Source organism: Thunnus thynnus, chromosome 8 (genome assembly GCF_963924715.1).
Source record: "Thunnus thynnus chromosome 8, fThuThy2.1, whole genome shotgun sequence".
Classification (NCBI taxonomy): domain Eukaryota; kingdom Metazoa; phylum Chordata; class Actinopteri; order Scombriformes; family Scombridae; genus Thunnus; species Thunnus thynnus.
The window spans coordinates 16803949-17032260 of NC_089524.1; the positions used below are offsets into that span (position 1 = coordinate 16803949).

General features: G+C 38.8%; 6 protein-coding genes and 1 long non-coding RNA gene across 10 annotated transcripts; 3 read left to right on the forward strand and 4 right to left on the reverse strand.

Moving 5' to 3' along the window:
- Positions 1 to 1988: 1988 nt before the first annotated feature.
- ptger3 (prostaglandin E receptor 3 (subtype EP3)) lies at positions 1989 to 168766 on the reverse strand. 2 transcript variants are annotated; one of them, XR_010929256.1, is made up of 3 exons: positions 167785 to 168766; positions 162825 to 167068; positions 1989 to 1999 (listed from the first exon to the last, which is right to left on the reverse strand). XR_010929256.1 is itself a non-coding variant. In XM_067596801.1 (2 exons), exons 1-2 carry the CDS (start codon positions 168634 to 168636, stop codon positions 166742 to 166744), a joined length of 1179 nt encoding a protein of 392 aa, XP_067452902.1. In that variant the 5' UTR covers positions 168637 to 168766; the 3' UTR covers positions 161922 to 166741. The 2 variants fall into 2 exon arrangements, 1 of the variants encoding a protein (XP_067452902.1); XM_067596801.1 differs by lacking the exon at positions 1989 to 1999 and having other exon boundaries at positions 161922 to 167068.
- Positions 18515 to 52770, reverse strand: xxylt1 (xyloside xylosyltransferase 1). The gene is made up of 6 exons (XM_067596794.1): positions 52186 to 52770; positions 52009 to 52096; positions 50183 to 50808; positions 41601 to 41748; positions 30429 to 30561; positions 18515 to 19138 (listed from the first exon to the last, which is right to left on the reverse strand). Exons 3-6 carry the CDS (start codon positions 50702 to 50704, stop codon positions 18742 to 18744), a joined length of 1200 nt encoding a protein of 399 aa, XP_067452895.1. The 5' UTR covers positions 50705 to 50808; positions 52009 to 52096; positions 52186 to 52770; the 3' UTR covers positions 18515 to 18741.
- srsf11 (serine and arginine rich splicing factor 11) lies at positions 53791 to 62302 on the forward strand. 2 transcript variants are annotated; one of them, XM_067596797.1, is made up of 12 exons: positions 53791 to 54153; positions 55445 to 55578; positions 58156 to 58265; positions 59228 to 59317; positions 59408 to 59454; positions 59542 to 59675; positions 60152 to 60233; positions 60371 to 60484; positions 60753 to 60842; positions 61043 to 61114; positions 61217 to 61394; positions 61509 to 62302. In XM_067596797.1, exons 1-12 carry the CDS (start codon positions 54032 to 54034, stop codon positions 61713 to 61715), a joined length of 1380 nt encoding a protein of 459 aa, XP_067452898.1. In that variant the 5' UTR covers positions 53791 to 54031; the 3' UTR covers positions 61716 to 62302. The 2 variants fall into 2 exon arrangements, with proteins under 2 accessions (XP_067452898.1, XP_067452899.1); XM_067596798.1 differs by lacking the exons at positions 53791 to 54153; positions 55445 to 55578 and adding an exon at positions 57461 to 57901.
- LOC137187700 (ankyrin repeat domain-containing protein 13C) lies at positions 64074 to 93854 on the reverse strand. 2 transcript variants are annotated; one of them, XM_067596795.1, is made up of 14 exons: positions 93143 to 93854; positions 90671 to 90712; positions 83962 to 84066; positions 79410 to 79495; positions 77538 to 77583; positions 75503 to 75569; positions 74078 to 74222; positions 72394 to 72525; positions 71392 to 71553; positions 69336 to 69386; positions 66519 to 66598; positions 66065 to 66163; positions 65758 to 65858; positions 64074 to 65606 (listed from the first exon to the last, which is right to left on the reverse strand). In XM_067596795.1, the coding sequence occupies exons 1-14, from the start codon at positions 93543 to 93545 to the stop codon at positions 65476 to 65478; spliced, it is 1650 nt and encodes a 549-aa protein (XP_067452896.1). In that variant the 5' UTR covers positions 93546 to 93854; the 3' UTR covers positions 64074 to 65475. The 2 variants fall into 2 exon arrangements, with proteins under 2 accessions (XP_067452896.1, XP_067452897.1); XM_067596796.1 differs by lacking the exon at positions 69336 to 69386 and having other exon boundaries at positions 93143 to 93853.
- On the forward strand, positions 97060 to 110084 carry LOC137187703 (cystathionine gamma-lyase-like). Its single transcript, XM_067596799.1, has 12 exons — positions 97060 to 97335; positions 99878 to 99959; positions 100090 to 100185; positions 100359 to 100468; positions 100804 to 100938; positions 101068 to 101125; positions 101632 to 101709; positions 102496 to 102648; positions 104534 to 104655; positions 105372 to 105424; positions 105715 to 105853; positions 108800 to 110084. The coding sequence occupies exons 1-12, from the start codon at positions 97066 to 97068 to the stop codon at positions 108815 to 108817; spliced, it is 1314 nt and encodes a 437-aa protein (XP_067452900.1). The 5' UTR covers positions 97060 to 97065; the 3' UTR covers positions 108818 to 110084.
- Positions 168767 to 170331: 1565 nt separating the features above from the next.
- Positions 170332 to 175099, reverse strand: zranb2 (zinc finger, RAN-binding domain containing 2). Its single transcript, XM_067596802.1, has 10 exons — positions 174944 to 175099; positions 174250 to 174302; positions 174043 to 174151; positions 173704 to 173786; positions 173537 to 173613; positions 173008 to 173160; positions 172752 to 172912; positions 172226 to 172285; positions 171558 to 171707; positions 170332 to 171328 (listed from the first exon to the last, which is right to left on the reverse strand). Exons 1-10 carry the CDS (start codon positions 174997 to 174999, stop codon positions 171271 to 171273), a joined length of 960 nt encoding a protein of 319 aa, XP_067452903.1. The 5' UTR covers positions 175000 to 175099; the 3' UTR covers positions 170332 to 171270.
- On the forward strand, positions 171605 to 196791 carry LOC137187706 (uncharacterized). The gene is made up of 2 exons (XR_010929257.1): positions 171605 to 171735; positions 196488 to 196791. It is a non-coding gene; the product is annotated as an uncharacterized lncRNA (long non-coding RNA).
- The last annotated feature ends 31521 nt before the right edge of the window (positions 196792 to 228312 follow it).

A 228312-nucleotide genomic window follows, 5' to 3' on the forward strand; every position in this document is an offset into this window, starting at 1 on the left:
CTAACAGGCTAAGCTAACTGTTTCAGTAGCTTTGCACTAGCAGCAGTCCGGATGGAGGAGCTGCTAACCAGCCTGAGAAAACTACATTGATGGTCCCAAAAAGAAGTAAAACTACAACTGTGGGTCCTTGTAATGCTTATCACTTCAATTTTTCATATAAAAAATGAAGTTCAAGCGACCATTTTGCCTTCTCGCACGGGCGTAACCATAGAAACGTTTATGATGAAGGTGACATTGTTTTCTCCTCCAGCACACCAACAGGCGGGCACTGTGCCATGTGGCTACTATAATACTGTATGCAGCTACTATAGTAAAAATCACGGGTGCTGGTGTATAAATGAATCATCCTTTTATTCCAAAAGTCATAAATAAAGCAAGGGAAGTACATTTTATAAAGCCCTGGAGGGCGGGAGTGGATGAACCCAGTTAAAGAGTACCCGCCCGTACGGGACGCTCTAAGAAGTAAAGCTCACAAGCTCACAAGGAGGCAGGGATCATTTCATTGGTCAACACTAAACCTGGTCTTCTATTGGTTGGGGGATTTTGACAGGGTTGTTGCATTATATTTGAGTGCAAGCACACAATTTGAGCAGAAACAGAGCAAATCTAAGTGCAAGCAGAGGCTATTTGAGTGTGAGGGCAGGGTTTTGAGGGACAAATTACAAAATTTGAACATGAAATCAATAAATTATGCTCTCAAACTGATATACCATGCTCTTGAATAAAGATAGGGAAATAGCTCCATAAGCCTGAACATGTACAGATGTATAAAGGTTGACATTTCGAGTAAAGAATAGGAAAAAGTAGTGAAATCCTAATACTAAAGTACCAGAAGTCATCTGAAATGCAGCTTCCGGAAACTCACCAATCAGGACAGAGTAAGTTCATCAGGAGGGGAGCCTTAAAGAGACAGGAGCTAAAACGGCCTGTTTCAGACAGAGGGTGAACTCATGGGTTGCATAACAAGCCAGTATAAGATAAATAAGAGTTTTTTCAACTGAGAATCATGCAAAAATATTGCAGCAGAGCCCCAGATTAAAAATATAGAAATATAGAAATGTGCATGATATGTCCCCTTTAAGTAAGATAGAATATATAGCATCAAGTAAATGGTAAATGGATAGCATTTATATAGCGCCTGTCTAGTCTTCCGACCACTCAAAGCACTTTACTCTACATGTCACATTCACCCATTCACACGCTGATGGCAGAGGCTGCCATGTAATGTGCCTGCTCATCAGGAGTTATTTCTAATCATTCACACACACACACACACACTTACACACCAATGGCACAGCCTCCAGGAGCAATTTGGGGTTCAATATCTTGCCCAAGGCTTGAACCACCAATCCCCTGATTAGTGGACAACCCGCTCCACCTCCTGAGCCACAGCTGCCCTCATCTTACATGAAGAAAGTCAGATATTTTAAAAAATTGGCTTCTCAGGCACATTCAAGACTATGCAAGCACTCAGCTTAATATTGATTCTTTTACAAACACTAATATCTTGAAAGTGAGTGTTCAGAGCGCCATTATATACTGCACTTCACCAGTGCACTATACCTTTACCACTTTGCATTAGCTTCATATTGACTACTACTGAATGTCTTACAATCTAGAAGAAGAGACTTTGAGCTCACAGCGTGTGTCAAAACAATTTCCATTACTGTTGATTGTCGACACATGAGCAGCCCACAAGGCAAGAGACTTGAGTGGGTTTCCCGCTCAAGGTAAGTAATTATTGCCTGTATGGAGAGCTAAAGGTAGAGTTATTGAGAAAGTCCTCATTCTAATGTCACTGAGTGCTGTTGCTCCCTTCTGTGGATGACTGAAAGTGGTTCATGAATGTGAATTTGGAGGTCGTGGATACAGAATAAAGGCTTTCCTTGTACATAAAAGGCTATAACATTCTCTCATTCAGCAGCCAATATGTCCATCAACATTCATATGGATGTTTCCTTGACTTGGCCATGAAAACACCACACTGCCTTGATACTTACTGTGAACCATCATGGGGCATATATATATATATAGATAGATAGATATGTTGTACCACATACATGCATTTACAATTTATATAATTGAAGCAGAAATTTGTTATTTATGCATAACATAGCATACTGTATAATTTCTGCCATTTGTAAAATGCTTGTAAATTGTACAGTAGCTTTACCAAAACAAGTAATGACTTTAACAACTGTTGTCATCACGTTTAGTCTTCAGGTTTAAGTACAGAGTTCATCAGGATCATCACGTCCCCTCCTGTCAATCCATCGCTAACACTGTCATGCTTTCCATGTTGACGTCCAGTATGTATAAGCAACTTGTGATTAAAATGCCTCGCTGTCAGAGATATCAGTTTTAGAACAGCTTGTGCATCAACTAAGGAGGCTTTGACTTCTCTCATAAATGCCAGTGAGTCACCACCACTGCTTTGACGGAGACACAGGGTGTGGACATTGGCCATCTGGGCCAAGGAATGAGGACAGAGCCATGGACACGCAGACTGCCTGCAGGGCATGTAGTCATTTGGTGGTGGCGTATAATGATGTTGCCAATAGATAGAGAGGAGTTTTTTGTTGAGAAGTTACAGTGTGCTCGTTGCCATGGCGATGCTGTGTGTTTTGCACTCAGGTTCTTGTCCAGGAATTGATAATTGATTTGTGGATTGATTGATATTCACTCAGTGTGCCTGATTCAACAGCTAAAAGATAATAAGTTCTTTATAGTCATGCTAGGTGCCCCGTGAGGCTTTAATGCTCAATATTTAACAGGAAAAAAGTTGTAAAGGAAAAAGAGTATTACAGAGTCATCCAAATAAAAGAGAATTATGAAGTGTAGAGTGGCCATCTGAGGACATGTCAGACTCACTAACGTCAGTCTAAACTGTCCGCCTCAGATGTATGTAGCTCAGCTGTGCCTGGAACTGAAATGTTACATTAGCATGCCAACAATAGCAGTTAGAATAACATACAAGGATTAGCATGTTAACATGCATATTTAAGATGTTAACATTTAGGAAGTAATGGTAATATGCTAATATGTAGCATGTTTACATCATAGTTTCAATGCTGGAATGCTAATGGTAGCATATTAGCATGTTATTTTAGCATTAATTTCAAAGTGCAGCTGAGGCTTGTCACAGTCTGGCTCCATGTCCCTGGCTGCCATTCTCCACCAGTCCTCCAGAGGCCCTCAGACTTTTCTCCTTGTTTGTTTAGACTGGACTGTGTGGGAGAAGGTTTATTTGAGTTGGACCTTTTAAAAAGAGACTATCTGGTATGATAATTATTTAAGTTGCCTATTAGTTAGTCTGTCTTTGTTTTCATTCCAGTCTGTACTCATACATCTTATACTCGGTCTCAAATATTAAAAGGGTTTTTGGTTTTCTGTTTATTACAGATAAGAGAGGTTGTAGTGTTGCTTGTGTATTTGAATTGTATTCATGTGTATTCTATGGTTGTTTTATGTGTGTCAGATTGTGTTTCTGGGCTTTTGGTTTTCTGTTGCTCTGTGTTTTTCCTCCTGTGTTCCTCCCTAGCCTGCTTTTCCCTCTGCCCTTCTACACACCTGTCCTGCATCTGTCTCATCAGCCCTGCTCCCTGTGTTTCCTTCAGCCTGTCGGCTCCCTGTCTGTTCTCTTGTTTCATCACCTCACTTCACTCACTTGAGCTTCTAAGCCCATCTCCCCACCTGCACCTCATCTCCTCGTTAGTTCAGTTAGTATTTTATCAGTCTTGTGTTTCAGTTCAGTCATGTTGGATCCTTTGTTCTGTTCTGTTCTGTTTTGCCTGCCTGCACTTCTGTATCCTGTTCCTGAGCCTTGAATAAAGATTTATTCCTCATGTTCCTGTTGCCTGCGTTCTCCTGTTTTTGGGTCCACCTGCTCTGCTCTTCACAACAAGGCTTGTGGGAATTTTAGACGTTAGTTTTAGAGGATATCCTGTTAAGAGTTGGAGATTTTGACTTGGTGTCACCAAACACATTAATTTTCATCCTCTGGGGACCATGACTTTAAATTGTATGACTGACTAATAGGTTAGATATTTCACTCTGGACTGAAATGTTGGACCGACACACCAAGTTTATTTCATTGGTTTGTTGATAATATGACTCACACATCTTTTACTCTACGTAACATTTGTAGATGTGTGTGATTTAATGTGTCCCTTCTTTTATCAAATATAACTGCCAGTGACATTCTTGTATTACGTTTACTAGAAACCAACAAGGCTCTTACATCTATTTTATTGATTTGTGATGGTCTAATAGCCTTTGTGCTGGGAGTCAGAGGTAAAGGGTCAACAGCAGAACAGCACTGCTGGAACTGGTGGGAGTTCAGTGCCTTCAGCACGGCAGCTGCTCGCCGTCATGACGCTTGAAGGTTTCTAGCTGACAGGCTCCACCTCCACCATGCTGCAGCTCAGGGTGAAACATTTCTAATTTTAAATTGCGGGGAAAAAAATTTAATTCCTGAATTGATTGAACAGTGAATCGATGATCACAGATGAATCTTCCACAGAAGGTCTCCTACATGTGACCTCAGAACTTACATCTTATTATAAAGTATGTCACCATCCCTTGTAATGTATGCAGTGACATGGTCCGAGTGGCTGTTAATCACCACTGGAGCTTCTCCACTGCTAGCCTGTTGCATGTACTGTAGCACACTGACCTACTTATGTGGTCTGCTGTCTGTCTTGTGGCCTGACACAACGGCAACAGAATGGAGGGATATAACGAGGCTTCATTATCGCAGCCTTTCCCTCTGGTTTTCCTCTCAGTCTCTGGGGTATTTCCATCAATCGGCTTATGTAAGGTAAAAGCTATGTGGGTATATGTATGTGTATGCCTGTGTTTGTGTGTTTGTGTGTGTGTGTGTGTGTGTGCGCGTGTATGGATTGTTTATACCAGAGTGTGTATGCATGTATGTGATAGCTCCATTGTATATTGGAACAAGACTTATGGGTTGTCACTGTATTATTAAATCAGCACAGGCACAGGGAAGTGGTTTTGTAAGCTCCATCATCCTTTAGCACACACACCTGCTGGTCAGCTCTTCCTATGAACTCCAATAAATGCCATCTTATGATCCAGCCAGGAGCTATCTGTGTGACCTCAATAAGAATCCAACGTCATATCACCAACAAATACCACAAAAAGGGGTCACCATTAATGTCTCGTCAGGTAACTGGCACATAAAACACTGAAAACGCAGGGGACTGCAACCATTATGGAACAAAATCTCTGGACATAGATGTCATTTTCACAGCACATACACACACCTTGGATTAATTCGATATACAACCATAAAAAAATGAGAGGTCTCACTCTTTCAAAGGAAACTGGACATGCTGTTTGGTCTCGAAGATGTTTCATCACTCATCTGAGACTTCATTTGTTTACACCTTGATGTCACATTAAAGTTGTGTAAGTCAAGATTATTCAAGACCAAACAAGATCACTTGACTCCTGCTTTTAGCTATAAAATACTTACTTTTGCCATTTTCCAGCTGAGCTACATCTCTCTCAGCCACTACAAAGTCTCTGTAGTGTCTAATAATCAAAGATATTGACTTAACAGAAGAGAAGATGGCCCACTTTGACTGCTGCAATCTAATTTGGTTCTTTGATGATTGATTTTTTTTACTTGAATTTTCTGCTCAGTCACTACTTGAGAATACAGACAAACCAAAGGTGGAAGAAGTAGATTAACTAATCAATTATCATCAGTGGCATGTGTGAAAGCTGCAAATATATTTTATTTCTTATTTTAATGATCACAAATCACATATTTGTGCAGATAGATGCAATTATTTCATCTAAGCACAGTGAGAAGATATGTTTCATCTGGTGCGCTCTGACGCACAACGGCTTATTAATCACTGCAAAACCTCAGTGGGACACTTTGTTTACTTTTGAGCCGAACGTTTTACTCTCCAAGAGAATTGCGTTTACTTCAAATGAAAAGATCTATCATCCCAGAAATTATGTGTAAGGGATGTGAAAGATTCCACAATGTTGTGTTTGAATGCTAAATCTCAAAGTACATCCACAGATTTCAGTCCAAAATCAAAATACAACTGTAGTGAGCAGCATCCAAGCAGCCCATTGAGGTGTATTTTGCAGGACATTGCCGTTACACAGCAGCATGTGTTGGACTGGCAGCTGATTGAACTGGACATTCAATCAGAGACACTTGCTTCAAGGAACTGACCATGTTTACTGTAACAAATACAGTTAGACTTGGTGGGGAAGAGGGAGGGAGCTCTCAAAGAAGCCAAGCAGCAATGAGGATTCTGCTTGAAGAGCCAATCCCACACTTAAAAATACATATATAAACATTAAATCTTAGTAAAATAAAGAGATATTATGAGTGTATCAGCAGAGTAGTAGTGAGAAGTTTCAGGGTTAAGGTTAGGGTTAGGGTTAGTAATGGTTCATAATGGTCATACTGTATACCTGCATTACTATGATTTGATGTAACTTGTCAGCTGGTAGCCAAGCAGCTGATTAATGAGCAATTGATGGAGGAAAATGAATAAAGTAGCTAATGAAATATTGTCTAATTAAGTATAATTAACTATATGAGAAAGGGTTTGTACAAATGAGGGTGATAATATTAATTTTATGGTAATAATTCAGTATGAGGGCACCTTCATACTAAATATACCAACTAGCCTGTTGCTAACTCTCCTCCCTGACTGTCTGGAGTAGCCACGGCAACCGGTAACTTCATTACCCACTGCCACAACAGCTTAGTAACTTAATTTGAGGGACAGAATAATTAATTAAAGGGAACCTATTAATTTAGGAATTCAAATTAATATTGAAATTTGAATAATTGCTGGTACAGGTGTCATGACACAAGTTTTAAAAGCTTGAGTTGACACAAAAAGTGTACATTTTTATCAGTCATTTACTCATTATCAATCTAAAAATGTTAAAAAAAAAACAAATTCTGTCAATGAGAGTTATGACGAGTTGACTGACTGAAGACATTACAAATTACTGCAACAAGTTAATGTCTCTTGACTCATTCTAAATAACTTTTTTTATGCGGCGGATAAAGTGAGTGAACTGCACTAAACTGGAGACAAGTTCAATCAAACACATCCCATCTTAAGAATAGCTCACCACCTCAGACTTTATATCAGATTCTGGAGCTGAATACAAGATTAGACGTTAGCGTGGACATTTCTCCCCATGGACTTTGAAGTAGGGCGACACAGAGACCTAATTTCTGATAGAAAGAGCCATATATTATATGGGTCAGCCTCCCGGCCAGTGTTCACAGTTTGCATCCTCCTGGAAGGCATTGTGATTCCGTATCTTGTAAATAAACTGCTGTAATATGTCTGGGTGTAGCTCTTGAGACAGTCTGTTCGTATATCCTACCATCTGTTCATTGTTAAACAGCACGTACCCTGTGGTTTGTGACGCACCTCCCAAATCCATGTTCCGTACCCACCTGATCTCACATAGTTTATCTTAAAACCTGAACATACAAAAACAGGCTTACATGTCTCAATAGTTGTCGTACTTCCTGTTCCTGTACTTAAATTGCACCATACGTACATAATCCCTTTGAGGGCATTGGTAACGCATTGTTTTAAAGTGGCTTTATTCCACACTGTGTTCAATCTATGGAAATCTCATTTACACTTTCAACTATAGTCTGTGAAAATCTCCATGTTACATAATGTACTTACACTGAATCCACAGTGCAGGTTGATACTTTACTTGTATACACTGTGTATTTACAACATGCTGTTGCTTTACACATAAGAGAGAGATTATCATTAAGCACTAAAAGAGTTGACAACCAACCAAGACTTAGAAACAGTAAAAATTATGAGAAAGAATAATGCACACCGAAGTGGAAATATCCAGAAATATGAGATTAGAATTCAATAAAACAAGTATATCAGTCAGATAAAATGGATACAATTAGCTTCATATTAGCTGCATCTGTCTGCTTACACCTACAAATCATTTGGGGGTCACTTCCTGTTGATTTGATTGGCTTACCCTTATATTCTTACCTTAACCCTTATCAATCTCCCTCCTCATGCCAAAACCTAATCAACCCAACCAATGAGGGCAACAAGTACTAGCCAATCAGAGGCAGAGTAGCGTGGGTCATGACTTCACCATCCTAGGAAAAAGAATTTGGCTTACTGGTGTGGTATCACACTTCTCATCTATCTCCTGGCAAGAAGAAGAAGAAGCGTATTTTTAAATTGTCAAACTATATTTTTGAAGTAATATCTTAAGCAGTACCTTAAATATAAAACGCTCTACTGAACTTCCAAACCTACACTGAAAAAATTATGCCAGGGCTAGTGTAAACAGGTCATGTGATTTTATTTATTTATTTATTTATTTTTGAATGGATTATGGACTGAAAATTTGTTCTGTTGTGAAAAAACCTTAAATCCAGAGTCAGATGTCAGGATGTGTTTAACCTAGCGCAGCATAAATTTAGAGTAAACCAGTTCATATTTCGTGTTGGTAAAAGTATTTTGTTTAATGTCTTGCCAGGGCTTGCACCATTTATTCTTCATTGTTAGTATTGTTCATCTACAGATTTCAGGTTAATATTCTATTGTTGCAATTGAATAATGAATAAGAGCATCTATTCATAAGCTAAATTTCAAAACCACACATGATTCAAGCATATTGTTTATGCTGGAGTTTTTGTTGGTCCAAAAACTCCAGAGCAGCACATACAAGCATTTTTTAATCTGACGCCCTTATCAGCAGGAATTGGCAGGACGACATCACTTCTCTGTGCCTTACAAAACTGTTATAAATCACAGTTAAAAAATAAATACGTTTTACGCTGTGATGACATTAAAGTCTGGGTAGGTTTAGGCACAAAAACCACTTGGTTAGGTTTAGGTAAACTACTTCTTCAAGGTTACCAGACCTTTGTAATCATAGTCACAATACTAACAGTGTGGCTAGGTGAGGTGACGATCAAGGTCATGGTTTTTAAAAAATGTAAATATACGTTGTTTTGGGGCACTTGCATAAAGGGCTGATCCTGCTGTTTTTCTTGGGAGGACAGTCTCTGCAGATACGACGCTGACAGCCAGTGGCCCAGTTTCGAGCGGTGCCATTTTAGCTTATGTTTCACCCACTGATGATTCACAAAATGACCCTCTGCTGTCATCATAATCTTCCCTCTTGTTTATAAGTTACAGCTGTTCTGACACTGAGAGGTGGAAAACAGCAATCTCTGAAGAGCACAGATGGCGGTGGTGTGTGTGAGTGCATTTTAATTTGTGTCCCTTTATGCATATGCAAACGCTTGGATTTGAGGACAGGAACAAATGAAAAACAGAAACAGAGACATTCCATTTGCATACAGTATGTTGCCCTTTTTGTGCTGTTCTCGTGTGAAGGTTTTATTCTGTTTAACGTGATACTGCACCAAAAATCTACCTTTTGAGAATCAGATAGCTTTTAATGTGTGAGCAGCAGCATTCATTGTTTCTTCATGCTGATGCTCACCTTGAGGTCGGCCGTTGTTGGCAGACTATTGAGTTGTCGGTAAAATGATAAGAGTTGAGCAGCTTTTGTGGTCGTCCCCTGAGTGAAACATTTTCATGCATACTAACTATGTAAAGGTGAGTCAGAGGCATCGGTACAGGACACACAGCACCAGGGGGATCAGACCACAGCTGAATACAGCGCATAATATTAACAGAAAATATCACAGTGGCTGTATAAACTTTCATAAGTTTGCTATTAACAATAAGAACAAAGAGCCCAGATGGGCTAGAGTTAGAAATTATTAAAATGTTTACCTCAGCATATGAATCAGATTCAGGTAGGAAATGAGGGAGTGGAAAACTTTAAAGGAAATGATACATACAAAAGAAAAGTGTGAGAAAGAGGAAAATATTGTGTTATCGGTGGATGAACAGGAAGAGATTAATGAGCAACAGTGGAAAACAACTTGATCTTTATCTTGGAGAGAATACGGATGGAAAAATATTACAAGATAACACCGGCAAAGAAAAAATATCAAGGTACAAGATGTTGGAGATTATGTGGAGCAAATAAAGCCAATCACTTCCGTGTCTTTTGGGATTGTCTCTCTATTAGCCTTTACTGGCCAAAATGTGTGGAGAAAACACTGAGGGTAGAATATCCACTTACATTTGAGGTATTACACTTGGGGAAAATGAACACAGCACAAGAGGAAGTATGTTTCAGGTTCCACTTTGTTCTCATTTTTCTCTTTTAAATCTTCACTAATAAATTACAACAGACTAAAGGCCCATTTAAATTATAGGTGGGGTATAAAATATTCACTGTGTTCCTTGGTAATTAAACTAATCTTGTTAAATAAACTTTTTCTAACTGCTTTAACGATTGCTAAATTACAGAATGTGGTGTGTATTAGATATGGACATTGAGCAGGACTAGTCAAGAGAATACCAGTACCTACATGCCTGAAGTTAACATGATCTTACAGGGTCTTGCTCTCCTGATGGCTTTCATTTTTTCCATTGTTGTATTGGTTCCCAAATGGGCCAATACTGTATGTTGGCATTAACATGTTTCTGTCTATCAGATTAGCAAAAACATTTTCAACTTCCTTTATTTTCACACAAAAGTCAAATTTCATACTGAGCAGATAAAATACAGTAGGGGAGAATGGGGTAACATGAGCCACTTTTTACATATGATAATTTTACTGCAAAATGAAAGTGTATTTGTTTCAAATAATAGTTACTATATATACCTCAGGTTGTTGTGTACCCATGGAAATTAAAATAAGTTATCTAATTATTATGGTTTAAGAACAATGAGCCATCAAAAAAAGTTAGTCCAATGGCACAACTTACCCCAAGGTAGGGGTAAAATGAGCATGGGGATGGGGTAAATAGTGCTACCATTATATACTGATGTAAAAATTACACAAAATCAAACAAATTAATCATAAAATTAAAAATAATTTTGAACTTTATTAATGCCATCAATTTAACAAAGGCAAAAACTTGTACTTTTAAGTAAAAACATATGTTTGTGTCTTGTTGTTCAACATGTTACCTAAACATTTTCAGTAAAGATTAAACTGATCTTTGTGTGTTAGTTGCAGAAAGAATGTGTATGTAAATGTGCTTTTGTGTATACAGACGGTGACAAATTAAAGAAAAAACCGGTACAGGTCTGAATACTTGACCCCTACAGTGAGGGGATCCGGTGGCTCTGTTATGCTGTGGGGGGCATTTTGCCGGCATGGTTTGGGTCCACTTGTCCCCTTAGAGGGAAGGGTCACTGCTAATCAATGCAAAGTTGTTGTGAATGATGACCTTTATTCTATGATGAAACATTTCTATCCTGATGGGAGTGGTCTCTTCCAGGATAACAATGCCCCCATTCATAGGGCACGAGGGGTCACTGAATGGTTTGATGAGCATGAAAATGATGTGAATCCTTTGCTATGACCTTCACAGTCACCAGATCTCATCCCAATTGAACACCTATGGGAGATTTTGGACTGAGGTGTTAGACAGCGCTCTCCACCACCATCATCAAAACACCAAATGAGGAAATATCTTTTTGAAGAATGGTGTTCATCCCTCCAGAAGAGTTCAGAGACTTTTAGATTCAATGACAAAGTGTATTGAAGCTGTTCGGGCAACATTTGGTGGCCCAACACCTTACTAAGACACTTTATGGCAGCTTTTCCTTTAATTTGTCACCTGTCTGTATGTACTGCATGTTTGTTTGTGGCTTAAATTTAACATTAGTCAACAATTAGGTATTTATTCATCAACATTGTAGCACTTGTAACATGGATCAAACATGAACAGTGTCTCTAGAATATCAGGAAATAATTATGGGGGTAAATTGATCCATCGACTCAACTTGCCCCAACATCACTGGCACGTTTTACCCCACAACCTCCATTTTGACAAAACTGTTTCACACAGTGGCTCAGATCCACAATTATGCTAAGTTTATGACCTTGTTTTGTAGCGTACACTGACTTAAATTAACATGTAATAATGTCCAAAACTTATCTTTTTTAATTAAGATACATGACTGATAACTTTAGTAACATGATGAATTCACTTGGCATGACAAAAATCTTTTTTTTGCTCTGTTTTGCTTACCACTCTCTCCATGTGCTTGAGTCCATGATGGACTGAGTAATGTGAACTATTCTTTCTTAATTAGTGGTCACATGATTACTTTTGCTTATGGTTATCTAGATAAAGGGGGTGACTCATTTTACCCACTGGCTCTATTTACCCCGTTCTCCACTACTGTAGAATGAAAAGCAGCTCTTCCTGTGGAAAAAAACTCAGAGATACACTTTGTTTGGAACAAGGACCTTATTCCAAACAGGATGTAGTTTATTTATTTGCACAAATAACATGACACAAAAAAACCCCTAATGCATTAAAGGAGTAAAATAGGATTGTGCTGAAAAACCCAAAAATGACATATAAAGACATCTCACCAAACGAGAGAAAAAAACAGTGACATCTCAAATTAAAGTTAGCTAAAAGCAGAAGGTAATTTGTGGCTGTAGATGCTACAGGAGAGGAGGTGAAATATGACCCACATAAAAAATCACTGACCAGCGCAGCTAATGTTAAATCATCCCACCTCCCCTGCACAAATAAATCCAGTCCAAATGGGGCTTTAGTGTGAAAAAAAATCCATGTGCTTAAAATCTTGTTTTTTGTTGTTGTTTGTTTATTTATAAGAGATTATGATCTATAAATGTATGTAAATACCCTTAAACCCAGTGTGAGCTGAAAAGATCAACTTTGTCTTTGTCCATCCACTACAGAGACAGATCTGGAAAAGGTGTGCTTAGCCTAGCTTAGCACAAGACTGGAAGCAGAGGGAAACAGCTAGCCTCCATTACAAAGTTAAAAAAAAAAAAAAAACAGCTTTCAACAACTTCTAAATGGTCTTGTGAGCTAGCTTTTTGTTCAGTGTTATGAAAGTGACTTCTCAACTGTTACATATATAACTGCTATCCAAATACTGTAAACAAGATGTACAGAGGACTATACTGAAGGCAGCTTTCAGCAAGTGTAGCTGTTTCCAGTCTTTGAGCTAAACTAGCCTAAACGTGTCAAAGACCTGTAACTGCACTGAACACACAAACATTATAATCTCTTAATATAATTCCGAGCGAAGCAACAAGCAAGAATATTTATATTTATTTTCTGTTCCAAAAATGATCCTGAGGATGCAACAGAGGCGAGGATTGTAGAGCACTAACACAAACTCAAACAGAGATGTGAGCAATGTGTAAAGATGGATGAAGGCCTCTCATTGTTCAGTCTCCTAGTGGGCAGACTGCCCAGTATCTGTACGAGAGGATGGTGGGGGAGAGACGCAGAGAAAGTAAGAGAGAGAGAGGGAGAGATATACTGGCCTACATTTTGTCCAGTGAAGCACTGTGCCAGTTACACACACATAAAGGTACAAATACACATGCAAACCACATATTTACTGTATGTATAGTACATGTACTGCCAAATTAATTTACTTACACTTTGTCACACAGATCATGAAAAGCCCCTGCCAGAAAAATGTGTCTAAGAACCAGAGAAGGCAATATATTTCTGATTTGACATGGTCTGAATGTCCAAATTGGACCGACTGTCAGCCGAGTCTGTGGAATTTCAATTAGTTTACACTTTCTGCCAAAGCAGCTCTCAACACGAGCTAGCAGTTTGAACTATTTAATGTTTGTTTCCTTGTATGTTATCGTAATATCATGTTTATACTGAACGTTCTGTGTGCTCACATTTTTTTTTATCAGACTGTCAGTTTGAACGCTGAGTGAGGGAGGGAATGAAATAAGCTGTCATGGCTTCGACATACTGATGTAAACATGTCAGGTGCAGGATCGCTTTGCTTCTCAAATGCATTAGTCTGTTACTCGTGTCTGATGGTATAAAAAGAAAAAAACAAAATGTCCTGTGCTAATAAAAGTGGTTTGATATACTTGTTGAATCTGTGGGTGTCAGCAGAAGTATCTCCAGAATAGATTAGAAGAGACTTGAGTAATTCAAACCAGCCTCAAGAATGCGTATGATACGGCCATTTTTCTATTTAAAGCTTTCATTGTAGACTCTTTCTTGCGTTTCAAGATGAGATTACTGTAGAGTTGTTGCTGTCTGCCAGCAGTGCCAAAGGATGGTAGTAGAGAGTTTCTGTATGTCAAAAGCAAGACATTTTAGTATGCAACTCCAAGTAATTCACAGAAAATAGGTCAATAGGTCACTTTGTGCCACACAAGTGTCGACTCCTCAACGTACTGTATCCATGTGCTGCTCACTTTGATTGCATCTCTGTAGGGGCATCATCATGTGATGTTTCTGCTGGCATTGAATGCAGAGCTGATTTAATGAGTCATCTCTGATTAGCAGCTACAACATAATCTGTAATGTTTTGTCTCCGCTGTAAGTCTGCAGGAAACAAGGATGCAGAGAAGCACTCAGAGTCTCACTAATTGAGCTGTTTGTGTTTCTTGGATGAGGCATCAGCACTGCTGCTGTTATCAAATCTATACCAGCCTGCTGTTTCTGCTGCTCGCCCTGAAGGTAAATGTGCTCAAAGTGTTTGAATCCAGGCTGAAGGATTTTAGAAATCACAGCACACTAATAGGCTAATAAGCCCAGGGTTATTATGCACATCCAATATAATTTTCTTCTTGTATATCAGAACTTTTACCAGACTTGGAAAAGCTGCTGTTAAAGGTGCAGTCTGTTTTTGTAATATGGGATGAACGCTTGAAATTCTGTTGCTCTGAGAAGGAAAAAAAGTCTGAACAGTGTCCAGCAACACTTGTGTTATAAGGTAAACTTCATTATAAGAAGGGCTGCAACTTTTTAAAATTTTATTTGTATTATTGATTCATCTGCTGATTATTTTCTCGAAAAAATAAATCATTCTATCAATAAAATGTCAGAAAATAGCGAAAATTTCTTAGAGCTTGTGGTGGTATCTTCAAATGTCTTGTTTTCTCCAACCAACAGTCCAAAATCCAAAGATATTCAGTTTAAAATCATGTATGACACAGAAAAGCCTCATATCCTCACATTTGAGAAGCTGCAACCATCATTTTTGCCTATAAAAAGATTAAAAAGATTACTTAATCATCAAAATAATTAATTAATTTTCTGTCTACCAACTAATCGATTAATCATTTAATTGTTCATTAATTGTTGCAGCTCTAAGTGTGAGACTTTGTTTACCTGTGCTAAAATGCCTAAATATCCTGGCTAATTATGAGAGTGGCCATTAGGGTTTATTTGTGCAGACTTTCATGATGACTGATATATATATGAGCATCATGGTTGACAAAAAGACTGTACAAATTTGCACGTTTTAGGTGCCTCTTTATTCACTCGGTCCGGGAAACTATTTGCTGTTAGATGAAACTGGTAATAAAAAAAAACATCTAAAATGCATCTACCTGCCTCATCTGTTGTACCAGAAAATACCAATCAAACAAAAGAATGAATGTTACAAGGACATAAAACAAGAATATAGGACTTATTTGTTTCAATAGAAAAATCTGATTTCATTGTGGAAACAAAACATCATCTTCCGGCATATCTTGATATAAGACACATTTTAGTTTCAGACAAAATGGTTATCTTAATGTCAGCACATTCAGGGGTCATGGCTGATTGATGTCTTTTTCTGGAGCGTTAGCTTGCAGTGTTGGTACATTTGAGTGACAGAAATAGGTCATGTTGAGCATGTAACAGACAAGAACACAGACACGTGTTATGAGAAATGTGGGGGCGCCCCATTAATATACATCGATTTTTCCCACCTCATTGAAACACTTAAATGACTAAAAACTATTAAACTGTTTAATTTGTGCATTCATGTTTTACATAAAACGGTATCACCAATGGTAAAGTATCATATAATTTATTTCGCAAAACTGAAAATACAAAGGAAACAAAATTTCAAAATAGAGACAAACATCTGAGCAAAGTGGTTTACTGTATTTGTGTCACAGGAAGCTCATTTATGAGAGGTCATTCAGTTTAAACATTCAAAAAAGCATTTTTAAAAAAATCATTTCCTTCATGTGAGACTGCTTTATGTCAATGAGACACATGTCACCTTGAGTCCTCAACACTGAACACAGCAGCTTTCTGTCCAGTTGTTGAGGGATTTTTAATTTGCGAGATGGATCATTTTCATTTCACATTTTCACATTCATTAGCCCTTTAAACATATCGCTCCAATATTCAACGTATTGATACAGAACAGTCACACAACACATCAAAGCAACAACCTGGAAAAGTGTGTTTGCTGCTGGTGTGAAGGGATGAACGTGGGTTACTATGGTAACTATAGGGTTACTGTCTTTACAACATCAATCAAGATACATAAGATCATTCACATTGTCCACCATCATATATCTCCATTAGGGCTGCAACTATTGATTATTTTCATTATCAATTAAACTGCAGATTATTTTCACATTTAATTAATCATTTTGTCAATAAAATGTCAGAAAATAGTGAAAATGCTTGTTATAATTTCTCCTTGTCAACGTTTATGTCAAACTTTTTGGGCCTATTTGCTTAAAAAAATGTCTAAAACAATTATTGGATTACCAAAATAGCATATTAATTTTCTGTCAATCGACTAATGAATTAATCGACTAATCGTTGCAGCTCTAATCTCCACTTATATTTATTAACCCATGTCATACACAGGTATGTGTTTAAAAGGGATGAGAGTAACACACAATACTTGTAATGGATGCATATGGTGCACATGGAAAAGCAGCTGACAAAACACAAAAAAAAGACAATTAAAGGATGATACCAATGATTTTACATTTTTAGCCCATTAGCTACAAGTTTCTAATATTTTACATGACTTCTAACCACAGCAATAGTTTTTAGATTGGTTTCCTATCTTCCACACAGCCACTGGTTTCAGTTCTTTTAACTCCACAATGAAAGTTAACTAGCATAAACTTAAATGTACTTAAGATCAGTAACCCATCACTTTGAACAGTTTATTGCATTTAATTTGTTTTGCATTTGTAAAAGTGGTAAAGCAGTTATGAGCAGAGACAAAATGTACTTGCATTAAAAGACACTTTAACAGGAGGATATGTGTGAGATTTTAATCTAAGGTTTGGTCAAACTGATTTAGTCCTTGTCAAAATGTCCATGTCTGTAGATTTCTGCAGATGTCGACGCTTTCTGGGACATTGAAACTGCAACACTACATTACTATGTACCCATTAATTTTCTTAATGTCCTGAAAGGAATGGAAACATGGCTGCCTGAAGAAAAAAAACAACCGAAAAAATAATAGTTAATGGGCCAAAATGTCCAAATCATTGGTATAGTCTGAAAAAAAACAACAAAACTAAACATCTAAGCAGTAAACAGTAAAATAAATCCAACCATCTCAACCATGTCTAGTCAACAAAACCCTTGATGATAAAGCATGTGTTGTAAAGTGCAATCAGGAATTGAGAATGAAAGCTGTTTTTCAAGATTTACTCTCAAATGTCTCTTTTTCTCGCTAACAAGTGGTGTCAGAGCTATGGAGACTATGGAGTGATGTTCTGAGAGAGGTGGAGAAACATTTATGAGCTTCGGGGTGAATTCAAGGGAAGCTTATTGATTTGGAATAATGTTTATTCTCAAGCGTCTCCAGTAACCTTTCTTTGACTCCACTGATGGTGCAGGACATTCAGCTGCTTCTTCATGTGCGTGTGTGTGTGTGAGTGTGTGTGTGTTTAAGTGTGAATCACCTCAGACAATTTCCTGACAGATGAATATTGAGTGTTGACATTTCTTTGAATTCGAGTGTCAGTTCAGTGAGCACAGCAAGAAAGCTCAAAAGTGGGTCAGTGTCTGCAGTCAAGCTCCTTGCTGCTTGACTCCTTCTGAAGACGAGAGTTTGCTGAACTGCAAATGCAGGGCATGAACAACAGCTATCAGTCTCATCATTATCTCCTTGACACCTTCCTCCTCCTCCTCCTCCTCCAGCCTCTGGATGTGTTTTTTTCTCCACCATCACACCTACAGAAAGATGTGTTTGAAAAGATCTGTGGGAATGTGTTGTGCCCTGTGCCCAAGTGGCTCCAGAAAGATGGAGGTCACTGGTGGTAAACAAACCCCCCTCTGTCATCCGCATGCTACGGAGGTGGGAAGTAAATGGCAACAGATTAGCCCTCAACTGGTGCGGTGTTTCAGGAAGATAAAGGTGGTGCAAGGTGGACTTGGGCCAATGACTGAAACCTTGAGGTGCTTGAGACAGAGTGAGCTAAAAAAAGTAAGAATTGTTTGTTTATAGAGACCAATAAACACACTTATTGACATCTCATATAATATTTCTCTTGATTTGAATTATCGGCTAAAAATATCTTACACCATTTTGTGTAAAACATGGCTAGTGGTCTTTTGGATTCGCCTCAAAACAAATACAAAATTTATTGAAATCAAATAATATATAAAACTTTTTTTAAAAAAAAAAAAACTTGATGTTGACAGTGAGTTCATTATTCTAGGATAACACAGATGAACACCATACATGTAAGCAAGTGTGTATAAGAGGGTAACTCAGTAGCCCCTTGACCAGCAGGAGGCAGAGTCTGTGAATATAGAGATGATAATGGTCAAGAAGGGAAATGGCTAAAAAAAGTCTAAATTTCCCTCCTAAATTAGCAGGAAAAAGAGCAGCAGTCCGGTCCCTCCGTCAGTCGTCTGGAATGGGGCTGTTACAGTTCCCGTGGTAGATATAGACGGGCCCGTCGCAGCGATAATACAATTGAAACACATCTCCGTATCCGTGGTCCCTCCACCAGGTGCACAGCTGTCGGTTCCATCCACAGGCCAGGGAATAAAACAGTTCAGGATGCTCCATGCCGATCATGGTGAAGAAGTCCTGGTCCCCGAGGTGGCCCCTGAAGCGGTACTGGTCGGCTAGTTTGGCCACGTTGCTGGGCTTCAGCAGCTGGTTGTAGAGAGCTGAGGTCCTCATTGCACCTAGGTCCAATAACATCACACCACTGTTGAAGCCAGGGAGGCCCTCAGGAGGAGGCTCACCCACTCTAGTCTCAGGGTTCTCCTTACGATACTGCCAGAACGTGTGTCTGTGTGTGGAGAAGAAAAGAGGTGTCAGCTGTGGGTCAGTCAACATGAGTTCGTCAAACACTATGAACTAATTGTCCATCCCAATCAGCAAATTATGGCAAGTCAAACATGACTCTGACACGGCTGCCCCTTGTTAGGCTTCCTGAAGCTAACCAACAGAGTGGGCTCATCGGGAGGGGGGCCTTAAAGACACAGGAACTAAGACTGCCTGTTAGAGACAGAGGCTGAACTGAGGGGCTGCATAAAGGGCCAGTATAAGATAAATAAGGAGGTTTTTTTGGACTATGAATCATGCAAAGCTATTCTAGTGGAGTCCCAGAATAAAAATAGAGCTGAAAATGAACATAATAGGTCCCCTTTAAACAATTAATTGACTAATCAAGAAAATATTATGCAAATTAATCGATCATGAAAATAATCGTTAGTTTCAGCCCTAAATCAGGAACCATGTGTGATACATTTGTCTGTGTAAAACACACTTTTTTGGGTTGATGATTAAAAGCAATATCTTTCTAAATCTGAATTCATCCCTCTGCACAGACTGGAACTCATATGTATGTTTGGGCTGCTGCATTTATAAAACTGAGGGGCAACTCTGTTTAAGTTCACATTTGCTGAACAAACAGCAAAGCGGCCAAAACAGGAAGAGAGCAGGTCCAGGAGTGCCAGAGGCTCATGCCAACTCAGCACCCTGTTCTGCCAGCATACCAACACTCAAGTAGTAAAGTAAATGACACATAAAGCTTCATTCAATAAACATCTTTATGCACAGCACACCCTTTATGGGATTCATTAATATTATCTTATTCCCAAAGTTGTGTGATGCCAAAGTAGGAAGGGATAATTGGTTTGATTTTTACCAAAGCTGGGACAGTACGGCTTTTAAGCTGAGTGTTGGGGTACCTGAACAACATTCAATCCTTCATAAACACAGCTTGTATGAATTGTTTTTCTTTGAGGAAGAAAAGACAAAATCCACATGGGACCAATAATAAACAGAAAAAAAACAAACAGGGTCATATCTACATCTGTCATTTTCTTACATGGTGCTGTGTTTTTTTATACTTATATCATGTCTATGGAGACCATGAGCCTCTATGCAGCGGGTGAAGAGTTCAGAAAGTTAGTGTATGGAAAAGAGCGTTTTGTTCCAACAGCCAGTGCAATGAGGGGTCAACTCTACCAAACACAACGATGAATGGGAATTTCTTTGTTCCATGCATGTGCGCACACACTCCGGAGAATTTATATTATTCTTATTACTGGCCAAGCCTTCTGTAGATTAAATATTAATGGAGAAATGTTCCAACTTTAAACACATGGCCATATATGACAGAAAAGTTTTGTCAAATAACACAAAATCACCCTTTAACTCACATGACTAAATTGGTGAAATTAAATTAGCTGCACTCTGTCTGGCCTCTCGGTGCAGATAAACACATGTGGGAAAATCATGTAAAACAATTATACTGTTCTTGTTGTGCAGGATACCTCTTTCTCTCTCTGTCTCTATGCAGCTTGATTGAATCTACTGGGAGCAGCGGATTCTCTGAGTCATACTTTGATATTATTACTGACCTATATCCAGCAGCTGGAGCTCAACTGCGCTTGTCCACACAGTTTCATACAGTCTGCTGGTTTGGTAGCTAGGGACGTTAAGCCCTTGTGGAGCATTTGTCATTGTTGAAGACATAAACTGGGTGTACGTGCCCTGAGACACATTCAGACTGAACAACGTCAGAGAGGGAACATTTACACAGACTTTTCCATTCTGTCTTTCTGTCTTTTTTCTTTTTTTTTTTTTTTTTTTTACATGACAGTGTAGCATTTGATGGCCATAAATTATAAAGTCAAGTCAAGTCAAACTTTATTATCCCACCAGGGGAAATGTGGTTGCAGCCAGATACATAAAAAAAACCACATTCATCATAAAAAACAATCACATAATGCAACAATCTAGACAGATCAAAGGGACAAACAGTACAATGTGAGATCACTTCAAAATGAAGACAGAGCAAAAAACTGCTCAATGCCGAATACATAAAAGTGCTCAGGTGCAGAGATAACATGTGCAAATTCAGGCTACTAATTGCTGTGCAAACAAAAGAGACTTTGTATGTTTTTGTCCTCTGAGCAGGAACTCTGTATCTATTATGTACAACCAGTATGCTGTTAGTATAAATAACAACATACTGGTGATGAGACATGACAGACAGTAAAGCTGTTATCAAAGGCAAATGCAATTAGGAAATGTGACAGTTGATTTTTTTGTTAATTGACATTTTATATATTTCTATTTATACAGAATTTGTATAAAAATACTGCAGCTAAGCTTTTAATTAACACCCTTATCGAGATTTTTTTTTGCATTCAGACTGTTTTAAGACGAATTGGAAGTTTAGTTTTCATCTAGATTACAGCAAAGTTAAAATATAAAACTATAGTCCGACCAATACTGGATTTTGAGACTGTTAGAGATGGATATTTGACAGTTTAAAAACTCAGATAGAAATGTATGCACTGATTTTATTAACCAACACAGACATCACATAAACATTTTTTTTTTTTAGAATTTAGCCTAATATATGAACTGAATGGGACATTTTACAGTTGAAAAATAAACTTGTCAGTGCTTTCTGGTGAACAAACTGCTGATTTATCAGTCAGGCTCTAATTAAAAAACAAGTCTAGACTAATGCCAAGACTAATGTGACTCCCCTGGAAACTTATCTACAAGCAATAATTTGTTCAAACTAAGCGCTACCGTACTCTCAAAGAGCTTAGTACATTAATGGTGTCATGAGGCTGATTTACTGTTTTCACTGTCAACAGACAACTAGACAAAAACAAAATTTGCTGCATAACGTTTGATGATGATGGACAGAGACCTGCACCTCGACGTAGTATTAGAAAACGTTTTCATGTCAGACACTTTCTTTACGACCCCTGAGTGATATATAATATGTCCCGAGTGAATTTGAAATGTACATATTGAAAATAGATGCTATTGCAAGCTTTGTTTTTAAAAATGTGTTAACAGTCAGAAAAACTTGCATTTCAGTGAGGTCATTAATATACATCAGCTGCATCAAATACACATGAAAATATCTCCAGTCAGCTTCTTACATAAAGAACATAAGGAACTATTTACAGAAGAACTACAGGCTTAATGCAGAGAAGCACATGTTTATAGTTACTAGCTCAGCTCTCTTACATGTATATCAAATACCTATGATATTTTGATCCTAATTTCAAGTAACAAGAAGCCTGAATAGAGTTTGGAAAGATGTCATAGAAACAACACAGGTTAACTTCGATGTATACTGCGCATGCAATCATTTCTTTTTAACCGTCATGTTTCTCTTTCTTCAGTTCTCAATCAAACCGGTCACTCGTGCCTTTGAGAGATTGTCAGATTTGAGCGACTGGGACAGAATGCAGCTCTGTTCTGTCACAATGACTTATTTTGTACCCGTACACTCAAACCAGCCTCAGTCAAACTAGACATATAACCTCTTAGCTTAGATCAATGCTACTACAAGTGCCTCTTCTCCTGCTTCGCTAGCTCACAGAAACATTGTCTCCTGCCTCCAATTTCCACTGCCAAGCTTTCAAAGTGAAGTGTCTTTCTCACTCTCGAAAGAATGAAAAGCATTAGCAGGTGACGGGGACACTGTGTACTGCAATCCCAACCAAATGTGCCTTTCACTTTGTTCAGGACAAGAAACAGCCTGCTCTTTGAAAGCTGCGTAAAACACTCACTGACAGAGGGGAGTCTGGTTCACGTGTGCACGAATGAAATGTCTGGTCCTTTTCATCACAGAGTAGTTTGGCAACCTAGAGAAGGTATATTAAAGAAAATTCCAGCACTGAGCGGCCTTGAAACAAGAAACTCTGAAATGCTGCCGCTCTGAATTTACAGGATCATAAAAACCAATGACCAATTCAATTATTACACACCTTATAAAACTGGGTTTATTCTAGTTTATTACATCTCCTCCCTTGAGTTACGAAATTATTTGATGGTGTAATCTCTTCAAGAACATCACATCTACCTGTTAAAAAAAACCCTCATTTTGATCAGAACAAAGATAGACAGAAATGTCACAGTGAGACTACTTCAAAGCTCTGAGCCATCCCTCAGTAAAACACCAAGATATGCAACCATTATAACAATTTCACAATCAACATTTGATACCATCTCAGAGCACAGAGAACATGTGGGATGTATCATACAACACAGACTCACAACCAGCACACAAAGCATAAAGACAGAGTGACTTGCTTCTGGCTAATGTCTCGCATTGTGTGTGTTTGAGGTTTTGACTGTGACACTTATGTAAGAGGGTCTTGTCTCTTGGGTTTTAAAACATTACAAATGCAGCTGCAGGGAAAAGGCATGTGGCGTTCTTTTTTTTTTTTTTTCCCCAATAATGAACTTTTCAGTGGCAGGATGTGTTCTGAATGCGGCTGGTGGGAGGACGTGTTCTCCTGCATAATGCTCTGTCCATTAACACCCAAACAGAGTGGGAGCTGAGAGCTCTCTCCACTCAACACAGGAAAACACTCCAGTAGAGAGGATGCACACAATGGCCCGCTAATACCAAGTTTCAAAATTAGAATATTACAAAGCCTGCTTGCTAACAGCTAACGAGCCAGCTCAGTGGGCTAACAAGTCAATAACCGATTCGTTTCTCAATTGTTTACTCTGCTTGGATTATATTCTATTCTATTCTGAAAATCTATCAATGCTAGTTTGTTTTGGGATGCACAGATGGAGTTCACCTCTTTCTCTTTTCTACTACCGTACCGCCCTAAATAAAAGATAACACTGATTGTAAAACGACACCCCCATTTCGAACAGCTGTAATTGTCTCGTCCTCACATATAATACAAGCCTGACTTTTTCTAACATCATTTTTAGGAGAAAAAAGAAAATCAAAGCATGTCTTATATTCAGGCCAATACTGTTGATGCCACTCAGTCCCACAGTCAATACTACACATTTCATTTTGCATTGAACACTTGGATTTATATCCAGAAACTGCACCTGACACGTGCAGATACCAAGATGATCTTCAGGGTTTTCATTTGGTTTTCTTATTACTTCACTTATTATAGCCAAGCAAAGACACCGCTACTGACTGGATAAAAAGCAATAACCTTGAGAGCCTCTGTGACGTAAACCACAAACTGCTGCCATCACTTAATTTCCTTTTTAAAAAAAAAAAGAGTAGGAAAAAAAAATCGATTGCTGGTACTGGAATGTGCTTCAAAACTCTGAAATCAGTCATATACACTGGTAGAAAGAGTTGACCTTCATACCGTTGCAGACTCTAAACTCTCACATACCAATGCTTGTGTACAAAAGACCTGGAACCAGCTGCAACAAGGACTTTGTTGACATCCTTTAAATTTCACCAAATGAGGCTGTTCATGACAAATGGCACGATCTGCTACGCTGCAGAGTGATTTAAATGTATGAGCCTGAGCTCACAGGAACAACATTAACAGGGGCTTCCCCCAGTTTATTACAATGCTGAGCAGCAATACTTCAGAGGCAGGGCAGATACAGAGCTGTTTGTAGATGCCGATGCCTACCAGAGCCTGCCAGGAAAACCATAGCTTCACTTCCAAAATAACTTACGCAGCAACCTGACATCACCGTTTACAGTTAGGCAGACCTAGCTTTACTGTCACGTACACACTCTTGTTGCCATACCAACTTCATTACACTATGACAACCATGTCATATATATACTAAATTAAAGAGTATGGTCTAGACCTGTTCGATATGAAAAGTGCACTGAGATAACTTTTGCTCTGATTTGGTGCTATATAAATAAAATTGAAATAAATTGAATTGAATGTCATCCACCAAATCATGAAAACAGTCACCATGTTATATGTTTGTATGGTGTCTGTTTTTATGTAACATTAGAGAACTTGAAATGTTAATGTCATTATAATAATAGCAGGTTACTCCTTTAAATCAAAGATTCTCTTTTCACTGGAGCGAGATATCGTAAGTCATAAGATGCGAATGCACTTACAATTTATTTCAGCGATGATGTCACATTTATACAATTATCACACTCTATCACATGCACTTGGTTGCAATGAAATTGTAAGTCCTTCAAACATTTCACCAGTGTCAGCAGCTGTTAATTCAAAAATTATAAAAGAAAATTTACACGCAGACACACATTTACAGATACAGAAGACACTGATAGATAAGGCTGCTGGTGAACGACATGAAGAAAACATTTTAGAAAAAGTAAAAGGTTGGAAACTATGTTTCACAGAGTCTGATTCATTGTTTCATTCACACAGTCTTTAAAAACCCCAGAGGAAACCACCTGGCTGCATGTTTATTCCAGTAAGCAGCTGCTACATAAAACCTCCCACCTGACCTTGCCTCACATAGTCCTCACTACCCTCTCTCTCTCTCTCTGTCTCACTCACACACACACACACACACGTCCTAACGTCCTGTTTTGATGCTAGATGGAAAACAGTGAAGTAGTCTAAACGGACCTGGTATGTTTGTTTTACTATCTTGGAGAGGAACGGAAAAATCAGCTGACGAACAAAGAGCTCGAAAGTTGAAGTCCCTTGTTTACGTGCACACACACACACACACACACACACACACACACACACACACACACACACACACACACACACACACACACACACACACACACACACACACACACACACACACACACACACACACACACACACACACACACACACACACACACCCTTATTCCCACTAAAAAGGTAAAAGAATGGATAACAGTTGTTGCTATGATGGAGTGGATAAACATGGTCAGTGTGTTTCTTATCTGAATCAGACGCCTCTGACAAAAAGTAAATATGATAAAGACAAATGGGCTGATAGGACAGCCGAATAGAGGAGGATACTACGGAAACTTGATATGTACGTATTCCCAAAACTTCTTACTCAACAACTTTCCAGATTGATAAAAAAAAAAAGATTGGGTGTGCCAACAGAGCCACAAGTTTATCTTAACTGTACAAACTTTTTCCCATTTAACAAAATGTGCCAAACTTCTTGATGACTGGTGAAGTCATAACTCTCACTGGTTCATGTTATCTTAACACCAGCAGCCACACAAGAACTTTGCATTAATTAAACTAAAAAATTATAAAGACATGTCACTTTAAAAATGGCAAAGTTTGATTTAGATCAGCAAATAGAGCTGATCAAACAACAAGCAAACAAGAATAAGAACCTGACCAAACATTTGAAGTTAACTTGTGACACTTCCACACACACTTCCTTTTTGTGTGAACATTGCTGAGGTGTGAGGTATGTTTATTGAGTAGAAAAAAACAATGGTCTGAGAAGGAGTCCTGTTCTGTCTTTTGAACTGTTGTGCAGGGCCGAGGATGAGAGAATGGAGGAGTTTGGTCTGAAGCTCTGCAGTGCCACAGATGGGTGCCAAAGCCTGAGGTAAAAGTGGGTTCATTGACGTCAACTTTCTTAAGAACCTGACATTGAAGGGAAAATATCACAGACTATTAGAGAAGGTTTTATGGATCCTATCACTGTGTTGCCGGCGTTAGTCACTTTAGAGGATGAGCAGATTGTTTAATTACTCCAGACAGCAATAAAGAGAGACACATCTGAATCACAGGATGAGGACAAAACATTTCCTGATTAGATGTGTCTCTCTACGTAGATCATGCCAAATTCTCACTTATTCATCTGGCATAAAGGACTCAAAACAGTGTATTCATGAAAACATCACATCATACTGTCTGTGTTGCACAATCTTGCTCAAGTGACTTTAAATCTGCTACTATTGATCACCATCTCGCACTCAGGATCTATGCTGCCAGGCTCTGAGTGGTTTGTAGCTAGTTAATTTTATATAACAGTAACATTCATCTGATTTATAATGGAGAGGCACTCCGAGTCCAGACCTATGATTTTATACAGTATGTAGATCATCATGGGTTTAAATAATCTTGTAATAATCTTTAAAGGGTCTTGTCCAGTAAAAACCATACTCTTGTCTGATAGGAAAGAGGCTGGGACTCAAAAGAATACAGTCTCTATCATAAAAAGCCACAAACACATGAAGTGACCTCTCAAAAATCAAAGGCACCATCTTCCTTCAGTCTTTAGTACCCCATGGCTCACATAAGCACATGGCTCTGACTGTCCAGATCAGCCTCTACACATCCAAAAAAGAACAAATGGTAACTCAAAGTAAGAATAAAAAGCAGTATGGGTGTGGGGATCAATAAGTTATCAAAATATATAAGGGACCCCTGGGTGAGAAGATAGTTGTTAGATATGATTTATTAGAGAAGGTCATAACTGCCTATACTGTAGGGAAGATAACCATGGAGAGAGTGAAACGTCCCTTTGGAACCCCCTCAAGGACCCCTGGGAGTCCCTGTACCCCACTTTAAGAACCAATGAGGCCAGTCAGTTCATTTTTGTTTATTTAATATGTCAGATGAAAGTCCATTTGATATATGGGTCCAACAATTCTTCCCTAGAGATATAAGCCATGTCGATGGAGGAGGCCATGTAAGGTTAATGAGCTTTGTTTATCTATTTGATGAATAAAATACTTCAGTAACAGCAACTATGACTCTGAATGATGCTGTCTTGGTTCACAGAGGACAGAATGAGACCTACACACTGGGGAAAAAATTCAAACCTGATCAGCTGTGCGTAGGTAAGGTGTTATAAAATATGACCCAAGCAATCCAAGCATATTGGAGCAGTGAGCTAAACTTGATTTTGTTGGCAGATGAAAGTGCTCAGAGAGAAAATAAGAACATGTTGTTCATCTTACCTCATGAATACTTTTAGGTGAAACACAGGAATGATTGTACAATGTGCAAAGACCCAGTTTTAGCTCACTCTGTCAATGCATTATAATTATGCTTCTCACTTTAAGTAGTGGATTTTTCCCTTCCCTTTGTTTGCCACGATATATGATATAATATTATTGCAGATTGGAGTAATTTAATTTAACTGAATCATTAAATGAAGATGAAGATATCCAAAATACATTATCTATTTACTGCTCCAGAATTAATGGCACCCATGGAAAGTAAAATATCAAGCAAGTATGCTTTATTATACCACTTTACCAATTATTTGAGCACAAACCACAGTCCATTACTTGGTCCATCTTTCAGGCCTTCTCACTTCATCCTAAAACAAGAGTGCCTATGATTTTGAAAACACTGTAGGTGGTTCGTTCTTCACAATCCTTACACCCCATGACTTAACACAGGGATGTTTTCAGTGTACAAGAATTCAATTTTATCTGAAATGTCTGTTGCTCAACCTAATTCTCATGGTCAAATAATTTGTCATTTGTCAGATGATATGATAATATGTCATATGTTTGTCATTGGAAAAGTGTTGAATTTTTTCATTTGCAGTACATACCATCACCACTTTTTTTTTTATTGCCGTTTCCCATGCTGCAGTGTTCCCACTTCCCTTAAATGTCCCTAGTTTTATTTCTTACCTTTTTAATGAATTGTATATTGCATTTTGTTTTATCAAAATGAAATATTTATTTTTTAAATAATTTTTTAAAATTATAAAATGTTATAAAATACTGAAAAGCTTGCGTAATATGATCAATTAATGAACATGTATAATGATATATATTTTGTCTGTTGTTTTTAATTGACTATACATGATTATATATGTTTAGAATCTAAACTTTAGATGTTGAAGTGCAAGTGTTTATAACATGCAGCATTGTATTTATGTTTTATGTTAACCTGAATGTTGCAACAAGTGTTTGCCAGAGAAATGTAAAAAAAAAAAAAAATGGCCATGAACAGAATTGTGTTGCAAACTGGCAGCAAACAATAGAAACCAAAGGTTTCACACTTTTTACCACGTTGCTTCAACTGTTTACCAAATGCTACCAGAACTTTGCCGCAAAATACAAATTAAAAATACATTTCTAGCCAAAAGAAAGAAATGACAGTAATGTTGCATAAGATGCTAACACACAATATATGTACCTTGTGTTTAGAGTTAATGGAGAAATTAAAACTCACCTGGAAGAAAACATGAGTGCTTTTAGTCCTTTTAGAACGTGGGGTAGTGGTGCACTTCAGCCTCTTGTGGCCGAAATGAGTATCACAAAAACAAACACTTAAAAATGACCCTGACAAAAAAAGATTTCACCTGGCAAAACCTTTTTTCACCTGTTCTAAAGTCATAAACACAGGAGAGAAAACTTTAGATCAGACTTAGAAAATGGATCACCAGAATTTTTTTTCTCACTTGCCTCTCAGGGCTTCCATATTCTTTCTACTGTGAGAAAGAAATGACTGTGAATGTACAAGTGAGGCCTATAAAAACTTAAATCCATCTGGGGTTGAGGAAAGTGAATGAAATTGTCATTATTGATTAATCAAGAAAAACTCTTGATTAATCGTAAAATGTTGATCACTGTTTCCAAGAGCCAAAGGTGCCACCTCAAATGTTTTGTTTTGTCTTGATCAACAGTCCATTACCCAAAGATATTCAGTTTACTATCATAGAGGACTAAAGAAACCAGAAAATATTCACATTTAAGAAGCTAGAATGAGAGAATTTTTGTATTTTTTTTCTTACAAATAACTCAAAACAATTCATTGATTATAAAAAATAGTTGGCGATTAATTTTTTACTGATTGTCAGATGCTGGTCCTCAATCAAATCATAGCCACAGAACATCTTGACACTGCATGGCGCCTTAAGTCCAGATGATGTCTAACTTCCATATTGTGATGTATTTCCGAGTGAAACGGGAGAGACAGGTTGGGAGGAATTTGATTTTAATGTTGAAAAGTGGGCGTGTCGTAATGAATCTTAGCTCTGTGCTGCTAAAAGTTGAAGACTGATTGATGGGTAGATGTCATGATGTTGGTTGAAATTGGTTGGTTCAAGACTATGTAAGTACACGTCATATTTTGTTTTACAGGAGGAAAACGTGATTGGATTTTGATATAAGAATACAAAGAAATAGATTTTTTTTTTATTTTTCTGGGATATATTGTTAAATAGGTGCAGAATATGACAGGGATGTGATCTAAAAGGGTTAAAAAGGCATTTTCATTTCATCTCAACTTTAAAAACCTGGAGCACCAAAACATTTAACACGAAGATCTAAAAGCAATAGATTGGTTCAGTGCTCTCAGTTATTAGCTCATAATTTTAGTATTTGGTACATCCCTGACAAATTGGCATCACTAAAAGCTGAGGTGTTGTTCCACATTGCCTACCTGTAGACTGGCTGCATCTCTCTGGTGATGCCTATTACCGCTCCAGGAGTAAAGCGATCAAATTCTTGGAAGAGGTCCCTGATGTTGGTTCTGTATTTCAGGTCCAGGTCAAGCTGCACTATACGCTCCAGGCCTGAAAGAAGAGCAATCCGTTATAGAAAAATCACCACATATACAACACATGGGTAAGGCAGCATCAAACCATCACTGCACTGAGAAAATTAAAAGTAATTCCGTCAGTCAGAATACATGTTTTTATTCAAGACTTACAGACTTACTTGAGGATTTTTATGGTTTGCCAAAAAACCATTGTTAGAGGCATGTGAATTTATAATAAATTGTTTTTTAACCAAGTTTAATGAATGACTGAAATGAGTTCCCCATTTTTCAATTCATCCCAAGAAACGTACTTCTGAGCAACTGTGCAAATTGGCCATTTTCACTGACCACTAGTACTTCATCCAGTGCTTGACTGCCTGCTTAATTACTTCTAAGAGTCCTTCAAGAAATACTGCAGCAAATAAGAGCAGAGTCTGACTGGACTCCTGAAAAGCTTAACATGTGCATACATTTGTTCTGCGAATTTGTCTGTTATTTTATGTGATTTTACTGTTGACCTGAAAACAGAAATCCCATGAGAATGTCTGTAAATTGTGGGAGGAAATATACAGAAAGTTAAACATGGTTGTAAAATGTTTCACAGCTGTGACTGTACAGACTGTGAATGATTAATACTGAACTTGTTTGTGGATGAAATTGTAACAACAGTAACCAGGATATTCAGGTCTTCATCTGTTCATTGTTTCAACTTCCTATGTTTTGCTTGTTGGCATGGTGATGAAAGGATGGAAAATACTCAGGAATGGGAATCCATGGACACAACATAATTATCAGCTTGAGAGGTTCTGTCAAAGATGACGGCCTCTAGTTCAACAGCAGTAAACATTCATTGGCAACCAAGGTTAATTGACAAACAACTGCGGGATTAGTACAACAGTACAAAAGATGGGTGCACTTAAAAATACTGCACTGCATGTGTTGTCTGCATCATCAACCTTCAGAGCTCAAATCAACATTATCAGTTTGGTTTTCAGCTCATCAAAGCCTTTTTGGGATCCAGCAGCTGTTAGATTAAATTACATTTACCTGACTACACAACTCCTAGAAAATCACATCCTTGTGCAAACACAATAAACCTTCAAATATGGCTCACATCTATATTTTACATCTATATTTTACATTTCATTTAGTGCAATTATGGCAGCACAAAATGTGTGATACAGCGCAGAGGGACTGCATAAAATGTGATGTTGTTATTTGTATTGCATTGTCAATCTAGGATGTAATGAGGCGGGTTTTATTTGAAGGAAATCAAAGAAGCTACACTTGAAAAATAAACTTAAAGGTACCCTGTGGAATTTTCTTGTAAACAAACAAAAGTTATGTTTACATCCTATCCTTGAGGTCTAACAAGCATGTGGAATGTATTTCCTTCCTCATCAAATAGTATTGTTTACATCCATGTTTACTAGCCTGCAGTCTTTTTCTCCGCCTTTGCTGGCACATTTATTTTCATCTTTATCTAGAATTTCCTAATAAACGCCAGCAAACTGGTGTTACATGAGCTGTGGGTTCATTCGTCTAGTTGATGGTTAAGTACCATATTTATGCTGAAAACATAATGCACAACAGTTTCCCAATGTACCTCAATGCTGCTTAAGTCATTAGAAAACAACACCGCAATGCTGACTTGCTCCTATAATTTGATGTCCTGTATTTCCAGCTAAAAACTGAATCCTGGGGCTCCCCAGTAGCCTATTGTTTAGTCTCATATTAGGGTAAAAATAGACGGGCTAAGTCCAATGCAGGACCGGATTTGAAGGGGCCAGACATCACAAACTAACAGCCTGTATTTGGAAATGAATCACAATCTTGGTCTCAACAAACCCGACCGAAATGCTGAACGATAAAGGGTAAAAGTCTGAGGGGATCTTGGCCGGTTTAAAAGTTTGTGCTGCAGATATTCGAATGCCGGTTTCTGTTGAAACAAGTGATGGAAAAAGAGTACTCAGCAAAAGAGCAACAACCTGTTTTCTGTGCTCTCCAAACAAGGAAGCTGCCCATCACAATGCCTTCATGTACTGTGGCAACAGAGAGGGGCTCGGAAGAGTAATCTCCGAGTGGTCAGCGCTGTTTGTTTGTACTAACAGGGCTTAACTAACAGGAAGAGGGTCTTAAGTTGTTACAACATTGTGATGAGGTGAGTTTAATGTTGGATCAATGACTCACCACAAAGTCCTGTGAAGGTGAAAGTAGGCCTGAGCGGTGTTATATCACATTATATTATGATTATGATTGTGGTTTTAATAGGCTGATTTAAATGTAGATTATTACTCCACTTTATCACAACAGCTGTATTACAGCTTTTGGATTCTGTTTTGGGTGAAATGCTTGCCATTTAGGATTACAGATCATAAATCCAGTGTTTTCCCTGTTGTCTTAAAGCCACCCCTCTCAGCTGTATGGATAGATAATATGCCTATGTACAAAAGTCCTGCAACCACTGGATTTTCTCATCAGAAGGACAGAGACTAGTCAATGATGTCTGTAGGTATCCTTTTTTTTTTTTTTTTACACCACAGCTAAAGCTACTTGTGTCAGAGTACATTGTCACACATTCCTCATACATGTTTCGTTTTGACATGACTGTAGTGGGACTCTGGTAGCAACTGCAACAGATAGCTACCAGATAATTTGCACATCTACAACTGTCTTGATTTTCTCACGCACCTTTTCTCGAAATATGTGTTTGTTTTAGGGTAAAAGTGAATTGTAGGCTTGTTAGTTAACATGTTGCACTGATGCTCACAGAGCACCTTATGTGACAAAATCAATCCATTGCTTAAAAAATGCACATATGCATTATTGAACCATTTTATGATCAACTGAAGGATAGAGGGAAAATAATTATTTTGAAAAAAGTACAAGACAGATTCTGAAGTAATTGTCAACTAGTGTATTAGTAATTCAGACTATGACAGACAGTTTGCATTGTATATAGACAGTGTGAGCCTCCGGAGAAAGAAAAGAGACAAAGAAATGTTCTCTCATTTGTCTCCTTGCTTTCCCCACTTACATCCGTTCCACCTCCTTCATTTCCTCCCACAGCAGATATTAAAGGAGGTGATGTGAAAATTGAGAAATCAAGACATCAGGTCTTTTGGTGAAATGGAGCCACTTTCGTCATTTCGTCATTCTGTAGTGCAGCCAGTCAGTGTTGACTGGTCAGGGTTTTACCTGCTCTGTACTGTAGTTATCATCCTAAAGTTTGTTACATTGATACTTTTGTTGTACATAATGTTTACTTGTCAGTGTTTAGAATTTTTTTCCTCCCACAGAAATGAACAATGTCAAAATAGATTGTCAAATATTATTTTGTCACTTAAAATTGAACTGTTTACCACAGATAAACACATCTACAACAACCCTGATTTAGCAGATATCAAACAACATTACGCACATAAATCAAATAATTAAATTAAATAAGTTTGTTTCACTTGCTCAGACAATGTTTTTTGGGTGTCAGCTACAGTATCAATTAATTTTCTTTTTATACTCAATGACTATTTACAGATGAAAATTAGTGAAACATGGTTTTCAGTTTTTGGAAATGTTTACTGAAAAAAGTTGTGGATTGTTTAAATTGACTTTCATCTGGATTTATTCTTCATTTCTTCCACTATCCAATTTCCTATAGTAAAGCACTGAGAAAACCAACAAAATATTCACATTTTAGCGTCTGGAACCTGCGAAATTGTGGCACTTTTGCTTCAAAGTTAACTAATCATTTTAGCTCTACATGTTGCACTGTTTTATTCCAATAACTCCTCAACTTTTTATAGTATGTTTGGAGAACAATGAGCCTCTCTGTGACCAACCATGAAACCATGAAATTGATAGTTTCTTTCATTATTTCCAACTGCTATTGAACAAAGGGGATAAATAGAAATCATTGGAGTTTAAATCGATCTCAGCCTTTTAGTTTCTTATGCTGTACTGGTCACAGGCAAGGTGTGAGGGTGTTGTACATTTATTAGAGGAATAATGTCGTTATGGTGGCTTAGAGCTTGCCTGAAGCTCTGGTCAGATCACATAGTCCTATATGACTACACCTCAATTCAACGGCAGCAACAAAACAACAGAGATACTGTTATCTAACACCACTTTTTTTTTTCAGGAAGAAGTGGGTCAACCTCATTAAGCCCTAATATCAGTCTTGATGTGAGCACTTACAGCCTTTTTGTAAGGGTCATTGTTTTCTGCTTTTACCAGCATTCACTGGAAAACACCCTGGGTTTTTTTTGACGCAGACGATCACATGAAATTCATTTTCACCCACATTATGTTCCCATGCTTCTAAAAGTTGATGTGTTTCCTGCTGCAAAAAAGAAAGTGTTTACTGAGAACTGTCAGGCAGGGTCATCTTGTCACGAGCGCTTTTCAGAAAATGTTTCCAGGAAAAGAAAGTGAAGAGAAAAACGAACAAACACGAATGAGCTTCAGATCGTGCACAAATCATTAAATAAAAATCAATAAATTGTTATCCAAATTATGTTTTCAAACACTTTTTAGAATCCTTTTTAAAATATTTGATATGCGTTTGTTTTGACTACTTTAATGAGTAAGTGTTAGTCTCTGATAATCAAAAGTAAAACCATACCTTTTTAATACATGCTGTGGACACATTGCAAGGAGGTTATTGATCTTGATACAGTAAACAGATCTGCTTCAGTTACACCAGAGACAGTATCACTAGCTAGCTAGGATAGCAAGACCCCTGTCCAATCATATAAACAGTTTAAGTAGCCTTCCAGACATCAATGACTCCAATGAAACCAAGTAATGTGATTACAAAGTGACACATTTTACATCAATTATAACTGCAAAATGTACTACAGTTGCATCGCCGAGAGCACAAACGTAGCAGGTGTAGTGGCTACGGTGTTTCACTCCGCTTGTTTTGTCCACCAGCCTACTAATGAGGCAAAGTAAAGACATTTATATTCAGCTCTACTCTGGTCCACTCTGCTATCCAAGTCACATCCAACCCAAGCCTGTTATCTTATACCAATAAATCCATGGGGAAGGGTTATTAGTGCTGTGTTATTTGCTCTGGAGAGGCAGGAAGGTATGATAATAGCAGGAATATCCTCTAAAAAGGGACGACAGAAATACAAGGTGAGCACAATGTTATTCCTTTAAGGTCTCCAGTAACTTTTATTTAAATTGTTGAAAACTGGACTTCGTTACAACTTAAGAGATTACCAAGACCACAGATTCTTTATCTTGAAAGTTACAAGGCCAGAGATAAAACCAAAAAACAACCACAATGGTTCAGCATTCTTGAAACCTATCTGCTCTGTAGGGCTGTAGTCTGCTGGTCGACTGGTCGATTAGTTGGTTGACATGCTCTCGTTCGACTAAATTCTCATTGGTCGAATAATCTCTGTGTTATTTTCATAAGGAGAAAAGTGCTACATCAATAGCTTTCCAGGAGTAATCCATTATTTCCTGCGGCGGGAAGGACAGACTAACAAATTACCTGTGAAAATGGGGGTGTATTTAAAACACCCCGGTTGTTTTCACAACTTTGAACTTGCCCAACCTAATGGAGACTGCTGGGTCTAACTGTACTCAACGTTTACTGAGCGTTTACTGTATCTGTGTTTCCCCATAATGACACAACGAGAACCCTGCCAGGCCAAAACAAATATTTTTTAATATTTGATATTTGATAGCATTTGGGAGTCTCTGTGCAGCGCTGTTCCGGTATGTGAGTCGACCTCTGTGTCGTTGCCTGGGAAACTACTGGTAGCGTGGCTCCATTAAGGAGTATGTTTGCGTAGCAAGTGGGAAAGAGCGAGGGGCAGAGAAGTGACTGTGGATGCGAGCGGAGCAGAGGAAAAGGTTAGTAGTAAGTTGTCAGTCTGGCAGTAAATGTACAGTACAGACTACAGTGTGTCGGTTAATAAATGCTAAAAAGTCACGTCTGTTGTTTCCCCAAATGCTGGAAAAGTAAAGGGGGTCAGCAACAACGGGTTAGCCTAACCTGAAGACACAAAACAGAGAAATATAGAACAGAGAAATGTGTGGCTGCTGAGTTTACTGTGCACTCTGTCCCGTTACCTCGTTGCCGCCCGCCCCTCCCCACCCCCCTCCCCTCCTCTCCCGTGCGACTAATCGATTAGTTGAAGATTATATACAATTTTAGTCGACCAAGATTTTCTTTGGTTGACTACAGCCCTACTGCTCTGTGATTTTAGGCCTGTGTGACAACTAACAGATCAACTCCTACCTCACCTCCAGGTATCATATTTCTCACTTTAGCAAAGCAATTCACACATTAGCAGTGCCATTCCTAGACGACTTCCCGCTAGCCATTCCAGTTGGGCTATTCTGGTCCCAGAGTAACTAGCCAGAATACACACCATCACCTGCTGTGGAGCAATCAACATCCCGCAGTTCTGAGCAATACAAATGACTCTGGAGAGAAGCCCCACAAATTAAACATGCTCAATATTTTTGACACTGTGGCAGAGTCTTCCACTGTGGACAATTATATCTCAGCATTCAGCATGAAATCTACTATCTGACCACTGACCTGAGTGTTACAGAGTTTTATTTTTTATTTAGTAACTACATAGAAATACAGACCAATTAATGTGTTTCGGTTACATTTAGCACTGCTTTTATGCTCCCCACTCTCTCTCTTCCTCACTTGTTTTTTAATGAGGTAGTGAATTGTATTTTGGGAGGACCCCCCTTCTTACCATCTTTCCAGAGGGCCCACTGATGGGGTGTTAAAAGGGCAGTTTAACCTGTTAGGTGTGCCACAGATTCCGAGGAGACCGACATTATGTGGAAAATAAAGGTTGAGTTTTGTAGGAGACTCAAGTCGGCATGGTGATTCCTCTAGAGGGTAAAAACATGGAACATCTCTCCACTAAATAAAACAGTGTTTCTTAGGAGCGTCATCATGAATTACGACAGATTTCCATTGTGCAATTTCATTTCCTATCAGCCAACAACAGATGGTGTGAAAATAGAGTTTTCTTTTAAAGTCAGTTCTTTACATCATTGTTTTTCAACTGAGGGTGCACAGACCCGTAGTAGTCCATGGAATAATAAAAAAAATATACATTTTAAAAAGATCCTATGGCCTTTACAGACACACTATATTTACTCAAATATTGACTGGGGCTTTTATTTACCTTGATTATAGAAGCTAACAGGTCTTTATTTCTAATTCCCTCTGTTTGATAAGTATAATTGGTCATATTTTAGTACAAAGCCTTGTTTTGATCCACCTGTTTGCCCTGTTAAAGTTACTGCATTACACTGTTAATACAAACTTAACACTTCTTGTATCGGTTTCAGTGGACAGAAACCCTTCATTTCTTAACAAGGCTCAAAATACTGGACCGGGCCAGCTCAAAACATGCAGGGGGTCCAGTAACCAGTAAAAAGGTTGAGAACCACTGGTTAACATGACTGCTTTCATTATGGTTTGTAAGCATGTTGCAATGGGAGAATTTACACAGTTATGTTCTTGTTAAACACTGTCAAATATATATATTTACACCTGTAGTTCAGAAATTTTAAATAAGTCTGTTATATTCAAGCCATTGCCCAACGAATAAACCTCTCTGTATTTAGTAGTACACCAGAGTTTTGAATCTGGTGTCAAGTTTGACATTCCTGCGCTGGCCAGATGAATGCATGAATGCCGGTTATCTCTCTGCTAACTCGAAGGACAATAAAATCATTGAAATGTGCGGCTCCTTCTAGGCTTTCCAAAAACGTTATCGGACCGAATGGATCAAATTCTGATAGTGAAATGAGTCATTTCGCGGGGGTTGTGTGACACTCAAAGCAATTTATCCTCCATTTTAAAGCTGCAACGGTAGCAGCGGTTTAGGCTACAGCGGAGCCTATGACGCAAGCACGTCAACAGTGTTTTTGTTGTTACTCTCACTGCCAGAAGGGGGAGACAAAAGTCCTGCACTGCGGCTTTAAATGGTTTTCCAGTAAAACAAACAAGTTTGCTAACACTAAATAATAATAATTAATATCACAATATGTTAAGATATGTTACTGATACACTGGCACTTCTATTGTGATACATTCAGTTGGAATACTGAGGTATTTCCCTCTTTTAATACAGATATATTTAATAATCTGCTTTCTTGCGGTTTAACCTTTGGACATTTTATGGCTGTGTGTAGTCAATACTAAAAAATCTCTCTGCACTTTGGTCCGAGTTCATCTCAACTGTCTATAGAACGGACACTGACAGCCCTTCCCAATAAACTAAATAAATAAAGTTTAATTATGTTTGAGCCTTACTTACTAGAAAAAAATCTTTTCCATTTAAGGCTTTATGGTCAATGTCTGCCTTGCAATAGAATATCATGTATCAAGGAACTGTTTGTGTTGTGATACTATTGTTATTATAAGCGAGGTATTCTGATGGTACTGGACCAGAATTTTCCCAATGATCCTCACCTCTATTAAGCTTATAAAATAAAAAATATTTATCTGAGTCTAGTCTCTATAGGTCTAATAATAATAAAATAAACACCTCTCAAAAAATATTAATTTCCTGTATATCCTGAGCAAACACTTTCCTTTTTAGGCGTTGTGGCCGGCTTAACACTGATCCCAACATACAGGCAATTTCTTCTCCTTCTTCTCTCTTTTGACAACTAAATTAAACTCGCTGAAATCATAACATCTCCCACTTCACAAGTTAGGGGATGTTAAATTTCTATCCCTCCCACTTGCAGCTGCTATTTATATCTGTGGATATCACTTTTGTTTTCAGTGTGTCATTAATCATAAACAATCATCTGCCATGTGACTTGCTGAATGAAGAAGGTCTTTCAGTTAAATCAAAGAAGGGATAATGTGAAAAAACTGATGATTGTGTGACTGTGCACCATATACCCCGACTCGCTCTGTGAAGACAACCACATTATGCCCTTTCTAGATAAAAGCCTTCTTTAAATAGAAATGTGTGACCACTTGGACGGAGTGGTCGGCACGTGTGATTGATCAATAAGCATTTCCGGCACACAACGTGAGACTGCAACAGACCCAGACACACCTCCGGTTCACGCAGGAGGGGACTGCTCTGAAGAAAAATACCAGGTGATGGGCAAACATATTTTGGATGAAAAACATCAAAATATTGAAAACATGTTTAAAAATCTAGCTGTCAAAACAACTCTGTGCTCCACCATAAGTTACTTCTCAGAATTGACAGCTGAGTGAGACAACCACACACTCGAGCATTTCCCCCCAGGCTGAATCTTTTATTTATCATCATTATCTTTCATCTTTTTCATCACAATTTTCTTCTTCTGCTCCTTAAGTCATATCCTACTTTCCTGTGTAATGTAAATAGTGTATTTGATGTGCTATAGAAAACATTAAAGAAAACTTCGACCACATGGGTTGTCAAGCCTACACATTATTTTTCTTTGCTGAAAAGGTAATAAAATGGAAAAACTCATCTTCAGGCTCAAAACACTGAATCAGACTCTCAGTAATATGAAACCTGTTTGATTCAAATGAAACTCAAATAAAACATTTTACTAATATTACCCCCCCATTTAATGTTTCATTTATTATGCCTTAATCCCTACTAGGGCTGCAACTACTAGTCAATTAATTAGTTAGTTGCCAACTATTAAATTAATTGCCAGCTATTTTGATAATCAATTAATCGTTGTGAGTAATGGTTCCAGCTTCACAAATGTGACTATTTTCTGGTTTCTTTAGTCCTCTATGACAGTAAACTGAATATCTTTGAGGATGTCATCTTGAACTTTGGGAAACAAGGACCAATGTTTTTCACCATTTTCTGAAATTTTTAGACAAAACAACTAGTCAATTAATCTAGAAAATAATTGACAGATTAATCAATAATGAAAATAATCATTAGTTGCAGCCCTAATCCCTACCTTAAACTTCTAACAACAAAAACGTGATGATCCCAACCATTCACATCATACCCACTGTGCACCCTGAGTCACAGTTTAAAAACTGTCAGTGGGAAGGTTTCATGCTGTCTGCAAGACTGAGACTTTAGTGACTATTGATCCAAACCCCAAAGCCTAATTGATTGGTTGATTTGTGGAATGATGCCCCATGCTGCACATCCACTGAAGTGAGCCACAACAATGAACAACAGTGGAGATCGCTGCCATCAGGCAGCACCCACACAGAGGGCACTAATGTGTGCAGCAGCGACAGAGCACATCCTTCCTTCCAAACTCCCCAGGGCCTCTACAGCACGCCACGTGTCTGTTAGATACCTCCCCATGCTGACTTTTCCAGCTGTGCACCAGTGGTGACGGGATAGAGAGGTGAGCAACTGAGTGAAATGGAAACACTCACAGTTCTGCCAGAGAATCGAGGCGGAAGATATGCAAAGTTATGTAAAAATAGGCATTTCCTTGGCTAGACTCCTTTTTAGCCAAAAGTAGTAGTAACAGGTAAGTTAATCACTGAAACACTGAAGATTTTTCATATTACCTAAATGAACTTATGGTATCTGATATGCATCATTATTTTCTCTCCACAGAAAGTGACATATTGAAACTTTAAGGCAAAATTCTTGATCTATTAATACATTTTACAACACAGGACTGGAGCAGACTAATACTCTCATGTTGGTTGACAGGCTTTCAATACACTGAAAAATGCTTAATATCAATCAAATATAAGTCATTAAAATTTTCTTAACATACTTTGAATTATGATCAGTTGAGAAACACACAAAATACTGTCAATGTCGTTTTTCAATGGTTTGAGGAACAAAAATGAAATTCCATTCATTATTTTGGGATGGCTGCAGAAATCCCAGAAACAGATATAATATAACTTTCTGCATGGATAGCTACCACTAGGGGTAAGTGAGAAAATCAGTTACTTTGTGATTTGGGTGACTCATTAAAAGTCATTCAAAGCAATTTACCAACCCCTATTAACGGTCACCTTTGAACTCTTCAGACAAGATGATACTCTAGCCAGTCAAAGTGATTTTAGTGAGCTAAATCAGAAGTTAAATAACTGACTAAGAAATGTGAGAAAACATGCTGCTCTTACTTTCAGGCATGATGTGATGCATGGCTACAGACAGGAAGAAGATAGCGTCGCTGTAGTAAGCTCCAGAGCCAGCGCTGAAGTGCTTCTGCATGGCCTCCACGATAGGGAACAGCTTCTGTGTGAGGGCCACCACGTCATGGAACAACACCTGCATGGACAACACAAAGGCATCATATTAGACCAGCAACTTCATAATTGCAGAAGAGCTGGCGATATATGGATATAGTAAAAAATATCATTTTATAAGACTATTGGTACATATCATCTGAGCCTTTGGTTATTGTAGTATGGCTTAAATTTGTGTTTACCCTGATTATAAAGGCTACATTACAGTTATGTCATATTTTCAAGTGTTTATTAAACTGCTTTAAACAAACAGTGAATGTCTCTACCTGGCTGCTCACATCAACCTCATTAATATCTTTATTTCCCAAGTTTCATTTATTAAAGTTTGACAAGGCAGTGTACAGTAGCATAAACAGTGAATCTCGATATGCATCAAACATAACAGCAATCAACATCTTAAGCAGAGCATGAATTTAAGAGCATAAACCCTAAGATAAATAGGTAATTTGAGGAATAGAGGAATGTTCATGTCTTTCGGTAATACTTGTGGACACTACGAATTCCCTGCGCAGACAAAAGTGAGTAAGCGGGTGTTGAGGCTGGAGGCAGGAACTGTTCTTGAGTATGTTGGTGACAGTGCACACGGTGGCCTCATCATGCCTTTCACTCAGTGATGGAAGAGAAGAAGAAAGAACGCCAATGATACTGCAGCATCATTTTTGCACCCTCTCCAGCTCCTCAGAGATGCTGTTTGTCAGCCCAACCCAAACTGAGCTGGCGTACTCAAGGTTCGGACGAATGAGAGTCAGGTATATTTGTTTTAGAACGTCACGAAGTAGACCGGCTCTTTTAGCAACATTGAGGTAATGGATCCTTGGCTGTGTCCTTTGAGAGCATCCCATAACAAATCAGGTGATATCTGAACTCCGAGCAGTTTATAGGTGGACACTGTACTCATGTTTTGTCAAGAAACAGTCGGAGACGGAGGAGAGGGGATGTTGTCCTCTCTCCTGGCACTTATTTCCATGGCCATGGTCTTAGCTCTGTTCATTACCAGTGAAAACTCCTGTTCCCATTCAACCACAGAATCCAAGGCCTTCTGAGTCAGGACAGGTAGAGACCCCATCAGGAGCTCCGTGATTGTAAAACACCAAATTTATTCCCAAATTATGACTAGTTGTGATGTGCGCTAAAGTTAGAGTGCACAGATATTACTTTTCTCAAACAAAACTGATTGAAAATCCATTGAAACCCATCTACTTGTGAAAATATGTTTTCTTAGAAAATCGATACAAACCAAAAACAAAAAGCCATACAGACAGACTTCACCATAAACATTAAGTGGGCAATTTGAAGTGGACATTTGCTTACAGACATCTACGGACGACTACTTGCAACCTTGTGAATACCCTTTTACTGTCAGCAATTGGTAGAGAGAACCATGTTGTTTTAGGAAAAATAGGGTACACAACAAAATGTTGTATTTTAACACGTTGCCTTGCGTCATTTTAAAGGATTTTCAATACTTCTCTTGTCTACGTTTCATGCCACTCAGTGCTGCACGTGTGAGCCTTAAATCCCACATAGCAGTTTCTGCTCTGATCATGTACAGTAGATATCTCTTCAGATTATTGAAAGAGGATTTAAAAAAAAAAAATACAGTAAGCACAGATTATCATTAAATCTTTCCAGCAGCAGAAAAACTAAATATGCCTGTTTGAAACAGTATTCCAGAGGCCTTTACTGCTTAATCCTGGCATCAGTAAGTGTGTACGTTAGAGGCTTCAGATACAACCTGGACAATATGGCTGTCATATTATAAAATAGATCCATGTGCCTCGGTGGACAAACATGATTTAATGATCCCTGGCAGGTTAAGGTAAACCCTGGGGTCAAAATCAGTGCTGTTGTTCATCTAATGCCACATAAATCATTGTGTAATATAAGTAATATTTCCTGATAAAGCCTGATAAATAATGCTCAGTCATTACAACTGCAATGGACACATTTAAATTTCATGAATTTATTAGATTTTCTTAACCCCTCCTAGATAACTTACTGTGGTTAAGCTGCATCATAACACTAATATTAATTTCTGTTCACTGCTTCATGGGGGTCTCATTTCCACTTTTTTTCTACTCTGTTTTTTCTCTGTAAAATAAGAAAATACAAAAATACAAAAACTAACCCTCTCTGTGTTTTAATTAAGACAAACCCACGGTTAACCAATACACACCAACAGACAAACCAAAGAGAGACAATCATTATAGATAGATAAAGTTAAGAAAATCCTAATTCCACTTTTTAGTGTGTGTATTTCTGGAAGGTTCTTGAATATTTCATAGACTTATTACCCATGAATAATTAATGGAGAAATCTCAGCGAAACCATATGTTTATTACTTTCCACAGCTGTGCCACAATCAATAATGCACCAAAGTCTTAGAAAAAGTTTAGGTCGATTTGCTTTAAATATTTGTTGACATTGATCACAGTTTACTCAAATGATTCTCACATTTGACATGCTGGTTACAAGGTTACAAAGGAGTCTTACTCTTTGCCTTTTCAGACACACAGTACGATGGATAATTACTGAAAGAACAAGACTAGGAGCTGTACACTGGCCCAAGCTTATCAGTGTGTGGTAGAGGCGTATGTGGAAATATTTCTATGGCTTAGACGTCTGATTGACCACACAATTGCATCCTTTAGTCTAATACATACTGGCTGAACTTTTTCATGCATACAGTATATTTGGGAAGCTCACCCGACTCTCTTCTGCTGCAACGCTAAAGTGACATGCCGGTGAATGTGGCAGATTTTCTTTTGTAATGTGAATAACAGACAGTTAACATAATGAATTTAGTCAAAGAAAACTGTGACAAAAAATATTTGTTGACCTTTTTTTCATGACAAAAAAAGACTAAACACAAACAAAAAGTAACATTTAAAAAATAATAAATGTATTACATTTTTCATCAACAAATAAAAAATATAAAAGATAATATAAAGGAGAAATGGACAAACAAAATAATTACTGTGTTAATGGAAAGTCTTATTTAATGACCTGCATGTATCTGTGGAATCACACACTGTAGTCATGGTCATGTCAGCTGATCCGATGTACTGCACTGGGATACACCAGCTATGTGAAAGCTGGCATGAGCCATTTGGCATCGTAGCACATCGTAAGTTGGAACATTAACTATCAATAACTCCACTGCAGTTAATGAAAAAATGATGCTGTGTGGCAGAAAAACTGCTGTTTTTTTCATTAGTGAAAATATTTTATGATTTACACCTACCCTAGAGGCATGTATGTAACTATTAAGTTATTACTTAAGAGTTATGTCACAACTTATCTCCATGGTGCAACTGCGTTCTGATCTGTGCAGCTCTTTTGTAACTTACCACTGTCTCTATTGTCTCCATAGCATTTTGATATCTTGACAACGTCACGGCACAGACTCACTGTAAACAGTAAGCTTTATGCTTTATTCAGCGAGTGATAATGGTGGTGGAGTGATGCATTTTGGGAGAAGGATGGGGGCCGGGGCATCTGGCCAATTCTTAAACATTGAACCTTTAAAACTAATGTACATTTTTATCTAAAGACTATGTCAAAATCAGGTGTCAATTACTTCTGACAGCTTACTACATTTTTTTAAACTAGGCTAATTAACCAGGTTAATGCTTCAAGATGTTTTTGCACTTGATGAAAGGCATCTAATTCAAACATTGAGCAGCATTGTACAAATACACAGACCAGAACCAGAGGAGTTTTACATCTAACCAGCCTTGAAAACTGAGATGGTTCAAGCTCTGATGTTTTAAAGTAGCAGCAACTTTAAGAACCAAAGTTCTTGTTATTGTTTTGTATTTGGGACATGTGGTTTGTAGAGGACAGATTAGGGAGCCTCCCTTCCCCAGAAGCCAAACACTGCAAAATAAACCCTCAACCTGAGCCGCTGGGCTGCTGATTGTTTTAAACAGAATGGGATTTGATGTTTAAAGGATGCAATTAGATTAGAACATATTTGCTTACACACTATTTACTCTGCAACCCCTCACCCTGCCCTGGATTTATCAAAGAGCATGGATTTTTTGGACACACTCTCAAGTGTAAATAGCAACAACAATATTACAATAACAACATAATTTATCCAATAATAATAAAGTGCTGTTCTGCTCTGTTATAGTAATCATAGATTTGGCATCCAGTGGTTGTGGCCTAACAATATTAATAGCTCACAAAAAAACCCCTAAAAACTAGCTGCACAAAGTTGATTTGCGAGACTGGACATGTTTGGCAGTCGCTGGCAAGTTGTGCTGCTTTTTGAAGAGATGCCAGCACTGAACAAAATTTCCTTTTTTGACTCTTGTGGCTTTCTGCTAAACAGAGGATGGGAAGTCACAAACTTTCGGCCGGAGTACAATCAAATACAAACGACAAATATTACTAGAGAAGGCTGTTTATGTACGTAACTTTAAAACAACACTATCATTTTATTTAGACATTCATTTCCCCCATCATCAGCAACATTTAGTGTCCATGTGTGGTCATGTTTCTGAATAAAAATCACCCATAAATTGCACATATCCAGTAATATAAAAAGGACAGTGGAAAATACAGTGAGAGCTAACAAATCAAAGTCAGAACATCTGCACACAGTCCCTCCCTGTTAGCAAGACACCAATTTTTTGAGGATCTCTGGGCAGAAAAGGAGAAATTAACAATTTTCTGCTCAAAAAGTGAGGTTCTGAATCCACACAGCTGACAGCTTTTTCCCTATTGTCAGTTACATGATATTCATACACTCCTCAATAAAAATCCTGCATGCAAGAGACAAGGAATCACGTCTCTCACTCTGCTTAATTCTTGCTCGGTCATTACTACTAGATAAGACACTCCTCCAGGCTCAAGTATGTGTCATATGGAGTGTGTGAAAGATGGTCAGCAGTAATGAGCACAGCCTTTAGGCAGTGTGACTCTGCAGGCTGTTGGTTGTGAATGTCGATTCGTTCATTGAATTTGTTGGGACGTGATGGAAGCTAAAACTCTTGCATAACTATTGCTTGCACAACTCTTGCAAATAATTAAAAGGAATGTGGCCCTGGATGAGCAGACAAGGATGTCAAGATGCTCATATAGGCTACACCGCCTCGGTCAGACCCCGGGGAGTCCCTACCCATCTGTAACTCTGGCAGGACGTTGTTTTTGTGTGTGTGCACGTCAGGAGAGGAAGAGGAGAGAGTGACTGTACTTGTTTCAGTGGTGGCAGCACTAATTTTTTATGATTCATTATCTCAAAACATGTTCAAAACCAGTGGTCTGGAATGACACCGCGAGAATGATAAAACCACTGTGTGCAGCCTGCAGGTACAATCTGGGTACAGTTTGAATTTATGGAGCATGAAAGTTTGGGGGTTTTTTTCAAAGCACAGAGTTGTATAAGAGAGTTATGAAAACCTGTTTCCCGAGGCCAATATGTACTAACTAGTACCCAACTGTTATATCAGCATCGCCAATATCATCATCCCATTTGAGCTCACCACAGACATATCTGCAAATATTTCTCCACCCCAGACAAAAAACATGTTTGTTTTTCGACTGTAAAATGTCCATAATAAAAAGGCTTTAGGGGACATGTCATGTTATAATGTCAAATGTCCATGTTAGACGTGGTCAAAGGTCCAAAACTTGAGGTGAACATATGTGAAAAGGCAAAAGTCCAGACTTCAGCTTTCTCTAAATGCTTCGTTTAACATGTTACCACTATTTCCTCATCGGTGATGACATCAGATTAGTTCATGCTCACAAATGGCCGGCCTTGGTTGCTAAGGTTGTTGCTAAGATTGTTTTATGGGTTGCACATGTTGTCCACTCAAATATTTTGGGATTGCTCGAATATGTACGGATGTATTTGAGAAGTTTCCGTTTTGTGTAAAGAATGAGAAAAAGCAGTGAAATCCTACTACTATTGTCTGTTTCCGTAGCATCCCGAGCCACCAGAAGTCTGCCGTGGGGCAGCTTCCAGAAGCTGGCCAATCAGAACAGAGAGGGGCCTTAAAGAGACCGGAGCTAAAACGGCTGCATAAAGAGTAGAGATGTGCGAGATTAGTTGCCCTGTTGATTAAACTTTGCTACCCTTGCTACTTAGCACCAGAAATACTAGTTGGTTAAACTAATTAATATTTTCCTAATGTACAATGCCAGTTAACTGTTGCATCTGAGAGGTTACGCAGCCACCCACCACTAGCCGGGGCTGGCCCACCTAACTAAGATCCATTTGTGTGGTGGTGCAGGAAAATGCAATCTCTGTGTGCCTGCAACATCTTTGCCAGCTGGGACTTTTTTTTAGCTGCTGGACTTACTGTTAAATCGACTGAGGGGTCTTGCCTTTCACCGAACATGATGACATGTTGATTTCGCTGAACAAAAATCTTTCAACAGTCAAGTAAGCAGGCTTACCATGTTGTGCGTGTGCACCTGCTGTTTGAAGCTGATTGCCAACAGCATGCCGCTGTTGAAAAGTAAAACTGTTAATCAAACGTCACGTTGATCTGTAGGCCTATTATTGCTGTTATATATGTTTACTTTTATTTAGTGAGTTGTTGTCATGTTTTGTAAGATAATGTGCAATGTTCATAATGTACACATTTCAGCGGCATTTAAAATACGATTTGGTTATTGAAGAATGTGATTAACAGTTTCAAATGGCTCTTAAATACACACAATATTTTTTCGGACAATGTTTAACCTTATCGATTAAATTGTGCTCAATTTTGACAATTTCTGAGTGTTTTCTTACTTTTAGACTAGTCGACTAGTCTTAATTTAAATTTCTGTTTAATTGACAGGAGAGCTTAGTCATTAGGAGAAACCCTAATAAAGAGCCAGTATAAGATAAATAAGGAGTTTTTTTTAACTGTAAAGACATACCAGTAGAGCCCCAGAATATTGATATGCATGATACGTCCCCTTTAAGAACAAATATCAGCCAATACATGATTATCAGATTTTGTTAACTCCAGTATTGGTCAGGCTCTGCTATGTACACATAAACTACAATGCACTGTGAGTACATAACAAATAAGAAGTAGCACCATAGCCTCTGGTTGATCTGCTCATGAACTTATAATATCACACCATTACACTGTATCTCCATAGCAACACTCTGCTGCTAAATTACACCTTATTTGATGTACTTCTGGCTAAACATTAATGAAAATAGAGTGCCATTAATTATCGACCACATATTCACATATGTTTTTTATCTTGACTAACTTCATCTGTTGCACACAGAGCAATTATTCGTGTTGGCTGAGTATTACATTACAGGGTTGGGTGGGGAATAATCTCTGCGTGCCAGTTTAGTCTCTTTGAGAAAGAGACCTTGTCTGGTCCTGTCCATCACCTGGTAGCACAAAGGATCCATTTTATATTAGTGCTGCAGGTCTCGCAGTACTTCACATTACACACTTCAGCTGTGCTCCCAGAAGTCTGAGTACAGAGAGTGAAATGAACAGGAACAAATCTGACCCACTGGCTCAGAACTGCCAAGACACCAAGCTGAGCAAAACTCTAACCACAAGCAGGCACAGGGTCAGCCTAAACTAATACAGAGCTGTAACATCCACACAAGATGCTATAGATGATGAGATATTCCTGGGAGAAAAAGACTGGCTGGTGAGGAGGATTTGGGGCAGGATAACTAGTTTGTGAACAAATTTGTGATCTTGTGCTCTGTGAAGTATACAAAAGAAGGAAAACAGGGCATGACACTATATGAACCAGTGCGACAGAGAGGGGACATAATCCTTGTTATGGGGCAGAGAGACCACAGTAGGGGAGGGATATCCCCATTGGTCAGGGATTAGTTTGGCAGGGCCACACTGCCCCCATGTGTTGAATTTATAGACCACCTATAACCACTGATTAATATGGGTTTGAACCTGAAACTGCAAAGACTGAAATGTTTAAATTTGTTTGTTATATCCAATATAAAAGCAAACTAAATATTTTTATAATCTATCATCATTTCTATGTAACCAATTTGGAGCTGCAACTACCTCTCCAAGATGTTATACACATGTATACCACACTCAAAAACAAAGGAAAAAACAGTGCTGGTGTCATGACAAATTTGGACCTTAAAAATTGAATAACAGGCCAAAAATAGGTGAATAATCCTCAGAGTTTTCCACATGTAGAATGTTTTTAATCAGCCCACCCAAAAAATGCAAGACAAATACAACAATAAACCATCACAAATAGTCTTACAGACATATTTGTGGTTGTGTGTCACTACAAAAATCTTACTATTAATACCAATGTGTTGTACATTCGTTGTGTTCGGTCCTTACTTATCATCAATACATTAACTATTTTTCTCTGTAGCCTGAGACGAGACATTTAAATGATCTAAACACAAAGAAACGGGAATGTTGTTAAACTAAACTTCCATCATACAGTCAAATATATAAGATATTTTTTTGGGTATCCACACTGCCTACCTCATACTTGAATGTTGCGTCTAGGAGGAATTCCTGCAGCATCCTCTCTCCCAGTTCTTGACTGGCCTGATCGCTCACAAAATGAAGCACCAGCACCTCTCCCTCCAGGAAGTGACTGTGCTTCACCATCGACAACATGGCCACCCTGAACTTGTCCTGCAGGCTCCGACTTTTGTCCACCTTGGTGAACATCATGAGTGCATGGTAGCGTTGCTCAACGTCCTCGCTGTCCCCTTTGCTAAAACCTTCACTCTCTCCTCCTACGTCCCGCTCTTGCTCCTCAGATCCAGGCGGGTGTGAGAGCCTGGTGTCCACGGTTAGGTCCGCATCATTTCTGTTGCTGTTGTGGCTCGCTTGAGTCTGCTTGATCCTCTTTGTGGTGCTGGAGAAGTTCTGCTTCTCTGAGCCAAAGTAGTAAAAAGCTACAACAGCAAGTGCAGCAGCCAGGAGCAGCACAAACTGATAGGATCTGAAAGTACTGATCCTACCCATGATTCTGGCTACCAGTCTTAGGATGCCCATATCTTCCTGTTCATGTCATGAGAATGGAGGTGTAAATGGGAAAACTTTCACCATTTTGTGCCCTTCCAGTTCAGGGTAACTTTTGATTAGTTGCCAACATACACCTGCAAGAGAAATAATACTCATTTTAGTCCAAGCCTTGGGTAAAAGTGTAAAAAAACATTCCTTGTACCTTTTCTTAAACTGAAAAGGAAACTGTCTTTGTGGTCACATAACAAAAGGTTCTGGTTTGACATCCACGGGTAGATTTGAAGCTTGATAACATTACATTTTGAATAAATGCACTTCCCATCTCAGGTATAAACAAATACAGCCAATTGAATTAGTCTCTATTTAATTGGGGGTTAAAAATCACAATCATTGTTGCAAATGAAAGGGTGCATGTTGCTAATTCTCTCTTTGTATGTATGACAACAATCTTATATATGCAGAATATATACACACACATTATGAAACACACATTTTTTTTATATCAGCTGGTAATATCGTTGGCCAATGTATCAGTCGGGCTCTAGTAAATTAATTAATTCTTACTTGAACTATTATTTGTGTTTTGTTGTATTTAGGTGTTTAGATGATGATACTTATTTTTTTTGGTTTAGTTTGCACTAATGTAGTTCTTGTTTACAAATTTTAGGTCTGCAACTAATGATTACTTTCACTATCGATTATCATTTAGTCAAAAAATGTCAGATAATAGTGAAAATGTCTTGTTTTGTCTAACCCCCAATAAAAAAACAAAAACAAAGATATTCAGTGTACAATTATATAAAACAGAGAAAAGCAGCCCATCTTGACATTTAGAGAATCTGGAACCAGCAGATGTTTGGCATTTCTGCTTTAAATTTTACTAAAACGATGAATCAATTATCCAAATAGTTGCTGATTAATTTCCTGTCTATAGACTAATGGAGTAGCTATGTCACATGTTTTACATATGTCATTTAACATCTTGGGACCATGTTGGAAACACGTGTTCTCGCTTTAACATGTTATTCCTTTGCTTGGTGTGTTATGCAGATCCATAAAAATATCGAATCAAATCTTGTAATGATATGTTAGGTATTGTTTTTAGCCTAGCCAAAAGGTACAATGTTATGGTTGAAAGTGTTTCATCATGTTGTTTCCTGTCTTAATTGTGCTGTTTGCAACATACTTGCAATTAAAGTTACTCATTTCCCGAGAACTCTGCATTTATGCAGTGTTTTCTTCACATAAATATAGCACCATAAACACAGAAAGGCCCATAAATATATACCATGCATAGAAAATATAATCCACGTTTTCATATGAAGAGGACTTACTTGTGTCATGTCATGTCATGTCATGTCATGTAGCTCTCTGCAGGTCCATCTTGACAGCTTGTTTGGGGGAATTGACTGCCTCGAGTTACTGAAGTTTAAGAGGCAGTATGTTTTACTGATAGTACGATAACTACGATGAAATTCACATAATCGAAATATTTGTAGTAACAAACATACACACTGCAGCAACCTGTTGACACGCTGGCTACGAGGGATGCTAGCAAGCAGCGGCTTTAGCGCCTAGATGTGGATGGCCGAGCTGCCCTCCGACACTAAACACTGTGTTTGTTTGACCCAAGCGCGAGGCTAAGCACCATTTGTTTGTTTACAAATGTCCAATGTATATATGTGCATAGCGCTGTCGTTCTAAAACTATCGCGACGTTTGCATGACTGTGTTATTTCGAGAAGAAAAAAACAGGTGTAAAGATTTTCTGGAGAAGCCGCAAGCTAGAAGCCTAGCAACAAAATACTGTGACGCAACCTTGACCACACCCACTCTGGGTTCAGCCGTATTCCGAGTCGTGATGCCTTTACGGACTATTGGAAAATAAATGAGCTTGTAATTTTGGCATGTGAACGAAAATTCCAACATTGTCAGCCTTTTGAAAACGAATTAAAACTCTTCTTTAATTCTTTAGAAAGACTTAAATGGCTTAAAGCATAGGTTTGCATTTTTTGTGTCTAGTGCGCCCATATAAATACTGAAAGTCATAATTTTATATTTGCAAATCTGTGATCTTTGATCTAACATGGCACATTGCATCAACGCAACTTGTATTATCACTATTATTACTATTATTATTAATTGCACACTGTATATTGTTTACTCCTGGACAATACTTTGTACATTTAATCTCATTCTCTTCAATTTAAACTTGTAGCAGCTCTTCTCACTTACTTTTTTTCTTTTTTTTTTTACAGAAAATTTCTTATTTAGGACTACTTAATTTTGTGTATATTTTTGACTGTTATGCACTACAACACCAAGGCAAAATACAGTAATTTTGTGCAAAAATGCATTTAAAAGTTTATCTGAAGCTTATGTGAGGCCTCAGCGGTCTGTGTTAGTCACATCAAGTTGATATCTACCACATTTACAGTCTTTTTAGCATTTTTAAATTCCTTTTAGATTCCCTCTTTATGTTTCCTCAGACAGTGTTTCCCTGTTGAGCTGCAGTGCAAGTATAGTAACAAAAAGAGGGACTTTGGCACTAAAAAGACTGTAATGTTGAATGGTAATTACTTTATTCAGCTAATTTAATGATAATATAATAATAATAACAAACTTTATTTCTATAGTGCCTTTCAAAATGTTACAATGTGCTTCACAAAATACAGTACCATAAAATATAGGTGCAAAGACAACCAATATAGAGAAATAAAACAAACAATTTAGAGGAACAACATACACAGAAAATGCAGTAAAGAAGTAGTCAAACATAGAGAGATAAAATATAAAAAGAACAACATAAAAACATTTGAGTAGACGTTATGAAATATTATACAAATGCCAGTCTGTACAGGTGGGTTTTTAAAAGCTTTTAAACTGTGACACTGATTCAGCTGATCTGATACTGAGGGGGAGTTTGTTTTAAAATTGGGCTACTGAAGCTTCATATTAGCTTCAGATAAACTTTTAAATACATTTTTGCCCTCAATAAGGCTTGTGGATTTTGGCATCCATCACTTACATTATGAAGGGATCTTTTAATGAACCCGCCCTGAATGGGGCGCGTTGTTTTTGCTCCAGTGAAACTCACGAGTACGAGTTTACTAACAACACGTGAACGCAGCATCACTGTCACGACATTTTCGGTAGCGGCATTGTTGCTCTCTGCTCGCGGCCGTTGTCTTCTTGTCCGTTACACAAGCTAACCACCTGGTTTCTACAACAAAGATGCTAGTTTTTGCATTTGCCTAATGTTGTTTTCCTCGTAAACGTTACCTAGCCGGTCCTTTTTGTTTTAAATTCAGGCACGTCGCTAGCACAAAGCTAGCTAGCTTGATTAGCACTCGCGAAAATGAATTCCAACACGCACGTCATTCAGGTGACAAATGTCTCGCCGAGCACAACGTCCGAGCAAATGAGGACTCTGTTTGGATTCCTCGGAAACATAGAGGAGCTCAAACTGTTTCCACCTGAGTGAGTATTCTGGACAATATGTTAGTGAAACATTTTTCCTGCCAAGCTCACGCTGGGCTCTTCGTGAGGCCTGTATGGTCGAGCAGGCCTCGTGGCTCGGCATGCTAATGCTAACGTTTGCCCGCGTCTTTACGAGTGCAGCAGCAGTCACTCCCCTTAATGGTGCTACATGAGGGACACTTTATCCTGTTGTGTGGTTATGTCTGAGTGATTTAGCCCAGATTTAAATCCCCTCTCTCCCACAGACGACAGGATGTAACTAGTGCTGAAACAACTAGTGTTAGTCGAATAGTTGATTATCTGAAAACTACTAACTGTTACAATTAACGATTAGGTTAACTTAATTGTATAAGTTAAATACCTTGATGAAATGTTTTTTAGTAATGATAGTTTGTTCCAGTTTCTCCAGTGTGTGGATTTGCTTCTTTCAGGGTTATTACGACACTGTAAATCATACAGAGTTGAACTATCAGTCGATTAATCAATAGACAGAAATGTAGTCGGCTGCAATTTTGACAATCAATAATTTAGGTTAGTAATCAGTGTAAAGGCCCCCTAATCTCTGGATCCCAGCATGTCAAAAGTGAGGCTTAGCTGCTCCTCTTTTTGTTATATCATTGTAAATTAAATATATGTTTTTCAGGGTTTGGTTAGATAAAACTAGCAATTTGAAGACATCACTGTTGAATTTGGGATATTATTAGAAGCGACATTTCATACCATATCGCTCAATCAATTAATTAAACAATTATCTGTAGAATAATCTAAAGTGATTGTTGCAGCCTTATGTTTGCATATATTTGGGTTTTGGACTGCTTGTTAGACATAACAGGCTACATGAAGAGGTCAACTTGAACTCTGGATAGTTGTGAAGGGCATTTGTTACTTCATTCTTACATTTCATAGACTAAACAATTAGTCCAGTATTTGGGAAAATGTATCATATTGATTGCTCATATATGAAAACAGACATTATCACAAACATTGACTATGTTAGGAAATAATTGTTTTTTGCTTTTGTATTTTCCTCAATCGAATATGACCTGGCCACTATGCAGGTAGGAAATGTTATAGGCTGCTTGTTGGGCAAGATCAAAAAACAGGTCAGACATTGAACTTATCAGGAGACGTTGTTTTATCTTAAGGAGATACATTGAGCAAGCAGGAGAGACTGGTTTATAATCCATTATTAACTCAATTGTCCCTCGGGACACATACTAACAGTTTCAAGAAGGCATGTAGGGTGTACTTGTTTGTATTCTTTGCACAACATATCTGTATTTTCTTCCAGTGACTCTCCCTTGCCTGTGACTTCACGTGTCTGTTTTGTAAAGTTCCTTGAGTCTGAGTCGGTGGGAGTTTCCCAACACCTGACGAACACCGTCTTCGTGGACAGAGCCTTGATTGTGGTCCCTTTTGCTGAAGGTGGGTGTCTGTTTTTTTTCTTGTCTCTCTCACATGGCTATCTCTGAACATGCATCGCAATGTGTAGGTGTATTTAATAGCATTACAAAACACTATCTGAGCCATTGTGAGTTTTTTTCTGACCAAGCAAAATTAGCTAAGCTTTTCAGCGCTTGGCATTTCTAGGTATGTAAAAGGGAAATGTACATTTGTGTCCATGTCTTGCAATCTAGCTGTAAACTTCTCTCTCTGTTATTTGTGTTGTGGTTTTCATAGTGGACAAGTCATTTGCAGAGAGCCCCTTCCTTGCTGGCTGAAAGTGATCCTCTACTGCCATCAGGAGATTAGAAAAAATAATGGCACCAGGCTCGCAAGCCCCTTCTCTCTCTTGTTCCGCAGTAAAATATTAACTCTTTATTTTTTTTTTTTCTCTCTCTATTCAAGGCATCTTTTTTATAAAAAAAAAAAAAAAGAGCCACACAAGTCTTAAAGCAAAATGAGGGGGTGGGGGAGAGGGTGCAGGGCAGTCTTAATTCCTCACATGTTAAAGGGATTTTTTTTTTTTTTAATTTTAATAAATGTATTTCAATCAGTAGGCATGCACCAAACTAGGGATGCCCCGAGCTGATGTGCTGGATTGGTAATGAGGCCGATAGATGCATTTTGTAATTGATTGTCAAGCCTGAACCAATTCCTGATCCCTTGTTTATTTTTAACCTATTGAATCAATCAGTTGCAGCCAGTAGTTTCAATTTATGGTTTTCACACTGACAGCATGTATCAGCGAGCAGGTTAAAAAAAATCCTTTGCCTCTATGTTAGTGACGTTTTATAGGTTTCAATGCACCTACAGCAAGAAAGATGTCCGTCAAGTAGACTTCCATGCCCACACAGCCTGGAGGAGAGGTAGGTTAGGTAAATAAGTGAAACCACCTGTGAGTAAAGGGTCTGGCTGTGTTTTCGTAGTGCAGAGCTGTTCAGCTGTCAAACATATCAAAACTGTATTGACTTTCTGAAAAAGTAATGTTGGCTGAGTTAGGCTAAGTTTGCACTGCGCAACTGTCATTATAAAGGAAAATATAAATACTGGGTCAGGGTTTGGTGCTGGCAGATTCCTAATATTAAATGGCTCATACCAGGAGCACAAAAAAAAAAATTGATCGGGACATCCCTAAACCAATCACAAAGCATGCAAGGTAGATGAATTGATCAGCTGTGCATGCTAAAAATGGGTTTGAAGGTGTGTGCCATCATCTACAGTTATTTTCAGCAGATTTTGTGGAAGTTAATAAGCATATGAGTTGATTATTAATCTTGATAAGCACACAACTGTCTTTGGCTTTTACCTGCTTCATGTGCCAAAGCCTTGTAGTATTTTATACTGTGCATTTGTATTCCCAAATTTTCACTAACACGAGAGATAAAAGTAGACCTAAGGCTCTGCTTGATGTTGCAGTAAAAAAATGCTTTTTTTAAAAAATTGACCCTCTCCACACATGACTCTGCAAGGGTTGAGTGAATCTCACGTTAACAGTGGTGTTTCTTTTGTTGTTGTGTTTTACAGTTCTTTTTCCTGGTTCAGCCAGCCCTATATACCAGGCCCTGCTGAAAATGCCACCAACAGTTTTGTCTTCTGCAGCCTTATCCTGTTTCTCAAGTGTCCTTTCTGTTGTGCGTGTGTGTGTGTGCGCGTGTGTGTGTGTCTCTCTCTCTCTCTCTCTCTCCCTCTCTCTCTCCTTTTTAATATATGAAAATGTCAGATTTAAAAATAGCCTGTTTTCAGATTGCACAACCATGGATCATCATCTCCATAAGAGTTTCCCTTTTGATTTTACTGTTTGGTTTTTCTTCAGCTTTGGGCACATTTTTCATGAATTTATCACGGCTTTTGCTGGGAATAGCCCATAATTGTTTAGTTCAGTATATCTTTGACATTGTTTAGTGTTTATAGTGGCATATTGTTGGCTAAAACCTAGCAGTACTGTATTTGGTTAGCAGTACTATATATGGTTGCCAAGTAAGTTTTTTTTTTTTTTTTTTTGTTTAGTTTTTTTCTTTTTGTGGTGGGATTGTACAAAGTATCCAAAAGCCCAGAAAAGGTAATATGACTGAACCTTTTCTGTTTTTGTATTGGTAATGGTAAGTGATGTTGAAATGTACCCTTCTGTCTACACCCCAATCATGAACTTGTTTTCTGTATCTCAATGTTTTTGTGTGCTTTATAGCGAAGCAGCCGGCGCGAGTCGCTTGTTCATAAAACATCTAATGAAAGTTGAGAGCACATCCCACGGGACAACCGGCTGTGCTTGCTTACGTTTGGTTCATGACTTAAAAAACAAGTACAGGTGATAAAATCTTGGCAGTGTTGACCACAGTGTGTATTGTGACTTTTAAACTCATAGCTGCTAATCCTACAATCATACTTTCACAAAAAAAAAAAAAAAGTCAGGGATCAAGATTTACAGACAAGACAAAAAGTGGATTTTTATTAGTTTTTGCTACAGAGTAGATAGACTGAGGTGGCTTGTCTGCAAGTCTTGTCTGAGTGTTGTCGACATTTGCTTCCAGCACGTACTGAAATGCTGCTGTTTTTCTCCAGGAGTCATTCCTGATGAATCTAAAGCTATGTCGCTGCTGGCTCCAGCCAATGCCGTGGCAGGAATGATGCCCGGGGGAGGCCTTCTTCCAACACCCAATCCTTTGGCGTCGGTGAGTTCTCACATCAAGTTTGTCTTGAAGGATTACATATTTTCATGTTTATTTAGCTCTCTTTGGCAAATGTCTTTGTTCTTAGGCAACATAATGTGTGGGAGCCTATTAAATACTGAATGATAATGTTCACGGTTGCACCATCGACATGTGACACAACAGAAACAGCATTGAGTGAGAAAATGAGTGTAGACGGTGAGGAATATTTCATTGTCGTGTTAGCAATAAAATTATTACCTCTGTGCCTTGATAAAGTAGTTAAATTCACCTTTTTTTCTCCTGGTCTTTATTAAAAAATAAGTCATTAAAAATGATCAATAATTATCTATATCTACGGAAATGAAACATTTTTTCTTGATAGATTTTTCATCTATATCTCCCAGCCCTAATTTAGAGCCCCGCGCCTTTTGTCAATGTAGTCTAGCATGCTGAAGATTTCTCCTACAAATAAAAACACCCGAAGGCCTTTTTAAAAAGCACAACAAATCATTAGTCAGTCAGCTGTGCTGTGTCAGGTGCTGTTCATCAAGCTCTGCAGTCTTATCTTAAAGAGCCTCTGTGGAGTTGCCTTGTAAACAAACAAGTTATGTTTACACTGAAAGTTACTCCCCAGAACATGCTGTGTGAATCCTTGAGGTCTCACAAGTGTTAAATGCATTTCCTTCCTCATGAAACATGTGCAAAGAAGATTTTAAATACTGCATTGTTTCGATCCCAGTGTACTAGCTTTCAGTCTTCTTCTTCACTGCCTTTTAAGGCACATTGCCACATTTCTTGGCTCATCACAGCCACCTGTAGATCACTGGAGTAGTGTGAAACCATTGGCAGGACTGTGTATCACGTCAACCGTATTCATGTGCAAACAAAACAGGGACACACTCATAAAAAACAGTTCAATAGAGCAACTAGAGGTCAGAAACTCCACAGGGCTCCTTTTTAAGTGTCTGTATTCAACATTTCAGATGGGAGGAACACCATTTGGAGGTCTTGGAGCTCCCAACATGGAGCAGATGGCTGCCATGGGAATGCCTGGACCTAACATGAACCCCCAGGTGAGGACCTGATCAGTTGCATTAATTATCAAAAGCATTTTCAAACCAAATTGCTTTCTGGTAATAATATTCTCCTCGTCTCTCTTTCAGGCACTTTCTGCAGACTTCTTGAAGCTCATGCAGTCCATGGACCCCAAGTAAGAAACTATACATAACCTCATCCGTGGGCTTAGAGCTTTATTTATTGGTTTGAGAAACATCTAAATAATTGATGGCACTTGCAGATTGAATCCATTAGCGGCCGGACTCAACTTGAATCCGGGGTTGAAGACCGACGCCTCCAACAAGGAGATTGAAGAGGCCATGAAGAGAGTCCGAGAGGCCCAGTCGCTCATTTCTGCAGCCATTGAACCTGGAAGTGAGTACTCTGTTTCTTTGTGTCCCCAGCAGTGAAATCAAGTTTGGGGACTTTGCCTTCACCACCAGTTATTTTATTCTGACTGTTGACGTTCATCTTGCTGTTACGAGCAGCACCACTTCTCTGTGCTTTGAATAAAGCATTAAATATGTTCGTAGTTATTTTGAAAAGATGAGTTTGGAAGTTTTAGTCTTGCTGGTGTATTAGATACTGTTCACAACTGAGTTCTTTAAACAAATTAAAAAGTTTGTAGGTTGATAGTTTTTATTTAATGGTTTGTAATAGATTAAAATGAGACCTTAATGTTTAAATTCACATTAACAGGACATATTTTATATTAAGTGAGGTGACTTCTAGACTTTTAATTAACAGTAAGAGGAATTGTGTTCAGCCAGTTGTGGAATATTTGTTCCATTAAGTGAGCAATAAGTCTTTTCTACACAATAGATATTTAACTTTGTCATTTGTCTTTGCAGATAAGAAAGACGACAAGCGTAAACATTCCCGATCTCGCTCACGGTCACGACGCAGGCGCTCCAGATCTCGCTCAAGACACAGGTAAAAACAACTTCCTCTTTGCTATTAACATGAGATGTGAGATAAATAATCATGTTTATCTTCATGTAAAATATGAACATTAAAAGCAGTTTCTGGCAGTAATTGAATAAAAATGTGCTATATCTTGATTTTGGCAGGCGATCAAAAAGCAGGTCTCGGCGGAGGTCCCATTCCAGGAGTAGGAGGAGGTCCAAGAGCCCACGAAGGAGGAGGTCCCACTCCCGAGATAGAAGCCGCCGCAGCAGATCTAGGTCAGCATCTCCTCTACTGTCCTCAGAACAAGAATAGCTGACTTTTATTTTCATTTATTTGAAGGGGGACTCGCCGACGCTGCAGAAATAGACCCATAGTTGTTGTTTGTTTTTTTTACAACCCCCCATGGTGCTGCTGTCCTTCTGAATATACAAAGCTTTGCAAAAACATGCACACGCAACCGCTGCCAGCACATCCAGCTCCCCCTGTTTCCTGTGTAGTGCTGCTGTTTCCTGATGTTGTTGACCTCGCTTGTGTCTTAAACAGGGACAGGAGAAAGGAGGAAAAGTCTAAGAAAAGGTCAAAGACGCCCCCGAAGAGCTACAGCAGCGCCAGGAGGTCTCGAAGCATTAGCCGGTGAGTGTCATAATAATGAAACGCAGGAACATACGTGATCCACAGCAGATGCACTTCCCTCAGTTAATGTGATGTTCCGCTATATTCACAAGAGCTAATCGATTCAAATGGTAGTAGACCAATTTAAATGCAATCCTTTAACAAAATGAAAACAGTTAAGTGTTTTTATTAGAGATTAATTTTATTATCTTGTGTCTCAGGAGGCACAGGCGAAGCCGTAGTGCATCTCGGTCCCCCAGGAGGAAGCTGTCCAGGTCTCCATCACCCAGACGGTGAGTTGTCACACGGAAGGCGTCGTCTATTCAACATTAGTAGTACAATTTGTTGGGAGTACCGTAATTAAAGCTAATAATATGTATTTTTCATGTGTGCAGCCACAAGAAGGAGAAAAAGAAGGACAAGGAGCGCGAGAAGGACCGAGATAGAGAGAGGAGGGAGGACAGGGACCGGAGCAGAGACGAAAGAGAACGCTCCACCAGCAAGAAGAAGAAGAGCAAAGACAAAGAGCGAGACCGCGATCGCAAGTCTGATAGCGAGAAAGGAGATGTGAAGGTTTGTTCGGTCTTTTTTTAAAAAAAACGTCCATACAGTTGGATACATGCAACTCATCCTTAATTAAACCCGCAGTTATTTGTTCATCCGTTAACCATCTTTTGTTTGCGACAGGTGACACGGGATTACGATGAGGAGGAACAAGGTTATGACAGCGAAAAAGAAGGAGAGGAGGAGGACGACGAGAGGAAGAGTGACTCTGACTCTGCCTCGTCCCCAAAAGGCCAGGAGGAGATCGAGAGAGCCGAGGGCCAAATCCCCAAAAAGTCCAAACTGAACGGAGACGATCACCATCAGGAAGACATGGAGATGAGCGATTAAGAACATCCCGAACCAGACGCGTTATCTTTCCACTGTTCTCTTTTATATTTTTAATATAGGCCACAAAATGTCTGTGCCTGATCACACGAAGTAAAAAAGGTTTGTTGTCTTAACTGTAGAAACGTGGGGGAGGGGGTAAAAGGAAAGCAGTCCAATAATTTTTGTAAAGATGTGATAAAACAAGGACTAAAATATGAATAACATGAGACATGATTTTAAACTGTCATTGCTGTACTTTTTTAAGATCCTGATTTTCTTTTTGTTGCCTTTGTGTTCAAACGTTTGTCTTCCTGACAGTAGAATACACAGCTGTTTCCAATGAAACGCCGTGTTTTGTAAAGATTTTACTCGTCGGGATCGAGTCCTTTCCTCACTCAGACTGTCACCGCCCAGCACCAGCTTCATGTTTATTTTTGTTAGGTTGCGGAAAACATTTTGCTTTAACTGTCCGGCACCCAGTCGTGTTGCAACTGCCCTTCCTACTTACAACCCTTTGTAAATGTACACTGTAGATTGAGATGTGTTGTTGCAATGCTTTGTCTGCAATAGGTTTTCCAAAGGAAACTAATAAAATTGGGTCAAACTGTCTTCTTGTTATGTCAAGTTATTGAAACATAATGAGTCATAAAAACAGTCAGATGCCCATATGAACAGTGAAAGAGGTTTTCCTCACTGTAATCATTCCTTTGTACTGGCTGTTAAAAGATCCCCTTCAATTGCACTGTCAATGTAAGTGATGGGGACCAAAATCCAGTCATTTTGTCCAAAAATGCACTTAAAAGTTGATCTGAAGCTTATATGTGGCTTCAGCAGTCTGAGTTAAGTCATATCAAGTTGATATCTGCCACATTTACAGTCTTTTTAACATCAAATTCCTTCTTTGTGTTTCCTCGGACAGTGTTTCCCTGTTGAGCTATATTAACAAAAAGGGACTGGCGCTTTTAAGACTGAAACGTTGAAAGATATTTACTTGAGTTTACAAATTTGGAGGGCTGAAGCTTCATATTAGCTTTGGATGAACTTAAATACATTTTTGCACATAAGGAAGCTTGTGGATTTTGGCCTCTAACACTTACACTTAAGTGCATTATGAACAGGAGTGAGTATGGCAAGAAAAAACCTGTCAATATTTATTGGGGCACCTGACTGTTTTTCTAAGACAGACTTGATAAAATGTGAACCCGTCTTTTAAAGTTACTGTCCAACACTTTGAGGAATACGCTCACTCGCTCTCTGATTGAGTTCAATAAGATTAAAGGATAAAACACAACTCGGACTATTTTTTTGGCCAGGCACTAACTTCTTGGAGTCTCCAGTGGTTGCTTGGCAACTACTTGAAGCTGAGATATTTTCTGTTACATAAAGTCCTCTAAAATGGTGAATTGTCGTTTTTACACTTAGACTTTTTGTCCAGATTAAACATGACAAAGTGTAAGATTAAATGTGATGATAGGCGGATTTTGTGACCATTGAATAGCCAGGCTAGCAGTTTCCCCCCAGTTTCCACACTGTGTGCTAAGCTAACGGCGGCTAACAGTAGCTTCACATTTAACGGGCATTTAGCGTATTTCCGCAAAATGTCGAAATGTCCTTTAAGTTGAAAGGTTTCCACCAGAATCAGTCTAGAAGTGAGAAACACGGAGTCCAAACTCTGTTTAATATGTGTGGAATTTTTATTATAGTACATTTTATATGAAAATAGTGTTGCAGACTTGTACTACAGTTTTTGCTGTACAAATGACATGTAGATGGGTTAATAATTATCTATAGAAAACATGTAAAATTAAAGCACCTGAAATCAAGAAAGAGCATAAAATAAAATGTAAAGCAAATCTGCGAGGAGGCACACTTCCAGTGGCTGCAAAAGCCATCACTGAGGTCAAGTGCTAGGTTGAATCAGCCGGAGGGAGGAAGTCTCGCGAGGTTAAGGTCAGGATATAAAAGTCTCGCGAGAGTTTCTAAACTCGTATCCGGCTGATTCACTCGAGCACCAGCCACTACTGAGGAATGTAATATGAGAAAATGAAATGTACTGGTTGGTTATGATACTGTATATGGATATAAATAAGCAAGTGGGTGCTGAGCAATACTTAGGAACACAAACTGAGCCACCACCAGTGTTGTATAAGCCAAGAAAGCAAACAATCCTGCACAATTAAGAGCTCATGACCCATAGCAGCAGCTGTGAAGACTACTTCAACCCCTCCTGGTCTTTCAGGAAGTGAACTTTTTTCTTTTTTTTTTAGGAACCTTGGTGCTTTAGGCTTTTCATACTGTGGAAATGATTGTCTCTTCCACACATGTGGAGGAGGTTCACAAGGTTTGTCAGATAAAGTGAGGGAAAAAATGACAGGAGAATTAAGAGAGAATTTCTTTCTTTAAAAACAACACAGGTCTATGTACAAAATTAGCAACTGCCACCATGTTACAATAAACTCTGGATTTAACTCATGTGATGCTACATTTAAAAAAAAAATCCACAACTCTTCCTTTTGTAGAGAACATCTTTAACTCATCAACACAAAGAATAAGTAAAAGACAAAGGCAAAAACATGTATTTACATACTGTGCAGGGGAAAAGCCTGGTTTTTATTACGTGTAAAAATGGCATGAATGTCGTAATCATTCAAATTCCCTAACTTCTACTCACTATACAATCCAGAGTTTTCACTTCTTTTAGCAGGATTGTACAGTTTGTTGTTTTTTTACACAGTTTACAAAGGTGAAGTAAGAAACAAAAGGCTTGGACACTTGAACAAACAAAGGGACTTTGTGGTACCATACAAATTTGCAGCATTTATAGCGTTGCCTCAAAGTAACCATAATATTTCAAATGTAGGACTAAAGGTTGAGTTATCACAAAGTGAGTGTCTACGAATTCGGCTGAATGTAGAGTAGCTGTAGTGGATCTAAATAGTGCCCAAAATTTCAGTGATGCTACTCCATGCCCATGAAAATCATACTTACAAACACACACTCATACAATTTTATAATGTGCAGAGTTAAAGCGGAATTCAATGAAAACTGATTTTTAGGTTTTTCCATCTACAAAAGCAGCAAATTCACAAAACATTTACCAAAACGGATTTTCGGTTTAGTGCATTGTAAAGGACTTTTTATCAGTGCTGAGTACATTTTAGGGATCATTTCTAAATTTGATGTCAAAGAATTTAAGTAACTGTGAAAAAGTATTGATTCCTACACACCTGTCTAACAGGTGTACGTTCGATTATGTACAATTTATGTCTTACTGACTTCAAATCTTTTGCACCTTGAGATTTTTTTTTCCAGAAAATGTCTGTACTCAGGAAAAAGAACCTAAAAAGTAAGTTTTAGAGGAATTCCTCTGCAACACCTCACACGGTAATGTCAGTGCTTTACTACAGGTCAGTTAAACACAGTCCCTTTATGAACATTACTTACATACTTAAATACATAGCATCAGCTGAACTGGTTGTCTTTTCTCCACTTACACCCTGACTGCCGTCACTCATTTCACTTCAATGACTTTTCACCGATGGGACGTTCAGAATCTTCAAAACACTTAATTAATGCTAAGGGATGTTGACACCTCTGCCATTTTTGTCATGTTCACCAGCTCTGATCGTCTTAGTCACGTGTGTATTCAGGGTAAATCCATAACCTGGCAAGAAACCGCCGTTTTTTCCCTCCGTTTTTCCTTATGCATTAAACGTTTGTTTTGTAGCATAATGTGGCCTTGTTGCTCATTTGCGTCCTGTTGGATCTTCATCTCGAGAGGTTAAAGGTCAGGGAAGCGGCTGGGGTCTTCTTTGTAATCGTTGGGAATGGTAAAAATGGATTCGTCAAACTCATCATAGCGAAACTCCTGAAATGTCACCGTGGCTGTGATCGTGGGAAAGACAGGGATGTCTGCAGGGATGAGAAAAAGCAGAATTAGCAATTATATTTTCAAATATCTTAGAGAGATACTTGTCTGTGTTTTATTTCTATATTTCTTTACATATTTTAGATGAAAGATTATTTGCTTTGGTTTGCTGACCCCACATGAAAATCTGCTTACCGAGTTTGACAGGAAAGCCGGGGGGGAGCTTCATCTGAACAAACTCCCTGAGTTTATTAAAGTGCTTGAAGGGTGCGATCACCTCCAGAACATTCAATAACCTGAAGGAGAACAAATCAAACAAATGGTTACAGACAAGAATTAACTATCAAAAAATATAAAAGTGGCAAGTTATGTTGACTACAGCTCAGACCAATACAAAATCATTTTACTGGTTATAAAACAACATTTGTTAGATTTTGTCACATGTTGTATTCAGTGTGGTTTTTAATAACTATCTGGATGCCAAGTTGAAGCGAAGACTCACGATTCAATGCCCAGAGGGAAGTCTTGACTCATGGCTATCGTGGCTTTGAAGTTCTTCTTGCTCTCTTTGCAGACCAGCTCTCTTCCTAGATGAGGTGCTCTGAGGGAAGAGAGTGACAACAAGCTGTCAGAATATTACAGTATCTCAAGATGAAGGCGGCTCACTGAGAAGGAGCTTCCAACTTTGCTTTCTGTCATCCGTACTCTTTCTTCTAAACTATAACTAACATGACCCTTATCAGAAAAACAAACATCTGACCTTGTAAAGTACAATTTAACATTGTGACATGCATACGCAGATGTTTGCACATGAAGATTTTTGTACAACGTTCATGTGGCTCATTTTGAAATGTAAGTCCTTCCTTCATGAATACGTGTATTAATTACAGTAACATCTGGTCTGGTTTCCCCTTTAAAAGTCTGGAAGTGAAGACTTCCTTTGTGTAAACACCTACTTTCCATTGTCAGCAGTGATGTATTCTTCCCAGGATATAGTGTTTGGTGAAGGGGGAGTTAGAGATTGCCTCCTTGCAGGCTGAAGAGAAGAGAGGTAAAAAAAAAAAAAAAAGAGAATACATTGAGATCAGACTTTAGACAAAAGCACAGCAGGGACACACATTTAAAAAAAAAAAAAAAGGTTCACAGTGACATTGACAGCAGACAAAATGGGCTGTCAGTTGGTAAAAAAAAACTTCTAACACCTGCCAGTCTGACAGAAGTCATAGGAAGACCTCAGTTAAACAAGTGCAATCTATTTTAACATTTTATTTTTATCACTTGACATGCAATGACATGCTCAGTTGACACCACTAGAGGGCCCCAATGCATCACTAAACTCAGTAACTCCTGTCTGGCCTATTCTGCCTCACACACAATGTATCTGAATTAAAATGCAGCTCAAATAACACTGACTGTACACCACTTAATATCTCTTGAGACAAATACATGAGACCTGATACCATTTCACAAGTGTACTTTGACCCACTTTTGTACATATTGCCCTGAACAGCAGCGTCTCTGCTCTTAATCCTTTCTGCATTCACACTTTACAGGTTTACAACACGGACACAGCAGTAAACAGTAAGAAAGAAAAGCAGTAAAAGAGAGGCAGCACCTTTTCCTTCATTTGTACAGATTATGAAGGAAAATGTTCGCTATGGTGGGAAATTTACCAACTGAGGACGAACAACTGGTTCTCTGGATAAAATTATTTCACCTTTTATTTTTTTACTTTCTTTTTCTGTTTACTTTGTTTGCTGCCTCAAGACAAAAAGAGGCATTTTGTAGTTTTATATACACAAACAACACACCTACAGTGAAGAGCTGAAGGAATAGTCTAGGGAATAGTTGGGGACAAAAAGACAGAAGCATAGGAAAACAGATAACATGTACGATAAAAATAGTAAAATAACACTAATAAGCAGGAAAATGTTCAAGAATCAGAAAGGGTATATAATATATTTTATCACAGACAAAGCTTTAAGATAAAGTCCATGTAAGGACATACACTACGATACTGAAAGATACATAATCAATTAAAATTAAAAGCAGGATCAGTTTCACCGAGCCTCACTGTTAGATTCACTTCCAAGTGTTTAAAGATGTGACATCTGGAACAAAACACCTGTTTAAACTTTACCTGTAATTCACTGAATGAACTTCAAAACAATCATTCTAAATAATGTATAAGGTAATAAAATGCAGAATAGTCTGAAACTGTCTTTTTTTTCTCTCTCTCTCTGCCTTTGCTCAGATTCACCTCTAGTGCCTCTGGGGTCAGGCCAATATCAGAACTAACTTTCCTGATCATTTTATCATCCACTGTGACTCTTCCAACAAGCAAAGCAACATCAAAGAGAGAACTGTCTCCAAAACAACCTGATAAAAACATGTTGGGAGTTTTCTCCTCACATCAGATAATGTGGAAAATGATCTGGACTCTGCCTTCTTAAATAAACCCCAAGTGTTCTCTGACAATGTCCGTTTATTTTCAGATTCTTACAATCTGTTGTTGTTGACCCTGACTTGCAGCTGGGATCATCCATCCTGTTTTTCCTAAAACTGACTTTCTCCTAAAATGAACTCCCAGCTCTTGGCAGTATCGAGGTTCAGAAGATTGGAATCACACCAGCTAACCTCTCTTTTGTAAGCCATGGTTAAATAAGGCAACTAGAGCAGAATAATCTGGAAAAATGGAGATGATGAGACACCTGATTGTGCCAGGACTCAGCCGTATGAAGTGTGAATAAAAATGGAGACAATATCTTTGCTTTCCTTCATTCCCGCCTACACTGCACTCTTCACAGAAATGTTTTGGTGTTTTCACCACCATGGACTGTGGCCTTGTTAAGTGCCCGCTCTCACACTATGTTTACCAGCTCTGGCGTGCTGTTATGACGAGGACAGAATACACACAGCTTGCGGAGGCCCTATCTGCTGGTATGCTGGCCCCGCCCCTCCATCAGTCCATGGCACCAGGGGTTTTAGGCTTCATCCGTGTGATCAATAGTGTCAAGCCCTGTTCGGAAGCCCCCCACGCTTCCCTGTGTCCACAGGCCAGCTTTCCCTCGCTGTGGTAAACACAGCTACGTCACAGCAGCTGGTTATTTTCCTCTCGCCCACTTCCATGTATAATTTTTCCACCGAGGTGGAGGCAGAAACCAGTGCCCACTAAAACGCAGGCTTTTTTCACTTTAAACATGTGTGAGCACTGATTCAAATGACTGTAAATAGACTGACAAACAACAATGTGATGAGACAAAGCCCGACACAAAACAAGAGGGAGTCGACAAAAAACAACCGAGCAGTTAAAAAGCATCCATTGACTGTTTAGACGCTTTGTCCTCACTGTGTGACTGGCTTTATGCTTTATGTTTAGACAAGGGCTTGCTAAGCAAACTCTGGAACATACTGTAGTGAGGGGATGGCGGGCGGGAGAGTCGTCCCTGTGAACAAGGTGCAGCTCTGTAGCCTTCACCACTAGGTGGCAGTGCTGGGAGTCAAATCCATGCATAGTGGATGAGGAGGGGGGTAAGTCCTGTGTCACATACAACAGTGATTGGGACAAGTTTTCATTCTGGTCTCATGTCCGAAACTAATAAAACATCAAAAGGAACAACGGTGGCGAGTCAGACAGGAATTTTTCAATAAACCATGCAAAGTTGATTGATGGAGTCTGGCAGGAAGTCCATGCTGTTTCAACAAGATTTATCTCTGTACAGATATAGCCGTGAGTACTGTGAGGTTTATTTTGTCTCAGAGTCATGTCCTACCCCAAGGTTCCAGCGGGACAGGACAGTTTCAGGACTGGGCTGGTGGTTACGCTGCAGGTAGAACAGGATGTTTATGAACAGAGCAGGCAGTGCTCCGACTAGTTCTCATTTTTGCTAAGAAGTTCTTATCAGTAAGCCACACAGTAACTTAAAATATGCACTTTTGCTTGAGGTGTACAACTGCACTGTATAAGCCTTTTTTATGTAATTATACAGAGAAAAAAAACACATCCATGCTGTCTGTGAATATCTGTCCCAGTTAGTAGTCCAACATAAGGCAACTGAAAACTACACCAGTTCAATCTTTTTTGATGACTCACTATGTAACTTCATCATTAAATGAGAACCTGAGAGAAAATAAAACTTGAGAAGAGGACATGTAGATGAGGTAAATTGGAATAAATGCATGAAACTTGTAGAACTTGTACCTCACACTGAATAATTAGTCAGTAGTAGCTTTCAGTGCAGGAAGGCATAATGTCCAATCCATGGTGGATTGGACTGGTTCATTTTGATAAATACGCTTATTTGCTTTCTTGCAAAAATTTAGGTAAGAAGATCAATACCATTATAAGGCTACAGCCAGCAGCTGGTTAGCTTAGCATAAAGACTGGAAACAGCCAGCCTGCTTCTGTCCAAAGGTAACAAAGTCCACCTACCGGCTTAAGCTTTTTAATTAACACATTAGATCTAGCTTATTTCATCCATACCAAAAAAAAAGAAAGTTCTAACTACAAATTGTGGATTTCTTGGCCAGGCACAGTGACTTCCTAGAGTCCACAGTGGTTGCCTGGCAACAAATAAACATATTTTCCAAAATGTCAAACTAAATCCTTTAAAATAAGTCAAAGTGACAAAAAAAATATTACAGGGTAATAAGTCAAAAATTATAGTATTTTTTTAACCTAAAGCAGACACCAAAGACAGAGTGCAGGAGTCAGTACTGCTTACTGACTCCTGCACTCTGTCTATGTTTTCCTCTAGGATATCAAGGTGGATGTTAGCCATGTCTGTTCTCATGTTATGTTACATTATCAATATGTAGTAGGATGGTTGTGAAGTGATGCTTGATGTTAGATGATAGCCTTAAAGGGGACCTATTATGCTTTTCCTTATTTTCAGTCATATATATAATATTACAATGTCGGTTGTTCATAATAAATGTGGCCAAATTGTCAAATAATGAGGTAAACATATGTAGAAGTAATCCCTGTGATCAAAAAGCACCGGCTATAGACTCCTCTGAACGCTCGGTTTCCATCGTTTTTTTCTACTTTCAGCTTGAGCCGACATCGGCTCATGACAGATTTGTTTATATGGTCATCTGCTTCACGCACAGCGTGAAGTCACTGCTCTGCTCTGATAACATCATGGCATTTTGTTTTGGGGGAAGTCACACAGAGCCATGACTCAAGTCAAGCTGGCACGCTATGGTGTTTTTCCATTGCATAGCACGTAAATATAAAGTAAAATATGTAGTTTTCTTGTTGGAGGTGTGCTGGTCATCTGCAGATCTTCATCAAACATCATCACTGTGGCTGTTTCTGCTTGTACTATTCCTCCCTGCATTATTTCTAACTGATCCGCTGAACAAATAGCTCCAAATATGTCCATATCTTGTTGTGTCGACTGGTTTTTAGTGCCGCTAACAAGCTCTGCTAATTTGATGAGGAACATTTTTCATTTCCTGTAAATTCTTCACAATTAAAGTCTCCCATTATTTAGTCATTTAAAAGCTTTGAATATGAAGCAGTAAAGCAGGGAATGTTGGGTTTTCATTTGCGGTAACATAACATGACTGATACGGCTGCCCCTCAGCAGGCTTCTGGAAAACTGGCCAGTCAGAACAGAGTGGGCTCTTTGAAAAAGGGGGCCTTAAAAAGACAGGAGCTAAAACTGCCTGTTAAGAGACAGAGGCTGAACTGAGTGGCTGCATAAAGGGCCAGTATAAGATAAATAAGGATTTTTTTGAACTGTGAATCATGCAAAACTACTCTATTGCATCACCTTCCTGAAATGACAAGTGGCCACCATCCAGATTCGAAACCCGACTCACCTCAAAGTTTTGCTCAATGAGGTTTCCTCCTTTGCTCAGACTCTCCATGATGGCTTTGTTCCTCAAGATGTCCTCCTCGCTCAGATGCTCCCGTCTCTTCCTAGACTCGAGCATCAGGCCATTCACAGAGTAGAAATCTGCCAGAAAGTTTCCCACGCGCTCCTGGAGATAGAAGAAACAGAAAAGTCCCTCCTGCTCAGTCACCAATTTCCCTTTTAACACGTGTCAAAAAGACAAAGGAGTGAGAGGACAGAAAGCAATACCCACATAACTCATTCACTGCTTCCGTGACCCCTACCCTGTCTGTGTTGTTTTTAACCTTGAGCCTATCACCTGTGGTTCCTTCCTGGGGTTATCACTACTGTTCCTCTGATTTATTTACTGTCTTTCCTGCTTGGTATGGGAGATGTAGCACAGGAAATATCATCAAGAAAATGGAGGTCTATGGTATTGAATAACTGAACTGTATTTCCCAAACAAGAATCATATTCGGACAGATAATATGAAGACAAATAGAAACAACATTTACATATCAAGCATAAAACACATAATATCAAGAATTTATTATTCTTATTAATGTAAGTGTGCAGAGATCCATGAGATTTCTGTGGCTTTCCATAAGACAGTACAGGGTCAGAGCATGTCCATCATCTTTAAATATTGAATCCCTTTTCATTTGTCTATGTTGTATTTAGGTCAGAAAAGGTCAACAGTCTGGTTTCCTTTAACATAGACCAGCTGAAAACCAACATATACTGAAAGTGATGTGTACATGTGTAAAATACATTCTGTGTTATGATCCATGTGTAATGTTAACCTCCTATTTCCTGCCTTTCCCTGAGAATTTATCAAATTCCCAAACTTTCCCCGTCTGGAACACACCACTCAAGCCACTCAAAATTCCAGAAATTCCACTGCCAGGTGAACACCCAGAGCCATGTTTCTAAAAGGATTAATAATATCCTGATACCAACAATCACAACTACAACAGCTGACACCAACCGTCTTGTCCTCTCTGAACAGCCAGCCAGTCTGTGCCCTGGAGAAGGTAATGGACTTGGTGGAGAGCGTGGCTGAGTACACATCGCTGCTCATCAGAATGTCCACTTCCTCCTCTGTCTCCATCTCCGACTCCTGAGAATACAGATCAGAGGCGTCAACACAGACTTGGAAATATGACATCTAAAACAGTGCCGGACATGCTGCTTTATTTCCATGAGGCACGCAAACAATAATAACAAGCCATGAGAACAGGTTGCAAAGCACGCATGTAATCAGGCTTTCAACATCGGACAGAGCAGAGATACAATTTTACTAGCAGTTAGCTTGGATTGTAAATTCACACAGCGGATGCTTTCTATTTTTTAGCATTTTTTTCCCCAGAGGACTGTTTTTCAGCAACAGTATGAGTGATTTCAGTGTTAGTATTTTTGCAGTTAACTATATGTTTAAAATTGAGCATCTCAGTTAAGGCTTATCAGCTTGTGGCATTTGTACGGTATTAATTCTCCACCAACAACGTGATAACAAATCCAAACTGTTTTTCCACTATTGATGGGAACAAATCATAGTTTTGTGTTTTGGTCCATCCAACACAATGGTTTAGACCAAGATACCTTAAACCTACTTAAATTTTCATGGTCCACAGAGGCAAGCTGCAAGTGATATTGCTAACCCCACTGACCTTTTATCTAGCTCTTCCCTGAGGTCAGGTTTTCCCACTTGTACAGATAAAATTATTGTAATGGGAACATTTCTGTATGTCATTTACTGAAAACATTTGTGCTCGCCAAGGTATCATGGACCTTGTTAATGATCATATGGTTTTAAAGTCCAACTGAAATCACATTTAATCTTCCTTCTTTGCAAAAATGTCAAAAAATAATGACAACACGTTTTTCAATTATTCAATTCAATTATTAGAATAAAGAAAAAAAGTATTTGAAAAAATATCAGAAATGCTCCTTTATGTCTCTGTAGCTTGGAGGGGGGGGGGGGGGGGGTCTTGTAGGGTTGTTTGACTGACAGCTGGCAGGCTACCAGTATAACATCGTAAGGAACAGAGAGAAAAAGTAAGCAAACTGCTGTAGCTACAAGTCATGGACAGACATTGTGTTGCTAACAGGGATTTTGAAGAGCAGTGACCAAACCAGCATCTAACGGGACCAAAGTGACGTTTTTAAGTATGTTAATATCCTGTTTAATGTGCTGCAGCTAAGCAGATGAGGAGGAGCAAGGAAGCTAATGTGGGTTGTTGTTGATAGTCTGTGGCTCTTGTGTTGTGTAGCAGGATGCTATCAGGCTCAGTGTGACCATCTGCTCTGTCTATGATCGAATGCCACGTTATTGCTTTGTGCAATATTTTAATTGCTGTATCAAAATGACGTCTTCAGCTATGTAAGCAGATGATGGAATGGTATATTATCAAAATAATGCAAACTAGGGGGCTCCATCATGAAATCAAAAAATTTAAAATATACATTTCTCCCTTTTTCGTTTCTTATTTTTTTCTCGAAGGCGGACACAGGACAAGTGATTTACAGAGCAGATATGTGCGCTGTAGTAGACAAATAAAGGAAGCTTAATTTCAATTGGACTTTAAATATTGTGGGCTGTAATAAACATAACAATCTGAAGGTCTTTGTCTTTCAGTCTTGCTTTACATATCAGATTGTGTGTCACATACCTCGTGGTGTATCCGCTGGTAGACTTTCTGTTCATTGTCCAAAACAACAAAAGACTCAGAGGGGATGGCATTGCCGTTGAAGATGAAACTGAGGTCACCACGCTGACACTTCATATCCGTGAAGTCTATGAGGGTGGTGTCCAACCTGAACGCAGACACACACATATGCACATACACAGAGCAGATGGAGTGTTACTTCAGATAAATGAAAGGAGAAGACAGTCAAACAAGAAAAAGGAAACAAAGGTAAACTGTGGCCACAGACAAGCAGCGTCAAAAACTGTGATGTATGTCACCCCTTTGCTTTGAAAGTTTAGAGACAGTGTGTATGGTAATCAGTGCCACCAGAGACACAACACATTTCAAGATTTTTTTTTTTTTTACTTAGTCAAAGTGGGTAGTCCTAGAATGAGGCATGACAGCAAAGAGAATAACTGATCTATGAAGACCAGACACAAAATGGAAAGTGCTATGGGTAGGTATGACAGCACTGACGCACTGTAACACTAGAATGTAAATGAACTTGCTGTGACAGTGTTTTTTCTTTCACTCTCTCTGTCTCCCTGCAATTCCGGGATAATAAGAGGGCATTTTGAATACCAAATTAGACAGCCAGGAGCAGTTTCAGAGAATAATGACAAGCTCCACATCAAGGCTATCTTGCACAGGAACAGCACACAGAGACACAGACACACTCTTATGTACTGAATTCTTCAAATAGATGTAATATGTTATGATACTCAGAGGTTTCTATATTTGGGTATGTGCTGGATACAGGCTGCCCTAGTTTGTCTAACATATAACACTATAAAAACTGTAAAAAAAAAATGTTAATGTACTGTATGTGCATGTGTCATAGCTGTGTGAGCTAAACCTCAAGGTTGTTGAATGCTGCCTAGTGTTAGCTTTTTGCCTACAAGGCCATGAAACAAGCAAAGTGGATTCCCGCAGTAGATTCATTGTTGTGACTGCTTGTCAACATGCGTCAGAGTGTGACGAATTTCTGCTGACGCTCTTTGTAAGTGAGCTAGGCAGCACTTTAGACTCTACAGTAACTCTCCTTCTATGGAGCTCTGATTCGAACTGATGCAGAGAAGTAATAGATCTGCTTCTGCTTCCTCATAGTCCCCGGCACTGATTTCACACTCTAGTTAACCAGACTAGGATGAGAAAAAGAAAGGGGAGGTAGAGATTGAGCAAAACGCTGTTGTGTGCAGCACAAGATGACAAATAAACCGGTAAGCCTTAAAGGTAACAAAGTGCCTCAATAAAGAGGTTTTCTCTGGGTTTCCATATGGTTTTCTTTTTTCACTTTGACATAAAAATTACAAAATATATTGATACAATGCAGATAGAATTGCATTTCCTTGTCTTTAAACATCACACATTTTATTTGAATGCATTACATTTGTTGACAGGACTTGCCTGATGTTGAGACCCTGCTTGTAGATCTTACACGCATCTGAAGGCAGGATTCTGGAGAGCAAAGGCACTGCAACATGAAATGATAAGTACATGTGAAACAACGGCCTGGAAGTGACTAAATTTAGAAAGCACACTTCAAAGCTTCAGTAGCATATAGCACTGTAGACTAGAGGGCTATATAACGTGTAGCTGTGTAGCTAAATATTTAATACCTTGCAGGCATCGCCAGGTTAAGTAACTGAAAGCAAGAAACTTCCTTTGCCGCTCCGCCATTGCACAACTCAAGACACAAGACAAAGGGGTTTTAATAGTCCAAAATGATTCTGTCAATGACTGTATTAAGAAAAAGCTGTTAGAAAATCAAGTGGAGCAGAGTACCACATGTAGTCTAAACAGGCCTGGAGGGGTACCGAGCCAGAAATCCCTCTGACGTGAGCATATATCCATGAGACTGTGGTGGTTTAAACCGGATTCTCCTCTAAGGACATAAATCAGAGATTTCAGCTTACTACCCTACAAATATAGGGTAGTTTTTAGATGTATGTCAGTACATCAAAATCTTTTTTTTTTTTTACAAAATTTCCCATTACAATTACACTGTTATGCAACTAGTTTACATTTACTTACTATCATCCATTACATAATCTTGTCCACCTTGTCAATAATTCACAAAGACACAGTGAATACACAGAAGTCAGTGCCGTCTCACACTCTGAGACTGAACTTGTACAGACTAAGCAAATGCTTCAACACCAGTATCTGTGTATACATTTAGTCAGTCAACTGTCATACTTGTTATATATGTTTCACTTGCATCATATGTGAAGGCCTGCGTTCTGTAAAAAATACATTCTGTGTAACTGGAGAAACAATTATGCTTCTGGTATTACCAAATATCACTGACATAATCATAAAGGAAGCACATCCACACTGGAAGATGGTGTGTCAGTTCATGTCCAGCAGGAGGACTGTTGACAAGGTAAACACCTTGTGCCACAGTGGCTACAGGCTGACAAACACTCACTAACCAGACAGGCACTGACAGATGAGTCACATGTTCCTGTAACACATCCCTCTATTTGTGTAAACCCTTAGGCTGCATTCACACCAAATCCAACAATGCGGCACCTTCCTGCAGGTTTGTGTGGAGGTGTGAGCGTATTTATTTGTGCTTTAGAAAGTAACCACCGTGAAACAGTTAGAAAATAACGTTTTATTTCTCTGATTCACTGCTTTGTTCTCGCTACCGACGCTGCCTCTCTTCATTCACTCTCTAGCTTGCTCGACCACCACTGCTCTCTCTCTCTCATGCTCTCAGCTTGCTCACACTCTCTCTCTCTCTCTGTTTCTCTCGTCTTTTTTTTAAAATGAGTCAGGAAGCCAACAACAAAGTCAACAAGTAAACAAAGTTCTTCCCGTGGGCGTCTTCGACTGGCTTACGTGATTGGCCACAGCATGACATCAGATTGCATTTCGGCAAAAGTTAACTCTGGTTCTCTTCATTTTAGCAATTGCATGTTATTGAGGAGGAAGCGGAGGCTACATGCATACTATATACACCGTATTTCCTCCGGAGCATTCAGAGCAAAGGATAAAGTTTTAAACTTTTAAACTGAGCAAGGCCAAGTGAAGAGGGATTACTATTTTTTATTTATTTATTTTTATTATTATTAATATATATATATATTTTTTATATTGAGCAAATGCTTCTCAACATTTTTCTGTCTAAACTAAACATAAGTGAAATTTATAATGAAATAAAATGAAACATTCTATTATTGATGGACATTATCAAAGGCAAACTAAATGTAGAAAGATAGGGCTGGCAGTAGCAGCGCTGCAGCAGCAATGCTGTCTGTGTGAACACCACATGCGTGTGAGCTGCAGCAGTTCAGCAGCCGCCAAGGTAGGCGGTGTGGCCCGGGTTTTACTGAGGACACATGGTGATTTTCCAAAGTGGATAATGTCTGTGAAACAAAGATGTTTTCTGTCAGCCTCACTATTATAAGACAGCAGATGGTGGAACTTGACTCACCCCAACTTTGGAAGTCCCAGTGAAGCTCCAAGTAAAAGTCTCCAAGCTGCAAATGGAGATAAAGAAAATTCAATTACACATAAAACTACAGGGGTGGAAAAGGTGGAGATAGGCAGCTATTCATGATAAAAATGCTATATATTTGATAGTGGCAAAAGGTGTTTTTTGGGTAACCAGGAATAAATCATGTTGGAAAAAGGTTAACACACAATAAACCAGACAACCTTGCAGAATAAAAATTGGAATTGTGTGCCAAAGCTTTTCAGTTTAAATGGACCTGATTAAACATGAGCTTCCGACTCATCCACAACAAATCATGCCTGACTGCCACAACTCAATAAAGCCTAATTGTCCTCTGAGGTATGAAGCTGGGATCTACTGAACTCATCGTCACCAGTGGTGGTCTCAACCCATCCTTCAGTAATGATGTCACGCTGGTGGGGGATCATCAGTTTTGTGAGCTTTTATAATCTCTGAGAGACAATGACGCAGAAAAAAAATCATCTCTGATATTCCAGCCTCATCATCCAGGAACGATCACATCATGTCACATCAAACACAGACTGTCAAGACACTTTACAGTTTACATTTAATCCTGAGGACAGACAGCCACTAAACCAGACCTTTGTTAAGTGACCTGTTTAAGCACAATTAAAGGACCAGTGTGCAGGATTTAGTGGCATCTAACAGTGAGGTTGCAGAGTGCAAACTAACTGAATACCCCTCCCCTCACCCTCCCCTTCCAAGTGTGTGGGAGAACCTACGGTGGCCGCAAAACTTGTGAAAAACGCGAAAGGCCTTCTCTAGAGCCAGAGTGTGGTTTGTTCGTTCTGGGCTACTGTAGAAACATGGCGGTGCAACAAGGCGGCCTCTGTGGAAGGGGACCCACTCCCTATCTAGATATACAGGGCTCATTCTAAGGGTAACAAAACACAACAATTCTAATTTTCGGGTGATTATACATTACTTAAAACATACTTATGAATATTATATTCCATTTCTGCCAAGTCCGTTGATGCCTCTAAATTCTACATACTGCACCTTTAAAAATACACAGGGTATTAAGATAGTTTGCCTCTTTTGGTCTTGTATTTGCCCATCTGCTTAGTTGCTCCCTGACTCTCTTGTGGGGGTGGTGTTGCTACACGGAACTGGAAGCTAAAAATCGCCAGATGCTTACGCCTCCATAACATCATGGTATGAAGCTACAACTAGTCAGAAAGTCTCCTCATGAAAAGCATGTATGTCAGCCTGTGCAAATATTTACACGTGTGTGTATGTGATTAATTAGTGACATCATACAAGGCAGACAACCACAAGAATGGCAGAAGGATAATTGTGGCTCTGAACAACATGTCTGTTAGTAGTTACATGTTTACAGTGTGTTTGTGTGTGTATGTGTGTATATACATGTGATGTCATACCAGGCTGCAACACAAGCACTGTAAGGCTTCATTTAGCCTTAAACAACACATCTTTGACTCTGGACAGCTGATAATGTGCTTGTGTGTCCCTGCTGGCACTACTTTGTTGTGGCAACAGTTATTTGCGGAGGGGAGGAGAGGAGAGAAGAGGAGAGGAGAGGAGAGGAGAGGAGAGGAGAGGAGAGGAGAGGAGAGGAAAGGAGAGGAGAGGAGAGGAGAGGAGAAGAGAGGAGAGAGACGAGCAGTGAAGTACACAGAAGATGTATTTTCAGCTCAGAAAAGAAAGAGATGGGACAATGAACCATGAGAGAAAAGAGGAGATAAGAAGAAGATAAGAGCAGAATGAAAAGTAAGAAGATCTGATGACCAGAAAAAAACAAACGACCTTAAGATGACAGGAGCGGCACAATTAGAGAACAGAGCAGACAACTAAGTAAGGACTACGTACTTCTTTCAGGGCTTTCAGCAGCTTTGGCCTTTTGTCCTCCACACTCTCCCTGGACTGTTGCTTAAGCTTCCTCAGCAGCGCCGTGACTAAAAGACACAGAAACAAAGAGAAAAAGAGAGATTAAGAGAGACACACGTGAGACCAAAACCATCAACAACCAAGTAGTAAATTGTTGTGTGTATAAAGCTCTGGATGAAGAACTTCTTGTGAAGAAATATGAAAACCGCATGTAGTAGATTTATTCACAATATTCAACAACAAATTTCTCCACGACGCAGGTGTGTCATTGTGAGGTTGTTACACCTAACACATTGTTACACCTGTGTGAACGTACTGTAGGTCAGCACCATTATATCAGGAACAGTTTTTTTTAATGCAAATCCCACCAACATTAGACCTGCTAAAAGAACACACGGTTTACAGTAACAATGGCATCTGGTTCAGAGACACCCTGGCTTCCTGGGGCCAGATGACACTCCCAGCAGCATTGGACCAATCCTGGCACACACACGCCCCTGCAGGGATAACGTTCCAGGAAGTTCAAAGGGAACAAGCCTGAGAGATACACAGCTGCCAGCTAATGAGCTGCGCCTATAACCTCCTTAATGACCTGGGGGAGAGGCATTCTCGCAGGAGACTTCTAACCATGACAGTCTGATTAACAAGCATTCACAGCTCTTTAGCCCATTGGCTGCAGGAGACTTGCTCTTGTTTACGCAAGAAGCTTAAGAGAAAAAAGGATCCACACCCAACTAGCCAGCATTTGTTTAAATGTTATTTGCCATTTATAAGGGAGTGGTAGCATCAGTTGCTCGTAGACATAATTGTGGTGCTTTGATGAAGCCAGAAGAGGATTAAATGACAATATGACTGTGCCATGTATGAAGTCATGGAAACAGTAATAAAATTATTCAAACGTGGCAACACAGACCGCCCTACATTTAAAGGAGCAGCAGATACAATAGGACTAAAGGCAATAGTGGACATATGGCATAATCATTAGCCTAACTATCTCATGTGCTCTCATACCTCCATGTGGTTAGTCAACATACACAAACATGTTGTTCATATTGTCTAACTGGTGTTCTTCATGAGCCCGCACAGAGGGGGGCAGGGCTCGATGATACGACTAAGCCAAATGAGAGAACAGACACGTAACACACGCACATGCACATAACTACACATGCACAAATTGTCACAGACACAGCTGCAGGACGAGGGTGTCTTTGCGGCCCGGCTGCTTAATGAGTGTGGACAAGCTCTGGATGGGGTTCCTCCTGATCCTCGCCGCCTCTCAGCGGGACAAGGAAAGGAGTACAGTCTCACCATCTGGCCACGGACCACCCAGCCAATGCAGACAGAGAACCCGACGCAGACCGCTTCAATGCTAAACCAAAGTGACTCTCCATGCTGGCGCTAATTCACCCAGATACTGATTAGGGCACTTTTCTGGCATTAATTAGGTGAGCGATCCTAGCAATTTCACCTCCACGCTGATGAAAAGAGACAGAGTTTGGACAATGTTGGGTGAACAGGCTTTACATCACCACAAACTGCTACTATTCAACAATTAGTCCTTGGATCTAACTGGACAACTGCTGCTGGCAGGTCTCCAGGAATCTGAGAACAGTCAATATTGACACAGGTATGCTGTGGAGTCACTGTGGTAGAAGCAGGCAGGCAGCAGTAAACAGGCTTATGTGCATATAGTTTCAAATATCTTTAACTTGTTGAGGTGTGGTCAATTATTACTTTACAAGACATAAAAAGCCACATTTACACACCGCATGCAGCATAAGTAGCTGTTAATGTCTGCTGTGTTCAAAATGTCTGTATAAATGTATTGGGGAGGAAAAAAATATTTTGTGAAGCTTTAGCGTGGAGGATCATACCCTTTCCAGACATTGATGTCCTCCATTATTCTTTAATACAGACCACAATCTGCTCTAATATTTTTGTAGGAGGTGTTACAGCATTTTAAAAAGGAATATAATTGCACTTTGTTACTTCTACCTAGCTAAACTCAAACTGAACTTTTCAGCAGCCAGCCTCAGGTCTGGTTCTTTATTCAACAGCCAACTACCAAGCCCATTACTGTCTGCCACCCACATGGAGAAGCAGCCCCCCCCCCCCCCACCGTCTAATAAACACCAACATGACTGTGGCGGCCTTTAAACGAGCTCCTGAAGCTGACTCAGCTCATAATGAATAACTGCTCGGCAGAGTTCTGCTGGGATAACCCTGTGAAAGACTTCACATTCATTGCGCTGAGTAGGAAAAGTAGTCACAGTTTCCTTTAGTACCTTTCTCCTCTGATGTCATCACGGCAGTCGGGTAAAATTATGTATATAGAAGAGGCCAAGTGTGATTGTTTGCACAACGTGCAGACTCAGCCGTTTCCTGAGTCAGATGTTGTAGCTGAGCTGTCACAACAGAGGCTCTGTCCTGTACTTTGGAGCGACATTAGAGAACTGAAGGAGGTGAAGAGGGTTAAATATCAACAACTGACTCTTCTCTTTGCTTTGGTGCAACACAAGCTCTTGCCTCCTAATACTTGTCTGCTGATTCGGATGATCAGCAGACTGACCTACTGCACTTGTCTGATCTCTTAAATCAGCAGACATAAACAGACGGTCCTCTGCAAACTCCTCTCCCAGGCCCGGATCTGGGAGGCGCAGTTATAGTCTTGCTGAATTCGCTTTTTCCCAGAATACCACTGCATAAAAGTCTGTGAATCTCTCTTAGTTTGGCTTCTCACCTGGTGCAAATATGGTGATTCTACAAGGCAATAGGGGCACCAAACAACCTCCAATGAGATTTTTTTCACAGTGTTTGACTGTGAGATGTATTTGAAAGCTCTGACAAGGCTTGTAAATTAGACTGAGTTGAGATCGTTTTGTTTCACATATTGATCCAAGGTCAAAAATGAACTTCCATGGTCACTTTTTACTTAAAAGAAAACATCAGTCTGAGATATTTCTACAGTGTTATACAACCATATAATAAGACTACATTACATTCATTTTTTTGTTATGAAGTACTGTAATTTTCTCTTTACTTTTTTACCATTCAGCATGTATGAATGCAGCAAGCAAGTGAATAGGAATTGTAGCAGCAGCTAGAAGAGGTAAGGTGTTGTAAGCGTTGAGATAAAGTGGTGTTAAGGAGTTAATTAGAGGCTTCGGTCAATAAAGACACTTGTATCTGCTGGGAAGGTATGGTAAGTGGTATTAGAGAGTGGCATTAGAGGATGCAGTCAATGGGGACACTTTATGTTGCTTCTCTATATGATTGAAGAAAGATGCCCGAACTGTTAATTCAAAGAAAGCTCATTTTTCCTGCCATTCATCTTGATTGTAGCTTCATTGCAAATGTCTCCATGTGATATCACAGCATCTGTTTTTGTCAGTTACCGCAAAAGATATGGCGGACACACCACCAAACTAAGTGGTTAACATTTACTATTCTTAACAGCATCGACGGCCTGCACAGTGGTGATGTGCTACCCTGTCAGCTAACATCCTGAAGTATTTTAGACAACGAAAGAACAGGCAATGATGACACTGTTGAAAGAGCACAAAGGGTTTTTTTAAGTTTACTGAATTAGAGGAGTTGCCTGGAGGAAATCTTTCCTCTCCTGCTTTTTTAAATTCTTTTTACTCGCTTAAATATAGGCTTAGTATTCCCTTGTACCTGTGATATGCCAATAAAAAGCTGATAACATGGGCTCTTCAACATCTTGGCATGGCTTTAGTTTTGTAGCAGTACTGCAGTGTTGAAGTTCAGTATGACACATTCTTATTTAGTATCTCAATGCCTCCAAAAGCTCCACCACATAGAGCGAAACCTCAGGTCTTCCTGTTCTCATTATCAACACATCAACAGCTTTAAATAGATCATATACAAAATGCACCTATCAAGTAAAAATAGATTTATCGAAATACTATATGGCCTCACAAATGTCAAATACAAAGAGGATGGAAATGAAGTGAAATGAAGCACAATGAATACAATTAAGTAAATACTCACTACCAAACATTCATTATTCAATTATTCAAACTTGGAACGCCAGTGTTGAGAAATTGTATTTGGTCACTAGTAATAGTGGATGTATTCATTTCAAATCAAGATATTACTCCTAAAAAATTCTGAAAATTTCAGAGCTTTGGAGCATGGGCGAAACATGGGCGGAAAATGGGTGAGACTGGGGGCTTGGGCATAATCAGCCTATGAGGAGAGAGAAAAACCTCTAATGAATTGCTTTTCATCGGGGCACAAAAGCCAGAGGGCCTTGAGGAATGTCCCCACTATCACGGGGGACAAAGGAGGCAGGCCAGCGTCATGGTCTCGCTGGGAGGCAGCAGTGTGGAAGAATGTGCAGAGGCAATTGTTGATTTGCATCTGTTGATCAGACTTTTTTTCTCAGTTATCACACAGGAAAACCCAAAACTGAAACTCTGTTGATGCCACATTGTTTTCGGGTAATGACTTGGCTGACCAACATCATCGCACCATGACCACCAGCGCCAGTCAGTCAGTCACGGATACTCACTCATCTGTCGGTCTCCGTAACTAATGGCCTCTGCAAGGGGGCTCCATCCCTGAGCGTTCTTCACCTTCACTGGTGCATTGTGGGCCAGCAGCAGATGGGCACACTCTGCAAGAGGAACAGACAGACAGACAAATAGACCGATAATTACTTAAATGACGAAAACTTTATTTGTATTGCACTGGCATTGTAGAGAATCACAGCTAAGATAAATTAGTTACAAGACAGCTCAGGTTTATTAAGGGTTACAATAGCTGAGATACAACGATAATCTTACTTATTTGTGCTTTAAAACAGAACAAAACAAACCAGGTAAACAGGTAACCAGTGAATCAATATCAATATATTTTTCACTAAATAAAGAGAGTAATAATAATATTAATTAATTCCACCCAGAAGCTTAATTAGTTTATCAGTGCAAAACAACACTCTGCATATGATGGACAGATGGACATACAGAGAGATGTGACATTTAGCAAAAATGATTAAAGTTTAATGATTAAAGGTTATTAAAGCAAAAAACGCCAATGGATAAATAAGTTTATGACTGTCCTCATTTGTCTGTTTGATGATCTTTTCTGGTGCTACATGTCTACTACACAGACTGGATGCAGACTGCCCACCCAAAACTCTCATAACAACAAAAGTAACGGAGTTATTTTATTTAGGCTACTATAAAGGGCTTTAGTAAGTTGATACTGAGTTAACATTTCATATCTCCCATCAGCTGTTTCCTGTCAGGAGCCCTGATGTTGCTATGGCGACATTAAATTCATACTCAGAGCCCCATCATCAAACAGACAAAAAGCCTTAGAAACTAATTTTAACTCCAGGCTAATACTGTCTTCTAGAGGAGAACCAACCCGAAATAGAGGTCTTACACTTTTACTAGCTTGACTTTTTCTTCTGTGCTGCCTGTTTCTGCTCAAATGCTGCTGCTTTTTGTTCAATCTGATGCATTTATGACAATCGTATATGAGTGCTGCAGTAAATTCTGATGCAAGTGTGGGGTGATGGCTATAATGAAACAAACTGAAGATGTTTTTTCATAGCATCAAAAGGACGATTTAAATATATTCCTGGTTTTATGAAGGGACAGATTGTGTGTGGGATTGAAATGATAGCTGACCCATTAACCAAAGGGCCATATGGGACCTACAGTTATACAAGACTGTATCCTACTTTAGAATCTCTACTGCTAGAGAACGGGGAGTCAAACTTCACAAAAGACATCCCCTGGTATTATGTAGAGTAACCCTCAGAGCTGTGCTTGTGTTCCAGCAACGGGAAAACAGCCAAAAAGCCTCATCCCTGCTCTATGGCGAGATCAGCAGTAAGTGCGGTACAAAATCCCTCCACTCTCTGGGCAGCCTGTCAACAAACTACAGCCAGCCAAAAATGAAGCCTGTTGTTCCGGCTCAGCTGTCAGTTTTGTCGTGACATCATTCATTATAATGTTGGCGCCTGTACAGCTCTGTCTCAGCGCTGAGCAGGAGCAGTCACAGTCCTGTGAGCAGCAAGCAGCCCAAATGCAAAGCATAAGCTAAGCGGAGCTGCTAACAGTCGCTGCCGCTGAGTGGATATGTAGGGCTCGCACTCGATGGGGCAGGGACTTGGGCTTTATTACAGTTGTCTGACCGGCTTTTTCAGTGAGCATTTAGGCTGACAAAAGCTGCATAGATGCTCTCAATACAGTCTGTCTTTCATTGCAAGCCTTTGAGTTAACCCTGTTAGTCATCTGCACAAATTCAAACCGGTTATTGCTCTCATGTTCAGACTTGTTTCTCCGCTAGACATCCGTACGGCCGCTGTTATAAAAACCTGCCTCGCAGAGCCAACCTGGTGTCCAAACTAAATGAAAAGAATGACTTCTACCATTTGAAAATAGAAAGTAACACATAGGAACATTGTCACACGGTCAAAAATACCACATCACCTCTCTGATCTACATACACACTATGTTTTATTAACAAGAAAGAGGCCAGGGTGTCATACATTTTTTATGACAAAGAGAAATACATCCTGAAAGGCTTCCTAATTAAACATATTAACCATACAACAAAGAGGAGCGTGGCTATCCTGAGAGTGTAGTTGCGGAAATATAAAAAGGCATTTTATGACCGTACCTAAAGCATTCAAGCTGTCTTCTGTTTTTTAAAACACATTATCATTAAACACTGTACTGCTGGCTTCAAGGTGGAAAGCACGGCAAAGAGAATCAAAATGAACAAAGACAGGCCACTGGGAAGTCATTGTGTTCACACCAGGGGAGCAGCTGTACTTCAAAGACTTGGCCCATTACTAGTCTGTATGCGTGAATTCTCATTATATTTCTGTGACGCGATCTGCATGTTAAATGCTGAATAAGGGCTGGACCATATATTGTGACAGTATTGTAGGGATGACTATTGGTGCTTTCACATAATATTTACACAATGAGATTTTTGATAAATAATCATCAGTAATGTGGATATAACGAGTAAGGAGGTAAAGTAAAATAATAGAAAAGCTAGAACAGTCTGGTAAGTTCAGAAAATTACATCACTTCGCTGTAATAAAGCCTTTAAAACCAGGAAAAAGACAACACTTGTGCCATACCACGATGTTATGATATCCAAAATCTAAGATGATATCTAGTCTCATATCACGATATCGATATCAACATACGGCCCAGCCCTACGCTGAATACTGTCAAAAAGCTGACCACTTCAGACAGATTGACTGATATGGCCCATATTGCATGCTTTAATCAAATACGGAAGCGGCTTTGGCACCAGGGTGGCTGTAACTGCAGAGTGGCACACAAAGAGCCTCCCATCTGCAAACAAAACAGCAAACCTCTGTGTTTATGCATTAGTCTAATCTGTGCCTGGGCTCAGGGATGCAGCAGCTGATAGCAGAGGTTAACGCCGAGAAAATACTGGCGGCCAAGTGCTTGCTGTCTGACGTAAGCCATTCCCCAGAGCCTTTGACCTATATATCACCCTGCTAAATCCAATGATTGTGTAATAATAATAAAAAACATTTAGAAGATATACATTACATAACCATCGAGAGAACAGTCACGCCATGTGTCCTGAGCTGCAGAACTGCTAGCTTCTGGACTGGCTTTTGGCGTTTTCCGGTACAAGCGGTAGACTGTGCCTGGCTTTGAGAATAAACTGATATTCACAAAAAGCTCTGTCTGGGATTTTCAGTTTCAAATTTTTGAACTACTGGTTTATGTAAACAGTGTCACAGCTCTTATCAATCAGATGTAATTGTCTTTTTAATAACCATCTCTTAATTGTTAGATACAAGGGTATCTAACAATTAATTTAATTATCAGTTTATCTGCAGATTATTTACTCGATTCAGTGATCAATCATTTTGTCTACAAAATGTCCATCATCATTCCCCAGAGCTCGAGGAGACATATTCATTGCTTGTTTTGTCCAACTAACAAATATATTCCGTTTACTGAATAAATATCAAAATATGGCTTCACATATATGGCAAAATCCTCACATTTCAGAGGTTAGAATCACAGAATATTTGGTATTTTTGCTTAAAAAGTGACTGAAACAATTGAACGACTATCAGTCAACAGTTGCCAATTAGCAGTTAAGACACTGACCACAAAGCGCAACATCCATGAGTTGTCTAACTGGGGACCTTTGTTGCATCCCCATCTTTCTTTCCTCACATTTCCTGTTACTACTCTACTGCCGACTAACCAACATAGGTGTAAAAATGCCCAAACAAGTTGTTTTTTGTTTAGTCTAACTGATTCATTGACTAGTTGTTTCAGCTCTGTATCATACAGTCATAATATGAAGTCAAATACAGCTCTGATGGTGTTTTCTTTTTATTTTCCTTGCAGGAAGTTGGCAACGAAACAACAAGAAACAGCTGCTGGGTATTCATTTGAATCAAATCAAAGATGGCTGCCTCAATACATTAATATTTAGCCTATAAAACATTAGCCATGGTTTGCTGTCTGATTCGATCCGATATGCAGTTGTAAGAGTATTGATGAAGAGAAGTCTCCCTGTGGGTTGATTGCATGTGCAGGAGCTGAACAAAGATCTTGCTCAAGTCGCATACAAACCAAACAGAAGAATGAGGGAGGCAGAGCAGGCTGGAGAAATAAAGTGCTAATCTAATGCTACACTATGTGCAGTGGCTACAGATGGTGCATTTGTCAAGAGGCTCTGTGGGCAGTTAAAACCCCAACCATCCCACTCTGATCGACTTTGAGTGCATCTATAAAATTACTCTTTTTTGCTCACTTCCTCGCCATCGATCACACACACTCAGCAACCAAATCAAACAGGAGTTGGATAAATCACACTGTCACAGTCTCTGAGGCAAAGCTGAAAACTATTAAATGTCACTCTTTCACGTTATGATTTTTTCCCTGACTAAAACCTATGCTGATGTATATAATGAGACTCTGAGTTCCTCCTCTCTCTATTTGACGAGCAGATCCTTTTTTTAGTGATGACCTGATAACATGTGCTTGATGTGTGCTGTTTCAGAGGAAGTAACCCGGACAGACCAGCACATTGGCTCCAAACATTCACTAGGTTGTTAGATTTTATCTCTGAAACCAATTTAAATTATTATAGATTTTATCTTCATAGCCATGGGAACACATATCACAACCGCTGGACAAAAAGAAACGTTTTTCTGTCCTTTAAGTGGACATGACAAGAAACAGGAACAGAAAAATGGCTTCATCTTGTACCTCGGACAGCAGTGTCAGCCTAAAACTGGGTGTGAAATTTGGTATTTAGAGTACTGCAAGTTTCTATTTCCAGAGAATGCAACACTGTTGCTCGTACTGAGTCAGAGAGTGACATATCGTGTTGTGGCATATTCACTCATTGGAAAAATTCACTGTTGTACAATCACATGTGCATCACTGATGTATGACATTCAATGGGCAGGTTTCTGATATTTGTTCTGTCATTTATTTGGGTTCTTCAGTTACTGATTTCCCACTTTTTCAAACATTTGTTTTGACATCCCCCAGAGAAAAAGTATAGTAGTAATATAAGTGATAACAACAGAGATAGCATTTCATACAAGACTGAATATATGGGGATTAAAAAGGATGTCTTGATGCACCAAATTTGTACAAGAGCTGTTGTATCTCATATAATTTGTGTGTGTTAATTTAGCCTTGCATCTGTAGTGAGTGTGAAACTATGCTCCTCTCTCAGTATTACACTTACTACCAGTTGCAAATCTATAAATACAGTTATGGTAGCGGAAGCTGAACTACGGTATGTTCCGTCCTGGCTGTTTTTAGTGATATAATTGATCTCTCTTCTTTCTCTCTAGAAAGGAGAGATACAGTTGTACAGATTTCCACCTGTACATCTGTTAAAGCTTAAATCTAAAAGACTCCTGACATGCATCACTTTCATTACTAGTCTGGTCAACACGCACACACAAGGCTATATACACAAACAAAGCCTCTTGTCCTTTCCATCCCAACAAGGCAGCCACACCCAGACTATGATCTCATGTCGTAGCCTTCAGCCTGTCTGGCCTGAGCATCTCTGGAGGAAAGGGCAGCCACTCAGGCAAGAGATTGGCAACCTCATTAGCACAATCAATTCCATAGCGTCCCATCCGCCACTACACTTCGGCACTCCACTCGGCTGAATTACCAATAGGCAGTGGCAGGGCCTACACTCTGGCGACAGGAATTGAACTTTGCAAATGTGAAATCAATTGGAACCTGTGCTCCAACGACAGACAGTACACAAATGGGAACAAGCGGAACGAGTAACCCTATCCTTGAATTGTTCGCCAGGAGCCTGCTGCGAAAAAAAAAGGGGAATTAATTTTTCAATAGCATGTTCTGCAGTCTCCTTGCGAAATTAAATGTAAGCATCGACTCACAAAGGGGCAGCGCGTAAATATTTTATGCACATGCTTTCAGTCCAGCCAGTGCAATTCAGCTGAAAACAAAATAATGTAAAAACCGCTATAAAGCCTTGATACAGTACATCGTGACACATCCACCATGTACTCCATCACCACCATGTTATTCTAGGGTGTGTTACATAAATACACAACTTGTTTGACGTTAACATTTCCATGATTTGTTAGGGGAAACTACTCAGAAAACAGATGATATAGTTGTCCCAGCATCATTTTGCGCCTCCTCTTTTGCACTACTGATTCAAACTGACTGAAATAATTATAAAAATAACAAAGTAACCTCTTCAGCACAGCATGAGAGACTCCAGCTGAAAACTAATAATAGCATCTTAAGTAAATATCATGAAAGCTGAAAATGACACCTCTTCTCTCAACTCATTACCTCCTTTGCCAGATTCAAACTGTTATTCTCTGAGCCGTCAGAAATGCATCAATCAGAACAAGAGACTTGAGCCGCTGAAAGGATCCTATTTCTTGCAGTGTCATCATTATCTAATCCCCACTAATTAAATATGTTGTAATATACTCTGCGAAGGAGAGCATGTCCGTAAGAAAGGCAGAAAATTATTTTTCCTGCTCAATCCAGATAATTAGCCGGGCGCAAGATCCATAAACATAACCTCTTTATTCATGCATGAGCATCTTGACAGGCAAATAAACTGAAATATACACAAACAAAATACATACAGGCCCCAAACAGTGATTCATTTAGAAAGCCCAAGAGACAGGCACCAAAAATAAACCACTTGGAGAAGCATTTTTTAACATTACTCACCTTTGTGCCCCATCATAACAGCGAGATGCAGCGGTGTGTTTCCTGAAAAAAGGAGAAAAACAGAATTTGTGGACAGCGTTTAGTAACCACAATATGAAATTAGAGTCCATGATAAGCACCTTTTTCTTTTGGACTGTCGCACTTTGGGTTAATTAGGTGTTTAAATAGGGAGGACTAACCCACTAAATTCCAAATGATATGGTAAGTATATACCTATTGTGTGTTCTCCTAGCATGACAAGCAATATAACAGGCTATTAACCTACTGCACCTCCAAAACAAGCTTTTAACAGGCAGGCACATGGCTTGTTCACAGACATGAATGGTAAGGGTTGCTACACTAGAAATGCATTCAGGGAAAATAACATTTGCGTCAACTGTGGAGAAGCACCAGTTTTCTTCCCAGGATGTGAAATGTGCCTCATAAGCAATGGAGAATCCGTCAAGAGGAGGACAAACTGCCCGGTCAGCTCCTTCGAGCTCCTCTTCCAGGGGGAAGAGAGGGCAAGCATCCAGAGTAAAGAGGGCCTGCCTCGTAGAAGCCCTGATGATGGGGAAAATACAAGCAGGACATTGGCTAGCGGTCCCACTGGATGCTATGATAAACTGCAAAGATAGAGTGTCATAGACACCAACAGCCAGTTCCCAAGTTCAAATTTAAGTGACTGAATCTCTACCTGGAGCAGTGAATGGGCCAGTTCACTTAAATCACTAAATATTCTCTCATCTTCCACTGGTGGTATCCAGCCGTGCAGATACTTTTCTCTGTTGACGTTTTTAAATATGCATCTCTTAGGTTTCTGCTGTCAACCCAATTCAATGGAGGTAAATAGAATATGTTTTTTATTACTCAAAGCTTTGACTTAACGGCAAAGCGTCTTTCCAGAAATAATGTCCTGCTTACCACAGACCTCAGTGTAAACAGTTTTCATTGGGACTATTTTGTTGGTAGAACGTGGTAAAAATGTTGTAGTGCTGAAACTATTTCTTGATTTATCAATTAGTCATTCAACAACTTTGATAATAAATTAATTGTTGTAAGTCAGTGAAGCTTGTTCCAGCTTCTCAAATATGAGACTTTATGCTTTTTCTGTATTTTATATCATTGAAAATGGAATATCTTTAGGTTTTTGACAGTTGGTCAGACAAAAAAAAGCACTTAGAAGACATTTTATAGATGCTGATTAATTTAAAAAAAGAAAAAGTCCAATTAAAACAATAATAATATGAATCAATAGTTGCAGCTCTCGTACATTGGATGGCTCAAAACATCAGACCATAATACCAGTATTATCTGGATGGTTTGATACAACTACATGTATTTAGCAGAGTTTGTTTCTGTGATTTGTGAACTGACCTCTTAAAAGCGCATCAGTGCTTTTTATAACCATTAATTGTTAGGGCCATGAAAATAATAATATGAAGAACAGAGCTGTAAATCATTGCTCTTGCACTGGCTGTTAATCCGAGAGTAAACAAGTTAACTGCTTTTAACTGACATCATGTGACAGTTGGGCTTCAGCCTGTATCCAGTGGTAGCTGAACTAATGTGTGAGTAAACACAAACTGCTACCACTGAGCCATAACAACCCTTATCAAGGCAGGCAGAACCTTTGAAAAATACAGGTTCAAGTTCCACCACCAGAGGCAAACGTCCTGCCTGACCCTTGTAGTAATACACCTTGTCAACACTTTGATTTGAAGACAGACCGCATTCCAGCTCTGACACTGAGCACAAATACAGGCTGTCTTTTGTTTCGGCACATGAACCGGAACAAAATAATCTGGTTGTTTTGTGAGTGTGGGAGGGTTTCTTTGGAAACACTGCTGTTATCTGAGCAGACTTTGCCCTGCAGAATAGGTGCTATCAATCTGGGAGTCCCAATGTTTTGCAATGGGCCCTCAGCACTCCATGCACTATTCACATCTTTGCACTATTTGTATCCTGTTTACAGTTCACGGAAACGGTTTATAGACATTCCTTGTGTATCTTTCTGACGACTGTTGTGTTGTATTGTGTGTGAATACATTGAGAGCCACTAAGCCAGAGTCAAATTCCTTATATGTGTAAACATACTTGGCCAATACAGATAAAGATGATTCTTATCACATCAACTATGTCGAGTGTTTATCCCAAGATGACATACCTGAGCAGGTTTTTGTGACCAATTTCACTGCTCTGTAGATGGGAAAAGGCACTAAAGCTTCTGATCAACAATCAATCTTACACACCTTTTGTAATGTTGACATGAAGGAGCAGGCTTTGAAGTTATTGAAGGGGGGGGGGGTGAACATTTGGGAATCAGTTTTAAGTTAGGGTGCAGGCCTCGGCAGGGAGAAGCCTCGCCTATCTTCAGTGCTGCTGGAGACTGATGGCCTATTATCTCAAACTAAGCTTCACTGGACCTTGAAATTGGTAGATCAAGATGGGTTTTGGAGGGATCCTAATGTGATAAGCAGCTGCTAGACTCACCATGGACGTCTTTCTGAGCGATATTCTGCGTCCGTATGAGCGAAGACAGGCGTCGGACATCTCCTTTAAACACACATTCGTGTACCGGAAAGTCCTGCCCGGTTCGGATAATGGGGTTTTTGTTGTTGTCATCGATGACATCCGATGTGGACAGTGTGTTCGTGTTGGCATTAATCTGCGACTGTTGGTTCTGCTGCTGTTGTTGCTGTTGTTGCTGCTGCTGCTGTGTGGATGCCGACTTGTTTAACTTGTGGTTGCTGAAGATTTTACTCGCTCTGCTCTTGTTGTTCGTCTTGGAGGCGGCGAACGTCCCGGTTGCAGCCTCTTCGTCCGGCTCCAGTAAATCCTCGTCCTTGCTCGGCCTGTGGTCCTTGCGCAGGGAGCGGACCTTCTCTCCGGTCATTTTCTAAACAGCTGACGTTACCGGAGCAGAGGGTGTCGTCGCTGACGATGACCCTCCGGGCGAACTGATGCGATTCGCCAGTTGGAAGTCTTCACGCAAACACTGGGAATTGCACAACATGAAAAACACTTAATCCTCCACCGGACAAGGCAAAAACGGCACTTCGTTCTTGGACGAACAACTACCAGCTCTCGTTCAGTGGTTAATTACAAAAACAAACTGCTCACTTTCCTCCTATCGCCCCAAACTGCCGCTCGTTGCTGCACAACATAAGCAGCTCCCGTTGAGTAGTACGGAAGATTCGGCTGATGTCTTCCGCCTCGTAGTATCGCGAGAGTTCAGGGGAGGTTATTAACGGTCATTAACTACCACTCGTACAACCCACAGTACTAGTACTTTATTGAAGTACAGAATTGAGGTACTCAATAATAAGTGCTCACATATTTTATACTTAAATATTGTACATTTTACCCCCATTAACAATTATTCCACAGCTATAAGTCAAGTCAATTTTAGTTAGTTGTATAGCACTTTTCATATACAATGGCAGTTCAAGGTGCTTCACGTTTGCATAAAAGTCATTGATCACCATGATAAAATAGTTTAAGAATACAGAAATATAACAATTAAAATGAACACCATATCAAGCACACACATACACACACTCACACACACATAAATAATAATAGTAAAATTAAAAAATAGAAAGACAACTGTTGTCCAGTTGCACACACACATACACACATGCACAAAGTAACTGAAGCTCCCTCTGTGGACTTGGATCTTATTCTGGGTACCATTAGATGACAACTGCCAGATGACCTAAGGGGTCTGGTTGGACTGTAGTCAGTCAGCAGGTCAGTATATAATAACTACTTACTTTGCCAACATACAATATGATAATTTTATAAAACATTTTTAATAGTTGACCGAACAAAGCAGTCAAAACTAGCTCCACCTCAGCTAGTTACAACATTAAAAATCAAAGCATCAAAAAGTACTATATATACAGTATAATAATGTAACATTCTGAAAGGGGCCATGCTGCATAGTTAGTACTTTTACTTAGTATACTTTAATACTGTACTTTTGCTTTAAAGTAAAAGTCTGAATGCATAAGTTTTGTCTATATAATCAAGTATTTTTACATAGTGGTATTGTATACTTGTATATGGTACACTTTTATTTAAGTGAAGGATCTGAATACTTCTTTCACCACTGACTGTTTATACACAGTCGATGGTTTGGCAATGTTTTAAGAATTACTATCTAAGTAAAAGTACACTGGTTTTATCAGTGAAATTTCCTCCAAGTATCAAAAGTAAAAGTGCTATTAATGCAGAAAATGGCTCCTGTGAGTGTTATATTATGATATATTAAATTACTGAATTATTAATACTATTGATTAACTAACATGTAAGCAACATTTTACTGTTATAGCTGGGCGAGGTGTAACTAATTTAACTTCATGATATACTGTTGGGCAGTTTAATCCAGTAAATTAATCCTATGTTCTGAATGTAAAGTTGTAATTAGTAAAGAAAACAATGTTAGAAGAAGTATTCTGATCACTTAAGTAAAAGTACAAAAGTATTATCAACAAAATGCACTTAAAGTTTAAAAAGTAAATGTGCTGATTTTGCAGAATTGCACATTTGATGTGATATCATTATTACCAGAAAGCAGTATTTTAAAACTGTAGCGGCTATAAAATTTAACATTTTAACATACTGCTGGGTAGTTTAATCTGTAACAATGTTTCATATTTTATAGGTTGGTCACATTTTTTTTATGTAAAATCTGAATCTGCAAAGAAACTAGTAACTCCAGCAGTCAGATAAATGCAGTGAAGTAAAAAGTACAATATCTGAAATTAAGTACCATAAAGTAAAAATATTCAAGTCATAAGTATGTCAAAACTGCACTTGAGTATTTTCCACTACTTCAAACAGTATACTGTATACTAACTACTTTTACTGCTACTAACAATCTTAAAGTTGTTTGTTATTTAAATATATTGTATATCTGTAGCCTACTGATGCATGTTCATTCTCTCGGGCATTAAAATGTATAAATAAATACATTAAAATACATTGCACCAATGTCTGAGGGAAAATTGCTAAAAAGGATAAAAGTTCAATTTACATTTTGAGGACCCAGACATAGTGGATAATTACTGTCTTCTGGTTGCATAGTAAGGTATAGTCAGACAAGATAAATAAACATAATGGCCTTTAATCTCTCAGTTTATTATTTTGTTCCCTCTACATCACATCCACTATATCCACTGTGATGTTTGAAATGGTCTTTGTCTCCACAAGAAACAGCAAGATAATGAGATGCAATGTTTTTTTTGTCCTGTAACTAAAGAAGACTGCTGACTTGGACATATGTTCTGATTATCATTACATTACTAATCCATCTGTTGTCATTTCTCCATCTGTCCAATACTGTCATGTTGCTCGCTTGCACTTTTCAGATCCTGCAGACAAGTACATGATTGTACAAAATTACAACTCTAAAGTATTTTTTTTTCTTTTCTGCTGCTTATTATATTTTAATCTATTCATAATCAACCCAGCACTTACAGTACACAACACTATGCACTTACACAACAAATGCACAGTGTGTAACTGTGTCACTACCATTGTAGAGTGTATATTCAATACATATTAGAGAAGAAGCAGGTGTTTTTTTTGGGTTTTTTTTTACATTAGTCTCCAGGAACTTATTTCATTTTGTTTGATTATTATTATTTATGGCTTTTGTGTTTGTTTTTTCCCTCAATGTGTGTTCTTATCTGATTTGATTTGTGATTTATGTCACTTGACTGTATTTTTCACGGACACACAGGGCAGGAATCAATGATGGTTGTGGGAATCAAACCTATTCATTCAGTCCAGGCGAGTTTGGGGAGGGTGAAGCAGCAGATAGGCGTAGCACTGAGTCATCGCAGAGCACTTCCTCCCCCTATGGCGCAAGACTGGAAACACAAACTCTTGTGCGTGCCACGAGGAACAAATTACACAAAATTCAATGTATCATTTAAAAACTAAAACACATATTTTGGGCTGTAGATGAAAACTATGAGAACAGAGTATGGTATTGAGTTGTGAGAGATTAGCTTGAATTTTGTGTTAATGGAATTTCGACTTTATTTCACTACATAAATGACATTTGTAATCCTGTTCTCACTGTTGTACACTCAGTAGAAATAATTTCGCGTCATAAATAACATTTGTAATAAAATAAATCAGAGGGATATAGAGTGCATGTACCCTGACTCAAACAACAGGAAGCGTTGCATCAGTATGGCACACACACACACACACACACACACACACACATACACACACACATACACACACACACATACACACACATAGACAAAGAACGCCAAACAACGTGCACGCTCACGTGGGATGGACGCCCATGACGAACCTCCAATCAGCGCCGTCCTCTCCTTGTTGATGAGCGCTGATTGGCTCGCGGCGACGAGCGCAGCGCACAGCTCCATTAAATGGTTTTCCCCTTTTACCCATACAGCGGTAATGCATACTCACCCCGGCTACACTTTGTGTCACATACCGCTGAGCGCTTCGCCATGGATCAAAAGCACAAACAAGGCGAGCCGAGCGACGTGTTCGCCGGCTTCCGCTCGGCTTTTAAATCGTTCGCCACAGACGCGATTCACGTCGGCCAGGAGCCGGAACAGTGGAAGTCAATGGCTGTAGTGCCGCCGATTTCTCTTTCTACCACGTTCAAGCAGCACGGACCGGGAAACCACGCAGTAAGTGGCCTGAAACGCCTTAGTTATTTAAGGCTTGGGGGGGAAGAGGAGGGGTGCACGTGCGTGAAACAGACCCTATTCACGACTTTAGCAGCGTCCTGCACGAGGATCAAAATGGGCTATAGATTAAAATGCACGTCCTGGTTTGTTGTTTGAAGATATTTTAGATATATAAACAGTATATTATATATTTATTAAGACAGACTGTGGAAAAGTCGATATAGGCCTACCTTATTAATCCCAAGTGGATACTGCAACGTTAAAGCATTCAAATCAGATCTAAGGACACACAAATAAGTAAATAAACAACAACAGAATTATGAAAAATAACCTTAACTAGAGACTGAAACTAAAGCTAAAATGTAGGACCATACTATAAATATATAGGGCTTGGTAATATTCTATACAATGCAGGTCTAGTATATACTGTATATTGTCTGTACTATACAACTCTACTGCTATACTGTAACTATACAGTGATCTGTATTGTATATACAAACAGTTATGTTCAGGTATGTAAAATATAGGAATTTATGTAGAGGTATATAATATACATGCATGTATGTGCAGGTATCTTCAAAATATTCAAATATGATATGTTAGGTCTCTTTTAAAAGTCTTTCTTGTGTGTGTGTGATGGAGCACGTGTCATATTCATGCACAACCTGTTTCATATCAAACAAATGATAACAGCCAAAGTTGTTCCCCTTTTACTCAGTCAGAAGTGAATCTTTTTTTAAGTGACAGCTTGACTCTGTTTCCCCTTTTCTCCCTTGATGTGTGGAAACGACCCCCACCACTGCAGGATACCTACACAGATTTCGCCCCCTCCTCACTATCGTATCCTCTGTGTTTTATCACAGGTGTTATTTGGCATCAGGCGTTATTTGCTGTCCACGTTTCTCAACTGCCATTTGTCTCTGTCAATGATTATAGTTAAGGTTGGCCTACAGATCACAAGTCTTAACTGCTTTGTTAAACAGACACTTAGATAACACTTAAAAGGAGTGGTTGATAGGAGAAGTAATTTTTTACTTCATTTACTTATTTATCAGGGATGACACACATTAATTAACATCAATATGATGGAAATGTGTTAGTTTTATCCAAGAGACTATTTTGCAATTGCTGTCCAGGTTGATCTTTTACAAGGAAACAAACAAACAAAAATTAGGCAAAACAACAAGTCACATATACGGGATTCAGCATAAATGGAGAGGAAACCTAGCAAAGCCTTTACAGAACAGACACATACAAGCACATATGGCAACAAGAACTCTACAACAACAGACTAAATATCACAAATGATTACAAAACTACACTGTTTCTTTTTAGGTTTTCTTGTGTCTATTTTTCTCACATAGTCAAAGTCCAGGAACTTCGAACTTTTGATTTGACTAATTTTGAATTATATGTATAGCATTTACAGCTAAAACTGCTCCCTCAATTAAATAACCAAATTAATAGAAACAGCCAAACTCACCGCCCCTGCTGATCTACTGACCTTTTGACCCTGTTTTCTATGCTTGGCCCCACAATATTCTGATTGAGCTCACAATGCCTCCATTTCACACAGAGCAGACCGTTCATAGAAAGTTCAGAATACCTATTTTACCTTTTTTATGTTGAATAGAAGACAGCAGTGGCTGCTGTTGGTTCAGATCTAAATCATACAATGAAGAATAAACATATCCAACTAGAAGAGTAACAACTAACTAATATATTTGCTTTGCTACTGTATATTTACAGCCGGTCTTGTTTTCCGCAGAGAGAGAACTACACAAACCTTTGGTTCAAGGCCATTCAAGCTCCTCATATTACTGCAGGCAACAGCCTCCAATGTCCACGTCATGTATCCAAACATATCTAGATTTAATGATTATGTGTGTGATTAGAGTTGCACAAGTGTCTGTAATAATTGTGTAAGCAATAAGTTCAAATCATTTAAAAACAGTCAGTAACAAAGTCCTGCCTACTTATATTTTAATAGAATAAAAACTGTTTAATTATGTTCAAATTAGTGAATCACTCTCTGATAGTTGTAGAAAACACACATTTTTATTTTGTGCTGACAAAATACTTGCCACCGCAGTTTAAATCTTTTTATTTTTTTCCCACCAGTGAGCTAATGTAACAGTAGACTGTATACATCAGTGAAGAGTTAAATTACTGGGTGAGGCCACCTTTCCTCACCGCTCTCTGTTATTTTCAACATGCATTCATACAATCTCCGATGTCACATTCACTGGTTTCTTATTGGTGGTTCTCACTGTCTTCAGTGTCAGTAACTTTAGACTTGTGCATGTCCATACTGTAGTAACAGATAATCCAATATTACACAAACTTTAACAACTGATTGTATTTGTGGCAAGTTAATTTGTGTATGAAGGGGGCGTTTTCCCTGTTCCTGTCCTGAGCAACTTAACTCTGACTCATGTACTCTTGTGTTTAGAACCACCTGTCTGCATCTTCAAGTTGTTTGAATACAGTACACTATGTTAGATTTTGGCCGCTGAAATGTAATAATTATATTTTTATGTAGGGGTTTGAATACAGCCGGAGTGGAAACCCTACAAGAAACTGTCTGGAGAAGGCTGTGGCAGCTTTGGATGGAGCAAAGTATTGTAAGTAAGACTGAGATGTAAGCAAACCGTAGCCGAGCATTTCCAAGCTAAGAATCCTCTGGCCTAATGATATGCAAATGTTTTTTTTTTTTTGTCTTGATGGCTTTTTTTTTTTGCTTTCCCCCTGCAGGCCTGGCTCTTGCCTCAGGCCTGGCATCCACAGTGACCATCACTCATATGCTCAAGTCAGGAGATGGAATCGTCTGCATGGATGACGTGTACGGAGGTGAGTTGCCCTCCAGTGAGATGCCTCTGTATGCCATGAGGTGTTCACCATTTGAGGAAAATGCACTAAAAGTGACTGACTCAAACAAAATGGTGGTTGGTATGAAAGTGAGAGCACACGTTCTGTTATGTTTTTAATCATCACTGACTTAGTTTCACTTTCTTTGTTTCAAGGCACAAACCGCTACTTCCAAAGAATTGCCACTGAAATGGGTCTGGAGGTGTCTTTTGCTGATTGTACAAAACCAGAGCTGCTCAAGGCCGCTCTGAAGGCCAACACCAAAGTAAGTCCAAGACCAATATTTTAAAGTGCCCTTTGTTGTTTGTCTACAGCTTTTGTGTTTGTAGTCTGGTCTCTCTTCCAACAGATTTAATAATTTTATAGGGAATTTATTCATTCAGAAAAAAGTCCTTCTAGTCTGGATTTACTGGAATGTTGCATGACTGGGTGTGCCCTTATCCCTTAAAGCAGTCACCGTGAATCAGCACTTTGTAATGATTGTGGAAATACACTGTTATATGAGCTGTCTCTCATTAGCTTTAATATGATGTAGCGTGTGTGTCTGTTTGCATCATCTTTCTGCTACACTGAAACTATGTCTTCTCTTTCCTGGTGCAGCTGGTGTGGATCGAGACACCCACCAACCCAACGATGAAGGTCGTTGACATCAAGACCTGTGCTGATTTGGTCCACGAGCACAACAAAGATATAGTGGTAGTAGTGGACAACACCTTTATGTCTGCTTATTTCCAGGTGAGAGTGACAGATGTGTAGTTCATGCAACTTTGATTGTGAAACAGCAGTTTAATCGTTTCCTGCAATCAAATTCCAGTTCATGTGGAAACAAGTTACTGACTTGTTTTTGCTTGTACTCTCTCTTAGCGACCCTTGGCTTTGGGAGCAGATATCTGCATGTATTCAGCCACCAAATACATGAACGGTAGGTTCTGTGCGAACACAAGCACATTTGTTTTTCCATTTTACTCGCATAAAATTGTCATAAAACTTTCACTTAAATGTGATTAAAGCAAAGCCACACAATTTACAAAGATGCAACACAGTATTTGGGGCCACGGTTGGTAAAAATTAGGTGAGGAAATGGGTGATAAAAGTGTCAAAATGAGGGATGAGGTGGGTCATCCTCAATATCTTTGCAAGAAAAAATACTAATTGTATATATGGACGGTCAGACAATGCTGATATGTGCACACATGTTCCAATCTACCCCATTTAATCATAATGTTCATTTAATTTTGTTATATTCAGTTGAAATATAACATTTTTCTCATCATATTATGTTCTCATAATGATTTTTTCTTAAGGTATACTTAATTTTCAAAATCTCTTTTTTTCACGAGTGGCCCCAATATTTCTTTGTACTAATGAAAACATTTACTTGTAATTTGGATATAAACCATTCTCTTATTCCTGTCATTTGATTGGCAGGTCACAGTGATGTGGTTATGGGTCTGGTCTCAGTAAACAGGGACGATCTGTACGAGCGACTGAAATTTCTGCAGAACGGTGAGTAGAAAGAACAACATGTTCAAACTCAAGGATGATGCAATGTTTACTACAAATGTATTTTTTGGTACACAATATGTCAGCGAAACAGCATCCGTCAGATTGCACACTGAATCAGTGAGTCTTATTGGACTCATCAGTCTTATTATATTATTCCAAGTTTCGGTCAGAATGGTGGCGTTGATAGACTTAATCAGTTATACGGCAGACAAGTGCTGAATCGATTAGTCAACTGACTGAAAATGAATCAGCAACAATCTTAATTATTGATTTATTGTGATTTTTATGAAGCAAAAAAGCCAAACATTTGCTGACTCCCGCTTCTCAAATACAGTTTGAGGATTTGCAAATGAGATGCCAACAAAAGCTATTGATCTCTGCGTCAGCTCTTCAGTCTGTCCTGTTTTTTCCCCCTCAGTATCAGATAAAGGTCAAAATCAACGTCCAAAAGTCAAACATGAATCTTTAATCTAGATCAAACAGTCTGGAAAAATAACAGACTTTAAAATCAGACAGGTGTTTGTGACCAGTGATTTAAGGACACAGAGTTTAGACTTGTGTCAGACATTCATTTACTGTCTTGCTCTGCCACAATATGGTTAAATCAAATTGACCTACATTCACTCATTAAAAAACCAAAACATGTTCGTGAGGCCAATGTTCTCTGCCAATTTAAAACCTTTTCAGAATGGAGTATTTGTTTATGCATTTGTTGTTCGCCTGATCGGGTTTTGGGAGGCTTTGTAACCTCTTTTGTTTCTTTCATGGGATTTTGCCTTGGTTCAGCACTGGGCGGTGTACCGTCTCCCTTCGACTGCTTCCTGTGTAACCGTGGACTGAAGACGCTACATCTGCGGATGGAGCGGCACTTCAAGAATGCCATGGCTGCTGCCAAGTTTTTGGAGGCTGACCCCAGGGTGGAGCGCGTCATCTTCCCAGGCAATATAAACAAGACACGTCTGATATACATAGCTGTTATTTACTACTCCTATCATACCAGCATACTATCAGTAATTGCCCGTTATCTCTCGATTGCTAACCTATAAAACTGTTACAAATAATGAACTGCTCTGAGAACAGAGTTGCTGCTGATCCAATTCTTATTGTGGGTTATTTAAGTTCACATTGCCTAAGAGAGGCCTCTCATGCTTATTTGTACATAAAGATGTAAAGTGGTATCTAGTTACCAGGTATTGTAAACCCATTTCAGAATAGTTATAATATGTTTTTCCAATGTTTCAAAATCAGAGCTCATAAGCAAACGTTTGATCACAAGTATCACACTGCAAATGTTTTAAGGGAGTCAAAGGGGAAAAGAACTTAAAACTCAACATAATGAACTGATCAGCACTCTTTGGTCTAGTTTACTCTGATGTTCATACCTACAAAGAACACATGAAGAAGAGGTGTTTTAAATGCACAATTCAGTTCAGACTTTGACCTCTCCTCTTTCATCTTTTTTTTTTAAGTTTGCTAATCATTCATAACTGCCCTTGCATTTTGGGGTTGTTCCTTGTAGTTTCTTCTGATTACATCTGCAGCTACACCTTACATCTACACCTGCATCTATTTGAATGGTTGTAAACCCTCCAGAGTTTGAAAAAACTACTCAAAGCATGTTTGGAATGAATACAGGGTATTTGCAGGTCTTTAAAAGTCTTAAAAAGCATTAAATTCAGTTTAAAGAAAGTCTGAAAAAGGCATTAAAATTAAAATCTTGAATAGTTTTTCCTTGCCTGCTGTAGACAGTAACCTTGGTTAGAACTTTTTTTGTATGTGGTTGCGGGCTGTCAGGAGATGTTCTACATCTATAAACTACAAGTGAAACAGACAGTGGACTGTGCAGCGGGAAACTGATTAATCCTTTTTTCTGGTAGCAAACGTTACTAATGGACAAGTGTCAATTTTAGCAAAAACCTTTCTTCCACCAATTTTCTGTGTCCAGGTCACGTTAATGGATTAATTATATTACCAGGAATTATTATTATATACCTCTTAGAAGTACTTAAAAATGTGATATAATACTAATACTATAATATTCTAAACCACATCATTCCTTCTGTTTTTTCATCATACGTTCATACTTTGACCAATATTATTCTGAAATGGGTATTACATTTCATTCCATCTGGTATTAAAAAGGTGTTAAAGGTGCAGTGTGCAGAATTTAGTGGCATTTAGCAGAACAGACTTGAGTAGAAATGAAATATAATATTCATAAATCTGTTTTTAATCAGTGTATAATCACCTGAAAATAAGAATCATGTTTTCGCTACCTCAGAATGAGCCCTTTTTATCTACATAGGGAGGGGGTCCTCTTCCACGGCGCCCGCTATCGTGCACTGCCATGTTTCTACAGTAGCTCAGAATGGACAAACCAAACACTGGCACTAGAGGGGGTCTTTTGCATTTTTTTTTAAATTTTGTTTTGCAAATTTTGTGGCCACCATAGGTTCTCCTACAGACTTGGAAGGGGATGGTGAGGGGAAGGATATTCAGTTGGTTGCAATTTGCAACCTCACCACTAGATGCCACTAAATCTTACACATTGGTCCTTTTAAAAAGCATTAAATTTAACTTGGAATTAACTTGGAACCCAGGAATGTGCACTTTGACACACTTTCAAAAAAGCGTCAAAGTCTGAACATTAATTCATTAAAAATAACAAGCAAAGCAAAACAAAACAAACCAAATCATGCTCAAACCTGCACACCTCCCATGTGTCCCGGCTTTTGTTAGTTGAATTCAGTATAGGTGGTTATTACAGGATTTGTCAACTAGACTGACTAGTTTGTTCTGGTTTTTCCCCCCTCTCTTGTTGTAGGCCTGCCCTCTCACCCTCAGTATGAAGTGATGAAGAAGCAATGCACCGGATGTCCAGGGATGATCACCTTCTACATTAAGGGGAACCTCGAGCACGCCACCATCTTCCTCAGTAGCCTCAAAGTAATTTGGCAGCAACGTTTTTTATTGAAACTGAACCGTCACAAACTGTAGTTTGAGTTTAGCAAGTGCATGATGGTCTTGTGATCAGAAAGGCTTATGTAAAATGACAGATTACAAGAATGCTTTAGAAAACCAGTCAAGTCCCACTTCAGGGCATTTTAATCTTACAGATAAAGAGCGCCAGGACATGACAATTAAAATATTCTACTAAGGACAAGGTGCTATGGTTATAATATTACTAATCATTACTAATAATCCTTTGATAAAATTTTATGACCGAAATAAAACAGAAGTTACACTCAAACAAAGCCTTTGAGTGTGTGCCAAAAGCATTCGAGTGGTTCACCTTTACAACAATGTCCTTAACAAACAAATTAGTCATTTTAGTTTCATGTTGATATGAACAGCTTTTTATTGAACTCAATCATGCCTCATTATTTATAATTGGCTCACGTTACCTAACAAAGACCAGATTGTATTTTGCTGTCAATAAAACGCTTCCATATGTTCGCTGTCAGGATGTTTGAAAATCATCCAAACCACAAAATGAAAGAAAGAAATGTTACCTTGGCCTGTTTAGTTTCTGTAGTTAGTTGTTTATCTTCTTATTGTGACTTAATTTTTCATTTCTCTCAACTATTTTGACTTTGTTTACACACTATTTATGTACTTTACTGCACTATCACCTAATGTCTCCTGTCGTCTTCTTATTTCAGTTGTTTGCGATAGCTGAGAGTCTTGGTGGTTACGAAAGTTTAGCAGAACACCCGTAAGTATCCCTGAAGAATTTTATTATTAGTATTAAACATAAATTATTTTACCACAGTGTTTGGTCTTTAACAGCACTAAAACTGACTTTCATTTACTGTAACTTAAGCTGTAATGCTACAAATGAAATCACAAGAGGGCAGCAGAGATCAAGAAGAAATTCCTCTCAGTCTTTCTCAAACTTAAATTGAGACACTTCATTTCCGTAATGATGTCTTTGTTCTAATCTCTTTTAAAACATCACGATGTTTTTCAGCATAAGACTCATATGTGTCCTCTATCATAATTTAGGGCAATTATGACTCATGCATCAGTGCCAGAAAAGGAGAGGACTGTCCTGGGGATCAGTGATACACTGATCCGACTCTCTGTCGGACTGGAGGATGAGGCTGATATCATTCAAGACCTGGAGCAAGCACTGGCAGCTGCTGTAAGTATCAGACAAACGACACTGAATTGCTAGAAAGATCCTGAAAAAACAATATGGTTTGTTATTAGCCAAAATCAACTCCAAAATGTCTCCTTTTGTCCCCAAATAAGGAACCAAGTGGACTGAGAAAGTTAGTCTTATCTACTGCACACTTATTAGTCAAGAATGAGCAGGGAGAGTGCTTGTTTTCTTTCTTTCTTTTGGTATATAAGGAATAACCTTATAAGCCTTGGATTTTAATAGCACAGTGGAATTTGCTGCCCAGTACCCTGTTCCTTCTGTTTATGGCTTTTTTTAAAGCATCAGATTGTCAGGCTTTGCTAATTGATAAGTGTTTGTCAGGCTGTGAAGGACTTCAGTGTGTGACTTGGTGACAGCAGCCAGTTAGCTGTAATTCAGGTTTAACAGAGGCTTCGCACTGAAAATGCACCACTGTTTTATGATTTTTAGATTAAGATCACAACAGATGTAAGGTAGACGGTGATTAACAAGTGTACTCGGAGTCTCATTTTATCTTCCCCTGCAGCTGATAAATAATTTGGCTCAGTAAAGGTTAACATCAGTGGTTTTGTTTGAATACACCGAATCCCCTTAAATTTCATTCCACAGCTGTTTTTCAAATCATTCTGCTGCATTTTAGAAATTTGTAAAATGTCCACGGAAAAGCTGCTATAGTATCATGTCAATATCTTTCTAACCACTGGCTGCACATTCATCCTCTATAGACAGAATACACATTGCTTAATTGACTGATTGATCGCAGAATCTAGTTTTGTGGACGTGCTAAGTCAGTCAGAGTGCAAAGCTTTCGAATAACTATAACTTACTCCATACATAAATACATGATATACTGAGGGCACATTTTAATTTCTGTATTATTTATACTAAATAGAGAAGCTGGCAAACAGAAATTTGAATTCATCACACCACAGGACACATGCAGGCGGCACACGTGTGGCTAATGATTAATCAGAGAATAAATGGACCCGTGGCTTTGTGTACTTGTACAAGTACAAAGTTATATCTAATCTCAAATTTGTGCAGGACGTCACGTGAGTCACAACCTGCTCTCATGATGTAGATGTAATGTAAAAAAAACCCACAATTTTAGAAAAACATCTTTGGAAAAATTGGAAGTGATGATCAAATGGGTAACATCTGACAACAACTGTACTCATTTACTTTAGTAAGGCACATTTCCAAACGGTGCAAAAAAAAAGAAAAAGTAAAAAATGGAAAAATCATTGGATTTATATTTATTTATTTGACTTGTATTGTGCAGAATTGGGCACGTCTGTCATAATGAAGACAAATCATCTGGAGAAGAAGTGAGAAATGTCTTGGGAACATTTAGGGAGAGCCAGGCCAGGAAGGGTTGCAGACCAGGATTGAGTTAGGTATGCAGTGGTTTCATGCCGTGCACTTTGTAGAGGGCTGTGACGCATCTATCCATCCCATAAACCCTCTCTCCCTGCTGCATGGTCAGATCCATCATAGACTGTGATTGCTTGGTGGAAAGAGGTTTCTGTATGTGTGCTGTGGTCTGGGTTAAAGTCCTTCTCTGAGCCGCTCACTGGGGATATTCATCCGTTTGCACTTGCTCAGCAAATCCCAGATATTTTACACTGTTAATATATAATCATCTAAAGTCTTTTTTCTGTTGCCCGATTAAAGTTTGGAAACATGTTTATAGACTCACACGAACACTCTCGCCGCCTCATGTCTTCAGTGAAAAATGCATGAAGTTGATTTATTAGCTGCTTTCTTTTTCTTAGGCTTTTTGCTGTGGAAAAATTTCAAAGCATTTCTGCTTATGAGAGCAACAGATGACTCATCAGAAGTACTGCAGTGTTCCCAGAATCCATTTTTAAGTTTTTGTCGTTTCTCACCTCCGTGCAGTGCTGTGCACCATTTCTTCTCAGATTTGGCAGGCATTTTCATCACATCTCTCTCCTCTCGGATGACTGGTGTAGACATCTGAGGTTTTATTACATCTCTCTTTCTGCTCTGCTTTGCTCGCACATGGCGGCTTTATCAAACAGAGAATTTGGATTGAATCTTTGTTTGAAACATTTATCATCAGGATTCCTGGTAGATTTTATGTTACGCATAAATGCACTATGAGGAACAAAAAAACAAACGAAACAAATGCAGAATGCGACAGCTCATTTAGCTACTATTTTCCTTTTGAAGACCCAACTTAAAACCATTTTAACTGAACTCCGGTTTGCTGTTTTTAGATGATTCACTTCTAGTTCCCACCTACTACATTACCGTCAGGAGGGAATTTCAGTTTCCCTAAAACCTGGTTTGCCACCTCATGCAGCAGTATCCTATAGAGCAGCCTGCACCTCCTCTCCTCAGGATCCAGATAATGTCTCTGAAATCCTCTGCTGCCCATCTGTAGCAAATGGCAATTTAATGGAGACAAATATCTCTAATGACTGTCTGTAGTCCCGGGAAAAGGCACCTCTGATGGGTGAAGCGTTTAATTGGATGGGACGGCAGGTTAGAATGGGGAAGCCAGTTTAATTTCCGGTCAAGTGTCCTCATCCTGAGGTTAGTTTTGAATCACAAACTCAGCTGCTGGTTAATCATGTGGAGCTCTCCAATGGGTGGGTGCCATTTTATAATGTTGTTGCTGTAAAATGCTGCATTTATGGTGTTTTATTGGCCGGTTTTCTCTGTTGTGGGCCCTCCATTAATCTGCTTTTGACTTGCCTTTATGGCAGATATTTTGGCATCCTGCCTCAGCTCATCAAGCAAAGAAAGAAAGAATTATGATATCGATAGCGCTCCTTTTATTTATTTTTTTATTTGTGTCCTTTTAAATTGTAGCGTGTTACTAACTGTTGCCTCATGTTTGTCGGTTGCTCCCTGGATGTGCATCGTACTGAGTATTGATTCCATTAGTCAATTTTATCTTTGCCTGTTTTCTTTTAATAGCATCCAAAGAAGAACTGAAAAGTCTTCAGGGCATCCTCGAGGCTGAAGCTGAATCAGTTGAAGTCAGAATGAAGACCGGAGGTACTTGAAATCATCGCAGATCAACGTACGGCACCTCAGTTCAACACATGAACAGCATAGATTCACCTATCAGGGAACAACTTGTTCTTGAAAAATACAAATCATGCTATCTGTAATTATTAACACGATTTTTACTTGAGAATCTTATTGATGCATATTTTACTAGAACATCGGTTGTAATCTTATTTATCGTATGCAGGTTTTGCTTTGTTTTTATGTTTGTTTGTGTTTTGTTAGGAGGGCTTTAATGAAGCAAATTGATACAAAAGTCCTGTTCTGTCAAGACTGATACTGAATGAAGTTCTACAGAAAAAAAAAAACACCAAACACAATATTTTCCATATAATCTAGCAACAACAACCATGTATTTCAGGCTGTATCCTCATTTGATTCACAGAACCTGCCTTCCAAATGAGAACTTTTATATCACTATTATGTCCTCAGTACATCTGCAGCTGTAGTGTACTTGCCTTATTTCCTAATTCTTACTGGCATATTTTGCTCTGTAAAATATGTACTGTATCAATGTATTAATGAGAATATATCATCAGAAGAAGACTGACTAACCAGACTCTGACAGAGATCACGCTGCCACCTACTGTCAAAAAATGAGAAATATTTTCTCTGTCTTTCCTGTCACCATCTGCTTACAGATTTTATGGACTTGCTCGAAGCATTAGATGAATATCCTTGTAACACGAAGAACAAATAATCCTCACATTCAAAAATTATGAGTAGAATATGTGTAATTATATGCAGAAGCACAAGTTTTTGTTTGACTAGAATTATATGTGTGCTTCGTTAAGAAGAGGAGAAGAATCCAATTCCTTGTTTGAGACTAATCAGGATATTTGCCAAGAATAAAGGAGTGTTTGTTACACACATGCTCTCGCCTTATTTGGAGTACAGTTTTCCAGCAATGATGATGGGGTTTTTTTTATAGTAACAACAAAATGTTTGTGTGTTCTTGAACTCAACTCAAAGCTTTTGAGTTGATGACAAACTCTGCATTTCTCCCAGGTCAGGACTCTCATGATTTTATTTGTGCAGAGAAGAGGTTTTACTCAGGTACTCCCTTCTTCTGTTTCCTCGCTTTTAGTCACGTATCACATCACTGCTCAAGTACACGCTTCATTTGAGATAGAGCACTCATGATCAATGTCATTTATGTAACCGACAAATCCATTAAAATCAGTTTGCAGTATATGTCTCCACGTCTCTCACTTCCTCTCAACCATCCTCCTGTACAAACACAAGCAGAGTAATTGTGAGTCGGCATCCGTAACCGTGGCGAGTCAATACGCCACATTCAATTTAGCCCGGATAGCGGTGAGCTGCACATGGGAGGTTTTAGCTGATGGGTCAAATGAGCTAGTTGCCATCCTAATGACCAAACCATCAATAACATTTCCACATGGAGACTGAAGGTTTCAGTTCTCTGTAGAAGACCAATTATCATCTTTAAAGTTTTGGTTGAGTGCAACTTTAATTTCCTGTTACCTACGACCATGTAATGGATTTTACACCTCTGAGGAGCTTCTGCATCAGCCATTCAGATTTTGCGTAAGTCTCAGAATCCTTCAAAGCTCTGCCAAAGCTGTTTGAATTTACAAGTTCAGGCTGATGTCTTAATTTTGCGCCACCATGCCGCCTCACAGGACTTTATGAACCCTGACATGTCCAGTTAGTAGATTGGGGGGTAATAAGTGGTCAAAATGGAAACAAGACTGGAGGAGCTGGTACTGAGGTGTTTCAGATTCAGCTCATAGATTTGACTCATGCTGTGGTATCGTGTCACTGAGTTTGTGTCTAATTGGAGAACGTCATTCAACGCAGGGTTTTCAGCTTCCTTCACTCAGCCATAGCCTTTTTTGGATAACATGTCTCCATCAGATCAGTCTCAAACACGAACAAAAAGTCACTCTGATGACACGACTGAGTGGGAGAATGAGGAGTCATGTTGTGGCTACTTGGAGTTTTGGTGTTTGTTTAGCTGATATGACTATGACGTTACATTCGCTGCCAAATGATGTGGAGCAAAGAAAAAGTTTTCAATATAAACATAAAGTGGCTTTTGCGACTTTGAATGCGTGTTTCAAACTGTTGCATCATTGTTTGAAAAAACCCCCCACTTCTGCTCTCCATCACATCTGAAGTCACAGATGACACTCATATAAGCAAATCTGTAGATAAGAAGTCTGGAGCGTGGAGGGAAAATTGCTGTGTGCATTTTCTGTTATTAGAAAAATGCAAATATTGTTACTTTGAATGAACTTTTGAACGTTCATTGTGTTGCATAACTCAGTAAGCACTTATTGGTCAGTTGCTGGTCAAAAGACATTGAGATATCTAGGTTAAAATTTGATTAAATTTTGTTGAAAAGCTGAAATATAGTCTCTTAAATGCTTTTGGAACAATTGCTAAATGTAAACAAACTGTTAAAACTTGACTAAAACACATGAACCTTATGACCAAACTTAGTCTGCAACCCCATTACAACTGGACAAACTCAATCTGCTGATGAATGTGATACGAACAAAAACTCCAGCACAGCTACTAAATGGACCTTGTGGTGGTGAGATTGTTCTCTCACATTTAGTCCAGTTATAACCTAGACGTTTAGATGTTTTTTACCTGCAAATCATCAAATGAAATCTTACTTCTTCTTGGTCTATGGTTTATTTTTATAACACGTCTCTAGACCACTTACCCAACGGCAACATTAAATCATCTATATTACAGGAGTTGTTGGTTTGGTGAAGTAAATCTGAATCTGCTCAAGCGTGAATAGTTGATGTTTTTGCCTGATAAGATGATGAGTGATCCCTGAACCCATTAACTTTCCCCCACATTAACCTGTTTGTTTTAGAGAGGAGAGAGCTGGGACTGAGAGGCAACAGTATGACGTGTGTGTGTACTGTGTGTTTTATTGTCCATGTAAATAACTGCAGGCAAACATGAGGGTACATAAACCTGTTTTGTGGTTGATTAAAGTCCCATCTGTGTCTAAGGCCATTCAAGAGTTACAGTGAAGAATACCTGCAGTCATAATGTCTGTACAAATCTTTTTGTGTGTTCTTGTTGTCACAAAAGCCAAATATTGTTGAATGGGACATATTGTCCTTTAATTTTAATGTAATTAATGTCTTTGCCCTTAAACTTTAAAAATACAGAAGCAGTTGATTGAATAAGACGGCCAAATGAACCAAACAAAAAATGACTCCAGTGCAGCTGACCTTCAGACTATTACACCTCATGTCCAGTGTCATGTTATATAGCTTAATAGTAACAGATCTCCACATTGATGTTCATTTTTATAGTGTGTCCGCCGCCTGGTGTAAATGGCCCTGCAGCCTAGAATGTCAGCCCTGTCAGCTCACACATTGAGACACTGTAAACATAGATTTAAACGCAGATAATTAAAAAGACACACACATGGTTGGATTCAACACATGGAGGAGCATAGCTGTCAATAACTTACATTTGATGTCTAGAAAACAAAGAAAGTTCTCAAGAAATTTCTAAGACAGTGAATATGGACTGTCAATGGCCATCATATCTGCAGATTACTCTTAAATAGAAGAATTATCCATTTGGGTATTGTGTGAAGTTTGGCCGGAGAATGACTCACTCCTTTCTGAGGATTTGTCTGTATAAACACTGCTAAGCCCCTCTATTACATATAATGATGTTAAGGCAGGAAGGGAAAAACCATTTAGTACCTGCATGGCAGAACGTATAATCAAATGTACTCATTGAAAGGCAGAAAACAATGTTTTAATGTTACAAGTGACGCTAGCAGGAGACAGATATACATAGACAATCCTATTGTGTTTATGCACCATTTAATGGACGCATCTATCCATATTAGGTGCTGAGTTCAAACATTTTTGGCATGAGTTTCCTCTGAGCGTCAAAAATGACCTTTTGCATTTCAAAGTCATGCTTAGTAACTGTCAGACTCAACATTAATGGCCGAGTATGACAACAAGAAACTTGTCTCTGGTTCTAAGTAGCTCGCAGTACCCTCACACACAGAGAAAACAAATTACATAACACAAAAACAGACAAACATCTAAACAAAGATAATAAACAATTATAAGCAAACTTAAACATATAGCTATTTTATACAGGCAAGCGCTAGACAACAAGCAAGAGTGTAGGTAGTGCAAAGAATGATTGAATAAATATTGTATGGATAATAAGTTACTCTGTTTACAGAGGTGGGTTTATGTGCATGTATGTAGAGTATATACAGCATACACAGTCTCCTTAGACCTATGTATGACAATGAAGGGATGTTATATACACACTGTACACAGTTAGCATTATAAAAGACAGGACAGTAAAAAAGAACTAGGAGAGTAACCAACAGTAAAAACTGCATGTCGACAACAACTCAAGAACTACAAGGGCTGTTCAAATGGATTTACCAAAACCGACAATGATTGATCCTACTTACAAGTATTGTGTGTATCCAAAGTCTGATATATGGTATTCCTCTGTGCTCAGGTCTCGAAAAACTATTAAAACATATCAATCAGCTGCACTGGGTGACATGTTCCTTCGCCCCGAAGGCAATGGCTGCTGTAGTTTGTTTAGAAACGGCTCCAAAGACCAGTAACAGATCATAACATTCACATTTTAACTCAGAAGCGAAGTTTACAGAGCTTCGCTAGCTGTTTATGCTACATATCACAACCTCTTGACTTTGTGCTACGTTGTAAATTTCTCTAAGAACTTCAGGACAAAGTTAAGAGGTTGTGATATGAAGCTAATGAAACTCTTAACAAATGCACAGTGGCTTCTGCCTTACAAGGAACTTTTCTCCTGAGAGTGAAAATATGATTGCTGTTATTCCTCTTTGGAGCAGTTTCTAAATAAACTAACATGATCATTGTCTTTGGGGTGAAGGAACATGTCACCCAGTGCAGTTGTGTGGCTTACCAGCTGTGTTTTTAATCGTTTTCGAACGGACAGAGGAATAAGATATATCAGGCTTTGAATACATGCACAATACTTGTAAGTAGGATTGAGTCATCGCTGGTTTGGCTCTTCATATGAGATTTGTTGACAATAAGAAAAATATGAAAGAATCACCAGCTTTGTCCTTTAAGACATCATACACATTCACCATAGTACTGGGCAAACTCTCTGGGAAATGTAATGTAGAAATGACACAGGAGTAAGAAATCACCACACACAAAAAGAAGAGAAGGATTTTGCAACAGCATGCAAGGCAATAGACAGTACCTTTCCCAAACTTTTGATACTGTATATTGAAAATTCATAAAGGGTCATGCATATTTATGTTGAGAATATATGACAAGAGCATGCAGGGGTTTTGTGTCAATTTAAGTAGCTAGTGTTGGTAAGCTTTTTACCCCTGAGCATTTATGTGAGGGTGCTTTGTAGCCATGAATGTTGTGGAGGCTTTTGAAACTCTCACTGTGTCAAGCAAAGGTCAATACATTTGCATGTTTCTTTTACTTCGGGCTAAAATCTGCACCAGCACAGCATGACACCCTGTCCTCTGCATACATGCATGGGAATAGCTCAAGCAGAAAATTGCCTCTTGATTCTCATGATTACCCTCCGTCTGCTGAATATATTGGATCTATGCATTTTTTTAAGGAGTCATCAATATGCCATATGCCATACGCTGCCTCCTCAGGGAGTACATGATCCGTCAGGAGTCCATCAAATTAGAGAGTAGAGTAAAGTATCTCCTCTGTAAGGAAATGAGTTGTCAGTGTTAACATGGAGGAGATGGATGCCTCCGTAGGTTGAGTTAGAGGGAATATTTTCCCTGCTCCTGACCCTGTCGAGGTGAGGAATCGTATCAATTATTCACACTCTGTGGTGTGTTGTGTTGTTGATAGGACAGACAGAGGAGCTTCTTCTCCACCTCACAGTCTGGATCAGTCTCAATCCGATGTTCCATTTGTTTCCCAGAAGTCTTCGCTGTTCGAAATTCGTCATCCTGTAAGAACAAAAACATCCCACCTGGATCATATACAGTAAAAGTTGCCGGCAGCACACAGCCTCCCACCCCCTCTGTCCTCACAGATGAGTCTGACCCTCAGTCATTTAAACTGTTGTGACTCAGCCAACAAAAGCAGCATGTTACTGGATACTGAGGCCACTAATACAAACATAGTGATGAATGTTTAGTTGAACAAATGACAGTTCTAAGTGTTTTTCAAAAGGGGACAGTCTGCACACATGGACGACTGTTTAAAATTGTTGATAATGACACTTCAGCTCAATTTAGCTCTGCATGAAGTTCTGTTTATAATAAGACAAACTAAGATCTGAACTCCGTCATGAAATTATATAAATAGAACAGCATTATGTCACTCAAGTAGTATATTAAAATGTAATACATAGAGAGAGTACAGTAAAGATAACCAATATAATATGACATCTGCGCTTATAATCCATATTTAAAATATCTCTGTAATTGTGATGACTGCATGTGACAGATTCCATCTTTGAGCAAGTCAGTTAACGCCCATTTACTGGCTTACATTATTTATTTTTCATGTGTAGAGGAACGGAGCCACATTTACACTACAATGCAATTGGTTAAATTCAGGTTAAAACCACTGACGGTGGTGTGAAGAGTAAAATGAAAGAGTGGTGGAGCCTGTCGAGCCCTGTTCTCAGCAGCCATCTTACCACAGAGGCTAACAGCAAAGGATTGATGGCTGCACAGGGCATCTCAGGCGCGAATGAGTGGAGGTGTGTGAGGACGACCCAAAAATAACCTCAACTTCCCATTGATGAAAATATAGAAACATGTAACTGGAACTCTACTATAATATACAATTAGAGCAAAAACAGAACTACAGATATTTTGACACAGTGGAAAAAGCACAGGTGTACATAATAAAATTAACAATGTGTGACTTCCATTTAGCTGCTTCAGTTTCAGAGTCCTGGTCACTGTCATGGCTAACAGTGACACATGAATATAACAGAGTCATTGTTAATGTTGTGGGTTACACTTGTGCTTTTCCTACTACGATAAGTCAAAATGTCTACTTGATCATTCTTTGATCACAGTTGCAACAGTTTAAATATTGTAAAAATGTAAGTGTAAAGTGTAAAAATACTGCTGTTATTTTGGTAATATATGAAAGTATCCTTTTGAAAATTAGTTAAACTGAAAATTGAGAGGACAAAAAACAATAGCTGCAGAGAAAAGAAGAAGGAATGAGATTATTATATTGTAATTATATTATATTGTATTAGATTATGTTGTACACCCACAGGCATTTTGCAAGTCTCAAAAACATGCTGAGCTTGTCTCACAGGAGTCTCAAACTGCTGATCCTGGAGATTTTTTTTTTTTTTGCCATCCGGGGAAACAGTCAATCAAAATAATTTTTACTTGCATCTATTAACATTCTGACTCCTCAAATGCATGTTTTGGTCTCTGCTGTGATTAATTAAGCTCATCTCGTCTTTGACTGTTGCTGTTTGATGACCAATAATCATTTAAGTCCTTTATGAAGCAGAAATTTATTTTGGCTTCTGGAGGGTTGATTTTATTTAGACAAACTCATGTGACATTAGGCTAGTGTCAGGCTCCTTTTATTCTTCATCGCACTGCTGAGACACATTCACTCTTTAGACGATGGTGTTGTGATGAAGGAAAGCACCTTGATGCTGAGCTGAACTCTTTGCCAGGGACACGGGAGCCAAATTCTGTGTAATTCTTCAATGCTTCCTCTGAAACTACTTTGAGTACATGACGAAAAACCAAAAGAATGCAGTTTGTGGCATTTCCAAACAATGATAAAAACCCAAGGGCCTTCATGATAGGGGGAGGATATGCTTTAGTAACAAAAATAGTTTTTGTGACTCAAGCACATTGATGGCCATTTTTATTTGGGAGCCCATCACAGCAAGTTAAAAAATTATTAAAATTAAAATTAAAATTAAAATTAAAATTAAAATTAAAATTATTAAATTGATAAATAAATAATAAAAACAATGAATTGAAAAAATAGGAACAGAAACAACAGTGGCAGGTTTCTCAGAATTTTTATCCTTTAAGTCATTCTCATATTTTTATTACTGTTTAGTATTGTAAGTATTGGTACACTGTGAAAGAAGTATCAAGACTCGGTATGTAGTATCAACTGTGCAGGTGTGCAGTAAAAATTACATTTCTTGTATCTTATAATGTCGACATTTCCTAAAGTAAAATCATATTGTGTATTTGCAGATGGTCATGCACATAAAATGAGCAGTTTGGGTCACTACAACTTAAATATCCCCTCCAGATGTTTTTAAGATACATAGAAATACTCTGCTTTAAATAAATATTTGTGTCTGACATGGTTTGTCCACATAAAAGTTAAATTACTTAGTTAACACTTAACCCCCCCCCCAATTCTCAAATAAGTCCATTCTCAGTGTTGCACTGGAGGTTTCAAGTTTCCACTGGGGTTAGTTACATACTGGACCATGATTGACTTCCAAACTAGTTGTGATGTCACAAAATCATACATGTATACACACGCCTTAAACTCACATTTTCAATGAGCATGGATAAACTTCCTCTCTTCTGCAGATTCTTGTGAAAACAGCTGTCTGGTGGTAGACAAGGTACATACACACTGATCTACAGGGAAACTCAACTTTCACACTCTATCTGAGCCTTCAAGAAAACCAAAGTGAAAAACGATTCCTTCAACAGCTGCAACTTGGCAGAGATTTTCAGCATAGCTCAGGTTACTATAGTTACCACAACAGCAGGTACTTGGAGATTAAATAGTCTGAAATATATACAGTATATTTTTAGACTCTCTTTTCATCTGCAGCTTCTCCTTCTCTCCCTCTGTCCTCTTTAACTGTAATTAGTTATTATCAAGCCCAAGATTAAACCTATCAGTATTAAATATGTGTTGTTAAATAATACTTTTCCTACAATTTTAGAAATAAAATGAAAAAAACAACAACTTTCAAATGGGTTGTGAAGGTAAAGTTGGGTGAAAAAGGAAAAACTTCAATAGATGCTTGTACAAACAACAAATGTCAACACTTCCGTTCACAAGGGGTCACTGAACTGGTTGTTAAGTTGGTTTGATGAGTATGAAAAGGACATGAATGATATGGCTCCTGTGGGAGATTTTGGACAGATGTGTTAGACCAAATGAGGGAATATCTTTTTAAAAATTAGTGTTCATCCCACCAGTGGAGTTCGGAGACTCGTAAAATCTATGCTAAGACACACTGAGGCTGTAAACTGAGACACTTTGTTGGGTTTTTCCTGTAATTTGTCACCCATCCGCAGCATCCCTATATGTCACATGGTATTTTGACTGACTGTGACTGTTTTTCAGGACACTGAATAGCTCATCTTGAAACCTGCATCAGTCCGTCCTGCATGTCTACTGAGGCAGATCATCAGCACACAGAACAGCTACTGATTGATTTTTGTGCCTCAGATGACTTTAAAAATTATTTGTTGAATTTTCAGAATTCAATATTTGCATTCAAGGCCTCAACAGGAAAAAGGCCAGATTTAACTACATGCTCACTTTCTGACATTTCGGTGGTTCACTTTTTCTACTGACAACAATGATCTACAGTGTTCAGGACGTTTTCTAATTTTAGCACAAGGCAAAGCAGCAGACAATCTGCTATTTTATTAAATAAAATTAAACTATACTATATATTAGCAGAGTTTATACAATGTATGATTATAGTTTCCTGATGTTTACACTTTAAAGCTGATACACATTTTGGAAGGAAGTGATGAAAATTTTGGAAAGTCAAACCAACACTTGGAACGACACTCTTCACGGCTCTGCTTACTGGCACACAGTGACACCCTCTGCCTCAGACTTCACCTGTTTGCTCGAATGAGTTTCCACACATTTCACTTTTAAGTGAGAACAAGAGGATCAGCTCTACTGATGTTTATGAGGCTCAGACATTTCATCCTGCTGGTCTTGGGCTAGTGATTACAGGAATCGAAATGGGAATCAATAAATGCCCCCTGCTGCATCTCTAATGATAAAAAATGATGATTGAAACAGTGACACAGCTTTTCAGTCTTTCCATACTTAGAGTAATGAATCTGACTCAAAGCCAGTATTGTCATAGTTTTGCTTTGGCACTGAAGTAGCTGCGGCAACAGTCCAAATTTATGTTCTCTCTTTTTTTATTGATTTTCTTTGCCTTTATTCTTCAAAATTTGTCACAGTTTAAAATTGTATTTATGCAATGTTTGCCTGGAAAAACATCTGTGCTGGCAGATGAGAAGCGTACTCGATACCATCAGACATAAACCTGCTGTCAAACACTCATGCTGTCACATTTCCATCAGCTGGTGAGTGATGGTGTAGATTTATTGTGGCCTTATGTCCTCTACAGTCTCGTTTGATGGGTCTTGTCCCATAAAATTTATATGTGTAAAGACACACATCAACATGATTGAATCCCCAGCAAATCAAAATAGCCAAAGAAAACATCAAAGAGAATAAAATTAACCCACAACTCAAAGTGAATCCAGAAATGCTAGAAAGAAAACAGCCCCTCAATACAACATGCAGACACCTTTCAGCCTCATGAGTCAGAGCAGACCTCGGACATGTGAGTCCTGATCCCAACAAGCACAACAATACAGGTGACAAATAATGACATGTGCATACTGACTGGCTCTAACACATGTATTGACTACGGCGGATAGTGCTTTGTTTTGACATGCTGCTGCAGCCGAGAAGAGCGTCTAGCTAAGTTCCCAATCGTTAGAAAATATTTATCTGCACATGATATTATGTCATAAAAGTCTTCTGAACAGCAGTGAGGGGCCACAAGTGGATTAACATGAGCTCGGTACAGTTTACTGGTTTCACATTCAAGCTCATGTACATTACATACATTTGAACAACCTGCACTCCCACTACTACCATAAGTTTTTCCTTTTTTGCAGTAACTTGCGTATTACATTTATTTTGCACATATTGTAAAAACTTGTGGGTATAGATGTATGTGTAACAGTATATTCCTCGTATATATAATATAGATTTCCTTGTTAATTTCCTCTTTAGTGCTACTTTTATATACTTTTTCTGATTTTATCGCCAAATTGATTGTTTTGCTCCACTCTATCTTTAAATGTTTTAATATTTACATGGAGGGGGCGGCAGCAGACCTTGAAAAGTCTTACAGTAATAAATTCTGTTTCCATTCAGCCCAGTATAGGAGTTATGTTCATATTGGACAATTACCAACCTTCTGAAATCATGTCAGACATACAATCAATGGTTTTTTCATAACCGCAATTATTCCCCAGCCTCAGCAACACAATACTTTCTGTGCAGATATATAGAGAAATGCTTTTAAAAATGTTGGCACTGAGCATAAAAAATGTTGGCATTGAATATAATCATGTTCATTCTGTATAGACGTTCTTTACGGTAAATATAATATATAATTTGAAGTTAAGTGAAACGGTCGATGTCTCTGCCAGGCTGGTAGTTTCAGGAATCGAGTCAGCATCATAGAGCACACATGCTGAGCACATCTGAGTTATGAGGTCTTTTACTACAACGGACAGATCTGCAGTGGTGTTGAATTTGTTGTTGTAGAGGGTGCGGCTAAATGAAAGTGCTCTGCAACATCACAGAAGAATATTCCAGTTTTCCTTTTTTTCTTTTTTTTACCAGTCTCATATGCAGGCAAGCAGTGCACTAGAATAACTCTCATTTATTCTGATAGAAGTCAAGATAATTTCGCACAGCGGTAGACACTCTCTGATGTGAGACTGACATATTTCTATCATAAGATTTAAAAAAAAAAGCCTACTGCACAGGTGATTATTTGGTGGTGTCACAGTTTTTCAAAGTCATATTGAAGGATGAAAGCCAACCTAAGGTAATGAATGAACATGGCATAATTGATTATGTTAATGTGGTCCCCTCTTGCCAGATCAATGGACACAAAATCGACTGGAAACAGTTGATTTGCAACATGACAAACAGCGAAGATGGATATTCTGCGACGCTAAAGAGCTGTAAACACAGAATTTACATTAAGACCGAAGAAAACGTGCGTCTGTATTCAGAGAGATGGCTGTTTACAGGAGCAGATTAACAAATCACTTTAATTAAATGACTGCATCAGTGTAATTTCAGTTTAGTAATTTAGGAAATCAGCACTGATGACTGTAATAAATAGGTTTGATGTTTATGGACACAAGAGTGAGCAAACAATTCAATACTTTGCCATGAAAGTGGTGTCTATATAAAAACACGGTTTGAATATTAAAGAGGTGGTGGAGGTTGATATTGATATCATCATGTTGGGACTTTCTTTGACCCCAGCTCACCAGAATAATAAATGTTTTACATGATGCGTCCTCCACATTAACCTAGTGACTCTTTTAAGATCTTGATCGATTTCTGTTACACAAAGAGCTATTAACTGCGTGCGCATAATGATGAAAAAGGGCCACTTTACAAAGATGGAAGACACACCCCATTAGTGCTGAATTTGCATTCTTGACAACATTTGACAACACCAATTTACTATGCTATTAAGAGTGCAGCTTATTCTCTTGGACCGTGCACGAGTGACGCAGAGAGGAGTGTTTGTTACGGGCGAGAGGAAGCATGTTTATACATGATTTGTTCCACAAATTCTTCCATTACAGTGTGAGGGTGTAATAAATTGCCAACTTGTCCTGCTTCGTCTTTTACTTTCTGTTGTAGGTCAAAGATAATACTCTTTATGTAGTAATATATCATAAAATGTAGGGTGCATTAAGTCAGGTTGTGTAGTAAATTCTTCTTAGGGCTGCAGTGAGTAGCTCTGTCTTGTACAACCTAAACGTTATATATCACATTTATATTTGGCCTTCACATCAATTTTTACCCTTTGCATTCTCACTGTGTGACCTTTTCCAGGTAAAACAATTTCATGTACTCTCAGAGTCACTAACCACATTTAAACTTTACAAAAGGTTTATGAGTCAAGCTTGGAAACAGCATATTGCCATCTGTAATAAAACATTGTCACTATTCCTAGAAAAAGCCCGGACGAATAAATAAATTAGCTGTTAATTAAAATCTTGTTCCGCAGGCAGGTGGCTTGAGAACAGATGGATTTTTTTCACAAACGTCATGAACCACCTAGTTGACTGTGTGGCCTACACTGTCTCTGCTTCATGGTGCAGATGTTTTACACCCACACCGCACAGATTAACACTGAAAGTATCAAAAAAATAGAAAACGCTCTAAGATGTTTTTCAGTGCAAACAAAGAGCCCTGCCAAGACATAGTGTAATGTGTTGAGACTACAGATTGTGGAATATTTTTCTTTTGTCAACAATCATGACAGTGATTAACATGCATATGATGATGAACTATTAAAGGTCAGTAATCATGACAGTCATAATTAGATGATCATACAAGTCATTGATCATGCTACTGTGTGATCACCTGCGTGTGTTTAATCTATGTATGGAGACTGAGTTCAGCTGTGTGTGAAGGCCTTGACAGTTGATAATGGTAAAAGGACCCAGTAGAAAAGAAACTTAGTAAGCAGCAGTTTGGTTTTTTGGAAAGGTCATAGACATCCATACAAAGAGAGTATGAATATAACATGTGCACATAACTTTGATTAAACAGTATCACCCCACTCTGAGCGCATGAGAACAGCACATACTAGTAACCACTGTAGCTTTTTTTTTAACCAATGTGGAGATTATTGTCAGTCAGGGACATATGACACACCAGAACTTATCCTTGAAGGTTTCAGCACCTGTTGCCAATGTGACTGGCCATGAACACAGCCTTCATTATCAGAAGCTTACCAAATAAATATCCTTATGTGACCACTTCTTTGAGATAAAACTGATCCTGTAACATATTGCAAGGTTGTTAGTGACGACATTGTGAGAGGAGCTTACGGGAAGAGCTCCACACTAGGTAGAGTTGAATGGGGTATAGAAGTAAATGTTTTTGAGACTGAGCTTCAGTGCTACTTCATGGACCAGCCTTGGTTTACTTACATTTTGCTCAGTTCACAGTAAATCTATTTTGCCAGTTTCAGTGAGTTTCTTTTAGTGTTTATTTAGTGTGATTATTTTGATTTTTAAGTGTTGTGGGATTCAGAAGACTTATTGGCCCAGTTGATGGATATTTTCCATGACAAGATTTTGTTGTTTACTTAATTCTGTGGTCATTTTTAGTCATTCTTTATGCTGTTGTTTGATTGGGAATGCAATATACTGAAAGTTGTTTCTAATATTTTGTCCAACACATATTATTGGCAACATATTAGAAAACACTTTGTGTAACCAAGTATAGCATTACCACAAACTACAAGTTGCATTCAACAACATGTTGACAACTACTAAGACGTTTTTCCAAAGGCAGTATGAAAGACTCTTATTTACTGATAAGCCCTTTTTAAGCACTAAACAGTGAAATAGCATTTGTTCTTATTCACAGAGGGACTGCACCGAGGTTATGCGCAGCTAGAATGGAAGAAAAGATAGAAAAGATAGATAGATAAATAGATAGATAGATAGATAGATAGATAGATAGATACATAGATAGATAGATAGATAGATAGATAGATAGATAGATAGATAGATAGATACACAATTAAAGAAGGTAAGGAAGCATGCACAGAGTTAAAAACAAAATTATCTAAATGCAAAGAGTCATAAATAAATAAATAAAACCACATAGTCCTTGAAGGATGGTGGGTGAGGGTGGTGGTTATGGAGAGAGTCCATCTCATGAGCCCCTGGCATTGACTGAGGTGTTGTAAAGCCTGATGGCTGTGGGGACAAAGGATTTCTTGAACCATTCAGTCCTGCAGCGCAGCGAGATGAGCTGTCCGCTGCAGCTGCTTCTCTGGCCTGCCAGGGTGTTGTGGAGGGACTGACACTGATGTTGTCCAGGATGGCCTGCACCTTACTCCGTGTGCATCTTTCCACCACAGTCCCCAGTGAGTCCAACCTCCGGCCAAGTGCTGAGCTTGAAAGCAGCTGCTGTATGTTTGTCTTCTGGCAGAAAATAAATTTATTCTGATTTACCAACCACCGCCTCTGCAATTCATTGGAAACTGGAGAATTCTTTCATTTCATGGAGTTGATTTTTGTTCAGGACTCGAGCCGGCCTCTGGTCACTCAGACTATGTGAGAAATACATGATCTCATAGTATCAGCAGCTCTTCATCATTCCTGTGTCGTATTGAACTCAGTCAGTAATTACATTTTACCCAAGCAGCCCTTGTATTTCATATAGATGAGAATGAACATGCCTGACCCTACTCTGGTGTTTCACAGGGGAATGCTCCTCCTTGATGAGCATGTGATGTGCAGGGAATATAACAACACTTCAAAGACACTCCACTAACCACGGCTGTGGATTAAGAGGTGAGGTGTTCCTGTCGAATCTGACTCATGAAGAGCCTGATAAAATTTTTCACACTGTGACATGTGGGATATAAAGAAATGAGAAGATAGAGGAGCCCCTTTGAGTTTCAGGCTTCCCTTTGAAGGAACTCCTATGATGTCCATATTATTCAACATTCATAATTATTCATATTTTGACTCAAGTTACATGGCTGAATTTGCCCAGGAGTACCGATTGGCGCTCATGCTGGGTGAAAAGCAAACATCTTTCCCTTATGCTCCGTGAACTGACTGATGATGATGAATGATGCTTTTTAAATATTAGTTTTTTCATCTTCTGGGTTGAATTTGATAACTAAGACATGAGTGAAGTGTTGAGTGAATCGATACTGTTTTCATATACTTTTTACATATTATTTCTCTTTAATGCTGAACAGGTTTTAATGGAGATTTTTCTCTTTCAGCTAAACATTACATTTATTATCCTCAAGGGGAAATTTGTCTTTCAGGCAGGTGAAACAGAACACACACAGGTTTGAACATTAAATACAAAACATATAGTAAAAACCATCTGAGAAGTCGTCCTTGCAAACTGTTTGGAAAAGGGCAGGGACTTTCACAAAATACTTGGCAGGTGATTGGATGAACCATCTGTCTGTCATTGTCTTACCTTGTGAGGCAGCTGGATTAGTGAGATCACGAGATCACGCAAGAATCCTCATAGGACGCTGACTGGTCTGAACCTCTGAAGTGCACAACTTGAAGCCTGACAAGGCTTCTCGTGTGATCTCATGATGTCGTGATCTTGCAAATCCAGCCGCCTCACAAGGTAAAAAAATTTTCCTTTGTAAGATAAATAAACAATTTAAAACCCTGTTGGATTTCCTGAAAAAATCACAAAGCGGAGAGCAGGGCTGCTTTTCTTAGCACTTAAAAAGTCAATGTTTAAAGATACATGATTTCACAGGACAGCAACTATGTGAGGGGAATTGTTTTAAAAAAACTGTCATTATAAATCTCACAGTAATACCTTCCTAATCCCTTCATCTCTCTTTGAGATGCAATACACTTCTCCCATTCCCGGAAACATTTCCTGTGGTCATCTTTTGTCACCGTGTCCAGAGCCTCCTGCGTTTCTTCCCGGATTTCTTCCACAGTCATGAATCTTCTCCCCCTTTCAGTCCCAATTTTAGTTTCACCAAGCTATAGGCATATGCTACCCAGCGGCAAATCCGATAATTACACCCTGCTGCCATGATATCGATGGTTTGCAGGAATTCTTTGTTCCACCCTTGTACAAAACCACCACACAAACTCAGAAAAAAATAAAAATCAAGTGACAGCATAGAATAAAACCTGGAGTATACACAGATATATATGTATATATATATACAGCCAACACATTTATCAGCTGTTAAAACAACATCAACCACCAATTTCAACATGCAGGACTCATATAGACTCATTTGGTTCCACCCAGGGCTTGGCAATATATTGAATTGATTTGATTAATTCAGTTGTTTTTTGTTTTTTTTTAACAATGTGCAAAATGTTTAAACTGTGAAAATCAAGTTATTACAATATGCCCAAAAATAATTTCTTGTGTATGTCTTATCTAGAAACACCAAGAGCAGCAGATCCATTAATGAGCAGACATTTCTGCTCTGACTGTGCTGATTATTTCACTGAATGCCCTACTTCCATCTCCTTTGAGTGTGCTCTGTGTATATCACATCTCTTTATTTCCTAACTTCATTCTATTAAAGCAGAATTTGAAATGCTGTTACATCCAATTACTGCAGCAGGGAGTTTCCCCAAGAGTAGCTCAATAACACCAACTCATGCTGCTCTAATTTTGTCTGACACAAATCTTGTAAGTGATTCCTGGTTGAAGTCAAATGGTTTTTTTTCTGAATGAAATATATCAAACCAAATCCCTGAATAAAAGCTGTTAAGAGGAGACAGCTAATATAATAAAAAGCCGAGTGCTTTCTATCAGGTGTGAAGATGCACAATGAAGCTCTCTCCTCTCCTCCTTCATTCATAACTTCCTCTGAGCAATCAAATTTGAGTCAGATCCTCTCAATTACCTGCACCTGCAACACAGCCCGTCCTCTAACCACCTCCAGCAGACTCCATCTGAATGTGATGCACAGATGTGAGGGATTATGAGGGTTACGCTTCTCTAAAACACTACAGTTGTTAGTCTCAGTGTGTTCAAGTTTACCTCTGAGATTATATCTGGCAAACAGCTCCGCTTCTGAGAAATGTTTCACTAAAACTCTGAGCTGCTATCCTCCAGAGACTCATCCCGACCAAAATAACAACCATCTGTTTATTATCCACTTAAAAAGATCTACATGTTCTTTGGGGAAGCTCACACTTAACTGAATGAAAGTGACTGTCAGCTGAGGATTATTGTTTGGAGATAATTAATAGTGTCCTTATGCTCCTTGTCATCTAAACACAGGTGGGTAAAAATTAACTCGGAGTTTTACAAACTATTGTTCATTGTATTCAGTCAGTCAGTGAGATTTATCTCTTACTGGTTTATGATTCCACAGAAGCTTTCATCAGACACAGGACTCAGAAAAACATTCACAGTCTGCATCTTTTCTATTGACATTGATTTCTGAGAATATGGAAGTCACTTTTTAGACAAAACTCTTTTTTAATAACTGCAGAGATTTTATTAACTGATGACTGATGCAGATTTCCCCCCAAAATTACTATGCTGCTGCGGAGCCTCGGCTACATCAGTCAGCATCTCTGTCATTATTTCCTAAAAAATGATACAGTAACAGTATTTGACTCCAACACAAATGCAATTGACTCCAACACAAATGCACATTTTGCTGTGTTTAACATTTCTGATCTTTTAAACTTGCATTTCACAAAAGAGTACCACGGTGTTCACGATTAATTAATTACAGAATTGTTTGTGGAAAGTCCTGTATGGTTTCTGAACTTGGCTGATGTTAGTGATACTTAATTTGGTGGAAATGTAAATAGAAATCGAACTGGTGAAACTGCTGATTTGATATTTATCTGGTTAACTACAGAATACTTAACAGGAGTTAAACTTCCTCTTTGGTTTGTGGCTTTGTGATGGTTGAAATTGTGCTTATTTTATGTGATTCTGACTCTATTCAGACTTTGAATGTTGCTGGTTAGAGTTCCCTTTGAAAAATATGTTCTTAATGTCAAGGAGACTAATTTATAGAAAGTTTATTTCAAGTAAAAACTGTTAAAACTGTGAAGTCTATTTGTTCTCATTATTTAATTGTTTAAATGTATAAATATACACTATTCATCCAGATTAGGACATTTAAGTGTCTGGTCTGTATCAAGATTAATCTTCTTCTGGCACTGACACTGTGACTATCACATTAATAACACAGAGGCTGCTGTCGTCAACATCACCATCAGTCACAATAGTGGAACATTGTGTCAAAAATGTGAAGTGTGTCAACTCATAAACTGACATTTTTTCAGTGGATGTGACACACAAGGCCAATCCACTGTGCATTTTGACAAACTGAAGTCTAATCTTCAGTCTTTTGTTGTGTAAAAAAATATCATCAGATATAGAAAATGATAATTAATATATAATATATAGATAATATATTGGGCTATTATTTAGTTCCTGAAATTCCAGATCAACTTGCTCCAAAGTTGCTTTTCAAACTCAGTATTTGTCAAAATTTGGAAATTTACTTGAAAAGCTATTTTATAAAGAGACAAGAAGAAGAAAGCAACCGGACAAGCTTTTCATGGACAATTGCAATGTCAAAAATCTATATTCTAACACTAGATATGATTTTTATTAGCTACTTGTTGGTTACAGTAAATTAACTAACAAAAGCAATATATGATCCAAAATGTTAAATAGGCAGTTTCATCATGAAATTGGCATGAAAACTGTTGAACAGTTAAGAGTTTAAAAAGATTTCTCACTTCTTTCAAACTGTGTTTGAACCATTTTTTATTTAATGTCAGAAATATGGCTCATTTCCACGAGACAATTCAGATTTCACCTACTGACAGATGTTATTACAACTTAAATTTTGGTCCTCCATTTACACATAATTATACTGGTGTGCTTTGTCAGAACACTTTTTTCCCACCAAAGAATAAATGGTGATAGAAAAGGGCCCGAGGCTGTCACCAGTATCATATAATATTCTAAGGCCAAATGAAAAACTAACTCATCGCCAGTGTAAACATGTCAGCTCCCCTCTTTGTGTAAGCAGCTGTAAAGCTCACTGGTGAAATCAATGAAGGGTGATACTGTATAAAAACATGTTTGCTTACTGACTTGCAGTTTATTGAAATCTTTCCTCTATAAATAGCCACAGTATTAACAGGAACCTTTTACTGAGCAAAAACAACTATTATCCCCCATCAGTTAAGCCAATAAAACTCCAGCTGCATTCATGTGGTCTTGCCTTGACTGATTGTAGCCATCTGGTAGAAACTGTAGGCCAGCTCAGGCTCAGGAACATTGATATGGATGATTTTATGAACACGTCTGTGCAACGAACAGTAAAATATTCAAGGTTTTGCCTTTGTCTAATTTGTTTAAACAAGAGCTCGAACTTTCATGGCTGTAGTAGCTCCATCTGTTATGTGGGCAGGTAATGTCTTGGGGAAAGCACTAATCACCACAACATTCACAGTCATTAGAGTCAGAATTGATTATGGATCTGCAGCATGTGCTTCGGCCCAGCACGACTTTAACTGAGCAGTAAGCAGTTAGTAAACCTCAACATGGGAGTTTATGTTACTATACACAGAGCGGGATTATTTACTGTAATTCTGTTTATCTTGCCTTGATTTTTAGGAAAGAGGTAGGAAATATTTGAATTCATGTATACCTGAGTTTATTTAAGTGTCATTTTATAATATGTGGATATCTTTGTGTACAAATCAAATATAATATTTTTTATGTGCAAACAAATAAATAAATTCTTTTTTTTTTTTTAAATGTATTAAATCTGAATTTAACAGAAATTTCTTTTTTGAAGCAAGGAATCTTAAAAATGGTGAAGAGGGAAATTAAAATGTGAAAAATGCAAGTGGTAAAGAGTGGAGTTATTGGTGTGCAGCCAAACGCAATCAATAGAAGAGGAAGAAAAATGCACTCTTGCCAAACTAACTTGCACAGTTTAGCTGATCAGCTATAAGCCTTGAGCAAAATCTCTATCATTGACGATCAAATTTGCATGTTTGTTAGTTTACTTGAGTTCTGTGATCTTTCAGCCGTGTCCATTGAAATGTTTGTTCTCATTTACATTTACAGCAGAAAAGCAGCTTTCAAGCATATTAATGTCTTACATTTAAATTCAAGGACAAATCAGTCAAATGCAAAATGTTGAATACCAATTATCTGATGGTCTCCATAAAACTTTTCTCTAATCTCTTTATGACTACTATAGGATCAGTAAGAACACATAATTGACTGCATACTACCACTACAAATACTCATACACCTTAATACATACACACATTTTGACTGAATTTGTGAGACGCACGACAGACTTAACAACCTGTGGTATTTTTGCTAGAAAGTTGGAAATCTGGCTACTGGAGAGGCAACGGTGCTGATATGACATTTTTATACATTTTCATCCTGCTCTGTCCATCAGTGTCCATCCAGTGTCTGAAGTCTGTGCGCCATATGTGATGTCTAATGTTGGCTTCCACGTGTGCTTGCTTTGTTCTTTTAGGAGTGTACGTGGGTGTGTGTTCAGATTGTTTCATGTGATTTTATGTGTTTGCTCTGTAATGGTTTTTTATCAGGTTTCCATTCATTTATGGTGTACTCCTCCTTAGGTGTACTTTGATGTTGTTTTATCTGCTTTTTGCACATCTTGTTTGTTTCTTTTGATGTAAAACATCAGCTTTTTTCATGATGTTTCTAAGTCTGATTGCTAAATCATATTAATGGTAATGTGTGTTGTTCCTGATAAATAAATGAATAAAGTAAAGTGATTAGGAATACAACTACAGGTAACAAGTCCATGATGACGTTATATCATGTCTTGTTTTTCCTGCCCAACAGTCCAAAATCCAAAGATATTCAGTTCACAATTATATAAAAAAGAAGAAAGCATCAAATCCTCACATTGTAGAAGCTGAAACAAGAGAATGTTACCTAAATTATTAATCTATTATCCAAATAGTTCTGAGTAGTTGCTAATCAATCAACACTCTTGCCAAACTTGCAGCTCTACATGTGATAAGATACAAGGGAAAACTGAAGTTAAGACATCGGAGGAAACACATTTGCTTCTCCTTCAGTGAATAAAAAAGAAAAAAACTAAAAAAAAAAGAAAAGAACTATATTTTGTTTTGTCTTCCCGCATCCACTGACACGTTTTGGTATAAATCCTTCACCAGGGAACATCTTTGAGCTGTTTTGCGGGGACAATATTTAGGGAACAGGAAGATGAGCTAATGAGTGATAATGCAATTGCTTTCATATTTGGATGATAGATACTACTGAAAGCCAGGCGTTGTGAGGGCGAGATTATTTGATTCTAAATATCATCAATTTTTTAGTACAAAATTAAAGAAATTTATCAGAGTCTCTAAAGGGAATATTTGGGTCCAGAGCTACAGTGGATTGAGTATAAACAAGCTGACAACTCCTAACTACAGTGTCCAACATGGACAATTTGCTTCTATTGGAGGTGGTCCAATATATATATATTCATCAATCAAAGCAGCCTTTTGTCATACATCACATTGTGCAATTATCTGATTCTGCTGTCATGGGCAAGTTTAAGCAATTATAGCCTCCATTTGGTCCAGTATTGGCTCATTGGGATTCAGTTCAGTCTCAGGTTTCGGAGCATGAGACCTTTTACTGACTTACTGTGAAAAACTCTGATAGAAAATAAAGAGATGCCTGGAAATATCAAGAGCTACACACATTCAGGAAAGATCAGAAAGTTCCTGTTTTATTTGTATTGAACTGGTCATGGATGAGTGTGCAACTATTCTCTTTTGTTTTTAAATGCCACATGAATCCCATCTGTTGTAGACAGTGTAATTACAGTGCTGCTTATTTATTTATTTTTCCTATTTATTTATTTATGTCCTATAGACTCGCTTAGTATTGATTTTAGCTTTCATGTAACTGCAGTGACAGGCTCAGACAGGATGAGATTGCTGGGGCTAGAGTAGCAGTGGTCGACCGCTAATGGTTACACAATAACCAAAGCCAATGACCTGCTTGCACCGAGCTGGCCGTCTGTTTTAATGTAATTGGTTTATGATTTACTGAAACTGGTGAGTCACTAACAGCCTTATACCTGATGCCCTGTAATCGAAAACCCTGCCCTCCATTCAGCACGGCGGTCAACTTTGATGTGTGAAAGCCATTTTATTACAACTTGGGTGGATAGTTTCTATATCAACCTTTTATGGATGTATCGCACTAGCCACGCCATTAAACCCCAGGTCCATTTTTAAAGAAGCCGGCACACATCCCCGTGTGCTTTGACAAGCTGCAAAGTGTTAAGCGTCTCTAAGGCTGAGCTGTGTCCTCATAACATTTGTTGCCAAGGCGAAGTTGCTATGCAGGGCTCAAGTCCAACAATGAATAAGCATCCTCCATTAAGCTCAGGATGGTTTCTATTGACTGTATAGATGAATATCAGTAAATGGTACTACAATGATGCTGCTGTTACTGCAATAAATGGGAACATTCACAGTCAAATCTTACTGCTCGCTCTGTGGAATCTGTCAAATGTTCCCTGTTGCCAGACTTTTCTAGACTGCTGGAAGAGCCGCAGAGTGCGTGGATTAATCTGAAGATAAGAATCCCTTTCACAAACAGTGAATCATTCATTGCAGTTGTGAAAAGAACATGCTGCAAATGAGGGGAAATAGCATTAACTCTGGGTTGCAGCTGGTTTATCGGAACCACCCTGGGTGTGCAGAGAAGATAATTCTCGAGTTTCCATAGAAACCGCAGCACAACAAAGTACGTTTAGTCACTTACCCAAACTGATTGGTTAACAAGAATTGAACCTGGACCAGGGCCCCGCTGACTGGGGACCATGACTTCTCCCCCTATGAAGCAATTAGAAAGCAGCTTGTCACTTTGTGACATCAGGGCTTTAGTGGCATGCAGGCATTTTCATGTCCAGTGAAAGGTTTTGACTCATAAAAACTGATGAAAGGCAGTAAAATTTTAGATGACTTTATTGAACCATCTGTGCAGAGAAATTCAAATGATTCTGTTTTAAGTTTTAAGCCAGTCCCACATATTTAGATCAATTATTAGTGGATGATTAATGGTTTTAATCTCCACACTGGCTTGAAAAGTAAATGAGTAACACTTCCTTATTGCTTAACAAGTTCTGCTAATTGTCCTCTGTTAGGGATTTATGTCAGACTGAAGCCTGTTTTTGGCAGCTCTGACTTGGTGTGTGTCTGTTTAAATATGAAATATTGTTTCTGAAATAGAACATGCAAATCCCACACAATGAGTCTCATGGAAAAATAATGTTTATGTGACCGTTTGTTGATCCCCGGAACAGATATTCTCTTTATTCTTCCCCCTCAGAGGTCAGTTGCAGTCCCCTGGTTTCAGGGACTCAGTGCTTCTTCTGTCAAAGGCGCGCCAGCTGTTCTTGAGTTTAAATGTAGCCTTGTATAACCTCATATACACATTTACACAGGATTGCCAGTTAAGTTTAAGACATTATTTGGCCTCTTTTTTAATGAATTATTGTTGCTTTTGATTTGATGGTGCTACAGATGTTTCCTCGCGACAGATTCACACATTTAATCGCTAAAACATTACTCATTTTTTAACGATGCAACCAAATTTAGTAAATCTCTAGTTTTAAACTAGCTGGTACTTACTAAGAAGCTCTTAGTAAGGAAGGGTTTTACACACACACTTCAAATAGCTGGAGAAACCCAATCCAGTATTGCAGTGGGTGATACTGAGACTTAAATTTGGATGTTTTAAATAAGTAGTTTCTGCTCATCCTGCTGCCCAAACACCAAATTGAGGGCTACAGCATTTTTTTTTTTTTTTTGTGGTCTGACTTTAGCCTTTTTTCAAGTTCATGACAAAGCTATCTGGTCCTCTGAGATCTGAGCTGATCTGTTGCATCAGTGATGAGTTACGGCTATCATGTTTATACAGCTGTTTTCTCTGACCTGTCACTGCCCATCTGCACTGTCACAAACATCCGACTATCTTATTACATTTTGATTTAGTCAGCCTGCTCCTTCATCTTATTATTATTCCTCAGGGCTGTTGTTGCAGGTCCAGGGAGCATTACATTTCTGATTTTTCTGTCCACATTTCATATTGGCTTCAGCGTGCTGTCAGGAGAGGACTAGCTGTGCTCAGTAGTAATTCATTGTTTGAACAGTTGCCAACATTCTTACATGGCAGCAGGGAAGAGAGGAAAGTAGTGCAACAATCCTTCAACAAGAGCAGCAGGGTTCAAGCCCCCATGTTGGCAAACATCCGCCCTCTTGAAGTGAGCATCCTGAGCAATACATTCAACTCCTTACAGCTCCATGAAGTCAGTTGCATTCTGTTGCTTTATTTTTGCTCTGGCTGCCCAGTTTTTCTATAAGTTCACTCAGACTGAATTAAGACATCTAATCTCACTTTTCAATCACATTTTCCATCTCAGCAGATTACAGCATAATGATTATTAGGGTCACAGTAGTGGTTGACAGTTTGCCAGAAGACACTTCAAGCATCAACTGTGATCATTTAACACTCAGTCTAAATCTACATGCTTCTTTGCGTCTTTTTTTATTTCTGCAGTTTGACAGTTAGAAGTTAGAAAATATGGCTGCAGGAGACGTTTTTTTTCTGCAAGTGAATGTTGGTAATAAAGGTTTTTCATTATAAATCTTCATCTGTATGTATTATCAGTGTGTGTTGTTAATTAAGTAGCAATGTGAGGTGTGACCTGTAGGGGAGGAACCAGAGGAAAACAGTAGTAAAATGACAAACTATCTGATGAAATAATGAAAAATAAGAGGTTGGAGTTTTATATAAAATGTAATCAGTTAATTATCTTTGTATCTATTAAGGTTACGTAATTCATAAAATACAGTGTCTGACATTATCATGGTCAGATGAAAAATGATGCATCTTTGTACACTTCAGTGGAAAGCATGGCAGATTAATTAGTCGATAAAGGCCAAGTTAAACACCTCAGCTGAAACACAGGCTGGAGCTCACTGCACTACACTGAGATCAGGGACAGATAATGTGCTGATGATACAATGAGCAGGGCAAATTTATTTATCTTTGTTACGACATTGCTGGTATATTTCCTAATTATACCGTTTTACTGTCAGGAGCTCTCCAAGGTCCTGACCCTGCTGCTGTCAGTGAGAGGGAGCTGGACTAGGATACTGACCCTGGATCACAGCAGCGCTACTTGTTACTGTTAGTGGAAAGTTTCATGCAAATAATAAACCTGTGTATTGATTAGACTCATGTGTTTGTGTGGTTAAACCCTGTGTTTTCTCCACTGTCTGAGTCTTGTGTTCTTCCTGAGTCCTGTTAGTGCGACAGCTCAGAGTTTATTTAAGTCAGCTTCTGTTTGTTGATTTCTGCGCTGTTAGTGTGACGGTTGTCAAAATTCAAGTCTTAACTCTGGTTTAGTTTTTGGTTGAGATGAAAAGAAATCCTGTTTGAGATCATCTTCAGTGTCCTGGGTTTTTATCTCCACTTGGCTTTTGACCTGATCATTGCGTATTGTTATTATTAGAAGTGTTGGTAATGATTGACCACATTATGTTAATCATGTTAAACATTTAACCAAGCATGTGAGTTTGTAATGAAGTATTTGTAATTCAAGATTCAAGAACTTTATTGTCATTATGCAAGCACAATGAAATTGCAATTGCATCAACCTCAAATGGTGCATTTGTATTTAAGACTTCACACATATTTACTTCACACATTTTTACAAAGAATAAATAAGACAGAAGTATAAAAAATATCAATGCAACAAAAATCTAACTAACAAGGTGCAAAAGCATCAGCAGCAGAAATACAGTAGTGATGGTGTATTGGGGTGTTGGATGACATGTAGTTGGTATGATCAGGGGCTTAAAGTGATATGTAAGTAAATGAATATAACACATGCCCAGTGATGGCAGCTCATCACTCTTAGTCTCAGACTGAAATATCTGAGTTCAATAGTTCCACAACTTTTGGGAAGAAGCTGTTTTTCAGTCTATTTGTGTGTGCAGGTAACAATTATTTTCAGTATTGATTCATTTGCACATTATTTTCTTGATTTTCTCTCCGGAGGCCTAGTGGTTAACACACATATCATAAAACTGAAAACTCCCTAGTTTGATTATGACTGGGACCTTTGTTTCATGTCATACCTCTCTCTCTCTCTGTCTCCCCATGTTTCTTGTCCATATTTCCACTGTAAGCTTGAATAAAGGCCAAACAAAATGTCAAAACATGGTTATAAAATAATCACCTCAAATATTCTCCATAGCCCAAGATGACATTTTGAAATTGCTTGTTTTAGCAGACAAACAGTCCAAAACCCAAACATATTTAGTTTATGATTATATAAGACAAAGTATCCGATCCTTACTTTGGACAAGCTGAAACCAGTGAATGTTTGGCATTTTTGCTTGAAAAATGATCCAAACTAATCGACAAGTGACCAATCTTTTTGGCTATATTTTGGAAGACATCAGAAATTATTAAAAATACCATGCATGCCAAACCCTTTGGTCATTTTTTTCCTTCTGTCCCAGGTTTGTTTGTCTTGCTCAATGTCTGTGTGACAGTAGTTATGACTGAGATTTTCTCCTATTAGAACTTTCTAGGAAGCCCTGTGTTTCTGTCAGAAAAATGGCAAAACACTGATATTTATACTAATCTCCAGCACATTATGTGTCCATTATGTGACACTCTAGTTCCTGATAGCTTAAAAAGCTTCCTCACAGCTGCGCCACTGGAATGACTTACACGGTATGTCTGGTTTGTGTCACTGTTGACCCTTGCTGACAGCTTCTTGGCTCTTCGGCTTCACTCGCTGACCACCAGCGCACACCAAGCATGATGAGATAACAAGCTGCAGGGCACTACGGTATCCTGGACTTCTCAAAGGGCCACCGACTTAGCAGCACGGTGGTCTGTGACAGAGGCTTTTCTACTCCATTTCTCTCTGAATATCTCACCTGCTCCAGGATGAGACATTCATGAAGGGTTTAAAGGGTTTACGCAGCCAGGCGTCACTGTTGATGAGTGTAGCAAAGGAATTTTCCTTGCCTTTTATAGGCATGTCAGAAATGAAAAAGTATTAAATTAAAAATAAAAAGGCTCTTGGTAGAGTGCAAATGTCTGCAAACCCTGAACAATTCTTAAACTTGCAGAGCAGCAGCCTCTGTCATTTATCATTATCATAGTTATGGCTGATAAATCAAAACTATTCAGTTCAGTTGCAGAAACACTAGGCCCAGATCAACACAAAAATGAACTGAATGTAAAAGCCAGTAATATCAGCAGGCAGAAATAGCAGACATATTCAAAACAGGATCGGTAAAACTGGAATAAAATAGCTTTTAAAAGTCTAATTTTGCCAACAGAAGTTGAAATCATGAGGATTAGAGGAAAACATCTGTGTTATTTCTCCCTGGTCATATGTCAGTCTATCATTCTCTTCATGATAAACATGTACTTTCCAAATTCTACAGAAATAACTGTGGCAGATCCAGACGGTTCTGAGGGAGGGGAGACTCTGAGGAGACTGTGGCAGCTGAGATGATGCTTCACTATTTAGGTCCATCATTCTCATCCTCAAAATAGCATTCTCATGCTATAACACCAAAATAATGGATTCCCAGCCTTCTGAACACCCACATGTGCACCACAGGCCCAGAGGGAAATCCAGAATATTATTATTTAAAATATTTTTTAGAGCATTAAAATTAAAAGGAACATTTGGATGTGAGGTTCTGTCATAGAAGAAAAGTATTATGGTTGATTAAAGTAAAATACTTTGGTAGTTTATTCTGTATAATAGGCTAAATTGCTGTGAAACAGATGAAATGACTACAGTTTGCTGTGTTTCTATGAATACTAACCCACAGATTATACAACAAGTGCTGAACTCTAATCAATACAGTTTGCAATTCAGAATATGGAAAACCTTGAGTACTGGACTTTTAGGATGCTAACTTGTAACCACAAATACCCAATCCTACACAATTACGTTCATTTGGCATTCTGGACAAGGAAATCTCCAGTTGAAGAGGAATCAGACATTTGCACAGTATGTTGTTCAGACATCTTAAAGAGCAAAACAATCTTAACACATATTAACAAACATTCCTTCAGAGAGGATGCAGGAAAAACATTGTATTTTAAAATTCAAGTCACAAGCCAAGCCAGGTCGGTCTCTTTATTTAATTGTGTCATTCTAAGCAGCAGCTGCATCCTCTCAGAGTCCTGCCCTGTATAACCTTGAGCTGGGTGTCCTGGATGCTATATGTTGTTCATATGGCCTGACTACATGAATCACTGCAAACCTGATCAAGGCTGGAAACCTACAGAGCATTTATATTCCTTCACACAGGGAATGTGCCTGCAGCACTGGCTGTAAAAGTATCTCACTAAATCCTGACGTATGCTTCACTTACTCCCTGACATTTGGTAAGAATACAGCCAAGTCAGTGGCGCACTAAAGGAAAAAAAGCTTCTTTTTTTAAAAAAATGATTAGGTCAATACATCAAGTAACACTCTTCCACTAGAGGATTGTTTGCAAGAGGCATGTTTCATTTGATTAATTACTTTTCCCCCAACAGTAATGCACTTCTGAGAGGCACACAAAATGCTCCTCTTCTGAAAACCGTGTGGTGCCTAATTATTTCTGCTCAGCTGTGAAGAAGCTCCTGGATTCCCACACTTTTATCAGGACGCTGCATTGGCTCTTTTAACTAAAAGGGAATTAAGTTTGTGATAGGATTCTTTTCAATGAAGTCAAGCTACACAACTGGAATTTGACAATGATAAATTATATAATCTTCTGTTAACAGGAAAAGGGGGATAAGAATGTACAAAAGGAAAATACATTAATCTTCCACAGACTGGAAGTCCATAACAGGGGTAAAGCTGTCGTCAGCGAGGTTCTTGTGTGATGGTTACAGTTGAAATCTTTGGTGTGAAGCATTCACCTATCAACCCAACACCAATACTGTCATTTTTTCTTCTTTGGTTTCTGTACAAACTAGGGAAATGCCTATATCTATCTGCTGAGCCATTGCAGCTGTTAACTGAGATATAAATCCAGTGACAAAGGGTTTAAACTACACTACTGATTAACAATGAATGAGTAATTCTTTTAGCAGCAAGATTGTTTTTAAATCAGAAACAAAGTCTCTGCTCACTGAGTGAAAAGTATGTTAATAAAAATAAAAACGGCTTCTTCCGGTTTTTCATCTGCATCATCTACACTACAGTGCTATAGAAGACAAAATGTATCACCTCTGTCACGTACTCCCTTAAATCTTACTTTTCTGCAGCCGACAGTATAATTTAGTATATCTGTGTTGCTTGATTTCATTTCTGTGAAAAAGGGATTTTCACATAATAGAGCTCTTCAACAACAATCTGCTGTCTGGCTTGATTGCTGTGTTTTGGCAGAATTTGACAGTATAATTGAGATTCATGCATGACTGACAGGACTGTAAAACACTAGTTTCAAAAATAACTTGGATACACCAATCAAGCTGGAAAGTATGACGCTGATTAAACACACATTAAAACCTCAGAAAACCAGTGAAGGAAAAGTTTCTTTAAGAAATCCCACAATTATTTCAGGCTGTTGGATCCTATTAATGATCCGTCTGAGACAGTTAAATTTTTGGCTGGATTAGCAACGGACCAGCCCTATAACTGCGGTGGTCCATGAGTGAGTGAGTGAGTGAGTGAGTGAGTGATGAAGTTACACCATTGGTTGGCTGGCCAAGTGTTGGGGTTTCCTCATTTGCTGTTGCTCGTTCAAACCGAATCAGTGCAAGATGATGGAAGCGGAGGACAGCAGCACAATGCAGAGTAACTGTGTTTCTGCTCTGAGCTCTGACGCTTTCAGCTCCACTGTTAAATACAGTGAAGTTGGCTAAACTCCTGTTAAATAGACACGTACCAGTGTCTCTACCATCTCTTCCTCTACCATCCAGTGTGATTGACTCTCCGGCTGACAGCGCTGTCAGCAGCGGCAGGAGAGACGCTTCATGCTCTGCTTTTATAACTGAAATAATGCCAGGATGCAAGCATTTTTATCTCTCCGACATTTTCACATCACAAATGATGAACAGCAGCATTGAACCATGAGTCTTGCAGGTAGAACATGCAACTCATGTAGCTGTTATATCAGTTTAGTGTGCGGCTGCTGCTCTGCAGGTGCGCTTGATTTGACTGTAACTGCGGTAACCAGGCAGAGATAAAGCCTCCTGAATTTGCAAACAAAATGCTGTCAGAACTTTCATTTACAATTTCCACCACAGCCTCCATGATCATCGACAGGGAAAGAGGCAGAAGAAAGGCACATAGAGGCATGAAGGAGAGCGCACAGTTAAAGTGTCCCACATAACCATCACTCTGACAAAACACTCAGTGCAGAGTGAAAAATGAGAGACATCCGCAAAGTGAAACAGATAATAGAGCAGGGGAAGTTGACAGATAATAAGAATAGTTAGCATTAAAATAAGTTTTAATTCTTTCTATTCCTTTTATGACTCAAACGTAGCTCAGTCATGTCATGTGATATTCTACTTCAGTACACTTTACCAGCAAATATTGCTGGGACCACTACAGAAAATTGCAGATGAACATTTAATATCCTGGAATTCATATTATAGACACTATCACTGAATATACACGATCCAGCCATATACTAGCTTTTGACCTAGTCTTGTTCATTAATGACAGATACACATATTAATATTTTACTGAGTTTAAATCTACATAATGCATTGTATTAAAGGGGCATTTCGTTTATTTATCCCATTAAGAATTTAACACCTTCATGCTTTCCCTGTGGAGAACAGGGGGTGGACAAAATAATAGGAATACAGGGCTGTTTGTTGGAGGCTCAATCCAATAAAAGGACCATTTTCATTAACACTGAATCACCATCCTTCCTGGTTGAGTGGTTCAGCACTTCAAAACCAGAGACAACAGAGTGAGAAATATGTTCTGCTGGCCAGAAAGCTCAGCACATTGTGAAATAATTGCTGAGTCATTGACTTTTATCAATAATCCTGGCAGTAAAAGTGTTCCTTATTGTCTCAATCATCAGATGGTCTTCCAATATAATGTATTTCATCTTTTGTGGGACATTGATTCTTATAACCTTCTTCTCTGATGGCAGGTAGTACACATTACTTAAAATATTGATTATAAGTGTCAGTAAATGAGAGGTGAATCATCGTACTTTGGTACTGGCTTCAGTTTAGCCTTCAAATGTCAATGTATGTTCACTGTTATTCAGTTTGACTGCATGTGAGAAAATTCCATCAGGACGGATTAGACCAAATACTTTTCTTCACATTTCAGTGTTTTTGAACTGGCACCTGTGACCGGCACGCTCAAGAGAACCTTTGAAATAAACTAAGCCCACATTTAAATTTCAATCACGCAATCTGCCCTTAAAATGAGTCAGCATCCTCTGCAACCCTTGCTTTGATAACAGCAAAGGTAATTTCAGGAGTAAATGCTCCTGGGAGCCATTATGCCCTCTTGGCAGGGATAAATGCAATAAGACAAGCGGGTTTCCAACTTCACTGCAGACTGCCAGACTGAGAGAAACCTGGAAATCCTTGAGATTGGATTGTTATATCTTGTACGATAAGGAATAAAGATGCAGGGGTTGACATTAACATGGCTTGGTCTGCACGTCTTAATGGGAAAATCTTAGTCCCCCCTCCTCCTCCCAATTGTGGTCTGTGGGACAGATTAAAAAAGATAGCAGGATGCACAGCTTTTGTTGGACAGCAGTCAAGACAAAAAACCTCGGAACGGAAAAATGTCCTCCAATTTTGGAGATAGATTGTATTGTTCTGAGTTGATGTCGATGTTGTTTGTCAGCTTATAAAAGCAACATCCACAAAAACCAGAGGGACTTAGAGACTTAGAAACCAGAGCTGCTCTACCCTCAACTTCCCTGACTTCCTCTGCTGAGCATTTCAAAAGCTTCATTGTATCAACTGTCAACCTGCCTGTCTTTATTAGTTTCACATGTCACACTGTCAATAAGTATTATTGCCAGGTGAATTTAATTCTTCCTTGGAAATGCAACAATAAGTGCGAGAAATCTTTCAGTCAAAATATCACTAGATCAATAAATCCTAAAAGATTGTTAGTTCATGATTAGCATGATGGTGTTTAAAAGTCTTTGCCAAGGCTCCAGCAAAAAGGCAGCTAAATAGAGATGATGAAAATGTTGGTTTGTTGCAGCACAGCTGCTGTTTTTGATCCTATACCTTTATTTTGACATGTCTGTGAGGTGAAAACACTCAGTTTAATTCATCAAGAAGATCAGTTTTCCATCCTTTTCCTTCCTCTGAAATAATAGACGGATAATGTGTTTATCCGGGAGGAAAATTCAATTGTAACAGCAGCAGAAAACTTGGATCACAATAAACAACATAACACACTGGTGAAAATGGGCTAACCTGACAGAAACTCGATGTCTACCTATGCTTCAGCTGCTTGGCTTTGTGTTGCCCTGCAAGAACAAAACATAACAGCTGTTTTCCACCCGAGTAGCTGCTAAGAACAGTTGGCATATAGGAAAAAACATTTTAAAAACAAAGATAGTATTGTAGGACAGTAATAGATTGTATCCAGTCCCATTGTCCAAGCACGTACATGAGATTTACAGCTAAACATATTTACAAAGATAGTATTGTAGGACAGTAACAGATTGTATTTAGACCCACTGATCAAGCACGCACATGACATTTACAGCTACAGCACAACATCCAAGGGCAGGTGAATAGGTGCATGAAAGATGTATAGGTAATGAAAAGTCAGGTACAGTTACTCTAAAGCTATCTAAGCTATCTAAATTACCAGTATGTAAAGAATTTGCCAGGAAACTCCAAGTGGATGGGTGGTCTTGTGTAGAGTGTAGCAGGGTAGCCGTTGGGCAACCATCAGTTTTAAAATAATCCTCCTTAATCATCGTCTTTAGTTGCTGATACCTGATATGATCGGGTGGTGGGTTTCAGCACACTACCACCCAAAACTTAGAGCTGAGTTGACTTAAACTTATATAAAGTAAAACAACTACAGTACCAGTCAAAAGTTTGGACACACTCTCTCATTCAGGGGAATGGGAAGGTGTGTCCAAACTTTTGATTGATTCTGTATTTCAGGGAAAAAGATTGGTTGTATTTCACACAGCGAACGCCACATATTTATTGAGTGTGGCTATTGCGAAGGCTGTAATCAACTAGATCAATTAAACTAAACTAATCACAAGTCGAGATACGTCAGGATCTGGGTGGCTTACCACCTCGGCTAAACAGTTCCCCGGGGGAATCCTGGCATGCATGTATATACAAGGGCTGGGCGATATGGCAAAAAATATGATCACAATACTTTTTTCCATATTGATCAATATCGATACTTATCATGATATATAATTTGATAATGCTGCCAGTTTGAAGAGTATCCTGATAATGACTGAAGCCTGAAGAAACCAGAGGGTTCATTATAGTTAAACTTTAGAATAGTTTATTAACATAAAAAATAGAATAACGTAATGTAAACATTTAACATTGCAAACAGGCTTTATCTCGGGGACGAGGACTCTGTAGTCCTACTAATGTTAGCACTAGCGTAGCCTCGTCGGCAGATGCGGTGGAGTTTGTCCCTCTTTGCCAGCCAGGGTTCACTGTTTACCCGGGGACAGACTCCGACATAGAGGCTATTCTGAGGGTGCTGCAGTATCACTTTTGTGCCACTCAGTTACACTCTTTTTCTTTTTTTTACTCTTTTCCAGAAGACGTGCACTCTCTTCACTAGTGGCTCGAACAATGCTTTGCGGTAGGAAATGGGCGTGTACTTTGATGTTCAAGCAAAAAACTGCAGACTGACTGGCTGTTGTTGCATTTATTTCTGCTGTGTGATTGGCTGCTAGATCTATCGAGTTAGAATTGTTCTAAGTTTATAATCGTAATAGACATGACGTTTATTGCAATCCCGTATTGAGATCGTTTTATCACACAGCCCTAGTATATACAGACACATGAATGGATAATATTTTATAATTGTTGAGGATTTCCCTAAAGTTAACCTCACAGTGTACAGTGCAAATAGAGTCTGTTTATATCAGATTGCTTGTAGCTGACCATTGATTAATTAAATTAAACTAAATCAAGAAAGGTGTGAGCTGGTCCACATATCAAAGTTTTCTTGAGCTAGACAATGATCCTCTGAACTGCTCCCCTTGACCAGGCCAGTGTTATATGTGTGTACGTGGTTGAATATGAAACACTATAAAACACTTTGCACTACTCTCAGGTTAAAAGTACTACATGAATGAAGTCTATTTGCCATCTGTTTAATCCCACATCTGTTGTGCGTCTCTGGCAATGATGAACAAAAATCCAATCTATTTTGCACTTCTGCCTTTGAAAGCTATTTAAAGGCACCCAGGACAGCCAGTCTTAGTGCAGACATTTCAGATGATGGAGTATTTTATTATATTTTATTTAACTTGTACTGCTAAGTTAAATTGACTGACATAAGAATTTTCTGTATTTACACTATGTACTCTAAATATCAAGTCAGTTCTGTGAAATCCTCAGAATATTATTTATCATATTATAACATACTTGCAAAAACATTTGCAATGTACATTTAACTCTAGACAGACAGACAGATCAGACAGACGGTAGCTGTTCATTAAGCAGAGTGTTACTCATTACTCCCATTTGGTAGCAAATGTGCCAAGGAAATGACATTTTGGGCAGATTAATGAATGCCTCATTTCTATTCCTACGTTGCATTACAAAATGTTATATTATATTCTCCCGCTGGAAGGTGTAAAATTGCTGTTATTAAATGGATGTAAGTTAGAGCCGTGACGACAATTCAGGAAATTGTTTTTCCTGTTGTATTATGAAATGTGCGAGGTGCAGGCAAAGGCTCTCATCACAAAAACCTACAAAACAAGCTTGAGCTAATGTTTTTGTGAACCCACCCACATACATATTTCCACTACAGAGCAATAAATGACAATATATTCTATGATATGATATGTGGGATTAATGATGTCTCAGAAAACAACAGGGTAATGTGATTAAAGCCATTAGAGATTCCATAGTCACATTACTGTGAGTATAAACCCGCCTGCGATTCTCCCAGACAGCACTGCTCTTTGTTATCCTCACAGTATTACAATGTTTACTCCGGTATACTCTTAAAGAATGAGGTTTTTGTCTGCTTGTACACCCTCCCACCCTGTGGCCTCTAGTTGCTGTGCTTTTTGAAAACACGTGACCCTAACTTGACCTTACTTGTTCAGCCCTTGCCTGTGTGTCTTGGAAAGTTTTTATCAATCCCTGCATTTTCCTGCCAAACAGCCTCCGTCATGATAATACGAGCATGTAAATATGTCTTGCTGTAACACAAACAGTAGTTTTGATTTCACCTTGGAATTAGAGTTGTATCGTTATAAGTGTACTCATCACATGCCAATGAATGAGAGCAATCTGACACAAAAAAACAGCATCACTAGTTGTAAAAATAGTCAGATGGATGGACGGAAGGACAGACAGATAGGAGGGATTTAATCACTCTCTGTGGACATTTTGATGCTTAGGATGCTTCATTGAAATCCACTATAACCAGTACAATTTATGCTGAAAGCCGGCACATTTCTTTGTGAAGGACAAAACCACAAACTGACTGCCAAGTTAAACTTCACAGACTGTGATTTAGAGACAATAGGCTACTGTGCTACTTTTCTCTGTGCTTGTACAAGTGTTCCAAGTTGGATTCACTAAAACCTCTTAACTGCACAGACTTTTAGTTTTGGTTTGGTTTGACTTGTTGACAACATTTTAATATATGTGTAAAAAAAATACAACATATCAGACTTTGTCAGGAATGGAATGATCCTGGACTTGTTAATAAGTCCTCAACTTATTTCCTAACCAGCCTGATGAATGCTACCTTTTCATAAATAGAGAAAGATTTGATCATTTAGCATAATCAACATGCTTAAATTACTATATAAGTCTACGTGTCCAGCTCCATGTGTGGGCAAGTTTCATTCAGAACTGTCACCCTAGAATAAAAAGAACTGCACACAGAGAAGCTTCACATCCTGCTGTCTGAATCAGATAACAGTGTCAGTAATAGAAATAGGAGATCCAAACCAATTCAAAAATATTAAAAAGCTGCCATTGACGTGTAATCACAGCAGTGCTGTACTGTGATGGAAAGAGGGTGTAGTATGACATGACAAAACATGGTCCATGACTTAGATGGGAAACAGTCAACAGCCACAGTAATAAGACAATTTTAACCCATACAGGGCTGCATAAAGACCCTGAGACATCTGCCAGAGTGATAGTGTTTTCTTAAATCACTTGTTTCATGTAAGAAAGAATCTGTTCCAGTGAGTGGTTCTTACATGAAGTCTAATGTGTGGTAAACTTTGTGGATGTATTAGTTTGGAAATTGCCTGTAGAGTTTGCATTGAAACTGGACATTTATTTTTGATAGAATTTGTCAGGTTAAATATGCTTACAATGAGAAAAATGACAGTTATTATGATACTTTTGTAAGGTCTTTGCAACGTGACCAACTATTGCAACACTTTTACTGGCTGTCACACTACTTCCTTCTGGTTAGCAAGATCTGATGCTGACTTCTCAGGAAAGGCCATCCACTCTGGGACAAGTGAAGTTCAACAGAGAAATAATAAGGGACATTGAACAAACGCACAAATTGGCAGCTGTCCCAGAGAAGTTTTGAGGAAACCTTAAGTACTCTGAATTCACATGAGGCTAAAAATAAAAATTAGAATCAGCTGTGGTACTTCCTCAGACTCTGTTTTAAAAGCATGATGTCTGTGCAAGGGGATGCTTGATATGTATGTATGATATGACTACAGAGAAGAGACACACGCTCATACACACACAAACATTAGGATTGAGAAAACTCTCAAGTAGCTGACTAGGTACAAGTGCAATGAGAAAGAGTGCTAGACAGACGTTATTTTTAAAAAATATATATATAAAGTAAGAAACAACAGGGAGTAGACAAGTGCATAAGAAATATCATAAGCAACAAGAAGGTGAGGTGTTCATGGAAGAATTGAGTTTTTAGGTGTTTCTTGAATGCACCAAGGAAGTCAGGAGACTGTAGGGAGCATTCATAAGAAATGCTGTAAGAAAATAAACCCTTGGAGACGTTAAGCAACAGATGTTGTTGCCAAAGTTTGCGACTGTTCATCAGAAAGTCTACAATGAAAACTTCCTGTCATTTAATCACAGCGGGTAGACTTGAGACATCAGGCGCACTGTAGGGAAGAGGAAAAATGACTGATAGTCATTGAGAGGTGCACATGAAAAAGACTCTGGTGTTATAGATTAATAAGACAGAAATCTGAAATAATTTCCTTCAGAGTAAAGGCATGAAATGGAGCATGTTATGAATCATCTGATAAGCAGTGCTGAAACCCTCAAAACTATATAAAGACAAAGGAAGTTACTGTTACTTCTTCTTCTATGGAATCTAAATATGAAGCCAGAATATTGCGGTCTATTAGTGTGCATTTGTGTGTGGGTAAATATGTTTGCTGGCGTGCAAGGTTGTGTTTGGTTACTTATGTCTGTGTGGGCAAGCTTGTCATTTTCTGAGTAAAATTTTTAGTCTTCCTCATTTATGTCCATTTGCTCATTTTCTCACTTACTGGCTTATTTTCAAAGTGTCAGGGTGTGGTTGCCACCGTTCAGACGGAGCAGCTTGCAAAGCAGATGCTCTTTCAGTTACCCATCCCAGAATCCCCCAGGGTATATGAGTTGTAGACAATTTATATTTATTTTCCCAGCACTGTCACCATTTGCGGGTTGTAGGATTATATCATGGCGCAGACGCTCTGACACCTGCACTACTTATGGTTGGTTATGTCATGTTGACAAGGAACTGAAGCACTTTAGCATCCTTTGTTTACAATTTTCATCACTCTAGTATTCAGTCTCAATCTCCAACTTTTGGTCATTATTCTGTGGTCTTTGTGTGAATATTGACATAAAATTGGGTTTTGAAGTGTTGTATTTACAGTCAAATATATAAAATGACCTTTGCTTGGAGAGGGAGACCACTCAGAAGTGCTGGTTGAAGTGCAGGATGTTTGCTGCCTTGAAAGCATTCCTAATAATAATTATTAAAAAAAAAAAAAAAAAAAAAAAAGACTTGATTTTTGCCTTAGTTTACCCCATAACCACCATTTTAACCTGTTAAATGACACTGTAGACTCTGTAACTTTGGTTCAGGATCACTTATACTCATTCTAACTTTTTGGTTTCTAAAATTTAAAGAGTTACCTTTCAAGTGAGACCAGGGTTTTTTATAAACCTTTTTATTTTAGGAACATTATTTTAGGGCTTGTGCACAAAAAATGGGTTGCCTGCTAAGAGGTAAAAAAACAAAGCAAAAACAGACCTTTGTGCTTGTTTTCAGCTAACCATTAGCTAAGTTTTGAATGCGATTCAGTTCTTGGTAATAGAACACAATTAATTGTATAACTATTTGATTAAATGGTTAAAAATACACAGAGACAGGAGCCATCAATCCATATACCACAAACCATCACATACATGGTAAAATCAAAGACTCTCTACCTATATTTCAGGTCTCATGACACAAATTGTGTGTTGCTGGCAAGATGGCTCATCCTATCCTGCTCTCCCACTACCTACTGAGCATCTCAAGAGAATTACATTGACATCAACTGCTGCTGCTTAATTTACAACCTCTTGAACAAGCATCTCAGTGGCCAACTGTGTTTGTGCTGACCAGTCGGGGATAAGTCTTTTCCGTGTCACTTCGACTGTGAAGTAGAGCTGTTTTAAAATTAGAATTCATGTTCAGCAAAATGGTTAGAAAACCTAAAAATGCAGCGATGCTTGCAGCTACCTTCTCAGCCCCATTCTGCAACTGAATTGACAAATCCATATTGACGACTCACCTTTAGCCCTGCACACTCGTGCTACGAGCTATTAATTTCCTGCTACAAGCTGTCCACACTGCCTTTCACTTTCACTTGTCATTAGCACTGCTTCTCAGTTAGGAGTGAATTAGAGTGGGAAATTACTTGCTTTAGCTAAATGACTCTTTGTTGTGGAGTATCATGGTCAGTATATATGTATATGGACTCTGACGCATGCATACTCACACAGGCACAGCTTGGACTTGGGTCATAAACTGGTAACTAATTTATGATCAGATTAATTTGCTGACACTGGCCTTTAAAGATGTTTCTCTTTGTTCAAGATTCTCTGTAAAACCTGCTGAGATTTGGATTTATTAATTCAGTTGTTCAGTACATTGTTTTGTTGATTAAAATGTTAGAAGTTTAATCTCTACCCCTACAACTGAATACACACAGTGGGTCATTCTGTCTTAAATAACAGCAAAATGTGAAACAAATGACAAATTACAATACAGATTCCAGTGGAGAGATTGGTTTCATGAAAAGACAAAAACTGTTGGGGATGATTTTCAGCCATGAATTTGATGCACTAAGTTATGACTGTGGGACAGTGCTTGTTGGATCGACTTAAAATAGACACAGGCCTTACAGAGGCCATGTTCCTTATAATGAAAGAATATGTCACCCAGCGCAATAGTTTGGCTCACTACAGTGTTTCTAATGTTTAATGGACAGTAATGGAGATTATACAGAGGAATAAGCTACATCAGGCTATGATAATACTTGTTAGTAGGAGACAGTCATTGTTGTTTTATCACATGTCCTTTTAAGTAAAAAGAATGGTTTTGGCTTTCAGTAACACACAAGCCAAAATCTATTGCACATGTGATATGACATATAAGACACTCATTTAGACTCAAACCGGACCAAACAAAATATAAGCATGTATCTGCTTACCTGTAAATCTCCCCCTAGACACATAGACACACCATGAGCATAGACAGATCTGACCAGTCACATCGCTCAATGTGGATAAGAACATTAACCTCTGACAATGCTTACAACTGAGTTGCAGACGTCACGACCCTGCCTTCACTTTGTCAGCTTTTCAAAAGGAGGATCAGTCAAAATCTTTTAGACAATATGTTTCAGTTGCCTCAGAACCTCTCAGAGAGACATTTTATGAGGTTTTGAGGTTAATGAGTCCTGTGATTGAATTTGAGTGGCTGGTTAGTGTCTAGATACTACAATCCTCCCTCTTAATGTGAGTGGTTTGATTTCAGCAGCCTGGTGACAGTTATAATCAGTAATACTCACTGTGTAATCTCCCACGCATTCTCGTATAATTGCCGTACAATAGATTCTGTTTCAACTACTTGATGTAATTGTGTATTGTAACCTGCAGTGTAGTTCCTCCTTGTGCCTCCCACTTCATTGCTTGAACAGAAATGCTTCAGGGTTTCAAGGATAATGGCTTTATCTTTGTGGCAGCTGTTTGTTTTACTTTAGCAAGAATAATGGACCTCCCATTCTCTCACTTTCAACTTCAAACATATATAGGAAGGACAGAAATGCATTTACTACTGAGAAAATGTCATTTACTTCTAAATTCGATTACAAGCTCCCATGAGAAAAACAGAGTGGTGCTGTAGCCGTTTTCCTTTGGTGAGACCGTATTAGGAATATTGGAAAACCCATTACATCTTTAAGAGAACTGAATTATAGATGCCGGGTGGTCAATATATTATGTAAAACAAACAGAACTGTCATTACTGAGAAAGTGAAAAAAACTCAAGCGAATAGGCCATTTCAAAAATGAACAAACCACAAACCATAAATCAGCTGGTATGTGATCTGACTTTCTAAGTGTATGTGGCTGGTGTATTAACACTTCATCAGTGCCATGTCCTTCAAGACTGATGGGGGTTTTTTTGTTGTTTTTTTTTAATAATATTTGGTCCTTTTCAGTAGTGTATTGATTTGTGGTGATCCCATGATGGCAGTCATGTGGTGATGTCAGTTGGTCTGTCAGTGTTAGTGCTGCGCTTTGGTCCCAAGCACCATATTTTGACAACGACTCTCCAGATTTCCATGAAATTTGGCATGGATGTTCATGGTCTTAAACGTATCAATCCTAATCATTTTGAAGACTTACAGGACTTTTGTCTAGTGTCACAATCAGGCTAAAATGTCTATTTGTACATGGTTAAAAAAAAAAAGTAAATAAAATCAGATTGCCGTGAAGTTTTCAAGCACATTCATGCAACCCAGAGAATGAACATTTTCAACATTGGAAACGCCAATTATTTTTCTGTACAGCGCCACCCTCAAGTTAAGATATTAAAAATATTAACATCAATATCATCAACAAACTACTGTATTGTCAATAAATCAGTCTGGAGTTTGACCCAGAACAGCCAAATTATACAGCACAAGAATACTACACTGACCTGGTGAAAATACCCTAACTGTTCCTCAAGACTGAATAATTATGCTTTTAAATTGAAGTTCAAGATGCCGCAAAACAATTAATCAGAACAAAAAAGGTTACAGGGGGTTAAAAAGCATACATAATGTATGAGCATGTATGTAAAATAGAGCTAATGGAGGGGTAAAGGGAATGTCATTAGAATTACCACTTATTATTTAGACCACTCATCAGCATTGCCATTGATGTAGGAAAAATGTGAGGGAGCCAAGTGCAACAGATCCTCTATAAAAAAGGTACAAAGTGTGATATTTATAGATTTGAAGTACTGTACACACAATCTACATTTTTGACTTTTTTCCAACTGCCGGGTGAGATCTAAACAACAGATTTCCCAGGACTACATCACTGAATGAGATTTACTACAACATACATTACTAGATCAGTGAAACATCAAGGACGTAGGACAAGAGACTGAATAAGCATTGGCAACATACATCTAAACGCCAGACCAAAACTGTTCATAGTCGTCAACACTGAGTCAGTAGACCGCCAGAGAAAGTTCCAGGAGGTTGTTCACATCTGACACCAAAGATCATCTTTGAACAGAGACAGGGGTGATGATCTCCCCTTTCCATATGCAACCACCTGATATCACATGACCCATGTTGCATACTTGGATCATGTGATGACCCATGGGTCATGCAGGTAGACAGTGAGATATGATTGAAAGGTCCAGAAAAAGCTAGTGGACCCTGAATTAAAATTGCATTGTAGTACATGTATTGTTTCACATTAGATTTTTTTCACACTAGTCTCTTATCTATCTTCATAACATAAAAACCTACAACTACTAATTACAGATCAGTAGTATGGTATAATGACCCACATAACATTCATAGAGGGAAAGTTTTCATCAGAAACTACTGATGTATCAAATACATGAGTTGCACACCCCTCCTATCCTCCTAGATTAACTGACCACATTAAGATTATTACCCATTTTACAGCACAATTTAAGAGCAGAACAATAATTTTAAAAAATCCCACAAGCAACCACAAGACCCCAGCACAGGATACAAACAATGCCAAATAGGTGACTTGACAACTAACAAATAACAAATTAGAGAATTTCTCATTTCCAGTCAATGTACTCAAGTGGGGGATGAGGGAAGAGCCACTCTGCAAGCTGTGTGTAGGGAAAGGAACCATGGTGTACATCCTGTCAGGGTGCGAAACTGCTTTGACTCAGGGGAGACACTGATGATTACATCAGCCAGCCAAGAGTCCAGAGGGCAAAAGACCACCACAGGAAGTCAAAAGCCAGCAATCAGGGGATTCATGGAGGTCAACAGCTAGCAATCAGGGGATTCGTGGATGACCTTATGGTGACCACACCAACCCATGTGCAGGCAAGATGGGTCCTTGCAGAACTTGGTCACCTGGGCATAGATGACATTCAAGCCCAAAAAATCAAGGTACCTGGTAATACAGAAAGGCCAACCAACAAGCAGATTCAAGCTACTGATTCAAGGGGAAGTGATTAAAACAATGCAAAGAAATCCAACCAAATGCCTTGGAAAATGGTACGATGACACTCTGACGGACAAAAACAGGATATCCCACATAGAGAAGCAAGTGGAAGAATGGCTGGAAAATTCAAGTGTTGGATCTACCAACAAGGCTTGCTTCCGAGACTTATGTGGCCCCTTACTGTGTATGAAGTGCCTATGACAACAGTTGAGGGACTGGAGAGAAAGGTCAATAAGCACCTTCACAAATGGTTGGGGATAACCCTAAGCCTTTCATCTATCAGGCTATAAATAAGATCTGGAATGCTTCAGCTCCCCCTGTCCTCTGTAGTAGAGGAGTTCAAAGTTGCCAAGTGCAGACTCTCCTTGACATACAGAGACTCCCATGAGTCAAAACTGTTTTGACCCAGGGCAAATACAGATGGCGTGATGATAGGGTGGTGACAACACTCAAAGACATCCTAGAGCAGGAAAGGAGAAAGACGCATCCAGCCAAAACAACAACCACTGTTGAACACCATCACCTTTATCAAAGAGGGGCAGAGGCCGGTCGTTCAGGGTGAAGCCAAACAAAACCTGTTGCAGTCAACCTGGGTAGAAAAACTGTCCACAACCCTGAGACCAGATTATATGGTCTCCTGGAGGAAAGAAATTATCATGGTGAAACTAACAGTTCTTTCGGAAGAGGACTGTGAAGAAGCGGCAGAGAGAAAGAAGACCAAGTACCAACAACTGGTCCGGGATAGCTGTGAAAAAGGATGAACAACATGGCTGTTTATAGTGGAGGTGGGATGTTGTAGATTCCAGCCCAAACTGTATGGAATCTGCTGACAAAAGTAGGAGTGAGGGGCCACGAGAGAAAAACAGCTCCCTGAAGGCTGGGGGGAAAGAACCTCCTGTTGGCTCTGGCACAAGAAGAAGGACACTAGCTGAAAGCCTGAAGGAGAGGGGCAGTGACTTGGCCACCACTGCCGAACCGCCAACTGGAGAGTGTTGTGGATAAGGATCGTAACACTCTGTGAAGGATGGATGCCACCTCATGACCTCTCCTCCGGGCCAAGGCAACATCCATTTAAAAATGGTTGTAACCTCTCCAAAGCCCTGGCAGTCCCTGTCCATGGTCCTGAGTGAATGTGTGGACTGCACACAATGACAAACCCAGACTATAAACACCCACATTCAGACAAACGAGGAATAGGCTATTATGTTTTATCCACGACTAGCAATATAACCACATCAACAAATGAACCAGGAAAGCCACACAGCTAGCAGAGAGCTAGAGGAGAGAGAGTGTTTTTTTCTCACCTATCACAGGGTATTTGAAGACCATCAATCTCCACAGAGGACTCCAACGATGTTTTGTGAAGTGCCCAACTTCTCCTTTCCATGTGTTGGTCCTCGTTTGATGTGAGTTTGGTGTAATGCTGTGGCTTCCCTCCAGTTTTTTTAAAGAGTCTTGGCTGTTTACAATTTTGCAAGAAGTTAGTAATCAGAGATGCCAACTTCTCCTGGCTTTCACCACAGGAGCTGACTGGCATGTACCAAACATGCAGTCCAGATGGACGCTGTTTCAATCAATAAAAGTTGGGAAGGTCCATTACTTTCTTGATTAGCATACTAACTTTCAGTAGGCCTACTTTTCATTTACTTCCAAAAATGATTAATTTTAAAATTTTCAATGGTATATACCCTTGTAATGAGTTTTTGAGAATTAGGTTTAATTGGGAATATAATTAGTGGACATTTTGTGACAAAGACACTGAATCTCAAGAACACCTGTTTTACACCTGTGATGTCTTTAATCTCTCTCTCTCTCTCTCTCTCTCTCTCTCTCTCTCTCTCTCTCTCTCTCTCTCTCTCTCTCTCTCTCTCTCTCTCTATATATATATATATATATATATATATATATATATTTCAGAGGGAAATATTGTACTTTTTATTACATGTATTTGACAGCTGTAGTTACTTTGCAGATTAAACTTTTACATGTTTTACATTTCATTTTAATTGCTATTTTCACTTAAGTAAAAGCTCTGAGTATTTTTTAACATTAGTGCTTCATAAACTTTTTTCAGGATTGGTATATGGCACAGAATTCAGACAAACTGTCTCTCATTTCACCATGTTTCTCTATTTATGAGAGAAAACCCAGAATTAATTCCTTTCAAGCCACTAGGACAGCCACCATTTTTAAAGAACCAATATGTTATTTTTGCATCATTTCATTTTCATACTGGCCCTGAAATCAGAAGATAATGAGACTGAAACTCCAATATGGTTGGGAACAGGGTAGCAGACGAGGAGGAAGCCGGGCAGAGTGCTATTATAAAGATGTATGTGGTTGGATTTGGCCCGTTAGTGCTAAGGCAGCGCCAAGCAGACTGGAAGATGCAAAGCTCATCGTTTCCTGAGCCAGAGCCATTCACAAGGCACATCACTGCACCCAGCCTCATGGAAAAATATCACATTCTTATGACTTTTGGGCAGCCAGTTTAAAGATCCAGCAGATTGAAAAAAATGGGAAATGTTTAGTGTTTTGGGGGTTTTTTTAGGAACAGAGCTGGAGGGCCCAAAATGGCAAAAGAATCTTACCCAAAGAAAATACTTGAAGCTGCAATGTAGCACTGAGTGACTGTTATTTGTTGTACAATTGTATTACTGTCTTTATTGCAGTGTTGCCCTGGAGAATATGGCTGTATTAAAATGTTGTCATGATTAGTCTATTATGTTGCTTTATTTTACTGCGTTTGTGTATATAGTCAGCAGGGAGCTATTACCACAATGTTTTACGATGTTTCCACTCTTTTTGTTGCTGAATTTAAATAAAGTGTCCCCCAAGTGTAAACAGCACTGTCTGCACTAGGCTTAGGGAAACCTCAACTTTTACAGATTACGTCCTCAAACATGTTGCACTCATTTGTTTTTATATTAATTCAGAAACTGCTCCATCATATAGTTAAGCAGGGGCTATTGACCACAAACAAGGGTCAAGGGCCCCTAGACGCCACTTTGAGAACCACTGTGCTAGTGGCATGGCTTTAGGGATGGTAATGTTGGCTAAGTATATTTACTCAAGTACTGTACTTAAGCACAATGTTAAGGTAATTATACTTTACTCTACTAGTATTTCTATTTTATGCTACTTGATGCTTCTACTCCACTACATTTCAGAGGGAAATGTGAATGGGAAAGTGTGTCCAAACTTTTGACTACTGTACTGTATGTCTCCTTGTTATGTTTCAGATGTTTTTGCTAGCAGCTCCACCAAAGAGACATTTCTTTGCATGGTTTTAAATAAATAACAGTTTGAGACCCAAAGAGGTAAAACTCCCTAGTATTTCACAAAAATGCAAAGATTAAAGAGAAGTTCTGAAGTTCTTTCCTACCCCATGTATCATCTCAGAGTTATCTTGTGACCCTTATAAAGCAGTTCAAACTAACTAATGATGAAATGCTGCTATAAAAAATGTTACATTTAATATATCAGTCACAACCACATTTTCTGCAAAACAAATACTTTTACTTTAACACTTTATATCTATTTAGCTGATAATACTTCTATACTTTTACTTTATAGGATTTTGAATGCATGGCTTCTACTTTTCAACAAGCTACTAAACTGCTCCATTATACAGTAGCTGTTGTCAGCAGTAAAGCCTGTTTGTGCTGTTTGCAAAGGGAAAACATGAAACTCTATGAATGTGAAGCAGGAGACCGCTAAAATATGCGCTTTGAAAACCCAAGACAAATAAATGTTTGATACGTTCTGCAGCCATTCTGTGCCAGATTATATTACACTGTTAATTTGTCAAAACTTTCCTATTAGTTGAGGCAGTAATACAGCCCAGAACAATTTATTGTATGTTTATGTTATTTCAAACTCCACATTAAAATGTCAATTTTAATATTTTCAGATTTAATTTAACACAATTGGCAGTTTCACTGTGTGGCCAGGAGGACTTATCAACAGGCATTAGTGTTGCCATAGCAACAAACCATGATTCAATACCTACTTGTTGCGTTTCCTGAGAGCATTACTTTACTTTAATTCTATTAGATACTACACTGACAAATAACATTGAGAGGGTGAATAAAATCCCACCTGAGTTGTTTCTCTTGCTGGGTTTGTTTGGTGTTGCTGTTATCTTGATGTTAAATGACACAAGGTCATAAAAAGCTTTATTGATAAGCTAATAAAAAAGACAAACAGAACCTCTTAAGCATAACCTTGTAAGTTGCCCTCTCATGACTCTGAATTAACACACACACACACACACACACACACACACATACACACACACACACACACACACACACGCACACACCCACACACACACCCACACAACCCTTAATCTGTCCATGGGAAAAGCGTATTTCTGGTTACAATTTAATGTTTATCCTCCTGAACACTAACTCCTTTTTTCCCATCAGGTCAAAAAATTGTGATTTCAGTTTTAGAGACCTTTCATGCAAAATAACCTCCTGCCATAAACACAATAACTTTTCTTTTGCATTATTGACACTCTGTAATGGCTTTTTTTATTGTGTTTATTTTTATAGCAGCTGGGTTTTATTGCAGCCATGAGAACTGATACAATAAGGTACAGTGCACCAACGCCCATGCTTTCACAGATGGACAGATTTTTCCACTCAAATCTTCAAAATGTATCGCAATGTCAAGCGACCTGGTAACCGTTTCTGCAGCACACTGGATTGCTTGAAATTTCCAAAGTTTTGTACCCAATTATTTGACATTTGCTTTTTTTGAACATTGGCACACAGTTTTAACTCTTGTGTTGGTTATGTAAAAGCTAAAATTAATGCTATGCAGCTAAATAAATGGTACATTTTTGTAAACATGAGCCTTTGTCAGACTAAACCTCCACAGGAACTCAAGAAGGAGAATAAAGTCAGATGTAATGTGCTACTGCAGTGTTTTTCAATCCTGGTCCTGGGACACCCCTGTCCTGCATGTTTTAGATGGTTCCAGGCTCCAACACACCTGATTCAAATGAATGGGTTGTTTTCAGGCTTCTGCAGAACTATCACTTGAATCAGGTGTGTTGGAGGAGGGAAACATTTAGGGCAGGGGTGGCCAAGGACCAGGATTGAAAAACACTGTGCTACTGTATAATCAATGTCTGCCTGAGGCAAGAACCACAGATGCTATAGCACTGCAACACTGGCCAGAATCAGAGAGCACATTCACACCGATTGTACAAAAATATATGAAAGATCTCTTTACCTAAATCTCCTCCTTTGTGATCATGTAGATTTAATTAAAGTTTTATAATAGTAAATTGATTCTCCTCATCAGCCTGCTTCCATAAAAGAAGTTAATGTCTTTAACATGTAACATATTCAGTATAAACTGTACTGAAGCCACATTAAGAGGGTGATAACTGATGACATTACATTACTACTACACTGAGAGAACGACTGAACATAGATGAATGTTTTTGCTGGACTTGAATTGCTAAGCACATATGGAATGGATTTATAGCTTCATTAGTTTGTGTTTGGACAGCAGTGAACAACAGTGGCAGGCTGTATGGTAGAAACTGATAGGGGTCTCCTGACCACAGTTCAGTCCATGTTTAGATTGAGAGAAAAACAATGTGGCAATGAAGTATTGAATTTAAATGCTGTAGTGTATATATCCAAGTGAGAGAGATTGCTGAAGTCACTTGAATTTGCTGAAATTATCTACAGCATTTTTATGCATGTGTTTGGTTCCACTGGAAATCACATCTCCTTTTACTTGAATGATGGGTAAACAAGCTTTACATATCTTTTCATTTCATCCTCATTGTCATTCAGAGGGAGTCTCATGGCAGCTAGAATAACGTCCATTCTTACATCAACATCACATACCAACCACTATGTTTGGGGCCTTAATGGATTCATCGCCTGAGGACATACAACCAAACCTTATCCACAGTAATCTAAGTAATTGTGTACAGGGACACGGCGCTGCTGCATCCTTTCTGCGGCCAGCAGGCGACCTTTTGACTCATCCTGGTTGTTTATCTGACCTGAGGATACTTGTCCTTGCACAAAGAACAGCAGCACTGTCTCGTCTTATTCCCTCAGCACACAGGCTCACAACAAAGACTTTGTCCATACATTAAAAGCATAAGAAAGGTAAAGTAGTAGCATCCATCACCAGTCGTATTAATTCAGTTAAAGTCATGCCTCCGCTCCTCTGTGAGAGGCCCTGGAGGAGCAATTATGTCATTTAGAGTAAACAGACATTTATCTCTCTTAGCACAATGGTCTATGGAAGAAGGACATTAAGGAAACAATAATCTCTATAAACAGATATCTGCATATGAATGCAGAATCTGTTGGCGACGGGACAAGATTCTGGTTTCCATTTGTAGTCCACGTAGTATTGACCAATCGCGTTTGAGCGGGCTTTGATTACATGCAGGTAAACAGTCCGTGTAGAGAGCAAAAGAGATGGAATGCATTGGCCGAAATGCAATCTTAGAGCCCACTGGCTGTCGTCTGATGATGATTTAGCTTTTCATTAGCTTTTTTTTTTTTTTAAATTATCTGCATTCATATGCAGATATCTGTTTAGAGAGATTAGCTGAAATGTCGTCTGGACCGTCTCAAGTTGCTAATCGGACTGTAAACAAAGACCAGCTGGCTACACCAGCAGCCCCAAAATAATGACTGTTGCCCCCAGAGGCTAAATCATTGTCAGACAGATAGCCGATGGGTTCCGAGATTGAGGAAAAAATGGCAATAGAGACATATTTCAAGATCACAGTCAAAAAAAAGTGGGAAATTTTGGGTCACCTTTTGCCATATATTTTAATTAAATCAATGACCCTCTCAGTGAGAATAAAATTGATTCAGACTTGGTGCATTTTGTGTCAGTGAGATGAGACTTAACTCCATTAAACCATCAAAACATGAGACTTAATAAATCATTAGAACATTGTTACCTCACCATCGAGATGATTTACCAAACTAGATACACTTTTCTCTTTCCATGTGCCAGTTCACATTTAAAGTGCTTGGTCTTCATGATTGAACCATTACTGGTAAAAGACATTTCTTGTTATCATCACAGAGGGACACTTTTGCTTCAATCAAAACAAAAAAAGATTACAATTTAAGGAAGCATGCATTTGGAGCACCAGCATGTTTTCATCTTTTAAAATTGCCATTTACAATTGCCTCTTATTCACCCTCACAAGCAGCATGTTGTTTCATTTTAAATACGTATTTTTTTCCGTTTTCCCAGCACTTTTTGACACCCTGCAGTTTGTTCAATAAGTTTTATATCTATAATTGATTTTAACACCTATGTAGCACTGTATGTCATGCTTCAGAAGTACTTTTCTCTGTGTTTTCCTCATAAAAAATATACATCCTCAGTCTATTGAGCTTAACGGTGATGAATAATGGAACAATAAAGCCTTTAATGGGCCCACTAGAATTTATCAGTGTCCTCACTCAGCAATAAAACGACTACATGGTGTGCATAGCCCAGACAACGAGCCAGGTGATTTAAACAATTCATTGCTAATTGAATTAAAGCCTCAAAATTAGTCACAGATGTCATCTGATATAAGGCAATGGAAAGGTCTTTTACCTTTATTCATTAAAGGCATATTGACTGAGCACTTCAGGCTCTTTGTCTGCATCCTACTTCAAATCTTTGTTCTACTTCAAATCTACTTCTAAATCTTCTACATCTATGACTCCCTCACAGCTGGGAGTCAAGGTTTCTGGTACTTAGAGCTTCTTTTCATACTCATTAGTGCTTCTGACATTCAGTTGGAGGCTGCTGCAGCTGAATACAGCGACATACTTCATAAACTGTAACCTTAAGTGGCATTTAGCTTCACTGCAAAATATCAGTTTCACCCTCACTTCCAATGCAAGTATTTCATGATGACCAAAAGAACTAATTTGTAATCACAAAATAAATTAAAGAAATGGAATAATGCATAAAGGAGTGGGAGCCCAATAGACATAATGTTTGCTAAAGTTTCAATACCTCAGTCTCTTAAAGTTTGAGTAGTTTGTATATTTTAAACCCCATAAAAGTATGAATAATTCCTATTGGCTTTGAATAAAGTAATAAACAATAATTTAAAGTTTTCTTTTTGCTCCTCTGCAGAAAATGACACAAATACCCATTTATATGTAGGTCTACAGCAATAATTGTTGTATTAAAACATAAGGAGGAGTTTATCTTATAAATGTTACCTTACTGTAAAGGTAGAGCCAGCAATGTGACGTTTTACATGTTGTTTTGCATTTTTGGCCGTGTTAGCGGCATTGCTTTACAGTTGATAATGTTGGCCGACCACTTTGGTCCAGACTGAAATATCTCAACAATTATTACATGGATTGGTATGAAATTTTATACAGATATTCGTGGTCCACAGAAGGTGAATTTTGGTGACTTTGGTGATCCTTTACATTTTCTATAGTCCCATCATGAGGTTAGTCCCACCACCTCTGTGGTTCAGAGTGAAATATCTAGAAGTATTAGATGGATTCCTGTGAAATTTACTACAGATATTCAAGGTTCCCAGAGGATACCTTCTCATGACTTTGGTGATCCTGACTTTTCCTTTAGTGCCACCATAAGGTTGACTGTTTTAGTTCTTTATTGAAATATCTCAAAAACTATTGAATGGAAGTTTGGTACACACGTTCATGGTCCCCAGCAGATGTAATAATGTTGATCTCCTGACTTTTCATCAACTGTAGCCTATCAAACAGTAATAGCCAGCAACCAGTCTCATGTATTACAACTCTAAACATGCTGTTAATGTATATGTGCAATGATTAATTTAAACAGTGTTTAATACCACACTGTTTCATTTATTGGCCCATGGGAAACAATGATAGAAGCCTACATATGGTCTGCAGCCAGCAGCATTCAATAACAGTCACATTAAACAGCAGTCACATCAATATCATTTAAATTATTCTCAAATGACAGCAGAGAAAATGAGGAGCATGTAAGATAATGTCTGTAACTGAGCGTATATAATTTAAGTTATTTATTTTCTCTTTTTGAGGATGTTTCTGCTTCTTCTTTGGTTAAATTGTTGCAAAAGTTTTTATGTAACGGACATGCCACTGTTTCTTTTTTACAGTTTTAAGGATTTGTTGCACATGAAAGGAATTTTAAAAATAAAAAGTAAACCCAAATATTATTCTTATTATTTTTGTGCTTTCATTGTGTGTGTGTGTGGGGGGGGGGGGGATAAACACAGGAAATGTTTTTAAGACAGACTCAAACTGGGACCTGGGGGAATAGTGTTTTAGATCACTAGACACCAGGATGGTCCAATTCCTCAGTTTTTTGACAATATGTATTTTGGCTCAGCCCAACAAGAGTTCACTCAGGAGGCACGCTTCTTGAGAAAACACTGTATACTCCACTTGCATCAGTTACGAATTAGTATGATATAGAGATTTATACATCACAAAGTCACAAAGGCCCAACACATGTTGAAAAGATATGTTCGTATCCTTTAATAGATTTACAACATTACATCACCACATAAGCCAAAGACTCTGCAATTACAAATGAATCAAAAGTGCATTGCATGTTGAACTGACACAAGTCAAGTAGAGGACAAAGACATAAAGTACTGAAAGGACACTTTGATAGGTAGCTAGATATTCTCTTTTCATCACTGCAACATGTTACATAAGCCTATCTCTGACAGATATATCAAAATATCTGAAGGTACAAAAAAGGTTGCAAAATGTACAGCATTCCTCACCTGAACACAGGGTGAAAAGAAAAACAGCTCTGAGAAATAAACAACAGCCCCATGAACGTGCGTGGATAGCCCTCATCTGAGAATCGGGTCTCAGAGTTCAGAGTTTGGAAAAATTTCCATCAGAGTGCACGGAGTTCTTGTTTAGCATTCAAAAGCAGAGGCATAAAGGGAGTAAACGATAAGGAGATGGACCTCTGATAGACATTCAGTATTCATTTACATTCATCAGTGAGGCCTTGCCTGCTGGGCCAAACCTGTTTCTATTGTACTGTCTGCACATGTGACACCATTGTGCTTAACATCTTTAAATAGACTTGAGAAGCAATTTGCTAGTTGCACCTGTCAGGCTGGTTCCTTCCCTTTTAACAATGGGTACATTTAATGTTTGGCTTTTTGTGCCATTTTGAAAATGACTTTTATAAACAAAGCTTAAGACTGTTACGTGATTGAAACTCGGCAGCTCCACATGGCATAGAGGAAACGTAATCTTTGCCTTTCAGAGAGGCGCGCAGAAGAATAAGCTGTGAGTTCAAGTAACAAAAATCAGCTCTTGCACACAGTCAACATTTAAAGTGAACAATATATAAGATACTTGATGAAGGTCGCCTGATGGAAATGTAGCTACATACTTGATAGCACAGAGATAAAAAAAAAAAAAAGGAAAATATGGCTGCAGTTTTCCAGTTTTTTCTAGAAAGCACACCTGCTCACTGTTGCAAAAACTGACTGTCTGTGTTGAGCTACTATGAGTGAAGATATCCAACAGCTGAATTTAATTTATGCAGACAGTGAAGACTTACAGGATGAGTAAGAATGGGACACTCTTCTATTTATTTACGCAACTTTAGACTGATAATATTCTCTCCTATGGTTTGTGTTAAATATGTTGGACAGAGTAATTGTTATGGCACAAAAGTGGTCATGAATGGATTAATCACTGGAATACAAAAGTAAATGTAGGATTTCTAAAAAAATACTATAACAAATGTGTAAATTTATCCAACCGATACAAGGGATAAACTTTGGAAAAAGCATCTCCCCCTCATGTTTTATAGCAGATATGTTTTGTAAAATGCATAGATAAAAAATATCAAGCACAAATGCAAAGTATCAAATGACGAAACATTTTTTAAACATTTGAAATCTCAATACATTCAGTGAATCCTCAGCTTGTGAGGCAATCAGTAAATCACTCCCATGCATTAGTGACTCGAGTGAGCAAGACAGAGCTAACTGGCAACACCGGATTCTCCGAGCACCATAAAGCCTTTTTCAAATCATTATGTAATTGGAGCCTTCTTCAATGCTGGTGCAGGACTCTGGTGTGTAACTGCCTGCTCATTACATGACCTTTTCCTTTCACAAATTGTTGTCAGACAAACAGCCGAACATTTAAGCATGTGTGCAAAACAAACACTGAGAATCCTGACAATCAAAGCTCGAATCACGTTCTTAGTGTCATGTATTCAAAGAGGCCCGTGTGTCACTTTGGCATTAATATGCAGAAACATGTTTTCTAGCAGAACGCAAATGACATTCTGACATACGTCTTAATGAAGCCATAAATTAAACATCATCGGCTTTTGAAGATTACACCTTGCTGATCCGTAAAATGGAGACTGGAAGATATTTTCATGTCATATACGCATGTTGTACCCGTGATTCTAATAAACATGTACTGAAGAATCACAGAAAACACTTTCTCTAAATATTTTGTAGGCGTTTACTAAATCTATTAAGGAGGGTATTATGTTTTCTATTGACAAAGAATTACTTCCTCTTCTTCAATTTTCCTATCCAGTTTTGGGGATGGGTGGGAGAAAATTCACATCCGTGTGAAGTGCCAGTTAGCTTTGAGGGGATTTTCCTTTTTGTAATTATTTTTTTTCTCAACTGCAGAGCGGGAAACTTCAGAGTCTCCTGGACAGAGATAATTACATGACGTAGATTCAAGTGGAAACTGATTGAGTCAATTGTAAACCAGCCATGTAATCATTGTTTTAAATGCATGAATTAAACCCCAGATGTTACTGCTCAAGTGTATATTAACTGCTACACAAGGTGAACATATGCCTGGAATAAATGCTCTTAATACAGAGCCACAAGCTCAATTAGTGGCGCATTCATTAAAATGAGCACTCCTCATATCGATATGATAGCACTTAAACATTAATGAGACTGACTGCTTGTTGAGGAGAACATTAGCATTTTCACATATTAACAAGCAAGGTATAGTATGTAAACCTCACTACACATTTGTAGCTGACAATGCACTTGATAATTAACACAAATAATGCCAAATGATTGGTTTCTTGGTGCAACACACCCTGAACAGTGTTGTTGTTGTTGTTGTTGTTGTTGTTGTTGTTGTTGTAATGTTTCTTTTCTCTCTACAGTTTTGTTTTTCTCTCACCAATCAAGGTTTATTCTTTGAGTTGCTAAGGCAGGTTGGCTTGACAATCAATATTTGCTCTGTCTCTGTTGGCAGATTAACAATAACATGGAAAAATGTAACGCTTATCTGTCACAAGGCTTTCAACGAAAACAGTTTTCTATGGGATCATTATCACTGAGCTTGTATGTATTTTCACATTTACAAGGCAGAGGCAAGACCGGGCAAGGCAGAGAGTACATGAGTCTGATCTTGTTGCTAGATGTGCTAAGAAGGCAGAGCTGCGGTGTGGCAATGTGAGAGATTGTCCCATAACTCGGTTACCATGAGAGCAAAAGTGTCCATCATTGTGGTGTCTTTGACCAAGAAGCTGAACCTCTTTGAAAACATTTACAGTATGTACATCAATAAGATACACAAGACAAATAAGCAAAAAGATAAAAGGATCATTTACATCACTGTAATAGGAGTAGATTGCCACTGCCTGTCAATATCCCTCTCAATAATGTTTAGTCATTTGGCACAGAGAGCAAGCATTTTCCACCTCATTGAATTGTACCTTGAATTAATCTATGAAAGCTGAGAAATTGCACTGTACACGTTAAAGAAAATCAACATCTAATTCTACTTGGAGGTAGCATCAGGACTACAAGGAAAAAATTTGGCTCATAAGAAGAAAAAATAATGGAATACTGAAGGACACACTCAACATGTCCGAGGCACTCGCTGCAGAATTAAAAGCATAAATTCATACAGAAAAAAACAACAACAAAAGAACTGTTTAACTTTAAAAACCTGTGTACTGGCAGAATATGACTATTAATGTAAAAACAGAGCATTGTTGGCCTACACACTGCTGGAAGCTTGTAAAGCCGCAACACAGTGTATGTAGCAGTTAAACAAGCTACATAAAACTAAATAAAAGGCTTTTGCTCTTCTAAATTATATGGTGACTTTATTTTGGATAATTTGTGCACAATCTTCTGCATGTGATATTTTTCTGCTAGTCAGTCTTGAGTCCACTCTGTCAACTTAGACTGCACCAATTATTATGTATTTTTCTCCAAAACATTCTGGCTGGTGAACTCATAATTTCACATTGAATGCTTGCAGATGAAGAATATTTTCAATCAAATGATGGAGCTGACAGGAAAAGCTCAACGCCACTTTGACAGCTACAGCTCTATAACGATCAGGCAAACTGATCTCATAATGTTTACACCACAGATCAGTCCTTTATCTCACACACTTTGACATTCATAAGAGTGGCCTTGAAGGAATTTGCTGAGAGAATAACTGCACAGCACTTTAAAAGTGCTTTTCATATTCAGAAGGGAAAGTGACAAACTGAAAGCTTCACATTTCACAGTCCTGGCAGCAAGCCGAGGAACACCACATATAATACATTATCATATTTACAGCAACTGACGCCTGATAGGTAGCATCATCAGCATTCAGCAAAGACACAACTAATTTCATAATACTACAAACATCAATAAATAACCTTACAATCAACAAGTGGCTCCAGTTTTATATTTTCTTCTTCTGAATGTCTGCCCATCCATTTTGAAACACTTTATGTAAGATATGGCAAAGCTATTTACAACTTCATATAAGGAGTTTTTTTTCTTAATTTAAAGACATTCACAAAAAAGTCATTTATCCTTTAGTTGGCTTATGGCTTCAAGTTGTTGAAAGCAATGACTCGGTTTAGAAACTAAAAAAAGACAAACATGAGATGCACCAATTCTGTAAGTCAGTTTACAGTCACACATATTCAGTTCTTGGGTCTGGTAGATGTTATTAAAACTGAAAACTAGCAATGAGGGAGGTCCTGGCAGCCACGGTGCAGACACATGCAAAAGGTGTCGCAGTCATGCGTCCACATGCTGGTTAGGTGACTTTGAATGGAATGTGTTTTAAGCAAAAAAAAAAAAAATGCATCCAGAGCAGACTTGGCTGGTTCTCATTAACACTGCAACAGCAACAACTCTGTCTCCTTGTTTCACAATATCCTCCTGACATGTAGAGACATTACATTCCCATTTTTTTTCATCCAAGGCAATGATGTATCCATTTTCACATCCATCCAATCTGTCCCGACTTCAGGTTCGCAAAATGGCGAATTCCTGTTGTCTTCAAAGGTCGACTTAGCTACTCTGTGGTTTATGAAGGCTGTTGTTTTCATGATTCAGCTTGTTTAGAGCGTCCAGCGCCGTCTGAGTCTCCTTCTGTTCCTCTAGGGAGCAGTTGGACACGGCATTAGCCATGATGCAGAACTTGCGGAGGAGGATCTCCCTGAGGAGCAAATAGACCCATGGGTCCAGGATCTGGTTGAGAGAGGCCAGGCGGATGGCCGTCAGAAAGAAATTACAGTCTAACTGGACATCTTGGCCAGCGGTTTGATTAACGGGCACTACTGTTGAATTGCATTGATGGGAGGATACCTGAGTAGAGATCATCCGCAGCATGAGCACCTGAAGAAAAAGGAAGCAGGCACAAGTTTATACTAACATAGGCATGTTACATGTCTGTATTATGGTAGTAAAACATGGCCTATAATGTTATATTAAGAAATTAACCATTGGGAATATCATTATAGGAACATTTATTGGCTATTGGAGATTTTTTGATTTTGTGTGCTGTCTCTGTGACTGACACAAGACAATCCTGAGCAGCTATCAGACAACTAGGAGGAAAACATAACATTCACACTCTACTCTCTCATCCATTTCTGCTACCACTGTCCTGTGCGCTCTATTAATATCCTTGGTGGGACTATTAAATATGTGACTGACAATGCATGACCTCATAGCACACCGAGCAGACCCTCCAAACAGGACTCGGCTAAGTGGATTGTTCCTTAATGGCAAGTGGCAGCCGTGTTTCAAAGGAATCATACATGACAGCTATAATCTGACTTTCAAGTATGGCCTGTGTTTGTGTGAAGGAGGGCAGAGAGGAAAAAACCAGAGTAGAAGAGGGTGAGTGATTAAATGAGTGATTGCAAAAACAGAAAACTTGATTGCTGTGATTTATGGCAACTTTATCATATTAGTAGAGTAAATAATTTAACATCATTGCAAAATATTTTTTTTATGATTTGTGCTGTATCCTCAGTTACATGCGCATAAATGGGACTACTGCTATGCTGTGATGAATGTATAGGCTGCAGTCGCCAGTAAACACATACCAGCAGAGGAGACCAGCATATAAGCAGGACGCACATAATCCCTAACAGCTGAATGACGGTCTCCGTGGTGAGCCGTTCCCACTGCTTTGAAGACTGAGATGTGCCAGACTTTGTTTTACACCGGATAATTAAGCCCCGGATCGTCACCACATTGCAGGAAACTGTTATAAGCAGAGAGAAAATCCCAAGTACAGCGAAAGTGATGGAGAAAAACATATTGCCCGTGACTTCTCTGTCCCCGGTGCTGATAAAGCACCAGGTGCCCGGCCACTGGCGTGTGTATTTCCCGACCCCTGCAATGGGCAGCAGCGCGAAGAGCAACACAACACACCATATAGCAGCCAGAGTCTGCTTTGTCACACTTGTCTTCATGTGATTGGAGTACCAGTGGGGGTTTGTTATCGCCATAGCCCTTTCAATTGCCATGGCACTGGCCAAGAAGAGGGCGCACAGGCCAAAAGTTGTCATGCACACACCAAAAAAAGCGCACAAATTGCCCGATGAGTCGATACGCTCCCATTTCAGATCAGCTCGGTAAACTGATATCACTATTGGACTTGTCAAAAGCTGTCCAAACAGGTCAGTCAACGCCAGCGATCCAATGCAAAGTAAGAAAGACTTTTTCCTTTTATTCTCCTTCTTTCTGTAAGAGATACACACCAGAATTAGAGCTAATGAGTTGCCCACCATGCCAGTGATCATCATGGTTATGGGGAAACCAACTGATACATTTCCCAAACTGGAATTCTTGGTGGCATTGCATTCGCGCAATGATTTGGAGACGTTGGTGCCAAGCATCGCTCCAGCAGTGGTTTGCAGGCCCTCAAGAGAATCACAACCGTCCCAAATCATCCTTTCGGAAAGAATAAGTCTAGGTACCGTACATAGCCCATGTGTGTGTCCGGCATCCTTCAGTGCTCCAACTGAATGCAATGCGTAAAGGCGCGTCAGGTCCTTTCCGCGCTGGAGGCGGGACTACTTGGAAAAGCGCCCAGATGAAACAAACACCCTGAACTGAATATATCCTACTCACTAAATCATAATACTGATCTCTGGTTAGATTTGTTGTCAGATGATTGATTGTGATTGATGATTGTCTTTTTCACTTTCTATTTCTACAAGTATAGGGTAAAGCACTTTAAATAAGTGGCTCACATTTCATGGTCCTGAAATGACGCAGCGGACACACAGGAGCCAAACTGAGATTATCATCATATCTTGGTGAAGTCAGCAGACAGGTGGACTCATCCGATGAGATAGGGGATGAAAAAACCTGCTCAGTTCGTTTTTTATTTGGAAATTAACACGAGTAAATCAGGTTAAGCATGAACTACTACTTATCACGCACTTTTAAGCCAGTACGTTGGGTGGCCTTTATGGTTTATCTCTTTATAGAGAGGCGTTTTGTGTTAGCGTCTTCAATAAACTTGTTTACCTATCAGTAAAACTCGTAGTATGGGAAATGGCTGGATTATATATATTATTTTCAGCTAGCAACACACAGACATATAGGAAGCAGAAAGCTTATCACTAGTGCAACATTGTCAAACTATGTAAAAAAACAAAACAAACAACTTTCTGGTCAAACTATTTATTTTATCCAGCCTTGAGATTTTGCCTGAGACCCCATGAGTGACAGGTGTTGTAGTCTAATTTCGCGTAATGCAACTAATAACCTGACTGAACTTAGATGACTTCAGCATACTAAAGTAGAAGGAAGAAGCGCCACCTGTTGATCAGAAGAAGAACCACAACACAAAATGTGTGACGCATCAACACATTGCTCAGTATTCAAGTACTCATATTAACTAACTCACCTGTCTAACTTAATAGCAGTAGATAGCTGAACATTTTAACTAAGCCTGGCGTCGAAATCCCCCCCCAAAAGGTGTGCCAGATCTTCTGCTTTCTCTTCTAAGTAACAAAGCTAATGTAACTTAATGTTTAAAGCGAAATAGTAACTGGTCGCGGCAACGTTACCGTTAAGTACGTTAACTAGAAAATTCGGTGACGTGATTAACGGCTGCATGTCACTAGCATAACGATGCTAGCTGATGTCGCCTAACGTCTAATTTACTTCATGGGCTGTTCAGAAATTTCTATGATAGTATCGAAAAATGTCCTTCCTGCATTATTGGAAAATAAACTAAACGTAAATACAAGTAAATGCTTACAAATACATATAATACAAAAGTTTAAGGAAGCTTACATGAGTTCCGCGTAACGTAATATTACTGTCTCAATGTAATTTTCCCAACTGATATTGGTAACCTAAGTAACAGTTAGCTAATTTTTGAGATTTTACCGTTGATTTATATCCTTTCCACTGCACATTGGTAGTTTCACCGGAATGTTCCGTTAAACCTTATCAGACCATCTTATGAAATTTATTACCTTATATAATACAACTTTGTACTTGAGATATCATTAAATAAGAATTCCTTATGTCAAATTTAGCAAACATCCAAACGGGGCTGAATGTGCAGCTGGGTTTTTCTCATGATCTCTCAAACTTATCAAATCAAAACACAGAGAATAAACAAGAAACAATGTCAACAGGATTTTATTTACACGTGTACATTTTAGTTGTTTCACCAATAAAAAGACAGTATTGCCACATTCTACCTTTAATCTGGACATAGGAGGATTTTTGTTACTCTTGCAGCACTAATTTGGAGCACTGAAATCTATCATTTATTGACTTAGTTGGTTTCCCAAGTGACAAATGAGGAATAACTAAGTTGTAAAATAGGCCACAACTGTGAAAAACAAAAAACAAAACACCTAAACCAAATAATGTTGAACTTTCTGCCATTTATGAATATCAAAAAGTAAAATACTTACCTTGATAACACAAAATATATATATATTTATCAACAAAATAAAACAAACAGCCAAAATTCATTGCTACATCTGTTATTTTAAATTGGTGCTTAGGTACTTCACTTTTTATTTAAAAAAAAAAAATGAAGAATGCATTTACTAAAAAAAAAAAAAAAACGACAGGAAGAAAGAAAAACTGACTTTTTTCCAAACACATTCTCATATGTTTTCAATGGCCAAAGAAAATAAAAAGGTAATACATTTTTTTTTAAATTTCCCAAAGATGGGCAGAATAAAATGTACTGCCACTAATATTGAGAGTAAAATGGGTTTAAAATAGGATACAGCCTCATCACAGTATATTTGATTTTCTTATAGGACCAAACATTTATGTTTATTTGACACCTATAGTTACAGACATTTGTCACAGATTGGGGTGTATGTGGATTTAAAAAAAAAAAAAAAAAAGAAGTGAGCATGTAATGATGGGAAACGGCAGAGAGAAGTATGTTGCTGTCTTTTTTTTTTGCTGAGGGAAGTAAGACTTTGGAGATTCTATGAAAATGAACAGCATACTGTATGGATGTTGTTGCTTTCCTTGCAACATAACATGCACTTGTACTAAGGTTCCTTTTCTTGTTTGTCTTAAAGGCTGTAATAAAGTTATTTCTTTTTTGAACTGGAGCCAGAATGGGAGGATCCAGAGGAGTGGCCGCGGCGCCTGAAATCACACAAACACCATGGGAAGAGAAAAAAGGTCAGCAGGCTCAACTATTAACATTCAATTATACATACTTGAAACAAGTAAAAGGTCACAAGATATAAAAATGTAAAGCGTTATGACAAATGGAAAATATGGACATATTTCTGTAAATCTGAATTCCCATAAGCGAGGCGATAGATGGCTAATAATAATCAGTGCCATTGTGGTATTCCACAGAAACCCAAACCTTTCGGACGAACGTGATCTAGAACGCCTCCGTTTTCTCCCTCCAGATGAGGACCTGGAGCGACTGCGCTTCTGTCTCCTCTCAGGTGAGGAGGAAGGTGAGCGGGACCTCTTCCGGGGAGAGGAGCCCTTTCCAGACCTGGAGCTGGATCTTTTGGAGGAATAAACCAAGCACTAAGGTCAGTAGGGTCAAGGCAATAGCTCCACCAGGATGGGTATTTATCAAGCTTCTCTGAATAAGAGCACTGAGCTACAGATTTATTGTACTGGGAAAATTTATTCAAGACACTTTAAGGCTCTGTTTCACTACTTTTAAATATAGTGACATTAACTGAGTGGGCACCACTCTGCAGGGATGCTTGATGAAGACCCTAGATTAGTCTATTTAGATTTCTGAGCCTCTGTAACTCAATTCAGGTACTATTTATATTCAGGCCAAACTTAAACCTGAAATGAACCTACATTAGGTGAATGAAAACCAAAATAAAAGCTTATGAGTTTTCCTTATTGTGATTTCGAACCATATGACTATCTGCAGATTAAGGGAAAAAGTAAATAATCACTATGCAGTCTCTGCTAAAATTTAAGATAAGAATTAAGACTGTTCTGGAGCCTTCTGCTCCATACATACACTCTCTAAAGGGAGAGAGTGCATGTCACCTCATTCACCTGGAGTGGGACCTCGAGCGAGATCCAGATCGGGAACTAGATGAGCTCCTAGAGCGGGACCTGAAAGACAAAAAACAAAACCTTTCCAATATTTTCTTCACAACAAACATAGCTACGTGGTTCATATGGCACAGACGTGATAATGAACTGCACTTTCAGTACTTAATGACACTGAGATATATTTAGAGGAGAAACACTATTCTTTCCTTATTGTATGTCATCATTGTTGAGCATATATTTAGACTAAAGTTCAATGGAGTTCATCTAATTTATCTAGTTCAAGATTACAATATGAACAATGCATTCCTTCCATCTGAACGCATAGACATCCGGAAACCCGACGTTTACACAACTCAAGATTATTCACATCAAGTTTCTTACACCACAGAAGGAGAAGGGTTAAGAAAAGAGAAAACAACAAACAGCAAAACAGGACATTTAATTGATGTTGATCAGTAAATCAGAAGGAAGATTGAGCTGATACTGACATTTTGCCCGGAGTTACCCTTGACCTGTACCCTTTTACCTGGACCTCGACCGTGAACTGGAGCTGGAGGAGCGTGAGGATGAGCGAGAACGGGACGAGCCCGAGCGGCTGCCCTTTTTCTTAGCCTGCTTGTCGTCGTCATCATCGCTGGCGTCCAGGTCATACTTTGATAGGTCTCCATCGTCTTCCTCATCATCATCCTGGAGAGGAAGTTTTTTTTTTTTTTTTATATTAATATTGTTATCAGCTAGTATAACAATATTTCTGAATTTCTAGCTTGAGGGTCCAATCTTACATCCAGTTTGTATTTGGAAAGGTCACCCTCTTCGTCATCTTCATCATCTTCCTCCTCCTCCTCTTCATCTTTTGGCACTTCTTTCTTTTCACTTTCTTTTGAGGAGGATGTGCTGTTGGTCTTCCCACGATACTTTTTCTTTTTCCTACCAAACTGTAACAACAAAAAGAGAACATAATCCTCATCAATAAAAATTGTAGAGCTGCAACAATTAATTGGTTGATCGATTAGTTGCTGACTATTAAATTAATAGCCTGCTATCTTAATAATTGTTTAATTGTTCCAGCTTCTCAAATGTGAATATTTTCTGGTTTCTTTAGTCTTATATGATAGTAAACTGAATATATTTGGGTTGTGGACAAAACAAGACATTTAAGGACGTTACCTAATCAACATTTTTCAACATTTTCTGACATTTTATGGACCAAACAACTAATCGATTAATCAAGAAATAATCGACAGATTAATCAATAATGCTTCAATTGCGAATCATTACATTATTGATCATTTAGCACCAGTTGGCACCCACCTCATCATATTCACCATCTGATTCCTCTCGTTCAATGTATTCCACATTCTCCCTTTCATTAAATCCTCCACCATACCCTGGACACATAATAGAGGTTTTAAAAAAAATCAATAACTAGTATTCAAAAGCACACCAACAACTGGCAAACTATTTATTTGTTGGGTTACCTGTTCTCTCTTCAAGCTTGGCATATTTCGGTGTGTTACACATGTTGCACTCTGACCTCCTGGCCCAATTCACATTACCACATCTTTATGAAAAGAACAGAGAAGGAAAATAGACATCGGTGATATTTCTGTAACACATATAAACTTAACGGCTGTAAAGACAGTTTCATATTTTACCCATTAACAAATCTTTTTCTCTTACTTCCTTGGTTCATTACTTTAAAATTCTCTGATTAAATGTAAATTCAAATGCATCACCTTCAAGTAAAAAAACACATTTACTCTAACAAATATTAAAAGTATTTAATGATTGCACTGCAGTTCAAAATAAACACTTACGTTTTACACTGCCAATCATTTGCACTGAAGAGGCCTCTGCTCTTCTCAGCTAGAGTTTTCCCAATCTCTGTTCCTCCTGCTTTCATCATCTTTGCCTCTGTGGTTTTCTCTGTGAAAACAGAACAATGATCTTCAGTACAACAGCTTTTTGAAAAGGATGTATTATGCTTCTGCAAGACATAATCATTTGCACAGAAACGGGCTCACCCCTGCCACATCTGTTACAACTAGTTCTTCTTGCAAAGTTCACATTTCCACACCTGCAAAAGCACAAAACATAATGTAACGTTAGATACAGATTTGGCTTGATCTTGATGCGTACTTAATCAGGCATAAGTGTGTTAAGAGCAAGTATTGCCGGATGATGTCTGTTTTATTCCCTTTTCATGTGCTACACCATTTGCTAACAGTGTTTCGTAGAACATCCTGTGTCGCAGGCCTATGCACTGACAACTGCAGCTGGCTTATCTGTAACGTAGAGCACTCGCAACCTGATATTGCTGACCCCGAGTTAGGACTGTACACTCATGACATCTTGGCTTCTGCAACATAGTAAACATCCGCCACGACAGTGAGTGGACAATCTAAAACCCCAACCCACACATGCTAATGCTAGCTAGCTCAGCGCATACTGACAATGTTCAAAGTCGGTGACGCGTAAACCCAAAACCGCACCCTTAAATCCACAATTGATATGTCATGTTTATTCTGTTTAGTGTAGATGAAATGGTGGATGTTAGGTAAATAGTTTACTTATCTAGCCAACATTAGCCTAAACTAGACGCTAGGAGGCCTCGCTAGCTAGCTGACGTTGGCCTGTTAGCACAAGCAGAGACTTTAGAAGTCTGCGACTACATTCAACTCAATATAGGGATTTATTTCATGTTTGAGGGGCACTTACTTTTTATCAGGACAAATCCAGTCCCCGTCGCTGACTCGAAAATTCTTCCCCGACATTTTAGTGCCTGTTAACACTGGCTGGCTCGTTAGCAGGGTGCGCACACTGTGCTCATGCAGCAATAGTTGGATCAGCGCCGCCCCCTCTACTGCTGCCTTCAGGTGACTTTCGGCAGCTCTTTCACCGTAACTTTTTTTTTCGTAATATGAAAACACGTACTGTCTCACATCCTAGGTACAGTAAAAACGGGCCAACGTTGCGCCAGGTAGTTTTTGAAAAAAACACTTCGTTCATCAGTGTAAGAACACAGCAATTATTACATACATAAGCCAACAAAGGTATACACTACTGTCTGTCTTTACCTCCCGTGTCCTAACTGCCACAATTAATGAACAGTGAAATAGGTCATACTTTAAAAAACGTCATAGCCATGTTAAAAAATATAATTTCTGCAAGTTTACCAAACATGTAAACCAAACAACTGAGACAATAATGTACTTTTTAAACCGACCACTTATATTACCGAAAACACGTGAATGCAACATTGACAAAGAGACCAACCGGTTCTTCTTGAGAAACGTTAAACCATGCAAACTAAATATTGTAATCAGAAGATATCGGTTTCCTGCAAATGCAGTGGTGATGACAGATTTTGTTTTAATGTGTCAAGTTTACATGTCATGCAAATATCATAGTAAACTAGAGGACTATGAACATGCTATTGAACACCAGGCACATTTTACATCCCTATAGGTATAACCTTCAGGTGTGTTTGGGAAACCCTCAGCATCACACATTTGAAAAGCAGAGTGGTTATGTGAAAAGAGTGATTAACACATGCACAAACAAAAGGGGCACAGGGTTGAGTTTTGAGATAAAGACTGAGGTAAGCCTTCAATTTGTTGAATTGAAATTACTGGCTTTGAATACATAGAGATATCTTCATATGATATTGAAGATATTGAGATTGAGGTTGTAAATGTCCAGTTGACAACATTTTAGCAAATGACTGATTAAAGATCTGTTTTAAATTATGGATATTGTTGACTGTACACACTTTCTTTAGAAATTCACAATCAAAATTTAGCATCTTTAAATCCTTAACTGATCTTGCCAGTAATGTTTTTTTTTTTTTTTTTTGCAATACAAGTACTGGCCACTAGATGACAGTTAATGCCAACATTTAACACTGCACATGTCCACAGACCCTCCGGTTTTATTTTGTTCTGGCATCTGCTTGCAGTGTGTATGTGTGTGTGTGTGAGAGAGAGAGAGCTTACACAAACTGAATCCCACATACAAATGAATCTTATGTTATGCATAATATACACCATAGTAAACCTTTGAGTAATAATATGATAGCTATGATATGACATTTTGTTAGATTTGCATAATCGGCTCTTCTGGGAGTGTCATTGTCACAAAGAAACACATTAAAGAGATATTTATACTGGCCATGTTTGATAATATTATTATATAAATAAAGTGTAGAGGACAAATATAAGTCAAGTTTTTATCCAGGACAAAGTTGTGTCACTACAGTATAGGTAAGTTATACATTTTGAAACATTGTGGTTGTATGTTGGATGATGCCAAACTTGTACACAAAAATAGTCAAATTGTTTTAAAATCAAATGTTAATTTTAGCCTTTAAAATATTTTTTTTAAATAGTATGTGACAGATGATAAAATTATATAAAAAAGATTTTTAAATGATATGAGCTGTGATATTTTATAGAATTTTTTACAAAATTATTCATACATTTCATAGCCCTAAAATCCTTTGCTAGCATGTTTCAAATTGGTCCTTTTATGGAGCTGTGTAAGGAAGTATTAAGGAAGTATCAGGTAGTTGGAAGTGTCTGTCAGTAGCACCAGTCTCACTTGAAATCCAATAAGACACTGATCTTTCACAGAATAGCTTAAAAACCAAAGAGCAGGGAGAAAGTCATCACAAGTGGTCGGTGCTGAAATCATAGAGGTAGATAAGGAGTTCAGGTTAATTCAGAGTAGAGGTAAGACATAGATCTAGGTCTGCTATTCTGGATGAGGATCTGGCTTAAGACTGTATTCCATGATTATAACATTCACATATGAAGCATTACCATTTGTACTATGTAATCTCATGAACTGTGTGGGTAAAAAACTCCAAATGATCTGAAATTCATACAAGATCCATTCAATAAGTATTAATGTAAGTCACAAATTGCAACATGATTGAATGCTATTATTTCAAAATTTTGCAAACATGTTTTTTTAACTATCAATCAAATTTGGCCTTGCAAGAACAGGGTCAGTCCAATGACACACAAAATGTTTTATAATTACAGATGAGCTGATTTTATAGCTCTTAATGTTAGCATAGTTAAGATGCAGGAGGTAGCACGCCATATGTTGTTGAGATGTAAATGCTATTAATGAGGGAGGGAGGGAGGGGGGGGGGCTTTAAGTTGCAAGTCGGTTATTCTCCTATGTGATAATACTTAACAACTGCTACAATTTAAGAACACACCAGAGCTTAAATTGCTCGCCCTTGTCCACCCAATCTGCTGTCGGTCAAAGTCAAAGACCCTTGGAGGTCTCTGTCACAGCTGGTCCATGACCCCGATGCCACACCAGTAGCCATTTCAGTATTTCAACTATTACTTTCTCTTCTTTGGCCTCAGTTTCCTTTGCCTGTTTTTGACAGGGGTGAAATGACATTGCTGAGGTTTGTCCTTTATGCCTTGGACAAGATGGGTTTATTTAATTGAGTACACTCAAGATGAACTGAACAAGATTTTTTAATCATACATTTTTTTAATCATCATGTATCTGTTAGGGAGACATGCACTTGATTTATGAGCCCTACACAAGGTTTATTAGGACTACGAGGGGGCGGGGGCAGCAAAGATAAGGTATCAGAGGTAAGAGAGTCACATTTTATGATCCAGCCTCTTTCTGTTAAAGGAAATGACTTATGGCCCTTCATCAGTATAATTCATAATATCACATACAGAGGCAAGACGTTTGATATTACATGAAAACAACAGTCTATACACACACTGTTGGTTATTCGTACATAACAAGGCATCCCCACTGTGCTGTTTGAGTCCTGTTTACTTCATCAGTCACTTTTCATGAAGGAAGCCTCTTCTCACTGGTTGTGCAGGAGCCATCTCTACTCACTGGTTTCAACTGAGTGTGTACATTCTGCTCGCTTTCAGCATTGCACAGAAAAGAATGAAGAGAGATGTGAAGCAAATGAAGCCATGAATAACTAATAAGGAGACATTGCCAGTGCTGTGTTATGTTTGTTTGCAGCACACAGTTGCATGAAAGATTCAGAGAGAAGTCAGGCAATTAAATAGCACTTAGGTAAACATCGCCTCATTACATTAAAGTGGCTTCATTGGCGGTAATGCTTTTTTAACTTTACTGTGTTCTTTCTGGCCAATGTACAGCCCACCATCTGATTGTGTCCTGGGTCAATAACACTACTAAGAGATATTTTTCATGGGTATCAATGAGGCTTTGGCTAGGCTGACACTGTTTTCTAGCCCAGTGGCTGGTTATGGCTGAGGGTTCATGCACAGCAGAGTCTCTGACAGGGAAAGGCAGTCATGTATGTAGGTTTGGATAAACCTACTGCAAGTCACCAGGGCATTCCAATATTGACAGATGGCAGGGAGCTGTTCCCGAAAAAGGGGTAGAGTGAGGGTGAAGAGTTGGAGGCTGGTGGAAGTTGACGCACTCCACTCACCACTCTTATCTCCATACCATGATTCAGCATTAATCAAGGTAGTGATATGTATTTCCCTATGCGCCAAACTATAGTCAACTGTCTGGCTGTTTGTTAACTGGAAATAATTTGATACTTTGCTGTCTATTTATTTCTGTACATTTGTTAGAGGACGGTCCAACACAGCAGGAGAGGTGATCCTGTGTTCACACTTTAGTGGTGATAGGTGAACTGTAAGGTGCCAGTGAACCCCATCAGAGTTATACAGCATAACACAGACTACCGTGCACGCAGTGAAACAGCTCATGCTGGCAGATGTGCCGCTGCATTGTGTTGTATCTCCTTTCCTCTCATCCAGTCCTTATCACTAAAGCGCATTCATTTTTGAAGCCAGAAAGCATGTAGTTTACAATCCAGTCTCATCCTTTCTTTTAAAAGCAATCAACAAAGCATGATTTGATGCGTAAAACTTGAAAGTAATGAATCTAAATGTTAGCAGTAATAAAATGCAAGATGGAACAAGTTGCATGGCATTATCAGTTTTGATTGTGTAAAATGTATTGTACTTTGTATGTTAAGCACTCACCTACTAGTGCTGATAGTTTGGTCATATTGATATACTTTTTGGTCTAATTTCATACATTTCTATATTGATTTCAAAGATAATGTTTATCACATACTCTCACGTCTCAGATTGGCAAAAATCCCCTTTGCCTGGAAGTCTATTCCAAAGTCATGTTTTTTATGGGAAAGAAACATGTTTTTCAAAGGAAAAACAACCATCATACTTTGATCTTGCAGGTGATTTTGAGCATTCCTTGCTGACAGTATGAATGTGTCAAGTCCAGCAGATCTAGACAGGCCTGAGAGTCGGAGGAGTGATGTAGGCACGAAGTCTGAGACCAGAGATTGTTCTTCAAATGGAATCAGACAATTCCACAGATAAAGTGTTTACCTGGCGATCTCACTTGATGATTCCTGTGTGTCTGCACAAAATGCAATATTCAAAGCCTTACCATCGTTAAGGCAAGGCCAGCGGGACGTTCTCCGATGTCATTTCTCAAATGGTTTTGTCAGGTCTGTCGTGCAGATTCATGTTTAATTGCCGCACATCACTTTTGGGGACCACTTGAAAAAGAAAGAAATCAATGTCCCTCCTGCTGCGTGACTAAAACATGAATTCTAAAAGCTGCTGAATTAAACAGAATACTAGTTCAGTTATGAAATATCTTTTTGTACTTTTGTTAAAGCTAAATTGAGTGAACAGACATATTAGAACAAATGTTTTCATTCATTTGATAGTAATAGAACAGTGAAGATTCTTCAGATTGGATCATGGATTATGAAACGTAATTCATGAAACAATCTTCACAATTTCATATTTCCTTTTGTATGGGATAATATTTCACTCACCATACAGTCCTGTTTTTTTTTTGAATGTTGTGTATTCTTGTGGCAGCAGAGAGAAAATGAAAATGAGATAGGTAGAGCGAAGGGAAATTGACAGATGGACAGACAAAAAGGAAGAGGAGATGGTTTCACAGTAAACAATACTCAGACTGTAATTAAGTGACCTGACTTCAATTAGAAGCATTATGTGGGGAAAATTGTTTTTGTGGTTTGATGCACTCAACCATGCATTTGATCCCACGGTTCTTCTCTGCTTATCTTTAACCCCGCCCTCGATTCAATGCTCTTTATTCACTTCGAATTTCACATCACAACTTCACTGCTGGGCTGACAGTTACTGAAGAGGTATTCTGATTGCTATATAACAATGGCTAATGCAGGAAAATGGCAAGCAGCTTCAGCGCAGCCCCGGCCTATGCGTCATCTGGCTCTACTCTTGGCAGTGACATAGTCCTGGCAGTGGGGTGATTAATGTGATAGGTGGAATTTGTCTCGTTATGTTGACACCGGCTAATAAATGCCTTGTAAACAGCCAGTCACAGCTGTTAATGCATCATCATAATCCAGGATTAGGAGGTGCCAGGCATGGCCAATAAATGCAATTAGGCACTGACAAAATTAATTCGCCCATACTCTGACTTTCCTGCACCCTGTCCATTCTGAGGGAAACTCGAGTGTGTCGTGTGATTCTTCACAGGGTCACAAGGGGATAAACGCACTGAAAAGCTCCCCATTAAATAAGGAATATCTAACTCAATTTGAGTTCACTACAATGCATAATTTGTGGTATATCAACTCCAAGATAGATTGAAATGAAAACAAATATCCCTGCTTTGCTCCTCTAATCTATTTGGAATTATGGAATTATCAACAGAGGAGTCAGCTTGGAGGGGAAAAATCGAAGTAGAAAGCCGTAACACAAGTGAATAGGAGTGCAAAAATATTATTAAGCTGAAACTCATTATGTAAATGCTGTATTTCATACTTACATCCTAATATCTCTTAGAGGAAATACAAGACAGGTGACTTTTAAATGTGACTGGTCAGTAAAGTCGGTCACCAAGACAGCCATTAACTTCCTGTCACTCATCTCCGTCATGCCTCATTGGTGGAAGTTGTGATGCATTTCTTCATGTTTTTACTTACCTCGCTTATTTTTAGCAACTGGGACTTTGGTCTGATGTTTTTCTAAAGATTTTAAAACACCCCCCAGCACCCAGTCAGCCCGTCCTATTACCAGAGTGATGGTCAATTGAGATGATCAATTTGCATAATGGAGCATTAAATTGGGCCCATCACACCCACCTCTCAGCAGCTTGCTCCCATGGAGGGCTCACTGAGAATGGCAATTGCTCTTGAAGGGGTGACATGTATCCTCTTTGCTGGAGTATCCTTTCACCATGCAGACTGAGGCATTTGGCTGGTGAATATACCAGCAGTCACTGAATAATGTAGACTCTTATTCATGAGTAATCTATTGCCGAAATGAAAAGTCCTAATAAAAGAGGAGTGTAATCAAGTCCAAGAATGAAAAAGAATATTAAAGTTACAATGTTAAAGTTAGAATCAAATCTCAGATTAAGATTTTTACTCACCTTTTCCTTTTATATTATTGTCAAACTGCTTTGCCAGAAAAAAACAAACAAATCAGAGCTCTCATAAATGACTGAGAAACCAAACTAGATATTTTTTTTTTAAAGGAGCATTTTCTTTTAAGTGTCAAAAATCGTTTCATCCTCTGTGCTCATCCATTCCCATTAGCTTAACGACTTGCTTAATTACAACGTCCATCCTCATAGTGACCAGTGGTCATTTCTTGGACACAGAGCAGATCATTTTGATTAACACCCACCAAGGAAATCTAAGACTGTTATCTTAGGCAGATTAGTTGAGCTTTTTAGGAGCATGTCAGCGCCTAAGGACCTGTGACAAATTGCATTCAGAGAGCTGCACAGATCTGAGGCCAGCAGGCTGTGATTGATGTGTGCCATGTGAGTGGCAGGGAGGAATGAGATAGAGCTGTCATGGCTTTCCTCTCCACCATGTTGCCTTTGTTTGAGGGTTTTTCTCTAGGGAGAATGCTGTCCAGAGAACAATATGGCAGAAGCTCCTTGGTGTGCAGGTTTTGTTAACTGGCCATTAGTAAGTGCCCATTTGGCTTGGTGGGAATTAGTGGCTGGCAGCTGAAGCAGATTTCATGAAATTGAGTGCATCGCTAAGATGGACTCAGATGTTTATACAGCTTTGAACATGTTTTCACTTAATTTTAAGTGTTGCAATGTTAAAAATATCTTTTTACTACATTTACTACATTTTAACTACAGTAATTCTCTGTGAAGAGGACACTGGGCATTCAAGTGATTTGCTCATGAGCAGTACCTAGAAAACTTTAATTCCCACGAGAGAGTGCTACCTTTACCTGCCACAGGCAACCCGCTGGGCTTCTACCAGCCTATCAGCTGTGGACTGACAGGTGACTGACATTAAAGAACTAAGGCAATCGGAGGTAGTTGTGAGGCTATGGATTGATACGTTTTATGAAGCTTTTGTCAGATATATGTCGGACATTGCCATTGAATGAAAGGGGTCTGTGGAGTGTGATTTTGCAATTTGATGAGGTTTGTATTCTCATAGGAGCCAAACCAAGGGCGGTTTAATTAAAAATATTTACAAATAAATTGCTCTACAAAATGAGTTATTGGGTGTCTGAAAAATAATGATTATAAGGGCAAATTGAAAACAAAATATGAATATGATACATTTAAGAGGATGATAGTATGTCTGACAAAAGTACTACATATTTACTTGATTGTCAGTACAGTATATATTTATGCTGAACTGAATTTACCCCCTTCACTATAGTAATGTATGGTTCATATATGGTTAAATGACATTATCTGGCAGGCCAAAGGTAGAAGACATCACACCTTCACTTTAGATTATTTTGTTATAAAATGATCTTATTCACAAATAACATGTAGCATTTTTATGACTGTGTGTGTCTTTTTCGTGTGGGTGTTTGGACTGTTGGTGTGCAAATTTGCCTCTCTGCAAATCTGCACATATGTATCTCTCTGGGTGTGCCAGCAAGCCTGTCTGGGTCTGTCTTGCCTATGTGAGTGTGTGTTTAGAGTCTTACACAGTCTGGTTGGTGGAGGGATTAATTGGTAAGGCTCTGCATGCATGAGTGCGATCTAATCAGTTGATACACAATAGTAAAGGTCCCTAAACAGGCAGTGATGAAATACATCTGAAGGTCTCATTCCTGTTCAATGTCTGGTCTGGTTAGTACAAGTGCAACCTGGTGCCTATACTCAAGGCTGTCACTGAGGCCAGAGCAAAAACATCCTGCTGTCTGACTGGAATCTAACTCTTTCTTCATTCCATTTTAAATGTCACACCCAAAAGACAACATGGCTGAGTATTTGCTCCTCTACGCTCCAGATCCATACCATTAGCATAAATGGGGAATCAATTATTTCAGCCCTGATGGAGCTGATTATGCAGAGACAATAAAGGCAGAAGGAAGGAGTCATAATTACAAGATGACCTATGTCGCCTTTCTACCATCACTAGTGTACCAGCACCATGTTGGTATTTCATGGGTGAGCCGGTAATTACCTGATAAGAACTGCCGGAAAAGTGGGAAAACAGATTGGCCCCTTTTGCACGTCTCTTTCGATGCACCACACTTGCATTGCAACATAGACAAACTGCTGGATCTGTGCCTCTACAACCCACTCACATGTCCTCTCTCAACACACAAGCGAGACACACTCATACGCGTGCACAGCAAAAATGTTGACTCTTCAATTTACATAAGATGTCAAATTTAACCAGTGTGTCAGACTCTTGGTACTGCTGCCCATTTGATGATAATATCCAGTGTAGCGCTCTGTGGGCTGAGGAATACAATTCAAATGACTCTATCTCTTGAGGCAGAGGTGCTGTGATGTGCCAGCCGCTCTGTAGAACAGCCCAAAACCAGCTAGTGTAGAGAAGTGGGGCTTACCACTTTCATGTCATGCCTAACAGAATGAGAGATGGGGTAACAGAGAGGCAGATAGAGTGAGCAAGGGCGATATGTGTGAAAGAGAAGAGGGTAAGGGATGGTTGTTGGGGACCAGCTACATGATTTATCTCCGGTGTAGCTTGTGAATAAAAACCCCTACCTCATGAAATCATCTCTGCTGGATGCCAGGAGAAATGTCACAGAGGTAATATTAAAGAGCCACAAATTACTATTTTCTAAATGAGAATTGTGTCTATATCTTTTATATCCATAAGGGCCACAAGCATCCTCTTACCCCTTTACTGGAATCAGCCTTTAGTCCCATCCCCCATTTATGAATCAATGCTGTTTAACAGACCACCAAGCGTTTAAAGTGGGATCTTACTTTTTCCTTGACTTTAAAGCACTGCCAGCCTGCTGGAGTCATAGTGGGAAAAACACGGGGTAGCCCACTGAATTACGATTGAGTGATATTAGCAAATGTGTTGCAAGATGTTATGAATTTTTTACATCGCTGGAAACACAGCATCCTCTTTTGAGGACAACTTTAAAGGCTTTCCTCTTCCTACCCTCGTAATAATGTTGACTATATTAGTGCAAGCAAGCAGCATGCATGTATGTATCAGTCAGAGCAGGAATCAGTGTGAGATCAGACACCACTTCGTCATTTCTACTCCGCCGTCCCACAGCTTGCTTTGAAGTGCCTGGCTGCAAAGAATAATGAGGATGCAAGGTCATTTGGGATGACTTGGGTACCAGCCCACACACACACACAGGCACACACACACAGAAACATCTCTGAAATCACCACTGAAGATCTAGAGAAATGGTTAGAGGAGGAAGGATACATATAAGTATAGAAGAAAGTATAAGATACATGGTGATCTGACTGTGTAGGAAATGGTTATCTTAAATGAAAGATTGGATCCAAAAGAATGTATTCCGTTGCTGAGTAACATGCATGTTGTTGGAGTGAATAAAAAACATAATGTTGTGTAAGAGAGAGACACAGTGGGCTGTTCTTTTATAATTTAGCTGGTCAAGATTGTACAAAACAGAGGTGGCATGCTTGTTTCCTTGAGGGACATACGAATAAATATGACCTAATGGTGTACCATCCAACTGTTGGAAACTGAATTTTCTTCCAGCGCATCCTCAACCCAAAATTCCTTGCAAATCATGCCACATTGCTGCCACCTTTCGGGACAGCTGGGCACAATTGTGTCTGGCAGATGTCAAGGCATCCTGGCAAAGCAACACAAATCTGGGACAGTTGGACTCAGGCAACAAACAGACGGGGACATCTTCTAAATCAATGCCACCACAAGAGGACAGTGTTGATGTATCAGCCCAGAGGCTTGTTTATTAATATTGATGTCCCCACCTTTTTTATAATTTCAGACTACTTGAGTTTAACATAACACGTTTTAGATGAAAAGGTAAGTGGGAATATGTTTTCATCATCATCATTAAATTGGGTTATTAAATAGTTGAGAGGCCTCTTATTTCATACTCTATCTGAGAGCGAGTGTGTGCGTGGAATATAGTGAGGGGCTATATGGCTAACTATTTCACTCTTTAATAACCTCTGTTGAAATGAGAGTTTTGGGGATTGAGATAACAGCCGATTATCACTCTGTGTTATTGTGATAAGCTTGCAAAGAAAACTACACAGAGACACAAGGCATAGCCAATTATGAAAATGAAAACCTATTCATTGAGTCAAGCCCTATTCTTTTCAGACTGTAACAGCCTGACACAATAGATATTCTCCGCTGATTCCCAAATGACTTCCTGTCATGTTGATACAGATACAGGTTTATTTGAAGTCCATGGGTGTGGTGAATTATAAATACGGATTCCTAATCACTAAGCTAACATTATTAGTCTACAGTGCATTACTTCCCTCATTCCCATAAACATTCATATTAATACCGATTCATGCTTCATAATAATTGTGTGGACACCTAGTCACAGAAAATATAAAGAGCTTAGACAGAGTATTCTCTGTGAAGGTTTTCTCATATACACAGACACCTTGTCTCCTTGTATTTCAATCAAACAGATACCAATGTCAGTATTCAGGTGGTCATTGTAGGCGTGTGATGACTGAAAAGAAGGAGCAACAGCACTATATTGTCTACATTTCCATAAATATTCTATCATACTGACACAAACTAAGTTTAGTGGACATGTGTGATTGTGGAGAGTTATTGGTGTGGACACTTAAATACAGTGGCTTCTCCCAACAGTGTCATAAACTTACACTTATACTGATGCACACAGAGGTTCATTGGATATTTGTGGGTTGGGTAAATTGTCAGTATCAACAGTTAAATACAGGTACTTTCTCTAAAATGTCTTATATTGACACAGAAGAGGATTTGTAATTTTGAATGTGAGAAAGTATCATCATAGAAACTTATTAATAAAATACTGATTGGCTGTGTCTCATTCCATACAACAAATTATATATTCATGTCTAATTCTCATAGTATACTGTTTTCACAGTATACTGAAAATCTCTGTACTCATATTATTTGTACTAATAGGAAAAGATGCCATACATGCACTGACATACATCAATCAGTCTGCAACTCTAGCCACTGACTAATTGGAGTCTCTGTTGGTTGCCTGGCAACCCAATGGTGAAAACGAGACCAGGAGGTCACTGTGCCCATCCAATAAATAGCCTGGCAAATAACCCCCATCAAACTGCAACACACTTCGGTTTTGTACAGATTAAACAAAAGAGATACAGTATAACAAGCCAGGATACAGGGGCTGTTTCGTCCATTTCTAAACTGTATGCTAAGCTAAGCTAACCAGCTGCTGGCTATTACTCTTTTATCGCACAGATATGATGATGGTGTCAATCCTCTCATCTAACTCTCACTTTTACTGTGTTAATACAATATATAGCTGCTTAAAATTAGTATATAGTACGGAATTAGGATACAACGAGTAATTATTGTAAGAGTACATTCCTAAATTGGGTTCTCAATTGCAGTAGAGCATCCAATTGAGGACCCATTACATACCCATTAACATCCATTTAAAACAGATACAGATCTGAGTATAGTAGATTTCTGCAGCTGTTTTACACTACAATTATGGATACCAACCAACCCAACTGAGACAATGTCCTCTCTCCCTGCATTCCCATCAACTTCCACTCACATTAATGCTCAACCTGAAATTAAATGTCAGGATTCAACAGATATCTATTGCTGTCACCACTGAGGAAAAATAGAGGAATGTGTTACACTTTTGCTCTCTAACCTCTGTATAATACTCCATATGCCTCCAATCCACTTTCCACTCGTGCTCCCAGCTTCTTTTCTCTTCGTCACAGAGCAGACACCCATGAATGCATGCTGACCCCATATGCCTCCTCAGTATGCAGGAGATGTATGTGTGTGTGTGTGTGTGTGTGTGTGTGTGTGTGTGTGTGTGTGTGTGTGTGTGTGAGTGACGGTGTGTGCACAGCAGTTAGTGGGGTGAAGCACAAAATGTGTTATATATCTAGATAGGTGTTGGTTTGTTAAAGAATTTCTGAAGGCTGATACATGTCAGTGATGATCTTAAACTGAAGGTACTGACAACTGATATTTGTGCTATAAATTTCTTTCATTGGTCATTTTGTAAGAAAAAATTAACACAATGTCACTTGACCTACAAACAGACTAATGCTCTTAAAGGACTTAAAAGGATATAAGTCTTATCCCTCATTAGGCTTTCCCTAGAGAATATAACAAACATAAAAAACTGTTCAGTGCCTCCTCGACACTTCTATTCTCTGAAACAGCATTGACACCACTGTATGACAGGACACAAGAGTGTCCAAAATCACTCCCTTGTTCATGTATTCCCCATTCACTACATCAATGGTTTCCAGCCTGGGGAATGACCCCAAGGGGTCCCAAGATAAATCTAAGGCATCTAAAAATTCTTCAACTGAAACAATCTGACAAGGAAATATCATCACTTTTGGTTGAACTACTTATAACTCAAGTGCACACTAAGGACCAGGTTATGTTCAAAAAGAAGTAGCTTGTATGCTGTGCTGTCCATCCTTGTTGGAAATCAAATGTGTATATAGTTGTTCAGAATGGCCACATTTGGAGGCAGAATGAAAAGCTGCTTGCCTTAAAGAGAGGGGGGACATGATATCATTTACAGCAAACACGGTGGTAATGGTGCGCATTTTCCAGTCTCCTGGAGTACATACATGGTGTTGCACTTGGTTGTTGAGAGGGAAGTTAAAACCCTGGCTCCTTTTTCACCTCAGTACACTTGGCCAATCAGAGCGTGAAAGTGGGTGTGAATGTCAGATTGTCAGTTACAGAAACTGTCGGACACCTTCCCTATAACCTTCCTTAATCCGATGCCGGCAAGGTGTGGGGGTAGAGGGAAAGCATACACCAATGTTATGGCAATAATCTGTGGTGTGGGGTCACAAACAGGCATTGCTATCTATCTATCTATCTATCTATCTATCTATCTATCTATCTATCTATCTATCTGTCTATCTATCTATCTATCTATCTGATTCATATCTCGCTGTAGCTGCACTATAATTTGTGCTATCCTGTTTTATCTGTCCTATTCAATTTTTAGCTTATTTTTATTTTTCCATTTAACTCTTTCATTTTCTATTTAGATTTGTCTTCTTATAATACCTTCTCTCTTTTACATTTTATCTTAGTGCAGGTTTTGCAGACTGCAACTCTGATTTTCCTGCAGGCCATTATAGTCTCTATATACAGTATTGGTTGAACCCTATATATTGTATTGTATTGTATTGTATTGTATTGTCCTGTGTGTATGTGCTTGTGATTGTGCTTGTAAAGCCTGTCTGAATACTAGCACAGAGTGTCTGTGTTTCTCTCTGGCTTATCATTGTATGCGTGTGATTTTGAGTGCTTGCATGTTTGTGTGTACCGCACAGAGCAACTGATGTGGCTGTCAACTTGGCCCAGGCCCAGGAAGCCACATCCAAACATTCACAGCTGTTGTGACTGTCCTCTGTGGCAATCCTGACACACTTTCATTCTGAAATACACACTCACAATTAATTTAGTTTCCATTATGGGCTAACTTCATATCATGTTGGTTATATGAGGAAGAGCAGGAATCGCTGAACGTGAGAGAGCATTGGTTCCTCACATCTCCTATTCATTACAATGCCTTTGATGAGTTCATCACGTCAGGGTTGGCTAATGAGTTTGAAAGGCGAGTGTCTGCTTTGCTCAGGGCTTGCTGACAGCAATAAAAGCCTGTGAGCCCTCTGCAGTGATGCCTTAGATGTGGAGTGGCCTTGTCAGGGGTTGACAGCTCTGCACGATAGAAAAGCAATGCCGAAAACACTCTTTGTTATGAGCTAATCAATTTGAAACTGATCAATAATTTAGTTTCAGTCATTACAGCTGGTCTGATTGCTCTCTTTACTCGTCTTTGCTTCTGTCCTGTGTGTGTGTGTTTGTGTGTGTGTGTACAATATTTACTATGTAACTGTCACTGTATCCCTGCCACCTTCTCTTTATATCTCTTTTTATCTGTCTTTGTCTGTTTTTGATCACATCTTTCTGTGTGTTGTTTTTATGATGTGGTGCTAAATCTCTTCCAGACCCACTTTATTTGGTTCTCAAATATTATCCATCAAACTTGCCATGTATGTCGTAATCAACCATTCTTACTACATTCTCCATTGACTACAGATCGGTCGGTCCTTGTTAAGAGCATCCGTCTTGAAAGGGAGGTTTGTCTTAGTCCATAGAGGTGGTTAGGTCACTTTGACACATTTCATTCTGGGGCACTTGATTGCAGTATACTAAGCAATCCCCATGGAAATAATCTAGGATTATCCTTGTGCAATGCTTATCCCCCACATCTCTGAAATGGATTTTCCCAAGACATCAACCAGCACATGGTCACAGACTGCTTAGACTGCAGTGCCTGTCATCTGTGATTCCATTTTTGTCCATATGTGAGAGTGAGATGGTTTATGCCAAGTGTGGCCCCTGATGATTTCCCTGTCTTTCATGACCAGAGGCAATGGGCAGTGGCGCTACGCCAGTCACCATGGCATATCATTATGTCCATGTGTGAGACCTCAGAGGGTTGCCTGCCAAAGGGCACACACTATGGGTAGTGGGTATCTTAATCACAAAGCATAAACACAAATCCAACTTCTGCCAGCCTTCCTCAGATACTGGACCATGCCAGACACTGCCAGTCAGTACCTTTGTTTTTAGCCCAGCTAGGCTGGGCTTAGATATTAACTTTATTTCCTCATTGTTTTGGGCCTCACATATCCCCACTCCTATATTTCTGGAAATAATGATAATAATTGCAAAATCAACTAATTTACTTCCTTCAAATATATTTAAATCCCTATATATAGAAAAGTATTGGAGTGAAAACCATTCCTTATGCCACAACCTGGGCTTACACATTTGATCAAGGTAACAAAATACAGTAATGACTGTAAAACATTTACACCAAATAGGGAAATCTTTCATGCTCTTAGGTTATATGGTCTTTGCACAACTATTGTTTGCCAAAAAGTCATTCACAAACAAAGACATGCACAATATGTTATCCTACATACTGACATTATTTCTGTTTGGGGTCAGTTAGACCTTAGAGATGTCCAACTCCCTCTCAGACCGTTCTTATGAACAAATTGTATGTGCTGTCCAATAACAGAAATGCAAATTTAATATATTTGGAACTGACCTACTTGGAATTTGGGAGGGACAGTGTAGTATAAAAAATATGAAAATCCACTATATTTAACCATTTACTGCTGGGGTGCCTGAGACTATCTATCTATCTATCTATCTATCTATCTATCTATCTATCTATGAAAATGTGTCTTTAATATCAAAGAGACAGTGTCAACCTTTCCAAGTGGCATGGTACAAACAGACGGCATGACTGTTTGTACTGTCCCTTGAATGACAAGTCCGAGTCAAGTGACCAGTGGGAACAGATGGATTGGGTTTAGAGGGGGCCCTGATGAACTTCAGCAGTGTCTCTGTTCCTCACAGTCATACGTCGTCCTGGCAGTCGTGCAGGGATTGTTCGATTTGCGTCATCGGTTCCATGTGGAGGATAGGGGAGTTGATGTAGATGTAAGTCTACTTGATTCCCAACAGTGCTAAATATCTGACCTGTACTGGTTCTGTCAGACTGATTGGTGTTGTCTGCTGCCTCTCACGAACCTGTTTGCGATGGGCATTTTACAATCATGCTGAGAGAATCAGGCCTCTCTGCCTGACACAGATGAGCTCTGGAGCCTGGCCCAGGTAGTGGATGATGTAGGCTAGCCACAGGCCATCGATGAGCAGCTTTTGCTCCCAGTTCCCTCCTTCCATGTTTTCCATTTTCCCCTCCCTCCCTGTCTCTTGCACACTCCTCCCTCCTAGTCTCCTAGGCATGCTGCACCTGTCCCTGCACCAAAAATACCCAGGGATGCCAGCAACCCTGCAATCTGTCACCTCCAGGGCCTCACTGACATTTTTAATCAGAGAGTGATAGGATCACAGGTATAGACGATATTTACCCCCTTAGCAAACACACTCCCCATACTCAAGGCTTAGCTAGGAGTGTGATTTGTGGGGATCATTGTTGTGAGAGTGGTACACACTGGTTTTGGAGAGGTAACAAAAACAGGAGCTGTGTTTCCATCGGAAAGCTTTTTGTCTCTGCATGGTCCGTGGGGTAGACACAGCTTTGTGGTTTTGAAGACAGAAATACATCAAAGGATACATGTGATGGAGTCCAATTATTGGAGTGTCAGGATTAAAAGCCAATATGTAAAACACACTTTGACTTTCCCACCCTTTCATGCTTTCTTAGTCTCACACCAAGGGGGATAATGATTTCTCCACAGCAAAAAAGAGAGGCTGGTAATGGGTAATGCTGTGAAAGCAATACAACAAACATTCAGGATATTAGTGCTTTTAATAAAGATAGTAGATCAGGCTCCAACAGTGTTCATGCAAGTAGCAGAGAGTGTAGGCTGATGAGAAATGTTTTGTTCACACCTAACATACCTCCGTATCTACTTCCGCCAAAAGTTTGTTACATCCCATTGGCAGTTTTTAAAAATGCATGCTGAAGGCAAACTTCTTTGGCCCTCACCATAAAACATTTCTTTTGTATCATGGGATGCTGCAGCCTCGGGAAAAATAACAAAGGATCTCTTGAGCAGGATAGTCCAAATAAATCCCAAAAGGAAAATGCATTTTGTTTTTTACCTCAGTGATGATAATGGATAATTAATGCCACAGTGAACAAGAGAAATGTCCTATATAGTCATTGTCAGGACCCTGCTGAGGAGAAGACTCACACACAGGCAGATGTTACCCTCAGGCGACTGATCTACAATCAGATTCCTCTCTCTTCCCCCATGTTTCTGTGGACAATAAGAGGCAAAATTATAAAATCATCTATATATCTGTGAAAGGAACAGTATTCACCTTCATCAGTGCAGCTGTTGGCTGTTGATGCAGACAGGTGAACAGGGTAAGTAATCAAATGAGAAGTTCAAAAATCCACCAAATCCACCAGAGAGATAAACTTCGCTCCTCAGCCGAACTTAGCTGCTGTATAATTAATGGTTATGGAGTGTCTCTCATCTCACTATTTTCTATTGCTCTTTGTCAGGGGCAGCCTATATAGTGTGCTGTGGCTGTGTCCCATTTCCTAGATAAAAAATGTCTGGGTAAGGGAATGGCTGCCATCCCCTCTATGGTTGAATAATGGTGTGATGCCCTTGCTGTGCAGCCCCTTGGGGATTATGTTTCAACAGTAACCTGCCAGAGTAAAGGTTGTGGCAGTAATTAAAACCAAATATTTAAGAGTTGGCCAGCGGTCCAGCGCTGAATTTTCAGATCAATGTGGGCCAAGCCCAAGGACCTTGTTGCCTGCCCAGGGCTCCATGTGCCCCACAGAGAAAGTCAAACAGATTGAGTCAGCTCAACTGCTGGCTAACTCACTGAGCTGTAAGGCTGCATGCCTGCTGGGACCTCTTGTTACAGAGCTGGTTTCTTTTTTCTAATGTTTACTAAGGAGAGGAATGGGATGCACTGCTGACAGCTTTGAGCACAGGGCTTGTTCACTGTGCTGAGTACACTGGATGCTTAAAGTTAATAACATTTTTTACTTCAGTACAAGAGCATTCTGCTTCAAACAAGTTCTTCCCAGCAACAGCAGGAGAATTTCCTCATGCATCTCTTGAAATGCTGTCTAAAAAGTCTCTCTCATACTGCCACTAGCATAAGGCTGAATGCATGCCAGAGCTGTTTAAACCTAACTAACCCAGACCTTGGGAAAGAGATATTTCACACGCCACTTTGTGATACGAATGCTTTTCTTTTAATGCATTCACAACTCCTTCATACCAGACAGTTAGCAGTGTTATCCCACTGCTCGTTACAGGTCACATAACACCCTGGTCTTCAACCGTAGTTCCATACATATCACTAGTTTACAGTGCAGACTGTGCAGAAGTGGTTTATTTGTTTAATATTTATTTATTTGGTGTCACATAATGCAACAAACTACAGTAACTACAGTAAGTATTTATTTTTGGTTGAGAGAAGAAAACAACACAATTTGGTAAAATATTATAGTATGTAATAACTATAAAACCTTTTAGTGTAAGTTTCTAGCAATCCTGTGGAAGCTTATGTTCTCCCCCTCCAACCAAAATGCAGCATTGCCAAACCTGCATCAGAAGGTCAGGATCAGGGTAACAAAGCCAGGTTAGAATTCAGACTGTCCTCTCCACATGTGTCACACCATTGGTCTGACAGAGGTATAAAAGGCACTTTAGCCATGAGTTTGCTATCTCTACCTATTACATTATTAACTCAAAATGTTCCAGTTATTAATAGACTCATAGAGCATAGTACACGTCAAAGCCAACATGAAAAAGTGCTTAATTGTCATGTGTAATAATGAATATTATGAAAAAAACATCCCAAGAAAAGAGCTTTAGAGATACACTCATCCTAGTCTTCCAGTCCCTTTTGAATTGAGTTGTTCTCTTGAATCACTCACCTTTGTAGTCAAAAGTAATCAGAATCCAAAATCACAGAACAACTGCCAACTCCACTCCCTGGCAGCCATCTCCTGGAGGCACTTAGTGGGCTGGCAGATAACATTCTTTGAGGTTCATCACAACCTCTCCACCATTTCTTCAAGACACTTCCCTTAGGCCAAAAACTTAAGACCCTAACAACCGAGAATATTTTTTTTCAATCATTTATACCCTGTGCATTCACACATCCCAACACCTACAAGCGATGAAAACTGTTGGTTACAACAAACATGCATTAATGTATGATTCCTCAAAGTATTTAAAGGACTTCTGGTTCATTATTTGTTAAATTTCCAGTATGTTAGGTGTGATATTGTATTGTGTCCATTGTATGCTGAAAGATGTCAGTGAAACAAATGTTGACAAAATGTTAACAAAATCCTTGATAGAAAAATATTAATAAGTTAATTCTCACTTTTATAAGCACTTTGTATGGAATCAACATGGCACATACTGTTAGAAGAACAAATAGTTTGGAATACCATGAAAATGATAATTTGAAGCTGCTGTAGGGAAGTGTGGTGTATGGTGGTGTTTGAAAAATGAAAACAAGTCCACATTCTTTGTTGTTTAGGGGCTTTTGAGCCTTTTCCTCAAAGTCTTCTCACGAAAGAAGTCCATATGCAAATGCAGGCTGAAAGCTGAAACGCTATGGACTATACAAAAGAAAGAGCAAAACATTATGTTTATGATTAATAAACTACCTGATATTTCATTGAGCACAGTTATTCCTTAAACAAGAGTACATTTTCTGTTTGATCTTTCGTTTTGTCTTTCTTTACAGTCATACACTAACATGCTCCTGTGAGGTGTAACTCCAGACAGCAGGTACAGGTTGGATGCCCTGTACCAGGGCCATTTTTGCCATTTTTGCCTATTTGCATTATGAGTGATTGCAGTGGGTCCCTGTGAGATGGTATTTTTTTGTTTTTTTTTCACACCCTCTTAAATGGCTATATTTTATGTAGCACTTTTATTCTATATTTTAGGTTAACTCATGTGCCTGTCAGACTGATTTTGTTTACATTAGTTTATCATTGGTTATACAGCGTAGCGGAAGTTCCTGTTGGAGGAAATATGTTAAGTCCCGCTCCTCCCCCAAACTACGTGGTGAGGAGAGTTGATGAGAGCAGACACAGAGAGGAGAAGAGTGTGAAGTGAGTGAGAAACTCTGTGGATATCATAAAATATAAAAATAATAAAAGTTAATAAATGTGTATGTAAAAACCGAATTTGAGTACAGCAGACAAGTGGAGTGACCAAGTGACCAATCCAGGGACCTGCATGCTGTGGGTTAACTATTCTTTCGTAATGTCATAGTTAGTCAATTTTTCGGCTAAGCTAGTGTAGCTACCTCCTCCATCAGCGGTCGACATGTGGTACTGCAGGGACAGTGTGTATATTCTATGCAGTATGCAATTATTTTTTAATGCTGTTATATTGAGATCACAAGTTAATTTGTCTTGTTATATCGAGAAAACAAAAGGCCCATTTCTCGAGATAATTTATCACAAGATTTATCACGAGTGGAGCTCATTCTCATTTGTTCAACTGTCTCCTCTCCATGTTTTGCTCACATAGATGCACCTATTTAGATCAGGTGCAAGAAGCCTACAGGTGGCTCTTAAATGTGCAGTGTGTAGAATTTAGTGGCATCTAGCGGAAGAGGATTGGCAGAAATGGGATATAATATTCATAAATATGTTTTAATTAGTATATAATCACCTGAAAATAAGAGTAGAGAGTGTGACGGTATGTCACACTTCATTGTGTGTTGGGATGGGGGCGCCATCTTTAGAGGAACACACTCTGTTACCTGCCTGTGCCTGCTACGGTGCTATGGTAGTTGCCAGCTTACCTTTTGTTTTGTTTGGCTAAAAAGTTGGTTAAATCGTCAAATAGTTTAAAAGTTACAAATCCCTAGAAGCTCATGAACAGTTTTGCAGTGGCTGGGTGCAAGATATGCTAATTCACAAGCTGGCACACTGCGAGAGCACAGTCATACTCACAAAGGTAAGTTGGCACTCCTCTTTTTGGCTCAATTGTTAAACCAAACAAAATGCAAAACTTACCAGACAGTCAAAGGACAGACAGCAATGAAGTGTCTGTTCAGCGTGAAGAACAATAATTATCTGAACTTAACTGAAGTGTTTTGTGAAGTGACAATAGTAATCATACTGAACAAAAGGGGAAAGTTTGTTGTCTTTTGTATTTCAGTGGTCACATATACTTACATTGAGCTCAAACTGACCTATATACAATTAATTTACACATGTCATTGTATTTACAGAAGCAGCTTGTGCCACAGTACAGTGCCGCAGATGAGGACACCTCCAGCTACGACATCAGACCCTCTGTTGCTCTTGTCCACTCTGCCTCAGTCTTTGAAAGAAATGTAGAGATGGACAAAAGTTTGAACATTCACAGAAATCAAACATGTATATTTTATTAATGTCCTTGTTACCTGAGCAGACCTGACTGTGATTCTCTCTTCTTTTTCTCAGTATTAATGTGAAAAGTTAACCCCGTATTACACATGTAATTGTTTGAATGTAATGTACAGTAACAACATTAAAGCCAGTGTAATACAAGGCTAGTAGACTTGTCATCGTGGATTATTATTACATTTTTGGTTGATTTGGACACCTGGTAACACAAAGAGCATTAGATTTTTTTCAGTAAACTGTTGCAAATAATTTATGTTCAGGTTCTCTGCAACCATGTTTACACAGAAGTCAAATTCAACAGTACAGGTAGTGTATAATATGAAGGAAAACCACCACATTAGAATAAAAGTATAGAATAAAACTTTACTTTACAAAAGGAGCATGTGAAGGATTACACTAATATCCAGCAGCCAACCCCTGGATGCTTCTGTCTTAAACTACTGAACAAGCTGAAACTCCCATCAACACACCAACACAGGGCGCCATCACACTGTTTCTCCTAGCTGGGCAGACTGAGTGGAAGATATTCATCTAAGGAACGGTTGCTGGATGTCCTGCAGCTTCTGCTTCAGTTCCACATCAAGCGTCGCTCTCTTCAGGTGTCCCATGTTGCTGCCGTGGTCTTCACTACTCACTGTGATGCAGCTCTGCCCCTCGCTGCAGGCTGTGCGCCTGTTGATGGACAGAAGTATAACACAAGATGTTCCAAAGTTTAAATATTACACATTTGATGTAGACAGTGTAGTAATTGTTCATGAGTAAATATATCCTAAAATGCAGTGGGTCTTGAGTATTGTTCAGTTATATCACTGGTTATCAACAGTAAGTGTCAAATAGCAGTCAAACATTCAAGAACTTCATATTTTTAGGAAGCTATACTAATCTGGTGGATTGTATAACATTGATGGATGTGAATTGAGAGTAAACTGCTGGACATAAAAAAGGTTGTAATGTTACTTTGAGACAAAAAGGCAGACATTTATGAGTTACCAACAAGCAGTTACTAACAGCAAACTGATAGCTGATTACTAAAGCAACCAGGATTAGCTAATGCTAAATCTTAGCCAGTTAGCTTGAGTGAGTTTAGCTCACAGTGAAGCTCTTGCTCTTGGTCCATTCTGGTGCAACATATTTATTCACAGGGGTTACCTTTGCAAAACATATCTAAAACAGTAGTCAGCTTGTTATTCATATCATGGCGTTAGCTCAGCTTGCATCAGCTCTACTATCTCTGAACTGTGAACTGTAATAACTTTAGCTTACAGCCTTTATATCTACATAGGGAGCAGATCCTCTTCCACAGAGGCTGCCATGTTGTGCTGCCATGTTGCACTGCACTCCACTGTTTCTACAGTAGCCCAGAATGGACAAACTTGAGATAACAACGCTTGTTTTCTTGAGATAAAACAATTAACTCATGATCTCAAGATAACCCCTCTCAGCTTCCGTAGAAATGTGTGAACTACATCTATTAAATTTTACCGCTGTGAGATATTACAGTTGTTGACCTTAAAGGGAAATTCCTGTGGTATTTACTCTGAATGAAAGACCTGAGATGTAAAATGTAGCTCATTTTAATTTGCTAATTGAGCGCTTCTGCACTGTGTCATAATGGTGTTATGTGCATAGCAGCATAACCGTTCTAGTTTCTTACTGCTTGTGTGATGAACAATTTTATTTGTGCATAAAGAGATAATATAGAAGTTAAAACACTTATATGTTACTTCTATTATAAAAATTATGACGTGTATAAGAAATAAATGCTGTGTACTCAGTCCATACGTCAGTCCATGATTAAAAATTAAAAAGAGAAGAAACACAGTTCATAGAAGAAGATACTGTACAGATAAAACTATTGAACTCATTGAATTGCTATTATGTTAGAGTGGCATATTCAGAGTTGATTTACTCTGACCATAGATGATGGAGACTTGACCTAAAATAGTAGCCCTGTTGTTATACAGACTAGTTTTTGAGACTTCCTGAAGATACTGTTCCTTGGACCTTGAATTCTGGATTCTCAACGAATGAGATGGTCAAGCCACCGTTTGTTCTTCATCTACCCGGAGGAAGGCAGTCAGTCTACTGACTGACTGCCTAGGGACTGAGGAAACTTGAACATACCAAAGAGGAACTAAGGACATCATTATGGTTTATTAAGAGGCTGAATAGGTTTAAGTTTGTCTGTTATGGGTTTTGTAAAGGCCTACTGTGAAACTGTTTCATTGCACTTGAAGCAGGTTTTTTTTTTGTTAAAAATGCTAGCTAAGGCTGTATCATTTTATTTTCTTACAAAAGAAAAGTTTTAATATAATCGTCTTTGGAACTTACTCTCTGGCTCCAGCCACTGGTTGAGTCCTTTACTTATCTTCAATCCCTCGCTAAGAACTTAGACACTGGTCCAGTATTCATTTAACTACTCTGTGGTCATTAGGCATTGCAGGGGTTACATAACCAAGCATCTTCAGCGGTCTTGCCATAATCAGTATCAATCAGCTGTCCTATGATGACATCACTGATGACTTCACTTCTAAAAAATCTAGGAAGTGAAAGTTTTGAAGATGGTGATGACGATGATTATGATAACAATGCAGCTAACTTGCTTAAATTAAAATACGTTTTTTATGTGTAAAAAGTAGCATTTGGTCTCATTTATATGCATATGGAATATAATGCAGATTTGTTGTGTATTCATGAGTGCTTGAAATGGGGGTGGGGGGCAAACAAGAGGTCAGTTAGCTGTGGTTGGGCATTAGCATGCAGGCAGTAGATTTTTGGCAACCCAGATACATCATTGGGAGGAGTGACCTGATTTTATTCGCTCTAAAGGGAACAGTACTGTACACTCTGAGTGACTCTCTGAGGGACAGTCCCTAAATCAAAATAGGGCCATCTCTCCCACAGGTCTGGGGTTAGGACTCATTTTTACCCAAAGGTCACATGGCAGTAGCAATAGAGCTAATGAGAGAAATCAGAAGGGCAGAACTCCATCGACCAGACAGGCACTGTCTGGTCAGTGGAGGTGAGCTGTACAAAGCCATTTGAATTGACCACAGGCAAAAATTGTGTACGGAAGTGCCCCATCAAGGCACACACATACCCTAGTTAAATAAATGTTTTTATTAAACTGGCACTCAAAAGGGCAGCCTTGCCACCCACCACCCTGGAGCCCACTGAATAGGAATTTCAGCAAATATAATAAAAATGATGTTGAAACAACATTACCTCCAGCTGTGTAGCTCCAGTACTATGTGAGCCTAGTTTTGTTACATGAAAATATTTACATAAAATCTGGGTCATTGTCATAAATATGGGGCAATTAATTGGTTTGATTTTAGGTCTCCAAAAGCAGACCCAGATCGGAAAAACAGGATATATGGCTATTCCTCTGGGGCGACTTATAATAAAATTTAAAAAAAGCAAAACACTGTGGTTTGAGATGTATGAAGATGCACTTGAGCCTTGAAGGACCATTTGAAAAGGACAATAAAACTGTACATTCATACAAATAAATTAGTCACACAAGATCCATTATTCTTCCACCACCACAGAAGTATCTGCTCATGTTCATGAAGTGTGGAACTCACAAAATTGAGAATATAAAAACATATTCAATTTAACAATATTTGTACTATGAATAGGCTGTACAGAGGTAGCAAAAGTATGAGTCATGCCCTTTATCATTCAGTGTCTACACCTTTGAAATCATTTATCATTTAACAATTGAACTGGCAAATGTTTTAATCACAGCATGTGCCTTTGGCCTGTAGCAATCTGAAAAAATCCTCCTGTAAAAGTCTTGAAAGCTTGTTTATGAAGCAAGTCCGTGCGATAGTGAAGCAAACAATAATCAAAGGATCAAACTGCGTAAAGTTTGTCTGCATGAGTTAAGTTTTTGAGGATTAATTTATGCACACCTCTCTTCTCTCTTGTTAGTTGCCACAACTGTTGTTACCTTGTTTCATACTGGAGAAACTTAAGAGCAATGTTTTTGGCAACATCCAATTACAAACTAACACCACAACATACCCTGCCTACTGCATGTAATTTGAAGCTTGTAATTAGCACTAAAGCTTGTAATTACAATATTGATTTGCCATTGGCCATTAGCATGTCAATATTCCTGCTGGTAATGTGATTAAAAGTAGTGTGGTAGTGTTGTTGGATCACCAGCTCTAATATTTGTGGGTAAAGTGTTTTGTAGCTAAATAACTACCTAACGGCATCAATTTATTTAACATAATTAAAAATAATAATAATCTCATTCGTATTGCTGCTGAAATTGGGGGACTGACAACCCATCTTATACTTTTTATATGTTGTAGTTCAATTGATATGCTTTTCTATATGGTACAAGATAAAATGTGTTACTTTATTACATTAAAATTAGTTAATAGTCAGAAAGGTTGGGTCAGACTAATATTACCCAGGCAACATGAGAGATTTGTGTATTATTTAATAGTTTTGGTATATGTTGTATATGTACCAACACTAGAACATAAAATATTTGTACAGTGTAACTGTGTTTTTGGTTGTGTGTGAGTGTACGGCCACAGTGCATCCAATTTGTCAGCACAATATATACTGCATCAATGCTGCATACAAATGAAGTAAAAGTTTTATTGCTAATTGCTAACTCTGTTTATGTTGATTATGTCCTCTGTCATTGAACTGATAATAGCTATCTTCTATTAGAAAAATAATAAGGGTTGTGAGTTGTGGGGTGGGCTGGTGGTGTGGAGGTACTGGGGCAAAGAAAAAGGAAGATAGAATGCCAACTGTCTTGTGAATGCAAAGCCTTCGCAAACTATAAATGACACATGGATATAAGTCTAGGGGAAGTTTATCGGCAGCTTATGTCATGCATGGACGGTAATATGAAAACAGCATAATTTGAAAAATGTCTGAGACAGGAGCAGAGAGTGAATATAACAGACTAATAGCTTGCATTTACAGTAAATGAGAAGGTCTGAAATTGCACTTTTTGAAACTTAGAAGTGTTAACATAACAATACAGCATTAATTACAATTGATTAAAAGAAAATACATAGCTAATTTTCCATAAAGTGAGAGAAAATCTGTAATTTGCTTTACATTTTTGCATGTACTTTAAATAAAACCCCACCCTAAATCTGTCTTTGTAGTATAAAATATTCACCCTCAGCAGACTTAGAATGTTGCCTTTAAATGTTCATAGTTTCTTTCTTCACAGAGAAAAGCATCTTGAATTCAAAATATACTCCCCTTATGGTCATTATGCTTCTTGGCAAAAAAAAAGAGTAAGATTTCAACATGAAACTCCTAACACCAGTCATGCGGAACAATCAACACATTCTCTGTCGTCCATCCATATTCACACGTTTAAAGCTCTCAACGATTCACACAAACGTGGCTAAATATGCAGTTTTTGTACAAGCGAAACAGGCGTAAAGGAAACAATTACTGTCAGCTGTTTCTTTTTCATACACCCTAGGGGAGCACTGTAGTTGCTTTCTCACTGTTTGCTGCAGTCCGGTCACTCCATGCCCAGTCTGGAGGAGTCATGAAACAAGGGCAAATCAGCCCCTCAGCTGATGACTCTCAACAGGAGTACCATCATGGCCTGATGAGACCCACCCCCTGGAGGAACCGTTCATTTGCTGGGCCATCAGTGAGACCTTGTACCCCCCAATACATCCTCAACATTATCGCGTACTAGCAGCAAAACATTCTGAATCCTTTTCTTCTTCATTGCCCTTTTTGTTGTGTACTTTTTTTGTGTGTCTGTTCCGCAACGAATTTGATTGCAGACTTGAAAGGAAGGGGTAGAATTTTGAGGCCACAGGGTTTTTGAATAGAGAGCATGCCTAGAGTGTGTTGTGATTCATCCCAGGAAATCATACCCGCTTTGTGCTGGAGGTTGGCAGATTGGTGTCCCATTGGTCTTTTTTGTCTGATAATATGCATGGGTACTGGCACTAGAGGTTGAGCACAGGAATGGTTTGCTGAAAGGACTTTTACTTCATATGCGCAGAGGTCATTAGGAACAGCATGAGGTATGGCTCACACAGTAGGTTACATTGGTCCTCAGGCACAGTTGTGATCCCCAAATCTTTCCAGTTTTATCTCCAACTAAAGGCCGTTCAATTTCCTGTTGGGTTCAGTGAGTGGAGAATGGCACAACGCTGTGAGGGTGAGAATTATGACTCCCACTGGGCTACAAAAAAATCAGCCTTTAGTTTATGCAACTGTGGTATTTTTGATACCATAATAGGCCTTTGGTGTTTTTCTAAGTAAACCAGTAGACTTTTGTGTTTGATACTGTAGGAGGTAGAAATACTCAAAAGTTTATGGTTTCTCAGTTAAGCAGATATTTTAGTAAAGTGGTTGAAGAAACAATTAAATGAACAATTAATTTTGTTTTGTGCCTCTCAGGAAGAAGAAAGAAAGGAACATCATTTCATACATCGGTGGTCTTACAGTCTTATGTAATGTACTCTAATATACTGCTATTATCAATATTTATATTTTAACTATGGATGAAATTAATAACTTACATATATGTGGGCTCGTATTGATAAAGTCGCAGAGACGTATCACTTAATTTTCAGCATCTTTCAGCTCATTGATTTGGAATAAGAACTTTGGTTTTGTAACTTCACTGTTTTGGTTAACTCTCAGCTGACAGCTGTTTTTGGCAAGAAAGCCCTGATAAGCTACACTATGTACACTACCTACCCCGCACCAAGCAGCAGGCAGACAAAGTTAGCGACTAACTGGTGAACATAGTGGAGCATTCAGCAGCTGAAGAGCCAGATATCTCCCTCAGGAGATAATGGGAACAAATAATAGAGCTAAAAGGAAAGTGATTATTTACATTTTTTACATTCGTGGCCAGAAACATGATTCCAAATGAATGCTGAAGTTGCTTTGTGTCTGCTGAATGTATAAATAAGCAACTGTTTGCTAACAAGTTTGCCATATCAACTGAAAAAGCGATAACATGTCTGTGTTGTGTTCACAGCTTGTTTTTCCTGCCTCCAAGTGGCCAAGAAAGAATCAGTTATTTCAGGTTGAAGAAAAAAAAGAAATACCACAATGCAAAATGTACTTGAACCTGCAACAGATCTTTTGGCCACTTGAGGGAAATGCAACAAGCTGTTAACACAATATTGTCACATTATCACCTTATAAAGTTAATATGGTGAACATGCTCGCAAACAGTCACTTATTAACTCATCCAGCAGACACAAAGCAACATCAGCAACAATATTGCACTCTCCTTTTAGCTCTGTTTGGGTTTCCAACAACTTCTGAGGGAAACATCTCTCTCTCGTCTCTTCAGCTGCTAAATTGTACAGTATATTCACTAGTTATTCATTAACTTTGTCTTTGTCTGCTGTTAGGTGCTGTGTAGGTTGTGCACAGTATGTTCATCACAGCTTTTTTTTGCTGAAAACATCTGCCGGTTGTGCCTGTAAATGAAACTTCAAACAGCAAAGTTGCAGGCTGTAAAATCAAAACAATGAGTAAAAATTATGCTACAATTCTCCATAGAGCTGAAGGGATCTACATGGTGATAATCATCATTACCAGCGACCCCCTTCACATACACGGTAATTTGATCAATTGTTAATATAAACATTATTTTTTATATTATTAATATATACAATTCCATGTTGTTTTAATGTTGTAGTACTTGAGTACCGGTAAATGTACTTAGTAGTTACTGTATGTCAGTAAAGTTAGGATATCTGAATTAGCTGAATGAGACATCATATGGAAGTTGGACCACAGATGTATGCTGAATATGACCAGTATGTGGAGACAGTGACAGGAGACAGTAGGGGTCCTACACTCTCGCATTTGCTCCCTGCCACAGACTCTATGGATGGCAGGGGGCGGGTGAGTCTTGTTGCTAGGATACGGAGCACGGCTCTTAAAAGGGAGCAAGAAGAAAACAGTGAAGCGAATGATTCTCCCCCACAAACAAACCTGGCTTTTGAGGCATTGCAAATATGTCACTGATCAATGACACCATCCACTTTAAACTGTGTGTCATCAGTGCTGCTGGTGGCAATAACATTACCAGGTTCATCTCAGGCAACAGCAAATGATCCATAGAAATTAAGGAATTAATTTGTAATTCAAAAGGCATCTGTGATATTGACACATAGGACCTATCAGAGACACAATCATTAATTCTCCATTTTGCATTCTTTCATTGAATGTATTAAAAAAGCATTAAAGCTTTGTCTCGGTGCATCAAGCAACACCCTTTGTGCTGCAGCCAGGTGGATGAAGTTCACAGCACTTTGTTAAAGTGACTTTTTCTTCCCATCAATCAACAGCACTACTGACCCTAAAACCCCACGCCGTAATTGCCTTCAGGATTAAAATGGATTGGAGCCTCCGCTGAAATCCCACATGCATTTCCATTAGTTTTCATGACCAGGAAGTTTGCAGATGCAGGCTGAAAGAAGGGATGCAAAAAAAATAATCTTGGTTTACTTTTTCCTACTCATCTTTATGAATATTCAAAGTCCTCACCGGGAGTGTAAATAAAACAGAACATGCTGCTTATGAGCTGTTTACCATGCAGTGTATATGCTGCTTTTCTCTGAGGTACAGTATCGGCTGTCAAAGCTCTATGTGATTTTTCACATGTATTTAATATTGTATTAGGCCTCTACTAAGAGATATGATCATTCTAGGCTTTTAGTTGTCTGGCTTGAACAATCTTTGTAATTATATCAAACATTAGATTACATAACATTAGATTACAGCTTGGTCCCTATTATGAATACAGAGAAGGTCAAATGACTCACTAGATTGCCTGTAATATGATTACAGTTGAGTCAATGGAGGATAAGCATCCATGAAAGAAAAATTATGTTATCAAATGCATGTCACAGAAGCTGTGAGTTGTCGTTTTCTGCGTATGCTGTGAAAGCCAATTTAAAAGATGCACTCTAAAAACAAGCAGTATCAAAAGACAGCCCCATTTACATATTTATGATACAAAGAACGCTTACAATATTGTTCACACAATAATTGGGGCTGAGCTCACTTGGCCATAAATAGAACATGCAAATTACATGGAGCAACTAAACATGTTCCACCCTTACATTAATGAATGTTTACTCCCCTCCCACAACCAAGTGCATTGTTTATTTATTTCCTCTCTCTCTCTCACCCAGCATACTGCAAGTCCTTGTGACGTGCTGGGAAGGCAATGCAACCTGCTCCCATTAGGAGACAATGATGTGCTGGGCTGTGTTCTCCTCCAGCGAATACTGCAGTTAACCTTGTGTGTGTGTGTGTGTGTGTGTGTGTGTGTGTGTGTGTGTGTGTGTGTGTGTGTGTGTGCTCATTACAGATAGGCTTTTGCATATGCCTTCAATCTATAGTTTACTGTGTATGGATGGACCTGCACTGAAAGAAAGCGTGAACACCTCTCCCTCTCTCTATCATGTCCATCTGCATCTCTCTCCTCTGTCCTCTCATTCAGCCCATTACCATCTCTTTGACTTGTCCTCTAGGTTTATCCCCTCTTTTCTTGACATCTCCATCAGCCACAGGATCGATAGATGTATGGGACCAGAAGGCACTGCATTTCTACCGCAGCAAAGTGCATTCAAAAACTGCTTGTTAGTCAAATGTTCCACTCTGCTGCCCTTTCCAGCTGATTCAGTCTTGTTTTCATGTCTCCATCTCCGTCTCTCTCCTTGTCTTGCATTAATTTCAAGGTGCCAAATCAATGTTTCTTTATTTCAGAGAGAGAGAGAGAAAAAGATCTCTAATATATCAGATAACTGTGTGGCAGTGTATCAGAGCTCCACAAAGGGATATCTTGATTTCAATACCCTCTCTTGAGTGGAGAATGATAGTCCTTTTCTAAATATTTAACTCAAATGATCACTCATGGCATGCGGCTTTCAAACGCACAGCCCTTCATAGGAAAGTGTTCTCCTTTAATCCTTTTCACTGAGAAGAGAAGGTGTTTGATGTAGGTGTTGTGTCCAACCACTGAAGTCATATCTGTAAAAGCTGCTTGATGAATAATATTTATGTAAAGTCTGCCTGCCAGCTTTAACACAGCCTGGTTTAGTGACCCAAGCATGCATCCGACTCTCTCCACACGCTGCTCCTTGTATCATTCCACAGTCTGACAGGAAACTGGAAAATACATTTTCTGCCTGTAATCACATAGCTTGGTCTGATTGCACTGTAGTGTTATGATGTGTGTTTGTGCATGGGAGATGGGTGCGGTAAGGTAAAAGGAACAAACAATTTGATCCCACTGTCAGTTAGCATCATGCATATTGCTCTTGCGGGAAACAACTGAAACAATTTGTTTCTGTGTTATTGAGTGGCGGCTGTAATGCCTCAATTTCTCTGCAAGCACCACACTGAATTTCGTGTGTGGCCGTTCAGCCGAGCAGTGGATTGCTGATCCATGCTGTTTTCATCCATAAAGCAACTTGTAGGACATTTTGAACCCAAAACACTTTCATCATCAACATTGTTTTGTATTACTGTTGACCCTAACCCAGAGTTACTCAAGCTTGGGTTCCAGACCCCACAAGGGGCCGATTAATATGCAGGTGGGGTCCTGGGAGATTTTTAAGGCTGACATATGTGTTTGATGTATTTTTAGCCACGCTAGCAGCAGTGCTCTAGGAATGGCAATTTCGGTCATCTGGAAGGTCGGCCCACCACTTTGGTCCAGAATGAAATATCTCAACAAATATTGGATGGATTGCTGTGAAATTTGGTACATGCATTCATTGTTCAAAGACAATAAATCCTCATGACTTTGGTGATCCTCTGAATTTTTATGTAACGCCACCAGAGGGTTGAAATTTTACAAGTCAGAGAAAAATGTCTCATCACCTGTTGGATGTCATGTTTCCCACAGGATGAATTAAAAACTTTGGTGATCCCTGGACTTACCATCTAGTGTCATCATCAGGTCAAAATGCTATTTTTTCAGTACTTTGGAAAAACATTCTCATCAACTTCAGTTGTACAGTGTGTTTAGTGGTAATTGGTAAATGTAAGCATGCTAACACACTGAACACAGATGGTAACTATGACCTGCTGCCCCCAACTATTACCTGGTAAATATTACCTGCTAAACATCAGCATATTAGCATTTCCATTGTGAGCATGTTAGTATGCTGAAGTTTGAATTAAACTCAAAGAACCACTCTGCCTCACAGAGCTACTAGTATGGCTGTAGACTCTTTGTCTTGTTGGCATACTGTACTGTTCAAAAGTTTTAGGCACTTTAGATGTTTAGATTCTCATCCATAATGTAGTACCATCAGGGAGGCATCTGATCAATCCCAAATTTATTCTGCAGCATGACAACGGCCCCAAACATACAGCCAGAGTCATAAAGAACTATATTCAGCAACAAGAAGAACAAGGAGTCCTTCTTGACAACCGACCTGCCAAGTGCCATGAAAAACTGTATGCAGTTTTACTGAGGAGAACTGGTGGTTTATTCTGTTTACTGCACTTTGTATGAAGTTAATTAAAAACAATTTATGGCATTATTTTTGAAAGCATTCTCACTTTATTTAAGTGCCTAAAATGTTTGTACAGTATACTGTATATTTAATCAAAAAAGCTAAGTGCTTTAAATATATGAGGAGGAGCAGTATTTTTACATTGTGAAATCTAAACACAACATAAATTAGTAGACAGTATGAATGAGAGAGACACAAATAGCAAACATTATGTTTTACCACCACTTACTAGCTGTGGTATAAGGTATTGGAAATGATAAGTGTCATAGTTTTTAGTATACAGCCTATCATGGTTGACTTGTCTAATCAATCGTAAGTGAACGTCCTCATCAACTACCAGTAAATGCTAAAGAATGTCCCCAAAGTAACGCTAAATAATGGGATTTCCTTGTACAAATGGCAACTAAAACAATGGCTGTGCTCACACCTCCACCAGTCAATATATCACACAATGACATGTAGGCCTACTGTACGGGACAGCGGACCTATTAGCGTGTACCTAATGTGACTAATCTATCATGCTGGACGTTCAATCGTTTCCTTTGCTGTCATAGTCACCTTCATTGACCTTTTTTCCTCTTTTTTGTCTTTTGTCTTTGACAGAAGTGCATCTCTTTTAAAGACATATTTGATGACGGTGGAGTTAATGTGGCAGGTGCCGGTCCCCTTCTTTCCTAGAAAACAGAAAGGCAGGCAGGCAGGCCACAGTGATTTAATTGGAATAATGTATGAAATGAGTCAGAGTCGCAGGCAGGGAGTGTTAACTCTCAGCTGTGCCAGCTTCGACAGAGATCAATGCACCTAACCTCAATTCAAGAAAACATTCTTTAATGGATCCCCTCGGGATCTGCGCAGAGCCTCTTCTCTTCTCCTCTTTTATTTATTTATTTTAATCTTTTTTTCTTTTAGACTGTGGCACACACTTTTTAATTATCCGCCTGAGGATTACCAGGCCAGTGGGAGAGGATGATTTTTTATCCTGTCACACCAAACAATACTGTTTTACCGTGTTTCTTTCATTCAGATGCATACTTTCCTTTTTTGTAAGGGTCGTATACTCATGATATGTCTCACCTGATGGCATTTAAAGGTTACACTTTGATCCTCTGCTGTCTTTACCACAGCATTATGTTTTAGCCTAAAACTAGCTCAAACATAATATGGTTTTATTCCTAAAAGAATTTGGTCAATTTCTAAAGCATTTCAGTACATAATATATTCTTGTGTACATGTTTGTGTTTGCATGTCTTCAATGTAAATGTGGGGCATAGTCATTTCTTATCATGTGTTTTATCGGTTCTTGCTTTATTTTCAATTTTCCTCTCTAATAATCACACACTTGTGCAAAACTGAAACAAAATCAGACATAAAAGCCCATTACGCTGTATTTATTGGGTTTTCAAAGATGACATTTGCTTCATACAACTGCAGCAGTTCTCACAATTTTCCTAATGTCTAGTGTTTTCAAGGTCTAGTGTTGGTTTAGTGCTTTTCTCATACACTGAACTTGTTTTTGGTGTTCTTTTGCTTCTCCATGTTGCAGGATGCATGTGAAGGCACATAGAAAAAGGAATATCAAAAAAAAACATTGCAGTTGCATGACAAAATATTTGTAGATGTGACACAATCAGATGTGCTGCTTGCTCACAGAGAGACAAATATGAACTAGGAACTGTCTATAGTTTACATCTCTACCTTTTGTTCTCTTGGGAATTATTAAATATTCATAAGAGTGTTTTACTTCTCATTCAGGGCAATATTCCAAACAATGCCTGGATTTGAAAAAGCTCCACTAAGCAGTCACGTTGTGTCAGAGCATGTTTTTTTTTTCTTTGACCACCAACGCATTTGGAGTGAATGGCCACAAGCTAACGTCCATTCAAGAGCTGGTGTATTTCAAATGTCCTCATTCATTACCAAATGATATTGCGGCGCTTTTAGGAGTGGAAAACAATTACACTTTTGACATTTCCAACAATCAGATGAATGTGGTTGTCAAGTATACACACATACATGAATGAGTTTGATCCACACTATTTGGAACTCAAACTTGTGGCATTTCAATTAATATGATTTAAAAATTTTAGCAAAATGTTAATGACCTTCCTTTCATTGGGATGTTGGATGGTTCCGTTCAGTGTTTCTCACTTACAAATGTATCGTGTGTATCCTTGAGACGTGACAAATATGGATTTCCTTCCTTAGAAAAAACAGCAAAATCAATTTTTTTCTTGTTCTTCACTGTCTTTTGCTACATTTTCTAAGGCACCTATAGACTGTGCGATAACAACAGTCTTACTGCATGTCACACTGTGCAAGATGGGTCAAATAAAGTTTCAGTCACAATCTATGTCAGACTGTACGCTATTAGTTTTGAGCCATGTCATACGGTGTGGTGAATGCCTGGTGAATCATAGCTCTAAGATGTCAATTAAAAGAGAAACAGGTGCAAGCAGAGACATAAACTTGTGCCATCTATCTGCATTGTTCTGAATTTTTTTTTGAAAATGTAGCAAAACAATAAATATACTTTGGCCATAGTGCTGGCACTTATTATCTCAAAAGAAGAGAAGGAGTACGTGAAGCCAGGGAAATGAGGGCAACATGAAATATAAGGTCAATATATTTTCCAACAGTAGCATTATGCCAGCTCACCAGTGTATTCTGCATCATTTCACATCAAATTCTGATTGGTTGGTTTGTCAACGTGGCTTGTGGAAGCAGATACTGTCAAAGTTGTGGCACAGACAGTCTTTGTTCTCTAACTTGGCTGTCGGTGGGAGGCTGTCCTCCCAAGAAAAACAACCTATAGTTTCGTTTGAGTGACAGACGCCATCTAGCAGCTGTAGTGATTATGAGCCGGGAAAGTGACGCAGTTGTGATGACGTCAGTATAAGGTGACTTCCTTATTAGGAGGAGGTGGATTGGGTGGATGGCTAAAAGTGGACTTAGCTGCAGGAGACTGCTGTTCACTTCTTGCTTCAACTGCTATTCACTTCCCATTTCCAACTGCAAGTCGGGACATTCTTAAAAAAAAAAAAGTGGTGTTTACTGTTGCCATGACAACAAAGGTTGCCCATCTTTAAGGAAGTACTAACTGCTTTTCAAATGATCGCTTTAACCCAAACCATGATCTTTCCCTGACCCAAACCAAGTGGTTTGGTTTACAAACTTAATTATTTTTTAACAGTGATTTGTAACAGTTTTGGAAAGTGGCATATTACGCTCCAATGGGTCGTTCTGAAAACGCTCCAATGGGTCATTCTGGAGTGCATGGTACAAATGAACTATGTGGTCGTTTAATTTGGAGAACTTGTTGGTTGGTGGACTTGTCTTACTGTACTATCTAAGACCATTGTTTTTGCTGGACAAGATTTCACCACTTTCTCTCACAATTTCCAACCTTTGTCTGGACAGCTTAAAATCACACAGCATGAAGGAGCCTTTTGCATGTTCCTGCTGCCACCTGTCGATCAGTTGAGTGGCATGAAACCATCAACAGAAATGTGTATCACATCATCCCCATGCTCACACATGTACATTTGTGTCCTTGTACACCTTCCTGAGAGACAAACAACATGGGGACCAGCTTATGACAGGTGCTGTTAACTGGAATTGATTTTTGGAGGACTGCATGTGTCTTTACTTGGTTGTAGAATTTCCTACCATAAGTACAACATAGATACATAAAGTATGGCATTATTGTCACAGCACACTGGCTCTCTTGTTGGTTGTCTTGATTGGCTGTCAGGTCAGAAAGAGTGGCCCCGGCTAGTCACTTGAAGAATTGTTTACCTGTTGAAGTGACAGTGTGTCCGGCCTTTCCTGTAGAACATGCATTTATGGCAGTGAAGGTGAGGTGTCGCTCTCTGAAGCCACTGGTATTATAGGTACCCTCCTACCTAGAGGACAGTCTGTTTGTGGAGCTGTTTGCTGGTGAAGGACCAGCGGCATGTCCACAGGATAACATGAGGCCTTATACTTGCCCGACTTGACAGCCTAAAACTGTATGCATCTGGTCAGGAAAGTCTCTAAGGCAGCTGATGTTAGAGTATATGGGCAACAGATCCTGTCTCACACCTCTGAATTTGTGTGCTTGGTTGCTGTGACATTAACATCGTTTATTATTGTAAACATAATCATTTTACTTTTGTGTTTTTGTAAGTCACACTGTATGGTTCACATTTATTGTAGCCATATGGTAAGCATATAAATATATAAATAAATACATGATGTGATGCTTTCAATGTATTCATGCACCAGTGTACATCCTGACAGGAGGGCTGTGAGTAACAGATGTGACAAAGCCTCTCCTAGCTGTTCCTGTATGCATGGATCTCTTCCTGTCACTCCAGTCCCACATCATCCACTGGCCACACTGAGATGCACTGATCAAAAGCAAGAACTGTCACCATAACTTGACATTCTCATTCCTCGTCTCAGTGCCATGTGAGAGGGAAAAGTCAAATCTTCTGCCTTATATATTAATGTTTTTTATAGTCTGAATAAAACTTAAACCTGACACATATATACTGTACTTAAAAGGACAGAGGGTAGGACCACAGCGCTGCAGTCTTCTTACATTAGCTCAGCTCAGCATAACTTAATTTGAACTACAATACCCATAATTCTATTCAGGTAATGTCTCATTGCTTAAGTCAGACTCATCCTCTATGGAACAAGACATAAATGACTGCTTTGTCCTAGAAAATTGAGGAGCTGAACTTCTCTCACATCTACTGCTACACGCGGCTGCTTCTATTGTTACTCTATTGTGATTCTCTGAATACCTTGATTACACCAATCTTGCCAGCAGAGGTATCTGCCCTCTGTGCATCCATATGGGACTTTTATTATAGCGTGACAGTACCTTCAGCTCGGCTTTTCTTTCTTCTTCTCACATTTTAAATCATACGGTAGGGATGCTTAGAGGAGAATGGAAGGGACATCCTGTGCAAACAGTGTGCAATTATTTCAACAATTTGGATAATTAAAAGAGAAAATGTTTGAATCTCTACAAAATACTTAAGTTTTTTCTTGTGGCACAGTCCAGTCTCCCTATGATTTATGTTCATATTGGGCAATTCCCCACCTCACGATTTATGTCTAATGCCAATATTCAGTGCTTATGCAGGACTAGCCTTCATTTAATAGTAGTAGTGGTGTGGAGGTTTAGCTGCTGGACGGGTGTAGCATGTCAAATCTTCATGGAGAAGACCAGGTCTGTGATGGGAGTTTGTGTCCTGGCACATTTTACCTTTCCCTAAACTTAAAGGGGACGCATCATGCACATTTCCAGGTCTATATTTATATTCTGGGGTTCTACTGGTATATTTTTGCATGATTTACAGTAAAAAAAAACCCTCCTTATTTATCTCATACTGGTCCTTACTGCAGCCCCACAGTTCAGCTACTGTATGAAACAGACCGTTTTAGCTCATGTCTCACTAAGGCCCCCCTCCCGAGGCTGCCCCTTCTGCAGACTTCTGGAGGGTATATAAACAAAGTAGTTGAGGGATTTCACTTCTTTTTCTTGTTCTTTACTCAAAATGGAAACTTCTAAAATAAATCAATGAGTGGACAACGTTACGTAACACCTGTTACACTGCAATGCTAACCCAAGCTCATGATAAATCCTCAATATCTCAGGCTGGCAAGCCCGTAACCTAGTGCCTCTCCCTGCATGTTAGATGTGAAAAATGTGACTTAGACTACCCTGGGTGAATGTAACCTTTCCTATCTGGGGGGAGTGTGTGTGGTTCACTCACCACCAAGCCAGTGTTCTTGCTTGCCGCAACCAGCTCACTTGGACCAGGCAAACACTCTGGACATGCCTCAGGAGCCATTCTGTCGGTCCACTCCACCAGCCTGCTCTTCAATGTGGATGGTCAGTTTAAAAGGTGTATACAAACAGTTCATGGTGGTGTGTGACACTAACTGCCTTTTCTCAGTCTTTTTTTGTCTCCAAAATGTCTTGTCTTTGGCATCTTCCTTGTGGTGTGTCCAATCCAACTCAAACGCAAGTACCTCTAGCCACAGGTGCAGCTGGCGGCTAATGCATCATTTCAGTCATTATTATGCTTGCAAAATTGTGTCATGTATTCATGCATTGAGTGACAAGATGGACAGCAGACTGTGCATTGATACATTTCCATTTCTGTTAAACATCTATTGCCTCATTCATTAGGCTGTGTTGTTTTGGCTTTCCACTTATATCAGCAACCACAGAAGAAACCATTACCTATAACTTATTCTGATTGTTTACTGTCTGCAGTCCTACAACAGACAAGGAAGTGAAGAGGCACCACAGGGAAGCAGATCATTTGTAGCTGCTCCTTCTCCTCTAATTGAAAACCAATGAGAAGCATGAGTAATATACCCCCGGGTACCTCCTGGAATAAGCAACTCACTTCATCATTTACAGTGTTTCACATTAACAAGTTTAAATATAGTTTGTGTTCTGTAACTGAAGATAGAGAGGTGTTGTAAATATTTTGGTAGCAGGATAGGAGATAAGTAAGAAGGACGAAGAGTCAACCTAAATTAAGATTGAGCACAGTGCTTGCTCTGTTTATTGCAGTGTGAGCAAGGTGAATTCATGTGGGAGGTCTCATTCAGTGGTGTGCCAAACAAATACACGAGCATAAAAGCGTAAAAAAAATGAATGCAGAGCTCTACGTGACTATGAAGCCCTTTGAATTGCAGCGAGTGTGACGCATTCGGCTTGTTAGCAGCAGTACGCTTGATGCCTCTCATGAAAACATCTGGGAAACTTGTCTAGACAGTTGTGCAGGATGATAGGGCAAAATGCCAGACTGTCTAGTCCATTTGTGTGTGCACAGTTATTGTTTTCAATCACACCTACAAACATTACTCATTGTCCCCTGTGTTTTACACCGGCCGAAGCTAAACCAATTATTATGAGCAACTATGAATTATGCTGTCAGTCAGCAGCTTTCTGCCAGGTTATACAGGTCAGCACATCCGAGGGTTAAAATACAGTGGAGGTAGAGGAGAGCGAATGAAAGAGAGTGTTGAGGTGCGATTAACTGCTTATTATGTTAAGGCGGTGTGGGGGAGTTGAGGTGAAGCCAAGAGGTCGTCATTTATTTTACTTATCTGCCCTGAAATCATTAACAAGCTCCTGACTCCACAGGCTGCGAAAATTACAAACAAAAAATAACACAAAGCACAAAGTAGGGAAAGCAAGCTTAGTGGTAACTGTCCATTTAATTGTCCAGCAATCAGAACATTCATTATAAGTCTATAAAACTGACACCTTGTTTCCTCAGTGGTTCTGGTTCCACATGTATATTTTCCATTAATAGAAACGTCATAAGAAGCTTCTTATAAATGTTCCTATCAGTGTGAAATGAGCTATTGTACATCTATTGTAAATGATAGCAATTATACAAGCTGATCTAACCTCTGAAGACGAAGAAAATGGGATTCATTGCTTCCTTTTCATTAGCCCAGGAAATATAGCATCATCCTATATTAACAGAATGTAAGTATCACACAATGCCCTGCTTCAAAGTTAAAAAAACTCCTTATTCATCTCATACTGGTCCTTAATGCAGTCCCTCAGTTCAGCTTCTGTCCCTGCGTCAACTGCTCAGCAGTTTTCAATCTGTCCACTGAACTTAGTAACAGCTTAGTAATAAGTTATGCAGTAAGTTATTAGCAGCCATATATGATTAATAATGAGCTGTCCATTAACAAATAATTTCCACAGGATTGTAAATCTTAATATATAATTTGTTAATGCGAACACCGTTGTAGGTAGCTTATACATTAGTCATGTTGTATTAATAATATACTCAAAGCTACTGTCCAGGAAACAAAAGGATCTATCAATGCTCAAAGCTTTGAATAGAAACCTTCATCTGAAGGATAAAGACCTGCCACTGCACAGGCAAATTTTTCCCTGTAACCCAAAGCATTAGCATATTCATGTTAAGCTCTGTCACAGACTGCACCATACAACTGTCACCAATTTCCAAATGAAACAAATACAGAGTGAATATGCATGAATGCAACATGCTGGGAAGCATCAAACCCATGATGTAGGAGTGTTTCAACTGTCCAAGACTTACAGATTTAGTCAGGCTTGACAGACAAGGCTTTTCTACACAAACTCACCTTTTTACCACTCAAAGAGGACTCTCAGCTGGGACTGAATGAAAGGTAAAACAATAGTTGCTTGCTGGTCTTACGGCTGCCAAAAACTCCAGAGATGGCTACCACCTCACAACCATATCATCAGGAAATGGTTGCTATCTTTTTATGACATTATGTTGCTTTAATTGTCTACTCCCCATATACACAAAGCAAAATCCTCCACTTTGGAGATTTGGTCACATGCAGCAGTGCTAATAAGGAGCAAGTCATGGATAATGATAAAGAGAGGGGCATTATATATACATTTGATTTAACTTAACCTACAGTATTATGGTCGAGTCCACAGGAGATCCTAGGGGGTGGATGTGTGACACGGTTTAGGCTGGGTGGGTGGGTGTGGGTGCAGATATAGGCAGCTATAGTGGGTAAATACTGTATTTTAAAATTAAGGTTATTCATACTTAATTAGTTAATGAGCTAATCATTAATAAATTATCTACAGTATATACATTTATACATATGAATAGGTATGTAATGTGAACATAATATTCCTAATTCATTTATAGTGTTCATTTGCCATTATTTGTAAATAATGCAATAGTAAGTAAGTAAATTACTTATTTTCTTACTTACTTACTTACAAAGTGCTTTACATTGATATTGGCACACAAAGAAAAGAGGACAAGGAAACCACAAAAGACAAATTCAAGAACACATACAGACACAGAAAGCATACATTCATCACCCAGAGCACACACTTGAATTTTAATGAATGTGATGGGAAAGCAATTCTAAAAAAATAGGATTTCAAGTGTTTTTTGAAACAGTCAACAGACTCAGCTGATCTGATGGAAGTGGGGAGATTGTTCCAAAGCCTGGGTGCCAGTCACCCTTGGTATTTAGTTTGGCATGTGGTATGGCCAACAGGTTTTGGTTGGAAGACCTAAGTGACCGCTCGGTAGTAAAAGGGCTTAGTAGCTCCGAAATGTAGGCAGGAGCTAAACCGTGCAAGGCCTTATAAGTGATTAAAAGAATCTTGAAGTCAGTCAATTAAATTAATTACAGGAAATAAAGTGCATCCTGACAGTGGCAGTGAGGAGAAAGACAGGAAGCAAGGGGAGAGAGAGATGGTATGACATGCAACAAAGGTTCCTGGCTGGAATCGAGCCAGGGACGTTGTGGTTATGTGACGTGTGTAGTGACCATTCAGCTACTGGGGCGCTCCCCTTTCTCAGACATATTCATGACTAGATGATTAACCTAACCCAGACTGAAGGTACTGTACCGGTTAAAAGTTTGGACGCACTGCTCATTCGAGAAAGTGTCTCAGTAGTAGTGCTGGTATAAAATGAACAGACAAATCCAAAGTTTGATTCATTTGTGGGTTCGACTGCTGCTGGTAATGATACCAGCTCTTGTACAGATTCGTTGCCCTCAACACATCCTGTACATGCTAATGTGTTGCCCATTTGCCAAAGAATACCAAACACCATCTGGGGCTCGCCAGATCAGATTCGGGTCATGTCTAGATGGTAACCCTAGATTTGATGAGAAAAAAAAAATCCATGTGAGATTTGAAAGGAAGTAGTAACTTTAACCCACACCACTTTTGAAGTGATAATTTTAACCCAAATCATGATCTTTCCCTAACCCTAACCAAGTGGTTTTTGTGCCTGAACCTAACCAGACCTGAACCTTAGTGTTAAGACAAAACAGTGAGATAAGAATATTCTAAAGCAGATTCACAAATCTAGGGTTACCATCTGGAAACAACCCCAGATTTGTTCATGTACCAGAGTCACAGTTTGTTAGCCTGTAGACAGAAGACTCAGTGATTGGTAGACTGTGGATACTTCGCTGCTTGCGGACTTTGGAAATACTCTCTGCTGCAGTTTGGTTGATACGATAGCTGTATTTAACATACAGCCTAATATTTTGGGAGGATAATGAAGCATAAATGTATTTACTACCACTTGATACACACACATCTGGTTAGAGTACCCTGCATTATAGTGGCCTGAGAGATGCGCAATACCCAGTGCTGGAAAACTCAAACTACCCGATACATTTAGAAGCGTGGACTCCAGTGTACTGAGACAACTCAAACACTCAAACTTTGCAGCACTACTCAGTAGTGATCACAAACCACCCAAATTAATTTGAATCAAACTTAAAAGTTCTTTATTTTGTTCTTTTTTCATTGCCTATGCCCATAAATGTGGCTCACCACTGTGTTTGCAAACCCAAAAAAGTCATGAAGATATCTCACGTATGATAAAACCGTGTCATGACTTTAAGGACAAATGTCAAAACATGCCTTCTTTAAATAAACTCAACAGTGTGCAGGAGCAATGTTGTCAGTTTATACAATCATGACTAAAAAAAGGAGTAATTACAACAGTCTTTGTCATTTGCGAAGATGGGATGACAATAACTTATTTAATTTGCTTTTAATTCTTCCATTGTTTTAGACATTTTGATATATTGATGTCAAAATAATGCAGATGGCATTGTTATGAGCTTGTCAACACTGCAGAAGTATCCAAAGTCAGAACGGCCTTTAGACACACTCTTAATGTCGACAGTCAGCAGGAAGTAAACTGACCCAAGCAGTTTCTTAGCAACACCATGTTAATGAAATGGTTACCAGCAGCATTGTGACTGATCATACAATGTTGATCCAGAGATACTTTTTTCATAATAAGGTGTTTATTATGCATTTTTATCAAATTACATCACTTTCAAAAGCAATTATGAGTAACGTCATTACTAAATCATCACCTGAGAAAGTACTGTTATCATGGTCTGCTGAATTTACACTGTACTCTTAATTTCTTATCGTCCTTGCCCCATGTGTATAACTAGGCATGACTGACAAAGCTTTAATTTGATCACTCCAGCAGAACCACTTTCACTCACAGACTATGGCATTTTGTTCTTTGGCATTTTCTATGTGTATCCTTAGGGAGCGTTTGTCAAGACAGCCAATTTATCAGATAATAAAATAATGATAATGGTAATTAGATTAATTCTCCTGATCATGACCCATGCACTTTGAATGCTGATTACCATGTACAGTAAACACAATCTCTGTGTGATTTTCCAGCGTGATAGCTGTGTGCCCAAATCAGAGCACCGTACGTGTATCCCAAGGTCTAATGAAATAATAACTTTAGCTGCTCAAGCATAGTCAAGTTTTACTTCTCCTTCTCATGCTAGAGCACATCTAACAACAACTCTCCTGCCTGCTACGAAACATTAGCCATCAATTATGTTGTAATTAAGAAATATCTAAGCTTTGGCACCTATGACCACATTACAAATTCTCCACAGCCGACTGATTTCAGATTATTGAAGAGCAAATGCAAATAGGTTTTCAATTTTACAAAAGGAATGTAAACTAATTGGGTTGACCTTAAAATTGTGTTTGATTTAAAATTAACACTATGATGTGAAGCATTAGCTGTTTGTTTTTTTTATAAAGATTCAAATTTGCTAAATATACAGCTATACTTTACTACAGCACTGACTTCTGCAATCTAGTCTTAGCACAAAGCCTTTTTTCTTTCCATTTCATGGCAAATAAACCACATGAGTAGACTACAACTGACATAATATTTGTTGCTCTGTCAGTTTTTGTTTGTGTCTTACAGCACTACCCTAATGACTGGAAAATATCAATCTGAACAATTTCTGTATGCAAATGCGCCTTAGTACAACACAGATTTCAAGTAGTGGATGTATTATAAAAGTTGACAGCAGGTTCATGAATGCACAGCCAGCTTGAGGAGTTGGTTTACCATCACTGGCCACAGAAACGTCACATCGTTAATGCCAGAGAGAGAGAGCTCTTCATCCACCAGGCAGGTGCATATACACACATGGTCTTACACTGACTTGTGCCCCAGTCTAACAGCACTAGCTCAGCTGTTTATGTATTTAATGGCAGTGTAGCTATACATGCAGCAGGCAATGAATCACAGAGGGGACTTTTGGATGGTATAAATCATTTATATTGTTAAGCTTTCAAGTGGACACAGTCATTTATCCTCAGTTCAAGGAGACACAGGCGGCTTAAGACACTTGACACGTCAATGACGCATTTGGAGAGAGCTCATAACAGGTTGTCAAGCAGTGATGAGATGTACGCCATGAACCAAGACAGTGCTAAAACCAACATCCTCTAGCTTATCTGTGCCATAAATGGATGCACACACGCAGATGTAATGGATGGAGATTGTGCCAGCATGTTGTCCTCTGCCCTGCAGCTGCCATTGTAAATTATCACCTGTCATATCTGTGACATTTCAGCAAAGACACTTGATGTGGTGATGCTGGAGATATGAACTTTAAGGGGTGTTCCGGGGGAGTTTTGCACCCACAGACCTCGTGCCAGCCTATTCCATGTCAGGCGTTTCTCGCTGTTATCAGTCTATCTTAAGAAGATAGATCAAAACATGAAAACAGTGGCAGAATGTTGCCTGAACTGAGATCAGAGGTAGGATAGGTTGATCTGTAATTCACCATGCCTAATCTGCACCAGGCACGATGTGTTTGTTGAAAACAGCTCTTGGTGTTGAGAGATGTGAGTACATTCAGTGCTATTAACACTACACACAGGCACTACAGCTCTCCATATGTTCAGGTGGAAAGTTAAAACACAAGCTACCACGCAGGCCTTACATGAAAGTCACAAAGTAATTAAATGATTCTTTATCTTTAAACATATGCCAGTGTCAAGAGAAAATAGTCTCAATTCAGATACCCAATAATGAGAAACACCTGTAATTACTTGGAAATGTCACGTTTCGTGACTAAGTGAGTGAACGTATGTATTGGAGACGACGGAGAGTTACAGCTGGTATAAAAGCTCATGTCTGGAGGTAAACTGCATGGTGAGTCATTTTATATTGTGGGTTGCTTCTCTAATCTTCTTGTTTTTCTGTTGAAGTTTCCCCTGAGGGAGAGCTGGCCGAGTTCTGAGATGGAAACGACAGAGGGGGAGGACACACCATTCTCATGTGGGATTGTTCTGTCTCCGTAACGGTAGCAAGGAACCTTTAAGCCCACCAGCTCTACACGTTTCCATAGGATCGAATGCTGCCTACAAAATGTCAGTTAACATTCTGAGGAAAGCATTTGTGTTTTAACAAAGAGAAACACAACAGAGATCACTTGGAGGTCTGTGTGTGTGAGAAACACTAAGCTTCATAATTAAATGGATTTTAAAGCCTCTGGAAATTTGGCTTGAAATAGCACAAATGCATATATCATGTCAAAGTTGTGTCTCATTAAGCGTTCACGAACATCTGTGTGAAAATAAAAGTTCATAACTTTTAGAAAACCTAGTTCAAAATCAGCTTATTTTGCTGTTTGGATCATTTCTTAAGACTGCGTAGGTGTGGCAAGTCATATTTTGATTGACACCCACAGCGGCTACTGGGGACTGGCTAACTACAGCAGCTAATGACTTGGTTTCCATGGTGCGTAGCTGTGCTTCTAACTCACTGAGCCTTGCCTCCAACATGGTAAATAAACTACATTTATTAAATTTGACATTATAGCTTAAGGAGGCAGGGGAACAGCTAAACATAAGACACCTCAAGAGCAGGAGAAGAAAAGAGGGAAGCCATTGCTAGCAGCTAAGCTAAAGTAACAAGCAGATCTGAAAAGCGTGTGAAAAACTGTGTGATTAGCGAGAAAGTCGCTAAATTACATAGTTAGAAGGCTATTGTGGATTTGGATGTCCAGTGTTTTTAAGCCAACCCTTGCAGAGGCATTTCAAAAACAACTAGCAAATGTCTTCTTAGCCAAAGGACAAAACAGGTTGTTTGTATGGATACAGACAAACTTGGTCGAGGTTAAATTGTGGTTATAGTTAACATAGAGAGATTGTTGACTGTTACAAGACAGGACATGAACTGTAGTCATCCACCCCGACCTCCACCTTAAGAGTTTCTGGAAAAAGTACAACCAAACAATCAAATAACAAAACAACGTCATGATATACTTACATGTTTTTGCTTCTTAGAGATGACTGTAATTAAGATGTCATTATGCTCCATCCCAAGTGCTTGTTGGATGGTCCAACAGCCTATAAAACTCACTCCCCCAACACATTTCCAACGTGAAAAATGTCTATGATTTTCCAAAACCAATAATCCAACATTCAGGTCCACTTTGTGCAGTGACAGGTGAGCTGTGCAGAGGTGAGAAATTAAGTAGGATTTTAACTTCTCTCTCCAGCTCTTTTTTTTCATTCTTCACATTACTATTTCATTTTTCATATGTACAAATAGTGCAGCACTATGTGTGCCTTCCAGGTGTTGTTGAAAATTGTGCCGTTTTTTGGATTTGCCCCCATGACGCCAGGCTGGTTGCGTTTGAGTGTGGCCGTTTGGCACTGCTATAAACACTTTTGCCGTCTCTTGTGGTTGGGCAACACATTTTTTGAACTATTGTAGATCCTTTAAAACATACCCCTACCATTTACGTTATGTCTGCAAGATGTTGCTTGTCACTCAAGTGTAAACAAAGGCATTTTTGTTTTGAAGTGCTTTTGGAGTGTTATGAAATGACCTGTGTTTGCTGAACAAATTTATGTTGATGGTCTCATTTCTGGTTGCAAGCCTCACAGTTGAAATAAACCTCTAATTTAAAAAAAATGCATTCAGTTTAACCCCGAACTGTGAGTAACTTCAACTTAAACCTTATCTTTAGCATCCTAAAGGAGACATTGTCCAGCCATTATATCCAACCCAATCATCAACAATCACCATCAGCACACACCAATTTAACCTGCAAAATGCTATATTTTGATTTTGTATTAGCATGCCGATTTGGGTTTCAAATGATGAGAAAATAGATCTGGGTTCTGAATCAGCCAGATCAAACACTGCATTTTTATACCCCATAAATCCTTTTGTGTCTTTTGTCAAATAGTTTTGCTGAATGTTTGTGATGTCACAAGGACAGCTCTTACGTTGGAGCCATTTGCTCTCTTTATCTGATAAAAGCCAGTAATGGATTTGTTCGGAAAGTGGCAGTCCTTCCCGTGCTTCACCAAATTGAGCCAAACACAATAACGCTAAGTTCTGAAGGCCAGTCTGTCCACACATTGATTTGATATGTTCCTGTTTCTTTTGAAACAACACTTTTGAGAAGACTATAAAGAAATACTGTTAATAACAATTATTAACTTTTAATAACTATGAAAAGTAACCAGTGATAACTATCATCACTTAAAACACAAAAGAACTTTTTTTTTCTGCTTGACATAACCTTGTGTGCAAGGTGGTGAGCAGATGTGTGGAAAAATTAACCTTTTGTACTGTTTGTACACATGTCACAACATGGGCACCAATTTGTTTTCTATGTAAGTCAGCACATCTGGGGTGTCTTGATGTACATCATCACAGGTCAATTTTAGGATAAACCACTGTCCTATTTCCTAACATCAGCTCACGTCAGCTCTCTAGAAGAGCAGCAATTACATCTCTGGATTGTTCCCCTGATCCACACATCCTAGCTACTGTGCTTTCACTACTTCCTCTGATGGATTTGTTGAGTGCTACAGACATTGATTAATGTGAGTCAAATGATGTGATGCACCATAAAACAAGCTGTAGTGTATGTTCATAGCAGTGTGTGTTGCACTTAAGGATTGATAACAAATTAAATCTAAAAATTAAATACCAATTAAATGTTCATCATAAAACACCTGTTGAACTGAAGCAGGATAATTTGGTGTCCAAATTGTCAACATTTTAGAGTACAGCCTGCAATGTACAGTGCAATTACTCCAAATTTACAGTGTAATTTTTTTGTAACAGCATCCTTATTCCTTATGGAATAGAAGTTGGGAATTTACAAAGATTTTATACTGTTGGTATTTTTTAACTAACGTGTGACTAACTGAGCAACAATCTGTAAGTTGAGGAGGAACATAGCGAGAACTTATACTGTAAGTATTTTTTAACTACCGGGCAGCTATTCTAATATTGATATTCAATATTAAATACAGTATGACCATAAATCTGAGCAAAAATCTGGAGAGTTCTCTAGCACTTCATAAATCTGATGTGATTTTATTTAAAATTACCATATAATCACCAACAGTGGACAGGCACAGACGATACCAAAAAGAGGATACAGGCAAACATTCCTTTTTTTTGGTTTGGAGCACTTACTAAATAACTACTGTGTACATTTGCGTGTTAACTTTGGAACAAAGATCCAGGAGAAAGTGTCATGGATACTGTGGGCCTCAGAAGACTGTCTCTTCACCAGCAAATATTGATGGTCATTTATAGCCTCATGTGGCCCACTCCGCTATGTCACCCACCTGTATGTAAACACGTTGACATTTTTGAAATCCTTTAAAGTTGTAATACACAACATTCAGCCACTAGATTTCACACTATAGCACCAACATCTCAGACCAAAACAAATGTGTGTGTTGTTTATTCAGTAATGTTGGGAAAAAAAACAGCGATCCCTGAACTGAAAGCTCACAAAACTCAGATCAAATTTTCAAACTAGACAGAGCTGATCAAATATGGATCAAGATTCTGTTACTGCATTGCCTATTTCTTGCCTCAAATGCTTTCAGAAACATATTTTAGTGTACTGTTTAGCTCTAATTTGATTAAGTTTGTGACATGGCCACCATTTTTGAAAAGGACGAGGAGGACACAGAGGGACTCACATGCATTAACATGCATGCATGGCTGGGCTGGCTACCAAAACAAAGAACAGAGAAGCCATTACTCCACTATATCTTTACATAGCAAATAGTTGTTTGCTGACATCCAGTGAGGCTGAATGTCATTTATTGCACCTTTAAGTAGGCTATAAGTATTCTCCCTAGTGATCAAATTGCACTGCAGGGGGACACAAGCTTACCTTTTCAGCTCTGTGCACGGCTTCCTGTTCCATCCCAGAAAATAAATGCAAATATAGCCTGATAAAGCATAAGACGTGGATCACAGTGCATATACAGTATATGGTTGATATGCTCTTTTGATAGCAAACTGTGCAGATAATTTAGTTTGTTCTTCCATGTTTTGAGGCAAGTAAAATCAAACAAACTGTTCCACATTGATCTCTGTAAGTACAATATATGCAAGCTGTAATGTAAAGTGGCAATTGTTCACCCCTTGTTACATTTAGTTACAATATGGCTGTAATATGAAGTGTACATTTGTTTCCCCTTGCTTCATTTAATCACAGTGTAATTACAATATATGCAGACTGTAATATAAAGTGCACATTGTATGCCTTGTATCATATTACAACAAAAAAATCTGACATCTGTAACTTTGACTTTAGAGCTTTTATTTAACACACTTCTTCATTTAAAAACTAATTAAATTCTTTTTTGTTTATGTTTTTTGTGGTTTGCTTCGTCCTTTTGTTCTTTTTTTGTCTTTCTTCTGATAAGGATGACGGGGAGAAAGAAACTGGTGCCCCTTGGCTATAGTTATGTGCACCCTATAGAGAAAAACTGTTATTGTCAGTTTCCTGGACGTAATTCTTGGTGTGAGATATCTGGAATTTCTGACAGATATGATAGCTCCCGCTTGGCAGGAAGCCATAAGAATAACACTGTTGGCCATATAGCAGCAAAGCCATCATCGCTGGCATTCTAGATTTGAATTAATACAATATTAATAGGCTACATGACGTTATATAAGCAATTAGGCTAACTAAAAAGTAACCACCAGATTTTATTACAAGGAACCACCCTGTGTGCAATTTCCACTTCAGGTTGGCAAGGAAGATTTTCATCTTCAAATACCTCTCTGAAGAATGATACCATGAATTCTGTAGCATGTCCCTTTTCCATATATTTGACGCGACCAATTACTCTGATGTTGAATCTACAGCTGAAATTTTCCAACTGTTCAGTTTTTTCTCTCTGTTCTTTGTTTTGTCTTTGGAGCATGTTACAGATCGTCTCCACTGCATTCATTCTTTCTTTGGTTCCAGAGAGCACGAGCTCAACGTCAACCAGTGTGTCTTTGCACTCATTCAGTCCAACTTTTAAGAAATCCAGTTGAGGCTCTAATTTCTTAGTTGCTTTGTTTATTTCCTTTCTTATTTATTAAGTGGATTAATGCAGCTTATTCAGGTTGATTGCTCCATTGTGCACCACTGGCGTCTATCCCAGTTGTCTCAGGTGAGAGACTGGTGAGAGACAATTGGCATCTTCTGGAATTCCTGGAATCAGTTCATTTTGAAAGATGCATCTTGGTTTTTATTGATAATTACTTTAGAAGTTCATCATCCTCAACGTTGGCAGAAGCAACAATTAGTTATTTAAATACAAATCTAGATTGGGAATTGAACTTTGTTGTAGATTGGATTAACAGTAAGAAAACTTATTTTGAATGTGTCTAAAACAACTAGTGTTATAATAGGAACAAACTATTCATTATGTTCTAACCCAAAGCTTGATCTTAGTATGAATAATATATTAATAAAGCAGGTTGAAGAACCCAAACTTTTGGGAATTTTCATAGAAAATAAATTATCATGGGACATACATACAGAGAATGTTAACTAAATGTGATGTGCAAAAATATCTGATGCAACAAACTATCAAACAAGTAATTCAAGCTTTGGTTTTGTCTCACCTGGATTATTGTTTAGCAGTTTGGTCCAGAACTTCATCAGTTAATATTAGAATATTGCAACTGGTCCAGAATAAGGCAGCATGTGTTGCTCTTTCTTGCGGATTGAGATCAAATGTCACTAAAAGTGAATAAAGAGACTGTACTCATTGATGGTTTTCATGAGAAAGTTTTTTATTTTTTTTTACAAAAAAATATCCTTTAGCACAGATACACACAATTACTCAAACAAGACATGCTGTTGGAGGTTTTTTTTACTTTGCCAGTATACAGAGCAATGCAAGAATTCACTCTCTCTATTTGTTTTCATATTAGGTGCAGGCCTAACCGATATATATTTTTTATCCACCCTTGGCATTATGTTCCTCCACTGTAATTTATATTATTAATAATTATAAATGAATGATATATAATGCTTTAATGCTCAAAATCCAACAGACAGGCTTATGAGTAGTCAATGGGAAGGCAGTCAAAAACAGGCGACAAGTCCAATCGGGCCAGGCAGGCAGGCGAGTCATAAACAGGCGGATGGTTGAAACCAAAGTAATGGCAGGAACAGGTTACAGACAGGATTGGCAACAGGATCAGGATACAAAATGGCTAGAATGCAAGTATACAATGAAGTAACAAAGACAAACTGGCAGGGCATGAATGACCAAGGACTGATATTCGTACAGGGGAGCTAATGAGGGAATGGGGAGCAGGTGCAGACAATTGGAGAGTAGCAACAGGTGAGCAGGTGGGTGTGGAAAACAAGAAGGAAAGTCCAAGGGCATGTGGTGAACAGGTGGAGAACAGCAAGGCCAGGAGAAGAGTGTGGGACTGAAGGCAGGGTTAGACAGAAAGAGCAAGGGAAACACATGACCAAGCCAGGAATCATGACAATCAAATAATTTATGTTATGGTCATACTGTACACTGCAATATTAGAATAGCTAATAAGTTAAATAGTTAAAAAATACCCACAGTATAAATTCTTTTTAAGTTCCCAGATTGTTACCCCCTTGTTCCATAATTTCACATCTTGTTACCTTGTACCTACATGTATGAATTGATATGTACTGTACTGTTACACAAAAAACAATTCACCCTTTACTAAGTCCCGCCCCTCAAACGCTGACTGGCCAATCATAGCGTAGCATCGGCTAGCTCCAACCAGGGCCGGGTAACTTTATGGCTGTGCTTCATAGACTCTCATGCATTCGTTTCAGATTTTCTTTATTTTCAGACTGGCTTTGTGGATTTCGAGCTAGTCATGGTTAAACGTTGTGCCTGGGGCACGTGTAACACTGATACTCGTTGCCTGGAGAGGTTGAGAGGAGAAATATGTTTCTTCCCCTTTCCAAAACAAAAACCAACCCTGAAAGTGTAGACTGTGGATAAGATCAAAAAGCACAG

Bases quoted from the DNA above. Each gene is read 5' to 3' on its own strand.
- LOC137187703 (XM_067596799.1), top strand. From the start codon at position 97,066: ATGGTTTTCCCCTTTTACCCATACAGCGGTAATGCATACTCACCCCGG. The intron at 97,336-99,877 runs GTAAGTGGCCTG...ATTTTTATGTAG, and splicing joins ACGGACCGGGAAACCACGCA to GGGTTTGAATACAGCCGGAG. The intron at 102,649-104,533 runs GCAATATAAACA...CTCTTGTTGTAG, and splicing joins GGAGCGCGTCATCTTCCCAG to GCCTGCCCTCTCACCCTCAG.
- zranb2 (XM_067596802.1), bottom strand. From the start codon at position 174,999: ATGTCGGGGAAGAATTTTCGAGTCAGCGACGGGGACTGGATTTGTCCT. The intron at 174,152-174,249 runs GTGAGCCCGTTT...CTGTTTTCACAG, and splicing joins TTGTAACAGATGTGGCAGGG to AGAAAACCACAGAGGCAAAG. The intron at 171,329-171,557 runs GTTTGGGTTTCT...GTGTGATTTCAG, and splicing joins AGATCACGTTCGTCCGAAAG to GCGCCGCGGCCACTCCTCTG.
- xxylt1 (XM_067596794.1), bottom strand. From the start codon at position 50,704: ATGGGCATCCTAAGACTGGTAGCCAGAATCATGGGTAGGATCAGTACT. The intron at 41,749-50,182 runs GTAGGCAGTGTG...TTGTCCATGCAG, and splicing joins ACGCAACATTCAAGTATGAG to GTGTTGTTCCATGACGTGGT. The intron at 30,562-41,600 runs GTAAGAGCAGCA...CTCTTCTTTCAG, and splicing joins GCATCACATCATGCCTGAAA to GCCTGGAGCGTATAGTGCAG.
- ptger3 (XM_067596801.1), bottom strand. From the start codon at position 168,636: ATGATTTGGGACGGTTGTGATTCTCTTGAGGGCCTGCAAACCACTGCT. The intron at 167,069-167,784 runs GTATGTGTTTAC...CTTTTTCTTCAG, and splicing joins TATGCTGGTCTCCTCTGCTG to GTGCTCATGCTGCGGATGAT.
- srsf11 (XM_067596797.1), top strand. From the start codon at position 54,032: ATGAATTCCAACACGCACGTCATTCAGGTGACAAATGTCTCGCCGAGC. The intron at 60,843-61,042 runs GTGAGTGTCATA...CTTGTGTCTCAG, and splicing joins AGGTCTCGAAGCATTAGCCG to GAGGCACAGGCGAAGCCGTA. The intron at 61,395-61,508 runs GTTTGTTCGGTC...TGTTTGCGACAG, and splicing joins GCGAGAAAGGAGATGTGAAG to GTGACACGGGATTACGATGA.
- LOC137187700 (XM_067596795.1), bottom strand. From the start codon at position 93,545: ATGACCGGAGAGAAGGTCCGCTCCCTGCGCAAGGACCACAGGCCGAGC. The intron at 79,496-83,961 runs GTGAGTATCCGT...TGTGTCTTTTAG, and splicing joins TTACGGAGACCGACAGATGA to TCACGGCGCTGCTGAGGAAG. The intron at 66,164-66,518 runs GTAGGTGTTTAC...CTCTTCCCTCAG, and splicing joins ATCACTGCTGACAATGGAAA to AGCACCTCATCTAGGAAGAG.